This window comes from Thermobia domestica, chromosome 4 (genome assembly GCF_964235325.1).
Source record: "Thermobia domestica chromosome 4, izTheDome1.hap1.1, whole genome shotgun sequence".
In the NCBI taxonomy this organism is placed as follows: domain Eukaryota; kingdom Metazoa; phylum Arthropoda; class Insecta; order Zygentoma; family Lepismatidae; genus Thermobia; species Thermobia domestica.
Window position 1 is genome coordinate 290,495,748 of NC_137457.1, and position 288,358 is coordinate 290,784,105.

Genomic DNA, 288,358 nt, shown 5'->3' on the forward strand with positions numbered 1-288,358 from the left:
ATGTTGCTTATTCCGTACTTGTCATCGCAAATTTCTGCACACAGGAGCACAACGCACGGGATGCGAAACACTGGTATGACTGCAATATCAAAGTGTTGAAAATTTTGCATTTATTTTAACCACACTCTTAAGCAATTTGCACGTTAGTGATATTAGAACTTAAAAAAAAAAATGAAAATGAATGCATCGTACCTTTCAATATGCCGTTGATTGTAGATTGAACCAAGGGATTAAATAAGTAAACAGCTGATATTAAGAAGCGAATGATTTTCACCGTTCTTGGCTGTGGCGCACTAATCATGGCTCTGCATTTTGTATAGCAATATTTAAAATTATTGATTTTAATCATTATTTTTATATTATTATGTAATGGTATGCTCAATTTTCTTTTTTGCACATATATTTCCCATCCCAACAGTCTGTATCCCCCTCTCTCTGTCTCTCTAAATTCAACTAGCCTTTAAGACACGAACGAAAAATCCAGGCAAAATTCAAGGAACGTAAAATGTAAGAATCTAATAAAATTGTTCGTACAAATCTAGAATCAGTGTGGCATTATTTAGAAAATAATAATTATTAACAAGGACGAAACAAAATACGATTCTTTTTAAAAACAAAAAAAAGCATATTCTCATCACGGCCTTACTCGATTAGACGGTTCTACTAAATTTTGACATATTTCTTAAATTTTCAGGTTAGGTCAGAGCTTCCTATTTCATTTAGCACAGTATACAAAAAATGAAAAGCTCCATTAGTACTTGCAAATTAATTTCAGGACACAGTAAATACTGTGTTTACATATAAAGTAAAAACTACAAAGCATGAAATACGTACCAATTTGTGCTAGGTGGCCACTAAAAAGCACGAATACTATCTGGGTCAGTGCAGCAGGGGAGCCCAAATGTAAGCGAGGGGGTGCATTCGCAGGGAGCAGGTGTGTCAGCGACGGGAGATATTCGCATAAACGAGTTAGTGGAAGAACACACTTACACATACAATACTTTTACAATTACTCAGAATTCATTTCAATATGCTGTGCACTGACAGTAATCACTTTTATTTACGCTCTCATTCCTTCACGAAAAATGTTTCACAACATATTTTACCTATAAATTTTCTATTTGATAGAACTGTCTGCTTGAGTGAACCCATCGTCATTTTCGTATTCTGAAAGTTTGTCAATCTGTACGAAGTGATATATCGAAGTCTGTTGCATACCTTTAATGAAAAGGAAGGATAGAAGTGTTTCCTTTAAACTGTTTATATTAAGATGCTCTTGCACCTTGCATTCAACTCTCAATTTATTTTTTTAGTCGTGCTGAGCATCAAATTCACTCACCATGTATGTTAAATATCTAACTTTCTGTTTTACTACTCTGCCATACCTCGTTATGCACATCCTAAAGTAAATTTGGATGTCATTTAGTATCTCTCACAAATCCATCGACGCATCTGGAGCTGTTACTGTGACTTATAGTGAACCTTTGTAATCGACCACGTTCATGCGTATGTTTAGCATCGCTGACACTCGTTACCTTCGTTACGTATGCTCCCCCTCGCTAACGGTGAGTCCCAGTGCAGCAGTTCTGCGTTTACTCAATCAAATAACAGTCGCGTTTATTAGTGGCCACTTAGCAGACGTTGGTTCGTGTTTTATGCACTGTAAATTTGTGCTATATATCCACACTGTATTTATACTAATCACAATTACAAATAACGAACCGTAATCACTACCAAGTGATTTGGGGAAGAAAGAAAATAATACTCTTAAATTTAGTTTATATTCATCATCTTCGTATATAATGGTTACTCAAGTCCAATTTCTCAGAAAATGACCGAAACATTAGTAGATCTAATTATGCACCTTAGAGAACAAAAAAATTGGAGTAAAAAACCGAAATTACGAACTACACACAATGCAAAAATAGTACATAGGAAAAAACACACTCAAAAATTGTAAATTATACTGTAGGACTTCCATGACTTTCAGGACAATATAATATGTTTTATATACAAAAATCTTGGTTTTGAATATTATTATTATTATTTGTACGTCTCTGTGTCCTCGATATTTTTAAATATGGTAACTCTTCTCCATCTGTTTCAGTTGTTGTGCGTACTTACACAATCCTGTACGCATATGTAGATTGCACACATTTTTTTTTCTTTTTTTTCAGATACTGGTTTGTTATCTTGCATACACGTTCGCAACTTGCCTCGAGATATCTTAATGTATATAATGAAGAAATGGATTTGTACATATTGATACATGTAAAACCTTGTATCTAATGAAATCTAATATCTGCCTCCAAACTGATCTCGGATTGAGCTTGAAAAGAATTCCTATGGATCATTTTAATTCTAAAGATAAATATTTCTTGCCATAGTATAATAAGAACAAAGTTTCTCTCGAGATGATGCCTTTTTACATACATAAGGTGTAATATAAACTACATACTTTTACAGTATACAGATTTAGAACATATCCTTATACAACTTTGTGTTTAATCTCAGGAATTTAGCTGAATACAACTAGTTAATAAATAAATAATTGTTATGTATGGATGGTGTTTTAAACAGTCTGTGAGAGAGATAAAATTGTAACACTTAAATTTATGTACATTTGTTTTCAACAACTTATTCAGTACCCTAATTGTGAGTCCTCCAATTTAGTTTAACTTTATTTTCTAATTGCGTTTTTTCTTTGTTTTTTAACTGAAATATTGTTGTCTCTTTGTACAGAACTATCACTGGCATTTATCGTTGATGGAAGTCTTTTATATAAATTAAAAGAACGTAACCTAAAATGGATAATAATGGAAATCCTTATTAATAATACCAGGAAATTATTAATATCTTGCTGATCGACTGGCCTAAGACCTTGAAATTAGTTTTAGTTTTTCCCTTTCCATCAGTAACGAAAACTGCCTTAGTTCATAGTCTGAAACTTTCTTCGTGAGAACAACGTAATACACATTGTTATTTTTTTTTTTTTTAAATCAAAGAATAAGCCTAAGGTGAATACAATACTTAGTTAATCATGTTATGTAAAACAGTGGATCGCTAATTCGTAATCATCTTTAGAAGAATAGTATTTCTTCAAATTTAACTTTTGTAGAAAACCTACTACGATAGTTTTGGCACAGTTTTTAAGAGCTTACTGTTTACGTAGAAAAAGGAGGCGTTCTGAACAAGTCAAGTTGGAAGGAACTTGAAGAAAACAATCAAAATCTCCTGATATTTGTTTCGGCTCCCTTTTTATATTACCAACACGGAATGTTAGTGTTATTTTAATAATTCCTTTCTGTTTTCTACTCATGAAGGTTTCTTACTAAGTACCTTTCATTGTGTTTCTCTATCCTAATTTTACGCGTATTATCAAACTGAAGTTCCTTTCCTGTTATTATGACCTGTTTGTGTCTTTCCTTATAACTGTCAATGTAAGATACATTTCTCATTCTTATAAGTCTATTACAATAAACTATCTTCTTTTTAGACAGTTTTTTTTTCTATTATTATCTCTTTGTTATTACGTAAAAATATTTTACAAATGTTTGTCGCGTAAACGCTATGTGAAACTAGCGTTGAAATGTATTAGTTTTTTCTTCTACATTTTAGGAAAACACTTAGAATTCTAAAGAAATTTCCTGTTTTCAAATTAACGTAACTAAGTAAAATTATGTAACTAAGGAAAATATTATAAAGAACGACCTAGCAGTCACAAGCGCGTAAGCAGCGTTTTATGTACATTTTTGTCAAGTGTTGAAGAGAAAAATTTTGTCATGATCAGAACAAGTATCCTGCACATTTGAAGTGTACTGATTTTCACATGTACTGAGTTGCAGTGATATTGCTTCTTATAAAAATATTTCGGAATCTTCATTTCATTTATTTACTCCATCTAACCGGTACATGGTATTTAAAGGGTTCAGTTCACATGTATTTGTTTAACATTATAAAAGAAACATAATATGATTTACAGAAGTGATTAAACATATAGATAAAATATTTTACATTGTTATACGTATATTTCTAGATATTCTTTAACACTATAAAATTCTTTCTCTGTTAGATACGTTTTTAAGCTTTGTTTAAATTTATTTAGGTTTTTCTGTTTTTATTTGATTGAGCAAAGCATTGAATATTGTATTTGCCATGTGTCTGGGGCCCTGTTGCACAAGTTATAATCTAGTAAAGTAAGACTTTGTTTTGATCTCTAGTATTATGATGATGATCTCTCACTTCATTATCATTTTGCGTTAGACTGAAAACGGATGCTTCATATATATTAATAGATGAAACTGGTAATATCCTTAATTTTTCAAAGCATGATTTGCAGCTTGTAGTGTAAAGTAAATTTGCAATAGTACGGATGGTCTGTTTTTGTTTAACAAATATAGATTTGCTTTCAGTTGCGTTACTCCAAAATAGGATGCCATACTTTATTATAGGGTATATTGACCCATAGTAGATTTGTATAAAGTCTTTTAGAGTTAAAGTGTCTTTTAACACTCTTAGTTCATATAGCCTCGAATTTCGTGTATGTATACTTGCTTCAATATGACTACTCCATCTAAATTGCTCATCTATAATAATGCCTAAAAATTTTGTTTCGTTGACCCGTTGTATGGATGGGTCGTTTGGATTAATTGTGGATTTATTGATATTTTTAGCGCGTGCAAAGTGGAAAAGTATATATTGTGTTTTCGTATTGTTTAAAACCAACTGATTACTATCAAACCAAAAGCGAAGTTTTTTTTTAATGTCATGTACATTGTTAAGAAGATATTTTTTATCTTTTCCTTTGATAATAACATAAGTATCGTCAGCATAGAGTATAATTTTGGTATCTATATTGCTAGGTAGATCATTTAAATATAGTGGAAACCGGAATGGACCTAGAATCGAGCCTTGTGGCACTCCATATTTTATTTCTCGATAAGTCGATTTGTATTTTGTTTGAGTATTATTAGTATTTCTTATAATTTCGACTGATTGCTTCCTATTTTCTAAATAAAATTTAAAAAATTTGAGCCAATTTCCACATAACCCGTAATGTACTAGGTTTTTTTTTCTTAGAAGAATGTCAAGATTTATTACATCAAATGCTTTACTCAGATTGTAAAAATTACCGAGTACTAAACATTTCTTATTTATTTTTTTCAGTGGTTTGGTTGCTTTTGTTGGGCACAAAGTCGTGTTGCTCATTCGTTATAATATTCTGGCGTATGAGAATATGCAATAGTCTGCTCTTTATTAGATGTTCAAATATTTTACTTAAAGCAGGTAGCAGCCAGATTGATTTGTAATTTTTGACGGATGTGGAGTCTCCCCTCTTGTATATTGGTCTTGAGCTATTTTACGAGCATCAGAAAATACACCATTTATTAAGCATTGATTAAATAAATACGTTACATGCGGTGTCAATGAATCTTTACATAGTTTTATTATTTTTGTCGGTATTTCGTCGTTTGTTGACTTTTTTTCCTGAAATTTACTAATTTCATGCAAGACCTCGTTTTCTAATATCTGTGTTAGAACTATCATGTAAACAGAACGGGCTATCATGTTTGCTAACAGTTTAATGGCTGTATCGAATTCCCTTCTTTTCACTAGCTTGTTCGTTGTTTCTGTAAAGTGTCTATTAAATTAATCACATATTCAAACAGGTTTACTTATATTTGTATCGTCAATGATTACTTTTTAATATTACTTACTTTTCTATCTTTTATGTTTATGTAATCTCTGACAGATTGCCAGAGAGACTTGGTTTTATTCCTAGAATTAGTAATAATATTGGTGTAGCGCGCCTGTTTAGTGTTTCTAATTAAGGTTTTACAGAGTTTAATTAAATTGTTTCTTTCGGTTTTTCTATAAAGTGAAACGTTTTTTTTTCTTTTAGTAATTTTCGCTTCAGTTTACTATATTCTTTTATTTCTTGCGTTATCCAACTTTTAGGGTTTTTTTTCTTTATCGTACGTTTTTTGTTTTGGAAATGATTTGTAAAAACTATTGTTGAGCATAGTAAGAAAATTGCAAAATTTGTCTTCTATCCCATGTTTCCCATAAATGGCGTTCCAATTTACGTTTCTTAGAAAATCAAGCAGTGTATTTATATTTTTCTGGTTTAGTATTCCAGTTTCTATTTTTACGTTATTTTAACTTTAATTTAAAACTGCTAAATACGGATTAGAGCTTCAACTTTTTTTTTATTATTATTATTATTATTATTATTATTTTTTTTTTTTTTTGGTCTAAGGTGCTAACCAATCTACATTAATATCGAAGTTAATAATAATAATGCTGAATTCTTTCGCAAAATGATTGAAAAGTGACTCGAGCTTATTTGTAAAAACAACGTGGTCCAAAATTAGGTATACAGTTCTGTACTGATCAGCTCATTGCATTTTATATCACTTCTCATTGTTATCAATCAGATAGACTTAATCTATTATTTGTTGTTAATGCCTTTTTATTTACATCTTAAGCTTGGAAAAGCCAAAGCAAATAAACCCATAAACTAGAATGTTATACTTAATCAACACAGGGGTGTATTTCTACTTTTGAGCCACCCTGTATACAGGATGATTCTTTATAGGGTTTACAACTTCAATCAGTTGTAATTCTTTATCAACAAATTTGGTTTGCAGGTCATTATACTGCAAACCACTTCAAGTTTGACTCACGTAGTGAGTAGCTGTGGAGTTGACCTCACACAGCGCCACGTGTCAGTCGTTAAAAATAGAAACTTTCACTGATTGAGGAAAGAACTAAGTACGTGTTTCAGTTTGAAGAAACGATGTCAGCAACGAGTGTACATCCTAAGTTTCGCAAACAATAGGGCAAGGAACCACCCAGCAGACCAACAGTGTACATTTATTGAAATAGGTTGCTCTGTGCAACACAAGAAGGCTTCAGGGCGCTCACCCGTGACTGACAATGTGGTGGAAGTTGTCAGGGATATTTTTTTCTTTCCTCGAAGATATAGACGACGTGCATGACAAGAAGCTGGTACCCTCAACCACTATTTGCCGTAGGTGTTTGTCCGTGAAACCATACAGACTATTCTTGGTTCAGTCACTGAGTGAAACAGATAACCATACGCGACCTGAGTTTTATGTTATTATGTTGGATGGCATTAGTGATGATTAATCATTCTTGAACAATGTGGTATACATGACGAATCAACTTTCCACCTTTCCGGCCGAGTCAACTCAGACAATTGTCGTATTTTGGGCACGAGAAATCTACATGCGCACATGGAGCTGGTTCCTTACTGCCCCACAGTGAAAGTGTTTTTCGCTGTTCTCGGAACAAAAGTGTATGGACCTTTTTTCCTTGCTAAGAGCACCATCGCGGCATCACTTACTTTAATATGTTCCAGAACTTCCTTGTTTCACAGTTAGATGAATATCACCACGATGGTCGCTTACGCTGGCAACAAGATGGCGCTCCGCTGCACTACCTAATAAACGTAAGGGAATTCTTGATCAGCGTTTCCCAGTTAAGTGAATAGGTCGTTGTGAACCAATTGCCTGGCCGTCACGGTCTCCAGATTACACGCCACTTCTTTCTGTGGGGGTTCGTGAAAGATGAAGTGTAGACCTTCCCCTACCTGAGAATGTGAATGCACAAAAACATCGCATCACAACAGCCATCGCATACGTTATCTCCAAAATGCTGGCTGCTGTTTGGCAGGAAATCGACTTTCGTTAGTTTGTGTTCAAGATGATCACAGGTGCACACATTGAGCCATAATGGATTTGTCACAAAAAAGACGAAGTATTTTACAGTATGTCATAAACCAAGTCTGCATATCGTTTCAATAAAGAATTATAACTGAATGAAGTTGTAAACCCTATAAAAGAATCATCCTGTATAAATATCACCTCAGAAACTTTGGTAAATGCAAACAACATACATGTTAGAGGTAATCTTATACTCGAAACTTTGGTTTGCTTTTCTGCTTAGAAATCCTTTCCACTTCTTTCAGTAACTTTAAGATCATCGTGTTTTAACCAGTATAAATGACAGTTGAAAGTATATCATTTTGATCCATTTACCTTTGTTTCTAACTGATTACATTAATAAAAGAGCATTCCACTATGTCTGATATACCAAATACTGGAATATGGTTTAAGTTATTGAACTATGTCATTTAATTTTAGGTGTATTTAGTAAATGTTCAGACATACACAATAAATATATAACTTTGGGTTTATTTTCAAAATGATCATCAAGATCGCCATCTCATTTCTTTGTCGTTGTACGTTCTGCGAAAATATGCTAAGGATATCAGATTTTCTATCACAAATTTGAAGTTCTTAAACTTACTTGTGCGGAGTAAAATGGTTGTTTAGATAGGAATTGTTTCCGGTTACACAATATGATATAGCTACGTATTTGAATTTTCCTGAATAAATGTCGGGTGACGAAGATTAAAGTTTCGGACTGGATCAATGGAAATGATACGTGTTTCGATATAAATTCAATCAAATTGTGCAAGCGTTGATGTATGCGTTTGCTTCGATATAATTTAGATGTTCGCCCTATTTCTTTTCAGTTTCCTAGGTAGTGCTTAAAGTGACATCAAATGAGGTGACGGTATGGAACAAATATGATCACTTAGAACAGTAATTTTTACAGAACCTAAAGAGCATCTCTACTCCTGACATTTTTGCATGATTTTTGAAGTGAAAAATCTATAGAAACACACACACACACAGAGAGAGAGAGGACAAATATGTAAATATTTTACTCCCCATTATCATCAGCCTAACAGAAATAAATATTTTTAAAAAAGTATTCAGTGAATATTGTTTTCCGTTGTGCTTGTATTTTCTTTCCGTCTCGTTTTGAAGGTTTTATAGGCACTCTCGTATCGTCTCTAGTATGAAGTATTTAATGCGTCTTTCTAATCTGATTTTAATCTCATTTCCATAAGCTTCTGGTCTCGGCTTGTCTCATGGTCAACATTAGTTTTCTTATAATTGAAAACAAAGATGTCCAGACAATGTGAAAAGAGTAATTTTGAATTTAGAAAAGAGTTTTGTCAATGACAGGGGAAGATCCAAGTTAAACATTTTAGGTGGGCGGTACGGCAAAATTTTTTGAGGAGGGAGTGGGGGGAAATGCTCACAAAATGTTTAAAAATATCAAAAACAAATTCTGCCATTGAATAGGGTGATAAGGAACTTGTTATTTACTTTCGAAACATTAGCAACGAAATCTTTGATAGTACAAACATATTTGATGACTCAATGCTACGTCGTACTTATTTCTATGTGTAAAATCCGTTTTTTTTTTCTACACGGAAATTCACTATAAATCAGTTATTTTTAACGGTATGCCATACCCGCCGATTTTCTAACTTTAGGATGCATAACCGGCTCATTTTAAGCACTGTTCCTAGGTGCAATGATTCCTCATTATTTTCTGTGAAATTTAGGTACCGTTTTACATACTACCTCAGTTCCTTGATTTTCTTCTATTTTTACTTGCTTTACTTCCTAAATCATATTAAAATTACATTGACATTAATAACTATTTAACGCTTTAATGCTGTTTTATTTGCGTGCCTCCGTTGGGTTCCCTATGCTCAGCAGACCTCACACTTACCTCTGGTTTACGAAATGCATTTTTTGTTACATACGTACCTAGCAAAATAGTGAAGTGCTAACAGAATAAGAGTTCTAAATCGTCAGGAGTCAATTTTATAGATGTGGCCATTATCTATTGTTTGTAACACTGCTCTTAATCTTGACATGGGAGACACTTGCTAATAGAACTCTTATTGTTGAATGTGTAACACTTTCAAAAAATGGTTGAAGTCATACTCTAGTTCTTGGAAGTCTAGCGGTTAAACTTATCGGGAGCAACAGAAAATATGCGCCATATTGGACCACAATTTACAATTAAAAATCATTGCATTAAATGTTTGCTATATATTAACATTTTATATATAATTGAAATTAAATATATAATTTCCGTTTTAGCAACTACCCATATCGAGTTTCGAACTCTATTCCTTTATTTATATAATTCATTACATACGAATAGGGATGTTATACAGTTTTCTGAGCAATGACAATTCTTAGATTTCAGCAAGGATATTAATTAACTTTACTAATTCTTAGCTATTGAAATCGTAAATAATCCTTGTACCCGCCTCTCTTTTTACTGCCCTGCTACACTTCATTTGCATGACGACAGTTTACTATAAACATATCTTGGTAAATAACTTGTTTCTTCTATATCTTGTGCAGCTCTGGAAATCCGGTCAGAACACGTTGACCAGTCAGTGCGGACTCCCATATTTGCAAAGGTGAAGCGATCAAACTTCTCGTAATATTCGGAGTGTGATGTTCTATTAATTTATAAGATGTAACGAAAAGAATCAAGCTAAAAAAAAATAAAATAAAATGATAGAAGCTAATAAAGGATAAAGGGCTTCTCTACCAGATAAAAGAATAGTTTCTTCTTTCTCATCGGAAAATAATAAAAGACAAGTTTATGATATTCCATACTCACATACCCTCGCCAACGGAGATATGGATACTCGTATTCTGCTTACAGCCTTCTCTCTCTGTATGCTGGCTTGTTTAAACAGAACATGATTCGAACCCAACATTTAGGTTCCATAGTTTCTAAATCTCTGCTTATATATTTTAAAAAATCCAACTACCTTGCTTCTAGTGTAAATATCAGACGAATTGCATATAGCAATTTATAGGTAAAGAAAGTCCACTGTGTCTCTCTTTGTAACTACGAAAAGTTCGGATTATATAATAAACAACGGTTCTTAAGAAATCATAGACAAATGACCAATCTTGCAATTCTACCTCATATTAAATTTCAGTTCGCTCCAATTGCTTAACTAAAAAACAAAATGAATCCCAACCCTATTGGTTTTGCCGTGACTCTAATCAGCTTACGTGTCTTCAAATAAATATTTCTCACATTGGTTCTCTTTGAGTGTCCTCACTTTAAGAAGCATACTACCAGATGAGGTATTCTCTGATTCATCATAAACAATTTTACGAGCAAGAATGTAGACTGACCTCCATCTGATAGAGAGAACAGTCGAGATAGGTATTTTGTTGCCAGGCGTTCAGTTTAAAGTAGAATAAGAAAATCCTGAATATGGAAAAGTATTGTCTTCAATATCCGCTTGCTTGAACTTTAGCGAAAGACGCATCTTATTTTGCAGCAGATTTAAATTTTTCCTCTTTTTTTTGAAAAAAAAAATAATATAACAAAAGAAATCAATTAAATAAATACATGTAATTTTTACTTCAAGAGCGCAATTAATTATATAAACATTTCAATATACTGAAATTCGATTTTATTTCGGGGCCGCGGTGGCTCAGTGGTAGAGCGTTCATCTCTGGTGCTTGGGGTACCGGGTTCGATCCCAGCCCCCGCCAAGTGAACTTTGTGGTGGACAAACACCGTGTGCGTGGGTTTTCTCGGGGTTCTCCCGTTTCCTCCCACTTTCTTCATTCCACCATTTCATTCATTACTCATCATCACCGTCTCCTTTAGCCTAACCGGCATAACCGTGGGACGTAAAACTCAAAGATTTCATTTTTTTCGATTTTATTTATGTTCTGACTCAGTTTCTTTTATGGATACCTCTTTATTCAAGTGTTTGTGGACATAAAATTGAACTCTTTTTGAAAAGTTAGTGTTCTCTATAATACGAAGATATATTTTATTTCTTTCGTTGTGAAGTAAATAAAATTAATTATAATAATAATTATTTTTCAAACGTTCGTTTGAAATTGGAGACATATACCTTGAACTTTCTATATTAACATAGATATTTATCATTCTCCAGTGGGAAAATCGTTAAGAGTATATTTTTCCCAAAATGAAATGTGGTTTCGCAAAGCTTTATCCAAGCTAGATTTCATTTTTCGAAATTTTGGGCAGTGAGTTTTTGTTCCGTTAAGTTCTTGCTGTAATCACCAGTCACGCAACTTTTTCCCAAACTGTGTAAATTCTGCAAGAACATTAAGAAAATTGACATGTGTTATGCGAAGGTACAACTCAATGCGAAGTCGTTGATAAGTTGTAGCATGAATTGTTATAATGGCGTTGTCTCACTGCAGCTTGGAATCAGTACAGAAATATTGTTCTAACAGGTCATAAAAAATTACATTTTTAAGATAACAAAAAAACGCCATAAATTTTGGAAAGAATAGAAACTTACGTTGTAGGCGGTAGTCTGTAAGAATGCAATATAGTAGAACTCAGTTTTTCAAGATGCAGAGACTAAGTTAGAGTTGTTCAATTGGACAATTGGAAATATTTCAGTCGGACGGTGTTACGTAAGTCAGCAAGAAGAGTATCTCACATTTTGGCAGCCTACATAATATTGTATACTTACCTTGGAAAAATAGACGGAAGGAGTCTCAGTGTCAGGCTTCGCGATTAATTGTAGTTGATTACCACGTGATCTTGCAAAGTCAGTGAAGCAAAATAACGTCATTTAATTTGCAAGTGGAACAGCGTATTACGACAGTCACAATCCTAGTCTTATACCCTGAAAAACGTGTGCAGCGAGTTTCAGTTTAGAAACCCGTGTTCACTGCCAACAGTGATTTATCGATAAAAACAATATGTCGTATACATCAAAAATTTACTGTCATTCATAGGAAACATGCAGTGGTCCTACGAGTACTCTTTCATCTTATTCCCAGCAGTTGGAGTTCATACATAGAGAGCGCCCATATAAGATTATGCTCTCCATATCGTGAAACGTTCCGCTGGTTCTACTGTAAAATGGGTAACAAGTTCCTGGTATTGCACGAGTCTTCTGATAACGCTCACACGACGTATTAAAGCCAGTAATTATGTATGTTTATCGTAACGACGTGGGTCCAATGATACATATGTTGAAGAGAATAATGCGCCAATATGCACTGCTGCAGCTATTGATGTGTAGTTTTTTGAACGTTGGAATGCATTACAACACTTTTCCTTGATAACATTATACCTTAACGTTATTGATTATCCATAGCTAATTTTCAGACAGTAGATATCCTCCTCCAGTTTTACCGAGGGAATTGAGTGCACTGCTGTACCTAGAAACATCTTTGACTTTTGCAGACCGAATCAGAGCTGATCTGATGGCTGCCTCATACCACATTGCTCAGGTAAACATCATTGTCTTAATTTGCTTTAATTATGTTAATGCTCATCTATATGCAACCAATATAATTATTTTTCTATGTTGAATAGTGAACTGTTTATTGATCAGCTATGTGCAATATGTTATTGAATGTTTGAAAACTAAGTTGAAGTAAGTATTCGTCTTGTAATTGTCCTTTATGTAGCCAAGTTCTTTGTTATACAATGTTGCACCAATATAAAATTTTTGATTTCCTTATAGATTTTGGGTGATATAAAGTACAAGAATTATCTTCCCACACATACCCACATCGTACCTAATTTCTTTTGACAATAATTCTTCATATTTTCCCATGTAATCTCAACTAGCTCAAGTGCCTATAATCTTAAAACTGCCGTTCCACTCAGTGGTCAAAATATTCGGTGTTTCTCTGCATTTGTAATGATCATTATAAGTGGAGACTAGATGTTTAGGTATTAAAACATGGAAAAGTTAATCCGTAAATATTTACTTAAAGAAATAGGAAGTATACAACAATTAAAACCTATATTATCTCTATCTATACTGCAAAGCATGGATACTTTAAATATTTTAATTGATTTCATTTGAGTTTAGCTTCCCTTTCAGCACTGTGGCTATATAAGACCTAGAGCTACAGCTTAACGTAATATCTGAATCATGAACTCCCACTCGGAATCGAATTCGGGACTCTCATGCCAAAGGCACGTACGACTTTAAAATAGCAAGTAATACTTTCACAAAATCGGCATTCATCAATAATTATGATTAACGTTAACAAACTGAAATTATTTTAACGAAGAAACTATATGCCAGCTGGAAGTAGGGAATTAGCCTTATTATTCAGTCCTTCCACCTCTTTTGTTTTCGCAAATTTTGTCAAAGAATTTGAAGCTTAAGTGATATGAAGCAACAATTATACCTTTGATTCTGTATGCTTGCGAAACATCATCGCTAGCTTTGAAGATAAAACTCAGACTGAAAATTTTGAAAAAAGAAAACCTTGAGAGCGAATATTCTAACCCAAGAACAACAAGCATGGGGAATGGGGAAAATTTCATCTCGAGTAATTTCGTAATTTATGCCATTGGCACATATTGTTAGGATTGTTAGAGCTAGAATGCTCACATTGTCAGGTCGTGTAGTCAGATTTTAACTGAAAATCTAATTTAATAAATGAATAACTACATTGCAAAGAGGTAAACGCAGATAAGAGGAAAATATTCAAATGTATTTTATAGAAATATAGAAATTCAATCTATTCGCGTTTATGAAGAATTTTCATGAATGCGGCATTGAACCTCTTAGTGAAATATTTAAAATAGTTAGCTTTTAGATTAAAATAGACAAAATTAACAAAGATTTGTTTACGTTGAAGCAGGTATCTTACCTGTGGCGAAATGAACTTTTAAGATGTAAGATGTCTAACATAGGGGTCTCAAGTTATTACGCTATTTCTCTCAATATATTCTGAAGTTCTGATGAAGATATTCAAAAGATAATGCGAATTTTAGGGTTAGAATATAATATAACATAAAAGAGACCATATTAATTTCAATGTTAAGGATTTTATGAAAGGTCGTATTATTTAAGTAGTTCGGTCCACCTTTTTGGTTTTAGTATCGACGCGCTATCCCCGTGACATTTTAGATACATACCTGGAAACCTGACTGTGTTAGTAAACTTATGCACTTTATATTTCGTAGATACGTGCAACAGTTCGAGTGATGTTCTGTATGAGTGGTAATAATTTCTGTATTTAGCTGACGATGCTACGGCATAAGTTTAGATATCTTGTTATTAACCACCATATTTTTGATCAGTTTCAATTAATGTTATACTATCATAAATACTATATTATCGTTCTCTATACTCATAAAGATTAATGAAGAAAGAGTACTTCTAGTACTTACTCTGTTAAAAGATTTTTTAAATTTCTCTTTGGGGCTTTGTTTGCTTGATGTTTTCGCTGTTCTATTCATATAAAGATGTATGTGTTTTTACGATTGTAATGTGATTGAAACAACTACAAAGCAATTCCGCTAATACCATTTACATAATTTGCCAACGAGTTATATATCATATTCTACACGATTAGATTAGAAGTTCTTGAGACATGAAATCTGTCTATAAGGCTTTATCTTTAGAGGAATATCTGCTGTCATGATCTTTGTCGTTTATGAAGCTGTATTGTGATTTCGAGATATCTTTATTTATTGTCGAACCTAAGTAATCGTTTACGTGTTTCTTTTCTAAATAACTTATGAAAGCCATGCGCCTTCGGCTTCTTGCTCACATAATTTCTTGATCATTGTCGTTCAACCTCACACGCACATAAGCGGTCAAAAATTATACTCACATCATCTGTGTGACATCACTTTCATACAATTTGGAAGTCACGTTTAATCGGCCTAACCCTCACGAACGTGAGGTTCAAGAAACATGCAATTCTGAGATGTGAGTTCGACCCCTTTTATTCTGAGCTTCTCGTTACACATTTTAAAATGTAGCAACAGTTTAGACATTTAGTAGTACAGAAATAAAGTTTCGCACGATATTTATATGTTATTTTCGTCTTTTAATCATGAATCAATATATAAACATATTTGTTTCTTTTAGCTATAAATTTAATTTAATTAATTGAAACTAAAATGTATTTCTTAAAGCGTATTATTTGAGTCAGAGCACAAATGGGTGCAGAAATGTATTATTCAGTCGTACTGTCTGTAATTGTCATTCTCATTGATATATTGAATTTTATATAAGAATTCATGATCACAAGAAGTATTGCGTAGTTATGTTTTACCTATTTTGTCGTAGATAAGCAGAATGATTATTCAGTTTTACTAAAGATAAATATATTATTTCTCTATGTCTTTTGCAGATGCCGTTTTGAGGAATCGTGTGAGCTAAATAGCAAAGATGGCCTTTAAGATAACTAGATGTTTAGTTTCAACATTTTATTAGATATTGGCTACAGTTGTATTTAAAACGAGATACACAATAATGGAAGATGAGTGTAAATCAGGTTACGAAGTATGTTCAGTTTTTCTCAAAATCGAAAATGAAGATTCTTACATTGGGGAAGAGTCATTGAAATTGAAAGACGTGATATCGACTGAAGCAGAAAGTAAAGTGCAACTAAATGAATTAATAGACAAGGATATAGAAAAGTATGAAAACATAAATTGCTCCTCGAATTCCATTGAACCAGGGACGCATTTTTGCAACCAGTTCGTGTCTACTGAAATAAAAGATGAAGTGTTGCAAGAATTCACAGATGAGATTATAACAAAGCATGGAATTGGCACTTATACGTCGATTACCAATGAACCAGTGCAAGTTTTGTGTAACCAGCCGAATTCAGAGGCTGTGGATGCATCTGATAAAGTTTTGAAAGTTGAAGTATCTGACATACTAGCAGTATCGAGTGAAACGTTTTCAAGTTGTATAACAGAAGAGGAAGCAGAATATTCAACAAGTGATTGTGAACTTCCAAGGTATTAATTTATTATGTTTCAAAGTACGGTACTTTTTCTTGTTATTACTAGTATATAAAAAGAAAGAAGTAGCAGCTATTTTCCCCTAAAAATAGATTTTGCTACCATGTAAATTTGCACGAAAGAAAAATACACACAACAAAAAGAGAATAGATAATCTTGCGTTATAAATGTCCATTTGATTATATACGTATAGAGTTCTTTTTGCTTCTTTTCTTTTAAGAAAATAGAGTCGTCATGGTCTTCAACATACCTTTAAAATAATTTCCAAATTCCATTTCTATGATTCTTGTACCGTATGTGTTTGAACATTTCTCCATTTATTTTCCATTTTCTATACGTATTATTTCATACTTTATTAACTGTTATATAAGTAGAAGTTAAATATAATTTATAATTATATCATTCGTTATGCTCCAAGTTCCTGACTGCTGAAATCAATGAATTTGATTTAAACTCAATTCTTTTTTCATCAGTTGCCCCGATGTTTATGATAATTTCCAAGATTCCACAATGCTGAAACAGAACACTTCTTTGCTCAAGGTGGGATATGCCTAATGAATTCCACAGTAATATAAACTTTCAAAAGATACATGTCCACTTCTCGAAAATATAATTACACGCTCTAATGTCAATTAAAAATGTCTTACAACAACTATCTCGAAGGGGGTAGACTCGGAGCTTGGAGTAGTGAAGCATTCCCAACATATCTTAATGTTGCTGTTGGAAATACTCAGCAACTATTTTATTACTTAATGCAATGTTAATATCAAAAGGAAATACCACCTTCGCAAATGCAGAAATATTTCTTGTAGTTTAATATAACGCATACGCTTTTCGAAAAAATAATGAAGAAACAAGGACACTCTTTAAGAGTTCCTTAACTATCAATACAAATGAAACGTAATTATGCAGTTGTTTCGATATCCTGCGTGTTAAGTTTTAATTTGTTTCGTATTAAATATTTTTGATTTTGGTTCGAATCTCAGAGGTTGCTTTTATTTTTTTCTTTAATATTTCGGTTTTTCTTTCTTTATGGTGTACGATTTATTAGCTTCTCTCTTTTTTCAGAATAAATCACGGTTCAGCTATCAATTATGAAATGGTGATCATTAACTGATCATTATGTGTTGATGATTTTCCAAACACCAGGGAAACGAATAATCTGACCATTTTTGTTTTCATCTTCTTTAATCTCTTAGGTACAATGGAATGGCTCTCAAACCGCTTTTTATATTCTCTTAAGATACCTTCTTCTGCCTTCAAGCTAGCAATTAACGCTGTCATTACCTTTCAGTTTGAGTACTGACTATATGCGGTGACGGTTACCCAGTGACACTGTTATTTTTTCCTAGCTGTATTTGCTTTGGTTGTTTCGCTTAGTCCCGTACGCATACAATAGTAGTTGTGTGAGGTTTAGTTCGCATATTCAACTTCAGTATAGAGACAGCTATGTGGCGTAACGTTTTATTTACATTAAAATGATGTCGAAACTGGCAGGGTTTTTACCGTTAATTACACAGCCACACACACACACACAAAATAAAGTTCTGTGCACTGGACTCTAGATTATGAATTCGTTGTACTTTCTTTCGCAGAATCCAAATTTTGAATCCCGAAGACAATCCAGCGTGTTATTTTTTTTATGGGCGAAAATTTTAGCGATTTTGCATAGCGAGAATACACGTAAAACAGCCATACATAAAAGAAAGTTCTGTGCAGTGAACTCCAGGATATGGATTCGATGAATTTTGGTTAGTGATGGGCAGTGAGAATATTCCCAGTGGGAAGGAAAATAAAAAATCGGAATATTCCAGGTTTTTCCCCTGGCACATACGTTCCCGGGAAGGAATTTATTTCCATTTCTTTATTATAAGAACCATATGACTATTTTCGTTTATTAGCATTCACTTTTAAGTTTAATAATTTAGGTTAAAAAATTGAAATTCTTTGACTGTATTTTATATAGCTAATTAATAATATAATTTTTTTATTCCCATTTTCATTTGCACTGGAAACTAGAAAAGTACTCAGTACATCCCAAACCACAGTTAATAACAGATGTCGGTCTATCTGCTGACTCGAATTTCGCTCTCTAAAGAAGACTCATTTATTGAATAATAAATATCTATAGTTGTAAATACATATACTTTTAAAATGTAATGTACACATATCAAAAAAAATAGAGTTGCTTCTCAGAATGTTTCTTTAGTACTGATGTTTCCGGATTTGTTTGCTTCTTTTTACGTGTGTATTCATGTACCGAGCTTTGTTGGCGAATTTTTGTAACACCGTGTAAATTGTTCGAAATAGCCTATCTTCTTAACGTTGTACCTCAAATCATCATTCTGTATATATATAGACCACCCCATACACTGGCAACCATACGAAATTTTCAACAGACTACGTATGTTTTCTTGCAGTTTCCAACCTAATTTGTTTATAACATTTAAAAATTGAATATTTTTATAATGTGAGTAGTAGGGTGAAGTTTAGGAAATTTACTTACATATAAATGTGCAAATATGTTTAGCTATGCAAAAGTAAATGGACTTTCTATACCAAATATTTTACCAACATATTTGCTTGCATAACACACATTTAGGTAATCATACATGTATGCGTACTCTCTAAATATAAGAAAATAACATGATACCGTTCATAAAATAAATTTTAAAAAAGCCCTGCAGATAACATTAATAAATATACTGTGATAAAAACAACGAATTTTATTTTGAAATCATAATCGAAACCCCAAGATGATCGAAGGTGCCAATTATCTTTTATGGACTAAAACCAGCAAATTTTGGTACGTAAGACAGCGCACAGGTTTTTCACCCATAAAACAAAATTGAAACGGTTAGTCGTCCTGGAGTTTCGAAATTTGGATTCTTGGTACGAAAGTACATCGAACTCGTACCTTGGAGAACGCTGCACACAACATTTTCTTATGACTGCGTTACGTGTATCATCCCTATCTAAAATCGCTAAAGTTTTTCACCCATAAAAAACTAAGACGATCGATCATCCTGGGGTTTCTAAATTTGAATTCTGTATAACCTCCATAACATAATCTTGGGCCCGGTTCACAGAACATATGTTTTTATTTGTGTGTGTGTGTGGCTAAGGCTGTGTTATTGTATTAAAATAATACATATTAAGTTATGGTAAAAAATGGGTAACTGTTACATAAAGTTAGTAATAGAAGCCGGGATTATGAAATTATGAATGACGATAACACAGAATAACGAGAAAAATTAATATAAAATGAGATCAAACAAATTATAGAAATTTCGTAAAATAAAAATTACCAGTTTATAGTAATAGAGAATGATATTAGGCGAACAATAGAATTTAGTAAAATTAAAAGACCAGGTGGATGCTTATAGAGAATGAGATTAGGAGAACAATAGAATTTAGTAAAATAAAAATGACCAGGTGGATGCTAATAGAGAATGAGATCAGGCGAATAATAGAATGTAGTAAAATAAAGATGACCAGGTGGATGCTAGTAGTGAATGAGAACAGGTGAAAATTAAATTTAGTAAAATAAAAATGACCAGGTCGATGCTAATCGAGAATGAGATCAGGCGACTAATAGAATTTAGTAAAATAAAAAAAAGACCACGTGGATGCTAATAGGGAACGAGATTAGGAGAATAATAAAAATTTAGTAACATACCAATATACCAGATGGATGGTAATAGGAAATGAGATCATGCGAATAATAGAATTTAGGAAAAAAAAATGACCAGATGGATGCTAATAGAGAATGAGATTAGGAGAATAATAGAATTTAGTAAAATTAAAATAACCAGAGATGCTAATAGAGAACGATATCAGGCGAATAATAGAAATAAGTAAAATAAAAGTGACCAGGTGGATCCTAATAAAGAATGAGATTAGGAGAATAATAGAATTTAGTAAAATTAAAATAACCAGGGATGCTAATAGAAAACGATATCAGGCGAATAATAGAAATTAGTAAAATAAAAATAACCAGTCGGATGTTAATAGTGAATGAAATCAGATGAATAATAGAATTTAGTAAAATAAAAATGACCAGGTGGATGCTAATAGAGAATGAGATTAGGAGAATAATAGAATTTAGTAAAATAAAAATGACGTGGAGGATGCTAATAGAGAATAAGATCATGAGAATAATAAAATTTTGAAAATTAAAAATGAACAGGAGGATGCTAATAAAGAATGAGATCAAGTGAGTAATAGAATTTAGTAAAATTAAATGACGTGGAGGATGCTAATAGAGAATGTGATCAGGCGAACAATAGAATTAGTAAAATAAAAATGACCAGGTTGATGCTAATCGAGAATAAAATCAGGCGAATAATAGAGTTTAGAAAATAAAATGACGTTTAGAATGCTAAGAGAGATTGATATTAGGAGCATAATATAATTTAGTAAACTAAAAATGACCAGGTGGATGTAAATAAAGGATGAGATCAGACGAAAAATAGAATTTCATAAAATAAAAATAACCAGGGATACTAATCGAGAATAATATCAGGCGAATAATAGAAATTAATTAAATAAAAATAACCAGGCGGATGCTAATAGAGAATGAGATCAGGTGAATAATGTAATTTTCTAAAATAAAAAAGACCATGTGGATGCTAATAGAGAACGAGATTAGGAGGATAATAGAATTTAGAAAAAAATGACCACGGGGATGGTAACAGAGAACGAGATCAGCCGAATAATAAAATGTAGTAAAATAAATATGACCAGATGGATGCTAATAGGGAATGAGAACAGGTGAAAATTAAATTTAGTAAAATAAAAATGTCCAGGTTGATGCTAATAGATAATGAGATCAGGCGAATAATAGAATTGAGTAAAATAAAAATGACGAAGAGGATGCTAATAGAGAATGAGATCATGGGAATAATAAAATTTAGAAAAATAAAAATGACGTAGAGGATCCAAATAAAGATCGTGATCAAACGAGAAATAGAATTTAGTAAATACAAGTGACGTGGAGGATGCTAATAGAGAATGAGATCAGGCGAACAGTAGAATTTTGTAAAATAAAGATCACCAGGTTGATGCTAATAGAGAATCAAATTAGGAAAATAATAGAATTTAGTAAAATGGTCAGGCGGATACTAATAGAGAATAAGATTAGGAGAATAATAGAATTTAGTAAAATAAAAATGACCAAGTGAATACTAATAGAGAACGAGATCACGCGAATAATAGAATGTAGTAAAATAAAGATGACACGGTGGATGGTAATAGAGAATGAGATCAGGCGAATATTAGAATTAAGTTAAATAAAAATAACCAGGGATGGTAATGGAGAACGATATCAGGCGAAAAATAGAAATTAGCAAAATAAAAATAACCAGGTGGATGCTAATAGAAAATGAGATCAAATGAATAATAGAATTTAGTAAAATAAAAATGACCAAGTGAATGCTAATAGAGAACGAGATCAGGCGAATAATAGAATGTAAAATAAAGATGACATGGTGGATGCTAATAGGGAATGAGAACAGGTGAAAATTAAATTTAGTAAAATAAAAATGACCAGGTGGATGCTAATCGAGAATATGATCAAGCGAATAATAGAATTTAGGAAAATAAAATGACGTGGAGGATGCTAATAGAGATTGAGATTAGGAGAATAATAGAATTTGGTAAAATAAAAATGACCAGGTGGATGTTAATAGAAGATGAGATCAGGCGAATAAGAGAATTTAGTAAAATAAAGATGACCAGGTAGATGCTAGTAGGGAATGAGAACAGGTGAAAATTAAATTTAGTAAAATAAAAATGACCAGGTCGATGCTAATCGAGAATGAGATCAGGCGACTAATAGAATTTAGTAAAATAAAAAAAGACCACGTGGATGCTAATAGGGAACGAGATTAAGAAAATAATAAAATTTAGTAACATACCAATATACCAGATGAATGGTAATAGGGAATGAGATCATGCGAATAATAGAATTTAGTAAAAAAAATGACCAGATGGATGCTAATAGAGAATGAGATTAGGAGAATAATAGAATTCAGTAAAATTAAAATAACCACGGATGCTAATAGACAACGATATCAGGCGAATAATAGAAATTAGTAAAATAAAAATAACCAGTCGGGTGTTAATAGTGAATGAGATCAGATGAATAATAGAATTTAGTAAAATAAAAATGACCAGGTGGATGCTAATAGGGAATGAGAACAGGTGAATATTAAATTTAGTAAAATAAAAATGAACAGGTGGATGCTAATAGAGAACGAGATCAGACGTATAATAGAATTTATTAAAATGAAAAAGACCATGTGGATGCTAATAGAGAATGAGATTAGGAGAAAAATAGAATTTAGTAAAATAAAAATATCCAGGCGGATGCTAATAGAGAATGAGATCAGGCGAATATTAGAATTAAGTTAAATAAAAATAACCAGGGATGCTAATGGAGAACGATATCAGGCGAAAAATAGAAATTAGCAAAATAAAAATAACCAGGCGGATGCTAATAGAAAATGAGATGAAATGAATAATAGAATTTAGTAAAATAAAAATTTCCAGGTGGATGCCAATAGAAAATGTAATCAGGCAAATAATAGAATTTAGTAAAAAAAGTGACCACGTAGATGCTAATCGAGAATGAGATCAGACGAATAATAGAATTTAGTAAAATAAAAATAACCAGGTTTTAAAAAATATTATACTTTGAGCCTTACCGGGGTTTGAGTCCGTCTGGAGTAGAACCTCGGTTTAGTTAAAAAAAAATGTTACGGAGGTGAGATTTTGTTTTTTTGGCGCGCCAAAAAAAATATATTGTTTTTTATTTTACTTTAAGATTTACCCTTTTTTAATGGATTTTTAGGGTTTTAGAGAATGGAACGTTTTGAGAGAGGAGTAAAAAAAATGTTATAAGTATAAGTGGAAGAAAACGCTTTGTTTTAAATTTTTTTTATATAATATATGCTGCATAGCTGAAATGCAATTAATAAGGCGGTGATTAGAGTGAGTTTTGGAAATGCCTTATTATGAGCGTAGAGCTAAACGCTTTTGTTTTTGATAAGAATACACATTAATAATAATAATAATAATAATAATAATAATAATAAATGTACTGAAAGAAATTTTGAATTTCCGAAGATTACTTTGATTACATACCTGTAATGCAGATATAGATAATGTTTTTTTAATTTTTAGTCATGAAATGAAATGGGTGAAATATTGACATACATAAATGAATAGACACCTTTTTTGGTTAACAGCCAAATTTAATGTTAAAATTTAATTTTAGAGAAAGGCAATTTTGAAAGTAAATTTAACAAATTTTACTTTTATATATAAATTTGAAATTTAACAAATTTTAAATTTAATAATTTAAATCGAAGTTATAATAACAAAGCACTAAAAAGGAACGAAAAGGAATATTGAACCGCTTTTAGTATTATAACAGATGTGAATTTGGTAATAATTAATTTTGGATTTAAAAAAAATATTATGACCGTGAAAGGATTTAATTTTGTTAAATATTAAAAGCTGATTTAAGCCCCCTTTCCTCCTTTTTGTGCACGAATAATAATTATTTTGAATGATTTTTTAATAAGCCACAAGTAGTTTACATAAATAATGAAAACACACAAAGTGTATAATTTTAGTGATACTTTAAAAAATATATTTTTGTTGTTTTTAAACTGAAATATCACATTTTTATGCTTTTGTTTAGAATTGTTTTTGGTTTTGATTTTTTTTGTTAAAACCAAAAATATAATTTTTTTTGCATACAAAGTGGTTAAATTTATTTAAATTATTTTAACAATGATTTGAACCAGTTGATTTATTAGAATAAGTAATAATAGTTATTTTGCCTTGGCCGTGGCTATTTATGAGAAGAGACTTTAAGGGATAGTAGGAAAAATTAGAATGGTGTTTAATTTTGTAATGACTAGTTATGTGAAAGAAGAGATTTAAAGTTTGAATTGATAGAAATTTGTTTTGTTAAGCATAAACATATATACATATAATTTAAGTAACATTACTGAATATCAAATTGCTTAAATATGTTGTTGATATGCACAGGAAATAAATATATACATATTGGACAAAAGTATACAAAATAAAAAAAATAATAAATAACAAAATACAAGAATATTTGTAACAAATTGATTGAATTAGACATTATACTTTTCAAAACTTTGATGAAAATAATAGTTTTTAATTTGATATAAAAAAATAATAATGAAACAATACAAGTACATGATTCGTGGAAATTAATGTTTATTTGTAGAATAAATTAGTTAGAAAAAAAATTACAGTTTTTGAAAATTTAAATGATATAAGCAAGTTTATAGTTTTTTGCACTTTAAAAAAAATGAATACTTAATTTATATCCTGGGAAATAATATTTATTGATTTTTAGAATAATTAACTTGGAGGTTATTTTGCCAACACATGATTTGGTGTGGAATTGCCGCAAAAAGGTGGTGGAATTAATAGTAATAACAGTGGGCAAATGACACAGTGATGTTTATTGCACGTTTAATAGTTTTTTTTTAATACAAGGAAATGGAAACGTCTTACCTCGAGTATTTTTATAAATTTTACATGCTTTTGATGTTTTATGAATATGATGAGGGCTGTTTCATTTAGTTGTTCCACTTTCATTATTACATCTTGGATTTTGAAACAGGGGTTTTATTGTCTCTGGTCTTTTACCGGTATTAATATCCTGGATGTATTTTGTTCCTCTTAAATTTTTAACCCACATCACTGAACTTCTTGTTTTGTAACGATTAAGTATACAATTGATTTTATTTACATTAAACATGTGGACACAAAATAGGAAATGAGCCACTACCTCGTTAATTTTTTTTTTATTTATAGGAATTAAAAAAATTGCTAGCAGAATAAATATATATACATATGTGTAGAGTTTGTATATGTGTGAATTCCGTCGGCACACTAAATATTTATTTTTTGCCGGATATTACTTTAGAGTTGCTTAGCAATGCATGTTGGGTGTGCACTTTACTTAATTACAATTTTAAAAAAAATAATGCGTATATATGTGTGTGTAGTTTTTTTTTATCATGCGTTTTTTAGTGCCGCGGAGTTTGAACTGATTGCCTTTTTCCGGGTGTTTTTTTTTAATTTTTTTTTATTTTAAAAGTGCAAACTTGTTGTTGTATTGGTGGCTTATGTTCCCCTTCCAAAAAGTCCGTTGGAAGGGTGGCGTTGTTTTAACTAGATGACAGTTAGTTTTGGAGACCACTGTCCACTTTTTCGCTTTTTTTTTTTTTTTTAACTGGAGTGGTGTGCTTTTTTTGTAGCCAAAGTGCGAAGGAACGTTTTTGGCCTTTTTCAGTGATGTGGGTGGTTGGTGTGACCAAGGAGGAGTAGAATACAACCAACCGTATTTTTTGGAACTTGCTGGCAAACGGTTTTTGAAGATTAAGGGAAGGGATGTTTAAAAAAATATATTTTGGCTTTTCCAAATAACATTTATTATTAAAAAAATATTTCAATGGTTTTTAAAGTATAAAGAATAATAATTGCTCCGTGGAGTGATTGTTACAATTACCCCCCTCCTAAGATGAAGCTAGAGATGCAGAATTTTTGGAGCTCTGCTTCATTCCAAGGAAGTTTTAAAAAAATTATTTTTTATGTGAAATAAAAAAAAATTGTAGCCTAATTTTGAATTGTGTTGTTAGCTCTGCTAGTGGATTTATTAGGAGAGAGTTTGTTGTTTATTTTTTTGATTTATTTTTTTTTCCTGAGAGCATTGCCATACTTGGATGTTTTTTACATGTTGTGGAACCGTTTTTTTACTACTTTTGTAATTAATTAGTATGAAAGTGTTTGTTCCTGCTTTTGCTTTAACGTAATATGGGCCAGAGTAAAGTTTAAAAAATTTTTGGATTTTTTGTTTGATTAAGGTACTGAGCTTGTAGGACTTTAGGAAAACGAGCTTTTTGGTGGTGACTGTTGGTCCTTTTTTGGCAAGCTTTTGATTGCGCTTTTTTTTAACGTTTGGTTTTTGCGCGCGGCATGAAGCAATTTGTTTTTTCAGGCCTTGCACTCTTTCCGTGGAATTTCAAAGTGTTTTAGGATTGGATTTTTTTTGACGTTTTTCAAGAACAACTCTGCAGGCGAATATGAAGAGGACTTAGCAACTGCATGATTTAACAGGATTATTAAACTAGGCAGATGATTTGCCCATGAAGTGTGGTTTTTATTGTAGAACACTTGAAACAGGCGATGAAGCTCTTCATGCATTTTCTTAACTAAGTTGCATTTGGGATGATATGGAGGTGCATACAGTATTTTGATGTTGTGTTTTTTTATTTCCTCCTTCCAGCGCTGACAAGCGAACTGAGGTCTTTGGTTTGTCAGTATGCTGTTTGGCACGCCAATAACTGACAATACATAGCGTTGGAGGTACTTTAGAACCAAGTTTGCAGAGATGTTTTTTAGTGCAAAGGCTACTAGGTATTGTGTACATTCGTTCATGACTGTGAGAATGTACTTTTTTCCTGTGGGTGCCCTGGGGAGGGGACCTACCAGGTTCACGTAATAGATGTTTTTTGGCCTTGTTGCTACATAGTTGGTTAATGTCTTTTTTGGTGGATGACGGTTTATTTTGGATTTGACACAGATTTCGCAAATTGTAATCCAACTTTTTAGATTTTTTTTTATTCCGTTCCAGTAGTATGCAGAACAGAGTGTTTTTCATGACTTGAAGAAGCTAAAATGTCTAGTGGTGTTATGAGCATTTTGCAGTGCTTTGTTGACAAGTGTTTCTAGTAGGCATATTGTTAGAACTTTTGGATTATGAAAATTTTTGAGACAGAGAATGTGATTTAATAGTTGGTATTTGCTGTTTTAGTTTTTATTGCGTTGGACAGTATGCTTTTGGCTACCATTTGTTAGGAATTTAATAATAGCCTTTTACTGGTGATTTTTTTTGCTGCAGCTTTGCCAGTTTCGGTTTACTGACTTTTAGAATTAGGGCTTTTGTTTGAAGTGTATTTACATTCAGGGTGCTTGCAGGTCCTTTTTTGTAATATCTTGATAGAGAGTTTGCTACAGTGTTTTTATTTCCTTTGCAGTACTTTACCTCAAACGAATAGTCTTGAAGTTGAATACTCCATTTAGTAAGTCTGCTATTCCAGTTCCTGCTCCGATGTAACCATTGTAGATTTTTATGGTCCGTAATGACGGTAAAATGTTTTTTTCAGCAGGTATATTTTAAATTTTTGGATGCACCATAGAATAGCTAGACATTTTAGTTTATGTATTGCGTAATTTTTTTTTTGCTCCTCGCAGACTTTGGCTGGCGTATTGAATTACGCGTTTCTCATTATCCTGCTTTTGATACAGGTAGCCTCCGATTTCAGATAGGCATGCATTACACTGAAGAAAAAATGGCTCACTGAAATTGGGATGATAAAGCATGATATTCTCTGTTACGGCGTGCTTCAAATCATCAAAACTTTTTTGATGTTCCGAAGTCCATTTCTAGCGCCTATTTTTTTTTAACAGCTCATATAATGGTTGTGCCTTATGAGCATATCCTGGGATGTACTGACGATGGTATTTTAGTATTTTTAGAAATCTTTGCACTTGTTTGACCGTGCGTGGCGGTTGCAAACTTAGAATTGCTTTGACTTTACTACGATCCTTGATGATTCCTGTTGAGGATATTACGTGTTCAAGAAACTGAATTTGGGGTAAAGCGAATTCAGACTTCTTTAGTTTTACAGTTATTTCTGCTTGTTTTATCAAGTTCAACACGGTGTTGATGTGCATTAGGTGCTCTTCTATTGTTTTTGAAAATATTAATAAATCGTCCACATAACAGATTGTAAAGTTTTGAACAGCATCTCCAAGTACCAAATTTATTGCGTTGGTAAAAGACTGTGTTTCATTGCATAAGCCAAAAGGCATTACCTGGAATTTGTACAATTGGTTTTTAAATGGAAAGGATGTGTAGGGTTTTGAGCTTTTGGTTAATTTGAGCTGCCAGAACGATGAGTTTATATTGATTTGTGTAAAGTATTGTACACCATGAAACCTTTGTAATATTTCCTGGATTTTTAACGGTTGTGTCTGCAAGACTTTAGTGTGCTTGTTGAGGGCACGAAAATCCATACATAAACGTAGGGTTTTGTTATTTTTAATTACCACCAAGAGTGGATTTAAATGACATGACTTTGATGGTCGAATAATGTCCTATTTTAACATTTGTTGCAATTGTTTTTGTACCTCTGTTCTGTGCGCAAGTGCCACGGGATAAATTTTGGAAACAATGGTTTTGTTTGTTTTCACAGCGATTTCGTGCTTGTACACTTGGCAACGTTTTGGTTTTTTTGAAAAGAGCTCACGATGCTTTTGAAGGATTTGTTTTAATTGTTTTTGCGCTTTTTGCGAGGGTAATGCCGCTGCTAACACTTTTTTTTATAATGCTGCCATTTTTTTTAGCCATTACTGCAGCAACTTGAAAACTGCTTTCTTTGGCGCATAATTTTTCTTCCTTTACATCAATGTTTAGGAATTTGCACTGAATTTTGTTGTGTTTTTGTATCGTTCGCAGCTCAGAGCGACCAAAGTTTAGCTCGGCGCGGATTTTGTATAGGAAGTTAACTTTAAGCAGAAGGGGTGCGTTGAGCCTTTTTACGACTAATACTTTTATTGCTACCTTTACTTTTGCGAGCTCAATTGGGACTATTGTTTTTTTGAACGCCCTTGATTGATGCTTTCCAGTGAAGTCGATTAATCGAACTTCGGTGGCTTGGCGCAACGTTGGGTTGCGTACATTAGAAGCTATTGTTTTTTACGTTTCCTCTGTCATTAGGGTCGCTTCGCTGCCGGTGTTCACAATTGCATTTAGCAAATGACCATTTACATTTACTTTAATTTTAGGTGTTGGATAACGCTGTGGGTTTTTTTTTTCTTTTTTGTCCTCATCGTTGCAGGTTAGTTATGTTGCGGAGATGTGAACATTGACTTTGGGAGTATTGATTTTATGTTTTACTTGTTTTGTTGGTACGTTTTTTTTATTACTAATTTGCTCAACGCAACAATTTTTTTTGGTTTTTTGCTTTTGTAGATGGCACTGTGAGCTTGTAATGCACATGTTATTTTTTGGTTTTGTGGACTTAACATTATTATTTTGGTGCAGACCGTCAACTCGAGCCCTACGTTGGCGGTCTTCTTTTAGTTTTTTGAGATTTGTTTAGGAACTTGATTTGTGTTTGGTTTATTGTTGCCTTGGTTTTTGGGATTGGTGTTGTGTGGACGGCCATGACCGCGTCCTTCACGCTGACTGCCAGTTTTTTTTTTTTTTGAGAAACCTTTTGCGTTTGGATTTTTTGGATTTGACTAGTTTGTTTTCCTGCCGACCCACCTCGTTGAGCTCTGTTGCCTCTATGGCCTTGTGGATTTTTTCGAGATGGCTGGCCTATGTTTGTTCCCCTATGCGATTTATGTTGTGCCCTTTTATACGCCTGATCATCTTTAACAGGTAGATCGTTCTGCTGTGTTTTCGTTCCTCCTCGTCCATGGTAAGGGTGTACACGTTCTTTTTGTCTCCTGTTTCCGGGGGAATTTTGTGCTCTTGTTACAGATGCTTGCGTCTGTTGGACTTGCCTTGAACCTTGTGCTGCAGCGCCCCTTTGGTTTCGCTGCGCGTTTCTCTTCCGCTGTTGATGCTCAATGTGGTTCAGCTCCTTGCTATTTCATAATATTATTAATAGTTGTTTTGTGTCCTGAAGGTGTATCCCTATTAGCTGCCGCTGAACACGTATAGGCAACATGTTTTTTATGTTGGACAACACCTTAGTTTTGGACATTGTTGGACTGAGTTTTTTGAATGCTTTGACTTGCTTCCAGAAGAATTCTCGGGGCGTTTTTTTGGAGTTGGGGCGATATTGTGTATTTTGCAGACGAGTTAGCTTTTTTTGGATGATAGCTTTGCTTTGAAAATTTTTAAGAAAAGCAACTCGGAAGTTTTTAAATGTCCGGAACTGCTGCAAGTGATTATTGATCTACATTTTTGTAGCACCTCTAAGGATCCGTGGGAGGATCGAGAGAAGCTTCGATTGGGCAATTTTATACAGTTGACAGTTGTCCAACAGTCGATTTAAAAAGGTTGATGGTAGACTTGCATTAGCATTTGGGTCGAAAGTTGGTAATTTATCAATTTTGGGTGCCCTCAGAAAGCTTCGCCCGCTTCCATGCGTTTCAACTGACCGTTGGGACTGCGTAGTGTCCCGTTCTAAATCCTCGCCCAGAACTGAGGCATTGCATGGTGGAGGTGAAGCAGTTTGGCTTCTTGACGTCTCCCCTGTGTTTGTGGTTGGATGCCCGACTGTACCCATCTTTTGGTTTTGCCTCTGCATTCTTTGGGTAATTTTCTCACTTAATTTGTCCACTCGGTCAGCTATCTTCCTCTTTTCCTTTTCTTGCACTTGTTGCAGCCGAATTAGTTGTTTAGCGTGCACAGAAAGTTGTGTTTTGACACTATGAATGCCTCGCTGCACCTTTTTTTGGTTGGCTTCTGTGCGCTTTTGTAATTTTTTTTTGTTGGACTTTGCTTGACTCTTTTGTTCCGCATGCATTCTATTAACGTCTTCTAATATTATCTCTTGCCTTTGTTCAATCTGCTGCATGAGTTTTTTTTTTGTTATTTTTGTCTGCTGCTGCATTTGTTCTTCGAGCAGTTGCAGCTGTAATTGGTGGTCTTTGGCCTGCCTATCCAGCCTTTTTGCCATTTTGGCAGCAATACTTTCCTGCAAAATTTTTATATTTTGCAGCTGCTGTTCTTTCTGCTCGTTGAGTTTTTTTTCCAGCCCTTCTTGCAATTTTTTTTTGTTGTTTATTCAGCTTCCGGTTAAGACCTTCTCGCAATCTTTTCTGTTTTTTTTTTTTTTTTTTGTTTTTTTCGGAATTTTCTCTGTTTTTCCATAAGATTCTGTAGCATAACGACAATATCAAGATTTCTATTAGAAGCATCTGCTTGCTCTGTTCTTGGCGTTTCTTTGGTTGCTGGAGATTGCCTTTTCTTGGCCGACGCCACTGCTGTGTTGACAGCGCTACACGTGACACACTTTGCATTAGAAGAAGATGGGATTACATTTTGTTCCCATACATTTTTGCCACAATCAGGGCAAGTTCGTTCCTCTCCAGTCAGCATTTTGCTTTTTATTTCCAGTGTCTGAGTACGGAGTTTTGGCATCTGAAACTCAAAAAGGTTAGCTTCTATAATAGATTAAATCCTCCTTAATGAGAAAAGAAATGGACACAAAACATCTAGTTCTAATGACCCTACAGTTGGTTATGCTGACATGCATAAAATTAATTTCACTGTCCACAAGACGATTTCAAAAACTTACACACACACGCTTATTTATTTATTTACTATGCATATAAAAATGTGGTACCCTGCTGGAGATCACCCATTGGTGACAACACAACTCACACATCACAACTCTTTATACCTATTATTCGTTACAACGGAATTAACATATTTACTAAATTAAAAAATACAATAAATCTAAAATACTTAACTTATCCAAAATACTTAGCGCTAATAATAATAATAATAATACATTCATGAATTCTCTAAAAGAAATATATATGGTGCCTTCCATTTCAACTCAGGCAAAAAAATATAAAATTGTACCATCACCATCTCAGATATTGTTGAAACTTTTTTTATAGCAACCAGACATGTTTTTAAGAGACCCATATTTTTTTGTTTTGTCGAAAAAAATTTTCCCGCCAAGTAATGGGCCATCAAAGACGGGGAGTACAATTTATGAATTGTAGAAGACATGGAAAATGGTCAACTTTGGAGCCCCACCATTCGGCTATGGAGACAGGTAGAGTTATAATTTTTGTTGTGGTCTGTACATAGGGATATAAATAAACTATATTTTATTATAGTTTGGTTTGCGCATGCGTATCTTTTTGTACATAAATTAACAAATGAACGTCAATTTATCTGAAAAGTAGAAGTTTGCGATTTTTTTTCGAGCACTTTCGGTTCGAATTTTAAGATTCTGTTTTCGCGGTTGGTAAGACCTGGTTACCCGCTTTCCGAAAAAAATTTTGTATCGCTTGTGTGTGCAACCGTTTAGTCGCAAAAAATTCGAGAAATTGTAAAATTTTCAAAAATCGCCATTTTTGGGCGTCATTTTCTCGAAAACACCATCTTTTAAAATTCTGAAATTTTGTCAGATGGTTCAACTTTACATGAATAATAAACACACGACATACCATTCTCGACCAATGCTTCATGAATTAACTGCAGCCTTTTAAAGTTAGCGAAGTTTCGTTAACTTTGATGTCACAGTTAGCAACACTGCAAACAATAAAAGTGCAATGATTTGATGATGTTTGTGGTTCACATTCATTAAATGAAGAATAAAAGGTTTTCTTGACTGTTTTTTTCCATCATTTTGATCAAGAAGACTCTCTGAAATAGTAAAATGAGCCTCCCCCTACTCCTCCGTTTGCTTAAACCGAAATAATCTGAGGTGGAAATTACGATCACGAAACGCACAAATTTCAAGTTCACTTACTTAAAATGGTCTTCGGAAACAAAATTTCACTGATTTTATTATTATTATTATTACTATTATTATTATTATTATTATTATTATTATTATTATTATTATTATTATTATTATTATTTTACATGGACCAATCATTTGCTTGGTTGGTGTCTTCGCTAATAGCATGTAACCGTGCAGGTGCTCCAATAGGTGTTGGCTCACTCACAACTCGTCCAGGAGTGGATCAAGGGGAAGATTTTTTTTTATTATTATTTTATATATAAATAAAACCGATTTCAGAGTTTGGAGCTCTTAAAAGTACCTCTAAGTAGCAGTATTACCCCCCCCCCCCTCTTCCAAAAGTCCGTCCTGGATCCGCCCCTGCGTAGCACATTGTCGATAGTCACAAATGCTGAAGGTCCATGTAGAATCATAAACAGCACTTCAACTTCACGTAATTCATGATTTATTCATAACATTTCTGCTACGCACCACTGGTTATCATACATATATGTATGTAACAAGAGTTCCTTTTTGCAGATTTCATAAATCTACACTTTGAATTGCAGAAGTTCGATTTTGGGGGAAGCATGAAGTTAGTTCATGGTGACCCGTTACTGCCATAAAAACTTCGCCATTTTCCGAAAGTCAAAGATGACTTCGTTGAATACCAGTTACCGGTCGCATACTTTCCCCTTTTTTATTCCGAAAGTCGTCGAATTCAGTTCCAGGCAACAAAACGACAGTAATACCCGGAGTTTGTACTTGCACTATACTCACGAATTCTTCTGCGGTTTTAGTGGGGGCGCGGTGGCTCTGTGGTAGAGCGTTCACCTCCGGTGCTTGGGGTCCCTGGTTCGATCCTAGCTCGCGCCGTGTGGGCTTTGTGGTGGACAAACACTGTGCTCGTGGGTTTTCTCGGGGTTATTCCGTTTCCTCCCACTCTCTGCATTCCACTATTTCATTCATTTCTCATAATCACAATCTTCTTTAGCCTAACCGGCATAAGTGTGGGACGTAAAACTTAGATTTCATTTCATTTTCTTCTTCTGCGGTTTTAATACTGTGTATCTGTTTTTGCTTAAGGTTATGCCGCGTTGCCACATTCTTTACACCTCCCCCCTCAATACCTTCGCAGAAACCGGTTTCATGGCAGGTTTCACTGCAAAACCACTGCTTTATCGGACCTGTCTGCATATCGAACATCTGAAAGTGATTTTTAAAGTGGGATGCAACACCATCAGAAATCACTGACGGGAAATTGTAGACACTAATTTCACGTATTCAAACCTTTTTCTATAAAATATATTTTCGCTTTTCTTCGAGTATTTTTAGAATCTTGTCTATGGCTATGAGTACATGAGCCGAATCATGTGTTTTATCGTCGTTTATTACAACAAAACTGTCAGTTGTTTCATATTCCGGTGATAACTCTGAATTTCACTTTGCAGAATAACAGTCCAGTTTTCAGCGAAGTCCACATGAAGTTAAATAGAATTTGTATCTTAAAATTTTATACGGTGCTTTTCGGTAGCAATTAATTCTCTTTGGATTTTCTTCATGTAGTCATGAATTACAATTCTTACAGTTAAACCAGCAATGTACGATACGAAAACAGAAAGTGGCACAGTTTTTTTAACGAGATTATTGTTGTCCATATGGCATATGTAACACTTTCATTTTCATCAGGATCAAAAATTAAAGACTCCACACTTATTCCTTCCACTCCAGGACATTCACCACATTCTTGAAGAAGACAGTTGTCATTTTCTACGGATCATACTACTAAAGGAAATAGGTCACTCATGACAGCTTCAATACAGGCTGCACCTTTGATTTGTAGCAACGCAGTAGCAGCTAACTTAAAATTTGCACAATACACACACACACACACATACACACTTCCCTCGCAGGTTGCGAACTGACCCACTTTAGTCGAATACTGTAAAATTCCGAGTGACCCATTCTTATGTTGGGATTGTTCTGTTTAAAAAGTCAGTAAATTTCTTTGGAACGCGTAAGAAAACGTTTTTTTTTTTTTTTTTTTAACTTTTTGTCCTCTTTCGATCACTGTAGTGACATCGCACTTAATTGAGACTTTGTCTGGAGCATTCCAAATCATCACTGAGCTAATAGTTCAGGCTTTTTGTAGATCATCAGAATTTATTGGATGGCCATTTCAAGTAAACTTAAAATTTGTGCGTTTCGTGATCGTAATTTCCACCTCAGATTATTTCGGTTTAAGAAAAGGAAGGAGTAGGGGGAGGCTCATTTTACTATTTCAGAGAGTCTTCTTGATCAAAATGATGGAAAAAAACAGTCAAGAAAACCTTTTATTCTTCATTTAATGAATGTGAACCACAAACATCATCAAATCATTGCACTTTTATTGTTTGCAGTGTTGCTAACTGTGACATCAAAGTTAACGAAACTTCGCTAAATTTAAAAGGCTGCAGTTAATTTATGAAGCATTGGTCGAGAATGGTATTTCGTGTGTTTATTATTCATGTAAAGTTGAACCATCTGACAAAATTTCAGAATTTTAAAAGATGGTGTTTTCGAGAAAATGGCGCCTAAAAATGGCGATTTTTGAAAATTTTACAATTTCTCGAATTTTTTGCGACTAAACGGTTGCACACACAAGCGATACAAAATTTTTTCAGAAAGCGGGTAACCAGGTCTTACCAACCGCGAAAACAGAATTTTAAAATTCGAACCGAAAGTGCTCGAAAAAAAATCGCAAACTTCTACTTTTCAGATAAATTGACGTTCATTTGTTAATTTATGTACAAAAAGATACGCATGCGCAAACCAAACTATAATAAAATATAGTTTATTTATATCCCTATGTACATACCACAACAAAAATTATAACTCTACCTGTCTCCATAGCCGAATGGTGAGGCTCCAAAGTTGACCATTTTCCATGTCTTCTACAATTCATAAATTGTACTCCCCGTCTTTGATGGCCCATTACTTGGCGGGAAAATTTTTTTCGACAAAACAAAAAAATATGGGTCTCTTAAAAACATGTCTAGTTACTATAAAAAAAGTTTCAACAATATCTGAGATGGTGATGGTACATGCTCTGCCTGAATTGAAATGGAAGGCACCATATATGTATTTGTGAAAACGTGATATAAAATTTTACATATAGGCTATACGTACCCAACGGAAAGAAACAATCTGGATTGTTATCTCACCCTAATTTGCTTACATTTTTTCTTCTTTTTCTTCTTATTCTTTTTTGCAGGCAAAAGAAACAAAACAAACAGATAGTTGAAAATACACTATTTTTTTTTTAAGAGACGGTCGCACGCTCCACCCCCTGTTGCTTTTTGATGGGCAAGTATTATTGTTGACCCTTTTTAACGAAGTCTTCTTTTTGACCTGGTTGCTTTTGCTCCTTTTAGTGCTTTAAATACTCACAAGAAACAAATCCCACAGGCAAGAAAATGTTACTTTTTTTTAAACTACGTATGTTGTTCTGTTTTGTTTTTTTCAAAATGTATCCGTTATCAATACAAAAATGTTTAGATACTGAAAGTAAAAGGGCAATGTCAAGAGTGCTATAACACTCATCATTTACGTAGTTGAAAGAGAATAAGATCTTGCGGGTTGTGAACCAATAGTTCAAGTAATTTGGGTTAGTGTTTGGGAGGCTATTTTTTTCCTTAACATAAACTTATTCCACATGATTCGTGTAGCTGTTTGGCGAGAAAAACCTTGTAAATAACATTCGGGTCCCTGTTCGGGCGCCATTTTTAAAAAATATTACACTTTGAGCCTTACCGGGGTTTGAGTCCGTCTGGAGTCGAACCTCGGTTCAGTTAAAAAAAATGTTACGGAGGTGAGATTTTGTTTTTTTGGCGCGAAAAAAAAATATATTGTTTTTTACTTTACTTTAAGACCCACCCTTTTTTAACGGATTTTTAGGGTTTTAGAGAACGGAACGTCTTGAGAGAGGAGTAAAAAAAATGTTATAAGTACAAGTGGAAGAAAACGCTTTGTTTTAAATTTTTTTTTATACAATACATGCCGCATAGCTGAAATGCAATTAATAAGGCGGTGATCAGAGTGAGTTTCGGAAATGCCTTATCATGAGCGTAGAGCTAAACGCTCTCGTCTCTGATAAGAATACACATTAATAATAATAATAATAATAATAATAATAATAATAATAAATGTACTGAAAGAAATTTTGAATTTCCGAAGATTACTCTGATTACATACCTGTAATGCAGATATAGATAATGTTTTTTAATTTTTAGTCATGAAATGAAATGGGTGAAATATTGACATACATAAATGAATAGACACCTTTTTTGGTTAACAGCCAAATTTAATGTTAAAATTTAATTTTAGAGAAAGGCAATTTTGAAAGTAAATTTAACAAATTTTACTTTTATATATAAATTTGAAATTTAACAAATTTTAAATTTAATAATTTAAATCGAAGTTATAACAACAAAGCACTAAAAAGGAACGAAAAGGAATATTGAACCGCTTTTAGTATTACAACAGATATGAATTTGGTAATAATTAATTTTGGATTTAAAAAAAATATTATGACCGTGAAAGGATTTAATTTTGTTAAATATTAAAAGCTGATTCAAGCCCCCTTTCCTCCTTTTTGTGCACGAATAATAATTATTTTGAATGATTTTCTAATAAGCCACAAGTAGTTTACATAAATAATGAAAACACACAAAGTGTATAATTTTAGTGATACTTTAAAAAATATATTTTTGTTGTTTTTAAACTGAAATATCACATTTTTATGCTTTTGTCTAGAATTGTTTTTGGTTTTGATTTTTTTTGTTAAAACCAAAAATATAAATTTTTTTGCATACAAAGTGGTTAAATTTATCTAAATTATTTTAACAATGATTTGAACCAGTTGATTTATTAGAATAAGTAATAATAGTTATTTTGCCTTGGCCTTGGCTATTTATGAGAAGAGACTTTAAGGGATAGTAGGAAAAATTAGAATGGTGTTTAATTTTGTAATGGCTAGTTATGTGAAAGAAGAGATTTAAAGTTTGAATTGATAGAAATTTGTTTCGTTAAGCATAAACATATATACATATAATTTAAGTAACATTACTGAATAACAAATTGCTTAAATATGTTGTTGATACGCACAGGAAATAAATATATACATATTGGACAAAAGTATACAAAATAAAAAAAAATAATAAATAACAAAATACAAGAATATTTGTAACAAATTGATTGAATTAGACATTATACTCTTCAAAACTTTGATGAAAATAATAGTTTTTAATTTGATATAAAAAAATAATAATGAAACAATACAAGTACATGATTCGTGGAAATTAATGTTTATTTGTAGAATAAATTAGTTAGAAAAAAAATTACAGTTTTTGAAAATTAAAATGATATAAGCAAGTTTATAGTTTTTTGCACTTTTAAAAAAAATGAATACTTAATTTATATCCTGGGAAATAATATTTATTGATTTTTAGAATAATTAACTTGGAGGTTATTTTGCCAACACATGATTTGGTGTGGAATTGCCGCAAAAAGGTGGTGGAATCAATAGTAATAACAGTGGGCAAATGACACAGTGATGTTTATTGCACGTTTAATAGTTTTTTTTAATACAAGGAAATGGAAACGTCTTACCTCGAGTATCTTTATAAATTTTACATGCTTTTGATGTTTTATGTATATGATGAGGGCTGTTTCCTTTAGTTGTTCCACTTCTTTCATTATTACATCTCGGATTTTGAAACAGGGGTTTTATTGTCTCTGGTCTTTTACCGGTATTAATATCCTGGTTGCATTTTGTTCCTCTTAAATTTTCAACCCACATCACTGAACTCCTTGTTTCGTAACGATTAAGTATACAATTGATTTTACTTACATTAAACATGTGGACACAAAATAGGAAATGAGCCACTACCTCGTTAATTTTTTTTTTATTTATAGGAATTTAAAAAATTGCTAGCAGAATAAATATATATACATATGTGTAGAGTTTGTATATGTGTGAATTCCGTCGGCACCGGAATGAATTTTTTGCCGGATATTACTTTAGAGTTGCTTAGCAATGCATGTTGGGTGTGCACTTTACTTAACCACAATTTTTAAAAAAAATAATGCGTATATATGTGTGTGTAGTTTTTTTATCATGCGTTTTTTAGTGCCGCGGAGTTCGAACTGATTGCCTTTTTCCGGGTGTTTTTTTTTAATTTTTTTTATTTTAAAAGTGCAAACTTGTTGTTGTATTGGTGGCTTATGTTCCCCTTCCAAAAAGTCCGTTGGAAGGGTGGCGTTGTTTTAACTAGATGACAGTTAGTTTTGGAGACCACTGTCCACTTTTTTGCTTTTTTTTCTTTCTTTTTTTTAACTGGAGTGGTGTGCTTTTTTTGTAGCCAAAGTGCGAAGGAACGTTTTTGGCCTTTTTCAGTGATGTGGGTGGTTGGTGTGACCAAGGAGGAGTAGAATACAACCAACCGTATTTTTTAGGACTTGCTGGCAAACGGTTTTTGAAGATTAAGAGAAGGGATGTTTAAAAAAATATATTTTAGCTTTTCCAAATAACATTTATTATTAAAAAAATATTTCAATGGTTTTTAAAGTATAAAGAATAATAATTGCTCCGTGGAGTGATTGTTACAAGGTGGATGCTAATAGACAGTGGGATCAAGGAACTAATAGAATTTAGTGAAAATATGACCAGGAGGATGCTAATAGAGAATGAGATTATGCGTTTAATACGATTTAGTAAAATAGAAATAACCTGGGATGCTAATAGGAAATGATATCAGGCGAATAATAGAATTTAGTAAAATGAAAATAACCAGACGGATGCTAATAGAGAATGAGATCAGGCGAATAAGAATTTAGTAAAATAAAAATCACCAGGTGGATGCTAATAGAGAGTGGGATGAGGCAAATAGAATTTAGTTTAAAAAAGACAAGGTGAATGCTAATCGAGAATGAGATCAGGCAAATAATAAAATTTATTAAAATAAAAATAATCAGGGATGATAATAGAGAATGATATCAGGTGAATAATCAAATTTACTAAAAGAACACTAACTATTCGAATGCTAATAGAGAATGAGATCAGGCGTATAATAGAATTTATTAAAATGAAAAAGACCATGTGGATGCTAATAGAGAATGAGATTAGGAGAAAAATAGAATTTAGTAAAATAAAAATATCCAGGCGGATGCTAATAGAGAATGAGATCAGGCGAATATTAGAATTAAGTTAAATAAAAATAACCAGGGATGCTAATAGAGAACGATATCAGGCGAAAAATAGAAATTAGCAAAATAAAAATAACCAGGCGGATGCTAATAGAAAATTAGATGAAATGAATAATAGAATTTAGTAAAATAAAAATTTCCAGGTGGATGCCAATAGAAAATGTAATCAGGCAAATAATAGAATTTAGTAAAAAAAAGTGACCACGTAGATGCTAATCGAGAATGAGATCAGACGAATAATAGAATTTAGTAAAATAAAAATAACCAGGTGGATGCTAATAGACAGTGGGATCAAGGAACTAATAGAATTTAGTGAAAATATGACCAGGAGGATGCTAATAGAGAATGAGATTATGCGTTTAATACGCTTTAGTAAAATAACCTGGGATGCTAATAGGAAATGATATCAGGCGAATAATAGAATTTAGTAAAATGAAAATAACCAGACGGATGCTAATAGAGAATGAGATCAGGCGAATAAGAATTTAGTAAAATAAAAATCACCAGGTGGATGCTAATAGAGAGTGGGATGAGGCAAATAGAATTTAGTTTAAAAAAGACAAGGTGAATGCTAATCGAGAATGAGATCAGGCAAATAATAAAATTTATTAAAATAAAAATAATCAGGGATGATAATAGAGAATGATATCAGGTGAATAATCAAATTTAATGAAAGAACACTAACTATGCGAATGCTAATACAGAACGAGATCAGGCGTATAATAGAATTTATTAAAATAAAAAAGACCATGTGGATGTTAATAGAGAATGAGATTAGGAGAAAAATAGAATTTAGTAAAATAAAAATATCCAGGCGGATGCTAATAGAGAATGAGATCAGGCGAATAATAGAATGTAGTAAAAGAAAGATGACCAGGTGGATGCCAACAGAAAATGAGATCAGGCGAATAATGAAATTTTGTAAAATAAAAATGACGAGGTGGATGCTAATAGAGAATGAGATCAGGTGAACAATAGAATTTAGTAAAATAAAGATGAGGTGTGGATGCTAATCGAGAACGAGCTCAGGCAAATAACAGAATTTATTAAAACAAAAATAATCAGGGATGATAATAGAGAATGATATCAGGTGAATAATCAAATTTAATAAAAGAACACTAACTATGCGAATGCTAATAGAGAATGAGATCATGCGAATAATAAAATTTAGAAAAGTAGAAATGACTAGCTTGGATGCTAATGAAGAATGAGATCAGGCGAGTAATAGAATTTAGTAAAATAAAATGACCAGGTGGATGAGAAAAGAGAATGAGATCAGGCGAATAGTGGAATGTAGTAAAATAAAATGACCAGGTGGATGCTAATTGAAAATGAGATCAGGCGAATAATAGAAATTACTAAAATAAAAATGACGTGGAGGATGCTAGTAGAGAATGAAATCATGCGAATAATAAAATTTAGAAAAGTAGAAATGACTAGCTTGGATGCTAATGAAGAATGAGATCAGGCGAGTAATAGAATTTAGTAAAATATAAATGACCAGGTGGATGCTAATAGAGAATGAGGTTAGAAGATTAATAGAATTTAGTAAAATAAAAATGACCAGGTGGATGCTAATAGAGAATAAGATCAGGCGAATAATGAATTTTGTAAAATAAAAATGACCAGGTGGATGCTAATGGGGAATGAGATCAGGCGAATAATAGAATTTAGTAAAATAAAGACGACGAGGTGGATTCTAATAGAGAATGAGATCATGCGAATAATAGAATTTAGTAAAATAAAAATGACTGGCTTGGATGCTAATAAAGAATAATATTCGCGAATAATAGAATTTAGTAAAATAAAAATGACCAGGTGGATGCTAATAGAGAATGAAATCAGGCGAATAATAAAATTAAGTGAAATAATAATCATCAGTTAAATGCTAATAGGGAGTGGGATCAGGCAGATGATAGAATTTGGTGAAAAAATGACCAGGTGGATGCTAATCAACAATGTGATCAGGCGAATAGTACAATTTAGTGAAATAAAAATGAGCAGGTGGATGCTAATAGAGTAAGATCAGTCGAATAATAGAATTTAATAAGATAAAACTTACCTGGTCGATGCTAATAGAGAATAGATCAGGCTAATAATAGAATTTAGTAAAATGTAAATGACCAGGTGGATGCGAATAGAGAATGAGATTAGAGGAATAATAGAATTTAGTAGAAAATATGTCCATGTGGATACTAATAGAGAATGATATCATGCGAATAATAGAATTTAGTAAATAAAAATAACCAGGTGGATGCTACTTGTACGGGAAAGAGGAAAAAACTCAAACTTGTACAGCAAAAACAAGACAATATTTGTCGTCGTCATCTTCCTGTAATGAACGGAGAAATGTGTTGGCTGTAACCCTGATCCTTTAAAAGGTCTGAAATTTTGCGAAATTGCACTTTGGAATGTAAATGCCGAAGAAATGCTAAATGTGGATTAAGAATTCAGTATTTGATTGGCCTAGTGTCCAATTACTTGCATGATGCATACATACACCGGCAAAATCAACGATGAGCATACTTTTGTTGATCATTAAAAATCTCGAAGTATTCCATTCGAACCTGTTCTAAAATTACTAAAAGAAATAATAAATTGTATTTACTACTCTTATTATACGTATATGTAAAAGTTCCCAATTTCCAAAAAAAAAAAAAAAAAAAATAGTAGTCGTCGAATTTCTCTAAGCTAGAATTATGTGACTTATAGAGCTTTCAAGTGAAATTTTGTTTATAAATTTTGAATAGGATTAAAAGATATGCAGAAGTATAGAATTTCTGCAAGTTCGTAAGCTTGATCAGGTTCGAACGTAAAAAGTAATATCCAGAGTCCGTTCTGAAAGTGTCCAAACCTAAGTAGTTACGAAGTATATGTTGATAGTTAAAACAGCTCTCATATTCTTCAATGTAAGCACCTTCAGCCTCAATACAGCTAGTATAGCGACTTTTTTATTATTCGTAGCAGTCCTGAAAGTTCTTAATTTACCCCTTTCTTAATGCTGCGGTCGTGGTAGCTTAATCTCTTGAACTGACACAAAACGCTTCCGTTGAGTAATCTTTTTAAGTTGGGAAACAAAAAGAAATCGGCCTGTGCCAGTTCCGGACTGTAATGGTGATGTGGCAGTGTTGACTCGGGTATCTTGGCCAGAAAATTACCTTCCAGCAGCAGTGTGTGAGCCGGTGCGTTGTCGTGGAGAAACATAAATTAGATCTTTACACTCTGTTGTATGTCACTTTGTAAGTTATTAAAAACAGGAGATTCTCATACAGAAATACGAAAATCCAGTTTTTAAAATGTATTTTCGTGTTACAAATCAGCTATGATGTAAAAGTTCTGTAGTTCAAATGTGCCACATTATAATAAAGGCTGTCTTTTTCCACTTAATTTATGATGTTCTTAAAGTGCCGGTCAACTTGTAATGGAGGAGTGAATTTACGTTAACAAGCTGTATTTAGTTTCTCATTGGAGTCATTCAAGAAAATCTAGAGATCAGATGTGGCCTCCACGTTTAGTAAGGATTACGGAAATTTGACTAGTATTCCGGAGGATGCATGACTCAATGGCAGAGCGCTCAGCTATGATACGAGCAGTCCACCTATAGATTCTCAACCATGCGAGTTTCCGTTCCGTTCTACATCCGTTTCACCAGTTATTTCAAAATCATACTCTTCCGTGTTTCACCATTACATTAAAGGATATAACCATAAAACATGAAGCTGCAATTTACTAGGATTACTGCCAAAGCCATGAAATGAGAAAGCCTTTTAACATTCTAAGTCTAATAATGGATATAATAAGTTTCTAAAGACAGAACGAAAAAGCCAAACATTTCACATGCAGAATATCTCTGCTGTTTTTTTATTAACCCATTTTGACTTTTGAGTATTTCTGTAATTAGCACTATTCTGTTTCTAGAATCATAAGTGATAGTACTAAATTACTATAACTTATAAACGATTTTATGTTACACATAATGCTTCCAGTAAGAAAACTGCACACATATGGTTTCTTATGTGAAATATTGTGGCTTTTACTGGTGTTGGTAGCAGGGATAGCTAGACCGACCCGGATCTCGTACATCCGGTTCCTGGATCCGGATCCGGAATTTCGACTCTTAGGTACGGATACGGATTTTCGTATCTTGGATCTTGATCCGGATATCCTGTTCCTGGATCTAAATCTAAAATTTCGAAGTTTGGATTCAGACTCCTGTTTTGAATATTTTAGGCTTAGATTTAGACCCAGAACTAAAATATCTATATCGCCCCCAGAAACCAGAAAGGTGCTAAGCGCAATTTTTCTTGATTTCCAGTGAAGTGCATATCCTGACTACCCATCTCATGTGCAGAAAGGAGACAATATGAAAAGTCTGCAGTAAAAACTGAATTCTAGAAGAAAGAAAGAAACGGAAGCAATTTGTGTTTCATTCGTTTTTATGCTCTCTCAGATATTTGAATTTTTGCGCTTAGAACCTTTCTGCCTTCTGGGGGCGATATGTAGAAAATAAACCTTGCAGATCTATCCATTTGCTTGAAAGCAATGATTATTAGATCGCGTTGTCCTGTGTTCGTTTATCATGGTTATTATCCATTGCTTCTGTTCTATGTCTCCTCTTAACTGACAATAAACTTAATGAAATGTACACCTGTTGAGAGAAATATCTTAAAAATCTTCAAACAATAGTAAATCCTTTTTTAAAAACATTAAACCTATATAAGTAACAAACTAACGTAAATGACAATGATTAAGCGAACATCCCTCAATCCATTCAAGAAAGTACTAATTAAAAAATTCAAGAAAAAAGTGTTTTCAAACGTGGATCGGTGAGAAAATATCATGTTTTTTTCTAATACTGAGTAGGTTCTAAATAAAAATTTGAAAATTGTATTTAATTCCATCATTTCGTGGATGTCTCGTCAAGTTTGGGGTGGAGCACTATTCGTTGACAATTTCAGATATTTTTTATATGTATTAAAATACATCAGGGTTTTCGGGAAACATGAGTAATCATGACATAAGAGTTTTCCTGAATCGTGAATAAATCATTCGTAATTTGAATGTTTGTCATTATTTCATTTTTTTTATTAGTAGCAAAATAAATGAATCGTTTTTTTGTTAAAAGTGCGAATGTGCAATACAAAAAGTTGTCCAATAAGGATAAAAACTGTTATCTTACGAGACGGTGTGGTTTATTAATAAAGAAAAATGCCTTATATTTATAACACGTTTCAAGGAACACACGTTTTATTAAACACAAATTGTTACATCGATCTCAAAGTATTCGTCTCGTTAAAAAAGTTAAAATTTTGAAAAATGTTACATACTCCCTTTTAACAGAATGCGATTCAAATATTATGGGCGGTAATTTACATAATACATAGACGCAGATCAGTCAGTTGATAGTTTAAAATTTACAGCAAAGATTAAAGACACTGACGGACTTAGAACAAAATCCATGGCTTTCCCATAAAATCTTAAATATCTCTATATAAAAAATGCAAAGTCCTGAGTGAGTGACTGGTCCCCGTACAGGCGAAACCGCTTAAGCTAGAAACTTGAAATTTGAACAGTATATAGAATTTGTGAAGTAAGGTACCACTCAGGAAGGATTTGGGGAAATTCGACAGGGAAGGGGGAAACCAGATAGAAAACATTTCAATAAAGTGACCGTATCTCCGAAATCCTTGCCATTAGATATTTCAAATTTGGTATTTGGGTTTCTTATTGAAAATAGTTTGATTCTTGTTTAAGCGTTTTTTGATATTTAAATTAGAAGGGGTAGAAAATAGGTTGAAAGTAAAGGGGTGGGAATTGCAATTAGTATAATAATATGCCGATATCTCGGAAAGTTGAAGGGTTAGAAACATGGAATTTGAAATTTGTTCTCCTCACAAAAAATAATTAGATACGTATTTCAGCGGTTTCTATATATGGCTTAGAAGGGAAGAAAAAGGTCGGGAAGGTAGTTAGATGGGGATTACAATTATTGTATTAATATCTTCAATCCTTTAAGGTTAAACACTTGTATTTAGTATTTGGATTTCTCATTGAAAGTAATTTCACACGTGTTTCGGCGTTTTTTGATGTTTTAGTAAAAAGGAAAAGAAGAGAGTTGGAAAGGAAAATGAGTGGGGATTGTAATTATTATAATAACATGTCGATATCTGAGAACCTCTGAAAGTTAGAAGCATGGAATTGGTATTTGAACTTTTCATTTGAAATAATTAAATGCGTGTTTTAGCGTTTTTTGATGTATGTCCTAGAAGGGAAGAAAAGGAGCAGGAAGAAAAAATTTTCAAATCTCGGAATCATGGAATGTTTGAGAAGTGAAACTTGTTATTTGAAGAAAAATTCGTTATGTTTGCAGGCGTACGATATGCGAGGCTGTAAGCCGAGCAAATGTGTGGGCTGGGGAAGAAGCCTTGCCAGTGGGCTGGGGAAGAATCCTGGCACTGAAATTCGGTATATTATCGGGATCCGGAATGTACTACATATAATTTGATATTTGAACTGAGATTCAGTACGGTTGTAGATTAATGAGGTGCGAGGCTGTAAACAGATCAAATGGGATATCAGAGTCTGAGGGCGAAACCCCGAAACATTTATTTTTAAATTGAGTAAGATTAGTGGGTACTGTAGTGCGAGGCCGTAGGCCGAGCAGTAATGGGGGTTTTCTGGCGAAGCCACAAACTAGCCGCAGGCTAGTAAGAATATAAACGTATTTCCGTAATGACTAAAAATTGCATGTACACCTGTACGTCAGCCCTTTAAAATAAAAATTTAAAAGCCAACAATATGTACTCTCGAATGAGTTGTATATTATGTTTGCGCAGGGGTGGGTCCAGGACGGACTCCTGGTTCTGGAGTTGACGAATGGACTCCTAGGGGAACGGTTGGGGATGCTAGCAGCGAAAAATTACTTAGATGAAATTGCCACAAATTACTAGTAAAGTACACTATAATGGTGCCGCTGTGGTAGGGGCGTACGACCCTTCGCCCTCCCCTGGATCTGCCTATGTGTTTCCGTGAATGACAAAGCTCCTTATACAACCTATTCAGGCTTAATAGTGATGGATTACTAATTACAAAGATACGTGTTACTGCTCGAGGCTACATGTTATTTTGTATACATATACAGCTACATTAATACATTAATTGAAAGAACTTTATCTGGACTACAATTCCTTATATTAACTAGGGTGGTACGGTCACAGAGAAACGTATTTTTAAAGAAAGAGAAATAGCTCATCAACTGCACGGAAACGAAATTGCTCCTTAATTTGGTTTGATCTATATTGGGCTATTCTATTAGCTACAGCCTTGCCTATAACGACCAGGAAATAACGTCATTCAGTGACCACAATAACTCAGAAAGTATTAGGAAAGGTAGCAACTGAACCTGATGAAGAAGCCTGGGCTTGCGACTAAGGTTACATCAAATTTGGAGTAAATGTGATATATTAATGTACGAAAACCAAATATCGGCATAATGAACAGAACGCAAGGCCGTCACACGATCACATGTCACAAGAGTTTCAAAATATTATTTTAAGCATAGGATTGAAAAGAACATTGTCAATAATTTTGAAAACTGCTGATTCGGGACACTCGAATTTTCTGACACGGAATTTCGGATCCGGATCCAAGATTCGAAATTTCGGATTCTGATCCAGTGTCCGGATATCCGAATCCAAAAAGATCCGGATCTGGCCATCCCTAGCTGGTACTAAGATAACACCAAGAATATTACAATGTGGATGGTGGGTGTTTCCCTTTTTAAAATAAGAATTGTATTCTGCACCATGCAATAGATACTGCATGCAACAGAGATTTCAAAATAATCTTGATAAAGTTAATAGATAGTACCAGCTATGGTTAATTGATAGTTAATTGATATAAATTCATAGATTATAGTTATCTAAATCAACCTTCGTCATATATGTATTAACATTGATTTGAGGAAGCAAATAAGTGGCAGTATCTGTATACCATAATTTTTTTGTGGATTCATTAGTAACTAATACCTAAAATTGAAATACTAAATGTAAAACCAAGTATGAATAGTCGTCCTGCAAAAATAGCTTACGTAATTATGGACAGTGTTCATAGACACAACGGTTAACTTTTTATGATATTAATTCTGTGGGCCTTGGCTAAGTTATAAAACGCTTCTCCGTGGCCAGTGGAACTTTGATTCGATCTCAAATCCTGCCAGTTGGAGTTTGTAGTGGGCAAACTCCGCGTACGTTTTTCTCAAAGTCCTACAGTTTCCTCCATCATTCGTCATTTCACAATTATCGTATAAGTCTCATCATCACCGTCTCCTTTAGCCTCGGTGCATAATCATGGAACGTTAAAGTAAAAAATACTAACACTGTTATTTACTTCAACTACAATGATTTCCAAATTACCTCCAAATGCTTTTTTAAAAGAACAATTAACATTTACTCGTAATATTCTCCTACAACCCAAGAAACCACAAATGAAGTATACATCCTCGTTATGTCCGTCCACTGAATTATATAAAATTGTTCCTAATTTTTACGTTTCTGGTTCTTGCGAACCTATTCATTTCAATGATAAGTAATTTTTCGGTAAAGTTTGCTGGTGGTGCACTTTTCGAATATTTCGCTGGACTCGTATAGCTAATTTTAACTGAGCAAATGAGAATATATATATATATATATATATATATATATATATATATATATATATATATATATATATATATATATATATTGCATCAATTTATGGGATCAAGTATTATGGGCATCAGAAACCGAAACCCTACATTTACGTCGGTCTGCGAATTTTGCGTTAGCCAGGTAGTTTTCTTGGTATAAACAAGGCACATTTAAAGTGATTTTCATACAGCTTTTTAAAAAATTCTACATGAGCTTTTCAAATATGTAATATATAGGTCATGAAAGTTCCACAAAAATACATTAGATTAATTCTATGCTACTTTTATGCTGCAACTAAATCAACTTCACTGCTTCTACTTTTGCATTCTGATCAATATGTTGATCTGTGTCAATTATAGGCTCTTTCTTTCTAGATTTATATATTTATGAATATTTTAGTCGGGTATCTAAATTCATTCTAAATGCCAATGTAACTATAACTTCAAGAGATGAACTGACAACACTTTTTACCAACTCTCCTTGCGAGTAGTAGAACGTAGCACCGCCCTGCGAATAAAATATTTTTTCTCTGGTAAAAGGTTGAAGAGGTGATTTAACCTTATCGAAATATATTAATTTCAAATATCCAAACCGTTTTTGGCTATCACGCAGTTTCGTTGCTATATGAAATCGAAATTTTACATATTGTTGTAATTTCAATACAAATTACCATGGTATGCAAGGTGTGCAATATGAATGGAATATTATCAAGTTGCAATAAAAATACAAAAGCACAAGTTATATGTAACAGGTTCATTCGGTTTGATGTGAATAAGCGCCTAGTTTATTAATGTTTCTGGTTACGGTTGCCTCGCAATAAACATCAGCTGTAATCTGACATAATTGTGACGTCCCATCGTCCGTGATATCTTCATTCCATTCCTTTTATTTCTCGATGGAACTGCTCGTCTCGTTACCCGTTGAATGTCTTAAACTTTCAGGAAAATTCTCGAGATTACTGTTGAAGAAATGTAGTTTTAATATCATTTTACAACCTAGTTTCTGGAAGCTGTACAGCATTTCTTTAACAATTTGTTGACATCTTTAGTATTGTCCACAAATTTGCTGGAAACATCAAATAATTTCAAGCTGTTTCATTCATCGTTGTAGTGAACGTAGGATCTATCATACACTTCCGAATCTGGAAGCCGTCAAAATCATCTTCCTGAATATTGACATCGGTCAGTTATGAACATTTCTGACAGAGATATCGAAAGTAGGGACAACTTCTATCCAAAATGTTAACGTATAGCTTCATACTTCCCAATTAATTATATGTAATGGGTGCAAGGACACATTTTCAGGATCAATTAATGAATGATTTACAATATTTTGCCCACGCAACAACTCTTTCCTCTTGGGTTACTCAGGAATTCACTAGTGTCTAATCTTGTCCATAGAGTCCGATTCACAAAGAAAAATAGCAGCTTTGTATATCATGAATTTTTCCTGCATGTCCTGCAATGTTGTTTACATTCTGGTAGATTGTCTAGAATGCCCATACATAAGTAAACGTTTAGGACAACCTAGAGACTTCAGCCAGAGCTTTCGATATAATGGTGTCTTTAGTCATCTTTTTCGTGCTATTTGAATGACTAACATGTTGTGATGAACACCTTTTGTTTAGATCTTTCCTGATATGAGTTCCTGTATTAGCGTGATTTGTGATCTATTTTATATTTTGTTATTCATTCTTTACTCATGTAATTGAGTGCTTTGTGAGGAAATAATATGACATTTCTTCCTTTGGCAGCATAATAAAGAATACGTACTGGATATATATATATGACGTTAGCCTTCGACATTTTAAATTGAAAGTTTTCGTATTCAAAAGTCATGCAACAAAAGAGTAAAAATATTTTTCTTATTTAAAATGTTTTTTTTTTTTTGAAAATACAAATGTAAACCGTAATATTTCAAATGTTAATAGCCATTTAAAATCAAACAGAACTTCAAGATGGAAATAATCTGATTACATATCATTGTGAATCGCCTCTTATTTACCTGTTGGATGGAAACCAGTCGAAAAGAAGCGGAATTTTATTTTTATTCTAAATACTCTGACCGTAGTTTTGAGTATGTACGTAGCATCTGTAATATGGATAATACTCATTATTTGCACCATTGTATTCATTATTGCAAATAATTAGCATCCAGTTATGTTGTACTTTGTAATTATATGTTCAACAATGTGTTTTTCAAGTGACCATATCATTTATACATGAAGTATTTTGAATTGATTTACTTTAAAAGCAGATGCGATGATTTTAGAATGTGAAATGATGAATGCTTACTTACTGTTTCAGAACGGGTGACATTCATTATGAGGAATACGGTACAACTTTTAAGAATATTTTAGATGAAGAAAACCAAACTTCTATAGAAACTAGCGAAAAGGTATTTTGTTGCGATGAATGTGGAAGAATGTTTAAAGAAAAAGGTAAGTTAAAACAACACATTTCTATCCATACGGGTGAGAAGCCACACGTTTGCCAGCATTGTGGTAGAAAGTTTAGTAGAAAAGAAATCTTGTTGCGACATATTATGACACATTCAAATTACAAACCTTACTCTTGTAATGAGTGTGAAAGGGAGTTTAGTACAATGCATGCGCATAGAAGACATATGTTAAAACATGTACCTGGTGAGTCACCTGCTTGTGAGATTTGTGGAAAATATTTCTCGGGTAAATCTGAATTGAAAACCCATATGCTAATCCACACAGGTGAGAAACCTTTCTGTTGCCATAAATGTGGAAAAACGTTTACACAAAAAGGTAATTTCATGAAACACAGTGTTATCCATACTGGTGAGAAGCCCTATTCATGTGATGTGTGTGGCAAGTCGTACACTCAAAAGTATAAATTAAAGGCACATAAGTTAACACATACCAATATAAAGCCATATGTATGTGAAACTTGTGGGAAAACATTTTATGTGAAAGCCTCTTATATGAGACATATATTGACTCATTCCGACAATCCTCACTGTTGCAGTGAGTGTGGTAAAAAGTATGGAGACAAATATTCATACAGGCGGCACATGTTAAAACATACACTTGGAAAGCCACATGGTTGTGAGATTTGTGGTAAATGTTTCACAAAAGAATTTGATTTGAAGTCGCACATGCTAGTACACACTGGTGAGAAGCCTTATTGTTGCCCTGAATGTAGCAAAACATTTACTCAAAAAGGCAATTTAATGAGACACGCTCTAACACACACAGGTGTGAAACCATTTCAATGTGACGAGTGTAGTAAAACATATACTCAAAAGTATAAATTAACATTGCATAAGTTAACGCATAAAGGGGTAAAGCCATATTCGGAGAAAAATACAACAAACCGTTCGTCAATACACAAAATGTAGAGAACATTGCTTTATTTCTCATTTACACTTATATTTTATATGTCGTCTTGTTTTGTCCTTTTCATCATTTTTCTTGTTTAGTGAAACCAAACTTCTTATTTTTTTTTTAAATTTTTATTTCAATTTTTCTCACAACTTAGGTGTAGGTTTCGTGCACTTCTATGTCTGATTAATTTTCTGTTTGCTATTTACTGCCTATTTATTAGAAATTCCATACTCTACGTCATGCAGTTACATTTTCCTAGCATGTCATATAAGTGGCGATCAATTAAAACCCGTTCAGTTGTCGTAATTGATAAAAGAAATTTTATTTCAAGAGGAAGCTTGTATACTATCTAGAAGCGTCTATGGTTAGCGTGTAGTAAAAATATTGTTCAGAAGAAGTCACCATGAGCGTTGAGACACTTGTCCCACTGTCACTAACTTACAAATGCCGTCCATCAAAATTTGGACGGTTGGCTATCAAACCAATCACTCACAGCGTTCTGAACCTCAACGTTAGATTGAAATCTCTGACATTTCAATGCCTTCTTTAGAGGCCCAAAGATGTGAATGTCACAAGTTGAAAGATCAGGTCTACAGGGCGGGTGTCGCAATATTTCCGACCTGAACCTCAGCGTCAGACTCTAATTTCTGACTTTTCAGTGCCATCTTTAGAGGCCCAAAAATATGAAGGTGAAAAGGTGAAAAGACAGGGCTGTAGGGAGTATATCGCAACATTCCCCACTTGAATCGTTGAAAGAAATCTTGCGCTTGGTTTACAACGTGTGGACGCGCTGTCATGCAACACAATGATTCCAGCGGTCAATAATCCACTGCATACTGGAAGACTTTAAACTCGATTCAAAATGATGGCACTAAGTTTCATTCCCAGCAACAATGCGCAGCAAGAAGTCGTTACCTTCCAAATAGTAAGACATTGAAGTCGGTTCAAAATGATGGCACTAAGTTTCATCCTCAGCAACAATGCGCAGCAAGAAGTCGTTATCTTCCAAATGGCAACGTGACAAGTGTCCAGTGGCGCAACCCATACACTCCGAATTTGGTCTTCCGTCTACACCCTCGGAATCCACTGCACGCACACTTTATGATACCCCATATCTTTCACAATTTTATGTGCAGTACCATAACTTACGTTTAACCCGTTCGCTAAGGATTTGATACTAATGCGTCTATCCGCAGCTATAGCCGCATTCATCTTTCCACGCTTGTTTTCTGTAGCAACAACATGGGCTTGACTAGGACGCAGATAATCAGTAGTTTACTCACGCCTGTTGCGAAACATTCTGTCCAGTTCTCCACTTTTGTTTTGGAGACGCATGTATCACCATACACGTCTTTCATACGCCGGAACAATTCACCTGGTTAAACACCTTCGGCACTCAAAAACTGGATGACGGCACGCTGGTCCTGTTTGGACGGATTGGGGATCTTGAATGCCATCTTTCACTCGTTAAACCTGCAAAACGGAAACAAGTATCAACAACATTCCTACTCCCAACACACAGGGACATTAGTCATTACACACTATTAAACAAACAATATCCTCTTACACACTATACCAATAATACATGGAACGAAAGGGTTTCAGTTGATTGCCCCTTATACTTTTCCTCTTTTTTCAATCACATTTTGGTCATTTTAAATTTAAAGCCCCTGTTCGTGATTTATCAATTTAGATGCCCTAAATTTATTCTATTTGCGTCTCTTCCCCCTTCTTTTTATCTCAAATTCTTGGACCTTTTTCACCACCTGATCTATTTGATGTAATACACTTTTTTTAGCATGTAGTACGTGTCTTCATTTTTCTCTTTGGTGGAGTTTGCGGTAAAGAAGATCATGCCCGTGAAGCTTCACGGGAAATTCCGTTTTCTGCCACATTCTTATTTCACTTATTCTTCCATCGTCATTCAGCGGCTTAATCATCGATTTCTTGTAGTCTAAATGGTATGATCGTAAAATCATGAACTCATAAATTACATTTAATTTTTTTTATTTGTCGAAAAGGTAATTATCAAATTCTAACTCAGTAGACATGTACTGTATATTTTAGCAAACCATGACTGTTGTTCTGGATGTAAAAAAAAAAAAGAAAAAGAAAGAAAGAAAGAAAAGAATACACGTTGAATTATACGAGATATAAGTCAGTATTTCTTGTACAACGCAACGAAATGCCCTGAGAGAAAATAGAGATCAGTTCCTGAAAGAAAGTTCCATAATATTGCCATAACTCTGTGGATTACTTTTTCAAGAACTGTACACACTATAACTATTAAAGCAGCGTTAAAGACGCAATTGTGTTCATTATTTTAGCAGTTAACCCATCTAATCAGTTACCATTCACTAATCAAAAGTGGTCAGTTGTTATCTGTAAATCATAGTGCAGTAGTGTGTTTGAAAATGTTGAAAATGAACATCTTAATTTGGGCCGAATTATGTGTGTATATTTTTAATGTTTAAAGGAACACTATCTCTTTCTACAGAAATTGAATTTCAACAATATTAACGTCATTGTTTCGAGGAATATGCACAGCTACATGAGAACGGAAAGGTTATATGAATCTATCTAGATCTTAGTTCAAACTACTATTACGGATATCACAGGAAAACAGCATCAAAGAATAAAACCACGATGAGCCATTTGGAAACGTTTCATTGGAAAATTCTGCAATTGCAGGCAGTCTTCGCCAGTCTTTGACTCACGAATTCCTCCTTATCAAAGATAAAATACACGATAAAACCAATTGCAATCAAGAAAGCTTTTTTTTTTTTTTTTTTTTTTTTTTTTTGTGCAACGAGCAAATTCTGTCTCAGCATTAGTGGTTATCTTTATAACTCTCACCCTTCACTCTGTATACAGCAGCTGGCCAATTGATCTTCGCTATACATTATGGTATCGAGGTCCCTACCCCACTGTTTTTTATGGACAAAGAGAAGAATCACCTGCTCTCCGTACATTCGAAAATACCGTCCATTGCACTTTTGCACCTTAGAAAAATTTTCTTTCCGCCAAATAACTTCGGGGACTATCCCTCAGTGATGGAACTATCTTTTCTCGTGGAACAGATCCCTAGCTCAGTCTTAAGTTACGTGAACTTCTGGTTAACAATATCGAATCCGTAGATTTTGTCAAGTCTCTCGCCAAGATCATTCTACCAATTACTTCATTACTATTTTTCACTAACCAGTCCTCATTTTAAATTTTCATATGATTCTCAGATATACTTGTCATCACCATACGACCGAGTTTGTTTCAGTTTCCAAAATTTGATCAATTACAGCGCCTAGTGAACAAAGCGTACGATAATGTTTTTCAACGTATTTGGTGTCTGCAGCTGACTGATTTAAACTCTAGATAATCTGAGGTGTATTCGTTGGACTCACTTATCTCTCTTTTTTTCCTCAAGATGATCCCTTTCTACTACATCAATAAATGCGTTTTTGTATTCTTCAATAACGATTATTCTAATATCACGATGAATTTAAACGTTTCTTTTCAAATATTTTTGTCTTTATGCCCACAAAAACTATTGTTTTTGCCTATTTGCCATAGGTGAGTCTAACGGACTCATTTGTAATTTCTTTGTAATTTACATGTTCTTTGACAAACATTCAATCTGGTACAACTGCCAATATGTTTATATATATATATATATATATATATATATATATATATATATATACCATTGCTTATGTTCGATAAGGAAGAAAGAAAAGAAAACGTTGGTCTACTAGATCGTTGTCGCGTTTCTCAATAATTTTCTTTTGTCAGTGAACTGTGTGTGGCAATGTGTTCATAATTTTGCCTAAAAAAATGTGCTTGAGAAATCTCTGTCCAAAGTGGGTACCGTTGTTTACAGTCGACCACTAACAACAAAGCGTCACCGACTCAGAGTGCTGTTTGGAGCTGTTGCAACGTAATGAAAAGCATTTTCTCGTGCAGTATGTGATAATGGATGAAATATGAATTCATCACAACACTCCAGAGTCAAATCGGCAGTGAACTGAGTAGACAGCAACCGGCGAAAGCAGCCCAAAGCGATCTAAAACGCAAATTTCACTTGCAAGGTTTTGGCCTCTGAATTTTGATATGTTCACGGTATTTTATTCATCGATTTCTTTGAGAAAGAAAGAACCATCAATAACGAATTGGTGCGTTTGAAGGAAGAAATTGCACTAAAAACGACTTCAAGTGAAGAGAAAAGTACTCTTTCACCAAGATAATGCACTGTGTCACAAGCCGATTGCAACAGTGGTAAAATTGCATTTTGAATTGCTTCCCCATCCACCGTACTCTCCATATCAGGCTTCCAGCGGCTACTACCTGTTCGCAGATCTATAAAGAATACCGTAGGGAAAGAGATTTGGCTCCAGTAAAGAAGTGATTGCCGGAACTGAAGTCTGTTTGAAGCCAAAGATAAATCGTTCTACAAAACAGGCATGAAATGTTAAAGAATTGTTGCAAAGTATGTATCACTCCTGAAAGAAACTATGTTGATGAATAAAGTCACATTTTGCCTAAAACGTGTTGCTTTATCAGTCATCCTACGAACTTAGAGAGTGATGACAACAAAACATGATCATGTTTTTCATATATCCCACATTAAGCATTACATCCATGTCTCGCGTAGTCTTCTATGGAACGCTAAACTATAACCCAACCCACCAACAGAATGTGACATTGACAGTCAAAATTGCCCAATAATATAATGTATCAGCTAGTGTCATACATATCAAAACCAATAATTGACAATAAGGAATTTCTAAATTTTAAAAAACATATTAATTATCATGCTCGATAAAATATCCTCAACCGATATGCAATTCGTAAGTGAGGAAAAATTGTAAGTTGGCGTTTTATATGAAACAGCCTTTATCTAGTTTCTGCAATAGAAAATTATTGGATTTGTATTTGTAAAAACATTTAAAAAAAAAGTAAATGACTGCTCTAATTATTATGGTAATTGAGAAAGAAGCTATCGTATACAGCCCAGTCTTTTTTCACGAATTTAATGTTGTAAATTGTTATAATTTGTTTTTAGTTGAAAGCTATTGATTCAACTGCATTGAAAGAAACAAAATCAAAAGAAATAAATTCACAGTCACCCTAACTTAGTTAGAAAACAAATATTACCATTAAAAGCGATTACATCGATGTATTTGTAAATTTCACTACCAAGAGACAGTGTAACCATATGTGGAAAATGTAGATAAAATATCCTTTTGACACAGACATATTACCAAGAGTCTTTGACATCTGCGAAAGTTCGGCTTTGCTCTACCCTTCTAATGTTTATACAAGATCTACTATACGTACGCGAGAAAGAAAACCACTAAAATAAGTTTCCATCCATTGGAGATAAAGCATTTCATAATAGTAATTTTACTAATATTTGTTAAGGTAATGATCGTTATTTTATGTGTACAGAGCAGTCTAAAAATAGTTTAATGGACACACACTGAATGAGAATTCGTAAAATTTTCATCCCAATTCGATTAAGTAATCTTACTACTATCTATTGTATTAAATGGTGTGTGGTATTTAAAAGCACTTTCTCAACACGAAGGAAACAAACCAAAGTATTGGAGTTATTGGTTAGAGTGTATTGTCCTTTTCCAGTGACGAGGTCAGTGATTTATCCAGAATTTTGAACTCAGGGGGGTGTTCAAAAAATTTGGGGGGTGCAATCTTGCATTAAGATCGTATACTATTATCGTCTTTTATTATATTATTGTTATTATTACAAACTTTAAAATTCGTTGATGCAACGAACGATTGCGCCAGAGCCAATTAGCGTCGACTTTCTCATGTTTGGTGCGACGTTGAGATAAAATCGTTAGCAATCGATAAAACGTTGTTCTGACGATGACAGCCGTGTAAAGGTTGATTTCCATTCAATCTTTCATTGCGTGCTTTGCTTGAAAATTTATCTTGTCGAAAGTAAGTTGTTTCATTCTATTGCCACTTAAAAACAAGAATTCAAATTTAAAAAAAATCAAAATAAGATTTTTAATGGCGTGTTCCCATTCTGACAAAAGGCCCTCAAGCAGTTTGTAGAAAATATCTTTTCTTTAGGCAGATCAGGAATTCGCGTTCTGCTTAATCTTTCGAGACGATGAATTCTGTCCAAGGAGTGATTTCTTCAAGGAAATTTTCCTTTGGTAATTGTAACAGATTCTGTAGGAAGAAAAACTATATCTTTAAGTTTCATCATAAATTTTAGATGTTATTCTACTTGTTCTTCTCGCAAAAAATTACTAAGTACAGTTCTATTATTAACAGTGTTATTCACATCTACTTCAGTAAATATGAACGTAATTAAAGAAAGAAAAAAAGCTATCTACAGAGAAATGAAAAATTGATTGACAGTTGCAAGTAGGGTTGCCAACTATGGAAAATAGAAAAACCGGCGCCCCTTCAATATTCCCTAAGATATAGGTCTAAGCGTGAAGTATCTCTGTTCGGACACCTCTTCCCCATGGGAAAGAAAATACTATCGTGAACAAAAGTGCACTAGCACCTGTATTCTGCATATCCTTAGTACATTCACTAATAAGCTTAATAAATACAATGTGCTATAAATTAGGGATGGCCAAAATTTTCCGCAATCCATATTCCTGAAATTTCCCTTCCGGAATTGTCCATCCCTACTATAAATAAGAAACTGAAATCGGCGATGATCATTTTATTGTATTTATCAGCACCTCTTTAAAATTATCGAAAAAATAACAAATTAATCTTTACGTGAAAATTTTGAATTTGGAAAATGAAATTTATTCTTTAAACTTATACTTCAACTACAGGAAATTGCTTTAAGAAGTCCTTTTCAACTCTCAATACATGTGTAAAATTCCTTACAAGTAAATTTCAAATTTTCCGTGATACAGTTTCTGTCATGTCTTGAAAATTATGTAAACAGATGAACAAAATATATTAATCGTTGATACATGGTGAAATGTGACAGCTTTGGATTTACGGAATGAAAGTTACTTTTTAGAGTCTATACTTCAAACTAGATATAAGTTTGAAAAAAATACAGTCATAAATGGATTGGTAAGAAGTTTGCACCGGTCACCGTCTTTAATCAAAATAACAACAATATTTCCGACCAGGCCGGTGAAAAACCGGCCAGTTGGCAAACTTAGTTGCAAGAGAGCCGTTTGGCATTGTAGTTGAAGATAAAACAAACTTACTTCGGTTTAGTATCAAGTCATTCCACAACAAAATTTTATTCAGTCCTCCAGTAGTTCCCCTCCAACGTGCTAAGGCTCGCAGTCAGGCGCGGCTTTAGGATTTTAATTGTGGGTAGGCTCGCTCCCTCGCGTATGGATACATATGCATATTTCATTGATTAATGACAATAGCAAATTACTTTTACAGTAGTGGTTGATGTTTATTGAATAATTGTTTACCATTAACATAAAAATGGAAAATATATTTACTCTTTATTGTATCTTTTAGTGTTTATATATTTTTCAAAATTTTTGGATAGGCCCGTGGCAACCCGGCCTACCCGCTAAAACCGCCACTGCTCACAGTACGTAAACGGTGCCACACTTCACATCCTCAAGACATGTTTGGCCATATATTAAGCAAACAATGCAAAAGGACGCGTAAGATGGCCCTTATGCCGGAATATCTGACCTTTTGATTTGATTGAAATTACAGTACAAAAATCATACAAGTATTTCAATATTGATATTTTGTATTGTTGCTATTTACATTGACAATATAAATATGAAAATAGAAGTATGTATGATACTATTTCATATAGTATAGAATTATCTATATAAGACAAATCAGCTGATAAGGTGATGCCGAAAAAGGAGTTGTGATTCAGAACACCAACATTCTTTCATAAGAGTTGCCTTATGCATCCTCCTGCATTGTTTATTTAATATATGGCCAAACATATCTTGAATACGTGAACTGTGGCACCTTTTACGTATTGCGGCAGTTAGCATGTTACAGATGAACTACTGAAAAAGTGAACAAAATCTTGATGTGAAATATTTTGATATTATACCGAATTAAGCTTATTTTATGTTCGTTTCAGTTACAATGTCAAACGGCTTTCTTGCAACTGAGTCAATCAATTTTCCATTTGCCCGCAGGTATTTTTTTTTAAATCATGCTCATTGAATAACACTGCTGATAAAGAATTGTATCCCCATCATTTTCCCGATAAGAACAAAAAGAATAACGTCTCAAATGTTTAATGAAACTTGAAGAAATAGTTATTCTTCTTACAGCCTCTGTTAGAATTACCAAACAGATTATTACGAATGCAGGACAAAATTCAAGAGGACAAATCCCAAGGAAAATTCAGACAAAACGGACTAAATTCAAGAGACAGAATCATAGGTGCAGATTAATAAAAGCCTGATTACTTTTTTCTTCAACTGTTATGCATCTAAAGTGTTATCTGAAATTCTTCACTTTACAGAAATAACATTTAAAAAAATGCTGAAAACCCAATAAAAGACGTAAGACTTTTGAAGTAAGTATATATTTCACATTTTGACTTTGCTAAAAAAAAAAAAAAAATATTGATCAGTATTTCAGAATTAAAATAAATATTTATACAATACTCAAAATAAAAGACTGCTATATGCTACCACACAAGAACGACATTTTAAAAATCAACTAGCATCACTGTTACTTTTCGTAATTAAAATGAATGGTTTTACTCTAATATGCTAAATGTATTTCAAATGTATTAAAAGATTAATAAATAGGAATAACCAGAACTTCTCATATGGGTATGTGTGAAAGTAATTAAAGCTAATCTGCACTTTTATTGTAACATTTCTACGTTTTATTGAGTTTTCAGCATTTTAAAAGAAAGAAAAAATTATTTCAGCTGAAAAAATACAGATAACATTATAGAATATATGGCAATTGAAGGGAAAAAATAACCATACAGGATGTGTCCTGGTACATGCAATATATGCTCCTGTAATTTTCTCTCTTGGATTTCGTACTCGTCAGAATTTTTCTTGAATTGTGAACGCTTGGATTTAGTTGAGTTCCAATCTGCATTCAAGCATGCAAGCTTTTCAGTGCTGCATTTCCCTAAAAATTTCCTCCTTGCATAGAATTCCCTATCTCCAAAGATTAGGCGGAACGGGAATTTCCGTTCTGCCTAAAGGTAAGATCATTTAAAATATTTTTTACAAAGTCCTGGAGGGCTTTAGGCAGAACGAGAATGAATCTTTTTAATATTGCACCCCCTAGTTGGGGGAGTGTAAGGAATTCATTTTCGCGGGGTGGCCGAAAATTTTACGAGGGTGCTGGGGCTTGTTAGAAGGGTGTAGATAAATTACTGGTCAAGGTTATATAAGACAAGACCTATTGCTTAAAATGTGATCTGAATCATTATAAGTGTTTTGTTTAAAACTCGATCCACATGCTGATAATTGAATCTGAACATGGAAACATTCAAGCGTTAGCTCTTAGCTAGGTAGGGTTACGCGACTTACAATAATTCTAATTCAAAATTGATGTGAAAAAATAAGAGGAATTTACACGCTGTAATATGATACTACTGTCCCTATACATTTTGAATTTCACACAAATAATTTAGACGACAAAATTCGTGTGTTCAATTCCCGGTGAGTGTTCATGTGGTTCGGATTTCACGTTAAGCTATAAGTTCATATCTCACATTTAAAGTAGTAAATAAAATTCAATGAAATTGTGTATTGTGGAAATGACGAGTAGAGGGCATTGTTTGATAAACTCTTCAATGCCACTCGATTCATGGTGTTACCAATCCAGCATGAAGTTGTGGGGACACGGTGGCTCAGTGGTAGAGCGTTTACCTCTTGTGCATGGAGTCACTGGTTCGATCCCCGACCAAGTAAGTTTGTGGTGGACAACACCGTGTCTGTAGATTTTCTCGGGGTTTCCCTCTCCTCCCACATTCTTATTCCACCAGTTCTTCCACAATCATTCACTTGGCTACATGATAGTCTTCCTTAGCCTAAGGGGCATAATTGTCTGACCTTCAACTGAAATATTTTATTTCATTTCGTTTCCAACACAAAGTTACATTTTAACTGGCATTACAAAAGATTACTCTATATTTATAAACTACATGTTAAACGAATACGTACGTGACCACATTTATTATTAGTGTTACAAACTAAGGACGCTACAGTATCACAAACATCCAATTTGTTTCAGGCTTCTACCAGGGGTAAAAGTGAATCTGAAAATGTAGGTGGACGCGTAACATCACGCCGACCCCAGTGATTATCTTTGCCCATTGTACTTTTTGGAAGTGGAGAAACGCCCATAGATATTTTTGGAAGTGACGGGGCAACGTCTCCCTGCGTTCCACCTCCAATTTACCCCTAGCTTCTAAAACAGTAAAAACGCAAGTGATACGGACTTGTCAATGAATATCGAATCAATCTTACAAGGATAAGGCAGGCTTTGGTAAGTGAACTTCGGGGCCATTTCTTGCGAGGTGGTAGTGCACATTTAAAGAGTTAATATTACAAACTGGAAGAGCACAATGGCCAAAAATCACGGAGAAGGGCCATCTTAAAGTTATCTACTCGCTGCATATATTGTACGACACACAAATTTACGAAATATCGGCGTGGCAAAGTGAGGAAAATCTTTGACACATGAGTAAAGGTTCCCGGGTTCTATTCCTGTTCGAGTCAAACTTTTTTTTTTTTGCTTCAACCAATAAAGTAAGCATTTGTAACTATAAGTATAATATTAATTCAGCATATGTTTATAATGAAAAAACAATAGAAATTTTCAAATCACTTGTAAAATCTTTCAATGTTCATATTAACTACGGTAGGAACAAAATTTAATCTATTCCGTAAATATTATTTTCACCGCAGTCGTTGTTTAAAAAAAAGTTCTTGACGCTTCGTGTCTACATCTGTAGACAGTATGCGAATTACAGGGGAAATGAGGAAATCTCCTTTGGTTATAGCAACATCCAGTATTAGCAAAAGGCCCCCTTACCTCCTTTGTAGTTTGCAAACTGTCAACAGATGTTGACACGAAGCGTCAAGAACATTTATTACACAACGACTGTCGTAACCAGTGGCGTATTTAAGGGGGGCGCTTCCGGGCTTAAGCCCCCCGAAATGTTATTTACTATATTAAAGTAAATGAAATATCTTGCAAAATTTTCACATTTCCAGGACTAAAGTCGGCAAAGCCCCCCGAAATAAAATCGTAAATACGCCACTGGTCGTAACCATAATATAACTCGTGATATCAGTATATTTAGGGAATAGATTGAATTTTGTTTGCTAGTTAACATCGAACAGGAATCAAACCGGGGCCCCTTTACACATAAGCCACAGATTGTCCGCCACGCCGTCACTTAGTAAATTCGGGTATCGTACAATATATGCGGCGAGTAGAAAACTTGAAGACGGTTTTTCTCCGTTATTTTTGGACATTGCGCTCCCCCAGTTTGTAATATTAAATCTTTAAATGTGCACTACCACCTCGCAAAAATGGCCCCGAAGTTCACTTACCAAAGTCTGCCTTTTCCTTGTGAGTGTTTATCGTTGACCTTGATTTGACGTGTTTCTAACAAGTAAGAAGGAAGTTACAAACGGATGAAAAAATTATTTTCATTAAAAGATTTTATTTATATCTAAAAAAAAAGTGTTTAAACAAATATCACATCCAATCATGTAGATAGTTTTCAATAAACATGGAAATCGTGATACAGTTTACAGAAATTTGATACGTCAATCCTTTCAAGAGATATGAAAAACATGGCTCTAGATTGTTATACTCCTAAAATGGCTTAGGTGTAGAAAGATGTGTTCTAAAATGTTGTTTTCGTTTGCTTCTGTAACACTACAATACTAGCATTTGATACGATAGTCGTAATTAAAAGCTCTCACAATTACATAGCTTACGCAGTATTGAAACTTTATCAATGCCCATTATATATTTTGTTATATCAAATTTCCAAAAAAGCCATTATGATTTTTACGTCTATTGAAAACCAAATTTCTACATACGCTGCAAGTATACTAATAATTACTTACTATAACTTTATTTGTAAAAATGATATAATTCAAAATGTAGTTTACATTATTATTATTATTATTATTATTATTATTATTATTATTATTATTTCTTTTTTCTTTTGTGTTTATATATAAATGACGTGTCCGCTTCAAATGCATTGTAATACAGTGCTAAATGTATTAAAAGAGGACGAAAATAAACACAATACAGCTACTAATTAGGTATAGTGCATACATAAGCACTTTTTGAAAAAAAAATTCTGAAGAAAGTAAAATTTTCAACCCTATAAAACTTCGTTTCTATTTGTTAAAAAATATCTCAGAACGTGTTCATAGTATCCGACACAAAGGTATTACCGATGTATTGACATGTCCGTGTTAGTTACACTCTTATTCTTGTAGAGGCCTTCAAAATTTTGACATTTACGAGTGTATTCACATTAGTTTGTAACACTAAATAATAAATGTGGTATCGTAAGCAGTGTTGCCAATTTGGAGGAAAGTAGCTAAATCTGAAGGATTCTACCACCAGGATAGCGACAAGAAATAATTTTTCAGTTTGGTTACTTTTTTGGAGATTTTTAAATGACGATTGAGCTACTTAGTTACAACTACTGGATGAATAGGACCACTCGTTACGTCATTCACTTGTATATACTTACTTGTTTATAGAACAGAAGCAGCGAAGCGAGTGCCACGCCGTGTTTTCACTGTGAGTCTCTACAAGTTTATTGTGCAGTTAGATTGTGTGAATCCTTTACGCTGATTGTCTTACAGAACAACTTTCGTAATCAATTGGAAGTAAGTGTTAATAAAAATATCGTATTTTAATACTTCTCTCATGTATTCTTTCTTGTTACGCTATGTAGTTTTGTTGGAAGTGCAAAAGTTTCATTTTCTTATCTTTAGGAAGGTTGACTCAAGTTGTTATGACTAACATGATAATCGTGAAGTATCTTAAACAGAGTTGCCAACTCATTTTACTATATATATTACCAATTAAGATGAACAGGGCCACACTTTTTGATTAGGAAGCCGAGATGGATCAGTGGCAGAACGTTCACCTCTGGTGTGTGGGGTCCCTAGTTCGATCCCAGCTCGCGTCAAGTGGTGGTCAAACACCGTGTTCATGTTTTTTCTCGGGGTTCTCCCGTTTACTCCCTCTTTTTTCATTCCACAATTTCATTCATTCTCATCATCACCGTCTCCTTTAGCCTTCCCAGCATAACCTTGGGACGTAAAACTCAAAGATTTTTCCCACTTTAATTTTGTACGAATGAATGCATCATCCATTTATCCTATCTATCGCCTTCTATATTATGGTGATATAAGAATTCGATATTTTGTCTCTCTTTCTTATTTCAGATGGTTAAATATAAGCGTTAATCACAGATGACGTACAAGAAGCAGTACAGGTTTTTGTCCTCTTATACAATTGAAATATCTAGTAAGGAAGTAGAAATTAACGCTAACAACTTAAGGCCTGCAGAGAAAGAAACGTCAGTAACTACACCTGTGAGAAAAGAGTTGCGTGTATGCCTATGTCAAAGGAGGCTAGCGTTTCTTTCCATGATTTAGTATCAACTCCCAAATATTGTTAATAAAGTTTCCAGTAAATCTAGATCTAAGCAGCGTGCTGAGCTACTAACATCTCCAGAATCTGTCCGCAAAGCATTATTCGAAAGGGGTCGGGAACGTAGAACGTCACTAGTAAGTTCAGAAGACCTGACAGAATAAAAAGAATATGATGAAGTAACAAAAAATACAAATAAAAACGAAATGATCGTTGGTTTTGCAGCATTTCCTATTACTATCCTTTGTCTTCATTCTTTGGATATGTTGTTACAAGTGCAAAGCGTGGTATCATACGCGATGTGTCAAAGGAGAACAGAGGAAAATATTTACTTGTGGACGTTGTCTCAACAATCCAGCAACAGAATGAAATAAAAGTTCCAAACGAAAAGTTTACTGTTTTCTGTTATGCAAACTGAAGTTTTGTTTTTGTGTACTGTTTTTGCATAAGATAGGCTAGGCCTATAGACAAGGGTTAATTAACGATTTTTTCTGATTAAAAAAAGAGAGAGCGTTCGTGTTATTATTAACAGACTGTTCAAGAATTTTTAGTTGTAATGTGATTATTGTGCTAGGAAAAAAAGGTATTAGAGACTACTTATTTGTGTTGTGTTTGCTTAAAATACATTGGAGAGAAACTTGTTCCCACCCATAAATAACTATATGAATTTATGAGCATGTAAATCTACCGCTTACACCATCTATAATTCTGAAATATTACGTATACGAATCGTACGCTATGTTTTAGTACGACTTTTCAATTGTGTGGGGTTTCAATTCACTTAATACATGTGGCCGTATTCACCTTACGAATGGCCTTATTCACCTAGATATGTTAGGATGAATAGTGCCATTCGACGCGAGTATATATATATATATATATATATATATATATATATATATATATATATATATATATATATATATATATACTATTACACAATTTTTGAAGAAAATGATTTTATGTGAACTTTGTAGTAGAGATATGGTATATTATAATTCTGTAAAGCACTAATTAATATTACTAGTGTTAATAAAGCACTAATTATAACAGTACAAGGTAATTTTCTTGAAAGTGGCCCTATTCACCCCAATCTACCCTATTTGTTAGTTCAAACGAATGCCTTCCTGAAGTAACAACCAGATGGAGATTAAAGAATGCTGGCATTCAGGAAACTTTATGTGGTACACAGAATCAGAATGTGAGAATGTAGGATGTTATTTACGCAAGAATGACATGGAATCGAAATTAATCCTTGTGGGAGATTGAGTTGGCCATTTCCGCGGAATAAAGTCCTCTGGAATAAACACTGGTGCCGTGTGTATAAACATCAGTTGACAATATTTCCCCGTTCGTAGGATGCATGTTAGTTAAAATAGAGTAAGTATTTTCTTTTCGTGTAACAGTTAACTCTATAACAAAAACGTAAATGCGAAAAGCAGAAACAAGTTCTCGTTCATTTATCACTTAGTTTGGCCAGGAAAAGAAGAGATCTCAAACGATGTCAAGTTCTCCTTCATGTATAACTTCGTTTGGCCAGGAAAAGAATAGAGATCTGAAACGATGTCAAGTTCTCGAACATTAACACTTCGTTTGCTCAGAAAAAGAATAGAGATCTGGAACTCAGCCAAGTTCTACTGAAATTCGGAAATCGGAAGGAATGTGAAATTTGCAAGTTTAGAGCTGAGAAAAACTTACCAGACAGAAAACTCACGAGGCGATATTGTGTAGAACTTGCTTTTTAGCATTATGGTTTCAAATATAATTTTCTAACTTTCAGATTTCCATAGAACTTGGTATCGTTTCAGAATTTCTCTTTGATATTTGCAAATTGAATTTGAAATCCACCGTAATTCAAACCATTCTTATGTAATTTGACAATACTGTAAACTTCTGTGTAAGTATTCTGGAACGATACTGAGTTTTCTGGAAATCCTAAAGTCGAAAATTAAATTCAAGCTTAGTGCTGAAAACAAGTTCTATGCAGTATCGCCTCGATAGGTTCTTGCATGGCAAGTTCTTCTCAGCAATAAAGCTTCGAATTTTATATTCCTTCTGATTTCCGAATTTCAGTGAAACTTTGCACAGTTTCAGATCTCTATTCTGTTTCTGGTTCAACAAAGTGATAAATGTAGTTCTGTTTTTCACATTTGTTTTTTGTTGGTATACCACTTCTTTTCCTAGAGCATTTACAATTATTGTAGTAATATCTAAAGCGGCAGATAGACCATTAGTTAGTATATTAAATAGTGATCATGATAATTTTCAACCCTTATTTTTCCTTGTCAAGTTCCAGATTTTCTCGTTTATAGGAAGTACCTTACAAGTCTTAATTGATTTTCAGTTACAGGAACTCACCCAACCTATATGCAATTTTAAATGAGGTGGGTCATATATTTTGTGTTCCCAAAATGAGTCGAAAGCTGCTTTCTGAATTTTTTCGCTAAAATAATTAACATTAAATTCGGAGGAACAGGAATGTGATCTTTGCGTATCTCCTGGTGTTCGTACATCTTCCAGTGTCCGCAACTTAAGTCTAGATGCCTCAAGATCTAATAATCCGTCTACTTCTGAATAAAGTGAAACTCGTACTCACAGCAAGTTGAACATCGGACTGAATCTTGCGAATCCCCCCAGGAATGATCGCTATATTATGGTAAGGTCGATCACGGAACCTTGGACTCCAGGCAAAAGGTATGTGTTCCAGTACTGAAAGGGAAAAATTTCCAGAAAATTGGTTTCAGTACTTTAAGTGGTTGTTATAATGAATTTAGTGAAGGGGCTCTTTGTCGCACACGTGTCTTATTTTCTGGGAAAGAAAGCGGTGAGGCATTCAAAAACTCGGAAATCTGGTTTCAAACCCCTTCAGAAATTGGAACGACGATTATGAGTGTTTTCGATCTCACGAACAAACTCAACGTTGTAACGTAACAGCATAATTTTTTTATCTGTGTGTAGTCATAAGATTCCAAATATCATGAGCAGCCTCGACAGCACGTATAAAAGACAGGTGTTACAAAACCGTCAGAAACTTACGTCAATTGTAGAAACTGTGATACTTTGCGCGCGTCAAAATATCGCTCTGAGAGAACACAGGGATTCTGGAGCTCTGATTTTCGAATCGGAAAAAAAGAATGGAAAGCTTCGTGCGTTACTAAGATTTAGGGTTTTGAGTGACGATGTTTCTAAAGAACATTTACATCAGGTTCACTAAACACTCAATATATTAGCTTCCATATTCAGAATGAAATAAATGAAATTCGAGGTGATTTGATTGTTGATAAAATAGTTCATAATGTCGACAGTGCCAATGTTTCTCCCTCCTAGCCTATGAAACAGCTGATGTTGAAGGGATCAAACAGTTTTCTTTGTGTGTCCGTTATATTGCAGGGCAAGAGGGGGATTTCAGTGTTCATGAAGAATTCTTGAGATTTGTCTCAGTCATAAATACAACAGGATCAGCTTTAGCAAAGGCAATTGTCACTAATCTGTCATTTCTGGGCATTGAAGTAAATTACCTTCGTCGGCAGGGATATGATGGTGCGAGTACTATGAGTGAAGACTTGAAAGGCGCTCAGGCTGAGGTGAAGAGAATCGATCCTCAAGCTGCTTACGTTCATTGTGAAAATCACGTGCTACATTTGGCTCTTTCAAAGTTATGCATTGTCACATCGATTACAAATTGCTTTTGTACTGTTGAAGATATTATTAGCTTTTTATGTGCTTCTCCAAAAAGAACCAACTTACTGAAAGATATCATTAAGCACAGTTTACAAATTAGTTATAGAGACAATACACCCCAGATCCTACACCGACAGTGTGAAACACACTGAGTAGGGCGTCATGAATCTTTACATTTATAGATGTTTTTCCGATAGTTGTAATGAACCTTCAAGATATAAAAGAAACTATTGATAAAGAATCATCTACTAGGGCTTTTCTAATCAGTTTGTTGATGTGTGATAAACATTTTTCTTTGACATATCCTTTCTCAATGTCACTTCAATCAATAGGAAGTGATTTAATTTTGTGTTTAAGAAATGTACGTATTGTCACCAAACTCTTCAGAATTGCCCAGACAATGCAGATGAAAGTTCTAAGCGAATTTTTGAACATGCTGAAACACTTTGTAAATATTATGAAGTCGACTTACAAAAACTGCCACGCCGAGAGAGCAAACAAACTAATGGACAAAAGATTGCATAACAAAATAATAATAAATATGTTGCAAAAACTTTATTTTCAAATAAGTTAGTTTTGTGTCATCTTCCATAAACAACACCACTCAAAACAGTACACCAAGGAACTTCCCTCCACGAAAAAAAAAAATTACCTAAGTATGTAATTGGGGAAAAAATAGTCAAAAATAAAACAATAAAAATAAATCGGTCATCCGTAAATGAAACACAATAAGTTATACTTGGGCATTTAACGTAATTTGTTTTGTTGCGGCAAAATTAATTAAATTCATACATAAATTTATAAATATTTCAATTTGCGATCTGAAGTGTATAGTGTTTTGTACAGTAATTTTAAAAATTTGTGCATTTAAGTGTAAAATACCTATGATTCGTATCCTTTCTATTTTATGCAAATAAAGTAACATATTTAAATTTTAAAACAAAAATATTTTATTTTTATTTCAATATATTAAAATTTGTCTGTATTCAACAATAATATTTGCTATATATAAGTACACTAAAATAGTTATGTAATAATTTTCTATATTACACAATTTCTTTGCCTTCTTCAAAATAACAAAAATATAGAATCTTCCCGTACTCCAAAACAAATGTAATTATATAACGTTTGTAACAATTAATATAATTATACATTTTGGACATCTTCATTTTAGTTATTTCCATCACCGGCACGTGGTACAACATTAGTAATATCACATGACGGCTGCAGGCAAATAAAATCTAAAATAATTTGCAAAAATTAAGAATAATTGCTTAGCTTATACCAATATCTTTCAAAACACTTGAAAACTATTGTTATCATTCATGTAACAAGATTTATTTGTAAATCTCTTCAACCAATAAAAAGTTTTGGCAAGCTTCAGTATATAACACATAGAAAGGCACAGTTGCACGCCAAACGAATACCGTAAGAGATTCTGATTTTATATGACAACTAGTTGAATATGCTCATGCTTCGCACGGGGGCCATATTTGGAAGTCAACGCCTGTCGGAGTATCGTCATTGATCTCAGCGACCACGAAAACTATGAATTTGATACTAATATCGGTCATTTTGTCTATTTTTTACATGTCTTGGTAACCCCCCCCCCCCGCCGACTCCCGGCTCGCATACAATTGTAACTATATTTGCAAGTCATCGCTAAGGGAAGTCTTACCATTGATTTCAGCGACCGCGAAAAATATGGATTTGACACTAATATCGGTCATTTTGGATTACTTTTATATATCTCGCTATCCCATACACACCCTCCGGTTGCCCCCGGCCAGGAGCCGAATAGCGTGAATTTGGAAGTTAATGCAATCGGAGTTTCACCATTGATTTCAACGACTGTGAAAACTATACATTCGATACTAATATTGGTTATTTTCTACAACTTTTACATGTCTCATTAAACGCCCCCCTCTACCCCTGGTTCGAATTTTGACAAAAACGCATCGCCTTGGCCTGGGCCCTGAACCAAGGTATCCGTGACCAAAATTTGATAACTCTCGGTCAAATTGTATGGACCCCAGGCCAGTCTCGGTAAACGCCCCCCTGGTTGGAAATTTAAAAAAAAATGCTTCGTCTTGATCTGGGACCTGGACCAACGTACCCCTGACCAAAATTTTGTTACTCTCGGTCCACTCGTCTGCTCTCCAGGCCGCACACAGACAGATAGACAAACACAAAAACCCTATTTTATTTATTTAAATTAGATAGATTAACATAGTAGGCGAAAGTGGGGTAAATTGAGATAAGAGCTTTTTCTTGATTACTTGTCACATGAAATTGGAAACGATGGATGTACAGACATGCGGCTGTTTACCTTCCTCTGTCACCTTAGTAGGCAAATGGCTGATTCGAAGGATACAGGCTATGAGAGAGTTTATTGATTTTCAATTAAGCAAAGTAAATTTTGAGTATTTTCTTTATGTCTGAAGAAACCAAAGTCAATCAAATAATTGAAGATTATTTTCAGAGGATGAGATGTTTTATTATTTGTCGATATTTATCACAATATTTTTAATAGTTAAACATTTTTGTGGTTCCGAGAAAATACGATTGACATTGATAATATGCTATTGGGGTACAGTGAGGCGCTTCCTTCAAACACAATAGAGATGTGTCCCGAGAAGGAATTATTGGCTGAGAAAAAACATCAAGGAAGAGTACAAAATTAAAAAAGACGCCTTTATGACTATGAAGTGAATCCAGGTGTAGAGGAAGAATTTGTCGCATTGTCCTAATCAGATGAAGAAATTGAATTATTACTCAAAATTGGCCCAGATGATTTTAAAGTACCATAGAAGCATAAATGAAGATGATTATGTTCTGGTAGAATTTCACTGTAAAAAGGAAACTTATTATATTGGGAAGATCCTGAAAGTATATTAGCTTTCTGTGAAAAAGTGGAAAAATGAACGAAAAATTTATTTTTCCAGTTGTTCAGGATATTACAACTGTAAACGCAAATGACATCAAACTGAAGTTAGCATAACCGCTACCACATTGTAAAACTAAACGTCAAATGTCATAATTATCATCTTCTGTTAATTTTCATCTTTTGAATATGCGCTGAACGTCGTAATAGAGAACGAAACATTTTAGTATGTGTATGTCTCACTCTGCTCCAATAGTGGGGTACAGTGAGACAAATTTTGAAATATGAAATGAAATCTTTGAGTTTTACGTCCCACGGTTATGCCGGTTAGGCTAAAAGAGACGGTGATGATGAGAAATGAATGAAATGGTGGAATGAAGAAAGTGGCAGGAAACCGGAGAATCCAGAGAAAACCCATGAGCACGGTGTTTTTCCACCACAAAGTCCACACGGCGCAAGCGGGGATCGAACCAGGCACCCCAAGCACCGGAGGTAAACGTTGTCATATTTTATGGAGAAGTAAACCAAAATAACCAATATTGTATGATAGCCTAAACTCCAACCTTCTGTTCAGTTTCTGTTTCATTTTAATATCTGATATAATACAAGAGATTAACTACGGAAAAAAATGTCTCACTGTACCTCACTTTCCCCTATTCCTATTAAGCTGTGTAGACTAAATATTATTGAGCTGTATTTAATAAAAGTTCAAAGTAACGCTCTTCCCAAAGAGTCCCATTTTTAATTGCAAATATTTTAGTTAACGGCAGGAGTTACGTGATTATTCTTGATCGTGTATTTTGATAATGGACAATTGGGTGTGAAACATTCTAATTGTGCTCTCAGAATCTTACAAGTTATACGATTATCTATTAGCGATGCGTGTGTGAAGTTGGCCCCCCAAAAGTTTGGGCTACACGAGATCTTTATTGGGACAGAAAGTACTTCATTTGGGCTGTTTGGGCTAGCAACTTTTCGCGTTTGGGCTACTCTGGAAACAAAGCTACAGCCTCACAAAGTTTGAGGGACCAACTTCACATTAGCCCCCCAAGTGTTTGGGCCAGACGAGATTTTTATTAGGAAGGGGTTAGGGCTGTTTAGAGACTAAACAAAGTTTATAAATTTAACAGTGTGTTATGCTTCATTATTTGAGAGACTAAAAATACTAAATAATACATGTTTAATATTTTCAGAGGGGAAGTTGAGAGCCAGATGGAGAGAATTACGGGACACATTTAGGAAGTAATTAAAGAGAAAGAAGTCAGGTCGTACGGAAAACGCAGCTAGTTCACAATCGGCATCATCCTGGCCTCATTTTTAAATCTTTAATGTTTCTCTCTGAAACAATGATACCAAGAGTTTCCTCAGGGAATATTCCTTTGGAACATTAGAACCATTACCGCCTTCGGAGGTACAGCAGGCAATTGCCACCACAGATGAGACTGTTCCAGACGAATTACTGTTACCGGGACCATCCCATGAAAATACTGATGTAGCCAGTTGGACCAAGCGCTTTAAGAAGACAGTTTCTACAAAACGGTTATCCGACTTCAGTGAAAAACTATTGGCGTTGGAAGAAAAAAAGATGTATCTGGAAAATAATGCTATGCACAATGACAGTGATTACCAGTTTTTAATGAGTTTGCACCCATTTTTAAAATCAGTCCCAACACATAGGAAGCTCGCCGTACGCTCTAAACTTGAAGTTTTTATTGATGAACAACAATTGGAGGAAACCGTTTCTTCAATACCGCCATCACGTTCTACATCTGCATCGCCAAGCGAGTTATCTCATACATCAGAAGGACTGATCTATCAAAGTGATGAGACAAGTTCAACATATTATGTAACTTTGCGCTAGTGGTTTCAGAATCCAAAAATATCAAATATTATCACTCGGAATTATTCCTAATTACCATGTTTCTTTTTATTTAAATATAAATTTCAGAGAAAGTGGAAGAATTACATTGTTATTCTATTGTCTACTACTTCATCTTATGTTGCTGATAAATTTGTATGCATTTTTTAAGGTGAATTAAATTCCAGGAGGAAATGGTTTCAAAAGTACAAAACAGCCAATATAATACTTGTATAAATTGAAATAGACCCCTTGCATATACAGTTTGTAAAAAAAAAAAAAAAAAAAAAAAAAAAACTGCATCACTTAGATTTATGGCAATAAATTTTCTTATTTGGGTCATGTAAATTGTATGATACAGCATAACACATTTAAAATTTAACCAGCATGTTACTGGATGTTTATTGTAACTGCTAAATTAGTTCAAACACATTTTGTCTACAATTATTCACAAAATTAATGTAAAATGAAGTACCCCTAGAACACACACAGTATATTACAAAAATACTTTGCAAGAAACTAATTGAAAAATTACTTTATAAGGTAACATTTAGCAAGATTTTTTTTTCTTGATTTCCAAGAGACTAAATAACACCATATCATCATTTTTAATACTGTCCTTCGTTTAATATTTTGTATGGTTTCCTTTAGCGTTCCTGACAGCCTGAATTCTTCTGGGCATACTGTGAACAAGATTACGCCTTGTTAACATGTCTAAATTATGGTACCAAGTATGTACAATTGCTGCCATTAGTTGGTTCCTGTTTTCAAAACACCTTTTCCGCAGTTTCTTGTTCATAATATGCCACAGGTTTTCGATAGGATTTAAATCTGTTGAATTAGGAGGCCACCAGATTCTCTCTATATCCATCTCCTTACACCAATTATTGACTGAACGAGATCGATGGCATGAGGCATTGTCATTCTGAAAGTAGAATTTGTTCAGATTTGTCCCTGTAAAATAAGTCCTAGTTGTTGGAATTAATTTATGATCAAGAATTTGTATGTACTTTTCGCTGTTAACTGAATCATTACGAATTTCAATTTTTCCAGTTCCTCTCGATGTTAAGCAACCCCACATCATAACACTTGCCGAGAACTTCTGTGTCTCAGATATACAATTATCATATAACTCCTTCCCCCTTCGCATCTAAAGCTTCACTCCAGCATCGTTTCCAACAATATTAAACTTCTTTTCGTCCGAAAAAAAATCACACTATCCCAGTCTTCCTTTGTCCTTTCCCCGTACCTTTGTAGAAAAATGTTCCTTGCATTCTTATGTTTCTTTGTCAGTTGCGGTTTTCTTCACGGCTTTTTCTTTTCAAATCCAAAAGACTTCAGTCTAGACTTTACTGTTGAATGGCTCACTATAATACCTAACTCTATTTCCATTTATGCAACCAGATGCTACTTTTCTGCAACGCTAGTGACTTCAATTTTCGATCAACCCTCGCAGATGTTTTCTTCTTCCTTCCACAACTGTTTCTAAGCGAACAGTGTCCAAATTCTAGCTGTTTCTTAATGATTCTTGGCATTGTAGACTGATGAACGTTAACTTTTCTACCAATTTCTCTTTGACTTACTCCTTCCTTGTGTAGGACCAATATTTGTCCTGGCTTGCGAGGTGAACTGTCTTTCAAGCTCAAGATTCGGCAAATCAATAACAATCTATTCGCATTAAATACACTGCTTATATATTTATAAACTTCAGAACACTATAAAAGCAAACACAAATCAGGCAAATAATCACGCGATAAGAACAATGTGCATCACTTCAATCTGCACCCGAGCTGCATACGCAGTTTTTCAGCGACACTAGCCAACAACAGACCCACCTGGTGACAAAAAGAGGAAACAAAAAGCAACAAAACAAAAGACTGTGTAAGAGAACCACACGAGATTTGCTTTTATGAAAAATATGAATGCACATCAGCGACGACGCCAGAGGGGGGGCAAGGGGGGCGAGCGCCCCCCTAGTAGCTACTTCTGCCCCCCTGACTGCCACCTAGACTGCCCCCCCCCAGACTCCTACAATCTTTCAACATTCTACATGTAGTATTTTATATCAGTATCATAACCAATCTCATTGTCAAATTGTAGTCTACTTTCCATTCATTTACTATGTAGCAGATTACTCCTCAAGCTTTCTTCTTTGAGCGTCTGGGTATGCACGCATATTTCTGTTTTCTAATTTAGCGCCTTTTGAGGTAAATTGTAGTTATACTTCTTTCTTATGATTTTTAATTATTGTGCCTAGCGAACAATAGTAGATTTGGTAGACTTGTTTTCTTCTCATTGGATCAACTTCTATTGGGAACAAAAGAGAGGTAGAACCAGTTGCGTAACTTATTTGTATTTATCCAGGTTTGAAGTTTTCAGTTTCATATTTTGTTTTATTTAAAGGTTCTATACTTCTTTTTTCTGAAACATTATTCTCGGCTTTCAATATTCAGAGGATGTGCTTATAATAGCTTAGTTTGCAATTACCAGGGCTTAATTTTTTAAAGGGGATAAAAAGAGTTGTCTTTTCCCTTCCTGCAAATGATAATAATAAATTTATAGGATTAAACTGATTCCCAATAAAACGTATTGTCAGAGTGCTGATCTTTCGTTAGTAATTGGTATATACTAGTGCTCCCTTACTTATTTTGTTTCAAAGTACTAGCGTGACGTCTACCATATTGACTAGGAACTGCTGAAAAATTCGTAGCCCAACCCAGAAGGAGTGCATGTGGAATGGTGAAGTTTTACTTCTGCAACACTTCCCCCAAGAGTCAATATACTACCTCGTACAGTGCTCCAGTTTTTGCAGAAAAGTTTAAAAATCTGAAGATTTGCTCGCACCACTGTTCGTAGCACTATCCCTATCAGATCTAAAATGGGGTCCTTTCAAGTGTTAATTAAGTTTGGGAAATAAGTACACGTAATAGATAGACGGAGCTAAATCTGCGGAATAAGAATGATGATCTAGAGATTGAGATCCTAGATTATGCAACGTCAGTTGCGTTCGCAGGGGCTTGATGGACAGGTGTATTCTCCTGAAGGAACAGAATTCCTTTCTTTTCATTTTCCGCGGCGTTGAACTTTAAATTTTTCTTTCAGTTTTGTAAGTAATGTAGAGATTCTGGATTAATTATCTGACCGTTGCGGACTACTTCTGTGTCTTGAACTTCTTGGGTCGAGGGAGGAATGAGTGCTACTACTCCATTGACTGTTGTTTCTTTTCAGGATCATAGTGGTACAACTATATTTCATCTATGGTTACTATTCGTGAGCGAAATTGATCAGCATTACAGTCAAATTGGAAGAAGACTTCTCTTAATGCCGCCACTGTTTCATTCTCCTGACAGATTTTTTGGAAACCCGTTATGCGCATACAGAAACCATTCTGACTTATGCTACCGACGAGTTCCAAAGAAATGCTAAGAATCTCTGACACAAAGTTTGCTGAGAAGGTAAAAACTGAGAAAGCGGGGTGCAGCCAGATCTCAGACTATAACAAGTATATCGTGAGTTTACTATACACTTTAAAAACTATATAAATTATTTTTGTCACTTAGAAACTGGGGTGGCCTAGGCCCTCCGGCCCCGGGCTATATCCACCACTGGCTGAAATCCTGCAAATTTCAAGAATAATGTCACAAATTGCATCCATGATTTCGGGAAGAGTCATTGCTTTTAATCATCCTGGATGTAAAGCATAATTTGTTGAGAAATCGCCACGTTTATGCTAAATCACTTCTTCACCACTATATATAACAGAGGAGAGTCCCGTAGCGTTTCACTGATTTCCTAATTAATTTACTTCGGTGACTTTCCTTGGTGGAACAAAAATGTTATAACAGGATATGGATGTTCGTGAAATTTTGCTGTTTGGGCACACATAATCACTTCAGAGGCCTGAGAAAGAATAAGAATTTCATTATTAATATGAAAATTTGCATTTGTACATACAGAGATATTTTTTTTTCTAAATTACGGTTTCATTTTTCTACCTAGTACCTACACCTCTTCTGGATTGGACTATGACATTTTCAGCAGTTCCTCGTAAATTCCCATTCTCTCTCTCTCTCTCTCTCTCTCTATATATATATATATATATATATATATAAAGAGAGAGAGAGAGATACGTAGCATATAGTACTAGACGAATGTCTTACTTGTAGCATACGCGAAAGTAATTCAATTTATGTTTAGGCTTCAAAAATGTCATTGAAAAATATTTCATGTGCTGACGTTACTTATTTGTTAGTTACAAATTTTACTTGAAATAAGTTTAATTTATAATCATATTAGGTCTAATATAAAAACAGCAACGAAATACACAATGTAATGTAAAATAAGTCAAACGTAATAAATATGTCATTTTTGGTATGGCAAATAGCCGCCCCCCCCCCGAAAATGTATCTGCTCCTCCTTTGCCCCCCTAAGAACTTAAAGCTGGCGTCGTCACTGATGCACATCACTACTAAAAGTAACTGATGTTATTCTTTAAATATCCTGCCATATTTTTAGCAAGTGATGCAGTTATTTTTTTACAAACTGTATTACTATATTATATTATATTATATTATATTCAGAGTTAACACCTGAGGGAAGTCATATCGACAAAAATTAAAGTTTTATCGATTCAAACAAAAGGAAAGAAGATAGTTTGCCGTACTAACTGTATACGAACGACTGTATTAGGTCTAGTTCGAAACAATAAAATTATTTTTTTTACCGACGTGACTTCCCTTACGAGCCGCTCTGATTACATCATATTTTCATGTATACTTACAAATAGAGGGAATGAATAGTGTGTAGTTGGCAATTTATGAACATTTAAAAAATTGCCACAATTTGTAACATCTACATAATTTGATTTAAATTGTAGCTATGTTTCCGTATATGAATTTGAATATATATACAGAAGATCTGAATTAATTATATATTCATTTAACAAACAAAACTGATGGTATATTAATAGATACAAGAAAAATATAATCGCTTCTTACCTTATTGTCAAAACCAAACGATTCTTCGCAGAAAGGCACTATCGAAAATTGAAATGTTTTTCAAGTGCAGGTGAGACTTTGTGAAGTATGTAATAGAATGTTGCAGGCAGCGGCGTGCCGTCAAGGGGACTAGGCTAGTCCCCTGGTATTTTAATTAAAGCATTTTGTGATAAATATATACCAAAGAAAACGAAAACATCGTTTGTATTTCTCAATTTTCGTAAAAATAACACTATTTCAATTGTTCTGACAACTTTAGTCAGCGCCCGTGTGCTGGATGCGACAGCGAGGTGGAGATCGGAAACGCTCGGGTTTTAATCGGCTTTTCTCGGGAAAGGGAACAGGGTCCAGCCAGCTAGTCCTCATATTATGCTGTCTAAGCTCTAAGCACGGGCGTTCTGTCGTAAGCGAATTTAATGCTCGTTTGCTTTTTACAGTTAATAGTTTTAACGCAATTAAATTTACAGTATTAATCTTGACACTTTAAGAGATCTACAGAAGTGTGAACTTTTTAGATTATAAATATATTTTGAAAATAACTCAAAGAAGAAAGTATCGAAGGGGACTCCTTTGAGAAATCGAGTCCCTTGCAGCAAAGCGATGGCGCAAGCAGTGATATTACTTCAATTGGTAGGGGACAGTAGGGGTGGGGATTGGCCGTTTCAGTGTTATATTCTGGATCAATTATTCATGGTATCATTTGGATTCCTTAATTTTCAAGAAAAGCAACAAATAATAACCAGTGGTAGAACAACTTTAAGCATTTCCATTCAGACAAAAATGAAAGATTATATACATAATATCAAAACGGATTATTTCGCTTCTTCAAAATAGTTAACTGCATGTAAGACAAAAAAAAAAACTGCTGGCCTTGTATTCTGTTCCACATAGAAAAGGACGTGTGGAATAATGATGGCTTTTGTGACATGAACAATTTTTACAAACCCAAGTTGCGCCACGAAAAGTGTTACACACACCTGTCCACAATAACTAAATTGAAAACTTTCGGGAAACCAGAATTGATTTTCAATTGAGCGAGCAATGCAGAAGTTGATTCAAACCTTGACCTAATGAACCGATTGATTTATGCCTCTTGTTTTATGGCTAAACAAGAGCTATCATTTAGAGGTCATAACGAACAGGAAGATTCTGTCAATTAGGGAAACTATATTGATATCATTCAGTTACTTTTTAAGTAAGATACTAAATGGACTTGCAGGGGCGCCCGAAGAAAATATTCTAGGGAGGGGCCCATCTCCATGCATGCTATGTTGCGTCTGGTATTTAATATACGTGGTTTGCTATATTACGTATACATTTTCGTGAGCCAGAGGAAGGCCCATGTTGAATTGTCATCTTCACAGCACAGGAGTGATTAAAGGAATATCAAGCAGGATTCAGAATTATATTATTAAATGTGTTGGTGACGTAATTCTGGATAAAATTAAGCCAGAAATAAACAATACACTTTTTACAGCAATAATGTTGGACAAACCAACGGACATTGAAAGGATCTCTCAACATTCAATCGGTACGTGAAAGACGACAATATTCATGAAAGATTTATTTGTTTTGCAGATGTTACTAGTGATTGCACTTCGATTGCTCAAAGTGCATGGGCGAATCCACGGAAGGCGAGCAGGGCGATCGCCCTCCGCAGAAGAGGAAACTTTCTTACTTTATATATATATAAAACCCATACCAAAGTTTGGAGCTCTTAAAAGTAGCAGTATAACAACCCATCGTCCCCCTCAAAGAAGTCGGTCCTGGATCCGCCTCTGTCTAAGTGAGCATGCTTTTTAAGTCCTCTCTCACTTTAAATGTAAGCAAAAGCTTGTAGCACTAGACTATGGATGGAGCTGCCACATTTTCTGGACATTTGAACCGTTTACAATCTTTTGTGAAAAGGTGTTTGAGTGCACTCACCATAAACTGCTATGCTCACAGACTCAATGTCGTTGATCCACAGTCTGTTAATCACATCAAGGAATGTAAAATATATATATATATTTTTTTTTTTAGAATAATTGGCAGTCCAAATTTCTTTTCATATTCATCGAAACGCTGTAACGCGCTTGCTGAATCAGAAGTAGCTAAGTGATTTCCAACAGTTTCCAATATAAGATGGAATTACAATGTGAATGTAGTAAATGAAAATCAAATACAACTCTTACGGTGTTCTGAGAACATTGTAGAGAATTCAAATAATTGCGACACCGAAGCTTTCATGACTACAAAAAAATGTGTGAGTTATCATTGAAGGATTTCGATTTTGCATTTCTACTAAAAGTTTTCAGTCATTTTTTTTCGCGCACGGATATACTATCCACCATTCTTTAAAGTAAAACCCTGGATTTTGAAGAGACCTATAGAAAAGTAGAATTAGATGACAACGGGAACCTTCTAATAAAAGACGTAGACTAAAGTAGATGACTCAATAGATCCAAAAATTAAATATGTGCGTCTCTTCAATGACATTATTGATACTGTGATTGGACAAATGGAAGTGAAATTTCAAGATCACATTGAGTTACAATTTCTTGAGCTATTAGATTTAAAGAATTTTCAGTGCTTCAAATCTCGATTTCCTGATTGTTTGTTTTTGACCCTTAAATCAAGTTACAGTTTTTTTTATTTTTAATTTTAACAATTTGCGGAGTGAATTAATATAGGTTTACAGACACTTAGATTTTTCGAATAAAACTTTGACTGAAATTATCCATTTCTTGAAAGAAAGAGGCTTGGTAGAAGAAGCGTTTACAGAAACATATACATTGTGGTATCTGGCGTCAACAATACTAGTCAGGACCCCCACTGTACAGCACACATTCTCTTCGAACCTAGTTCCCTGTGAGAAAAGTCACCACACGCCACTGGTTGCAGGTGTCATTCTAAAATATTCAAAAAAAAAATTCTTTTCTTGTTGCTCTAGCTGAGGCAATAAGTTAAATTCTCCCTCCTCAATTCTTGATATATATCGCGTGTGTGTGTGTGTGTGTGTGTGTGTTTGTGTGTTTGTGTATGTGTCATTTATCCACATTCGTCTTCTTCGTGCTCACAAAACTTTAAGGTACGAATTTGCAAACAGAAATATTTCACATTGAAGCTATGAAAGACATTACAACTTGATTCACATTCGTAAAACTTCGGATCTAGTAGAGGCACATGAATTCGCATTCGCAATCGCATTGGGAAGCTATGAAGGCGCGACCTTACTGATGCGTCGGACCTGTGTATGCACCGTTCAAAATAAATTAGTAAAAGTAATGAGGAATCGTGGAATAAGCAATAAAAAGTGAAAAAAACAAAGGAAAGTGCAAGGCAATACTTTTCGTATTGAAAGATTTTACCTCTGAAACAATGGTTCTCAATTTTGTTTAAGAATATTTGATGTCATATATGTAAATTATTTCTTTTAAGTCAGAAGACTTACATATATTACAGTGATGAGTGTAATTTACCTGTTTGCACTTTTATTAGCATTATAAATATGATTCGTTTCACCTCTCTAACAGTTTATAAACTAAAATAAAAATTCATCAAGTATTTAAGGAACATTATTATGCACGAATATGATAAAATGGTAAGTGTAGAATTAGGATACCAGTGCTAAATTGGCAAAAAAACTACGTTTAAATAAGAGCACAGAGATGTGATTTACCGAAGTTGATATATCCTCATCATTTTCTTACTGCCGACATATTGTCAATTTGTACAATTTATATTGTGCCAGGAATTAAGGTAAGCATCGTTACTGTAATTAAAGTAAGAGGGTAGAAATATTCTTTTAAACTAAGACCATATATGAAATTTTATATGGTCGCCATTGCATCCTTTATGAAATTTTATTTACTAGTATTACAAATACTAATTACAGTTATTTTATAGTATTAATGTAGTTCAATATTAGTGCTTTCGGATCCCTAACCTTCCTGTTCCACACCTATATTTCTTCCCCACCAGGTACTTTCTACTTAAATGTAGTTTATCATCATCCTTTTTCTATGTAGTTGTTACACAAGGGTGTTGGTCAAGTTTAAACACACCACATTTTACATAAATTGTAGGAAAAATTCAATACTCTGCATGAAAGAGAAATTTCAACGGGCCTCACAATTAAATAGCATTACGACTGTATCTTGTGTTTATTTATATGTGTAGAGTTAGTAGTGTAAAATCATTACAAGTGCTTTATGACGGTTAAAATGAGCAAGTTCATAAGAAAGATGACTATTAGTTATTATTTTCCTTCGACGGAACATATATGTACAGTGTGCAAAAGCTATATTCTATGTTTACCAATGTAGCCTTATTGGTCTGAAACCAGTAAAAATGCTATAGGTACTCGTATCAATTCCAAAAATTCATTTGAAGTCCCAACTTCTGGGTTAAGTTTAGAGTTGCCACTCTGTTTTTTTTATAGAAAGTCGGAGAATTTAGAGGAGAAATGGGGTAAGAAATTATGCTTTAGAGTTAGTAATGTTTATGTGTTAAGTTACGTTTAATGCAAGGAAAGATATGTACAAGTGGGTACTATTTGCAAGACATGGAAGATTTCAATGATTAAGCAGCATGGTAGTCATACAGGAAAGCGCGTCTTATATAGCCTTGCTGCTGAAAGGGACGTTAATCCCAAAATTAACTCAACTCGTATAGGATGGCGAATTGGAAAGTCCAATATGATATTTCCGCAATTAGTTTTACATAATTTTATAAGAATAATGAAAAGAATCTATTAATTTTTTAAATGAAAAACACAGATTACTGAGCTTAAGTAATAATTAAAGCTTCTATGAAAACCTGTTCCAGTCAGTATTCTAATCTAAAGTCTTACTGGTCAACGTAACCTAGCCTAAACTAACTTAACACATTAAAATTTTTTTATGTTTTAACTGCTTTTCTGTAGGTTTGAAACTGGAGGAGCACATCTAAACTTAAACCGAATTTTTGCTTTCGTGCAAACTCACAATTGCTGACACACCTGCTCCGTTCGCACGCACTAGATTCGTCCTGAACTTATTCGCGTTTTCTAGTGACCACCAAGCACAGCCTGGTTTGTGTCTTTTTTCTTTGTAGTATTTTTATAGCAAATGCCAGTCGCTAATCTTGAAATTATTTAATTTTGTAAACAGTTAATTGTGGTGGTTTCCGTAAATTCCATCCATGCTAAGTGGAGTATTCTTATGTCGCCTGTCGCAAAACTTTTGAAGGACAATAAGAAGGAAGTTAGTGATGGAATAATAATATTTCAATGTTTCTTTCAAATGATGTGCATAAACTTTTTCTTTATGTACAAAAGAACAGTTATGTAGGAAATGTGAGAAGTATTAATATATAGAGTTACAGCACAACAAATTTTAGAAACGAGATATTTTTTAATTTTCGAAAACATTTATAATTCTCAAAAAATTGCTTTGTCCTCCTCTAGTCAGAAAATGTAGATTAAAATAAATTTAATTTATATGACTACATGTCCCATGTTCCATTACGGAAATATTGAGTTTCTTTTTTTGCTCTTACAGCCAGATAGAATAGAATAGAATAGAATAGAATAGAATATTTTTCTTGTCGTTAAGCCTATGATTAGGCAATGGACATCGTCAAGGGATTATACATGCGTGCTTTAACATTACATTACATTAGCAACTTTCATAACTTAATATATATATATATATATTCCCCATGCCGTAAGCGTCGGTGGACCACCGATGAACAACTAGAGATATCTCGCCGAAAATTGGCGGTCCCGTAGTGACGATCCGTGGTTGCCCCACTTCCGTTTTGAAAATTATACCTCCAGCGGCAGAGACGCGACGAAACGCCAATGATAAACAACATTACTCCCCCAAAATGTTAAATCGCCTATATGCCTAATTTGTTACATTGAGGAGTGCCTAAAACACTAAAAAAAGTAATAATAAAAAAATACGCGCCCCAGAGAGGCGTGAACCACCAACCTTTGGATTACTAGCCGCGTGCTCTTTCAACTTGGCCACGGAGGCGATGGAGGAAAGATCGCTTGTAGAGGCATAAATCGTTGACGTATTTTTAATTTAGCTAATCAGAATGCTCCTGTAAGCGTGTATATTCGACGATAACCGTTTGTAATTAGATAACAGTCCGTTCGCCATGTAATTTTATAACAATATGACGCGCTTGTATTTTCTTTATTTTATAATTCTCCCATATTTAGTTTCAAATGATCGGGTACAGTTGTCATCTAAATTCATACAATTTTACGCACTCATCTCAACATTTTTCACTTCATGATGTAGAGGCACAGGTTACTCTTGACCCCCGTGGCTCACTTTAGCATCAATTCTTCAAGAAAAGTAATATATAATAATAACTGCATGCATATGACTGGCGATAGTTCGTGTTTTTCCCTTCGCGATTAATCGAAGAAGCGCAAACCAAAATGAAATCCTCGCTGTTACGCGATGATAACTCCAATATCCCTAGTCTAGATATCTCTTTCGACTCGACGAAACCCTGCCACCAGTGGCACACTAGTGGCAATCCTTCGACGCGTCGCTATAGCGACAATCGACATTTACCGACAAGTGGGCCACTAGGTGTTGGCGACGTTTACGGCATGGGGTTTATATATATATTTCCTAACCTTTCTCTGGTTCGCATCAGTGTATGCTCTTCTAGGTCAGTCAAATTATTAGCTGTGTTCAGAAAAGTTGTCTCACCAGCGTACAGGATAGATTTTGCTTCAATACTTAATGTTAGATCATTTATCATTAAAATGAAAATTATGGTTCTAAAACAGATCCCTGAGGTGCGTATTATTCTAATTCAGCTACTTGTGAGAAGTCCTCATTCACATAGACACTCTGTGTTCGACCTTCTAAGTATGTTTTGGAGAAATTGAAACTGTTATGCTGAAATCTATAAGCTTTTAATTTTTAATTAAAACATGACGGTATACACAGTCAAACACTTTACTTAGATCACAAAAAGTAGCAAGCATCCAATCTTTATTTTCGAAAATGAAATAAAATCTTCGAGTTTTACGTCCCACCGTTATGCCGGTTAGGGTAAAGAAGAGTGTGATGATGAGTGATGAATGAAATAATGGAATGAAGAAAGTAGGCTAGGAGGAAACAGGAGAACACTGAGAAAACCCACGCACACAATGTTTGTCCACCACAAAGTTCAGTTGGTGGGGACTGAGATCGAACCCGGAACCCCAAGCACCAGCGCTCTACCACTGAGCCCCCGCGGCCCTCTCTTTATTTTTTTATATTTTCGAATGTTTTATAAATATTAATTATCAACATGTCTATTTTAGTTACAGAAATTTACCAGTCAATAACCCAAACTGATATTGACTAATTATATTGTATTTTTTAAAGCAGTTAATGACTTACTCTTTTGCTACAACCTCAATAACATTAGAGAAGATTGGTATTACAGCTATTAGACGATAATTCGAAGAACATGTGGGGCTACCATTTTTAAAGGAAGGTACAACCTTGGAGATTTTCAGTGAATTTTGGAAACTTTCATACAACTTTCATAAAACACATATTAATGCAGACTGTGATTAGACAGGCAATAATATTAATAATCTTTTTTAGTAAGGTCATTTGATAGATCATATATATCCTAGCGATATATTATATACATCCTTTATTATTCCGCAAAAGGTCTAGATATTCACTGGCGAGATTTTAAACTCAAACCGTGCAAATGCTTAACCTATGATTATTATACGTAATAGGTACATATTACGGATATTTTCCTAATTTGTAGCTTAAGTTGTTACACGATATAGTCTGGACATTACCAGAGTCAATATAAAAATGATTTTTTAACAACTCACACGATATATTTAATTTGAGAAGAAAATCATAAAAATCTAAGCACGTAAAATATATGTTAGAGAGGATAAAATAGAGATGTGTGTTTATGTTGCAGGCAATAGTGATGCAGAATAAGAGATTTGTTTGAGCTTCAAACAGACAGATAACAAATAAAGGATGAGCGGTTAGTTGTCACAAATGCTGAAGATGACTCGTGGGTTAGCTAGGTCGCCAAGAGCAGTATCAAAGGTGATGATGGGTTACTTAACTCATGGCCCTGAACATCCTCGAAAAATACTACTGGATGGAACAGAAATGTCAGCGAAATGCATTACCGAGTCTTAAAAAGAATTATCGCGAAAGAATTCGGAGCTAGTGCAGAACTGAACCAGCACTTGAAACAACCTATTGCGACAGTCATTCCCAGTAGCGACTTTCGTAACACGAATAGCTGCTGTAAGGTTACAGGATCAAACCCACTAGTAATCGGAGTTGCTCAAAAAGCTACAAAGGTCCGTTTCACTTTGAAAGAAATTGCTGTATTCATTGATGATGCAGGTCCAAAAATGTCATTCTCCGAACTGTCTCCTTCTTTGGTTGAAACATGGACCCAGCTGTTAGATTATGTTAGCAACAAACTCCTATTATTTCACAGCACCTGTGATTGCGCTCCGAGGACTCATTTCTGTTAGTGAGAGGCCGCGGTGGCTCAGTGGTGGAGCGTTCACCTCTGGTGCTTGGGGTCCCGGGTTCGATCCCAGCCCCCGCCAAGTGAAATTTGTGGTGGACACACACTGTGTGCGTTGGTTTTCTCGGGGTTCTCCCGTTTCCTCGCACTTTCTTCATTCCACCATTTCATTCATTACTTATCATCACCGTCTCCTTTAGCCCAACTGGCATAACCGTGGGACGTAAAACTCAAAAGATTTCATTTCATGTTTTTCATTTCTGTTAGTGATTACGTGAACTGTTTAGTGAACACGTTTATCCTATTGCCTAGTTGTCTCAGTCCAGTGATGCAATTTATCAAGTTAATAATGCGCCAGTTGAATCAGGTGGATCTGTTTGTGCATTGTTTTACAAACATGGAGCAGCTTACACGTTAGCTTCACCCCGTACGTCAGTATTATTGAACATTTATAGTCTATTCCCAAGCTCGAACTCCGGTTTAGGTATATTCCATTCTTGCTCACTGAAAGGAGTGCTGCGGGGCGTGAGAATTATAGACTATTCCTCTTGAAGTAAGTATTAACTTCTGTGCCTTTTTTCCATAAGGAATTAGGAGTAAAATGCAAAATAACGGTTGTCCACGTCGTAGTAAACAGATAAACTTCGTTTCCATAATTTGTTTTCTATATTTTGATAATCTGTGTAGAAGTGTTTTAATCATATTTTCGAACTTGCACAGCGAACTACTTAGTCGTCGACTACGAAACTTGCTGTTTGATGGCAGTTTGAAAACTGTTAACAAACAATTTATTCTGATTCTCCGTAGCTACGTACTTACGCAATTCTACACCTATACACATATCTCAATTTCCGCATACAGGTTTTCCGTGATACAAAGTAGATAAATTACTATCTCCACGCATATAGTGATTACATAAACGTTTAATTCAATATTACTCAAGTAATCATGTGTAAACTTAAGCAGTCAAATATCTGCATTATTGAATCTGCTACTTTATGCAGCAGTTAAAATTTTTGCGTTTCTGTGAATTGTAATGGCGGTTACAACACACTTTTAATGTTTGAGTATATTCTGAATTTGAAGTGGAAATCTCAGAAGACAATGCCATATTAAGTATGAGAATTAATATTGTATACTAAAGAATATTAATATTTTGTAGATTAAGAATTGACACCAGAGTTCGTATTATATACTTTAGGCTAATTATTTGCTTGTTGTGTGTACCTTTCTTTCCATGACAATTTATTACCTAAATATATATCTGAACTTTACTGTACAAGTATACACACAGCATTTGATTCGTATTTACCTACACTAGTTGGAATTGTGTGCGAAAATCGGTATTTGACGGACGTAGTATTATCTGTATATAGCTTAAAAATCTATTGCATAACTTTAAATAGATTCTTGCAGAATTTTATACATTCCTAAGTCACACTAAGTGTTATTTCAGCATCAAATATATATTATCCTTTTCTGTATTCATTAAGATTAAAGAAGAACGAGCGTTGGTTTTAGAGTCGACTTTCTGAAAAATTTAGTTGATTGCTTATTGGAATTCATGTATGATACTTTCCATTGTTTCATATGAAGACATTGTATGTGTGGTTTACGATTACATAAATATGATTTGAATCGTTATAAAGCAGCTTTCCTAATACCACATTAAAAGTTTGCAAACGAGTTATATATTATATTCTACACATTTAGCGTGGAAGGTTTAGAAACATAAAGTGAGTACATAGGATTTCAGATTTTGATATATATATATCTCTTGAGTTTACGTGATTCAAAAATTATCTTGTTTATTGCCAAAAGTTAGCAATCGTTTACATGTTTATTTCTTCTTTACACAGTTATTTTTTCAATATCTTTTGAAAGCCATCAACGTTTTTTATCTCACACTCTAATCATTCTGATATCATATCCATTCCAAAGTCGGACATCACGATCACACAATATTAGTCACATGATTTCGATTGATACTCGATGGAAGAGCACTTATCTCTGGTCACATACTCATTTTAACTTACTTTCACGTCAGGCATCACGCTCATATAGTTGGAACTCTCGTTGACTCAAATTCAAGCATATAAAGTAAGCGTAATGTTAAGTGAGAATGAATTCAGGTTGGTTAATCATGGATTCCTTATAAGTGCCAACGCCATATGTTCAGATCGTTTAGTTCTGAATATTGCCATGTACACGACTTGAGAAGAAAATTCTTTTACGTTAGATGTTTCTCGAACGTTATGAAAAAGTCGGATATTGTATAATGATGATTTTGCTTAAAATGTAACGATTAGCGTTAACTTGTTCGAACTGGGTTTTAAAGACACAAATCCTAGAGGCCACGAAGGAGATACCACAAAATATTGCTCACGGTAACAGGTAAAACTACAAAATATTGCCCATGGTAACTGGTAAAGACATTTGCTAGTATAAAAACAAAATATCAGACGGTATTTGTGTGTTCGTCTTAATTAAATGTATCAATGTATGCAAATTAAAATCTCCGTTTAGTTCTGAAAATTTATTTATTGTAGCTGGGAAATTAATAAACATAAATTAAATTACGCTTATGTTTCGTAGAGTGTATAAGTTAAAGATCAAATGTATCATTTCAGCTATCTCTGTAAGTCAAAATTTTTACATATAGAGATTTGTCCATGATTTCAATGATTACAGGAGAAGTTTGGTGGTTATTTTTTTGACATTTCGTCATAGAAAAGAGAAAAAAAATTAAGTTTCGGTAAAGCTAAGCATCTTTTATTTTTTTCTGATTTTCATAGGTGGCGTTGCATGGAATCTTGTAGCTAAATGACGAAGAGTAACAATGAACTGAATTTTTAACTATATTGACCATTCGTTGTACATATATTGAAACAATACTATCTACAATAATGGAAGACGAATATAAAACAGGCCGCGAAATATGTTCAGTTTTTATCAAAGTTGAAAATAACGATTCTTATATTGAGGATGAATCGCTGGAAATGAATGACGTTGTATCCACAGAAGTAGAAAATGAAGTGTTTCCAGTATTCACAGATAAGAATATAAAGCATGGAAGCTTAAATTGTGCACCGATTTCAAATGAAGCAAAATCAGGTTTATCTACCGAGCATATATCCACTGAAATAAAAACTGAGGCGTTGCCAAAATTCAGAGATGACGGTACAATAAGCCATGGAAGTGTCACGAATACTTCCCTTCCCAATGAGTCAGAGCTAGATATATGTAACCAGCGAAATCAAGAGCCTTTTACTAGACAAAATATAGCATATGTAAATGTATGTGATAAAGATTTAAAAGTCGATGAACCTGATATATGTGGTATTGCAAGTGAAATATTTTCAAGCAATATAACAGAACAGAATGCAGAACATTCAACAAGCGACTACAAACTCCAAAGGTAATAATTTTATTATACTTTATAACAATCTATAATTTGTTATGATAGAAAGAAAATTTCCATTTCTTTATAGTTTATTTTTCCTTTCTTTCTCTATTTTAAAAAATCACATCCTTGAGGTCTTAAATATAACTAAAATAAATTTCTAAGTTCAGATTTTATAAATTTTACCGCATATCTTTCAACGTTTCTAACATTATTTCCTATGATTTTTTTATATTTTAGAAGTTACGTATATAGAAGATATATATATATCAAACGGCGAATCAGTATGCTCTTCGTTTATGTAGTTGTAATTCAATCGGTTTGGAAATATTAACCCTTGAGTATAAATTCTAATAATAGTTGCGGTCTCACTTTAAGCTGTGTGTTTCGTCCAATACAGCTTTACAGCAAAAATTGGGGAATCAGTCATCAAATTATACTTCTCTGTCTCTTAAATATCATATAAGTTGAAATGTGTTTAAGTATTCATGCCAATATGCACTGTGAATCTTGTGTATTCTAACATACATCTTCGAAACTTTAATAAGTATACCAGTAAACTGTAACAGGTGATTCTTCACATCAAAAGAAGAGAAAATTTAATATGAGCTAAAAGGAAAATGCATAGTGTCAGGGCCAAGGCTGTACAAAATAGTGCAAAAGCTAAATTTCAACACCATTTCAAATTCCAGAAATCGTGGAATGGCGGTCCACATGGGCATAAGTTTACATACGCAATACAAAGAGACACATATCATCAATGTGCAATAATTGTCCAAGGAATTTCCGATAGGTATAATTCCCAGATATACTCGCAACAAAATTATGAGATATGCTCCGATTTCAATACTTTAAGTACGCAAAGTTAAACCTTGAAAACAGTGAATAGAGAAAAATTTGACGATAAGTTTGAAGTGTTAGGGAGCGTTAGCATCACTGCCCATCGTGCTCGTAATAAGTCGGCGGCAAAGTTGTATTTGATGCTTATATGTAAAGGAAACGTGAAATACACCTTAACAAAATATTCGAACCGTGGAACTGGTAGCTTACTTTAAGCTCCCTTGAAAGTAGAGTATATCTGAAAATTCTATTGAAAGCAAGCCTGAAAATTACATTTCGTAGGAATTCCCTTGCACGCCCATTACACATTGATGAAATATATATTTTTGGTTTTCATATGTATGGCATCGTTTACGTAGATACGGACTTGTCCCACGGTTTCTCAAATTCAAAATATCACGTGCTGAAATTGAGCTTCCCCACTAGCTTTGGACACCTAACTTTAAAACTGCAATTTTCCCTAAAGATACATAGGAAGAATTTTTTCTATTTTCTTGTGTGGAATCACCTATTTCAGTTTGTCAGTATAGTTCGTTAAGAGGCTTTCTTTCTCTCTCTCTCGCTATATATATATTTAAAACCCCTTCCTCATTAAGATACGTATTTCAATGAAAATGTTCTGATAAAAATACAGGAGATACTGTACATACTATATTTTTCGCATAAATTTTGAAACATCGTACCACCACAGAATACGCTCAGCACTGAAACTGAGTCCTAAAAAAAAAAAACTTGGAGTAATTTTTATGAAATCATATCGGTGAATTTAACTGTTTTCTCGACTTCAAAAGCTATGATTCTACAATAATTTGTCATTTCTGGCATTATAGTTTGACACCTTGCCCTTCTCAGAAGGTGAGGTTAAACTTGGACTTAAACGGCAGTGGAAGCGTGACTATTCACTTCATCGACACCGAAGGCTATAGATTGCACACTAATCACTAATACAAAGCGTTTTGAATTTAGTTTACGCATAACCAATTACAACTCCCACACCGTGCGGTGTCTTTCCGCACTGTATTTTATTTTTCAAATTGTAAGTCATATAGCTTCCAGTTTTGTTACAACTACTTTAAAGTTCCACTAGAATATCCATCCAAATATATAATATTTATGTGAGAAATGCTTTCGACTTTATATTTTTCCAATCGAGCTGACATTTTCTTCCCTCAACTTGGTCTTAAATGTATCAGAGATTGTCATTTAGCAGCTTAGCGACACCGAAAGCTATGTACTCGACACTAATATGGATCATTTGAGACATTTTTCACACCTCAACCTTTTTTCGATGGTGGGTGATCTTAGATTTCAACGCCATTGTGAGTGTGATTATTGATCTCACCGACACCGAAAACTATGGATTAGGGACTAATATCGGTCATTTCCGACTGCTTTTACAATTTAGCTTTTCCCACACCTAGGGGTGGTAATGGGAGCTAAACGTGGAAATAAACGGCATCCGGAGTGTCACTTCTCGTCTCAGCACCTCGAAAAATAGAATCGATTCTAATATAGGTAATTTTCTATTATTTTACACGTTGCCTGTTTTCAATTTCCCTAGAGATGCTAGGACCTTCATTCTCACTGCGGACTGATCACTTACCAAGTATCAGCACTGTCACCAATCAACTTAGCAATCCCGAAAACTACGGATTTCACACTAATATCGGTCGTTTTGTATTATATTTACATGTCACCGTTTCCTACTAGAGTTGCTGATGGTGACCGAAAGTGTCATGAGTGTCACTATTCTTCTCAGCGACCCCGATAATGTGAATTCGAGAACATATTACTTTCTAGTTTTGCGAATGCAAGGCAAAAATAAACAATTTACTTGCCTTTTAACTATAACCGCAATTTTGAGATACCTTAGAATCTTTCAAATATTTACACACCACAGTGCAGACCAAAAAAGTATTAATAAATAAATTAGAGTGCCACTCCAAGATCTGATATATCTGAAGTGTAGATTTTGCGTTTCATTGACGCAAACCGTTACTAAATGAGACTCCTGCTAGTTTTTTTCTTTCACATTCTAGAAAATGATAAAAAGCAATAACTCACAAGCATAATTGTTACCTACCTAGTTATTTCTTTTTATATTTAGAATTATCAGGAAAATATTCATAATCTTTACAGTACTCATCCTAATATTAATAATTTTATTTTTTTCCTTTTAACTCATTACTACAATTCTATGTATCGCATAATATTTATGGTGATTATTTGTTGTTGTTTTATATAATATTGGCAGAGTGTTTTCTGTAAATTCCATGAGAATAAAATATAAATTTGCTTTATTCTAACTGCATTTCCTAAAAGAATATAGCTAGATGCACTGCGCCATTTTAACTTCCACTCTTACAACTGTAATGATTTACATTTTTGAGTGTATTGGTATTTTCCTCTCCTTAGTACGTGTTTTATGCTTATTTTCATGGTTTTCACGATATTACTATCATTGTTAGTTTGTTTCACAATGAATGAATTTATATATATTCCTATAACAAACATAATATCGTGTCATTTATTTTCTAAGTGAGTTCATGGTATTGAGGTATTGTGAGCTCACAGTAAGTGCAGTAATATATCTTTGCTGTACTTGAGAGATTTGGTTTCTAATTCCCTATTTTGAAATTAAGACTATCCATTTCGTGCTCAAGATTTACATTCAAGTTTTTCTACTTCAATTTGATTATGTTCGAGATGGTCTGCTTTCTTAAAATATATCAATTAATCTCTGTTACAACATTCTCAATCGTAGCTCTATTAAATTCGTTTCTCATCTATTCTTCGTATTGACACAGTTTCTTTTGGTTGTTTCCATTCGTTTGAAACTGACGTTTGAAATGTCGAGTCGCGTCACACTTGTGCTGAATGCTTTCGATTTACTCTAGCAATACTTGCTCTTGTTTGTTAGTGCGAGTCACCTGAATTATGTTTTATCTACTTTTCTGCCTATCTCAGAAACATTCGGGTTATTCGTATTAATAGCATGCGCGTTAATCTACACCCTTGATGATACGTTATTTTAAAGTTCGAGACTTCGTGTTTAATTCTGAATGATTTCCTTTATATTTGCAACTTCGCTTTAGTATTTCCATACATTCTTTCTGGACGCTTTACATGAATCCTTCTAACTTATCTACTTTACTCTTACATTTCTGAATCCCTCTCTACTTTCGGTAATTTGAGCCTACACTAATTTTGTTTCCTGGTTCAGTTTCTCGAAAATTTGATTCCCTGTTTTCTCATTTCGGCCTGTCTCTGAATTAATACATAAATTAGTTAATTTATTAATACATACTGTGGAGACGTAGAAAAGTTACCTAGGTATAATTGTAAAAATTAAGACCTTTATAATATGCTGACTGAAAACAGACCTTTTTTAATGAAGGCCTTGATTAAAGGAAATTATCTTACAAAGTTTTTTTTTTTCGAAATCTAATTTTGTAACTAAATGTTAAAATCACAACAGAAAATAGAAATGCAGTTTCCAATGAGTCTGAAAAATCTTAGTTCTGCAGAGTAATGCTGCATTCGGCCTTGACCAAGACCTAATTCAGGCAGTTAGAAATCGTTATCCTGCAAAATTTCTGATAATATCCGATACAAAGTTATGTTTTACTCGATAGCAAATTGAAAATCTATGTTCCTGTGTAGTGGATGCTCATTAGTCTTTAGAAACAATAAAATCTCCATAACTTAAACGCTGAAACAGTCCGGATTCTGCATGTATATAGAACATTTCTTGAAAAGAATGTAGTCTATAATAACTGGGAGGAATACAATCACATCCAGGTACTTGGAAATAGGTAGGATGTTGCCTAATACTTGGCCATACATCCAGAAAGGAAAAGGTATTTCCATGATCCCCGATCAGAGCCTTAGGGACATAGTAGGTTGATACCTTATACCAGGTCCAGACCTTGGTTGCACTTTCTTCTAGATTTTGGCTGTCCTTATAGAAATTTAATCCAACTGAACCGCTACTATATCTCGTTCAAAACGACTGGGCTAGTCCGAATCAAAGGAATTGAGTTTTACTTCAATACTTAGTCAGTTACCAAATGAATAGTGTATTACAATAAGAGTTGGGCCAAAGGAACTAATTTTCTACGGTCAGATCTGGAGTGTCAAGTGTATTCTCCTATTAAACTACTAAACTACTAAAACGGAGATTGGAACCAGGGATTAGCCGTGCGGATCCAATTGTCCACTCGTAGAAGTGCAATGTATCAAGTGTGTAACCATGAGCAAAAACCCGATTAGTTGATCCAAATCAGGATTAGAAATGAATACAAAACTGTATACGACATGGAAGTTCAGAGATCTCTATGCGTTATACGTCAATCCTTTGAAGTTGACGAAGTCTACAATATTTTCTATTGAAGCACGTTAATTGGTTTGGCTCGGTACTAGAAACGAAATTACAAGAGTAAAATCTCGTTATCGTGCATCGGTCACTATGATCTTGCTAAGGTCTGTGGTTCCAAGTCGTCATGTCGTTAGTTCGATCCTAGCCCGCGCAAGTGAACTTTGTGGTGGACAAACACCGTGCGAGTGGGTTTTTTCGGCGTTCTTCCACTACCTTCAATCCAGCATTTCATTCATATCTCATCATCACTGCCTCCTTTAGCTTAGCCGGCATAACCGTGATACGTAAAAGTTAAAGATTTCATTTCGAAGTCGTCATGAAAGAAATGTACACCTTGTCTCAAAAAGGTTGAGCGCATTTTTTATTGCTGTTCCGAGACAAAAATTTTCTATCCAACTTCGGGTATCTTCGGGAAAAAGTAAACCAGGTTCCACGTTGGTACCCCACGTTGGCACGTTGGTACTCCAATCTAATCTTTACAATCGGGAAAAAGTTTGCAGATGTGTTTTTCTTCTTTTAAATATAACAAGACTTGTTACCAAGTGTAGAAAAACAGCAACGTTGATTGAAATTCTTAATAATACAATATTTCGAAACTTTGTATTAATATCAGCACATGCTTGTTTGTCATTTAGCCCTCCATACGGAATGGAACATTTAGATACGTAAACGAATCTTTCCATATGTAAAATAATGCTGAAAGTTAAGACAGAACGTATGTCTCGTCTGAGTACTAAAATTGAAGTGAAAATATTTGGTCTAGGAATTAATTCGTGCGGTTGGTACGCACACATTGAAGCTGTAGTACAAACACAAAATACATAAATACCTTAAGAAAAATATTGTCCATCGCTAGCCACCACTTTCGCCCATCTGTCAGGCAATGTACGGATTCCGTGGCGAAAGAAGTCCTCATCCTTGGAAGCGATCCAGTCAGAGACCCATGTTTCGATATCTTCTGAAGAAGTAAACCGCTGTCCAATCAAATCGTTGTTCATGCAATCGAACAAGTAGTAGTCCGAAGGAGCAACGTCTGGTGAATACGGCGGGTGGGGTAAAACTTCCCATCCGACATTTTCTAAATAGGTTTTGACCGGTTTTGCGACATGTGGGCGAGCGTTATCATGTTGAACAATATGTTTATCATGTCTGTTCTCCCATTCTGGTCGTGCTCTGGCCAGAGCTTGCTTCAAACGCATTAATTGTCGTCGATAACGTTCTCCATTCATAGTTTCACCCGGTTGCAGCAGCTCATAGTACACCACACCTTTCATATCCCACCATATGCACAGCATAACCTTTGCACAGTGAATATCTCGTTTTGGTTGTGATGGACCTGGTTCACCTGGTTTCACCCAGGCCTTTTTTCGTTTAGGGTTCTCGTAATGGATCCACTTCTCATCACCCGTAATAATTCGATGCAGAAACCCCTTTCTGCTCTGTCGTTGAAGCAGCAATTCGCAAATGGTTTTTCGTCTTTCAACGTCTCTGTCTTTCAATTCATGTGGAACCCAATGTGACATCTTTTGAATCATTCCCATGGCTTTCAAGCGTTTGGAGACTGTTGTTTGATCAACGCCTAATGCTGCTGCAAGTTGTTCCTGCGTTTGACACGAATCCTGCTCGAGCAATGCTGTCAATTCTTCGTCTTGAAATTTTTTTGGCTGTCCAGCTCGCTCTTGGTCTGCCAAGCCGAAATCACCACTTCTAAACCGTGCAAACCACTTCTGACACGTTCGCTCAGCTAGAGCATGGTCACCATACACTTCCACCAAAATACGATGACTTTCAGTCGCACTTTTCTGCATGTTAAAGTAATGCAGCAGGACACCCCGCAAAAACACTTTATCAGGCACAAATTGCGCCATGTTCACTTAACTACAAACTGGTGTTGTTGACGCTTTAATCCACTGCCCTATACTACGAACGATACGCGATGACAGGGGTTTGCAACACATGTGTGGATACACGGAACTGTGGGACGCTCCGTTCGTTGCGCCATCTCTTGTCCACCCGCACGAATTAATTCCTAGACCAAATAGAACAAAAACACCGTTTGCAGTGGATATAAATGTCATAATTATCTACAGAGCTGCTATCCATCGCTAGAAGCACCTTGCCAAGAGTGCTTGTGTTAGCTCAGCGGTAAGCCGTTGGATTTCAAAAATGGTAAGGTTGTGAGTTCGATTTCCATCTGAGTCAATGCTTTTTTATGAAATTCTATTTTCCGCAATATATGAAAAATTATATAAAATAATTGCATTAAAATACATCAGTTGCGTATATATATAACATATAATTATTGCAGAACATAGTGACTATTATGTTTAAAATATTAACATCTGATGTAGGTATTCACAGCACGTTGGTACTCTATATGTGAATGTTAAATAAGAAAAAGAAATTAAGAAAATAATATCATAGCAATAAATAGATTATATATCTTATTTATTTGCAGCTATTTGTCATATGGAGGTTACTTCTCAATTTTCTCATTACAACCTTACGGTTTGAAATCCAACAGCTTACTCCTGAGCTAACAAAAGAACTCTTTGAAAGATGCTTCTAGCGATATATAGCGGCTCTTTAGATAATTATGACATTCATATCACTGCAAACGCTGTTTTTGCTCTACCTTGACTTTTATTTTAGTACTCAGGCGAGATTTATGTTCTATATCTTAACTTTCACCATTCTTTTACATATGGAAAGATTCGTTTACGTATCTAAATGTTCCATCACGTATGGAGAGCTAAATGACAAACAAGCATTTGCTGACATTAATACAAAATTTCGAAATAGAGTATCATTAAGTATTTCAATCAATGTTGCTTTTTTTTCTACACTTGGTAACAAGTCATATTATATTTAAAAGATGAAAAACACATCTGCAAAATTTTTCCGATTACAAAGGTTGGCTTCGAGGTTCGAACTTGCTTTACTTTTTTCCGAAGATACCCGAAGTTGGACTTAGAAAATGTTTGCCTCAAAACAGCAATAAAGAATGCGCTCAACCTTTTTGAGACAAGGTGTACCAGCGGATGTATCTTATAGAAGGAACAATTACTTCATAAATATGTGTAAGTTGCTAACCCAGAGCTCGGTGCAATGAACTACATGTCTTATTACAATTGTTCTATGTTGTAATTATATAACTGTAATGGAAGGATAAAAAGTATGTAACTATAATTTTAACGAATATTAAGTTCACAACAGAGATTACGTTTCATAAATCCACCGTTTAAAAAGGATTTCTTGAACAGTAGACACAGAAATTCATTACTAAAGACAAAACCAACATACTTGTAAGGACGTCTAACACCACCACCTCTACTACTACTGCTAGTACTACTACTATTACTACTACTACTACTACTAATAATAATAATAATAATAATAATAATACAAATGGTAGCATCTATTTATGGACCTCAGTGTTGTAATACGTGAAGGCCAAAAGAAGAAAGGATTGTATATCATAATCAAGATAGTTCAGGTTGTATCATCAGTCAAAATTAAAGAATTAACGAACTCGTTGAAAGTGAGGTTTGCTGCATACACATAGAGGATTAGAAAAGAACGAAAGTTAGTAAGTACGAATAAGACTGTTAAATATTATTCGTATGCGACAGTCAAAAATAGTGTGGAAACTTGAGGGTATTGTATTAAATAATATGCTTTGTGGTGATGAAAAATCTTATATTCTTTGTTCTTTGTTTATTTCGGTTCTTAATATCCCTTTCTGTACGCAGCTGGTAAAAAATTGCACTTGCAGTTTTTGTTCAGTAACAAATTCAGCTCTCTTAGGAAATCAAACCCGTATCGCGCCGACTTTGCATACTCTAACTATATAATGAGTTTGTTCTAATAATGATATTTATAAGATTGAAACTAATACACGTGTAATAAGTAGTTACTAAATTAAAACGGATATGTTATAATCTTTAATAACTACTGCTCAAAAGTAATCAGTTCCTGTAAGTTGACCACTTTCCAGTGGAACCGATGGTGGTCAACATAAAGAGGTATCAATATCTTAACAAACGATATTTGTTTGACAGTTTTTGTCGTTTCGGCATTAAGTTTGTTACTTTTCACATGAGAAGTTTAAGTGTGATTAGGCTACCAGAAGGTGACTAAGTAAGGAATATATATATAAAACGTCCACCCTATATACGCTTTTATAACTTAAACTAATGAACAATGTATGCTGAAATTTGTGTCATGCAAATGTCAGCACGGAGAAATAGTATACTTTGCTAGATTTGTCAGGTGTTAACGCATTTCAAATCTACATATCATCGAAAGCTTACAATATTTTGTCTATTATTCAGTCACAAACTAAAGGCACTACATATCACAAACATAAAAATTTTGGTGGTCTCTACAGCAGTAATGACGCAGGTAGTGAAAAAGGATACAATACACTTTCGCATTACAATACTTTACTGAATAATGCTTTGGTCATAGTAAGACGGTTTCAATGAACACCTACTAAATTTAGAGATTGAAAATTTGACTTTTTCAAAAGCCTTCATTTTACAAACTTCTTATGTAAGTACCTCGTGGAATTACATAGTTTTCGTTAGCTGTGGAGATTCAAATGCTTTGCAAGAATTTGATATCTAATTCCATTCTAAAGACTGTTACAGACAGTTGAAATTGCAACTCTTCTTAAAATTGTGTTATGTCGAGAAAATATTGTATTTATTGCAAATCTACACAAAATTGTGTTACTTCGAGAAAATATTGTATTTACATTTACCGGAACGTATTGTAATGTCATAGGAGCGAAGTAAATAAACATTATTTCTATTAAGTTTCTTTTCTAGGCAACGTATCTTTCTGTATATTTTTCTATGTCTCTTGAATAATTTGAGATATCAAATTGCTGTAAGTGGCATGAAGATCTTCTTGATTATTGAAAAGTATCTACGTAATAGAATGTGATCTTTAAGAAAAGTCAAAATGTTTTGAATTCCTTGTAATTTCGTTTCTTTTTCTTCGAAATACATCATATGTTGACAGTAGTATTCGATTTTAAGGTACTTGACATGTGCATTACCCTGTTTGTCTCACGTAGCTGTCAGAGAACTATCCAAAGGGTGGTTGTTTTTTAAATTTTTCATACTAAAGCGTTTTTAGTTTCCAATTCTGCATGTAAGTGTGTTAAGTTTTATATATAATTATCCCTACCAATATTTGCACGGTACAGAATTTCAGATTTCTTTTTCAATTTTTAGAAAGTTACGAGAGAGTATCAATATAAATGATTAACTATAGATAGATATATTACAAGCAAGTATACTTATTGTTTGTACCGTCAAACAGTGAATAGCTTTCCCTTCTAATTTAGTGTATAGCGCTTACCTTTACTGTACATGATCCGTGGGTCAATTTGCGGTGGAATGCTATTCAAATTTGAATATATTTCGATGATTTGGAATTAAATTTAATCTATAGGTCCACCTCTCATACAGATCCATACTGACAAAATATTCTAAATTATGTCAATGGTACTATCTTCATAAAAAAAAATCAGTTACAAACAATTTCCAAAAAGAGACCGAGTTTTCTCAAAATTTGAGCATAACACGTAAAATATTATTGTGGACAAATACTAATGCTAGATTTCTCTGCTAAGAAGTAATGAACAAACGCCAAGATTAAGCAAATTCCTGAATGGCAAATTCTTCGGAATATGAATCTAAGTTTTTCCAATCTTCAACATTCTATTCTTAGTTTAGATACAAAGAAAAATACAGAGGACAGTATTTTAAAAAATAATTCTCGTCTGATCTACAAAAAGTCTTAAAATTATATAAGTAGGACGTTTTAATGTTACCACTATGTCCTTAGATTTGTGCAAAATCGAGTTAAAGAGCAAGAAGCTACTATTGCCTATAATGTTTTGCAGCAATCGACTGGCTAAAGTGAAATTCTCTTTCGTCTTCCGTTTATTGACTTTCACAATATAGCAAGATGAGCTAAGAATTGAGATATTACATATAATGTGGAATACATAAAATGTGCCATTTAATTTGTTTTAGTTGTTCAAACTATGTGGGTAGATTTAGTATTAATATCGCCGGAATCAAATAGCTAGAATAAGGCCAGTTTCTTGCATAGGTCAGCCGCGAAGCTAACGGGAAATAAGTAATTGCGTAACCTATAGGAAGACACAGGTGCCATACGGTCACATCCGAAAATCCAACTTAACAAGTTTAACTGTATTTCAGACAGAGATATTGCTTAAAATATAAGACAATGTTAGTAATATACGTAAAATTTTTAGTCATTTGAATGTACGTTTATATATATATATATATATATATATATATATATATATATTTAGGAATGATTGTTACATTCAGATAATATATTCGTGATAAGTGACTTATGCAGCATTTCATTGCTTTGAACCTACTTGCTTGTTTCTAAATAGATTATACGAGCTTTGAATTTTGGCCCATGGTTTAAATCTTTCCGAAATATATTCAGTATTTGCTGGAAGGCAAACGTCGCCAGAACATTATTTCACAGGATTTCTTCAATTCCAAAAATGTTCATATGGTCCGGAGAATTTTTCAGCATTTCATAGCATTCAAGGTTTCTTTTCGATCTACGTCTGTCTACACATGATTACTTATTTTCATGTGAAAAAGCACCAGATACATATGTGTATATCAAAATGGTAAATCACACATGATAATGATTTAGAGAGTGTTACACTTCATTTTTTCTTATAGTCTACAAAAAATATTAGCACTCTTATCGCGTTGTTTGGTTAGCAGTACATACATAAATTACTTGGATTACTGGAATCGTTACATAAAATATTAGGAGTTAATTATAAAATTATAGCGGTTAATTACTTGTAAAATCGTTATATACTTATTCGCTGAAACACTACAAAATATTTCAAAAGTACTTCGAATGTGGCAGTAAAATTGGCTTTGAGATCAAATAATATGTTTTAGTTTATTTGATTTATTATTTTACGTTTCAGGGCACTTGGCAACAACTACCACGAATATGACGCATTTTCTAACTATATTTCAGGCACAGATAACATAAAGTCAATAGACTCTAAAGACAAAACATTCTCTTGCGACGAGTGTGGAAAGAAATTCAAAGAAAAAGGTAAATTAAAGCAACATATTTTTATCCATAAAGGTAAGCAACCACATGTTTGCGACAATTGTGGTAGAAAATTTAGTAGAAAAGAAATCTTGATGAGACATGTGATGACACATTCTGATGAAAAACCGTATTCTTGTGAAGAGTGTGGAACGAAGTTCAGTACTAGTCATTCCTACAAGAGACATATGGTAAAGCACATACCTGGAGAGGCACATGCTTGTGAAATTTGTGGGAAACTATTCTCAAGCAAATCTGAACTGAAACCTCATATGCTAGTCCACACAGGAGAGAAACCATTTTCCTGTCAAGAGTGTGGTAAAACGTTTACACAAAAAAGTAACTTCATAAAACATACTGTCATACATTCTGGCCAAAAGCCCTACTCATGCGAGAAATGTGGTAAATCGTACACACAGAAGTATAAATTGAAAGAGCATAGGCTAACACACACTGATGTAAGGGCACACGTTTGCGAGATGTGTGGAAAAAGTTTCCATCTAAAAGCAAGTTTCATTAATCACATGGCAACGCATTCTGATACATATCAGTGTTGCTCCGAATGTGGCAAAAAGTTCGTTTATAAATATTCATTCAGAAGACATATGCTAAAGCATGCACTAGGAAATTCACCTACTTGCGAGATTTGTGGTATGCGTTTTACGAGTGAAAAAATTTTGAATTCACACATGAAAGAGCATACGGGTGAGAAAATTCATTGTTGCACTGTGTGCGGAAAAACGTTTGCCCGAAAAAGTAAATTAACGAGACACACTCTTACACATACAGGTGTAAAACCGTTCCGCTGTGAAGAATGTGGTAAGACTTACACCCAGAAACACAAATTAACATTGCATAAATTAACGCATAAAGGAGTTAAACCATATGCGTCCAAATGTACAAAACATATGTCCACAAATATAAGTTAAAGACATATGTTCGCTCTTTTTACCTTCTTCAACAATAAAGCTTTTTATTATACCAGATTTGGCTATTGTGTAGTCACTATAAATAAAAGACAAATCGATTTTTATTAGAAAACTAATATTGTGTAACAGTTTTGCTACCTAATCGATTTTACTTCATCTAATACTATGATAAATAAAACACTGCTGAACAAGACTTCTCACCTTTAATAAAAACAAATTTACACATAACATTTCGGTCTTCTAGCCAAGATCCTCATCAGACGTACACTGAGTAATACAAAAAATACTCTAGTATATATACACAATCAATCTCCCTATCTATTCTCACTGGCCAGTTCAAACAGCCAATTAAAAGCGTGGAAATCTATTTGAACTGGCAAATGGGAAAACATAATATTCTACCAGAAAGAAACAACAAGGAGCAAACAACCCCATCTCTCTCCTTGAATACATCCATTCACATAAATTTTTCCGTATCAATAATATTCCTCCATTGTATATTAATGCTGATACATTTCGTCCATTTCATTAAGTTTACATCCTCTTTCTTTTCTATCCACCAGGTCTTTCCACTTTCTCGGCCACAATCTTTTTTTTCCGTTCCAGCACAATAAAACCTTTCCAGTTGACATCATGGACTTTTTCTTTAATGTTTAAAGATTGCGTTAGTTTCTCTGCCATTTTTCACACCTCTTTTATGTTGTTTAATTTTTTTCTTTCAATAATTTTCCCGTTCCCCAATATATTTCATATCACAATCCTTACAATTTATACAATAAATGACACCTTTCTGATCTCTTTTTTCCTCCCTTTGCTTTTCCCCATGTCCAACAACGTTCTGCTACCTTTTCTATACTCTTTGACCCCTTGTTTTCTTAACATCCTTTTTAAAATTTCGGTATCTTCTCCTACCCCTACAATGCCTTTCCATACCCCTGATTTTCCTCCTCACTTTTACCTTTTCCAGAGACCACAGATGCTTTAACGATATCCCTTTTACTATAACCATTTTCATACAGCTGTTCTTTAAAGAGTTCCACGTTCTCTTCTACATTCTTACAAATTTTCGTGATTCTTTCTAACATATTTCTTATGAAATTAATTTTTGTGCTTCTATCTACATTACTTTTCTTATTACAATAAATACCAGCATTACATTCTTTTTGATACCATTGAGACTTAATGCTCTTCCCTTCCTTACTCATTAAAATGTAAAGATAACATAATACACCTCCCTGCTCTGCCTCCAGTTCTAAATCTGTTCCCTTTTCCTTATCTTCAATACTACCAACGAACTCTATCAACTCTTCTTTTGACCCTTCCCATATCCCAAAACAATCATCAACGTATCTACATAAAAATCGAATCTTTTCTTTCCCTTTTTCTACCACATCATCTCCCATACACTCATAATGATATAAGATAATACCGGACTTATCTTAGATCCTATATTTAAACCATCCTTAATCCTATATATGTCATTCTTAACTTTACAGAAAACAAACTCCCACATTAAGTTGAGGGCTTTTCTAACTTTCTCCCATTTCCAGCCTTTAACACATTCTCCCCATAACTCTTAATCGTATCAAGTATAGCACTTCTCTTTACACCAGGGAGTATGACTTTAACATCTAAACTAAACAAAATACAATCACTATTATTTTAGAATTTCTGGTGTAGTTTATTAGTTCTCTATAATATTTAAATGCCAAAGTCTCTTGCCTGTCTCCCACCCACTCTAACACTGGTTTCAATTCACTTTCTAGCGGCTCCAAATAATTCTTCCTACAGTCCATAACTGGCCTAAGTTTTACTTCCTTTTTGTGTATTTTTGCAAAACCCTTTAACACCGGCACTCTTCCACCTTCATTCATGGATTTCCTAAGCCCTTCCCTTTTACATTCTTCTTTTAATCCTTCCATAGTTTTTTATTTCTTCTTGTCAATTAATTCATACTCTCCATCCATTAAATCCTTCACCTTGTCCTCATACCACGCTTTATTCATTACCATTGTCGCCCTTCTTTGTCACTCTCTCTACACCCTTTCCTTCCTTTACCTAATGCTATCATATCCTCTCCTTTCTTCTTTTGTCAAATTCGAACATCTATGGATTTCCTTCTTTACCAAAACCATTTCCTTCCTTCTTTACGTTTTGGTCAAGGCTATTGTATATATATATTCTGTAGTAGTTTTCTGTATCACTCAGTGTACGTCTGATGAGGATCTTGGCTAGAAGATCGAAACGTCACGTGGAAATGAGTTTTTATTATGTAAGTGCAGTCTTTTTCAGAAGTGCTTTATTTTTCTGATTTTATTTGCAAGACATATGACTATGATTGTGTGTCAGTTTCAAATACTATGATGTATAGAGCGAATCACTAATCGATTGCGCTGTTCTTATATTTCCTCTGCCGCATGTTTTTTCAAGAAGGAATAAAAAACAAATTTCACTGAGTCTGTAAATAAAGACTCTTTAAATTTATATATTTTCTTCCATGTTGTCACTCGACACGTGCAAATTCACTTGGAACGGCGCTCAAGTAAAACTTGATATATATATATATATACAGCGCTTTTTTAAGAAAAAATAAAGGAGCCGGTACGGTGGACCTCAGGTTCATAATAGTTAAAATGTTGCATGCCTTTCAGGGTATTACTATTATTATTAATAACAATGTCCAGTAGCATATCACTGCAGTCTTGTAACTAAAAACTCATGTCCAAAATTATTGTCGTAACATTATAAATATATTGTTGTAAGAACATAATTTGATAATGAATTCGCCCGGTATTTCTTATAATATTAGCATCTGTATAATCAGCAAAGAGATGTATATGAAAAATTTCATGTCAAAAGAGCAATAAATAAGAACAATGAAACGGAAATAAAACTTTCTTGTCCATTTAGCAACATTTTGTTTCACTCATTCTAATTTTCGTGTTTATAATTCTTTTTTTTTTGTGAAATTTACCACAAATATACATTTCCCGATCATACACATATTATCAGTATTAAAAGTACCCTGCAAAATCATTATCAAATTATATTCTTACAAGAAGACAGTTATAGATATGCGACAATCATTTTGGATATGAGTGTACATATATATAAAGATGCTTTAAAAATTTCTAATGCTTACATCTTAATTTTATATTACAATAAACGCATTTATAATCAATATATTTTAGATTTTTCTTCTTTTTCTGCAAACAGGCGACAGTAAGCTGCTATTGTTTGTTTTCAAAAGGAATTAAGAGTTCCCCAAATACTGAATTTTAATAAGAACACACATACAGTACATCGTTCACATAATATTCTTCAGAGTACTAGTCTGCTACCCAAATGTTCTACAAATCTCTACTAAATTAATAGTTAAACTCTGCGAAAAAATCTAGGGGATTTTTTCACTTAATCCTCTTCCAAATAATAAATAAAAACAATTAATTCGATACATTAAAACGGGAACTGAGTAAAGGCTGCAATGCGGAGAAATTACAGAGGTGAAGTCCGAACAGAACTTTTGTATTTTCAGTTTGTCGATTAGAATCAGTGTTCGTAATTTCATGTTAATAGCAAGCTTAAATTGTCAACTAAGACAGGTGCAATCGGAAGAGCTTGATTCACAATGAAAAGAATTTTTAATTCTTATTAGAATCAGATATAATTTGATGGTGCGGATTAGCTTTCAAAATTTTAATTTCTATATTAATTCGTGCATAATTTTCAACGAATTTTTTAATCTTGTATATTGTGTACTTCACACTGAATTTGGAACCCCTCGGAAAGGTGTTTGGGGACGTGTCTATTTCCAGCTATTTAATGTATACATCATGGCTAGTAGGGAAGGTGTTCGGAGCATTAATATATACTAGGAGACAAATGAGAATAAACTATTTTCTCTTCTAAACTTTAACACTTTCCAATTCAAAGAAACTTCTATCATTCATAGTACTTCTTTTGCTAGTAATTAGATTTTGACAGGGAAAGAGAGTTGACTGGCCCGTTCACTAACCCATTCTTCTTTTGTTCTGTCGATAGCTATACTCCTAATGACCATGTTTTACAATAGGAAATTTCATTGCAAATAAGTAGTGTAATTGGCTCCCATTGTTCAGACTTGAACCCCTTCACTTTTGAGTGGAACAGACTTTTCATAAAAGATAATTGAAATATCTACATTTTATGACCTATAGAACACATTAATGTGAAATAAGAGAAGACAGCATAATATTTTAAACCATGATTCAAAGAATAAGAAATGTAACTCACATTGTTCTTGCGCAATTTCAAAAAAGTGACCAAACTTTTCCATATCTGGAGATAACTGCTCGACGTCTCTTTTCCTCTGCTTGCTCTTTGTATCCACAGCTGAATGACGTCCACGCAACAGTTGAGAGTTCACGTATTTTCAGGGAATGAACTGTGTCAGTGGAGGAGCAACAATCTTATAAATAGCAAAGAAGATGCTGTTTCCGCGAGAAGCAATGATCTGGTCGGTGTTACAATTAAATTCATTTGGGAAAAACCTCTTTCACACTCGTTCGATGAAATGGCAACCGTATCTAAAGCACACCTAAGCGGAAACAAGCCGTTTGTTAATGTCCTCTCTTCAAGGTATTCTCGGAAACGTCGAATCATTTCTCTCTCATTCAAACGAAATATGTTTGACAACTTCATGATCTCACTTTCACTGAAGGTCACCTATTTCTATACATCTTCTGGCCACTGGTTAGGATCTAAGATTTTGGGAGTTAGGCAACTCTGAATCTTAAGTGTCAAGTAGCCTATTTTGGATTGAAGTTATCAAGTGCTCATAGAAAGCAGTGACAAAAATTGGGGACTCATCTTTCCTGTCTCTTTTGTGCAATTGAATGCCTTGAAAGTTCAGGCTTTTTGAGGCTTCAAGTGACTGGAGTACAACCCAGGATGTTTAATTCTTTCCTCAAATACTTTGATAGTGGTCCCGAGCATTCTGTCAGCTTTGTATAAGTTAATACCTCCATCTTGAAGTTCCGTGCTTAGTTCAGACAGTTCTTGCAAAGCATCAGACATCAGCCCTAAATTCAGAACAAAACTTGCTGATATTATTTTCTTAAGCATCCCTTTATATGTACATCGTTCCTTCTTGTCCCTTTTTATGTCGTTCATTGTTCCTTCAAAATGAGACACAAGAGCCCTATAATCCTGCCACACTGCGGAAACAGATCTGAAACTAGAGACAACCCAACGTACACTTAAAACTCTCCCAATTTCCAACAGCAGTACATCTAATGTAGCTGTACACGCTTGTAGCTCCCTTGCGTTTTTCGTTGAGGCTTGGTATGTGACGTACAACTTATCAATAAAGCGTTTAAATCTGTTAATGCCCGATATTTTTACTAGTACGTCATGTACCGATAACTCCAGTCTATGGTTAGCAAAATGCCATAGAATAACAGAGGGGAATTTATCTTTGAATAATTTCTGAACACCTCCGCGAGCCCGTAGCATCACTGCCGCGCCGTCACTAGTAACTGACACTAAGTAGTCACGAAGGTATTCGTCCGGGAATCCAACAGAATGAAGATGTTGAAGAATTGCATTGAATATACCTATTGCAGTGACATTTCCCAGTTCAATCAGCCCGAGAAATAAATTAACTGGTGTCGCAAGATCTATATCTGGGATATATGTCTTAACATATATAATTAAAGTCCATGCCTGGCTTAAAGTGGTTGCTTCGTCTAAAATTAATGAAATCTTACTTTTTGCACTCACAATCTTATTCACCATTGTATTTCTCATTTCCGCTCCGATATGGTTTATGATATTGGCGCAAGCGTTGTTAGAATCCAGAATACGTCCCATGTCAACACCATTAAGTTCTTGTAAGTAGATTTCATCCTCGAAATTATTAAAGGATTGGTTCTTTTTCGCTACTTTGTACGCAGTACGAAATACTCTGGCGGTGATGTCTTGTTCTCGGGATAGTGATTTCGCACATGCAGTTTCAAAAGATTCTTTTTCTGCTTGCACAATTAATTTAACTGCAGCTTTATGAGACGCACTTTCTTTATGATCAAATTTTTCCCCCTCAATGACGTCAACTGCTTTTCTCGCGTTTCACCAAAGTAATTGATATTACAATTTGCCCACTCCCTAGACACTTTCATCCCCATACGCTTTTCAACACCAAGACCTCCCGCCGTTTTGCACACTTTACACCCGTTTTTTCTTTAGCACATTAAGCCAGTTATTTTTCTGACAGAATTTGTTCTTCTCTTCCATAGTCCAACAGTCAGGCCAGTCATTAGTCTCCTGATGACCGAGAGACAAAGATTGAGGACGAGAAGCACCTATTTTCTCCACGTTCTTATCATTGCTTTTCGCAATGCAACTATCTTTACTGTCATCGACCTTTTTCTTTTTAGCAACAGGGACGAAGTAATTACTTATTCATTATGGTACACTAGATGATGAAATGTGTATTCCAAAAACAGGGTAATAAAAATTGCCTTGCCTACACAAACACACCACATAATTATACGTTTAAGCTCCTGTTAAAATGTTTATAATTCGGAAATATTTACAACTTTCTTGGCTTCACACACACCACGACAAATCACACGACCAATTGAACTAAAGATTACTTAATTGTTGACGACATTCTAGTGTCCTCGAAACCGAAACCGTTTGCAAAATGTTCAGATTCACATCATCATTTAAGCCGCAGTGGTCGGAACTTCAAATTCTTCCACCTAATTCAGAACAAACTCCAGAGCGCGACGCGATAAGTTATTTCTCTGAGTGCAAAAAAATTACTAAGATTTTAGACGCAAAGCTTAGTTATAATATGTCGGCAGGTATAAGTAAAACAGGCATCGATATTTATCTTAAGAAATTTCTATCAAAGTGTAATTACTTTTATCATTAGAAAACAAAGAAACAACAGTACAATAGTTCGCTAACATCTGTGTCGTCCTTTGGTAGGGAGCACTTCCCGTGAGAAGCTCAATCATAAAATTGATAGGAGGAAATGGTAGTTTGAACTGCACTCCGCGGCCAAAACGAAAGACTTGTAGCTAGCTTGTATAGATACTTGAATGAGAATTTTCAAGTACTGCATCTTGAATGCACATTTCCATTAGTGTCTGTGTCTTTACTTCTCTTTCAGAGAAATCGGACATATTGGTAGCTTCTATGTTCCTTTGTTTTCGTGTACCCATGTCGCGTATACGTATGTGCGTCTGTGTGTGTGTGTGTGTGTCTTGCGTGAGAGAGAGAGAGAGGGACTTTCGCACACTGCCCACTTTTGCCTTATTCTTTTATTTATCTCACGAATTCCACCCTCAATGGCATAGATCTTCAGCAACAGACAAAATTTGTTGGGATTATTGTGTTGTGGGAGCTCAGTCTTTCCAGAAAAAAAAATCTGGTCGGTTCAGAGCCTTTATGGTTTATATTACTGTGCGAAAAAGAATGAAAAAAGGGAGGCGCGAGCGAGAAACAGGAATACCAGAATATTTCTAGTCCCTGAATACAATTAACTGACTTCAAGAAGAAACAAGAATTCGCAACTCTTTGTAGAAAGAAAAAAGAAAGAAGGAAAAAATTAAAAAATCTGATTTTCATTAAACTATATATTTATTTGCTGTTTTTCTCGAAGTTTCTCTTCAGCCACTCTTTAAGATAGAAGGCTAAATATTGTTCTCATTTAAAAGGTCCCGGTAGGCCTTACCGTTGCGTACCGCAAGAAAAAACTATATATATATATATATATATATATATATATATATGTATGTATGTATAAGAAGGAAAACTATCGAAGTATATGAAACTTAAGATTAAGTGAAGTGGACCGAATGTTTCTCGCAGGTGTGGTCCCGGATTCTAGTTTCCGGTCATACTTCCGTTAAGTAGTAGATTTGTGCTCGCATAGCATCAACAGTAAATAATAATCAGTACAGCACTACACCCTACATCAGTAACATTAAAAAAACAATATTATAAAGAAAATAGCATTGGCACAATTTGTCACAGCCTTTCTTATGCCTGATGCGCATGCTTTAGAAATTTCATTTTTAACACTCAAGTCATAAAATCTAAACAAAGATGATGTCGACCTGCGAATTATTCCAAAAATAACATCAATCACTTCTTAATATTTTTCTTGTTTTGCATCCCGGTCTAACCTGAAAAATAAAATTGATACTCACTAGTCATTTCTTTTATATTTTACTTTTTAAAAAAAAATTAAGAAGGCTTTTCTGAATACAAACTTTCCAAACATTAGTCCAATATAGAGTGAATAGCTGTAAAAGTTTCAACATAGTACTTCTTACAGTTTCGAACTTACGAGGTGATGTATTTAACGCGACGATAGAGTTTACTATTAACAACATTTCAGCAGTTATATTTATTCCTTAAAATCATAAGCCCTATTTTGTAACAAAATGATGAGGTGAGTCCGTTGTACTCAACTTGTTTTTCTTCACTATTTTGAATTCTAGGAATATTTTTACGTAATAAACCTTCTACAAATATGAAAGCTGCTTGTTTATTCGTCGATCATAGTAAATAAAAAGGGATCATATATTGACGGTGGTACCTACAATGCTTATAGTGAACTACTGAAATTGATTTATTTTAAGAGATGAGTCCAATGGATTCACCTTATCATTTTAAGTGTTATTTTAATAGTTGAAAATTCTTTTAGATATGAGAAGAACAGATTATTTGATAGAGAATACAATGTAAGGGATTTAGGATTAAGATTTCTGAGATTTCAGCAGGTATGATCATTTAGCCCGCCACGTATAGGGGATGACGTCCCTCAGTGAGCAGACTATCAGAGAAAAGGGAAGAAAGAAAGGGTTGGGGAAGAAAGGAAACGGCCTGAAACATATATTTAGGTACCACCCCGCATTTGCCTGGTGTGAATGAGGACCGGGAATTTACACACTTTTCGACCGAGTGCCAACACCGGGAATAGAACAGGGACCACTCACACTGAAGCCGGGAGCGTTCTGAATACAATATTCTGTTTATATCGAGCAAAAAACTGTTTCTAAATTTCAGGCTAAGTTTGACGATAATGGGCATAAAGAAAGCATTGCCTTTTACTCCTGTACTGTAAGAGTGGGACGTTCTAAAGATAATAGAAGTTCAGAATTCTCGTCCAGATCTTAGTATTTGATGAAGCGAAAATGTTTAGTTGGCGAAGATATTTATAATAAAAATTGATTTGTTTTGTTCAAAGACCAGTTTGCTTTTCCTAGAATCTCATTTAAATAGTTGCAGGTCCTATTTTACCTGTTCAATGCAAGCAGATTTTCTTTAGATACTCTGACTCTTCCTTGTGTTTCAACACTTGTTTTATTCTGATTTCCATATCATTCGTTCTGTTCATCCGGAGAAACTCGTAATACGAAACGTGTCAAAATTTCAATTTACGATACGTCTGTTATACTAGTTGTAAATAACTATTGTGTCTCGAATGTGAGAGTATCTGTACTTCGAATACACTTGCATACATCACTGGTAAGTCTCGTCTTCTTTCTTTGTTTACATAGTAACGACTTGTACATTAGCTCAGATGAACTATCATTATGCATCGCAAGGTAGCAACATCTCAGATTATGATCATGCCATATCTATCCGCAATCATTTCAGAACAGATTCTAGCTTTCAGAGATGCTGCTCGCCAACAGTCTACTTAGGGTGTCCTTCCCACAAGACAGAGAATTCACGAAAGAATCAGTTACAGGGATGAAACCCTTTTCCATTTGGTTTAGTAAAAAGAAAAACTTCTAACTGACCATTAGTTGTTATACTTTGCGGATTTGACTATGACCCGTTGAACCTCACTTTGCATTGTACATGTACATGGTCGCGATGCAGTTCATCATTACTAAACGTCAAAATGTGTAGAGGCAACATAGCTTACTCTGGTCAGAATGAGAACAATAACCAGTTCGATCCAGAAGTCCGTCCGTTACTTTGTTGCAACATTAGGAAAATTTTCTTTTGCAGCAAATAATGCTCAGACGCACGTCAGAAGTAGCTCAGTGAACGTTATGAAAGTTCAGTCACGTTTCAGACGGTACAAGCTACAGTAAACTTTGAATACACTAGTGAATTTCCGAGAAAATTGCACATGAATTTGATATATCAGTTGCACTTATATCCAATTAAACAACCGTGTAACATGTTTTCCTATGACAGGGTGTGTAACATGTGTCAGAAAAGCAGTACTAGATCCAATTTGTTATGCATATGCCCACATCCATGTGCAGTCAATTTAAAGATACTAAAAAACAATTTTGTGTGCGAACGACATAGTAATGTATGATTGAATTCAGGATATATGAAGGCCCATATATATGCAAATTGCCAGTATGGACAGCTACAATTAGTGCAATACACATTGATCCACGGGAAACTTTGCATTTAAATCAATTTTACACGAATCCCGAGGGAACACTTCGCGATTGTACCTTGTCAGTATTATTATTTTTTAATCTGTAGTTTTCGTATTTCGATTTATGACCGACTTTTGTGGGTTTATCGCGAATGGGCGATTTATTCTGATTTTGAATTGCTAACAACATCTCTCTCCTACTTCACTTACTCCAAACTCTGGTTTAGTGACTTCCAGCGCCCACAAAAGATCATCATAAACCATACAAGCAGTCCTCATCTCCACCGACCGCCGGAAAAATATCGAGGAAGAGAAGAGTGTTTGCCGTAAAGATTAATGAATAAGACAAACTAAAACAAATAATGTATGAACCATTCTAACACACTATATGTTACACTACAAGCGATTACAGATTAGAATTAAACGTGAGACTTAAATTACGAGTACTATGTATTGTGATTAAACAAACAATATACAATAAACAAACTACAAGCAAATTATGTATTTAACAACCTGAGCGTACAAAACAATTATTTTACTTTTAATTTTTATTTTCTTAAACTCATTTACTTTAATGAGATGGCCTTTTCTATCTATAACAATTATTCCTTCTTAGTTTTTCTTACGGTTTGTGGTAACGGCATGGAATGAAAATGGGGGATAATTACGTAACATATGTTTCACTATACAACACTACACTGCGCAAGGAGAGTGCGGATTAAGTTGGGCCCAGTTTCCTTTTCTGTGCTATCCTCTTCTGAAAAATCTGTTTCCAATTGCTGCACTAGTAATTGATTTGTCATACCAAAGAATGCACCTAACAGCTATGCTACTCACAACAGTTATCGTTTGGAAGTGATCATGCCAACTCATGACTGCATCAGATAATGTTTAAAACTAGCTTATTAGCATTTGTCTTTTTAGACAACAACTCGTAATATTATAAACAAATGGATTCAGATGCAAGGTTCGTTATGTAATTATACAACACCAATACTTTGTTCCTTTTACTCCAACGTCTTAGAAGGACCGCGGTGGCTCAGTGGTGGAGCGTTCACCTCTGGTGCATGGGGTTTCGGGTTCGATCCCAGCCCCCCAAGTGAAGTTTGTGGTAAACAAACACCGTTGCGTGGGTTTCCTCGGGGTTCTCCCGTTTCCTCCCACTTTCTTCATTCCACCATTTCATTCATTACTCATCACCGTCTCCTTTAGCCTAAGCGGCATATCCGTGGGACGTAAAACTCAAAGTTTTCATTTTCCAACGTCTTAGGAACAACGGGCACAAAGTTCCGGATATTAAAGTCATTTCAGCGGGCTAAGTGCTAGCCCACGTAAAATAGCTAATGCTTTTAATGTGCAACTGCACGTAGTTCGCGGAACGCACTCCTGCTTGGTCGAGTCTCTAAATTAGACTGTTTTTCTTTTTTCGCCAGTCTCTTGTAATTCTACTTGAAAGAGAAAATCCTGGTTTTAACTCGTAACGCAACTGATTGATGCAATGGCTAAAATTAAAAGAGTATATGGTTCGTGTCCTGCAGTTCCCTAGGAGTGCTTAGAAATTTACAACAGTCCGGGATTCGATCCTCTATGTTTGGACGTCTCCTTTAGACTTTAATAGCAGTTTGGACTTTCTACGAAAGCCGACCATATAACCACTGGACAACACCGTTCAGAGTTCGGGTCAGAACATTCTGGGAAATCGACATAAAAGCTAATTCTAATCGTATTCTCAATGCCGATACAATTTAATAATGTGATAATTGTTATGTTGCATAGGCATTAGTTATTTATGCTGCATAGAAATGTAAATTAGGATATCTCTTAAACTAGAAAATATAAATTTATACCATGACAATTGTTTTGGTAAAGGATATGTTAAGTTTCACTTTTCACTTTAATAAACAACACTAAAACTGCACACACATATTACATTACATTTTGGCACTTTAATTCAAATAATTAAATATGATAACAAATTTTACACTTGGCCCAATTATTCTTATTACAATCGCGGAAGGCGCGGTAGTCGCGGGTTACCGGTTGAACTTTACTACATCATTAGTTTCCTTGATTTCGCACTGTCACTTTTCACTCACTTTGATGCTGAAGAAAGGCAATCTATGGCGGTTCCAGGGGGATGTCCTTGAGGTTGCGGGGTGAATTCCCTTTCCTTCCATTTTGTCTTTCGTGTGGACTAGAAGCTTTTCACTGCGCTGCTGCTCCTTGTCGTCAAGAGGACTTAACGATCAGTGATGAGACAACGTTTGAAACTCTAATTTTTCTTGGAAACATTTTCTTTATCCTAACGTAAATTAGTTGGTTATTAGTTGGTCTATTTGTATTCACCTATATATTTTTCTACATACGTTGCACTAGTTGAAATGAAACATTATTTTTGACACTAAGTGGTCGCACGTTGATATGTTAGTTGCACCAGTCAGACTGACTTAATTTTTCTCTCCGTCTCCTCGCGTTTTTACGCAGCGGACAAGCTCACAATGCAGCCTGGTGATGTTAAAGTTAAAAAATAACTATGACAAACCATAGACAGGAATTTTTGCAGACGAAATTTGCTCCCTGTGCTGAATTTTAGTACCTTATTTGGAGAGACGAGAAGGTTTACCAAGATTTCCGTCGCAGACGCGATGCACACACACATATACATATTCGCTTGTTTGCTGAGAGAAAAATTCTCAAGAGTGCCTTTATACGAGGTATTCTTAAAAAGTTAAAATTTTCTTCATTAATATTCGATGAGCTGGACCATATGGTTACAAAATTAACAATGAGACTGCTCGTTGGAAAGTACTGTGAAGCGATTTTCATTTCTTTTCGCCAATATAAGGAGTTCTAGGCGATTTGTATCGCAACCAGGAGCACACACACATTTGCAAACATATATGTATGTCCTTGCGAAGAGAGAATTCTTGGAAATTTTCCATACGAGGTTCATTTAAGAATTTAAAGATTTGTGCTGCAGAGATGAACTTTCTCCTTGGATTTTTAAAAACTTATTAATTATTTATGGGTTCCCAGTAAAGCATGGTTATAGATTCACTGATATATTTCAACCTTTGGTGTTACCTGAATTTCAGGTAGAGCTTGACAGTTAATACTGACGTTCTTCTCTTTAATTTGAAAGTTCTGGTAATCCTTCTTAAATTAATTGTTACAATATATTTTATATTACTGCATTTCTAACAGATTCCACACGTATAAATCTAAATAGTTGTCATTCAAAGTTTCGCTGGCCCTCTAAAACCCACAAGTAATTTTTTTCCTTTTTTTCTTGTGCTTGAAACAATTTCGTAGTTTGTACTTTCTTCCTTGGATGATATACTTAAGTTCTACCTTTTGTTTTTCATATTTTGACTAGCCTACTTAAATCTACGTAACTAATTTTGCAGAGAGTAGTAGGGGGCCAAAATATAAACGTATATTGCGCCTAGTCAGCAAACATTTTAGTGACGTCATAGGTCAAAGGTTAATGACCTTGGCCCGGGGTCAATGACCTAGGGGTACATAGGACCACCCCTCCAAATTTTGCCAGTGGTACCATGGCCCACCCCCTAAAATTTGGCAGGGGTAAATAAAACCCCCTTAAATTTTGGAAATTGCCAAATCTAAAAATTTGGTATGGTAGCCTACGACCATAGTATGTACCTCTATCAGTATTGAGGGTCTATGTCGCTCCCTTTCATGGGTAAAAAATTGCCAAAAATTGAAATTTCGGTTTTTTAAACCTAATTTATCCCCTTTGATGAGGTGTTATTATCCCATATGGTTATATGGGCGTATACAGAGGGCCATTAGCTTTCATAAGGTATGGGTATATTGATTCACCCCTTGAAAAAATTTGGGAGGGGTAACTTGGCCCACCCCTCAAATTTTGGAAATTGACCAATTTAAACATTGGGTATTATGGTACAGGACCCTAATATGTATTATGATAAATTTGAGAGGTCCACCTTGTTCACCTCTAGGAGTACAAAATTGCCAAAATATAAACGTAAGAAATACGTTGTACCACGTGTTTGTTCTTTTGGCCCAATTTATCCTCTTGGATGAGGTCCTATTACCTTATACGGTTATATGGTTATGTATAGGGGTCTATTCCGTATCGTAAGACATAGGTACATTTGTGCACCCCTTTAAAAATTTGGGAGGGGTACCTTGGCCCACCCCTTAAATTTTAGAAATTGCCCATTTTACACATTTGGTATAATAGCATAAGACCCTAATATATATTACGATAAATTTGGGTGGTCCACATCGTTCTCTTTCATGGGTACGAAATTGCCAAATTTTAGTACAACCACGTGTTTCGTTTTTGACCAAATTTATTCCCTTGGATGAGGTCCTATTACCTTATATGGTTATATGGTCATGTATAGGGGTGCATTACCTATCATAAGACATACATACATTTGTGCACCCCGGGAGGGATATCTTGACCCACCCCTTTAATTTTGGAAATTACCCATTTTATATATTTGGTATTATAGTATAGGACCCTAATAGAGATTACTATAAATTTGGGTGGTTCACCTCGTTCCCTTTCATGGGTACGAGATTGCCAAATTTTAATACAATCACGTGTTTGGTTTTTGGCTCAATTTATCCCCTTGGACGAGGTCCTATTACCTTATATGGTTATATGATCATGTATATTGGTCCATTTCCTATTATAAGACATGGGTATATTGATGCACCCCTTTAAATTCCGATTTAAGCACTCGGTATATAGTACAGGACCTCAACATGTATCATGATAAATTTCGGTGGTCCACATCGTTCACTTTCATGGGTAAAAAAATTGCCAAAATATAAACATTAGCTATATGTTGTACCACGTGTTTGGTTTTGGCCCAACTTCTCCCCTTTGATGAGGTTTTATTACCTTATATGATTATATGGTCAGGTATATGAGTTCATTTCCTATCATAAGACATGGGTACATTGATGCACCCTTTAAAAATTTAGGAAGGGTATCTTGGCTCATCCACTCAGTTTTAGAAATTGTTTAATATAAGCATTTGGTATCTTCGTACAGGTCTTCAATATGTACCACTATAAATTTGGATGGTCCACCTCGTTCCCTTTCATGGGTAAAGAACTACGAAAAATCAAATTTCGGAGGTTATTATAAAGATTTAACACGTTATATGGGTATGTACAGAGGTTTATTACCTTCATATGTTTATGTGCCCTTTTAAATTTGGGAATTATCAAATAACAAAATTCGGTAAACGTTTTCTAGGACCCGTTGTAGATATTGGTGTTCCTCTTATAGCCAAATACTCAAATCCTGAAGGTTATTGACCTTTTTTGATACGGCTTTATTATTGAATAAGTACAGGATTTATTACTTTTTCGTAAGACACAGGTGTATTTGTGAACCAATCTTAAATTTTGGGAGGGGTACATTTCTTATTGTTTAATTAATAATTGTTCTTAGAATTGGGTGGTATCTCTTTCTTTGGGTAAATCATTGTCAAATATTAGTATGATCACGTGATCAGTTATTGACCTATGATGGGATTAGGAGTCCAGGACATTGGTACATTGAAACTTTGTAGGATAATTTGAGAATTGTCAAATGAAATTGCATCATTGGTTTTGATTATTCCAGCCTATTGACCAAATATAAACTTAAGCAATACGATGTACCACGTGATTGACCTTGATGAGGTAGTGTACAGGGATTCATTTACTTTGCTGTGGTACTTCTTAAGTTTGAGTACACATTTAAACAGTTGGTTCTACTCAGGTAAACAATTGACGGACATTGTTGACCTTATTGAACATATAATGCTATGATTAATTCTAAGACTTAGGTATATCGAGAGAAGTATTCTTTAAATTTGGGAAGTGTGATAAACAGAACTTTAACATAAGGCGCGAAATTTGAAACAATACTTTGAACTTTAGTCACACATCATAGTCTAAGATTATTTGTGGTGATTGATTTGACCTTGAGCTTTAGAAATCTGATAGCTAACCTTATTGAATCTTATGACTCATAGTCTTAAAGGAATACATGCTACAACACTGGCAAAGTTATTGTTGATGCAATTTGATTGGTTGATCACCATCTTTCGAGCAATCTGATTGGCTGATCACTATCTTTCGTGCAATCTGATTGGTTGATGATTTTCAAATCTTTGATGCATTCAGTTTTGTTTTAACATTTAAAAAGTTTTTGAAATTTTTTTAAATTTTTTTTGGTTTGACATTTTTTCGCTTGATATTTTTAGTTTGAAAATTTTTATTTCGAAATTTTTTTGAAATTTTTGTTTCAAAATATTTTGTTTGAAACTTTGGTTTGAAATGTTTTCGTTTGAAACTTTTAGTTTGAAAATTTGTTTCGAAAGTTTTGTTTGAAATTTTTGTTTCAAAATTTTGTTTGAAAATTTTGTTTGAAATTTTTAGTTTGAAAAATTTTGTTTCGAAATTTTTGTTTGAAAAATTTTTGTTTGAAATTTTTGTGTCAAAATTTTTGAATTTTTTTCCTTTGAAATTTTAAATTTTTTTCGTTCCAAAACAAAAATTTTTTGTTTGCAATTTTTTTTCAAAATTTTGTTTCAAAGATTTTTGTACGAAATTTTTGTTTGAAAACTTTTGTTTGAAATTTTTGTTTCAAAGTATGGTTTGACATTTTTTTAAAGATTGTGCACTCATTAGTAAAGAACCGGAACTGTTTAGAACAAAAACATCTGGCATCATTGTGGTGCAATAGTACACGTCAGAACATGATAATGCAACGTCATCAGTTTTGCATCATATATAAGTATCGTTCGCGTTAGTATTCATAATATCGTCATCATGGCTACTTGTCTACAGTTTCTAAACACACGTGATGTGGTGAAATCATTTACCAAGATTACTGATTTACAAGAGAATGTACCTTATAGAATCTTAGCTAGCCAAAAAATCTCTACAAAGTTTGGATTAAGAATCGTAGTGAAGCCTGAAAATGATAAGAATATAATTTTACCAGCAAGATATTTACCCATGGAAGCATCTAAACAAGAAGAACTGCTGCGTTTCTTAAATACTGGATCTGTATCTTTATGTTATAAAAGGCTCTTGGGATGAAGTCATCAATTTGAATTTAGTACACAGCGGGATTCGTCAGCAATTGTGATGAAATCATGAATTCAAACGTCAGCACATTTCTTTGACGTCAGACATAGTTGTATGAATTTCGTTAGTCAGCATGACGTCAGCAACTGTGATGAAATGTATTCAAACATCAGCACTTTTCTTTCCAATGACGTCAGTAATAACTATAAATCAGCAAATACATTGTCATCCCACGAAATCATTTGAGCAAGTACGTTTCAGCAGGAAAGATGTGTACTTCTAACGATAAAGAATTTCTCTTCGCAAGCTATTATCCAATAAATATATTTCAAACAAAACATGTGATGATTCGTATCAGTGCTAGAACATTTGAACCTGTAATTCGATTGGGCAAAGCAGAACAATTTGGTGTACAACTGAACTTTGAAGAATGGCAAATATTATGTTCACGAATCGACCAAATGAATGATGATTTTCAAGATGAGCTAAATGTGACCATAGTCAAATCATTAGGCTCAAATCATGAAGTGGTGCTACGTACAGTCCTCGAAGAGAAGATGGTGCTCTTACGTAAAAAGAGTACATTGCATGGTGTATCTAACGCAAACGGAATGGAACAAATTCATCAACGTATTTCAGTGTGTTAAACATGCAGTGGAAGTATGTAACAAAACAAGTATATTCCTGAAAAAGTACTATTTTGAAAAATGTGTCATCCATATTGTACATGTATCTAGATGTTGTGATGGTTGTCAACATCGTTCGTGGGTGCATACCTGTATTAATAAACAGTTTATTTGTGATCAAATGGACATTGAGTTTCCTCCAATTGATATTGCAATAGACCTTAAAAAACTTCAATTGGAATTAAAATTATATGCTAAAGACAAACTAATGCAAGAAGTTCAAAATACATTGTATCGACAATATCCAGATCCTATATCTGGTACGGATGTATGTGGAGTGTAATAAAATGATCCATTTTAATGATTTGTGTTTTTTCATTTCAAGTACAACCCCATGTTCTGACGTGTACTATTGCATCATGAAAAAAACAATGTTGTCAAAGGTTTTTGTTTTAAACAGTTCCGGTTCTTTATTAATGAGTGCACAATCTTTAAAAAAATGTCAAACCATACTTTGAAACAAAAATTTCAAACAAAAAAGCTTCCAAACAAATTTCGAACAATAATCTTTGAAACAAAATTTTGAAACGAAAAAAAATAAAAATTTCCAACGAAAAAATTTCAAAAATTTTGAAACAAAAATTTCAAACAAAAATTTTCAAACTAAAAATTTCAAACAAAATTTTCAAACAAAAAATTTTGATCAAAGATTTCAAACGAAAACATTTCAAACCAAAGTCCCAAACAAAATATTTCGAAACAAAAATTTCAAAAAATATTGAAACAAAAATTTCGAAACGAAAATTTTCAAACTAAAAATATCAAACGAAAAAATGTCAAACCAAAAAAATTAAAACAAAAATTTCAAAAACTTTTTAAATGTTAAAACAAAACTGAATGCATCAAAGATTTGAAAATCATCAACCAATCAGATTGCACGAAAGATAGTGATCAGCCAATCAGATTGCACGAAAGATGGTGATCAACCAATCAAATTGCATCAACAATAACTTTGCCAGTGTTGTAGCATGTATTCCCTTAAGACTATGAGTCATAAGATTCAATAAGGTTAGCTATCAGATTTCTAAAGCTCAAGGTCAAATCAATCACCACAAATGATCTTAGACTATGATGTGTGACTAAAGTTCAAAGTATTGTTTCAAATTTCGCGCCTTATGTTAAAGTTCTGTTTATCACACTTCCCAAATTTAAAGAATACTTCTCTCGATATACCTAAGTCTTAGAATTAATCATAGCATTATATGTTCAATAAGGTCAACAATGTCCGTCAATTGTTTACCTGAGTAGAACCAACTGTTTAAGTGTGAACTTAAACTTAAGAAGTACCACAGCAAAGTAAATGAATCCCTGTACACTACCTCATCAAGGTCAATCACATGGTACATCGTATTGCTTAAGTTTATATTTGGTCAATAGGCTGGAATAATCAAAACCAATGATGCAATTTCATTTGACAATTCTCAAATTATCCTACAAAGTTTCAATGTACCAATGTCCTGGACTCCTAATCCCATCATAGGTCAATAACTGATCACGTGATCATACTAATATTTGACAATGATTTACCCAAAGAAAGAGATACCACCCAATTCTAAGAACAATTATTAATTAAACAATAAGAAATGTACCGCTCCCAAAATTTAAGATTGGTACACAAATACACCTGTGTCTTACGAAAAAGTAATAAATCCTGTACTTATTCAATAATAAAGCCGTATCAAAAAAAGTCAATAACCTTCAAAATTTGAGTATTTGGCTATAAGAGGAACACCAATATCTACAACGGGTCCTAGAAAACGTTTACCGAATTTTGTTATTTGATAATTCCCAAATTTAAAAGGGCACATAAACATATGAAGGTAATAAACCTCTGTACATACCCATATAACGTGTTAAATCTTTATAATAACCTCCGAAATTTGATTTTTCGTAGTTCTTTACCCATGAAAGGGAACGAGGTGGACCATCCAAATTTATAGTGGTACATATTGAAGACCTGTACGAAGATACCAAATGCTTATATTAAACAATTTCTAAAACTGAGTGGATGAGCCAAGATACCCCTCCCAAATTTTTAAAGGGTGCATCAATGTACCCATGTCTTATGATAGGAAATGAACTCATATACCTGACCATGTAATCATATAAGGTAATAAAACCTCATCAAAGGGGAGAAGTTGGGCCAAAACCAAACACGTGGTAAAACATATAGCTTATGTTTATATTTTGGCAATTTTTTTACCCATGAAAGTGAACGATGTGGACCACCGAAATTTATCATGATACATTTTGAGGTCCTGTACTATAATACTGAATGCTTAAATCGGAATTTAAAGGGGTGCATCAATATACCCATGTCTTATAATAGGAAATGGACCAATATACATGACCATATAACCATATAAGGTAATAGGACCTCGTCCAAGGGGATAAATTGAGCCAAAAACCAAACACGTGATTGTATTAAAATTTGGCAATTTCGTACCCATGAAAGGGAACGAGGTAAACCACCCAAATTTATAGTAATCTCTATTAGGGTCCTATACTATAATACCAAATATATAAAATGGGTAATTTCCAAAATTAAAGGGGTGGGCCAATATACCCCTCCCGGGGTGCATCAATATACCCATGTCTTATAATAGGAAATGGACCAATATACATGACCATATAACCATATAAGGTAATAGGACCTCGTCCAAGGGGATAAATTGAGCCAAAAACCAAACACGTGATTTTATTAAAATTCGGCAATTTCGTGCCCATGAAAGGGAACGAGGTGAACCACCCAAATTTATAGTAATCTCTGTTAGGGTCCTATACTATAATACCAAATATATAAAATGGGTAATTTCCAAAATTAAAGGGGTGGGCCCATATACCCCTCCCGGGGTGCACAAATGTACCTATGTCTTATGATAGGTAATGGACCCCTATACATAACCATATAACCATAAAAGATAATAGGACCTCATCCAAGAGGATAAATTGGGCCAAAAGAACAAACACGTGGTACAACGTATTGCTTACGTTTATATTTTGGCAATTTTGTACCCCTAAAAGGGAACGAGGTGGACCACCAAAATTTATCATAATACATGTTAGGATCCAGTACTATAGTACCAAATGTTTAAATAGGGCAATTTCTAAAATTTGAGGGGTGGGACAAGGTACCCCTCCCAAATTTTTAAAGGGGTGCACAAATATACCCATATCTTATGAAAGGGAATGGACCCCTATACATGACCATATAACTACATATGATAATAACACCTCATCAAAGAGGATAAATTAGGTCAAAAACCAAACACGTGGTATAACGTATTGCTTACGTTTATATTTTGGCAATTTTCTACCCCTAGAAGTGAATGAGGTGGACCACCCAAATTTATTATAATACATATTAGGGTCCTGTACTATAATACGCAATGTTTAAATTGGTCAATTTCCAAAATTTAATGGGTGAGCCAAGGTACCACTCCCAAATTTTTCAAGGGGTGAATCAATATACCCATGTCTTTTCAGAGCTAATAGACCCCTGTATACGCCCATATAACCATATGGGATAATAACACCTCATCAAAGGGGATAAATTAGATTAAAAAACCCGAAATTTCAATTTTTGGCAATTTTTTGCCCATGAAAGGGAACCACATAGACCTGCAATACTGATAGAGGTACATACTATGATCCCGCGCTACCATAACAAATTTTTAGATTGGCAATTTCTAAAATTTAAGGGGGTGGTCCTATGTACCTTTGCCAAAATTTAGGGGGTGGGCCATGGTACCCCTGGCAAAATTTAGAGGGGTGGTCCTATGTACCCCTAGGTCATTGACCCCGGGCCAAGGTCATTGACCTTTGACCTATGACGTCACTAAAATTTTTGCTGACTCGGCGCAATATACGTCGCCCCCTACTACTCAGTGCTCGTCCTCATTATTGAATTTTATATCTAAGTAGTAGTTTTGTGCCTGATTTATACCGGTATTCTTAAATCTAAGTTATTTTGCACCATCTAAATTTTGTTTGGTCCTCTTAAGTCCTCTTAAACTAGTGCATTTTAATTTTGGAGAGATGTTTCAATCCAGGATGGAATACATCGTTTGATTCGTTACTTCGGGAGGCGAATAGTAAAAATCAAGGTTTTGGGATAGGATTACAAGATTGCTTCTCTACTTATGCGTAGCTTCACGATATTTAGAATATTTTTTTATGACTAGCATCAATTACTCGCTTCACTGGGTTACATTAAGAAAAATAATAAGTTCTGTTTGTCAGTTACTTTTTACTATTCCTAAATCACTCTCTGATAACGGCCATTTTCAACGATTTTTATATTTCTCTCCCCCCTCCTCAACCATATTCTGTAGCTGAATATACATTTAAACGGCATAGGAAGTGACATTGTTCATCACAGCCATCCTGGAAACTAAGGATTCTACACTAATATTGGTTATTTTCGATTATTTTTATATATCTCCCCTTTCTCTTCCCCATGTTGCGGGGAACGGGATCGGAAGTGTCATTGTTCATCTCAGCTACCCCTATTTTCTCGACACCGACGGTCAAAAAGTTGGGGGCATGCCCCCCTAACAATGCCTATGGTAATACCGTACATACTTTATCATTTAAATTTCATACGAATAGGGTTATTGGTGCAGCAACCCTCGATAAATAATAATAATAATAATTATTATTATTATTATTACTAAACGCTATGGGCACGTAATGCTTACCATAACTGCTGCGCAGAATTTTTTAATTAGTTTGCGGCAATTGACATTTTGATTTGTGTGTCTGTATGCAAAATATTATCGAGGACTAGTATGAAATGATTCGATATAATTGCTTAAGTACTTAGAAAATTCCCCATTAAACAGCCTAAATATGTTAAAAAAAAATCATGGGACTTCTTGTGTAACAGTTAGCGTCAACGCATCACAAAATCTGTGTTTAGTTGGCGATAAAATATTAATGTGTATGTGAGTCGCGATAATTTGCATTACGTTATGCTCTGCAATTTTTCACAGAGTATGATAACTCGGTGCGGTATTTAAAAATGGTTTAATTTGTTAATGGGCTTCTGATAGTTTTTCTTTCACATATCTGGTGCAATTCTTTGAATTTCACTGGCAACAAATGTTGATTACAATCTATGGTTTTTCTCTTCCATAGATGTCCATGGAAGTGATAATTTGAATGTTTGCAGTAGGAATTGTTACTTCACTATTGACTGCTATTTGTGGCTTACGTCTGTACATCAATAATAATGAGAAGAGCAATAGTGCAGGTTGAATTTAAGTAGATCACATTTTTGCAAATTTTACGGACGAAATTAAATGGTTTGAAGTGAAAGATACAGTAAGGAACAAATTTTTGCTTGCTTACTGATTTTAAAATTCTAAGCAATACAGTGTATTTTATGTTTACATGATTTGTGTTACTAGTGTTAAAATCATTACAAGTACTATAGATTGTTAAAAAAAAAAAAAAAAAAAAAAACTAATCCATTCGAATAATCATCCATATCTTTCGTACATAGTTGCGAATTACTAAATGTAAATCACATCATGCAAATTAAGAATATGATATCCGCTTTCAAATTAATCTTTCAGTCGCTCTTTTTAGTCAAAATAATACCTTAATGCATTCTACGCTTATTATTTCGCGGCGCATGCCCAAATAATTGCATACAAATTGATATAACCCGCACACTTACGTTAATGAAATATTAAAGATGAACTGCTAGATTTGTCAAAAAGAAAAAAAAAAAAAACTTTGCGATCTGAAAAGAGGCCCTTCTGTCCCTGAAGTTTTTGTTCCATCCAATTTCACTCTTCGCAGATTTCGCTTTGCTGTGAATTCTGTAGGTCATCATGACTGGGGTACACTGTTTCTTGTGACACATATGCAAATGTTCCTCAAGGGGGGGGGGGATGGTCAAACACTCAAGTTCATATAATATGTTTAACTATACATTATACATTATATGGCATTTCTGCCGTATCGCCGGACTACTTTGAAAACTGAAAAAAAGCACCAAAATGTATTGCATTCGGTTATATTTTGTTGGATTACATTAAGTTACGTTAGATTACGTTACATTAGGCGTGCAGTATTACTTTAATACGGATCCATAGTATAAGTATTAGTAGTAGTAGGAGCAGGAGTAAGAGTAGTGGTTAGAAGCCCGGCAGGGGTTGGTTGGATTCTGTTCTTGACATGAAATGGGCAAATTAAAAAGACTTGCCAAATTTTTTTCCGTACATTTTACAATTTATGGATCCATATAGTAAAACAAGTGTACCTCTTCGCGAGATAGTCCAGCCGCCTCCACATACAGTGCCGCTAACAACATCAAAAACAATCAACAAATATTAACACTTTCTTATCTTTTACTATTCTCCTTACCTGCCTTGTACTCATTCTTCCTCACAAACTTAAGTAAATTTTCCAATTGACCAGGTGAATTTCCTAAAATTGGTCCGGCGATACGGCACTTAACCCCAGGATATACATATATGAGCCCAATGGGATTGTTTACATCTCTTGATGTATCATTTTGCTTCAAAACGTTCCAAAACGTGGTTACCCTATTCTTAATCTGCACCATAACATACATCGTAATTATTGTTCTCGCTTCTTCCAGCACTTCCATAATCCATACCTCGTACTCTGGTAGTTCCGTCGGTAAACGTGGTGGAAAAAATGCACAATAAACTTGTCAACGGAATAAAGACAGTGATTCTTGAATATTGTAATACATTATAAAGAACATTATATTATGCACTAATATCTTATAACCTTACATCAATCACTTTTTTCTAACATTCTACATACAAATTAAATTACTACATTGTATGTTCACTTACTTATCAAATTATTTACAATGACACACATCCCAAAATAAACTAATTGAAGTTTAGTGGGAAAGAATCCACTTGTCAAATTATTTACAATTTTATATCTCAGACCATGGTATATGCCATAAGATATACCTTCTCAAATCCGTTATAATCCTACATTCTTACAATCTAATGGTGTGAGCAACAGCCTTTAAGAAGCTTGCAATATCACGTTTCCCAACTTTTAATTCATCACGCATATCAAATAACCTCTTATCCATTTTTTCGGTTTCTCATTTCCTCCCTTTTATAAGATACTATCCCCGCTCGCCTTGAAAAATCTGAATTACTGGAATACATTGATCTTTCCTTATACATAGTATGACCGATGGTTGTCCAGAAAGATGGATGATTGTGACTGATAAGTGGATTGAAAGAATGATTCTATCCTTCCGTCACATTATTAGTACCCTCCGTTCTTTCAATGGAGCCTCATGAATGTTCCACATTTGTTTTGGAAAAATCGGCGGAGCATTTCTAAATTTCCTTCGAAAACCATTGTTTGTGATAGGTTTTACGCAATGCAATTTTCCGTCTGCAAATGTCGAATCAAAATTTTAAAAAATCATTCAACAACTCCAGTACAATTTCTTTTAAATAAGAAAGACCTTCTTACATTATATTCAATAGAAGAAAAGCTAATGCATCTAGCATCTCATAAAATTGCTGTTATCATGATTTTTTTTTTCCTATACAAAGTAGATAACCCAAGATTTTGTATTTTTCTCCAGGTACATTAAGTAAGATGGAAAAAACAATCCTCTCATAAGCAAATCATCTTCCAAAATTATTTTCGGGGCTTGAAAGAATGCTGTCTCAAAATCTACAATTATTTCTGAAGGATACATTTCCTATACAATTCCCTCGACTTTCTAAGCAGGACTCCGACAAAGGAGCATATACCCATGTCATGGCACAATCACCAAGAAGTGCACGAATTACATATATTTGCTGAAATAGTTCAGGACTTCAAATATTACGATCAACATATCATATTGACGAAATATCTAGCTTATTCAACTGACAGAGCTGAATACGAAATTAATGAAATCTGAGTTTTACGCCCCACGGTTTTGGCGTGTGGGGAAAAAAGACACAATGGTTATTATAAATGAATGAAATGCTGGAGTAAAAATGTGGGAGGAAACGGGAGAACCCCTAGGAAAACTACGCACACGATTTTTTAGTCACCAAAAAGTTCGCTTGGCGCGAACTGGGGTTGAATCAGGGACCCCACGCACCAAAGGTGGACGCTCCACCACGACCCCTCAGAGTTAAATATGATGCTATTTTCAGCCACCGGTCCACTATCATAAAGCAGGAACCTATCTGGCTCAGAATGTCGCGTAGATGCTGACTTTCTCTCTGAAAGGCAATGGAAGCAAATTTATACCAACGTTAATTTCGTGAAAACAATACTAATAATAATGAAATGAGCGAGAAATATATACGATTGTAGAGTACATTTTTTTTATTATATTGGCATTAAATTATTTTTTTCATGCTTGAAACTATTTCCTATAAAACGCACAGTATAAAATACAATAAAGATATGGGTGAAGAGTGCAGCTACATAATTAGATTTCATTAAGATTTATTTCTAGAAAGTTAGCATATCATTTATATTTTATGAATGTAAACGTGCGGGTTTATATCAAACTATACTCAATTATTCCGGGATGCGCCAAAAAAATAAAAGTGTAGAATATATTAAGGTATTATTTAGAGTAAAAGTAGCGATTGAATATTAATTTGAGCTCCTCCGTGGCTAAGCGGTTAGCATACGCGCCTTTGGCGTGGGAGACCCGTGTTCGATTCCCGGCGGGAGCCCATGTGGTTCGGATTCCACGTTAATCAGTAGGTCCACGTCTCATATAGCCTCGTTGCTGAAACGGGACGTTAAACTCAAAATCAACCATATTTTTAATCTGCGTGATGTTATCTACATAGATTTAGTAATTTTAATTCCTTATTCCATCAAAAGGCATATCCTTTAATACGACCATCACCTAAATCATAAAGGAAATGCGACAGCAGTGCATAATAGATTAAAATTCCTTACACATGGAAACAATAGATATATTTCCTAAATATAATACAGGATTTGCTTGTCACGTAGATTTACATGCAGAAAAAATAACTTGAAACATCTAAAGATAAATTTGTACATGAGAAACATAAATGGCCTTCTCTACAACTTGTTTCCGAAATGTAAATATTACATGGCACACAAATCACTCTTGGAAACATGAGTGCACTTAAAGGAAGAAATAATTACCTACAAAATTCAGATGGGATCTAGGTACCATGTCCTGATACACACTGTCCATGCCACAAGCAAATTCGTCTAATTACTCGATAAATTTTGTAAGAAGGAATCATTTTTAAAAATATGCATTGATACTCTTTAATCTCTAGTGCTAGTAGGTTAATACTCGATTTTATATTATTCAAAAGCATCATCTTGTGAATGCATGTATACAAGATATATATTATTCTTTTCTCGCGTAGGATAGTTGGTTTTCCTTTTCTGTTCTCTCATTTAAGTAATCTAAATATTTCCAGTGAAGACATACCGTATCAGAGTGGATTAATGAGTAACTCACAAGAATTTATGTAGGAGGTAGTACAGTATCTTAGGAACGCATGGATATATACAAATTTAGCTCCTTTTCAATATATATGCCAAGTCTCACTACAGGATTCTAACATGGTGGCACAAGTTTCAAAATACGTTGTCGATAACAATTCGTTTTCTGAGAGAATAGTCATCTGCTCACAACAGATGTTTGTCATCGGAATTGAAACATTGAACGACAAAGAATTTCTTAATCTGTCCAAACGAATCATAACTGCCATACAATCCTCTAGGTACCCCATCAAAATTGTATGACATACTCGAGCACCGCCGATCCAAACTTTTCGAGTATTTAACGAACACAAACTGCAGCAAATGAACGCAATTGATATTCCTGACATTACTTGTACCTTTCGTAACGAACCGCACAAACTTTTCCTAATATTGTTTTATAGATGTTCCCAGTAATCTGACTTGTCAAAAAATCCAATAAATAACCCTTTGCATATGACGCAAATTTGCTCTTTGGTGAGAAATCAGTGTTTCCGTTACATAGGTGTCCAATTTATTGTACACGGGTAAATTTACGCCAAGAACTCCTTACCTGTAACGACGTCTTCCGGTAAAGCACTATTTTCATAACCGTAACGTAGCAGGAGGCCTAGTCATGCCATAATGCGCTACTATATACGCTTGTAAATTCATTAACATTATATGCGTGTTTGTTATCGCCTCTTCTAATTTTCTGCCTTTGTTGCAGAACATGATGTATAAACCGAATTACACAGAATGTATCAATTCGAGATACAAATTATAGCAAGCCTTTTTAAAAACCCAGTCTTCTGCCGGGAATAATTTTATGTATGTATATAAATATGATTATCAATGTAATAGAGACATCTAGAATAGGAAACACGTCAGATATCTGAGTAGGTCAGCGAAAAACCTCGGCGCTGAAATGTTCATGGTAGTGTGTTAGGGCAAATTATTGGCACTCGTTTATTCGGCGCGACATATAATGTTCAAAGGCACGAAGGCCTACAAAACTCACGGCAATACCACATCGGCGAAGAGGAGAAGTAGTCAGAAGTAAACAGATGCAGATCCCGCTAAGCATTAAAGGGAATTGCTACTGAGAATCATCTTGAGATTGCTGTGCAATTGACGAAGAGACTTAAGCAACTCATCTCACAGGTTGCATCAACAATAATAATCGAAGTGACATCGATACACGGAACTTCTTGCATGAGCGAAACTTGATAAAGGAGCATCATGTTTTAGGATCATGCAAGTGGTGTGCTATACATGCAACAACGGCCGCTGATTACTGAAACGTATATTATAGTTGGATGAATCAATCTTCACCATATGCCAAACCACGGGCCGTATTTAAGTGTAGCGGGCTTCCAAAAATTGTATAATCCTCACTATCTTCCCTTAACCAAAAAGCAAAATAGTGGCTTCGTGATGCTATTGTTTGCAATATCCGACCTTTCAATATGTTACATGATGAAGCTTACCGATCATGTACTGCCTATGATTATCGTTTGCAACATACCAATTTTACCTCCTACTGTTACGCCATATTGACTGATATAGTAATGTTTAGTATAAATTAAAATATGCAATGAAGAAAGCAGCAAGAAACGGAAGAACTCCGAGAAAACCCATCCAGGGTGTTTGTTCACCACAAGGCCCATTTTCCGTTAGTTGGAAAAGAACCATGCTCTACGCAGCAGACGTGAATGTTCTACCACTGATGGCCATAATGTTGCCATTTGAGGTGTGTATACGTATTCTACGATCGAGTTGTTATTTCAGGGCAATGACGCCTTATTCCCGGATAATAATGCTTCTTTTCACACAGTTGAGGCTGTTGCGCCGCAGTTTGTTGAAAAATGGAATTAAGTAAAATATTTCCTCTGACTCGGCCAATTCCCAGAAGCGACCGTAATTTTGTGGCCCCGTGTAACGTAGTCGCTAACTCTCTCGCCTTCGGTGCGAACGATCCCGGGTTGGATTCCCAGTATAAAAAGCTTTTTAAGGCAAGCCATCCTAAAAGACGTTTTCCTGGGTTTTCATTCACACCAGGCAAATGAATGAGTGGTTCCTGACATAAAGCCGCAGCCCGCATACTTCCTTCCCTAATCCTGTTTTCCTTCCCTTTTCCCGGATAGTGTGCTCGCCCAAGAAGTCATCACCAATACGTGACGGGCTAAATGGCCGTCGATGCCGAAAGCCCAGAAATCAAAATCCTAGAATAGCGAACATAATTAATTAAACGTCTGTGGTTCGTTTGAGAGACACGGATCCGGTGCAGATTTCGGAACTCGCCCCTCTCTCACTTAACTGAGTAATGTATTGCACGCGGAATTCCTAATCCTCTTGCTAACACACATCACCAGAATCATTTCATTGTGCGTCGGACCAAACTTTTGCATATGAAAAGTGTTGTATCACTAAATTAGTGTTTGAACAACTATCCCATAAGCTATCAGACTTAAATTTCAGTAGCTTTGAATAAATTGAAACTATTAGTTCCTAAATATAAAGTATTATCAAACGTCCAATATACATATACTCCAATATTATTTCGGGGAAAAGACTATCACCTTTAATACATCAATGTAATGTTTGCTTGAAACAGATTTATATTTTGAAATATTTAAATTTTCGAAAGCACATTTCTTTCAAACTAATGGTACTAGAAACAATATATAATTCAGGTAAACTAAAACCATTTAATCTACAAAAGTCGTAGTGCTCGCTAATTAACTCTTTTTTTAAAACAATTTCGTGGCTCTCACAGGTCAGACTTCGTTTGTCTTAGCAACTACTATTAAAAATTCTTAATAATTAAGACAATTACTCTTAAACTTGCCAAATTTGATTTCTCTTTTATTTTCGCACAACAGAAGTTATTTAAATTGTACTCACTTTATTCTTATATTATAAACCTTGACTGAATCCGTATTTGAGTGGCAATTCCGTCTTAATTCAAATTCGCAACCGAAGTAATGTCGTGTTAAACAATAATTTGTATATTAATTGTCTGATAAGTTCTTCGTAGTTAGCCAAACAAGATTGTTCATGTCAAAAAATTCAATCAATATACCAAGCCCAAAAGTGACCAGGGAACACGTTAGTTACTACTTTTTATTATTTAAAACGGAAACTCCCTGAGATTCCTTTTCCATCCTTATCCATTCTTCGATTTGTAGTTATATTAGGGTTCAAAAAAACTACGCTTTATAAATCTATTCAAACAGATATACTTTTGAGAAACACTTGTAACGAAATTGTACTAACCAGTAGAACATTATGACTAACCAGTAGAACATGATTATTACTGGCTCAGCTGCGCACACGGAGGACGTCTAACTTCTAGCTATCTGCAGTTCGTTGCTGATTACGTACACCCATTCATATCAACCTTTTCCGGCTGGGAATTGCATTCTCAACAAATCAAGGCTCCTTGTCTCAAGGTTAACGTTATGCTGCAGTGGTTCAAGAAGTACAGTGGAAAATTTCAGTTACTGCAATAGCACTCAAACACCCGAGATTTCAGTCCAAATGAACACCTTGGAATTTCATAGAAAGTGAGATTCGACCTCGTCGGGATCCTCTGCAAAATTTGAAGAAATGAAGTGCCTTGTCTGTGAAGGTATAGTGCGCTGCCTACAACCACCTATTATGATCGCATCAGTTTCATACCAAATTACATTGCTGATATCCGTGCCACAAGTGAACATACCAGATATTAGGCTAGAGATTATAATATTCCAGTTGGTTAACATAAATTATCTTACCATAGTTCACTAATATTAATACAATTAATAATAATAATAATGACAAATATTCTAATTGTAATAATAACAAAGCAAGAAAAGTGAACTTAGATGAGCTTACAGAAATACGAATTTTACGTAATTACAGTATTCTCTTTAATATACGAATTGATGCACTTCAAATCTATAAATAACATATTCGCTTTGTAATTTTTACGTATTAAGGTTCGTATATGAATTAAGAGATTTACACGAAGTTTACAGCTAGAATTTAAGAATTTCATTATATAGGACAAAAAAAGTTTGGAGTCTAAATATTCCTTTTTCTTTGTCTTTTGCAGATACTGTTGTAAAGAACTATCTGAGATAAGTAAGAAGAATAAAAAATACAGTCATATTTTGTAAATATTTTCTTCAAATATACCACGTCTAGACGTAGTTGTTAATATCATATTGGACATTGCGAATATATCTCTAAAGATACATTATACAATAATGGAAAATGAACATAAAACTGGTTACAAAATGTGCTCAGTTTTCCTCAAAGTTGAAAATAATGATACCTACATTAAGGAAGAAACCCTGGAAATGGATAATGTCATACCCACTGAAATAAAAAATGAAATCCCGCCATTATTCACAGATAATAACATAGCAATGTATGAGAAAGTAAATTTTTCTTCAGATTCCATTGCGACAGGACCAAGTTTATGTAACGAGCTAAAACCAGACTTAGAGATCAAACAGGACATAACATTCGTAAATGTGTATTGTGAAGATGTGAAAACTGAAATATCTGACGTACTTGAAATATCAAATGAAACATTTCCAAATAACACAACAGAAGATGAAGCAGGATATAAAAGCGATTGGGAATTTCGGAGGTAATAATTGTAGTATGTCTTTTAACAATGTAAATCGATTCATGTTAGTCATATTTTTTAGGAAAATATAATGGGCATTTTTCTTTCTATGGAAATTTCTTTTCTGCATTATATATATTAAAGATGGAAACTACAGCGAATTACCAGTTTTACAAAAGTGTTTTCCATTAAGTATGTGCCCTTAAAAAAAGTAGGTTTTCTCAATTACACACTAACTTTGAAAACAATTTAAGATTCTTTATCCATGATTTTCATACCTTACATCTCTCAATCTTTGTATATCTATTACTATAACCTACCGTATTCCAAATAACTCCTACAATACCCTGTATACATGATACAGACTGATAATGACCCAGAAAATAACGTGCTTCTCTTGCACGAATTTCAGTATTTGATCTCCTTTGGAAATAGTAAGCTTAGTATGAAAACTCACGCAGTAATTCGAATCACACAATTAGCAGAAGGTTATACCTTGAATAGCATCAATGTGGGAAACACAACCGAATCAGTTACCAATCTTATATTATTATATTTCTGTATGTATCCGGTGCATGCAATAAACAAGCATTATGCACAGTAATCTTCGCAAAGTTGTTCTACAATACTTATTTTAAAGTTGCCATTTGTAAGTATAAAATAATTAAGAAAATTTTAATAATGAACAAGGAAACTGCAGTAAATAATAAAATAATTCATAATTCCCAAATTCATAAATAATTCTATCTTATAATCTGTTGGAATTAGTCGTATAGAAACGTTCGTATATTAACATATAGTGAAACTTGTCTGCCTATCGCTGTCGCTTGAGAGAGAAGCTGCTGACTTACACCAAATACTTGTATTTTGAAGCCTGAATTATTTTATAGTGCAATGCACAAAATTCCGGTGTACAAATTGTCATTCACGTATGAGTATTTTCTAAACGATATATGCAATTATTAAAATGTTTTAGTGCAATATACAGAATGTTCTTCAGTTTATATCCAATCGACTTGACAGCGATCCTGTCTCCTGCTTTGTTTCACAAGAAACATATAACCGACGTGTAATTTGCACTAGTGAAAGGCTACCGATAGTGAAAACATTATTCGGAAGGGCACGTCATTCCATATGTTATTTGTTCAACCCAATAGAGAAACACTGTACAACAAAGGACCATAAGTAGTATTGCTGTCATGCAAAAGCAAGGGGGTCCTTGGAGAAACAATGATAACAAAATGTGCCCATTCGAGGTTGCCAGCGAAAGTGTCTCTTTAGATGCTTTGTGAAATTCGTCTTCTGACAGCACAAAAGCTTACTACCCTTACGTGACATTAGCCTTAAACTAAATTTGCGTATTTCACTGTTAGACACATCCTCTTATAATGCCACTTTGCTGAAGATAACATAAACTAAAAAAGGCACTCCATGGGCAGGGTTTCAAAAGAAAAATGTGTTGTCATATTTGATGATTTAACTTTTATCTCATGTGTAGTTATACATGTAGAACATTCAGGCAATTACGAACAGTGATAGGGATGTGCCAGATTTTGTAACCAATGCAGGTAAGTTTTTCTCACGGAAATGAGACTGTCACCGAATACGATTACGAGAAGTTGGAAGGGGCACGGTGGCACAGTGATAGAGCGCTTACATCTCTGTTGTGTAGTATCCCTGGTTTAACCGCTCAATTAGGCTTGTGATGGGAATATCGTGTCTGTAAATTTTCTCGGTATACTGCGGTTTCCTCCCACATTTTCATTCACTATTCTTAATCATCAGTTAACCAAAGTGGCATAATCGTAAAACCTTAAACTGAAAGATTTTGTTTTCATGTTTACGAGAAGTTGGAGGCACATAGGACGATAGAAATGTAAACGTCAATGCTGCGTATTTCCAGCAACAAATCATGGCAGCAATCTACAGATAAACCTCTCATTTGTATATAGTCAAAAAAAGACTCCGTGAAGAAAAGCATGGACAAAAATCAAGCCCATTTTCTCGAGCTTTAAGATGACAGGAAGCACGAAACAAATCCATGTTATTCCCTTTCATGATATTAAAAATCAAATGCTCTCTAGCCCAGTTGATTTCTGCTCATTGCGATTGTTAAAACGACTCCCACAAATCGCCTTCACTGCTTTCCGAGAAGTTGGAAGAAGAAATAGAAGCTTGGATTTTTATGAGTGTCGCCCAACGTTGTTTATTTCTATGAAAATTGCTGTATCGGGAGATAATCGACAATACTGGATCCATATAGCGCTCCATCGGTCGTGCAGGTAAGGGTTCGTAAAAGCTGAGAACCCTTTTAAATGCCAAACTATAATTCAAGTCTTTTAATTTCAACGTCGTAATTATCTGTAAAATTAAGCTATTGTTTAATTCGAAAATCTGTGGTGCACATTCACAAGAAAAGTGATTTACCGTGTGAGTGTGTATTTGTTCCTTTATTTCAATATTTCTTTTTCGTCTGGCCACGTCTTCACCACCATTTTTATGGAGGAAAATAAGTGCTCAACCACGTAAGTCCCAAATTTACAAAAAGTTACCTAGTGTTATATCTACTTGCGAAATTAGTGTTTCCGACAATAAAATCTAAATTGAAAGTCATCTACGTTAGATCAATAAATTAAAGAGCAAACGTGAAATTCCAGTAAAATCTTATGAATAATTTTACTATTTTTTTAAGAAAATACGCAGATTAATTGTAAGTACAGGGATAATGATTGGTTTTAATCTAAAACCGAAATTAAGCGTGCGGAATAATCGGTACAAATTAATTTTTAAAAGAAAAAAGAACTGCAATAGGAAATATAAAGATAGGAATCTAGACAGGAAGTAATGAAAATTGTCCTGAAGATTGAAGATTTCCCCAGAAGGAAAGTGATTCTGAATAAATGTAACAATCAAGGAGACGCAAAGTAGTTCACTTTTCTTATACAGTATGTCCTTTATTTTACTCCTTACGCTTTGAAATAAACACAAAATCATCACTTCCAGAAAACACTTAGAACATTATTATTAATCATTCACCTTTTTAAAGAGAATAAACAGTAAGGAGCTATTGTGAATTAACAAGCATGCTACATTGTGTTCGTATTGAATTAACTATGAACCAAAGGGACGAGAGGAACACTAACCTGTTAATACGTTTTATTTTATGTCTGTAGACTTTAATTATATCGTCATTTTCAATATGATAGTTCCACAGATGTTTATAGGAGAGGGAAATGCTTGAAATACGGTGAAAAAAAAGGGTCTATAACTTAAGAAGTTCAGGAGATATTAACTATGAACTCTGGTGTAATTGTAGAAGATAAATAATAAGTCTTAACTTGGCAAGTTCTATGCATGTATCTATCGATGTATACATAGAAAGCAATAAACTACTATCGCCTATTGCATTTCAACACAAGTCAGTAGCCATTTCTCGTCCTTCTCCATGTATTTAGTAATATGCCAAATGAAGAAATACAACGTGAGAAATGAAGAATCACCCATACTGTAGAATGCACACAATGTGCATTTTAACTTATTATAAATGTCAACTTAGAGAAATCAATAAGTATTAAACATACGGAAATGTACTTCACATTAGAGCACAAAAACTAAGCAACTTTAAATCTGGTTTAGTAGCATAATTGGCCAAATTTTGAGGTAGACAACCTTCTAATTCACATAAAAATATATAAACATCTTTCATGGGAAAAGGAAAAGTCGCAGAAAGACTATGCCATATTAAACAGATGGCAATATTCGCCGTATTTCCTCGCCCTGATGAAGATAAGACCTAAAATGTAGAACATGCATCAGTAATATTCATCAAATGTGTCTGTTTAGTTGAATAATATATTTACAACACCCTTTTCGTCTCACAAGTAATTGCTATGTGCAGATAGAAGATTTGCTGTAAATATAAAAAGAATAAAATATGTAATTCTTTTAAATTATTTTATTTATTAATCAGTAAAACTTAACAACGAAGAAATATCTGGCCTGAAACATAAAACTAATAATAGGTTTGCTTAAACTTCTACGTTGTATATCAGAACTGAACATTTTGGTCATTTAATTAACTTGAGACTTCTTTTAAGTTATGCCAATACACATACTCTTAGGAGAATTTTTCGATATTGCATTCTCCTGAAATCAAGCCATTTTCACCCTCGTTTTCCTACACATCATTCCTTATTTTAAACTGAATTATCAGGAAGTATAACATCCAGGATAATATAGTACTCTTATTTCGTATTCCGTGTAGTAACATTACATAAAATTCATCCTAGCTTTCGTTCTTCTAGTTGCACCATATCGAAATACTTGAGATACTTCATCCGAAAACTAACGCATTTGAATTATTTTACTAACCGGTACTGTGCTATGATAGTCACCGAAACATATAAAATATCTTGCGGAAGTTTCGATAATGTAAAAAAAACTCGTTTCGTAATTTTTCAACAATAGCTTATTCTCTAGACACACAAGATATTATTAAATCACTAACAGATCTTCGTTTGAATAAACTTAGTAATATATATGATTTTGCTCCAGTTAGTTACCAACGAAGTATTCCTAAATAAAATTTTCAGACAAAAGCATTAATAAAAGCCTGTTACCGATTTTTTAAAAGAATAAACTACGTAAGAGCTCACGCATGTCGAAATAGATAACGTTTTTACGTTCGATTACAGAAATCACAGTTACATTGTTGTTGCCTCTGCCATTTAGAAACGTCTGTTAAATGCCGTAGTCAGAATAATATTTAAATGAGACTTACATAAAATGAAAGCACCTGTTAATTAAAATGGATGTTTCTGTAATCAATACTGACATAATTATGTAAAAAGATTATTTTAAAGCGTTGTGTTAAGAAGTAAGAATGTTATATTTTTTTGGTTTAAATTAACTGTTCATCTTACATGGCTTTAGGCAGGAAAATGTTATTAAACAGCAAATAAGAAAGAATAACTACAAGAAGTATGAGAAAAGCTGTACAAAACTACAAATGTTGAAAAAAAAATAGTTGTAAATGGGTAAGAGGCCAACGTAATTTGAAATAAGATGGTAAAGATTCTGTTTTCTATGGTCAGTGTAAGGTAACTGTTTAATGTAATCTGCTATATTAACTACTGAAATTATAAATTCACGTGCATAAGAAAATAGTAACAATGAACAGTGCTTGCATTGATCAGAAGTACATTATATTTCTTAATTAATAGTACTTCGTGTGACTTTTTGCAAAAGATAATTCTTGAATATTTTAAACACAACGTGCGTTGTGTAAAATTCTCATACCTATATACAGTGATTTTCGTATAAATGTTTTTCAAACCTTTATTAAAAAACAAAGGAAACAGTAAAATCTTGGCAAAATCAATAGAACTTGTATTTTTCTATTACATTAATAGTAGTTTCTAATTTATATTAGGATCTCGTAATGTAAAAGTGTAATAGGTTCGTTATAGATTGGCAAGTGATTTACGTATCTTCTTGACCAATTACATAATCCCATATATTTTTTGGGAAAATAACAGTGTTTTTTCATTGAAATATTGGAAGGGCATAAGTACAAATCTCCATGAACCAAAACTTTAAGGTCCGAAAGACCTGTGCTTGATTCATGGCGAAAGATCAGTTTCGAATCTCACGTTAGCTGTACGTGCACACCTCGCATAGCCTGTGCTGAAAGATGCGTTAAGCTCCAATCCCGCCACTACAAACTAAAATTTTAGCTAAACTGCTGTACAAGTAATCGAAAAATAATATTAACCAATAAATAATATATTGAAGTTTATTACACATTTGTTTTCACCGAGGAAATTCGTTTGCACTGATAATTCTATATGCTCCATGTTCACATTTATTCGGCTTTTAATATTATACTTCAATCGCTTAACGCATCTTTTAACATTATACTTCAATCCTTTGAAACTAGCAGGATATTTTCTTTATCCTGAAAATAACCGCGCATTTAAATTAAAGCAACAAAGTAGCTTTGTAAAATTCTTTGAAGAAAAAATTTGTTTTCGGCTATATATTTGTTCCCGGAACTAAATTATGAAAAATATAACGTACAACCGTTTGCATTAATTTACCGTGAATTTTAGATGAGTTCATATATTTTCATTCAATTAAATTTTTTTGTAAGGAAGCCCATATTATTTAACTGAGCAAACATGTATGTCTCTTTCTGCTTACCTATGTCCCCCCTTATAACTTTCTTCAAATATAATTTCAATAAAATTTGCTGCCCATATTAGATAAGGAAAGTGAGCCTATCTTTTAGGTTTACTGTGGATTCACTACAACAGCTGTAAATACAACATTTGAACGTTTCCCTTTCATACGATTCATCCCCGTACCATAGCTTGGAAAATGTTTCCGGTCTGAAGCAATCGTGCTACAAATCTACACAAAAGTTAAAGAAAATGCTAGTCGATCTGAACAGCGTGCAGCGTACAATCGAACTCCAGCCCCATAATTTTCCACATAACTTCACGAGGTTATAATACAAGGAGAGATACACCCATTCAAAACAATTTATCCAGTGCAATAATCACTTTAGCTCTTTGCACAAGCTACTCACTCTAAAACTCTGTTTTATATCTTGGGTGCTTCATCGCTTCTGCCCTCTGTCTGACATCACAGCAATCGCAAGTTTGAAGCCACACATAATACGTATTGAGAAAGGTAATGTACATGTTTCTTACTCTATCCAGAATAGTTCCAAGACACATCCACTGGCACAGTTTAATGTGTGCTGTTAGAAATGGCAAAACGGCTCAGTGAACATGCACCTGGATTGGTGCGAAATTTCATTTTGAGTGTAGACAAGATACGTCAAGTGTCGACATTGGTCACTTTGGACTACCTTTGGATGAGGTACCGATTTTGTATGGGAAAGGCATCCGAAGGTGTTCACAAGAGCATTGTTTTCAAATGCCCTCCCGGCATTCGCCTGGTTTGACTGCGGAAAGCCCGGAACAAATATCACACTGGATAGTCTCTCGCTAAAGTCTATCCAAGTCCCGCCAGAATGGAACAAGAACTCTTGGGTTTTCAACCGTTTCCTTCCTTTGACCCAACAATTGCTGGTAGAGTGGCTGTGAAATTTAGGCCCTTGACGCCTCCATTCCGGAACCTCACCTTCGGAGTTCTTTGCATCATCTACAAACAAGCCATTATGTACATTTCCATTCCATTTCATAACATTCTGCCAACGTTCGCAGCATCCGTTGTTTCCGGATTTGTTTTTGACATGCATTTTTTCACATGCTACTTCCCATGTATCTCCACGTAACATGTTCTGTTGATTCATACAACAGTAGTTCTTTCAAAGGTCTAATACATCTCGTCATCTTTTTTCCCAACAGTATAGCTTCTGTAGCAGCTATAGGTTATCATCTATCTTAAACTATTCGTTATGAACGTGGTTCAATACCTAGCACTTCTTTCAAGTTAAACAAAGTCGGCCCTTGTGTTTATTTCACGTTTTGAAGTTGGCCAGCTCTAATAGAAGTATTGTCGAGACGCCACTGTTTCCGAAAATTACAGTTTCCGCATGTACAATTTTATATTTCGCTATACTTTCAAATAATTATTTGCTATACCTTTTGAGTTGTAGTATGCGCAAACCGTGGCATGAACCTATTAATATAGCTACCAAACTGTAAAACTAATGCCAAAGCGTTTCCCCTCAAAACTGTTCAAACTTTCGCGATTGTTTCAGTGAGAGTAAAATATGCCCATGTTTTCACTTAGAATTTCAGAAGCATCAACACATGGTTCGGCACATGCTCTTTTGTATTAACATATTTATTTTAAAAGATTTCTGTGCACTAGGAGCTGCGTTGAGCCCTTTCAAATTTAGTGACACTCCTATATATATATATATATATATATATATATATATATATATATATATATATATATATATATAGATAGATAGATAGATAGATAGATAGATATAGATAGATAGATAGATAGATAGATATTAGGCTGGACCATTTATCTTGATACACCCTTCTTACTTTTCAACTACTAGATAAAAATTATCTAAACTTTTTAATAGTGCGAAACTGTAAGACGAGAAAATGTTTGACACACTGTGCAATACTATCAAATTAATATTGAAGCTACGAACATATAAGTAATCTTTTTAAAGAGGCACTTCTTGAGGTTATTACATATTTCAAATCTACATGTTGAACGAAAATTTACAACGTATATAATATTACAAACATTCATATCTTGGAAACCTCTACAACTATTAACATAACTGAGATAGATGCAGCAAAAAACACTCAAATTATCTTAATCTTGAATACTATGATCGCATTTTAATGTATTTGAAATGAAGGATAATAAGGAACTGAAAATTTGCCATTTTTCAATGAGATTCGTCTCAGAACAGTGTTTGCATAAGATCCACTCTAATCATATAGAGAGTTTTAAAAACTATAATGTTTACAGCAATTTCGTATCAGATACCATTTCCGAGATTTAGAAAGGACTGGTCAAGTTTGGAACAGTCATGAATTTTTGTGAACTTGTAGTTACATCTACTTAAACTATATAAGCAAACGAAAGCGAGAAATGTTTTACACACTTCCAAAGGTCTCACTTATATAACATTTTAAGCTGAATAGCAATTATTATCATTTTGTTTCTATTTGTGCAATATTTCCAGGTACCTAATTCTCTATACATCATTATATCCTCTATACAGGGTGGTCATGCATCAATGACAGAAAATTGCGGCTTCGTTTGGCCGCTAGAGGCATCTGAAATGTCACATTCCGAGGCTGCCTTTTGCAATATCGCGAGAACGGAGAGAAATAGGAACGTCGGGTCAAAAGATTTCAAAGGAAACCCCATCCGAAGAATCCAATTATGCGTGAGTGATGGCGAAGCAGTGGCGGCGCCAAGGGGACCACAAAGAAAGTGGATGAAACGCGGGGAAAAGTGAACAATTTACACTGACAAACTGTAGGAGGGGATGTTACATGGAACATGCAACTACAAATGTTAGTGAACAAAGGCAACAATGGCTACGCAGTAGCCATAGTATGGGAGGCGGAATGTAGGAATATCTTTGTAGGAGCATCTTTGTAACGGAGAGAAATAGAAATGTCGGGTCAAATGATTTTAAAGAAAACTCCATCCAAAGAATCCAATTATGCACACGCACTGCGGAACAGTGGCGGCGCATGGAACACTCTTAGTGATGAAACGTGCAGATCGTACAAAACACGTATGGAAGAAGAGAGAAGATTTACTGTAAAAACAAGATGTATTGTACTTACCGTGGTGAACATAATGCCATCCTACAAAAGCTGTTCAATATGTCCTCCTTGTTCATCAAGATAGAGAGTTAGACGATGGGGTGAGGGTTCTCTGACTGATGGCAATACCGCTGGAGTTTTCCGTAGTGTGGCAAATGCAGCACATATATGCTGGCGAAGATCTTCAAAGTAATGCACGGGCCGTGTATACACGAGACTCTTCACGTAACCCCACAGTAAAAAAATCTAGGGGATTCAGGTTGGGTAAACGTGGGGGCCATGCTCTTCTGCCATACCATCTATCCACCTGCATGGAAATGTTTCGTTCAGATATGTACGAATGGTGTGATATGAATGGGGCGCAATCATACATAAACCACATATACTGTCGTTTCCACACTGGCAAGTCTTCAAGTAGAATAGGTAGACCCTGGGTCAGAAACTGGAGATACTCTATTGCTTTCAAACACTATGGTAAGAAGTGTGTCCCACAACGTTGTGGCCAATCATACCAGCCCACACATGCAATTAGAAACTCTGTTGTAGCTTCGTCTCGTCAATTCCATGCGGGTTGTTGGGTGTCCATCGATGGTCATGGTGGGCATTTGTGATGCCATCCCATGTGAATAATTCTTCATCCGAGAACAACACCTGTGCTAGAAAGGTGAGCGATGCACGGCAGCGGTGGTATAACGGACGACAAAATCGTCGTCGGGCTTTATAGTCACCATCGTATAAAGCATGCGTTCGTTGTACGTAGTATGCTCTGAGATTATTACTACGCAAGTGATGTAAACGTATTTCTGCCTTGCTATTTGTCGGGTACTAATACTGAAACTCACATGTCGCAGTACACTCTCTTCCAATGCGGGTGTTCGAACACGTCGTCGCCTCGGAATATCTGTTGGGGAGGAATAACCCAGTGTACTGCAATCGCTAATGGATGCGAATAAACATCCCCAGTCCTGCAATTTTTAGATCTGCGTAGCGTTACGCGTATAATCTGCGTGCCTCTCCCTCATTACCTTCCGCTAAACCGGTCATCAAATGCATACACGTCATTTCGGTTTTAGTGTATACTACCCTAATCATCGTGGTACATTACACACAGCACTTGTCCGTTCCGCGTTTCTCAGCATCAACACTGTTTCAGACGACAAAAAGTAAACCTCATTCTCATACACACGGGTAATTACCGTGACTGTAAAGTTCAACACTAACACGCTTGTGCTGTTACTGTGATTGCCCCATTTGCTACGAATGGACTGTGCGCTGTCCTCTGCACCTTCAATGCTAACGCTCTAGTTACCCACGCTTTTACCACTGCATATAGTTAGCTCTGCAACCCGACGCTCTGCACGCTCCCTTGTTCCACCTATGTGCCCTCTGTGTTCGCACATGTACTATACAGTACACCTAGAGTTTTATTTCTTGCTCCTGATTGCTTTCAAGTAGTTGTGTTTTCACCAACTTCAACTTTTCTCCGCATTTCATTCACTTTCTTTGTATCCCATTGTTTCGCCATCAGTTATACATAATTGGGCTCTTCGGATGGGGTCCCCTTTGGTATCTTTGGACCCGCCATTCCTATTTCTTTCCGTTACAATAATTCCTATAGTGTCCCTACAGTGTAGCAATTGTTGCCTTTGTTCATTAACGTTTGTTACTGCACATTACATTTAACATCCCCTCGTACATATTGTCAGTATAAATTTTTCACTTTTCCCCGCATTTCATTCATTTTCTGTGTGGTCCCACTGGTCCGCCACTGTTTCGCCATCACTTATGCATAATTGGATTCTTCCGATGGGGTTTCCTTTGAAATCTTTTGACCCGACATTCCTATTTCTCTCCATCCTCACGATATTGCAAAATGCCGCCTCGGAACGTGACATTTCAGATATATCTGGCGGCCAAACGAAGCCACATTCACCCAATGTTCATATGACATTTTTTGCTTCTTTTTACCTGTAGAAGCATCTCCCAAATTTTCCGTCATTCATGCATGAACTCCCTGTATATACAAAAAAAAACATCTATGTAACTGATTGTGATACTTACCAAAGAACTTTTCCAATACAAATCTTTTTGAAAAAGAGCGAACTTTCAATTCCTTGTAACTTTGTTTCTACTAGTTTGTAATGCATTATAAGCGGATTGTACTAATCGCTGCTAGGGTACTTGGGTTACACATTTTCCCGTCCATCTCTTTTGTGTTATTGTTGGGAAAGCCTCCACGATTTCAGAAGCGTCACCACGTGATTTCCCTGAGTAGATGGTTGTAATGTTACAAATATTACAACTAGAATTTTATACCTAAACTGTTATTTTTTATGCAGGTTCCTAGAAACTTAATAACAAGGGTATAGGAAAACTGTAAATTGGATTTCTCGCCAAGTACTCTTAGTGTATTTAAAAACTAAAGTTGATATGGTTTTTGACTTAAAAACTACTACACATATACCAATGTATTTTATGATTACATTGCTATTCATTTTCTGATACTAGGTTGTCTTGTTTTCTGTTTTCCTTGTACACTGTGTTCTAATGGACATATTCTTACCTCCGTATGTGAATTCTAATTATCTTAGCATGTAAGGTGTACATGTGTATGTGTAAAACATCAAAAGCCAATTTACCTCATTTTCAAACTTAAATAAACTACTCAAATTTGTAATTAACATCTATGAAAATTATTCATGGGATGTTCGGCAAAATCTAAGAAAAAAGTCCTACATTTCTGTAACTTTTGCTACTATTTTTTATATTTCAGTAGTACTTTATGACTCATACTATATGAGTTCACATTTCTTATGCTCTTACATTCGTGACAAAAATGACAATATAGTTATCTCTTCTTAATTTACTTTATATTAGAAACTATAAAATGAAACCTGATTTACTGAAAATAATCGTTATAAATCAAATGAACCATTAAAATGATGTTCTTAGATACTATCAAATTGTTACTCTTTACATTTCTCAATGGAAACGTGCCGAAATTTTAGATATATATCTCAATTTTCACATTTCTACATTTATCAGCAAGGGCGAATTATGATATTACTTCAGTCGTGATAAACTCTCTTCTCAACAAGTAGTGCCCAGCTATGTTTATAACAATCAGAGGGTTAGGTTTTGCACCTAAATTATTTTGAGAGATTTATCGTAGCTTTCAATTTCAGAATTAATTTCCATCTAACAACTTTCAAATTCTTAGTGTTCTTAATTTTCTTATGTAGAGGACAAATGCAGCCATACATATTGGCTAAAATTAATAATTTTATTTAATGTATAAATTTTCAATGTTTCAGGACTCTCGGTGCGCAACAAAATGAATGTGACGAAACCTCTAAGTACATTTTTAAATCAGAAGAACATAGTTCAGTGCAACCAAGGGAAGCAACTTTCTCTTGTCACGACTGTGGAATGAAATTTAATGAAAAAGAAAAGCAGAAAACACACGTTTCATCTCATACTAGTCATAAGCCATATGTAAATCAGTTTGGCAGAAAAGAGCTTAACAAGAGAACTACCTTGATGAAGCATGTAATATCACATGCAGTTAAAAATCCCCACGCTTGCGAGAAATGTGGCAAGAAATTCAGTTCCAAGTACGCATGCAACAGACACATGAAAAAACACACATTTGGAAATCCTTATAGTTGCGAAATTTGTGGCAAATATTTTTCTAGACATTCTGTTTTAAAGATTCATTGGCGTATTCACACTGGCGAGAAACCTTATTGCTGTCATGAATGTGGTTTAACGTTCAACCAAAGGGCTAATTTCTTAAGGCATAATCTTAAACATGGCGGTGGAAATCGCTATAGATGTGAGATGTGTGGTAGAACATATATTCAGAAGTCTAAATTAGAAGCTCACATCCTAACGCACACAGGTCAAAAACCGTATGGTTGTCAAAGTTGTGGTAAAAGGTTTTATGAGAAACAAGTTTTAATAAGGCATATATTAATTCATTCTGATGATCCACACTGTTGTCAGGAATGTGGAAAACAATATGGTGACAAACATTCATTCAAAAGACATATCTTAAAACACTCAATTGGGAACTCAAATAGGTGCGAGATCTGTGGCAAAACTTTTAGTGCAACCTTTTATATGAAAAGATATATGCTAATACACACAGGAGAAAAACCTCATTCTTGTAATGTTTGTGGTAAATGTTTTACTCAAAAGAGCAGTTTAATGAGGCATGCTCAGACACATACAGGTGGAAAACCTTATTCTTGTGATCAGTGTAGTAAGGCGTATACTCAAATGTCTAGGTTAACAGCTCACAAGTTATCCCATAAAAACGTGAATCTGTATCCGACCAAAAACTTTGCGAAATATGAGTCCATACATACAGTTGACAAATCATATTAGTCCTAAGTGTTATTAACCAGGGATCTATTCACTAGTTGTACGCACTATTCAATCATAGTTTGGATCAATATTTTTCGTTTCTCTGTATTCAACTTCTGGCGTCTGATCATATATCATGTCTATTCCCTTTTCAAATTTCGCGGCACAATTCCCTTAAGTTGTATACTATCTCCTTCGTTTCTTGTCTTCCACAATAGCATCTTCTCTTTTTCTATTTCTAACACTAATATCTTTGGTACTTTATATCAGCGTTTGCCAACCGGTATGTCGCGAGGAAATCGAAAAATTATTAATTCTATAACAACCAAATTGCAAGACATAGGAACATTTATATTTAGGCTATTAGTATTTAATATTATTATGGTCCTCTACCTCTGTCCTACAGTCAGCCAAATTAAAAGTCACGAAGAAAGTAAATTAATTGATGTGAGGAATGATCGAAATTAGAAGCTCTAGCCAGACTTAGCATCATTCTGCATTACTCTTCGAAGAAAATATCCAGCTATTTGTGCAAACACTGTGAAAGTTCTCAATCTTTTTTCTACATCCTACTTAAGTGAAGTACGAGGGCTAGTCAAGAAAGACTTGGACTGATTGTTTTTCTAGGCAATTTAATATTACTCAGCAACAGGCACATGATCCTTTTCAAAATAGACCCCGCCCATTTGAATGACTTTTTCATTCGAGTCTTCCAGTCCTCAAACACGTGTCGCAGGCCTTTCTTTGAGAGGTCCTTCAAAACCGCCTCCGATGCCTTCAAAACTTCGGAATTATCGGAGAAGCGACGTCCACGCAGTCTGGATTTTAAGGCAGGGAATAGAAAAAAGTTGCACGGTGCGAGATCTGGGCTATATGGTGGGTGTGGCACACAGTTGATATTGTGCTGATGTAGGTATTCGAGGACAGCATGTGCCACGTGTAGTCTCGCGTTGTCATGGTGGAGTCTCCAGCCGCCATTGCGAAGGTTTGGTCGTTTCTTCGCAATGTGCTGCCGTAAGGTCTGAATGACTGACACGTAATATGTTGCAGTTACAGTAGTGCCGGAGGGAACAGCATGTTAATACACCATACCAAGATGATCAAAGAACGAGATCACCATCACCTTGCCTGCCGACTTCACAATCTTTGCCTTTTTTGGTGTGGGCGAACCTGGTGTCTTCCACTGCGTACTGGCTTGCTTACCCTCAGGATCGAAATGATGAAGCCATGACTCATCGCCGGTGACAATTGACTCGATATAGGCGTGTCCACCATCCTCAAACCTTTGCAACAGCTCCCTGCAAGTCTCCACTCGAACGGCCTTCTGCTCTGGTGTCAGGAGTTGCGGAATCCATCGAGCACACACTCGGCTCATGTGGAGGTGGTCATGCAAAATTGTGAAGGCACTGCCATGAGATATGCGTAGTGCGGCTGCCAGATCGTCGATACTGATGCGGCGATCTTCTCTAACAATGACTGCTGCCGTTTTATGTTCACCTCAGTAACAGCTGACGCTGATACACCTGGGCCACCAGCTTTCGTGATTGTCATTCGGCCCTCTTTAAACTCTTTGAACCACCAGGACACGGTACTTCGTGGCAGAGCGTCATCTTTGTAGGCTGCTCTCAACATTCCTAGAGTTTCTGTCGCACTTTTTCCCAGGCGATAGCAGAACCGCAGAACCGTATAGCTGCAAATTGTTCATCTCGTAATGACTCCATTTCTTCTACAGGCGACTTCTAGAGGCGGTGCAGAACATCACCTGCAATAAAAAGTCGTGGTTACCAAACATGCAATGATTCCTTAACAACATTTTATACATATGCACAGCAAGACCCACCCTACTTGTATGCCAAACTATGAAGCTCCAGCGTTAACAGAACTCCCGGGAAAAAAATCAGTCCAAGTCTTTCTTGACTTGCCTACGTAGTATTTTCTGTAATGAACACAAACAAATTTAAGAGCAGGTTACAGCTCTTAACTGAAAAACGATACAAGGATGTGTTCGTCAACTATCCGTCGACAATTGAAGAAAATTATGAAAGAATATCAAGCTCAATTTGCAGATTAATTTCGCTTCGTGCACCAACTTGTTTTAATTATTTTTGAAAAATTGTAATTTTCATATATTATTATTAAATAATTGTAACCTTTAATAGATAATATTGAGAAAATTGTTACATTGTCAATACTATTCAGCAATTCTAACCCTCATATAATATTTAGAAATTGTAACTTATAGGTAAGTATGTTAATAAATTATAAATTTCATATTGTGTTAATTTTCTGTACTTTTTAATGTTGAAAAAAATATTTGTTATCATTGTTATGCCCATTATTGCTCTATATTGTTGCAGCCATTTTCGTAACTTGAAATTTAAAAATATCATTCCATCCTTTCGACAAAGCAAACATACCTACAAATTACCTAAACTCGTGTTTTAAAAGTACAAGAGAATTGTTTGTTCGTTCGTTATTTAATTATCTGCCTTTTTAGTCAAAGGTTGGATACAGACTTCGGTAAAAAAAAAAGTGTATTTTTAAAAATCTCTCTCTTATGTTTCATCGTAATTATTTTCTATTTTTAAATTAAAATGAAAAATAAGCATAATGATATATCACGGGGAAAACCAGTGATAGAGCTTACTTCTCTGTGAGAAGGAGGTCAGTAATCCCAGAAAAAAAGTTACCGCGGTATTTTATATTTACAAATAATTATATTTGTGAGTGTACCTCAAAAATTCAAGTTACACCCGCAGTGTATCAAAAGTTGAAAAAGTCTGGGAAACATTGCTCTATGTAATGATTTAGTTTTGAACTTGTAAGTTTTTGTTTATCTTGGTGAATGTTTCTCTCATGCATGGTCACACTCTATATGCACGGAGTAGTCAAGAGAACCTTCAATTCTACAGTAGTATTTATGGCCAAAATCTTATATTTTCTTGTTAAAATGTCCTCTTTATTTAATATAATTTTTTTTAAACGTTATTCCATCTGCTATCCTTGTTGCCTTAGAGTCGTTTAATTTTAACTACTCTTACACAAAGTATTTGGTCTAGGAATTAATTCGTGCGGGTGGACAAGAGATGGCGCAACGAACGGAGCGTCCCACAGTTCCTTGTATCCACACATGTGTTGCAAACCCCTGTCATCGCGTATCGTTCGTAGTATAGGGCAGTGGATTAAAGCGTCAACAACACCAGTTTGTAGTTAAGTGAACATGGCGCAATTTGTGCCTGATAAAGTGTTTTTGCGGGGTGTCCTGCTGCATTACTTTAACATGCAGAAAAGTGCGACTGAAAGTCATCGTATTTTGGTGGAAGTGTATGGTGACCATGCTCTAGCTGAGCGAACGTGTCAGAAGTGGTTTGCACGGTTTAGAAGTGGTGATTTCGGCTTGGTAGACCAAGAGCGAGCTGGACAGCCAAAAAAATTTCAAGACGAAGAATTGACAGCATTGCTCGAGCAGGATTCGTGTCAAACGCAGGAACAACTTGCAGCAGCATTAGGCGTTGATCAAACAACAGTCTAAAAACGCTTGAAAGCCATGGGAATGATTCAAAAGATGTCACATTGGGTTCCACATGAATTGAAAGACAGAGACGTTGAAAGACGAAAAACCATTTGCGAATTGCTGCTTCAACGACAGAGCAGAAAGGGGTTTCTGCATCGAATTATTACGGGTGATGAGAAGTGGATCCATTACGAGAACCCTAAACGAAAAGAGGCCTGGGTGAAACCAGGTGAACCAGGTCCATCACAACCAAAACGAGATATTCACTGTGCAAAGGTTATGCTGTGCATATGGTGGGATATGAAAGGTGTGGTGTACTATGAGCTGCTGCAACCGGGTGAAACTATGAATGGAGAACGTTATCGACGACAATTAATGCGTTTGAAGCAAGCTCTGGCCAGAACACGACCAGAATGGGAGAACAGACATGATAAACTTATTGTTCAACATGATAACGCTCGCCCACATGTCACAAAACCGGTCAAAACCTATTTATAAAATGTCGGATGGAAAGTTTTATCCCACCCGCCGTATTCACCAGACGTTGCTCCTTCGGACTACTACTTGCTCGATTGCATGAACAACGATTTGATTGGACAGCGGTTTACTTCTTCAGAAGATATCGAAACATGGGTCTCTGACTGGATCGCTTCCATGGATGAGGACTTCTTTCTCCACGGAATCCGTACATTGCCTGACAGATGGGCGAAAGTGGTGGCTAGCGATGGGCAATATTTTTCTTAAGGTATTTATGTATTTTGTGTTTGTACTACAGCTTCAATGTGTGCGTACCAACCGCACGAATTAATTCCTAGACCAAATAATTTTTTTAATCTCAAGTTTTTGTGAATAATTTGTTTTGTGTGTGCCAAGACGTTTGTTGAAAAATATCATCGTATTAAACATGTTAACATACGAAGCGATGCGCTTCACTGTTAACAGCAGCAATTACAAGTTCGCTTGTTGTTACACATTACTACCATACCGTGGCCCATATTATTCTGGTGTTAAATTGATACCCTAATATAGTGTTATCTTTCCGGAGTAACTGCAAAATTATTGCTAGAGGCTGGTCCATACTTATATATTGTGCTACCCTGTGCTCTAAATAATTTGCCGTCCCCGCTTCCTCAGACAAACTTTTGTCCCAAACAAGGAAACAAGCCGTAATTTTGCAAACACACCACCTCTTCTTGAGTAGTAGTTTAGGTACTACAAGTTACAAAACTTACAACGTAATTTTAACCGTAGAAAGCTAACGTGTAAATTTTACAAGCGAATTGTATAATTTTGATGTTTACTTCCCTTCGGCACCGACAATGGACCCTCTCCCTGAGGGCCGTATTTCACTATACCTGTACTGCCAATCAGCGTTTATCTTTCTCAGTTTCTGTCTGGTTGGGTTTGAAATAGCTAGTTGCTCGTAAGATTTAGGATATGTTAGGAATAACGCTTGGATTTTTGTGTACTTATTACTATTGACTTCTATCATGTTTTAATTTAGAGATTTTTTTGAAGTTACAAAATCAATCGAAAGAGTATTGATGACATCGACCTCACGTTTAAATACCTGAAAAAATGTGAGTGATACTTCGGACCAAGGTATTAGTTCTGATGATGAACAAGGTTGTGTGGAACGTGATATTATTATAAGCAGCAACCACTCTGATGCTGATCCAGGCTATAGACCTGCAGAGCAAGAACTGATGCTAGCTTAAGTTAGGATGAAGAAGCAACCTCACCGAAGAAGAAAATAACTCCTGTGCCGACTACAGATATTTCGCAAGAACCATCTAATTTCCTTGTGATTATAGCACAACCCTCCACCAGCGCCACTGATTAATCTACTCAACATAATCCATACACAACATCAAGACCTACATCAGATCCGCACTTAGGAATTGTTGATAAAGTAAGCCTTAGAGAAAAAAATGGATACCGTTGGACGAACAAGTCAACTGATGAAAATCCACAGCAGTCCTTTATGAACCGTGGCTACCTACAAAAATGGGTTCAATACTCAAATTTGCCACCAAACTACGCCAAGACATTGCTGTTACCATGAAAACGCTGGTTCCAGATAAGAATATTGTCCAGCCGCGAAACCAGCTTCGAACAATTTGTTGCACCTGCCCTTCAGCAAAGAGGATTATAACGTCACTTTTGTGCTGCCACTGAAACAAGCAGATCGGTTCAGAACATTGTTTAAATCTCTTCCGTGCAGAAGATTTAGCATTTCTTTCAATCATATTTGCTACGATAAGGTTCAAATATACAGGTTGTTTCTAAAAGAACATACGTATTTCGAATGCATATATTTCTTAAACTATCAGACATACGAATATGAAATTTTACACACATATTTACGAACCTCTCAAGTTCAAATTACAGTTTAAAGTTCAAACTACAGGTGTTCAATATGTCCTCTATCAGTGACACAAACAATATCACATCCATTCTCAAATTATTCCCATACTCGGCAAGCATGTCTTGCGTCACTGATATGGCAGTACGAATCCGGTTTTTCAACTCTTTTAGGTTCTGTGGGAGTGGTGGTACATAACCGTGTGATTGACGAAACCCCAAAGGAAGAAGTCAGAGTCTAAATCCGGTGACCGTGGAGGCCAGCTGAGACATGCTAACTCGCTAGGTCCTTGACGACCAGTCCAACGGTTCGGTAGAGTTTCATTTAATTATTCACGCACTTGGCGACTCTAGTGAGGGGTTTGCTCTGTCTTGTTGAAAAGTTAAGTTGTCTTCGTGCACCCTCAGAAACAACCAGTTTTGTAACATCGGAAGATACTCCTGACTATTATCTTTTTTGTATTAAAGAAGAATCGGCCTCAAACAGATGATCGGGATATCGCACAAAACACCTTGACTTTGGGCGAATCTCGTACATGTTCAATGACTGCATGTGGGTTCTGTAGGCCCAAAATTCCAACATTTTGTTTGTTTACCTGACCATTAACACGGAAAGTCGCTTCATCACTCAAAGATGCGTTGTGCAAAATTGTTATCGTCAATAGCATCCAGAATCTCGTTACAAAATGCCACACGTTTGCGTTTGTCATCAGGACGCAGAGCTTGTAACAGCTGTAACTTGTACGGCTTCATAACCAACCGACGTCTCAAAACACGCCAAATTGTTGTCGTCACTTGTAACTCACGACTGGCACGACGAGTGTATTTTGAAGGACTACGTTGGAAAGCAGTTTAAATCCTTGCAACATTTTCTTCAGGAACACGATGGCGGAGCACTTTCCTTTACATACACATCCTGTATCTGCGAATGTACCACCCATTCCAAGGATCAATTGAGTATCTCAACATGCAACCTCTTTGCACTGTAATCACGGAATTCCATTTCGTAAGCTCTACAACACAAAAAGATTTCTCATGCGGAGTTATGACGGTTACCAAGGAAAACAAGACAACTGACATATAGCGGCTATTAACATAAACTAGACTGTGTATTCGTTTCTCCAATAGCCGAGCCGAGGCGCACTGATCGATAGTTTCGAGAAAAAATTCTTCGTAACTGTATTCTTTCTGAAACAGAGTATATCTATTCTTACTAACTATAATCACTAAAGTTTCGTTTTGTTAGAATATGTGCCTCTAATTAGTTTTCTGTAGCCAGTCGTAAACTTTACGATATGTTAGCTTTAACGTAACCTTTCGAGCATGTTAACTTTCTCTCAATGATGATTAAGATGTGTTCTGCCTGAAAATCAGTATGCTCCATTTCCCAGATACGGAACGTGATTTTAAATGTAATCGAAAATTACATCTATTAGTGTTGAGTTCATAGTTTTTGAGGTCGCTGAGTTTAACGATATCATTTTACGTTATGTTCCAGTTAATCCTCATCTCCTAGTTTGGGGGTGGCCGACTTTTTAAAAATAATCGGATAAGCTAGCTAATTAGTAAGTACTCTAATTAGAGCGAATTGAACACATCAGCATATTTTCTCGAACTTGAACGTACTCTGTGGGTTGCTTGTTTCAAATATTACTTTATTGTGAATCTTTACAAAATTGTGAAATACAAAATTTTGCCTCCCCTATAATGTTCTGCCCTGTGCTCGAGCACAGAATATCACATACCTGAATACGGGCTTGCCTATTGTATTAAGGATGTAATATAATGTTACCACTCATTGAAATGCCATGTTCATTACTACATTTCGTAATTCCAGATAAGCATTTTAGACTTAATCCGCCTTATGCAGAGTCGTTTCGATACATGATTAGCGTCATACTAAAGGCCTGACTACTACAGGAACCTTGTTAGTCGAACTCTTTAGTATGGCACTAATCACGCGTCAAAATGACTCTGCATACGGCCCAATTTCTCTGTACTTTTAACCGAAGTAATTCTTATCATCGAAAAACATCAGACAGCAGAAGCAAGTTCGTACTTACTTTGAGAGAAAGCGTATCCTCGATCTGGAAGATATTACTTAGAGATATTAGATTACAGAATTGTGCCATTGCTTTGAGAATATTTATCACTATTAACATTATTCTTTTGACGAAGGTGCCATGGTATGTGAATCCGGTTTACCAGACAGAGCAATATCGATTTGCATGTGGAAATCCAGATAATATTATCTATTGTTGTGCTCTGAACGAGATTACATCCCGCATTAAGGCATTTATAATCATTATACCTGTGGTGTTCACTATCATACCTGTGGCGTTTGCTATAATCAACTGAAACCGTTTAATGATGACAAGGAGACTAGGATGATGACTTCTCAACAGACTTCCACTGAGGCATCACTATCCTTTATTCCATTTATTTTCATTCCAGCATATCACAGAAGAGGAAACGAATTGGCAGATGTTGCGGCATGGTGTTTAGTAGTGAGAGCAGGATACGCATCAGTTGTACTCGTGGTTGTCGGAGAGTAAGCCCACCACGAGGCGACTGTTTCCCCACATATGTATATTGAAGCAATGCAGATATCTAATATAAGGCATCATGATATGGTGAATCAGTCTACTTGATAGGGAACATTGGTAAATACTTTCAATGAAAAATACTATGTTTATCCGTATGCCATCATTAATTTTTTTCTAAAGAACTTCTCGCTTACACGTGCTTGTGTTACCAATTAAGCTTTTTAATATCGTGTTTCCTGTCTGTCTTACACGGTTAACAGTACAGTCCCTCATTTAGCATATGTATTATATATTAGATGATATTTGGAAGTCTAAAAATACTATAAAAAACCTTCATCAACTATATACAAAGTGAAAGATTACGTGGAATACCATTTCCGCGGTTATTTTGGAGCTCATCGCAAAATGAAGATAATGAAAAGCGTAAGATTTACTAATATGAATTCAAAACATTAAATTAGCCTCAAAATTTAATGAAAATGAAACACGAAATCTTTCAATTTAATATCTACAATTATGTGCTGCGAGCTAAGAGAGTCGGATGATGATGGCAAGTGAATGATGGAAGATTAGTATACCGAGAATATGGGCGGAAACAGACGTACCGTGAGAAAACTCACGGTCACAATTTTGTCACTACAAAATTACTTTACCCGGGATTGAACCAAGGGCCACACATACTAGAGTTAAGCACCTTAGCACTGAAGCATCTTCCCTCCATAGGTTCATGTCCTTATATCAATAGCATATACACCAGGATGTATATGTTTGCACTATTTTCTTCACTAGAAACTAGTTTCTGAATGTCCATTTTCTACAGTCTATAAATCAAGGAAGTTTTGTGAAAAAATATAATTATCAAAGATTTTTGTGACTTTCTTTTGCAAAGACAGATTTTGTTTTGGAAAAGAAACTTACAATACGGTGATATACAAGATGAGTATATCAAATATGTATTACATACATAGATCTAAGAGTAACTTTAAACAGTAAGATTTTTCTATTTTACTATATTTAATCTATAGAGAATCTTGACTTTGTGTTTTTATATAAAAAAAAGGTAATTAATTTAACTTATACGTAGAAGGTACACTAATACGTACTGCACATATCTTGTGGAAGTACACTTTCAGAAGACTTTATACAAACAAGTTGGTAAGCTCTGTTGGTACAGCTTACCGTCACATCAAACTTTATCAGAGAGCCTTGTAAAAGATTATGCTGATAGATTGGATCGTGGTTAGAATGTTTCACCTCTTATCAGGAATTTTAATTTTATCACATCTCATGATATGAAGACATGTAAAGAGTTTTCTTGCATATTTAGAAATTATTCAGATTGAAGTACTAGAATACGAATATAATAATAGCCCTACTCTAGAAGACGTGCTAAATATAGCTTTCGAGTAACCATAGATAATTTGTATTGTTATTAAGTTTTAATTAGATACTTTTATGCAAAAACACATAATAGGTTTTGACTTGAATTTCTAACGGTCTGAAGCAAAACTATGTTAAACTCATTTTGATAGTCATCTTCAATATTTTCGAAATTAACGTGACCAGCATAAAAACTATATAAACGCATATTTCCTTAACTTCATTCAATAGACTAATCGAATTAGGATCAAAAGTTTCCAATAGTATAGTCATATCTCAGTATTTTTCTATAATGCATTGAAGTTTAATGTTTATATTACATTCTTGAACATCTAAAAACAAGTAAAAATATATTCTATTATTCTATTAATTTACTTTTCCAGTAATAATGTATCTTCATGCATTATTCTAATATGTACTTTAGTTATTTTTCTTAGAAGTCTTCGAGGAGCGGTAGTTCAAACCACTATTTGGGGTCCCTGTTTCGATTCGTCCACAATCAAGTTTCTGTTACAAAACAACTGGTGATATCAATAAAAATAAGTAACTACTCCTGAGAAGTCCTGCTCGAGAATCGGAGTAACTACACCTGGAGTAATCTCCTCCCTCAATTTCGTATCAATAAAACAAGCCACTACTCAGGTCTAGTCTGCTCCAGATTTATGAACGTTTACTCGCGCTTCCTCTGCACGTAGCACTGAGTCGTATCAATAAAAGAAGTGATTACTCATTTCTCCCATCCGTCGCGCAGTCATTTCGTTTTTTTAGCCTATGGTGTAGTATCCTGAACACCACGGAAGGGGCAAGTAGCAACGACAGTTTCAATCAAAGTGCATTTGTGGATATTATGAAAGAGTTTCCAGTGGTACTTTCAAAGTCACAGTTACCAGAAAGTAAACGAAGGAAAGCCGAAGCTTTGAAGGCAAGTACAGTGAAATGCAACGAAATAAACGAGAACTTTAATATCCGAGCGAGCATTAAAAAAACTAATTTGAAAAAGAAAACGGGAAACAAGAAAGTAATACTGAAACCACGGGAACGAACCTCTTGGAACTGGTGGATGTTGATTGGAATCCAGCAATATCAAGATTAGCACGACAAATGCATATCACGTGTTGTTCAAGGTCTCGTCCAAGATTGTTTGGCTTTAAGAACGAAATCAGATACTTGGTCCCTTTGTTACCTTTTTTAAATAGTCCAGCCAGTCACGTCATAAAGCACGTCCATCTGATTGCGTTTTCCACACCATACGTGTCCCCTTTCACCTTGGCATAAAAAAATATACATTCTCATTTATACACCCTTCCTATCAACGTTGAGTTGAATTTTGAGTTTAATGTCCTTTTCAGTAGCGAGGCTATATGAGACGGAACCCACTGATTAACTTGGAATCCGAACCATATGAGCTCCCGCCGGGAATCGAACGCGGGTCTCTCATGCCAAAGGCATGTACGCTATCCGCTTAGCCACGAAGGAGCTCTTCCTATTAGCGTATTCGTCTCCAAAATACTAGGTTTCTTTATTGTCATGTATGTATAGTCAAGTGCTCCGATAGCATCCGGAAATGTATATTGTTCTTGCCACTCTGCCTTTGCTGTTTGAATATTACACACACCTCCGGAAACAATCAATTTTCAGGTTTCGCAATAATCACATCCATTACACTTGTAGTAGTCATAGATACAGTACTTTGAGCCACAATAGAATCCCCTGACATTCAGAACTGAAATCCCGGATCACTCACGTAAAGCAAGAAAACCCGCATCTTTTCGTCATTACGTAGTGCACCACCCCAAATTTCCGCTGATTCTCCTAAAAAATGTTGAGCTAATTACTCTACATTTTCTTTCATGAACCTACGTTTTTTGTAATCTCCATTTGCAACATTTCTATGCAATTTATAAGTTTTGCTACATAGCAAAACAATCATATACTCTGTCATATTTCGCACAGAGTCACCTATTTAGCTTGCTCCACAAATTTGGAGAAGTTACTAGCATCACAGAGAATACTTTGATTTTTATTGATATCAAACGCGGAGTAGTTACTCGGCTCGAGAATAGAGGTGTGGTTACTTCAAAAGGGCGGGGCTTCTCCGAGGTCAGCCGAGACGACCAGTGCTCAGTTCTCTTTTTATTGATACCAATGCGAGTAACTACTTCAAAATTGGGCGTAATGAGTAACTTCTCCGTTTTATTGATATCACCCAATGTGTGTGTAAGTCTTCTCGGATTACTCTTATATCGTTCCAATTTCTCATTCTATATGTTCTTCTATCATCATTCACTCTCCTTAATTATCCCTTAGCATAATGGGCATAATTATGGGACGTTAAACGAAGATGTACAAGATTCTAGAATATATTTTTGAAATCGGTTAATTTATGTATTTTTTCAGAATCTTTTGTGTGTAGATGCTAGTGTTTGAGAAATTCAATTTTAATATTTGTGATATTCTTTTAACTGATTGATATGTTCTTCATTATTAAGTCTTTAGTTTGGTTTCCAACCTTTTCCAATGTAATGTTGAGATCTTGCTTCTCGTCTGCTATTTGTTTAAAATTTTGTACGAAACAATCCTTAATCGGTAATATAAGATTTATCATAAAAAACATCAAATAAAAATAATGCTATAGCTTGAAATTTATCTATATACATATGATGCTGACATAATTATATCGATTCTCCTCCTTTTACTAAATATACAGACCTATACATGAAATCGTAGGATTGCTGTTTTTATCATATTATTTTATCAATTCTTTAGGTTACTACTTCTCTAACTATTTATAAAATTTCCTGTCACCATCCACACAATTTTGTAGCGTTGAAATAACATGTTTTTATTTACAGTCCATTTAAAATGTCCATACCATGTATCTTCGGTATGTTCGTATCATATAACGTTAAAACTATTGGAACTCTGCTATAGTTATTACAAACAGATTCTAAATTTCATCTAGTTGATCGTTTATTTTAGAGCTAATTATAAAATTTCAGTATCATTATAGTTAAAATCCATAAAGGCAATACAACTATTTATAAAGGTATATTGCTTTTCTCTATCCAACAATTTGGTGAATCATTTGTCTCTAACAGTTTAACGTTAAACTCATTACCTTTATTTTATAAAACACTTTCTATAATATACTTATCATTGTATGAAGCTTTTAATAATTCAGGATGATAAAATATTCCTTTAATTTCTTTCCCGTTTAAATTTTTTATCCTATATGTAGGTGGTTTCGAAGTTACTTCTATAATAACAAATAATTCCATTCACGTCTTAGGTGTAAATCCTATCACAAAAAACCTTGTGATTTACTTATACAAATCTAGTCACCAATCTTATACTTCGGTTTAATATATATCTATTCTCTTTTAAACTCTTTCCAATATTATTTCCTCATTTTTTCCATTGATTTCTACATGTTTGATATTAATTGTTCTATGACGTACATTAATATACCCTTTAGGCACTTCTTATAACGTTTTTATCTATTTAAATTTTCTTGAAATAGTAATTTTTTCAAATGTTTTCTTTAAGAATTTGGCTAAACCGTTCTACGCCAAAAGATTCTTATCATTAAGTAGAGTAATGACATTTTCGTTAATTCTTTAAAGCCTTTCTTATAAAATTACTTTCTTTGATCTGTGTTTATATTAGTAGGTTTTCCCACTATTATTACTCATTCAAACACTTTTGCACTATTACCACAAGTCTTGTCTTAAACGTGAAAAACAACCGTAAATTTAGATAAAAACATCAATTAATTTTAATAAGTATTAAAACATTTATTAGTTTTAAAATTCCTTTAATACGCCATTATCTATTTCCAGAAGATCGGCTTGCCACAAGGCATCATTCGTTTTGTAAGAATGTTTAATCTTTAAAAGCTTTCTCATGGTTGTTTATGCATTTCTTAAATAATTTCTTCTCTAATATTTTTACCTTCTACTCAATATTGGTTTACAAATTGTGTTTAATTAGTACCCATATATCGCACACACCTTTCTTTATATATCCATCATTACTCTGTTCTATTCCAATTGTATCTCTCTTTTCCCGTGCGGTTTTACACTAAACTTAATACGTCATCATTGCTATTTATTTCATAAAAAAATGAAAGTTCTCTTACTATACATATTATAAAAAACAACAATTGTCGTTCTTCCATAGTAGATATTTCATTTGCTTGAGGCGTAATTATATCACTAAATAAAGCCAAATTGATTATCTTTAACTAAATTATCTTTCAAAATATATACTTAGGTTTAATTCTAAATCCATTATTTTCAGATTATGGAGAAATTTGTAAACATTAAATAAACATTCCCAAGCCTGGTTCTTTATAATTTTTTCTCTATCGATACAAAAAGTTTGTCTAGTATTATCTTTCTCCATAATAAACTTAAGACTTTATTTTTCTATGACTTGAAACTCTTCTTTTGTAACAAGCATTTCAAAATAAATATCATCTCTCTTTAAAATTTTGTCTTGTACTGGTTTTAATACATCTACAAATTTGGTTATATCTCTCTATAAATGTTTGTTAACATTACTATTTATTGATTCAAAGTATTCTAATGATAAAGCTTTCTTTCGAGGATTCCATTGGCTACAGTAACAGGTCTTGTTTCTAAAATCAGCCCATGAGACGTAGTTTATTTAAGTTCTTTGTTTGGTTAAGATATAAAGGTATAACGACTCAAGAAAATGGCATCCACACAACAGTTATGATATTGGTATTAATCGAGCTAATTTTTGTTTATTACATCACTTAAATTCTTTAATAGTACTAATTCCTTCTTACTGGTGTTCATGTTTGAAACATCTTCTTCCTATATATAACATTATGAAACATATCTATATTTATTATATAGCAATTGAAAGGGAGCAAAACTATTGATCATGTTTTTTTAAACTTTTTTTTAAAAGTTCCAAGTTCCAAATTTTTTTTAAAAGTTTTTTTTTTAAAATTACCTTTTGACCAACAAATTGAACCAAATATGACATTAAATAGTGATTCATAGTGACCCTAACATTACAATTAAATAAATTATCAGAATATACATTATTATTTTTCTTCAAATTTTTTTTTCATTCCTGCTTGTGACGAGTCCATTTTCGTGGGCCTCATACCAGACGAAACATGGACCGTTACACCCTTTAGGTCATGCATTGCTAGCGATGAGAACCTTGTCTTGTAGGTGGCGTTAGATTTTTACATATTTATGTATCTTTTGTACATACCCGAAGGTGTAAATCTGTTATTTTTTTTTTACAAAACACGTAAATTGACTCATAACCAATACCTATAAATATTCAGAGATACCGTATATAACTGTCAGGTGCATCTAAGTATTAGTTTTACCATGATAATTTCAAAGTTTTACACTGTTTCCAGGAATTGCATAATGTATCCAGATCCTTAAGACACCTTTTGATGCACTGAAACAAAAGCAGTGTTGCCAATTCAGTGTTAATTTACGAAAACTACGATTTCAATAGTTACTCCTTAAAGACGCCTTATCCGATTAGTTATCGGTGGAAATGAAAACTTGTATCTTCCGCTCCTTCGTTTCCAAGCCACTACAACAAACTGAAAATTAACGACAATACATCCATACGTATGAGTGATGAGTCAACTTACAAGTTCTGTAAAAAAAATGATATACACCTTCGGTTCCATCTGGCAATACTGTGTGGTTCGTAGTGTATTCAATCGTTGCTGCCTAGGTTGAAAATATGTTCATGACCAAGGCTTCATTTTCGCATAACCATTATCCGTGTATCGCTTCCGGTTCAAAAATTTAACTAACCCAAACTCCGGATTGCATGGTATATTGGACACCCTATAGCATATTGAAACCTCTTATGTGAAAATTGCCACCCTGAAAATTTTAGACGCAAATGTGATAATATTGTTAAAGCGTTTGATAACACTGCGATTTTTTAAATAATAATCTATTATCATGCTTAGGGTTTCTTCAAAGTAACTCAATGCTATGTGAGTGCTATTACTTGTATGTTTTATGTGCTTCCATGACACCAATACATAAATCACGGTGCAAACATGATGCACACAGATCGTTTGGATATTCACTACTCGTATGTGTTCAATGTACAGGAGATTTGAAGAAAATATAAAATTAGGAATTGTTCAATGACTGCCATAATATGACACAGTTGCCTTCAACATGAGTATGTAGTAGGAAAATTGCACATTCGTGACAGTTACGTTTGGCGAGATGATTTTATCAAGGAACACCATTTAGAACCTTTCTAGATGACTAATGTGGTAGGCCTGAATGAGACTATATCGCTATCCTGGAGACGATTCCTCTAAACACCTCTTAAGCTAAATTACATACATTTGAGCAGTCAAAGTATCTTCGCAAAAAAAAAAAAAAAAAAAGAAAAGAAAAGAAAGCAAAAAGCAAAGTTGAGCGAAACATTCTTCGCACAAAGAATAAAAACATCAGTTTCAGCCGTTACACAATCTCTGCTTTGCACTTCCTTTTCCTCAGGTTGTTGACAAACATTCAAGTAGAATAAATATACGCTTCTCATTACAACCACACAGGAGGTAAAAGAACTTTTATTCGTTTTCATCTGTGTGCGCGCGTGTGTTTGTGTTGGCAAGCATTCCACAGAGATGAACACATACACGTTCAAAACCATATATTTTTAGTTTTTTTTCATTTTCATGATTCAAACAGTACACATACTAGCATTTCTTTGCTTTTGAATAAATTAATTAGCTAAGCTAATAACAAGCTGGAGTTTCCAGGTTTTTTTTTTTCGGCTCATGAGCTCAAACACTGTCTAACAGATAAACTCATATAATCCAAACCAATAATAAAATATTTTTACATATCAAACAGTCCACATACTAGCATTTCTTTGCTTTTGAATAAATTATATTCTCTAAACTAATAACAAGCTGGAGTTTCCAGGTATTTTCTTTCCGGCTCATGAGCTCAAAAAGATTTATGAGCTGTTCAACAGATAAACTTATATAATCCAAACCAATAATAAAATATTTTTACATAAAAGTATAGGATGTCCAAAATGATTGTACCTTTATTTTCTTCTAGGTGCTTAACGTGTGTAAAGTTGTCAGCGACAAGCATTGCTATTAGGTACTCCAAATTTTGATTGGAACACCTGCCGTTACCTATTTTCTTTCCTTTTTCTTTTCAGGACCCGTGCAGACAACTAAAACCACAGATCAACGCAAATTTTCGGTACAGCTTGGGGTCGGTCCACCTGACACGAACTTTTTAAACTTTGCATACACAACTCACAGACAGATGGCTTATTCAAAGGCAAAATCTCTTGCCGGTCTCCGCATTCAGAGGAGACAATGGATAGAGCTCAGCAATCACTCTAACTCAGCCCCATTAAGTATGATAACATTGCCAGGTTAACAGTTTGGGATGTTCCCCGTATGGGTATGGAATTCAAGGTCTAAAGCTGCAACTTGTATAGGTATTTTTTCAAGACAATTTCACACTGTTTTCAATATAGACATCTTGGGATTCTTGAAAAATAATGATTTTAGAGACAAGGTAATCTTCAGGCATGAAGCGACCTTTCACATCAACGGAAAATTCAACAGGTATAATATTCGAATTTAGGGTTCAGAACCTCTCGACGAATCATTGAATATATCAGATTTTCCGAAGTTGAATGTCTTTGCTGGCATGTGCAGAACAAAGCTTTTTGGATCATTCTTTTTTTGCAGAAGAACAGTTGATTACAACATTGGAGGATATGGGCTATCGACAGGATAACTGGCCTGTCGCGAAGGGCACCTATACGTATCTTTGTAAGGTAGGTATAGAAACTGACATAACTCTAAGCGTGTAGTATGTAAATTACTTTAATATCACATCCGGGGGCACGAGAATATTTTTGGAAAGGATAAGTTCTTTATCGGACACCCGTTATTTAATCAGAGGATCCATTAATCATTGATAATTTGATATAATTTAATAATACTCAATTTGACGAAATAACACCTTCTTAACATGTGTTTATTAAAGTTTTATACATAAATTCATATTAAAACAATAAGCTGTATAAAAGGTCTATTCCTAAGTAATCTGTTCAATGTGTGTTTTAAAAATAAGCTTTTTTATTTCCACTAAGTCATTGTCGAAAAACTGCGCTGAATCTGTTAACAGTATGTCTACTAATGTAGTTCAGCCATCTAGGTACAAAAGACAAAACTTTTCAATAATGACTCCGAAGACCAACTCCAAATCTGAACATTTTGTATTTGTTACTTGTTCGAAAACCCAGGTGGATAATCGACCATCATTCAAGGGAGACTTGTAAGAAAAGAATGACCGCAATACATAGTAATAAGTTTAGCAATAAATGCAGGATATACGGTTTTTTCTCATTATTGTAAGAAAGAAATCTCTTGCAATGGATATTCTTGAATCGCGTAGGACTGTTCTATTTTCGGAAGACAAGATGCAGCAAAATAAAGGAACTGAAATTAAAAGGCATAAAATACACATAATTGAACTTGTGTCTCCATGAATTATTTAAGTTAAATTAATTTGATAACTGCTTCCGTGAATATGTCATAAAATAACATATTGGAATTTAGATCTATTTACAATCGACTGGAAAGACTACTTAGATCAATGTTCGGTTAATGGCATTCTACATTTACTTGTACTGCATTACACTATTAGCATTTCATTAAATTTTTGGAAATGATACAATAAATTCTGAACAGACCTACACATATATGTCCCTTAAAAATTTTGGGAATAACCAACGCGACACCCAGGATTATTGCACAATATAAATCACAGATGTTGTAGGTGGCTTTTATGGGTTTTCTGTCGGCAGGCAATGTTTCTTAGATGTAGTTTCATAAGCACCCTTTTATCTTTAAGTACGTCAACCAATTCTTCAACACAGTAAAGGCGGGATTTTGACACTGAGTGTTGAATAAATAATATGGGTTTTCGTTCATAATTTATAAAATGTATAACAATTCTTAATCAAGATTCTCGGATCATTTTGCATCTGCTTACCGTCGTAGAAACAAAAACTAAAAACTAATTCCTGGTAGGAATATTTGCTTTTTTAAAAAATTCGACTACTATATCGCATCTTATTGTGATCGGTATGCATCGTCCAATATTATTTAGTGCTCCAGGATTGAGTTACAAAAAATATTTGAATGAGGGTATTATCTTTTGAAAAGATAAAAATAATTGAATTATTGTATTTCACGCAACAACCTTGATTGTTTCGTTATTTCAAATTTTGAAAAAAGAAGTTACAATTTGGTTCATCTTGTCCAGCCAATTAGACAATTTTCCAATTATAGAAATGATTATTAAAGTTTCTTTAACTTACCGATTGCCGCACCTAAAATATTACGAGACCTGTCCCACTATGCAGAGAGATTTCTGTTTCAAGTGTCTTATTTCTTTTAGATCCCAATTTTGTCAAATCTTACAATATACCGTCATCCATCGATGCACAATATTAATTACATTTAAATCCAAAGAACAAAAGACACCATGCTTCAACTTTTTTCAATTACAAAGGCGTGGAAAATCATTGGTGGGGAAGGTTGTACTGGCTCATATTGATGCAGTTGCTATAACTGTAAATTTCAGGGAATCGAGACTAATCTTTAGCGGATGAAATTTGTGAAAACAAAACATTTCTTGAAGATGAATTCAGGTTTTATTTTCTATGAAATACTTCGATATGCAACTTTCTATAATAAAGTCTCCGTGTACCTTCTGCAAAATGAAATGAAATCTTTCAGTTTTACGTCCCACGCCTATGCCGGCTAGAATAAAGTAGACGGTGATGATGAGAAATGAATGAAATGGTGCAGTGAAGGTGGCATGAAACGGGAGACACCCGAAGAAACCCACGCTCACGGTGGTTGTCTACCACAAAATTCACTCGGCGGGAGCAAGCTTTAAACCCGAGTCTACATGCACCAAAGGTGAAAGCTCAAACCACTGAGAACAGCGGCTCTATTGTGTGTGTTCTGGTACTACAATAATATTATAGTGGAGAAATAAAGCATAATATAAGGAAAAGAGCAAAATTTATATTATTACACTATTATAAATAACTCTGTAAATTAAGGATATTTTTGTTCTTATTATACGCTGATACTAAAGTTAGAAAATTGAACATCCTACTAAAAACAAATTATAATTATTGTTAGATCAAAATTAACAGGAATGTTTGCAACTTATTCTTATCATTGAAAAGGCTGTAAATCTTTACGTATTTTAGACCAAGAACCTTAGTATCAATCTCCTAGCTCCAAATATGGAAACTTATTTTGTGTACATTGAAATGAAATATTTCAGTTTAATTTCCAATGATTATGTCATTAATGTTAGGGAAGATAAAGATTAAAGATAATGGCTGACGATAGAATTCATGTAATGTAAAGTGGATGAAACGGGAGTACAACGAGAAAACCAACGGATTTGATGTTCTCTATCAGAAGCATATTGGCCGGGATGGAAATAGGGACACATTGCACGAGAGGTAAGCGCTCTACCAAAGCAATACTGTTCTATATTTTTAGTATATTAAATTATTACTTTGCTTGGTTTCTCCTCTTCAGCACATATTGCATGTTGCACGTTTATACATGAAAACAGATATATATATATATATATATAATTTTAAGGATTCACAAATATTAGTCGGATATTTCATGTAATCGTGTGTCCAGACTCTTAATGTTATATTTTTTGCGTTAATAATGAGCTACAAAGCTTCCAGCATAAGTGACGGAGAATTATTTGATTTTACAACATGAAAATAAATCACAATTTTACATCTATATATACATTCTTCAGAAGCAGGTAACATACAAATGTTCCTTTTAAACTAACAACACATCTATGAAATAGCACATTATCCTAACGGAAACTTCTCAGCGCAATCTTCACACAAGCATGGAATCTCGTCTTTGTTGGTTAGCAAGTGAACACCCAATATTATTTCGTACGTGAGAATTTTTCCGCAATGTTGACAAGTGCGAGTTTTTGTAGAATTATGTAACGTCACGTGTCTTTTCAAACTTGCCTTTTGGGAAAACATTTTCCCACATTCCTGGCATGAATGCGGTTTCTCATTCGTGTGAACCAACATATGTCTATTCAATGTAGATTTCTGGGTAAACATTTTTCCGCATACCTGACACACATGTGGTTTCTCTCCTTTATGCCCTAACATGTGCATGTTAAGAGTAGACCTACGAGTAAATGTAGTTCCACATATCTGACAAAAAAAGGATTTCCCTCCAAAATGTATCCCTTTATGTTTCTTCAGGTGTGCTTGCTGACTAAACATTTCACCACACTCTTCGCAACAATAAGGCTTTTCACCAGTATGAGTTTGCATATGAAGTTTCAATTTTGTCCTAGTATAAAACTTTTTGCCACACATGTCACAAGAATGTGGTTTATGATCAGTATGCGTTATCAAGTGTTTCCTCAGATTAAAAATAGTGTTAAACCATTTACCACATTCATCACAAGAGTACGTGACCTCACTGGTATGACTTAGTATATGCCTCTTCAACGTTGCTTTTTGACTAAACATACTTCCACATTCCTGGCATGAGTACGGTTTTTCACCTGTATGAGATACTTTATGTCTTTCCAAATGTGATCTCCTGCTAAAAACCTTCCCACATTCATTACAAGCATAAGGATTCTGGTCTACAGAATTTAAATAGTGAGCCTCGAAATCAAGAGAGTTCGAAGACATATTACCAGATTTTTGAAATGTAGGTGTCCTATGGGTCAACCTATGTTTTTTCATGCTACGTGGCTTACTAGGCATATTGTCCCGATCCCCACAATGTATGCTTTGATCTGAATGTGTTCGTAAATGTATTGCTAACGAAGTTTTATCACTAAATTTATTTCCACACTCGTTACAACAGTGAGATCTCTTACCTGAATGTGTTGCCATGTGTCTTTTTAAATTAAAATTTCGATTAAACATTTTACCACACACTTGACAAGAATACAAATTCTTTCCAGTATGTTTGATCGAGTGTATCTCTAACTCAATTGACTTACTAAATGATTTTCCACAAGTCCCGCAAGACAGCGTTTGAAGATCAGCATTCGCGTTACCATCGTCTGCTGAGTTTCCAGCATAACTGAAAGTATTTAATATGCATGCTAAAATATAATTATGAAAAATAACAAGACCATTTACACGTATACAGAATTAATAGTAAGGAACTAGATTTAATGTTTGATAATTGCAAAGTGAACGAGGACCTTGTACATTTTTATGTAATGAAATAATAAAATTGAAATTTAGAACTTCACGTACTTAGAAAACCTGCTAAAGTAGATACCATGCTGCACAAACGCAACACTAAGAATACTCTTCGCACCATAAACAGACATACTTCTCCAAAAAATTAAACTTGTGTATTTCGTCTACATTAACAATGTATAACACTGAGATATTTTTATTAGATTTACATTTTCTGCTCCTCAGAGAGCATGGTTTCGGATGACATAAAATTATGAAATCGTACACTTAAACATCTTAAGCCTACTCATCTTAGTCGAATCCAAAGCAGTCGATAAGACATAAATTGAAATTCAATGAATATTAAAGCAGAATGAACTGGTATCGAGATTCGTTTCGATGTGCAGTATGATATAGATATATAACTTTATCGTTTTCAATTTTTCAACTACTGATACTGTTCGGATAGAATCATAATTATTAAGTACAAAAAGCATTGAATTCTTTACGAAAGACGAAACAGTCAAATCATTCCAACACGTACATTTCTTATTAAAAGCACGATAAATATAAGTAAGGAGACAGAGCATACTGCGTATATTCAATGAACTAGCAATAATATTACATCTTTATATTACAGTATATCAATAATGTCATAGTTATTAATTTTCTATAGCTATTCTATCAGGCCTTGTTTCCATTTTGTACTAATACACAATAACACTGAGCAAGGCTATGTGATAATATGTAAAAAAAAAAACAGTATCACGTAACAGTTTCAACACAATAACTGTGTCTTCATCAGACTTCCACTCCTTCTGGCTGCCTGGGAGTTGATCATCACTTATATAGTCTCCGGAGATCAACTTTTAATTAGGCCCCGCCCCTTCATTAAAAAGTAACACTTGTGTGGCTTTCACTTTCACTTTTTAGCTGCACACGTGTCCAATTAAAAGTTTACTTTTTTCATTGGATACATTCTGTCCTCTAATTATCCTTATTTTCCTTATTATTTTTTCCTCCTTTCTTCCTTTTCATTTCTTCTTCTTTAAGCAGAATCTTTTCCATCTCTTTATTTATCGAGAATCCGGCATTCCAATTCATCACCTTGTCTCCTGCCCTCATAATCTCCCTAGCTTCCTTTTTATTTTCTCACCAAAGTTCTGTTCTCTGCTTCTATGACCTCTGCTCCCTCCCATCCTATCCTGTGTTTTGTCTCTTTGTGATGCTTGTATATCGCATTATTGTCCCTTTTCAATCTAACATCATCCTGGTGTTGTTTAATCCTTTATTGCATTTTCTTAGCAAGCCTAGGAATAGAAAGCCTAGGCAAAGAAACAGAGAAGATAAAGAGAATGCTTTGGAAAGCAGAAATTAGGACGTACAGGAAAGGAGGAAGCAGAATAATAGAATTATTAAGAACCAAGAGAAAAGCAGTAGCGGACAAAGATCGAATGGGAGTAATATATAGAGTAGGATGCATGGAGTGTAACAAAATTTACATAGGAGAAACAAAGAAAATGCAAGAAAGGATTAAACAGCACCAGGAGGATGCAAGATTGAAAAGGGACAATAATGAGATATACAAGCATCACAAACAGACAAAACACAAGATAGGATGGGAAGGAGCCGAGGTCATAGAAGTAGAGAACAGAACTTTGGTGAGAAAATGGACGGAAGCTAGGGAGATTATGAGGGCAAAAGACAAGGTGATGAATTGGAATGCAGAATTCTCGATAAATAAAGAGTGGGAGAAGATTAAGGAAGAAAGGAGGAAAGAATAATAAGGAAAATAATGATAATTAGAGGACAGAACGTATGCAACGAAGAAAGTAAACTTGTAATTGGACACGTGTGCAGCTAAAAAGTGAAAGTGAAAGCCACACAATTGTTACTTTTTAATGAAGGGGCGGGGCCTAATTAAAAGTTGATCTCCGGAGACTATATAAGTGATGACCAACTCTCAGGCAGCCAGAAAGAGTGGAAGTCTAATGAAGACAGTTATTGTGTTGAAACTGTTACGTGATACTGTTTTTTACATATTATCACATACCCTTGCTCAGTGTTATTGTGTATTAGTTATTAATTGTGTATTGATTAACAAATTATAAAAGAACGAACGAAATGATCAACAAAATCAAAAGGACATTTGTAACTATAATTATACACTTTTCTTCTGAATCACTAGATTGAACCATTAAACCTTTAAAACCTTGCAAATAGCTGTTTAATCTATACACGGCATAAAATTCTCCTACAAAATCTTAGCAATCTAATATCCAGTTCCGTAAAATATTTAATGTTGAATAAATTGTAATAACTACAGTTGTAGCAAATCATTTGTTGAAAATTATCCCGATAACAGCACTCAATTAATGTATATTTTTGTCTTACGGGTATGATTCAAGGGTTGGAGATCATACAGCAATATAAAGAGAATAACAATGGATAATAAGAGTATTAGTGTAAGAGCTTACATGTTGCTTCCGAACCTTGCCGAAAATAGGCTGTGATTTTTTCCAACGGTATGGGGGCGCAGATGATAGAATGAGATTATGTTAGTTCGCAACTGCAGCTTGTAAATAGCTGCAACATTCGAAAATGGCCATCACGCGCATGAAATGGTCAAGACTAAATATTTGTTGTGGAACCCAAGACCAAGGTATGTATCACGGAATGTTTCGGTGGTTTCCCTCTTTCGTTTCTACGGCTAGCAAACATATAAAAGAAGGAAATTTTTCACCTGATATATTCTCTTTTACCAAGGTTTATTGTATTATATGGTCATATGTAAGAGGGGTATATAACATTTCACGGGACATAAGTACCACTAAACCTTCCCTCTTAAGAGGCATATGTTGGCCGACCATTCAAATTTGAAAATAGTCTAATTGATAAATGAGCTGCAGCAGACAGGAAGTTGACATATATATATATATATCAATCCCCAAATTTTATCGAAGCTTATTATCTGCTGTTTTTTATTACGATGAGTGCAACGATGAACGAATAGTGATTTCATGTTTGCAACCAGTGCAGAACGAAGATATTGATCATATTCATAAATGGACTCACGCGAACGCCTAGCTAATGAGTTTTACTGCGTCCTATCAAGGTACCCGTAACCTATAAATTAAAATGAACCTATACACCCATTCATATGACAGTATGTTGATATAAATGAACATTCCAGAGCATAAATACGAAAAAGCATAAAACATATCATTTATGCACACACTTTTGAGTTTTTCTGTTCATGCAAAGCGAGAAGCAGGGCTATCCAAAATTATAGATGTATATACCTAAGTTGTAGTGAACATTTATCAATGTTAACTGTGAAAATATTTAAATTTAACTAAATAGAAAACATCCCTACTGACATTTAAGAGAAAAAAATATTAGTCGTGTCTATGTATTATCAAAAAGAATGGCCTCTTCAATCATCCATATAACTATTAATGCTTATAAAGCCACACAAAAAATTTTCGTTTACCTATACACACCTCTCGGCATTATAAGTACCTACGATCTTACGTCCATGAAGTACGAGGGACGATGTTCCACAGCAACAACATATCCCATGAATGGGCACCGAAAAAAAACGGAGAAAGAAGCAAGCGGCCCGGGATATGTACCTTAGGTAATACCCCGATTTTTACCCACTGTGAATGAGGCAATATGAGAAAAGCTAATTCTGCATCGCTGATCTGAAAAATTGTTACACCACTTTGAGTGAGTGTACCCACCTGAAATTCATCCTGGAACGTTGCTAGCGACTATGCTACGCACTGGCTTTATCAAAGAGAATACATCAGGTAAGAAAAAAGCTCACAGATCTGAATTTTTAGCCCTTCTTTACCTGTACAATGGAACAGGATGGACCATACAGAGATTCAGAAGTGCATAGCATGATTGCATGCTATGAAAAGAAAATTTTACTTTCGACAATTTTGCTCGTGCGGTAGTCCTCTTAGAGTACCGGCGACACTTTGATTTTGCACAAAGCATGGAACTCTCAATCTACCATCACTGCACCCAACTCATACTAATCAAAAGAGAACAGCTGGGATAAATTTTGCAACCGAAATGTGTCAGCTTTATGCTTACATACAATATTCTTCGTATTTCAAAGCGGTATTAAACTCCCGCTAGGAAGGTCTTGTTTATAGAAATAATTTGATCAGCTACTTGGATGTAACACAATTCCAGATTATTAGGTGCATTATTGAATTATCCCTCGTTCCTTTTTGAAACCTTAGAATTTAAAATATCTAATATTCCTCTTCTCTTTAAGCTCAAATCGAGTAGGAAAATGAACATTATGATGGGTATTTCTAAAAACTACGAAACAATCTGCCCCTTACTCTCATTAGCACAGTACTTTAGGCTATTACTACCTTTGAATAAAGAATTTTGAGAAGATAAGTAACGTTTACGAAGGCAAAAGTAAATCCTCAAAACATATATATTCAACAGGAAAATAAATAATTATCAAATTTTATTTAAAATATTTAATTATTTATTATTTATTTATTTAATTATTTACTTTTATTATTTCAAATATGATTATTCTACGTTCAATAATAATGAAAAGAAAATATATATGTTCACATGAAATGGTTGAAAATATAGTGACATTCTTGTAAACAAGATGTGGATTCCTCGGTTGATGACTGTATGTTGACTCCACTTCATTTGCAGATTTATATCGGCACATTAATATTATTTTGTTTCTTTTGTTTCATACGTAATAGTACACGAAAATAATGCCGTTTTACAGATTTTTCTACAGTAGACTTTTCCGCGCTCAAAAATTGACTTATAACGATACTTGCAGAAGTAACAGTCTTTCACTAAATCATCCAACTTCAACAAAATGAGATCAATAAATTCTTCATTCTTTACTTTACTTTACTTCTTTCATTATGAACATGCATACTAAAAGTGATCCTTCATTGCAGGTAAATTTTCACAACCTCGAACCGAATTTTTGAGTTGTAGTGACAGCCAAGACAACCTAATATTAAGTTCACTCGCACGTCGGATGAGACCCCAAAAGTACTTCCATTCATGTAGCTCGCGTGTCGGAGCTGCCTGTTTTCATTAACAGTGTTATCTGAGTCTTCAACAGAAACAAAAGTGGGTATCGCCCATTTTGACAGAAAATATACCAGCAGTTGGGACAGAAGGCTTAGGATAATTAAATCATAATAAAGATATGGCTTCATATATTTTTATTAAAATTTGTTCAAAGTAACATTCTAACGGAAAAAGATATCTTGTACAAAAAATTTATTACTATATATGCATCTTACGAATGCATTTTAAAACTACATACAATTCCCATTTTAAATGTAATTTTTCTATCTTCGTTAATTGTGTCCTGCGCAACATTAAATTTGTGAGAAGGTATGTGATTCGGAATATCACAATTTGGGAATATACATAAAAAACAATAACTCGAAAGAAAAGGCAAAATCTTATAAAAAATTGAAAATATGAGCACGAAAGTTACGTAGCATATCGCAGAACGAAAGTTACGAAATTTGAAACACAGAAAAAGCTAACTGTGCACAAGAATATGAAGAACAAAATACCCATACTTCACTTGGGTAATAAGAACGCAGAATAAGGTGAGGGTAAAATCACAGAAATTAACGAACATAATTAAAGCTTATGAGGAAAAAGACATGGAAATGATATTAAGTCTAACCTCCTGAGACACAAGCCAAGTCTAAAACGAATTTTTTCATCAAAAATGCATTTCTTAAATGAAAATCAGATGTAAAATAATAGGGTCTAAATTTTATACATAATTATACACTTTATAAATACATACATAATTATAGACACACTCTTAAAATACGTACAATAAACTATCTTTTTATAATATCGCTGATTTGGACCTTTCCGACTACATTTACATATATTGTGCTAAATAATTAAACTATGTTGTACTCTTTGAAGCAATTTCTATTAGCTACCAGGCACAAGTGAACATTATATGTCTTGCACAGAACTCTGGCTTTATTCCTCTTACGTACAGGAAGTTCACATCAATGTGCTTCACTGTCCATAATTTCGGGCATAGTAAGAACTTTTCTTTGTGAACTCAGCTGACGAATGGGAACTTTTTCTTGTTGTTTACGTGGATTTCATTTCGCTTTCTTCATCGGTTTCTTCTGGCTCTGGCTCTGGTTCTCCATATTTCTTCATCTTCATTGTATCGTGGAAGAGGAATTCTGCAAGAGACATTTTGGAATCAAAAACTGGAAACTGTTCTTTCTAGGGGAGTGTCTTACTGTTTCATCTCGCCTCATTTCTAACCAGCTATCTTCTATGGCAAAGTCATACAGATGCATAATAAATCTGTCTATTTACACTTTCGTGTTTGAATTCTGCAGTATGCGGTAACTCTGTCCAAAAGATCAACAGCTCTCATTTTGGAACTGTAACTATTTACAAATTTTGACCACTGGAGAGTCACATACAATTTCTCTTTCTTACACCATCTCTTACACTCATCTAAAGGTAAGCAACCATCTACGAAAGATGTCAAGAGCACAGGTTTATTATCAAACCATTTTATTATACATTTGTCCATCATTTATGACCACCTGATCAATTAATCCCTACCTAGAGACTACCTCCTTGACACATTTTAAACGTACAGCTTGAGGAATATATCCTTTCCTTATGGTACCAGTTTCCTGAATCCTGACTTCCGAATGAAGTGTATCAGGAGTGTAATGGACGTAAAAAATCGATCCATATATATTTTACAACCTTAGGGAAGAGATTAAGTTAGTTTCACAACAGCCTTTTCACCGATGGTCAGACTCTTCATCCAGGATTATCTGCTTTTAAAATTGTGTCCCATTTGTCTTCATAGAACAAAAAGCCTACGGGAGTCCATCAGGTGAACACGCAAAAAACACCTTCAAACCGTGAGGATTTGTTTTGCCTCTAATGTACGGACTCATCCAGACGTGAAAGCAGAATGGAAATATTTGCTCATCTATTGAAACTGTTTTCGTTTTAGCATTTGACATACCCCCTTTCACACAGAAATTGTCATAGGTATAACTTTCCAGTAAGTGCAATTTTCCTTTTCGATCTCCGGAATAGCTAAATCATCTACAACTTTCAAATTATTTCTCAAAAGCGTGAATCTGTTGCGTGACATGCAGTCTGCAACTGCTGAAAACATTCTATTTCTAGCCCAGTACATTCGCAGCGTAGGATACATCGATACATCGACATCATAAATATAACTCCAAATAATTATTTAATCTCGTCAGGCGTACCGTGTAAGATCTTACAAGTCTTAACATGATATAGTTTTGTTAGTTCCTTTATTTACATCTTCGTAAAAAACATCAGGAAAATACTATTCAAAATGCTGGATCGGGCGACATTTTCTTACATGGGAAACGTCTGGATGAAAATGAGTAGCACAATGCAAAGATTGGAAAACATCAGTATGTTTCCATCGCGTAGGACGTCCTAAACCTTGTAGGTGAACTGGAGAGTCTTGTTCTTTAAAATCTGATTCATCTTGATTTAAAAATTGACTGCTGATCTCTTCATAATCCCGTGGAATCAGGGCCAAGTACTCCTCTTCATCTTCATAAAAGAGATCCAAATTTGAATCATTTCCATCAAAAAATAGTTCTTGAATTTCCTTGTCTGCCACACCTACGAAATAAAAATTAATTACAATATATTAATGTAATATTAATGTATGTGTGATGTCTCTCGAAACGTGTTAATTTGCAAAATAATTTATTTAAACCCTACAAGCGCAGTTTTCATCTAGACTGGATTAAGATATCCATCTCAATAAGAACTCATTATGTATTTTCTTATCTGCGTGAAGACAAAATACTCAAAAATGAACCTTCAAGTACAATCAATGAGTAAAAAAAAGCCCCGAATTGATTGCAAATGGGATTTCCGCTTAGATATGAATTTTGGAATCAATTTTAAAAATTATCATAAAACAATAATACAAAATATCTCACAAAATATTTATTCAATGTTGGAAGAAATAAATGAAATATTGTACTTTTAAAGCAACATATGCAACAAACACTGAAAACGCACCCTCACTAATTTGGTGTGTATGGCGTCAAAATTACCATACTTAGCTTCTGCATATATGCAAGGTGTATGAGAATTGAGAGATCAATGCCCGATTTTCTAGAGTCAGACGTCAAAGTTGATAAAAGCGTTTCATTCCAATCCAACTATTCTATATATAGAGAACCTAAGTATGGCAATCTTGAAACCAACCAAGCTAAATTGGCACGGATTCGTTTCTAGTGTTTGAGTTTTACTTTTCAAATTTTTATATCTCCTTTATTTATGCGAACTTAAAAATATATAAATATTTACTTATTCCAGAGACTTTCATATTGAAATAATTCTTTAAAAATGGTGAAAATCTCCATTTTAGGTTAATTTTATGCCCGATATTCTAATATCATTTGTGTTAACTCATGCACCAAGATAGCTTATCCAAGATAGGAGAACATTTCTCCTGATTGCAATCGTCATTACTGGATACAGAATTAGACAGTGTGGAAACTGGAAATTTACCTTTTACCAAAAAGGAATTTTGGCTACAATAGTTCTAAAATTAGATAAATTTCATAAATAGTTGAAAACAGAGCATGAGTTTAGATCATTAGTTACGTAAATTAACGTATTCCGTGGCGGCAGGCTAAATATTTATCAAGGATATACACATTACTTTGAGAAAATGTACTTTGTCATCTATATGTACTTTCGTCATTTGGTAACTTAAATTTTCCTATAGGAAACGACAAAGACAAGAACCCATTTTTAAAACTTTTGTAAGTCGTAAGAAATGACTATTATGATAATTCAACAATACACTACTTATGCGTACATAAAGCTACAATACATAAAATCAAATTAAAGAATCATATTTCTAAACAAATATTTACCTTTACGAGAAGCAGACGCGAACCTTTCTGCCATCTTCGTTGATTTCCGGCTGTCTGATTTCCTAAGGAATCAAATAAATATCGATATTTGCTACGCTGTCACATAGTTGGCAGCATCAAGTACACGCACAAGAAAAATACCCGACTTCCTGTTACTGCTATAAAGAAAGAATCCAAACATAAATCTTCCCTGTATATGTAACGCTGAGTCTGAGGAGGTTCTTAGTAGTTTTGTCGTTGCTCCACTTATTTACATGGCTATTCCCAAGATATTTCCTTACCTACAGCAGGTGGATACCGAAATCATATCAATAACTGTGTGTGTGTGTGTGTAATGTTATAATTTACCATATTAATTTAAACCTTTGTGTAGAAATATATTTTACTAAATTCCGTTTGGAAGTAATAATTATGTAAAAACTAAATACAAAGACTTCTTCTGTTGATACCTAAAATCACTAGGATTGGGTCTTGTTGATATGTCAATATTTCCCTGTTACGCACAGATCAAGGCAAGTTTATATATTTTTTTAACCAACTGTACGCCTCAAAATATTTACATAATCTTTTCGTTATTTTTCTCTAGACCATTAGGATAGAAAATGATTATTCTTAAGATACTAATGAACACCAAGACAGAAGCAATTGGCCATTTGTGGTGGCTAGTGGGTGGCCAAGGTAGACGAATTTCAGTGGAGACCACAGGGAAAATCTTTACATGAGTAACTAAAAATAAGGTTAGGAGACTTACATATATTTTTAGCAGAGTTTATCTATATCTTCGTGTACATAGTTTATATGAGAGATTTACTCTTTCAATCGTACTTTCGAGTTTCCACTCGAAAATGAATTGGGGCACTGAGACATGTAATGGGCTGTCCAAAATCGCGAAAAAGCCAAATTCCAAGGAGTCCTGCTTCGAATTCCATAAACTGTAGATGATGGTACTTATCAGCGTAAAGGAAGTCACGCATACCCAATCCAAAAATACATATTTCATTAATTTTCAGTGGGTGTGCAGAGTATTCCGTAGAGGGTGAAATTCCCAGACATGCCATCAACCGAATTTTGATATGCTGATTTTACAGTTGGTACAAAGTAGGCAAACGATAAGCCTTGATAGCAGTGAACACAGAATCCATTGGAGCGATGTCGCAAGTGTTACGGATCGTCAGGAGCACGGTTTCTCATACTCGGGAAAACGCATGCTCCAATGCTTTCTGTCACGCTTACAAGTGAAGAAAACTTGAAATATGACGTGACGAAATACATCGCATCATACACTATTCCGAACAATAAAAGATATGGAGCTGGCGGTTTCTAAAACTTTAGACTTCCTTCCGAAGCACTGAGTTGAGTTGATTTTGAATTCAACGTTCCGTTCAGCAGCGAAGCTATATGAGACCTGGACCTAATGATTAACGTGGAATCCGAACTACATGAGCTCCCGCCGGGAATCGAACAGGCGTCTCCACGTCAAAGGCGCGTATGCTAACCGCTAGCCACGAAAGAGCTAATCGGAAGCATTGGATGTCCATTGTTGTCAAATTTTACCTTCTGCCTACTTTGGACCTTCCTTGAAACCAGGGTATATCTCAAAACTTTATTGAAAGCATATCTGAGAATTACACCTTGTAGTGAATACCCTGTCTCCCTATTACAAATTGACGAAATATGCACATTTGGATTGTGTATGCGTGGCTTCCTTTAAGTCTATAAGGACTACCACTTACAGTTTCTGGAATTCGAAACAGGGCCTGTTAAAATTTGGCTTATCGCGATTTGGCAAAGTAGCAATTTTAAACAGCCCTACCTCTGAAACTATGCACTTTTTGCCATAGATCCATATAAACTTTTTCTGTTCTTTTCATGTAAGGAATCACCTCTTATAGCTTGTCGGTATAGTTCATTAACCGACTATACATTGAATACTTAGCAATTCACTAAATTTATCAAAGTTTAGTTTTTAAAACGAATGTTCAAATTACGTAATTATAACATTTTTCGAAAGCTTTTATTAAGAATACAAGTCATTAGTGGGATGCGTCAAAGAGAAACAAAATTCTAGAAATATATGAAAAATCAAATTTGAAACCTACTAGTTTTGGAGGTAATAAACGTTTAAAAAACGTAAATCTTAGGGTAATATTTATGAATTTTAGGTTCAATTTAGAAGAATTTTCGGCATCAATATGTAGGTTTCCTCAGTAAATTTCAGGTTAATAAGAAACAGCCCTTAAGAATCTCTCACTTTTGATTAGAAACGTATTAAGTAATAATATATTTTAAGTAAAAAGAAATTTCTGGATATGAAAAGTTTGTAAACTTTGCAATCGTAGTCAAACAGCATATTAGATCAAGAATTATAGGTAATTATTACAGGCATGACATTTACTATTTCGAAATTTAGTAAACTTCTAACACGACATAGATGGAAAGTAATTCTTTGGATACGCTTGACATTAGAACAGACAATTTGAGATATTAAAACTATATAATATATAGAGTACCACTGTATCACTCAAGTGCACGAATGCTGCGTGGAAGACGCAGAGCTAAGAAATCATATGTGGAACACATTCTCAAGGCACTCACGATAATTGTAATTTGAACGTCCTATCACTTACGGATTTTAAAGAAATATATTTCGTTCATTTCTTTTTCGTTAACGAAATATCTTATTTATCTTAATAATTGTATGCAACATGTTAAAGAAATCCATTTTTTTTATTGAAAGCTAGTAAGATACAAAAAAACACACAAATTAACAAAAATGAAACTTCTCAACCCATAGAGTGACAATATCGATATCATTAATCGCTTCATTCATAAAACTGAAAAAACAATAGCGTCTTAAAGCAAGTTCAGCTACCATCGTTTTTCATTCTTTCTACAGAAAGACAAAAAGGTGACCTAAAGGAATACATTTTAAAACTCAGAAGTAGAAATTTTGAAGGACACAAGAACTCTTAACTTGTAAGAAAATAATTACCTAACTGCACTCCCAGATCTCCCTTATTTGACAGCTCCTTCCTAATATATTTACTACACATAAGGCACACATTGTGATATTGCACACTGTTGAACACAGCAATTCTCCCTCTTACTTATTTTAACCGAAAACTAGGACTAAGTTTCTAATCTCAGACAAAACAGACAACGTACTATGAAAACCTGAGTTTCCTTTTTTATAAAATATCTAGGCAATTCGGAGCATTTCTACTGTGAAACTGAACGATTGGGAGAATTTAGCTATTTCCCTCCCGACTGATTTTAAATTCAACTAGTAGTGATGATCGTAAAGCCTAAAAAACTATACATTCCATTCCATGAAAATGTAATACTTTTATAAAATATATCTTTGATTGTATTTTTTAACGGTGAGTGGCATTAATCCATTTACATTAGGGAACTAAATTAACCCCTTACTGTTGATTGATTTTAATCCCAACCATTGTCAATATGGAAATTCAAAGGAAACATGAATATCATTGTGCGAAAATAGATAAATTTTATATGTTACCTTGAAACTGAAAAACATCAGCCGAGGAGCTTGCCACTGCTTTAATCTTTAGCGATTTCAGCTCCATACAAGAGTTGTTCGATAGCTTTTAAGAAACTTTACCACATATTACACCCAAATCCAACAATTGTATCGAAATTATCTCAATCTTAACAGATTTTAATCATAATCATTGAGAATTCCAAAAAAGATTAAAACAGAATATGAACAGCATATTGTTTATGAACTTTCTAAAATTTATGGTAGGACTATTAAAAAGATTGAAGCATGCTAGGAAAGTAAAACCAATACTTCTTTCTTGCTGACTATAATTCAATGCAAAAGAGATCATTGGGAAACCTCAAAGAAACTGTAGAACATATTACGCAAAAATTGCACACTGTTTAATCGAGGAACATTTTTGAGATTGATCGCGGTATTAATTCATACATCCTTTGTTGATATCAACTCCAATTTGGACGATTTTCACAATACCATAACGAAAATTACATCAAGTTATGTCTTAATCTAAAAAGTTTTATGAGGTTTATATTGAAAAATTGTTTTGTATGTACATGTGCAAACTTGCCGCATGAGATTGACTTTATTCCGTTAATTAATGACTCTTAACCCAAAATTATACTTTCGTTTAGGCATGTAGAAGAGAGACAAATAGGAAGTTTTATTAAACTTGCGTAAGTTTTAGGAGAATTATCGTGGAACAAACGGACGGACGGCCACACAAATTCCAATCGAATCGAATAGTAGAATTTTCCCTAACTCTCGCTTCTACAAGAATATATCTAACATTAAAATATAATTATGAATAGAAGAAAATTAGTGGAATTTTAAGAAAATAGTAACTTCAAGGAAAAACGATTGATTAAAGTTTAACATTACTATTCATCATCGCGTATTACCATTAAAACTTACTGATTAATATGAAACCAAAATTATTGCTCGCTTTTCATATGATAGTACTCCCAAACTAACTCAACCCAGCACCTGGAGATCGATTCATTAACACACACGTAGAAAGAACATACGTTACTCACTTACCAACAAATGATCTCAAAGCAAAAATACAGAAATGGGAACAACCTAAAAAGACACGCATAATAATTATGATTTAACTTTCAAAAACGATGAAAACAAAATCTAAAACGTTATTTTAGGGGTAGTAAAAATCTTTGCATTTATTTTGCTTCAGGAATCTTCGTACTCTTAAAATCACATACAATTTTATTTAACATTCTGCTTAATAATTTTTGTGTTTGGACAAGTTTCATTTATTCTACCAAAACGGTAAATAACTAAATTATTCGTTTGCAATTTAGCGTCCCTTTCTAGCATAGAGCTTAGAGAAGGTGAGAATACATAGCCTATCTAGCCCATCTGAAAGACATGCCCACCAGAAATCGAAATAGGTCTTTCCGAATGAATGAAGTGTAACTAACAATTAGCCACGAAATAGGTTTGCAAGCTAGTAAAGAAATTTTCAGAGCAGGGTGGTTGCCGAATTTTCCTACATGATAGTTTTATAACAAAATATTCATTGTTACTATATATATACATATATATATAAATTATTACCTTTGAGGATCCAAAATTAATGAATCTTCTATATCTTCTTCTTTTATGTTATCAAGAAATGTTTCGTTATATACAGTAGGTATATCTGGTTCTTCAATCTTTAATGGTGTATAACAAACATCTACAAACGTTATTTCCTCTTTAGTTTCAGATACTGCGTCCAGGGAATAAAATTCATCAGAAGTCGAGTTAGGTGTTCCACTTTCGTATTTTATATTCTCATCTGTGACCACTGGCAATAAATCATCTTCAGATCCAGAAGACATTACATTATTTGTTTCCAGCGAATCTTCTTCAATATAACTATCAACTGTTTCAACTTTGATTAAAATGTTATTTTTCACTGAACATATTTCATCGTTTTTTCTATTCTCATATTCCATCACGAAACACTGTGTTTTTCATAGACAATGGGAAAAATCATTATAATGTACATAATTATGCCTTCCAAATAAGGATATATCTAATTTTTCCCTTATTTAGACCATCATATTGCTCCCAATAGCATCTACATAGTACAAGAAAAATATGTTATTGATAAAAACAAAATGATTAATCTACTTATCAATTAAAATTTTTGGGGCAAACACTATTAAAAACGAAACATTACATCTACTTGCCAATCAAAATACTTAGGCGCACACACTATGCTTCTCCTGCAAACTCATTTGATCTACTTTACAATGAAACACTCTATAAGAAAAAACTAGTATATTTTTTCTGTATTCATTACGATCATTTAAAAATGATATTTCAAAATTATTAGGGAGGAAACTGTATCATACATAATGTGAAATAGTAACACTTTGTTCCAAGATTGATATTGAGTTAAAAAGTTACTACTGAATGAAAAATGAAGTTCAATGAAATTATTACTTAAAATATTCAAATGACTGGTGGATTAAAAACTAAAGCAATGGAAATTTGTGTGATCCAGCAGTTTAGGTATATACAGAAAAAATAAATTCAAGGTCAAGTATCGCCTTTCTGTGTAAAACCTGTCTCTTGCAACAAGAAAATATATGCTAATTAACTGTTAATTAACTATTAATTAACTAATAAAAACTTTAAACACAGAGACATACCACTATCTACGTTCATGTTTTGTAAAAATATTTTCAAAATTTGATTATTTCACCTAACAGATGAACGTAAACTGGAAGTGAAAAGAGAAGAGTATCTTTCTGCATAAAAGAAAACTTCTTGATAAAAACAAATATTTCAATACTTAATATTAAATAAATAATGATCAATAAATTATCATTGCCAACAATACAACTAACATTCATCGTTTGATCTTAAGGACAAAGGGTTCACACGTGGAAGAGTAAGATACCTTTTGTTTAATAATTGAAACGACCCGCTATTTCATGATTTTCCAGTAGCTAACATTGGACCGTATAGAAGCGACACATCAGTCTTGTCTCTGAAATCTGGCTACCACATAATCAAAGGCCGTGTCCAAAAGTGCATAGTGCACACTTCGAGGATGCACACTCGAAGTCTACAAATGGAGTGCATTCTAAATAGTGTACACTTGGTCAAATTAGCTTTTGATCCACACTTGTTTACAGCGCCTCATCGTGGTGGTATATGGAACATCGATAACAAAAGAAGGGAGAATTTCGCATACTAGAAAAAAACAACGCTTTTTTTTAGATGAATGACTTTCCAGTTATATTAAAGATAAATATATCGTACAGATTGACAGTATGGGGTAACCATAAAATGACTATAGATTTTCTTTCATGTATGCGAACAGCTTCACCTTTGCCGTATCTGCAAATATTTATCAGCATACAAACCACTAAACTATTGGCGATGTTCTATTTTATTAGGCATGCTTGTGCGAGGGAATAGGCTATTTCTTCATCCCCCGGAAGAAAAGTAGCACTGGTGGTTAGGGCGCTTTGACACTGTTGTAAAGTAGCTTAGGAATTTTATTGCAGGTGAGAGTAGGCAATTTACAAGAGCGTTAAGACACCGAAGGTACCGAGCGGAGTGCGATTTACAATAATGTGGCTCAAAACTATTTTGGGAGAGTTCATACTGAGTATAATTCCTTTATGCACGGTAGATACACAACAAAGACACTATAATTTCGTCGTTCTACTGTATAGCTTTAGTTACAGGCATATTGATTAGACTATTTCTACCATATTGTGCTAATGTTGAAGTTCCTTATATGTTACTCTTTCTTTGTGAATCTATAGATTTTACCCGTAAATCTTCAAAATAGTGCTTCCATATTCTTAATCTACACCAAAAGGCAGGGAAAGAAGTGGTGGAGATGAACAACATGAGGATCAAAATTTACAGGAAAAAGCTATATGTCACTATGAAATAACAGTTTATAAGGATAGCGTGTACTCAAGGTGGGTAACTCTAATTAAAGTAATATGTTAAAAAATATAAGATTACTATCTTATAAGCCCGCTTAGAATGAGTTATGTACATTGTATACACTTCAACATTAGTGTGCACTTCAATATGCTTTCGGCGCTTTACATCTTTCTTGAAATATACCCGTTGTCCCTCCTACATGCTTCCCACTACGAAAATGGTTACTCAGTAACGAAACGAATCCCCTCGTCCAAATATAACCATAAAAAGCTACTATTAATCTAATAAGAATTTTATGAAATTAAGAGACGGTTTTATAAAAAAAATACAGTATGCAATGTAGTGGCTCTCATTGTTCAACTATACGGAAGGAATTATTTGTTCATAATCAACTCATAATGGGTACCGTAATGGGATTATATGAATTAAAAGGAAGACAAGTCTTTACTTTGGCCATTTCATTCAATGAACCGATTCGTAACCAAGGCTGAAAAGAACGTGCCCTGCGAGCCTCTAACCTGCCTTCACTCACCAACGCTCGCTGGGCAACATTATGTGAATTAAATATTAAACTTAGGTACAGAAAGGAACCAATCTAGTTACTAACTTTATATATGAGCTAACAGACAAGCTCTAAAAACCGGAACCGAAAGATCAAATCACTGAATCGAAAGAAAAAAAAAAGCAAATGGACAAAGTGAAAACTTACCAAGAGCAATTTGTGAAATCTTTGATGAATGTGGAGAAAGAAATTTTGGATCTGTATTTCGCTTTTGGGCAGTTGTTAAAAATGCAAAATGTATGGTAATTGGTATATTACAGTCTCTCAAGTGAAATAAAATATGGTAGCTTTGAAAGGAATTTGTTTAGAATCAAAACTAGAAAATTAGGCCTATCTACCTACGAATTAACATTTGCAGCCAGCTGTAGCTGTAGCTATAGAGAAATGAATAATCTAGATATTCATTATTCTATGCTAGAGCTTAACATTCTAATTCATACGGCATTAAAATTTGTCATTTACGTACAAATAGCTCCACTACCCATAGTGTAGTTATTTCAATTAAGCTACATAAACCATGTAATATTTAAACACAAATGCCTTTATAGCATTATTGAAGAAACTATTTGGTTGCTTTCCCTATACTATTTTAAATTCCATTGCATACTCAAAGAACACAATGTAAATACGTTTGTCACTTGCGTAACATTTTTATATTCCACTTGTAAAATCACTAATTTGTATATCTATCAAGTAAATTATTATTAGATCAGCCCACAAATATAGTCACCTCAACAAAAGTATTAAAAATATATCTTTTAAAATTTTATTAAGCCACTTTGGCATTATTGTTGTTCCTACTACGAAGAACTCCCATCTTAAGTACGCAAGTGTGCTAACGTAGTGTACATCTTCGCACACTACGTACTATGCACTCGCAGACTTGTGAACTTGGACCTTTAGACGCACACTAGGTGACGTCAGTTCCGGAAATAAGCGTACTTAGAATACACACTTGTATCTTTTGGACACGGCCAAAATTGACTGTTCTATCCTTCAGGTAAAAAGTAGCAATTGAGAAATTATTTTTTAAAAAAATATTATAAATGAGTCTATCATATAAACATATAGTTATTAAAGGATTCAGATCTTCGCTATTGTATCTTGACACGACTATCATTCATAGAAATATACGTCATAAAACACATTGGTTGTGAATATAATGAAAAGAAATTTCAAAACTCAATTTTCCCCGAGAAACAGGATTAATTATCGGTATTTTCGTCTATGTCACAACTTACGGAACTATATTTGTGATACTGCTATGTTTCTAATAGAAGATTTATTTATATTCTAGTTGTGTAATAAACACAACTTCACTTCTGCCTAATCCTTTAAACAAGGTAATTTGAAACTTGTTTTCCATGTCGCTTAAGATTATCTACAGAAGGTACTGAGGTAATGCATTCCAGTCCTCCAGCAGAACAGTTCTGAAGGCTCGAAAAACTCTGTAAGTGATAAATTGCAATCTTCATTCCCAATAAGTTTCAATCCAATACTTGATCGAAGAAGTGTAAGCCATGGAATCCGTCGAATATCCCCACTCCCCACACATGAATTCACCATCAGATCTGCAAAACGAGGACAGGTAATACCGACTACTACTAGAAAATTCTCAAAATAAGTTCAAGGACTTAGTTCCAGTCCGCTTGCGTAGTCAAGGATCCTTCTTCCAACATGTACAGTGTTTTTGCACCAACGTATTGAGAAACGATTGCCTAAAGATCCCAATAGCGGCTTACACCATTATACTTCAAACTTAATAGTGATTATCAAGTGATGAAAACGGATTTCAACTTCCATACATACAAATATGAGAAATCGCTGTGTGAACTGAATTGTGATTCATCACTGAGCAGAACCACTGCCCATTGTTGACGGAATTAACCTGCATCGTCACAGCACAGCCTGTATCGTTCCTAGCTGTGACAGGAGAACAGAGACACAGTACTGGAGTTTTAGGATAGAGAGGCCCATTGAAATGTCAGTAATCAGTTGTCCTAATATTGTAGTAAGAGATCTTGAGCTATTTTGGCTTCAATCATGACTATCGCGATGAACTCCCAAATAAGGCACGCGCGTGCGTTTTCTGTCGACACTCTTGTCCTGGTTCCTTCCTCATTGATACTGAGTTCTGGAACTGCTCCTAGATCATGCTAGAGACCACTTGTCACGAGTCACAACACATGATGCCATCATTACTATTTGGCTTCCAATTGTTCTACTTCGATTTGTCTTAACTAGTCACCGCTGCGAGTTGTCCAGATGTTGCCTTCCATACGTCATACAACTCCACAGCACATACTATTCCAAATGAAAATGTAGCCACACACTGTGCATTAGTCATCAGTGGAACTCCTACTAGTTTGTCTGATTTTCCTCATGATGTCAAACAACGTAATCACGCGAGATTTTTACATAGGCACGGTTTCTAGTACTGGTTATATTCGACCCGAAATACATTCTGATTTTCAATCAAAAATGTTTCCATTATCCCCGCAAATCCATTCCCCTTTCCACTTTAAATTTGGAATTATATATATCTTTTGAAGCTATATTTTTCTATTAAGTCCCAGTATATTGATAAATAAATCCCTTCACTTTAACTTCAAAAATTAGCATGCAAAAACGATTATTTATTTATTTATTTACAAACATTTACGGACATAACCGGACATAGGGCCATGAGCCAGTCTCGTATAAGGGATAACATCCCTCGGAGAGCATATTATTCAGCGAAAGGCGAAAAGAACAGGGAAGGAATGAAACGACATGGTTCCTATATCTCCTTGGTGGGAATTAGTGAAACCCAGGAAATACCTTATTCAGGATGGCTCACCTGAAAAAGCTACTACACCATTTCGATTCAGTGTCCTCATCGGGAATCAAAGCTGGGAACACCCGAACAGTTTACACAATGAAACAGACTACTTGGCGTATACTCATATTTTCTGTCTTTTTCATCTTCAGGTTTCAGTGAATGCTTTCCGAAGACGCATATGCATTAAACGTACTTTTCGAATACTACTCCCCTCAAACAAAAATATAACGCACACAGAGTGATATATATATATATTTTGTGTGAACAGGTAATTACCAAACTAACAAAAAAATCTAACTTACTTCACAAATGCCATATTAGATTAATACTGTCTAAGGTACAGTCTGTATTCGTTGAGGGATTTACATTACGTAACGAATGAATAGTTTATAAAATACATCTTTTTTTTTTTTTTTTTTTTTTACATATTGCAGTACTTAGTTTAGTTACGGATGACTAAGAAGGAAATCTGCTACGGATACGCTGCCCTAGCATTGACTCCTATTACTCAATTATTTCAGTAAGTAAGTTGAGCGGAGCAGCAAATCTGTTGAAGTTTCTCCTAACGTTCCTCAAACCACGCCCCAATACCGCTACGTCTACTGTCAGTGTTAAGATTCGTCCTTATAGCCCTCTTTAATGTGCTGCAGAGCTTGGTTCCCTTCCTCTAATCATATTCTCTGAGTTCCAAGTTACGTGTGCAATTACTATTTTGGATACTGTTACTCTCGTTATACCTAATATTGCCAGTCTCAGACACGCTTGCTCACATTAATAGTCATCTATAATTTCAGAGAGTTTTTCTTGCTTGTAATTTTTTTTTTCTTTTTTTGGTCCACCAAACGCATCAATCGAAGTTGCAATCAACATCATTCACGACTGAGTGCATATCAAAGACGAATATCTATAAGATATTAATTTCCACAAGAGAAGTATTCCTGCACGATGTAAAAAACCTATTTTATGTTTACATGTATGAAACCAACACCACTGCTCTAACCTATAATTGTATGAGATATCAAGTTTTTTTCTTCTCTGCAGTATCTTTTGTTTATACCCATACCCTGCATAGCCGAAACACCAGCTATATGCGAATACCACCACCTATCTCCAGATGAGCCAACCTCCTACCTAATGCCCTGACTCTGTAAGACAGCATTCTCCCTTCGGGTTAAGTTCCAAAGTTAATTGTCCCTTTCTAGCAAAATTTCGAAAATTTACTGAGAAGAAATGAATAATTTGCTCGTTTGTGTTCTTGATAATGTTTAAAGGGAGCAAAAGGTGCGTGTATTTCCTTATATAAACGGTTTTAAACATGGAATTATTTGGCAAGCGGAGAGAACTACTTGGCGGAACGTTACTTCATGGTAGGATTATGGGAATATAATAAACATTTGTTTTGTAAACATCACTGGTGATAATCAAAAAAACTTAGAAATAAATAAAAGTCAAGGCTTAATAAATCTAAAAACAAATTATAGAAAATGCAGTAAGCAAATAACTGTAAAGAAACGTGGAGAGAGTTATACTTTTCAATGTAACGATAAGTAACATAACCAACATGGCTGCAAGGTTGTAGAACACAGGCCCCCATTCCCATTTAGCTGTAATAAAGACAGAAAACAACGTGCCCTGCGGGATGAACCGACTTCACTCGTTAACGCTCGCTCGACAATACTATATGAAGTATATATTAAACTTTGCTCATAGCGCTTTGAAGAGAAAGTGAAAACACTCAGTTAGTTGAAGTGGTTCACCACAGAGAGGCGCTGTCGTAGTTTTACGATCCTACTTTAAATGACACGCTACAGAAACAAATCTAAATTTCATACCTTGTATTTAACAGTTCATAAATTCACCTGCAGAAATGTAGTGTGTACCTAATTGATTTCAGCAGTAAATAGTATACTTAATACATATGTAGCAGTAATTTATAGATAAATATAAATTTTTAAAAAATAGAAAAGAATTACTGCTTCCACAATTTTCAAGCTCTCAAAATTCGTTACAATATTTTCTTCTATTAATAAAGTCTTTGTACATGACATTCAGACAAAACCTAAGTTAAATTTTAAAATGCAATGAAACTTGTATAAACCGGAACTTCAATAAAGTGGAAATCTGTTTACTACGGAACATTTTTAAAGTCCCGGTGTGACTTTATATTGCTTTCCAAATTTATATAAAACGGAAATGGGTCCAAAACGGAAGAAAATGTCGGAACCATTGCTTTCCGGGCTTTATGCAAGTTTCATTGTAAAAATAATTTGTTAACATAAATAATAATTTATTATAAGTAGGAAATGTACAGTTATTAGACACTAGATACTTTCGAAAACTTGCGTGATGATTTTGCAATTTTGGACGACGCTAACTCTATCCGAATTTCCTTTGCGCGAAAATAGAAACGACACTTGATATAATGCAAAATCAATTTGGGAATTAGTTCCATGGAATGTTCGTTACTACATCTCAGCGCTATGGCCACAACTATGAATTCATTCAAGTTATCTAAAGTATCATAAAATATGTCACCCCACATACTTTTATTAGATTCAATGTTACCGGTCACTACTTTTTCTGCCTGTAATAACACACTAAACACTTCTTGAGTCGGATACGTTAGAAATAATTTCCAAAATCTTTTAATTTGCTGAAGACTGTAACGTTATATTCTTTTGAAAATGTTCTTCGTAGTGTGTTTATACAGCATGTACATTTAGTGAATTTTGACGACTTACTATGTAACCTGCCAAGTGATAAACGAGACCCTCTTTTGCAGTACTACATTTTGGAAGTGGTGGAGAATTTCTTTCCCAGTCACATGCGTCTGCACCCTTTTCAATCAAAATCAACTTGGAAATGATATTTCGTGGCGTCTTTTCCTTTAGTTGTTTATTTTTTTCTTCAGTGATTTTTGCTAATTTTCTCATTTGATTAACAAAAGAACTGAGAGGAATATCAATTTGAGCTTTGCAGTTTGAACTCGAAGAAAGCACGTTTTTTACAGGAACATACCCAAAAAATGAAAATGAAATCTTTGAGCTTTACGTCCCACTTTTATGCCGGTGAGGCTAAAGGAGACGGTGATGATGAGTAATGAATGAAATGGTGGAATGAAGAAAGTGGGATGAAACGGGAGAACCCCGAGAAAACCCATGCACACGGTGTTTGTCCACCACAAAGTTCACTTGGCGGGGGCTGAGATCGAACCCGGGACCCCAAGCACCAGATGTGAACGCTCTACCGCTGAGCCACCGCGGCCCTAGGAACATACCCAGATTGCAACATATGCAAATGAAGAAAATCAGGGATAGAAGGGTGATCATCAGTTGACAACGATCTTATAATTCCGAAATGTCGTTCCACTGGATCCTGATTAAATTTTGTTGTAAATATTTAGGAAAAACGATTATTCCACAAATATTCGGCTATTTCCAATGTACTTTGAATGGTGACACAGAGATATTCAAGTGTTTTTTCAGATGCGAAAGTGTTCTTTGTGTTGTTGATTAAGTGCAACATATTCTGAAGATTTTTATGGTGTGGTTAATTTTTAAAGAGTCCAGAGGAAGGGATTTTAGTATTCAAAGCATCGGCAAGGACATTCATGTTTTGAGTAAATTCTTCTGTGCTTTCCCTACCTTCGAAACCGGAGCAGTTTATGGTTCTAAGATAATTTATGGCTCTAGCCACGCTCCGACTGAACAGTTGGAAAGCCAGACGGGAATTCATCCGCTGAAAGGAGGTGAGGTCAATGTGACTGGACATAATGTTGGAACATAACATAATTCCTGCAAATTCAGGGGATGTTTCCATGTGGAAAACTTTTCTGTAAAATTCGAATTTTATTTCCTTATTTGAAAAACTGCCAATGCTTTATCATGAAAATGGTTTCTGATACATTTTATCATATGAACTGCATCAGAAAAAGCCAATATTTTCTGTTTGTCTACAGGATTAGAGATAGCGCAATTCACTTTTCCTAGTTTTCCCGATATACCTAAATGTTTCCACGCTGCATTATTTGGTTGACTTCCATCAGATGTAAAACCGGTATTATTAACACCTGCTTCTTCTAGTTCTTTTATGACTTGGATTACAATTTTCGCCAAAACTGCCCCTGATGTTGAATTTCTGATGGCATATAACGCAACACGCTGTATCCAATTATGAAGTAATGGCACAAACGTAAAAACTAATGCGTGATTTGCCAACATCCCTTTCTGATTTTCAGGTGACATATCTCCCAGATCCACGAAACCATTTACTTAAAGTGAAATACCATCAAATCTTATATTCTCCCTTAATTTTACTTCATCGTATATCAGATTTCCCATTCGCTTGTTCGCATCACTCTCTCCTGCAAAGAAATGTTGGCGAGCATTTTCTTCATTAATTCCATAGGAACATTTCATGCCTTACAGGAGGCGCCTTAAATGAGCTTCTGTGCGAAGTGGTAACAAGGTTCTTCTTGTAATAAGGTGATCCTAGCCTTAACCGCAGAAAATTTATTTTTTAATCTCATTAGAATTGTGTTGGCTTGCTTTAACTTACGAGTCAAAACAGCAAGTTCATTTGATTTAAGATCACAATTGTCACAAGCGCGTGTGTTTGAACGGTCACTATTTAAATCAGATATTGACGAACGCGTGGAAATATCATTTGTTGCAAGGGATGTCAACACTAGATGGGGTGTTGTGTGTTCTTTTTGTTGGAGATTTCCTTTCCTTCCGAGTTTTGCACAAGTACTGTGGGAGGTTGGGAAAAATGTGTGGTACTACATCAGAAGTCAATCGCCAGTTCAAACGCGGTAATTCGGTTTACTTGCCATTTATCACAAATGCATCTAATTTTACAATAAAGTTATCAGAAAAATGAGCGTCACACACATAGGAGCGAGCACTGAGTTGCCTGTCCCTTCTAGGAATAGCTCTGTGCCATTTCTGGAAAACGTCTTTGTTTTTCGGGGATAAAAGGAAACGTCTTGCCACGTTTGAAATCTTGTACCTTGATTTACACCCAGGAACAAAGCAACATGGCATCTTCCGTTTTATTCAGAATTAAACAATTCACTTCCCTTAAAAAAACATAAACACAAAACTACCACTCATTGCACACACATTGGAAACTACTCTCTGGTGAAATCTGAAACCGATCGCAGCTCCACCCTAATCTTGGGGACAACAGAGGGTAAATAATTTATACTTTATCCACACTTTCTCTTCAAAACGCTATGCTTCGGTACAGAAAGAAATCAATTATTACGCTATTAGTCAAAAACTAGGCGAACAACCAACTTCGGAACAAATGCCGAGCGAAAATCAGGTAAAATCACCATGTTTACGAGAGAAATGAGCTAATGTTACTTAAGTGTAATTACTAACATAACTTAACCTCATATAAACTAAACTAATCTCACCGGAAACCATCAAAAACACAAAAAAAATATAGGACGAAAGTACGAATTTTAAGTAAAGAATTTTGACCCCCAAATCCAAATTTCCTAACTTAACGTACATAAATCATCAAAAATACAGAAAAAATAGCAAGGAAGCACGAAATTTAAACAAAATGCGGTATTTATTCTGCCTAGTTTCCGGTAAAAAAAAAAAAAAAAAAAAGCAAAAATTGGTTCCCTTCTGTGTCAAAGTTTAATATATGATTCACATAGTATTGCCGATCGATTGTTACCGACTGAAAGCGAGTTAGATCCCCGTAAAGCATGTTGTTTTCTGTTTTTATTATAGCTAAATGGGAAGGGGTACCTGTGTTCCAGAATCTTGCCGCCATGTTGGTTATGTTACTTACCGTTACATTGAAAAGTATAACTCTCTCCACGTTTCTTTACAGTTATTTGCTTACCGCATTTTCCATAATATACTTTTAGATTTATTAAGCCATGACTTTATTTACTTTTAATATTTTTTTCTGATTATCACCAGCCATGTTTACAAAACAAATGCTCATTATATTCTCATATTCCTACCATGAAGTAACCTTGCGCCTAGTAGTTCCCTCCGCTCGCCAAGTAGTTCCATGTTTAGAAGCGTTTTATAAGAAAATAAACACAACTTTCCCTTTCCTTATATCTCATCAAGTACACAAACAAGCAAATTATTCATTTCTTACCGGTAAATTTTCAAAATTTTGCTAGAAACGGCCGACGAACTTTGGAACTAAACCAAAAATATTCTGGGCCCCCAGATCCAAAAATATGCCTAAATGCCCTCCCGTGTAGAAGCACAAGTTGGATTGTGTTTTTGCACACACTTTTTATACGTATGTCCGGACTAGTGATGGGCAAATTTCCATTTCGAGAAGATTCCCTAGGAATTTAAGTAGAATCAAAAAAAATTGCATTCTATTACTAAATTATGATTTCAAAGTTAAATTCGTTTTTTCTATCACAATATATTACTTTAGTATCCAGTGAGTTCTTTAAAATGTATATTCTGAACGGCATTATGTTATTTTATTAATATTTTATTACCGGTAAAGTTAAAGTGTGCTCATAAATATATATTTACTTACAATATGTTTTATGCAAATAAATATTTGGTAAAAATTGTATACTAAGTACACATACTTTTACAACGCTAAACAATTTAAATTTATATGTAAGTGGATTTTCTAAATTTGACTCTACTACTGATATTACAAACATACTAAATTTTTCAGGGTTATAAACACATTAGGTTGGGTAACTGCCAGAAGAAACATGTCTCACCATTTTATCAACATTTGCGCATACATATTTATGTTCACAATATCTGGAAGATACTGATTTATCTTTATAATTTAACACGTAACATTGCCAGACACGACCTTTCTTCCCACTTATTTCTCGAAATTTTATGCGTTAATTCACATGTAAGAGAAGTCCGAGTACATCTTCAGAAGTTTGAGTTAGTGACAGAAGACAGATCAACATCTGTGACTAACGGTGGTTTTGGGTGTATTAACAGTAATTCATTCCTATTTCTACATAATTTCTACATTACTTTACAGATTAATTCCTTTACATCATTTGTAAATTAGTACTTTCTACTTTTTAGTGCAAATAGAAATGGAACTTAAAAAATCACATTATTAGTTATACAAAGTACAGTCAACGAATTTTATTTATTTTTACCTCCAAAATATTTTTAAAAAATGAAACGAAATTTTAAGTTTTACGTCCCGCGGTTATGCCGGTTGGGCTAAAGGAGACGGTGATGATGAGAGATGAATGAAAAATGAAATGAAATCTTTAAGTTTTACGTCCCACGATTATGCCGGTGAGGCTAAAGGAGACGGTGATAATGAGAGATGAATGAGATGGTGGAATGAAGAAAGTGGGAGAAAACGAGAGAACCCCGAGAAAACCCACGAGCACGGTTTTTGTCCACCACAAAGTCCACACGGCGCGAGCTGGGATCAAACCAGGGACCCCAAGCACCGGAGGTGAACGCTCTACCAGTGAACCACCGCGCCTCCAAAAAAATTTAAAACTTAGGAGTAAATCATTATAAATGAAAATACAGTAATTAGACATATGTATTTTATAGTTTAGAAGGTAAAGAAATTGAAATAAATTCCTTCCCGAAAATTTATATTCCAGGGAAAAGACCGAGAATATTTCCATTTTTCATTTTCCATCCCGCCGGGAATATTCCCAGTACCCATCACTAGTCTCCGAACACACATTTGTTGCTCTAAGAGGAAGTCTTCGTATAATAAATCTGCACCGATTAATGAAACTCCTCATTAAGAAACAATTTCAAAGATACTTTGAGTAAATTTTGTGACGAAATAACTGTATATTAAGATAGCAGGTAATAGATGTGCCACATAATCATTTACACGGCTCATCACTTTGTACGCATATTATTACCGGTAATGTTTGTGCAATAATTTAGGTATACGCCAAGTATATTAATTTTACAGACTATTCTTAACCCATCACTTTCACCCATGACTTACAATATTCTTACAACAAAAGTGTGTATGACCAATGACAAAATACAATCACAGACAAAATACAATCAAAATACAATCACTGTGGAAAAATCTTGTCATTTTGCAACTTCTTCTTCTTCTAAGCACCATAAGAAGTGAAAATGTAAGTTAAGAGATTACATAGCAACAACAGAGACAGATCATACCTGGAAAAGACATAGATTTTAAAATATTCATCACCAAACAGAGTAATCCTGAGCAGCGTTTAAAGTGACATCAGATGAGGTGACGGTATGGAAAAAATATGACCACTTAGAGGAGGGGCGTCATTTCAAACTTCGCTTGGGGGGGGGGAGAAAAGCACTTCCGACATAAGATTTTCACGTTTTGTAGTAGTATATTGGTAGACAATCCATTAAAGTATATGTATACTTCATACTCTTGGGGAGGCAATTGCCCCCTCCTGCCTCCCCCCCTAAATGACGCCCCTGACTTAGAGCAGTAATTTTGACAGAATCCTAAACAGCATCTCTACTCTTGACATTTTTGCATCATTTTTGACGTGAAAAATCTATAGAAAAACATACACACACAGAGAGAGAGAGAGAGAGAGAAAGAGAGAGAGAGAGAGAGAGAATGCGGACAAATATGTAAATATTTTACTCCCCATTATCATCAGCCTAAGAGAAATAAATATTAGAAAAAAAGCATTTAGTGAATATTGTTTTCCGTTGTATTTATGTTTTCTTTTCGTCTCGTTTTCAAGGCTCTGTAGGCACTCTCGTCTCGTCTCTAGTATCTAGTATTTAATGATTCTTTCCAATCTCATTTCCATTTTCAAAAGCTTCTGGTCTCGTTTTTATTCGTGGTCAACAATAATGTTCTTATAATTGAAAACTCAGATGTCCAGACAATGTGAAAAGAATAATTTTGAATTTAGAGAAGAGTCTTGTCAATGACAGGAGAAGATCCAGGTTTAAAATTTCAGGTTGGTGGTACGGCAGAATTTTTTGAGGGAGGGAGAAATTGCTCGCACAAATGTTGAAAAAATCAAAAGCACAAATTCTGCCATTGAATAGGGTGATAAGGACCTGTTATTTACTTTCAAAACATCAGCAATGAAATCTTTGATAGTACAAACATATTTGGTGACTCAATGCTACGTCGTACTTATTACTATGTGTAAAACCCTTTTTTCCTACACCCAAATTATAATTTAAATCAGTTATTTTTACCGGTATGCTGTCACAAATATGATTTAGTGACATTTATTATTATTTGTTAAATTACTTCGTATTATTTCAGTTCATTCTCATATATTCAAGTATTCAAAGTTATTTTTGTCAGTTGGTTGAATGTGTATTTGTATGTGTGTCAATGTTCAATAGTATTGTAACGATGTAGTTACAAATAGCAGCAGGGTACAAAGCTCAACTTGTATGCAAGCGGTGCTCAAATTTCAACAATACACTCACACAGACAGGTTCATGCGCACCAAGAGACCTTCGTTGCTAGGCAACGGGAGAAAAATTCTGATTGGCTGAATCCAGTCACCTTATTCTTTTAGCAGCAAGAAAAGAAAAAGAATAAGAGCAGTGTTTGTCACTTTGTGTGTAACTTCGTGAACGTGTTCCAAAGGAAGTGGCTGTTTGTATTCGTAGCTTTTAATGAGACATTTAAAGAAAATTACAGTGTAAAGGTCCGTCTGAAATGGATGTTCCAGATGTTGAGTCAACGTAGTTTTCATCGCTGGATTGGAATGGGCAGTTTCTTGCTCTAGAAAAGGTAAAGGAATAATAGACATAAGTATTCGAGATTAGATGCGCGGCTGTTATGGAAAACAAGGACATACGATTAATATACTCAGAATCTTTAAACATTCGGAACTATGTTAAACTCAACTGTATTATCATTATTTGTTTGTAATTACTTCAATTCAACTAGTACCATTAAAGTTTGTATTATTATTGAAACTTGACAATCTTCCAAGATTTCAACAACTCTTCAAATTGTTGACGCAGCCCTTTCCGAAGTGTACGGAGACCACTCAGTACGGCGGGAAGGAGAAATTACCAAGGAAACAAATGTGTTGAGCTATTGCTCCCTAAATAATAATAATTTGTCAAATGTCTATCACACCTGAGGGAACAGTTCTCAATAGTTAAAGTGGACAAGGTGGCCCCTCAATGCCATATTCCCCTTTAGGTCGGTGACAGATAAGTGGTGCCGGGAGTTATTTTGTGTCAACAATTAACACTATTCACCAAAGGATTGTTAAAAACAAAATATATCAAAGAATTTTTGAAAAGTGTATATTAAAATAGAAATATTGTTGTTTTTATTGGTACGAAACAACATCTCAAGTTAATGCAGAGCATTGTATATTTACCGTTTGCTTAAGAGATTGCTTTTTGTGTGTGTATTTGTTTATCATATATGTATATGCATTTTGTTTGTCTCTCTAGTAAGAAATATCTTCTCTTTGACTAAGAATATTGTTTGTTCACATAATGGATAAGAATACAGGTGATTTGAAAAGCGTGTTTTCTGAAGAAAACGTAAATGTCGATAATGGCGCGTTAGACCTAGCTGAACAGAATGTAATGCCGAGTACTCCGGAAATTAACCCTAATATGACAATTGAAGACTTAGCTAAGATTATGTTAGCTAATTTGGGTGTTGTAAAGAGCGAAGTTAATTCAGAAATTAGCGCTGTCAGAAGTGAAGTTAATCGTGTTAAAACTATCATTAGTGAAGACATTAAAAGGGAACAGGTAGATTTTAATAATAAACTTACCTCTGCTGTGGAATTACTAGAAACCAATGTAACCACATTAATTCGTGATATAGGTAATTCTCATGGAGAATTCGTTAAACAGGTTAATGAAAATTTTGAAAAGGTCAGTAAGCATATATCTACCGAAATTGCTAATGTGCGTGCTGAGATTTCTGAAGTTAAGATAGTTTGCGAAAACAGTACTAGAACTCTCCAAGAGCAGTTTAATTTTCAGACTGAAATTCAAGCTAGGGTCAACGAATCATTCAAGGATAATATTCGTGGTTTGACGTTATCTGTTACTAATGTTGTTGATCGCGTTGACGAGAGTGATCTTAAGGTTGCGCATGTTGAGCAAAGCACAGAAAGTTTACAAAAACAAGTCGATAATTGCTTTTAAACACATTGAAGCTTTAAGACCTAATGTGAACTTTGCGTGTGAAAGAGTTGTCGATCTTACTGGACAAATTAGTACTTTAAAGCAGGAAGTCCAAGAAAACCGAAAGGTTACCACAGCGCTAGTGAAAACGGAAGTAGAAGAGAAAGTACGTGAACTTACGTTCCAATTTCCTACTGATGGTAATGATTTTCGTTTTTCACCTGTTGGTCATAGTACGCCTAAGCATGTAAGTTTTAGGAAATCACCGAATTTGAACATGCGTTGCGAGCAAGGTAGTCCAGACTCTCAATATAGTTCGGATGCTGATAGTTTTTCTGACCTGAGTATTAATGACGTGCGTAATAAACCTTTCGCGTCCTCACAATTTCATCGAAGGAAACCTCGTAAGATTCATCATTATCGGGATCGTCCTTTGCAGAGTAATCAACACAGTCATTCGCAATTACGCTTAAATGATTTGAAGTCTCTTACGAAATTTTCAGGAAATGTAATGGTGGAGAGTGCTTCCGAATTCTTACGTAAATTTCGTGCTGAGATGGAGTTTAGTAACATTCCCGAACACGAGTATTTAAGATACATTCCTATGGTTCTTGTTGATGGTGCTAATTCATGGTACCTAAGCAACTGGTTTAGTGGTTGGAACGATTTTGAGGCAAAATTCTTGCATACTTTGAAAATACTTGCATCGTTGCTACGCGTTTGAACAAATTGCGTAATTCTCGCTTCAATCCCAAGGAAGACAAGTGTGTCGTAGATTTTCTATTAAGCCGATACAACAAGTTGAAGATGGCTCAGCCGAACGAAGAAGAAGAAATGCTGATGTCTAATCTCGTTAATTTACTCCCTTATAAAGTGCAATCTGCTTTGTTGGGACGTCGAATATCGTGTTAGTCCGAGTTAATACAAGCTGTACAAAATGTCGAAACATTCTTTCATCAAAATCGGAAATGGGAAATGAATAAAAGGAAATCGGCTGAGAATGTGAAGCGTGTGAATAATGTTAAGGTTCAAAGCAAGAATTTTTGTGCGGAATCGAAATCTCGAGGGCGTAATAAAACACTCGTGAAGAATGAAGAAGTTTTCAGAAGAGATACCAACAATGAAGATGGTGGAAACAAAAGACAGGGTGGTGGTCGCAAGCGCAGTTATTCCCAAGAGCGAGGTAAACAAGACGGCTACAGCGGAAATTATCAGAAATCCGACCAGTGCCATCACGACTTTAATGGAAGTCACAGAGGCAGGAGATTTGGAAGAAATCGGCCAACGCGAAGCTTCAATCGGGACAACTGGAGAGATCGTCGAGAAAGGGAGCCGGACAAACAGGAAGAGGAGTCTTGTAGATGCTCGGAATCAGCTGACAATTGCAGATGTCCACATGATAATGGCGAACAAAGGGGTGATCCTTTAAACATGTAGTTCCTTGTTCAGACTGTGCCCCGTGGGCAAGGAGTGACGCTCTAAATTTCTCGGAACATTCCCAACATATTTATTTGGAACCAGGAGAAGGGGGCACCTATTCAAATGGAAGTTGTGAGAGATTACCATGGAAAGACACTCGTGGGGAGGAATTTATTTCCATACCATCAAAGATAGAGGATGAAGATCAGAAGATACAAGTTTGCAATGTCGAGTTGGATAGTAGAAGGTGATCGGGAGAGTGAAGATGCTTCAATCATAGCCATGGACGACGGTAGATCATCTATGAGGATTTTTGCGCATTTGAATGGTCGAAAATTAAGTTGCCTAGTTGATTCTGGATCTCAAACCTCGTTGCTACGCAAGGAACTGTACAAGTCGGTAACTGGCTGCATTTTCAATGCGAGTTTATCCCATAAGGAAAACTTACAATTGTGTGATTTCACTGGGAAGGTCGCAGTCAACAGAGTATTAGGAACAGTCATTTTACCCGTCCGTGTTGGAGAAATGGAAGTCTTGACTGAGTTTGTAGTTATAGAGAGGTTAAGAGAAAACGTGATCCTTGGATTAAATTTCCTGGAGCGCTTGAAAGGCATTATTGATTTGAAGGCCGGAGAAATAACGCTATGTAAGGACGATGTTTGTGTTACCACCCCCATATTGCCGCCGAAGATCGAAGAATATTCGTCTGATGTTCGTTTGGTTTGCATTGAAGAAGCTGTACCCCGCCTCCTACATTTTATCAATTCTGCGGATCTAAAGTTCGAAGTTAATGGTGTTAACCCCACTAGTGTCCATGATTGTCAATTAAAGTCAAAGATGGAATTACAAGAAGAATCAGGAGTTTTACAGTCTATTTGTATTGAAGATTCTTGTAGCGTAAATAAAATTAAGAATGAACATTTTTGTGATAAAACTTTGGTGTCTCGTTCTTATCCTTGTGAATTGAATTCATGTAATAATAATCTTTTAGATGGTAAGTGTGCTCAAGTTAATGATCAGTTACATATAGGGAAAGTGTTCAGTTTTAGTACAAACCAGGTTGATATTAATGTCGAACAGGGTTACCAACCTGTAAAACAACCCTGTAATCCTTATAAAGAAGATTTTCCGGAAGATTTATATTTTTCAATTCAAGATATACGGGAATGTGTTGGTAAAGCAGAAATGCTTAACGATGAGCAAAAACAAAGTTTATTCTCATTACTAGTGAAGTTCAGACCAGTATTTGCCAAGTTTCCTGGCAAATGTAATAAGTTTAGTTATAAGATAGAGCTTCTGGATGAGAAACCTATCGTCGGACCATTGTATGGTATTCCAGTGAAGTACCGAGAACAAGTGCGAGAACAACTTCGGGAAATGGAGAAATTTGGAGTCATCCGGCGTAGTAATAGTCCATTCTTGAACCCGTTACACGTAGTACCCAAAGCCAATGGTAAACTAAGGCTAGTTCTTGATTTACGTGCTCACAACGAGAGGGAGTTGCTTCCAAACTTGAGAGTAGAGAAAATACCCGACTTATTGCATAAATTCGCCAATAAACCTTACCTTGGGCAAATTGATCTCGTCTCATCGTATAGCCAAGTACCCTTAGCTGAGGAGTCAAAGAAGTATATGGCATTTTCGTTTGGTGGCGATTTATTTGAAAATGAACGCTGTGTATTCGAACATAAGGCTGGCGGACCTGCACTTCATCTGGCACTGAATGAAGTGTTTCCTGAACATCTAAACGATAAATTAATCCGATACGTTGACGACATAGACTTGGTAGGAAGAACGTTTTACGAATTCCTTCAGACGCTTGAACAAGTACTTACCTGTTTGCTCAATGCTAATATGACAGTTAATCTCGAAAAATCCATTTTCGGAGTAAAAGAACTAACCTTTCTGGGGAATATTGTTACACCTTATGAAATACGAAAAAATCCATCAGCTGTGGAGACTTTGATGAAGTTGCCACCACCACATAACTTGAAAACCTTGAGAAGTTTGATTGGTGCATTTCTGTGGCATTCGCGGGCGATTCCAGGTTTTGCAGTTATTGCTAATCATCTATTTTCTCTGCTCAAAAAGGGGAAGAAATGGCAATGGCTTGAAGAGCATCAGAGGTGTTTTGAGACACTGAAAGCTGCATTAGCCGAAAATGTCTCATTGTCTCACCCGGATTTCCAGTATCCATTTTTCATAGAGACGGATGCATCCACCTTCGGGTTGGCTAGCGTCGCATATCAGGTTATCGATGGATGTAAGAAGATTTTGGAATATGCGAGTAGATCTTTGTCCAAGTCTGAGAAAAATTATTCTGTCGTGGAACTAGAATGTCTTTGCTTGGTGTGGTCTACACGTAAGTGGCGATCATGGTTGGTTGGCAACAAGATCATTCTTCGTACCGACCATAAAAGCCTCATTTATTTAAACAAATTCAGGAGTTGGAATGCTAGATTACAGCGATGGGCTTTAGAAATTCAACAATTCGATTTTTCCGTTGAGTATATCAAAGGGAAGGATAATCTCAGCGACTATCTGTCACGTGCATTTAAAGAAAGGAAGAAAACCTTCCATGTGAACCCAGTTCAAGTTCTTCAAGATGATATACGGGATATCTCTTTAGACGACTTGAAAGAAGCCCAAGGGAGTCACGAACCTTACCTTGCCATCATCAAGTATTTGGAAGAGCAAAATGAGGATCAGTCAAGCATTCCTGGTAGCAGAAATTGGCATAAATGTTTCAAAGTTGAGAATGGAATACTTCTAAACCGAGATTTCCATTTTCCTGATGTTTGGAGAATTTGTGTACCTCCGAAGTTCGTACCGAAGATCTTACACGCATATCATGACAGTTATGGACATTTTGGTGTAGATAAGACTTGGACTCTTATCTCCAAATCATTTTATTGGAAGGGCATGAGGAACATCAAGAGGTACATTACGAATTGTTTGGATTGCCAGAGAACGAAAGCTGATAAACATCCTCTTCCAACTTTAATGAAGATTATTCCTATCAAGGGAATAAATTATATGATTGCGATCGATTTTATAGGGCCCCTTCCTCGATCTAAGGAAGGCTATGTCTGGATCCTGTCTGTCTGTGACACCTTTTCCAGGTATACAGTCATCTATCCGTTAAGGACGGCGACATCGAATACCATCATACGATGCTTGACCGAGAGATACTTTCTCCATTTTGGATTAGTTTCGCACATACTCTGTGACAATGGTAGCCAGTTTTCCAGCACGAAATTTCGTCAGGAGATGAAGCGTTATAACATTCAGATTCATTTCTGCACGCCATATCATCCTCGTAGCAACATTGTGGAACGCATCAATGCGGACATTGTACGAATCCTTAGACTTTTGTGTCGACAGAAGCATCAACGGTGGCTCGAACAAGCGTTACAAGTTTGTCTTTTACTGAACTACACTATTAGTAGTAGTTTAGGTGTGGCACCTTGCGAATTGCACTTAAACGTTAGGCCGAATTCCCACGTCCAGCATTTTGGTATCCTAGACATCTCAAATGATCAAGATAGGGAAATTTGGAAGAACAAATTGGTGATGGCGGACATCAAGAGAAGAAGGATCATACAGAAGAGAAATGAAAAGCTGAATCATGACGTTAAGGTAGAAAGATGCGTCCAGGAAGGAGATTGGGTGTTCGTAAAGTGTCATAACCAGAGTAATCTCCTAGAAAAGAAGATCGCCAAGTTCTGTGATGTTTATCGAGGACCCTACTGGTGCTATAACGTTATCAATAGGGAAGTTGTGGAATTAATTGATCCAGAATCCGGAAACATCATCGGAAGACAAAATCTTTCCAACATAAAGTTATGGAATCCTAGTGAAAGCACGAAGGACCATTGGATCAAGAAGTTACGAGAAAGGATCAATCCCCAGATGTTTTCTGCCATCATGAAGAAATGTCCAGAAAGAAGAGACGAAGAAGAGTTGCGGAGCTCGGTCGAAGATATAGCAGATTCTTCATCAAAGATAGTAATGGACATCTCTAAAGTTCAAGTGGTACAACCTTGGAATCTGCAATCTATTTGGAACGATCCCAATATAAGGCATTTCGTCCTAGAACGAATGGTTCAAACTAAGGAAAAGATTGATGAAGACGTCAAATCTCAATCATTGTTCATTTGGAAAGATAGAAGTAATGGCGATTGCTCTGGTGAATATATGCTTATTGCCTATATACACATATATGTATGTATGCATTTTTCTTTCATTTATTATGATGTATATCCTTTGTAAATAATAATGTTTCCAATAGGTGTTTTGTAAAGTTTTCATTTAATTTTTAAAATGGTCATGTCCTATGTATATTCTTACTTTTTCTTTGTTACTACCGAAATTTGAAAGGGAATGTATTAAAGTTTTGTTACTTGTTGATTTCTTTGCATGTATATTACCTATGGAGGAAACAACTGACCGGCAGATCACCAAGGTCAAGCACCAAGAAATCAATCCTGTCTAGGATGGAGAAATCTGCCGGTCAGTTGTTTCCTCCATAGGTAATATACATGCAAAGAAATCAACAAGTAACAAAACTTTAATACATTCCCTTTCAAATTTCGGTAGTAACAAAGAAAAAGTAAGAATATACATGGCGAGATGGAAAGTTATAAACAGTTCTTGGACAATAAAGGATAAGGAAAAGCCGGAAGTGAAAATTTTAAACAAATATAATATATTAGCTTTCTTTCATTATGTTGCATTGGACGGTATAGTAGGTGATTTTATATTTCAATAGTAGCAAAATTGCTGATCATATCTATTCGTGTTTTTTGTTATTAGGAACTTTACATAAACAATACTCAAAAAAACTACAAGGAAAGATTATCTTATATCCACAAATTTATGTATATTTTGTAATTATTTCTATTTGGATCCCGTTCATGTGAACGAGTGTAAAGTTGGGTTCATGTGAAGTGGTTCGGTCCGCTTCTCGGGCGCCACTGTCACAAATATGATTTAGTGACATTTATTATTATTTGTTAGATTACCTCGTATTACTTCAGTTCATTCTCATATATTCAAGTATTCAAAGTTATTTTTGTCAGTTGGTTGAATGTGTATTTGTATGTGTGTCAATGTTCAATAGTATTGTAACGATGTAGTTACAAATAGCAGCAGGGTACAAAGCTCAACTTGTATGCAAGCGGTGCTCAAATTTCAACAATACACTCACACAGACAGGTTCATGCGCACCAAGAGACCTTCGTTGCTAGGCAACGGGAGAAAAATTCTGATTGGCTGAATCCAGTCACCTTATTCTTTTAGCAGCAAGAAAAGAAAAAGAATAAGAGCAGTGTTTGTCACTTTGTGTGTAACTTCGTGAACGTGTTCCAAAGGAAGTGGCTGTTTGTATTCGTAGCTTTTAATGAGACATTTAAAGAAAATTACAGTGTAAAGGTCCGTCTAAAATGGATGTTCCAGATGTTGAGTCAACGTAGTTTTCATCGCTGGATTGGAATGGACAGTTTCTTGCTCTAGAAAAGGTAAAGGAATGCTAGACATAAGTATTCGAGATTAGATGCGCGGCTGTTATGGAAAACAAGGACATACGATTAATATACTCAGAATCTTTAAACATTCGGAACTATGTTAAACTCAACTGTATTATCATTATTTGTTTGTAATTACTTCAATTCAACTAGTACCATTAAAGTTTGTATTATTATTGAAACTTGACAATCTTCCAAGATTTCAACAACTCTTCAAATTGTTGACGCAGCCCTTTCCGAAGTGTACGGAGACCACTCAGTACGGCGGGAAGGAGAAATTACCAAGGAAACAAATGTGTTGAGCTATTGCTCCCTAAATAATAATAATTTGTCAAATGTCTATCACACCTGAGGGAACAGTTCTCAATAGTTAAAGTGGACAAGGTGGCCCCTCAATGCCATATTCCCCTTTAGGTCGGTGACAGATAAGTGGTGCCGGGAGTTATTTTGTGTCAACAATTAACACTATTCACCAAAGGATTGTTAAAAACAAAATATATCAAAGAATTTTTGAAAAGTGTATATTAAAATAGAAATATTGTTGTTTTTATTGGTACGAAACAACATCTCAAGTTAATGCAGAGCATTGTATATTTACCGTTTGCTTAAGAGATTGCTTTTTGTGTGTGTATTTGTTTATCATATATGTATATGCATTTTGTTTGTCTCTCTAGTAAGAAATATCTTCTCTTTGACTAAGAATATTGTTTGTTCACATAATGGATAAGAATACAGGTGATTTGAAAAGCGTGTTTTCTGAAGAAAACGTAAATGTCGATAATGGCGCGTTAGACCTAGCTGAACAGAATGTAATGCCGAGTACTCCGGAAATTAACCCTAATATGACAATTGAAGACTTAGCTAAGATTATGTTAGCTAATTTGGGTGTTGTAAAGAGCGAAGTTAATTCAGAAATTAGCGCTGTCAGAAGTGAAGTTAATCGTGTTAAAACTATCATTAGTGAAGACATTAAAAGGGAACAGGTAGATTTTAATAATAAACTTACCTCTGCTGTGGAATTACTAGAAACCAATGTAACCACATTAATTCGTGATATAGGTAATTCTCATGGAGAATTCGTTAAACAGGTTAATGAAAATTTTGAAAAGGTCAGTAAGCATATATCTACCGAAATTGCTAATGTGCGTGCTGAGATTTCTGAAGTTAAGATAGTTTGCGAAAACAGTACTAGAACTCTCCAAGAGCAGTTTAATTTTCAGACTGAAATTCAAGCTAGGGTCAACGAATCATTCAAGGATAATATTCGTGGTTTGACGTTATCTGTTACTAATGTTGTTGATCGCGTTGACGAGAGTGATCTTAAGGTTGCGCATGTTGAGCAAAGCACAGAAAGTTTACAAAAACAAGTCGATAATTGCTTTTAAACACATTGAAGCTTTAAGACCTAATGTGAACTTTGCGTGTGAAAGAGTTGTCGATCTTACTGGACAAATTAGTACTTTAAAGCAGGAAGTCCAAGAAAACCGAAAGGTTACCACAGCGCTAGTGAAAACGGAAGTAGAAGAGAAAGTACGTGAACTTACGTTCCAATTTCCTACTGATGGTAATGATTTTCGTTTTTCACCTGTTGGTCATAGTACGCCTAAGCATGTAAGTTTTAGGAAATCACCGAATTTGAACATGCGTTGCGAGCAAGGTAGTCCAGACTCTCAATATAGTTCGGATGCTGATAGTTTTTCTGACCTGAGTATTAATGACGTGCGTAATAAACCTTTCGCGTCCTCACAATTTCATCGAAGGAAACCTCGTAAGATTCATCATTATCGGGATCGTCCTTTGCAGAGTAATCAACACAGTCATTCGCAATTACGCTTAAATGATTTGAAGTCTCTTACGAAATTTTCAGGAAATGTAATGGTGGAGAGTGCTTCCGAATTCTTACGTAAATTTCGTGCTGAGATGGAGTTTAGTAACATTCCCGAACACGAGTATTTAAGATACATTCCTATGGTTCTTGTTGATGGTGCTAATTCATGGTACCTAAGCAACTGGTTTAGTGGTTGGAACGATTTTGAGGCAAAATTCTTGCATACTTTGAAAATACTTGCATCGTTGCTACGCGTTTGAACAAATTGCGTAATTCTCGCTTCAATCCCAAGGAAGACAAGTGTGTCGTAGATTTTCTATTAAGCCGATACAACAAGTTGAAGATGGCTCAGCCGAACGAAGAAGAAGAAATGCTGATGTCTAATCTCGTTAATTTACTCCCTTATAAAGTGCAATCTGCTTTGTTGGGACGTCGAATATCGTGTTAGTCCGAGTTAATACAAGCTGTACAAAATGTCGAAACATTCTTTCATCAAAATCGGAAATGGGAAATGAATAAAAGGAAATCGGCTGAGAATGTGAAGCGTGTGAATAATGTTAAGGTTCAAAGCAAGAATTTTTGTGCGGAATCGAAATCTCGAGGGCGTAATAAAACACTCGTGAAGAATGAAGAAGTTTTCAGAAGAGATACCAACAATGAAGATGGTGGAAACAAAAGACAGGGTGGTGGTCGCAAGCGCAGTTATTCCCAAGAGCGAGGTAAACAAGACGGCTACAGCGGAAATTATCAGAAATCCGACCAGTGCCATCACGACTTTAATGGAAGTCACAGAGGCAGGAGATTTGGAAGAAATCGGCCAACGCGAAGCTTCAATCGGGACAACTGGAGAGATCGTCGAGAAAGGGAGCCGGACAAACAGGAAGAGGAGTCTTGTAGATGCTCGGAATCAGCTGACAATTGCAGATGTCCACATGATAATGGCGAACAAAGGGGTGATCCTTTAAACATGTAGTTCCTTGTTCAGACTGTGCCCCGTGGGCAAGGAGTGACGCTCTAAATTTCTCGGAACATTCCCAACATATTTATTTGGAACCAGGAGAAGGGGGCACCTATTCAAATGGAAGTTGTGAGAGATTACCATGGAAAGACACTCGTGGGGAGGAATTTATTTCCATACCATCAAAGATAGAGGATGAAGATCAGAAGATACAAGTTTGCAATGTCGAGTTGGATAGTAGAAGGTGATCGGGAGAGTGAAGATGCTTCAATCATAGCCATGGACGACGGTAGATCATCTATGAGGATTTTTGCGCATTTGAATGGTCGAAAATTAAGTTGCCTAGTTGATTCTGGATCTCAAACCTCGTTGCTACGCAAGGAACTGTACAAGTCGGTAACTGGCTGCATTTTCAATGCGAGTTTATCCCATAAGGAAAACTTACAATTGTGTGATTTCACTGGGAAGGTCGCAGTCAACAGAGTATTAGGAACAGTCATTTTACCCGTCCGTGTTGGAGAAATGGAAGTCTTGACTGAGTTTGTAGTTATAGAGAGGTTAAGAGAAAACGTGATCCTTGGATTAAATTTCCTGGAGCGCTTGAAAGGCATTATTGATTTGAAGGCCGGAGAAATAACGCTATGTAAGGACGATGTTTGTGTTACCACCCCCATATTGCCGCCGAAGATCGAAGAATATTCGTCTGATGTTCGTTTGGTTTGCATTGAAGAAGCTGTACCCCGCCTCCTACATTTTATCAATTCTGCGGATCTAAAGTTCGAAGTTAATGGTGTTAACCCCACTAGTGTCCATGATTGTCAATTAAAGTCAAAGATGGAATTACAAGAAGAATCAGGAGTTTTACAGTCTATTTGTATTGAAGATTCTTGTAGCGTAAATAAAATTAAGAATGAACATTTTTGTGATAAAACTTTGGTGTCTCGTTCTTATCCTTGTGAATTGAATTCATGTAATAATAATCTTTTAGATGGTAAGTGTGCTCAAGTTAATGATCAGTTACATATAGGGAAAGTGTTCAGTTTTAGTACAAACCAGGTTGATATTAATGTCGAACAGGGTTACCAACCTGTAAAACAACCCTGTAATCCTTATAAAGAAGATTTTCCGGAAGATTTATATTTTTCAATTCAAGATATACGGGAATGTGTTGGTAAAGCAGAAATGCTTAACGATGAGCAAAAACAAAGTTTATTCTCATTACTAGTGAAGTTCAGACCAGTATTTGCCAAGTTTCCTGGCAAATGTAATAAGTTTAGTTATAAGATAGAGCTTCTGGATGAGAAACCTATCGTCGGACCATTGTATGGTATTCCAGTGAAGTACCGAGAACAAGTGCGAGAACAACTTCGGGAAATGGAGAAATTTGGAGTCATCCGGCGTAGTAATAGTCCATTCTTGAACCCGTTACACGTAGTACCCAAAGCCAATGGTAAACTAAGGCTAGTTCTTGATTTACGTGCTCACAACGAGAGGGAGTTGCTTCCAAACTTGAGAGTAGAGAAAATACCCGACTTATTGCATAAATTCGCCAATAAACCTTACCTTGGGCAAATTGATCTCGTCTCATCGTATAGCCAAGTACCCTTAGCTGAGGAGTCAAAGAAGTATATGGCATTTTCGTTTGGTGGCGATTTATTTGAAAATGAACGCTGTGTATTCGAACATAAGGCTGGCGGACCTGCACTTCATCTGGCACTGAATGAAGTGTTTCCTGAACATCTAAACGATAAATTAATCCGATACGTTGACGACATAGACTTGGTAGGAAGAACGTTTTACGAATTCCTTCAGACGCTTGAACAAGTACTTACCTGTTTGCTCAATGCTAATATGACAGTTAATCTCGAAAAATCCATTTTCGGAGTAAAAGAACTAACCTTTCTGGGGAATATTGTTACACCTTATGAAATACGAAAAAATCCATCAGCTGTGGAGACTTTGATGAAGTTGCCACCACCACATAACTTGAAAACCTTGAGAAGTTTGATTGGTGCATTTCTGTGGCATTCGCGGGCGATTCCAGGTTTTGCAGTTATTGCTAATCATCTATTTTCTCTGCTCAAAAAGGGGAAGAAATGGCAATGGCTTGAAGAGCATCAGAGGTGTTTTGAGACACTGAAAGCTGCATTAGCCGAAAATGTCTCATTGTCTCACCCGGATTTCCAGTATCCATTTTTCATAGAGACGGATGCATCCACCTTCGGGTTGGCTAGCGTCGCATATCAGGTTATCGATGGATGTAAGAAGATTTTGGAATATGCGAGTAGATCTTTGTCCAAGTCTGAGAAAAATTATTCTGTCGTGGAACTAGAATGTCTTTGCTTGGTGTGGTCTACACGTAAGTGGCGATCATGGTTGGTTGGCAACAAGATCATTCTTCGTACCGACCATAAAAGCCTCATTTATTTAAACAAATTCAGGAGTTGGAATGCTAGATTACAGCGATGGGCTTTAGAAATTCAACAATTCGATTTTTCCGTTGAGTATATCAAAGGGAAGGATAATCTCAGCGACTATCTGTCACGTGCATTTAAAGAAAGGAAGAAAACCTTCCATGTGAACCCAGTTCAAGTTCTTCAAGATGATATACGGGATATCTCTTTAGACGACTTGAAAGAAGCCCAAGGGAGTCACGAACCTTACCTTGCCATCATCAAGTATTTGGAAGAGCAAAATGAGGATCAGTCAAGCATTCCTGGTAGCAGAAATTGGCATAAATGTTTCAAAGTTGAGAATGGAATACTTCTAAACCGAGATTTCCATTTTCCTGATGTTTGGAGAATTTGTGTACCTCCGAAGTTCGTACCGAAGATCTTACACGCATATCATGACAGTTATGGACATTTTGGTGTAGATAAGACTTGGACTCTTATCTCCAAATCATTTTATTGGAAGGGCATGAGGAACATCAAGAGGTACATTACGAATTGTTTGGATTGCCAGAGAACGAAAGCTGATAAACATCCTCTTCCAACTTTAATGAAGATTATTCCTATCAAGGGAATAAATTATATGATTGCGATCGATTTTATAGGGCCCCTTCCTCGATCTAAGGAAGGCTATGTCTGGATCCTGTCTGTCTGTGACACCTTTTCCAGGTATACAGTCATCTATCCGTTAAGGACGGCGACATCGAATACCATCATACGATGCTTGACCGAGAGATACTTTCTCCATTTTGGATTAGTTTCGCACATACTCTGTGACAATGGTAGCCAGTTTTCCAGCACGAAATTTCGTCAGGAGATGAAGCGTTATAACATTCAGATTCATTTCTGCACGCCATATCATCCTCGTAGCAACATTGTGGAACGCATCAATGCGGACATTGTACGAATCCTTAGACTTTTGTGTCGACAGAAGCATCAACGGTGGCTCGAACAAGCGTTACAAGTTTGTCTTTTACTGAACTACACTATTAGTAGTAGTTTAGGTGTGGCACCTTGCGAATTGCACTTAAACGTTAGGCCGAATTCCCACGTCCAGCATTTTGGTATCCTAGACATCTCAAATGATCAAGATAGGGAAATTTGGAAGAACAAATTGGTGATGGCGGACATCAAGAGAAGAAGGATCATACAGAAGAGAAATGAAAAGCTGAATCATGACGTTAAGGTAGAAAGATGCGTCCAGGAAGGAGATTGGGTGTTCGTAAAGTGTCATAACCAGAGTAATCTCCTAGAAAAGAAGATCGCCAAGTTCTGTGATGTTTATCGAGGACCCTACTGGTGCTATAACGTTATCAATAGGGAAGTTGTGGAATTAATTGATCCAGAATCCGGAAACATCATCGGAAGACAAAATCTTTCCAACATAAAGTTATGGAATCCTAGTGAAAGCACGAAGGACCATTGGATCAAGAAGTTACGAGAAAGGATCAATCCCCAGATGTTTTCTGCCATCATGAAGAAATGTCCAGAAAGAAGAGACGAAGAAGAGTTGCGGAGCTCGGTCGAAGATATAGCAGATTCTTCATCAAAGATAGTAATGGACATCTCTAAAGTTCAAGTGGTACAACCTTGGAATCTGCAATCTATTTGGAACGATCCCAATATAAGGCATTTCGTCCTAGAACGAATGGTTCAAACTAAGGAAAAGATTGATGAAGACGTCAAATCTCAATCATTGTTCATTTGGAAAGATAGAAGTAATGGCGATTGCTCTGGTGAATATATGCTTATTGCCTATATACACATATATGTATGTATGCATTTTTCTTTCATTTATTATGATGTATATCCTTTGTAAATAATAATGTTTCCAATAGGTGTTTTGTAAAGTTTTCATTTAATTTTTAAAATGGTCATGTCCTATGTATATTCTTACTTTTTCTTTGTTACTACCGAAATTTGAAAGGGAATGTATTAAAGTTTTGTTACTTGTTGATTTCTTTGCATGTATATTACCTATGGAGGAAACAACTGACCGGCAGATCACCAAGGTCAAGCACCAAGAAATCAATCCTGTCTAGGATGGAGAAATCTGCCGGTCAGTTGTTTCCTCCATAGGTAATATACATGCAAAGAAATCAACAAGTAACAAAACTTTAATACATTCCCTTTCAAATTTCGGTAGTAACAAAGAAAAAGTAAGAATATACATGGCGAGATGGAAAGTTATAAACAGTTCTTGGACAATAAAGGATAAGGAAAAGCCGGAAGTGAAAATTTTAAACAAATATAATATATTAGCTTTCTTTCATTATGTTGCATTGGACGGTATAGTAGGTGATTTTATATTTCAATAGTAGCAAAATTGCTGATCATATCTATTCGTGTTTTTTGTTATTAGGAACTTTACATAAACAATACTCAAAAAAACTACAAGGAAAGATTATCTTATATCCACAAATTTATGTATATTTTGTAATTATTTCTATTTGGATCCCGTTCATGTGAACGAGTGTAAAGTTGGGTTCATGTGAAGTGGTTCGGTCCGCTTCTCGGGCGCCACTGTCACAAATATGATTTAGTGACATTTATTATTATTTGTTAGATTACCTCGTATTACTTCAGTTCATTCTCATATATTCAAGTATTCAAAGTTATTTTTGTCAGTTGGTTGAATGTGTATTTGTATGTGTGTCAATGTTCAATAGTATTGTAACGATGTAGTTACAAATAGCAGCAGGGTACAAAGCTCAACTTGTATGCAAGCGGTGCTCAAATTTCAACAATACACTCACACAGACAGGTTCATGCGCACCAAGAGACCTTCGTTGCTAGGCAACGGGAGAAAAATTCTGATTGGCTGAATCCAGTCACCTTATTCTTTTAGCAGCAAGAAAAGAAAAAGAATAAGAGCAGTGTTTGTCACTTTGTGTGTAACTTCGTGAACGTGTTCCAAAGGAAGTGGCTGTTTGTATTCGTAGCTTTTAATGAGACATTTAAAGAAAATTACAGTGTAAAGGTCCGTCTAAAATGGATGTTCCAGATGTTGAGTCAACGTAGTTTTCATCGCTGGATTGGAATGGACAGTTTCTTGCTCTAGAAAAGGTAAAGGAATGCTAGACATAAGTATTCGAGATTAGATGCGCGGCTGTTATGGAAAACAAGGACATACGATTAATATACTCAGAATCTTTAAACATTCGGAACTATGTTAAACTCAACTGTATTATCATTATTTGTTTGTAATTACTTCAATTCAACTAGTACCATTAAAGTTTGTATTATTATTGGAACTTGACAATCTTCCAAGATTTCAACAACTCTTCAGATTGTTGACGCAGCCCTTTCCGAAGTGTACGGAGACCACTCAGTACGGCGGGAAGGAGAAATTACCAGGGAAACAAATGTGTTGAGCTATTGCTCCCTAAATAATAATAATTTGTCAAATGTCTATCACACCTGAGGGAACAGTTCTCAATAGTTAAAGTGGACAAGGTGGCCCCTCAATGCCATATTCCCCTTTAGGTCAGTGACAATGCCATACCGGCCGATTTTCTAACTTTCGGATGCATAACCGGCTCATACCGCCTCACTTTAAGCACTGATCCTGAGGAAAGAACACACAGAGACATTGGAGATAATTAGAGTGAAAAAGGAAAATATGAAGTAAAAGAACAGGAAAGAAGAAAAACCCAGGGAAGAAAAGCCAGGGACCTCTACACAAAATAAAAAAGAACAGGCAATAAGTGAACAAGAAGAAAAATACTGGAAAATAGTAAAAAGAGGAAAAAGATCAAATACAAATATAGGAAACAAGCAACAAAATCCAACTGTTAAAAATATTTTACAGGAAGGAGATATATTAGTAATAGGAGATTCAATGGTAAAAGGTGCAGCAAAATTCTGCGAAAAATATGGAGTAAAAACCCAGGTTTTCCCAGGAATTAGAATAAAAGAATTAGGAAAAATGTTACAGAAAAATAAAGAATATAAAAATCCAAAAGTAATTGTAGTGCATGTAGGAACAAAAATATGTAGGAACAAGAAACGGAAAACACCTATTCTCAATGGCGGCGTAAGGCAAACTGGGGTCCGGGGCCAGTGAAGTAGATCGGGGCCCCTTCTCGCACAATCATGATTTATACAGAATATTTTTGACATTCATTTGCATTATCGTTCTTTCTATTTACTCCTCCTCCCCCCTTTCCTTTTGGTGTATGTGTTTAAACCATCTCAATTTGGGATATATTAAATAAATGGGGGTGACATTCAGCATCCTTGTCCATATTTTTAATGCTTACGCTGGTATCTAAAAATAAAACTGGACCAGGACTATCATTGCATATTTTTTCTTTTATTTATTTTTAAACAAAGGACACGGTAGGAAAAGGATTAATGACACAAGTGTAACGGAAATTAACACCCACGATAGAAATAACATAATCTTAAGAACAAACAAAACGTAACAACAAAGAATCCACACCTATACTATCCTAGTTTAAACGCGTACTGTAATTATTAGGTGGAATAGTGAAAGTAATGTTTCTAATAATACATTTAAAGACAAATCTACATACAAAATGTAACAATGAGCTGATACTGAAAAAAATGCAAATAATGATGTAACCGATGCGATTTCTAAAGGTAAGCTCTATGTTTTCTAGAATATTCTTGTTCGGTTCTCGTCTTTGGTGTTTCTCCTGTGCAATTTCTCATATGGTTAAGTTTATTTATGGTTTGTCACGTGTCTGAGTTTACGCTACATGGGTTCTATTTGATTAGATTTTTCTTCTACAATTAGCCCCATTCACTAACATTCAATTTCTCTCCAGTGATCATACACGATACTTAAACTTTTTTTAACCGAACTATCAATAAGTAATGGCTAGAATAGATTTCTCTCCTGCGTGTCTTCACTTGTTTTCTACTAGGTTTCTCTCCAGTGAAATATACTATCCATTTAGTCCCATTGCTTTTGCCGAAATATCAATGAGTAGTTAAGCACTAGAACGTTTCTCTCCTGCTTGTCTTTTTTACTATTGTTTCCAGATTTCAACTTGTTTTATGATTATATTATTTTGTATTTAATAATTCAATCATGTTTGTATTCTGTTACTTATGATTGTTTCCATTACCACTTACTAACACATTATTATTAGAATACATTATAACAAAAAAACCTGAATATGTTGAATAATTGGGGATGTATCATAGATTAAATATGTGAGCACATAATTCTACTACCAGTTGTACAGTCCGCAGAAAAAAACCTGCAACATGAGCATGTAAGTTTATCGTGAAACGACGAAGTCTTTTGCTTCAAAGTGTGCAGGGGAGGACACCGAGAGTTTCTCCCGGCGTGATTCATGCCGCTTAGACGTTATGTTGATTCTTTGCGCTGTTAGGCGTAGTTTCACAATAAACTTACATTCTCATGTTGCGGGGTTTTTTTGCTGCGGACTGTACCATCCTACTTTTCATTACCACCTATCACCAGTCAATTCACAGATCTTGATTGCTTTTTATTACTCTTTTGGTACTTTTGTATTTTTATTGTCTTAAATTGAAACATGAAACCACTTTCGACAATAGTTCCACTATCATATTAACCTGTGTTCCACCAATATTCAGAATGCTACCTTTCTTGCTTTAGTAGCTGCAAAAGTCTCAACTATATTACCAAAATCCAGTGTAGGTGCTATTTCATTTTCGATAGAAAGAATGGCCAGATTCGTGAGTCTTTCTTGACTCGTTGTGGAGTGCAAGTATGATTTTATCAATTTCATTTTGCTTAAAGATCTTTCACATGATGCGACAGATACAGGTAGTGTTACCAAAATCCGAAGAGCGGTTGCCAAACTTTAGTAAATAGTATGCTTTGTGTTTAAAAGTCAAGTTGTTTAGCTTTCTGAGCACACCTTAGTGAACGGATTATATCCTTACAATCCTGAAATATTCTACGCCATCCAGGTCATTCGGGTAGAACAAAGCCAAATCAGAGCAACATGCTTTTAGCCCTTCCTCGCTCTCATCATCTAGCTGCTGCACAAAGTTGGCCATAGAACACAGGAATCCAAATCTGTCGTTCAGATCATGCATCTGAATAAAATGTTATACATTTCTTGTCTCATCTCATCTAGAATTTCATTGATGGAGCGCTTCACTTTGACCTGTGCAGTCAGAGGTTCATCCTTTGCTTCTTCCCCAGGCATGCATCTCCTTCTCCTACTGTGTGTACCTCCAGTTATGCACCATGCTCTGCAACTTCCTTCAGCTGAGGATATGATTTCCTCGGCCAGGTCAAGTCTCCAGGTATCAGTGGTGTCAACCAGGCTCTGTAACTGAATAAGAGTTTGATTGAAACTCGTATCCTGAGATTGAAGGCGTTTTTGGATCCGATCAATATATGAGGGAACTCAAGACCAGAAATACAGTAAAGCGATGAAGTTAAATGACTGGATACTTGCAAGAAAAAGACCAGCATCTCCTCGAGTATCAAACGTTTCGGTCGAAGTGTTATGCAGTTCTTCCAACACATCAATTACTTTATCCAATTGACTAGAAAGTGCCTCCACAGCTTCTGGTTTTGAACTCCATCTAGTGTCACTTTCGCGTTTCAGATCAATCTTTACGTGCTTTTGCAGCACATTCCATCGGAGAGTAGATCTAGAGAATATAAACAAACGTTCCATTGCTCCAGAGAAAATGACCGCCAGAACGTTAACGTACGCATCATGTACGCCACTAGGTTCAATGAATGATTGTTACAAGGAAAAAAATGGTCAAAGGACTTACATTCCGTATTAAAGTTTGAACTCCAGAATATTGCCTGGCCACTGTAATCTGATTATCATAAGACTGGCCTCTGCAATCTTAATATAAAGACTACCATGTTGACGTTTCTTCAGTATTTCAGCAGAAATACTCTCAGCAGTCTTTCCTTCCACAGGGATGAAATCAATAAATGCTACCCGAACTTGAACAGAATCACGTTGTATGTCAACAACTGTTCCACATGAGAACAATCAGGAGTTGATCATATATAATGTTGAAGTATTTTGAATATCTGAATACTTGTTTAATTATTGGACATTTTCTTCACTCTAAATTTGTGGGCTGAAGTATCAATTTATGCGTCAAAAGGGCTTCGCTCGCTGAAAATTCGACTTGTAAAGGACAAAAGTAAAAAGAAGGAAAACAAATGAATCAGTGACTATCTGCACCAGAGAGGTTTTAGTTAGCAACAGAGTGCTTGTACCCTTAAAAAGCATTATGCACGTTGATTCCTTCTTTGTACCCTTCTCTTGAACTGATATATAAATAAATAAACAGTGATATTTTAGGAAGCATCATAAGACCGTAGAATGTAAGCAACACAATATACTTCGACTTTTCTTTTATTATATTTTAATCAACACTCAGCTTTTTTCTTTAAATTTCTCTGAGTATATTGAACAGAGTTAAATTTTTATTTTATTTATTTTAACCCACATACATTTTTCCTTTAAATTTCTTTGAGTGAAACTTTTATTTTATTTATTTTTTCACCTACATTCAGCATTTTTCTTTAATTTTTGGGGGGCTCTCCAAGATAATGAAACGTTTGTATTATTATTTTTCACCCACATTCAGCCTTTTCCATTAAATTTCTTTGGGGGGACCCAAGAGCGTGAAATGATTACTTTATCTATTTTTCACCTATACTCAGAGCTTTTTTCCTTTAAATGTATTTTATTTTATTTTACTTATTTTTAATTTACATTAAGTGTTTTCTTTAAATTTCTTTGTGATTCCCCAAAGGAGTGAGCCCTGAAGCTATAGCTTGTTTAAGTTATATTAAAATCCGGCAGTGGTTAGTTTTATTAGATAGATATTTCTGTTGTTTCATCCGTTATTTGGTGTAATATTGATAGATAATTAATTGCGTTTACTTTCAGGGAAGGTATGGATTATAAACCTTGTCGGCCCTTGTGTGACTGATGCTAACAATATTCTTTACTAATTATTATTTTTTACCTCCCGTCCGGGGGCCCCTACAAAGTGGGACCCAGGGCGGGTCACCCTCGCCCCGCCCTTATGCCGCCACTGCGCCTATTCTAAGAAATGTGGGAGTTCCTAAAAAAAGGTAAGGAACTATATCCTGAAAGTAAATGGGTCGTAAATGGATTAATATATAGAAATGATATTTATGAGGATACTATAGAAAAGCTTAATGGTGGCATAAATTGGGTCTGTAAACAGTTAGAAAACGTATCTATAGATGCAAATAGAAGACTAACCAAATATGAAGCAGCAAGTGATGAAATACGCCTTAACTGGAGAGGAAGGTGTTTCTTAGGACAACAAATCTTGGAAGAATGCGAAAAAATCCTTCAAATAAGAATTATGGATCGGAATTACTGACTGGAAGGGAAATCAAGATGGAGTAGGGTTGCCAGAAATGAAAAAGTAAATTAAAAATAATTCTGTAAATATCATAAAAATAGGTTGTTTAAATATTCAGGAAGGGGGGAAATGAAATAGAAAAAATGGAAGGAAATTATTGATAATATGAAGGAATTAAATAACATAATGCTAATAACAGCAACAAACATAAGGGATGAATTAACCCCAGCTTTGGAAGATACTAAGTACAAGTGGGACGGAAGAAATAGAAAGACTGGAGATATTAAAGGAGGAGGAGTTGGAGTTATAATAAATAAAAAAATATATAAGTATCATTGGAAACCAATTAAGATGTAAAACCAAGGCCGTAAATGATTATTTATGGATATAGGTAAAACTGAGAAATAAAAGAATTTTATGTAGGTATAATATATTGGAGACCCGGAAAAAATCTAGAGTGGAACACTGAAATATATAATTGTGTAAATGAATATTTAAATGAAATAGAAAAGGAAAATTTAATTTATATAATAGGAGGAGATTTAAATGCGCATTTGATAGAAACGGAAGAAGTAAACAAAATGGGCAGCTTTTGTACTCACTAGTAAAGGATTTTAATTTTAAAATAATGAGCATAAGGCAAACACAAGTTAAGAAGACATACTTCGAAAGAGAGAAAGCTACTACTATTGATTACTGTCTTGTTATTGAAAAAAGCTGGAAAATGGTTAAAGAATTTGATGTTTATGAAGACGGAATTTACAATGTAGGAAGTGATCATAGATTACTAAAATTGGAGCTATTTGATCACGAGGGCAAGAGAAATTACTCAAAAAATAAATAAAAGGGATCAAAACAAACCTATTAGAAGACTGGCAAAAGAAGAAGATATATATAAAGAGAAGTTAGAAAAAGAATACATAAACGAACAAAGCTATGAATCTCTAGAAACAAAAATTAAAAGTGCTGCAGCTGAAGTCACAAATGTGAAGGAAAGCAAGAAATGTTATAGAGAAAGTGTAGTAAGTTCATTTGAACCAAAGATACAGAAACAAAAATTAATATAAGAAAGGAAAAAGCCAAACCCATAGATTAATACTAACGAAATTTAGGAAAGGAGAAATTGAGAAAGAAGAAGTAATTGAAGCATGAAGTGAATACATAAATAGCAAGAAAGATGCACACATATCTAAAATGAAAGAAATATGAAATTTCAATGAAGAAATAGAAGAAGAAATTAAGTCAGAAAGGAGAGAAGCAGGGAACAGATTTTGGAGATATGTCAGATAAAAACAAAACGAAACAGAAAAAAACATTCTTAGAAATGAAAAGGGACAAATGCTGAAAGACAAGACGGAAATTGAGACCTACTTAACAAATTGGACGATGAAGCAAAATTATGAAGAACGGATAAATGAAACAAATAAATTAGCAAAAATAAATAATAAGAGTGCAGAAGAAGTCAAGAATTAACATATGATATTGAAAATATGGAAATAGAGAAGGATAGGAAACAGCTAAGAAGAGGAAAAACAACAGGAACAGATAGGGTGTCAAATGAGATGTTAATAAACCTAGATAATAAATCTTTGAAAAGTTTAAAGGATATTATGAGTAATATACTTGAATCAAGAACCATTCCTCCAAGTTGGAAGCAAACAAAGATTAAGTTAATATATAAAGAAAAAGGAAAAGATAAACTTGACATAAAAAATTATAAACCAATAGCTATTACCAGCTGCGTATATAAGTTCTTCGCAATTATTCTAAGAGACAGATTAATCAACTGGCTAGAGAAAAACAAAATATTAAGTGAGTTACAAAATGGATTCAGAACAGACAGAAGAACAACACATGACATGTACATTGTAAACAACTAATAGAAATATGCAGAGAAAGAAAATATTTCATAGTAGCATTTATTGATATTGAAAAGGCGTATGATACCGTCAAGAGAAAGATATGGGAAGTAATGGAAAACATAGGAATATCAAAGAAATTTATTATGCTCTTTAAGGAACTATATAAGGATAACAAATACATATATGAAATGAGAAACATAAAATCAAAATGGATAGACAGTAATAAAGGTTTGAAACAAGGATGTCCTCTATCACCAGTTCTATTCATGATATACATACCCAGGTGGAAGAAGCATTGATCAAAACATAGGGATAAAAATAAAATTGCAAGGAAAAGAAAAATTAAGAAAAATCCCTGGCACTATATTTGCAGACGATGTAGCATTGATTAGTTATAATATTCAAGACATTAAGAAAATGTTAGAAACTGAAGTTAGGAAAGGAGAAGAAATTGGTTTAAAAATAAATGAAGAAAAAAGCAAATTCATGGTTTTTAGTGGAGACATAGAAGATCAAAACATACAAGCAGGAAACATAGTAATAAACATTACTGAAAACATAGAATATTTAGGAATTACACTTGAAGAGGAATTACAATACTTACTCGAACACGAGAAAAAACTGAAAAATAAACTACAAAAATATACAGCAATTATAAAAAAATAAAGCAATGAGGTCATACAACAGATGTGAAGTGTCAAGAATACTATGGAAAGAAGTAGCAGTACCGGCGCTAAAATATGCAAATGAAGTAATAACTTTAACGGATAAAACCAGGAATATTTTACAACAAGCACAAAATCAAATAGCAACGTTTGCCCTAGGAGCAAAAAAAGTGCAAATGTAACAATAAAAAGAGAGATGGGATGGAGTGATTTTTAAAAAACAAAAGTTATGAGTAAAATAAAATATCTTGGAAGATTAAAATTTATGGAAAAAACAAGATCAGTAAAAGTTGTGCATGAGGCCACTAAACATATGAGAAAAAAGGAGAACACAAAATGGTTTAGGAGACTTAGGAAACTAGAAAGAAAATATGATAAAACTATCCGCTGGCACAGAGAAGAGAATTATAAAAATTCGGAAAAAATCACTGAAAAAACAATTAAAGAGAAAGCGCAGGAAAAGTGGTATGAAGAAGTAGTCAAGAAGAGTAGTTTGAAAGGAATATACACATACAAAAAGTGTTATGAGAAAATAAATTATATGGACAATGATGTAAGCAGCATTTTACTTTGTAAAGCCAGGTCAGGGAGCCTTGAAACAGGTGTAAGATTGAAAAAATTTAAAGAAGTGAACGAAAAATGTCAACTATGTTTTAGAGAAGATAAGACACTAGAACACTTATTGTTAAAATGTGAAGAAACCCAAAAAATAAGGGGAACATGTAAATGGAACGATGACGTGGAAAAGGAAGGGAATTTGGTTAAATTAGCTTGGAGGCTAGGCTTTAATGTAAATGGAAAGGAACTAAGTGAGTAAGAAAAGGAAAAAACGAAAGAACTTCTTGAATTTTGCTGGCAAAAGAAAATGAAAAATGTTAAATAAAAAAAAGCAGTACATGTTTTTTACCTCACGATTTTTTAATTTTTTTTCAGGAATCTAACTTCCGAAAAGAAGGAAGGAAAATACCTTGAACCCTTGAAACACAAACAACATAATAATCATTCCATTATCTTAAACAAGACCTATCGGTTACTTTGTACCTTCACTCTCAGAACTCCGAATTATATATACTTTATCCCAATGGTGCCAACATAATGGTACAAAATATGGGTAGCAATCGCTCAAAAATTTCAGTAGACTTTTCTTTAGACATCTTGAAAGTTAATAAAACATTAAACACACTATCTATAGGCACACTAATGTAATTTCTGCTTTATTGAATTTAAGAAAAAAATAATTGATTTTTTGAGATTTAATGGGGACGTCAGCAGCGAGGCTATTTGTCCCCGTGACGATAAACACGACTGTCGTAAATAAAATTGAAAAACAACCATATCAAAATATAACAAAAGTACTACTGAAAAAGAGAAGTCAAAATCCGAAAGAAAAGATAATATATGAGAATAACAAACATTTAACTATTAAAATGTATAACAATACTAAGAAATATTAATAATAGTAACAATAAAGAAAATAAGTAACAATGACCATACTAATGAAACAATAACCATCAAAAATCAACGTTTGAGGCTGGCTTTTCCACGTGGGCCAACTTCCGTCTACTCAGTATCCATCAAGTATCTTCCACCATACCAGAGTTCAAAGAAACTCAAGGTGCCTTACAAACAGCTAGAGATTTCGTTCTTTTCGGGGAAGGATCGTATTCCTGAGTTGGCGTATATACTGATTAGTTTTAGGTCGGCTATATAAGATGAGCAGCGAAGAGCTGGAGTTCGTCGAAGACCACAACCCACAACTAAAAGAAACGTATGGGGTTTTGGAGGGTTTGTTAGTTGATGCGACTGGAGTTTGAATTTCTGAACTTCTGTCGGCAACAAAATCATTAGAGGTCTGCGCGGATGCGGATGTCCGCGGATATCCGCATCAAAATGGATATTTGCGGATATATATGTCTTTTCTGTGCGGATAGCGGATAAAGTTGCGGATAATGTTTCCTACATTTTTTCTACCCAAAAAAAATGCTGTGAATTTTCTGATAATGGTGGAAAGAGCACTAGAAACGTTCATTTTGAATTAAAAGTTTTAAAACCAGTCGAAAAATACTAAAATCAAAATACAAGTGTGTTTGAAGCTTGTGACTCAGTGACAGCAAAAGGACAAAAAATGACACGAGAGAGTTGTCCTTTTATTGCTGTTTTCAATATTTTTAGCAGTCGTTTTGTAGGTGAATGACATCTCTCACCTAACAGGCCCCATCGCTACTCCTCAGGTACCGCTATTTGCTGTAAAAAAAAGAAAAAGAAAAATAATTGCCGTCAAAGCCCCTCAGATAAAGCTGAAAATTTTCAGACCATTCGCCTTGAACAGGAAGAAATGTTTTCAAATAAAGTTTTTCTAGCCTGAGAGGTCAGGAATCAAAACCCTAATTTAAAACACCGCATCCCCTTCCATAAACTGAAAACTAGTCAGCAAAATTATCTTTGTCTTTTGTGACAAACTGGAGAAGCGCGTAGGTCACCGAAATAGTAAACAAATCACATCATACGCTCATCTTTCTCTCTCATTCTCTCTTTAGAAAAAAGAAAAATCTTCTTCACTGTTTCCTTTGAAGTACAGATATTGAATGCACATTTGCGACCCCACAGATTTTTCTCTTCGGAGAGAAGCCACAGACCTTAATGAACATTCCGAGGGATTGGAGTTTTATAACAGCAAATGTTTCTCTCTCTCTCTTCTTGTGTGTATGTGTATATGTATGTATGTTCTGGGCTTCTGGTAAAGAAAGAAAGAACAACCAATGCGTTGTTTCCCCTACTCTAAATGTGTCCAACAATGAGTGGGGGCTACAAAGAAAAGCAGTAAATTCTAAACTTCTATTGCCTCTTCCCGAAATTAACGGTATAGACTTCCTATTTGTATTCGACGTTATTTTCATCTCTAGTTTCAGTAAAAGCGTGGTTGTGAAAGCTTGAGTTGATTTTGAGTTAACGTCCCGTTCAGCAGCGAGGCTATATGAGAAGTGAACCTACTGATTAACATGGAATCCGAACCACATGAGGTCCCGCCGGGAATTGAACCCAGGTCTCCCACGCCAAAGGAGCGTACGCTAACCGCTTAGCCACGAAGGAGCTTGCTCGTGAAAGCATGCATTGTATTGCGTTGTTAGTTACGTCACTTATTTTTTAAATTTAGTGCAATTGCTGGTGCTAGTGTCAGTTCGGGATATGTGGATGTGTTTGCGGTCCTGTGATTAATTTTTATTTCTTAATAACGATTATTTCTATTTCGCCTTTGTGTTTAGAACAAATGTCCCTTTTCTATGAGTAATGATGAAGTTTAAAAACTTAGTGACGTGCTCTAAGATTAGTCGATTGAGGGAATATTACCTACGTGGCATTATTTTGGTCAGATATCTGCATTTGAAGATCTTGGGTAAGTACATAAATTGTTCATCAATTTCTAATTTGTATCTGTACGGTTTATATTTCATTTTATTTATCGTAGTTGGTATTTGATCACGAGGAAACTGATATAATATATTGTTTCGTTTAATTCAAAAAATTATTTGTATTATAGAATATGTAAGTTGTATATATGTGCTACCTCATTATCTGCGGATGCGGGTGCGGGTGCGGATAGAAATGTTGCGGATGCGGGTGCGGATAGAGATGCTGCGGATGCAGTACGGATGCGGATGCGATAGTTTGCATCCGCGCAGACCTCTAAAAATCATCAATTTTGGCATCAGTAATAGAAAGACATGGGATTTAGAGGAATTCGCTCGTCGATCCGAATACCTTCAGAATTTCTGAACTTCCATCGGGAACAAGATCTGTTTCGGAGAAAACATCAGATGCCTGGGTTGCCACAGATAACAGTAGCAAAGGGAATAGAAAGTGAGGAAAGGGTAATTTAAGCGCTGCATAGCATCAGCAGCATAGATGTTCTCAACGATTATTAGCTTTCGGATACGTTTTTCACATTGAAAGGTTGGACAGTCCTTAGACCAAGCAGAAGTTCGTCTTTATAGTTAACACAAAAGGGTTTAGTCGCTCTACGAGGCTCCACACAATGACTACCCTGAACACAATTCGTACAAAGAGCACCACGACCAGCAAAGACCATTATACAACGTGCTGGTGTGCTCGAAGTGTTGACATTAAAACAGTACAAGGGACTATCAATATAGGGACGGACCTTAACTCCATAATAACCAGCCTTCAAATAGTCCAGAAGTGTACACAAATTGAAAGAGAATTAGTGACGGAGTAGCAATGAGTTCAGTTAATTTCTTACTTTTGATGTGAGCTACCTCTACGTATCTGTCAGCCAAATCTAATTTAATATCCTCCTCAGTGCCGTTTTGGAGGTCCCAACATATCACATCGTGAGAAATGTTCAGTATGCGATAATATTCTACCAACACGTTCCCTGGTCCAATGTTAGTCAATTTTAGTAGCTTCGCTGTTTGCTTATCGTCGACCTTTTCCATCAATAAAGTTTCCGTAATATCTTCATATATTTAACCTGTCCAGCGTTACAGGTTATAACATTATTGATGAGGAAAGGGGACAAGCCCTTAATAGCATTCGGACGATTTGCTTCAGCATTGGCACGATCACCATCATCATCTTTAATTACAAGATATAGGACTACAGGTGTCACAATACTTGTCTTTTCCATGCTATCTACAGCTTGAGACTTTTTCTCACCCTCACTTGTTCTGGCTTTTTACGACAGAGAGAGTCCGGGCCCAATCTTAAATTTTTGTTAGTGCCATAAATAATTGATATTAAATATACATTTATAAATAGAAAATTAGTGTGAAAGCCGCAACTTCACAACGGGACGCTTTCGAGAAGAACTTACGTTACCGAGATCCATGATGGCTCACTGGTAGAACGTTCACCTCTGGTACGTGACGTCCTAAGTTCGATCCCAGTTCGCGCCAAGTGAACTTTGTGGTGGACAAACACTGTGTGGGGGTTTCTAGGGGTTCTCCCGTTTCCTTCTACTTTCTTCATTCCACCATTTCCTTCATTTCTTACCATCACCGTCTCCTTTATCCCAGCCGGCATAGCATGAGACGTATATGCTATTCCCCTTGCTACCCCATAAGCAAGCCCTCATCGTAGTGTGGGGCCGACGTGGTCAAGGGGAATAGGTAAACATGAAAACAATTCCCTTCCACAAAAAGCGAATGGCCTCGGAAAAAGAATTGGAACCAAATGAACAACCTATAAACAAAAACATAGAACCCACAGCCCAAAAGAGAACAAAATGTACATTTTGCTTTTTGTGCTTTATTGTTGAGTTTTATATCTTGATATTTTTGTATTATTTTACATTTTCAAAGACGGACTTCGGATAACACAAACACGGGAACCTTACAACAGCGTGCCGGGATAGGTACATGTTCACCTCTGATGGAGAAGACATCTTCGGACTATTGACATTTAACGAGATTCGCCATCTTTTTATAAAGTGTTAACGAATAAAAATTGAGGGATAGGTTTATAGTATAGAAATATGAACCTTATAATTATAAAAATATATATATATTTATAAAAGGTGAATGCTTGTTTCCGTTTAATAATAAAATATATGTATAAAAAAGAAACTTGATCCTCATCGTATAATATTTGTTATGAAAAGTTAGGAGTAAAATGCAATATTGAAATAAATGGCAACCCTCCCAGAGTATATTCAATTAACAATTTTATTTTATTAAGTAATGTGTCACTGTACATAGTTTGATTGCGACTGTGTTGAAAAGAAATTTATTTCCATTATAATAATAAATGTTGAAACGTAATTGTAATTTAATTGTAATTTAAAATTAATTTTAGGCCCTGTGGCTGCAATATTCCTTAACAATATATATAAGGCTAATCTTTATTGATACTTAATTGCACGAGCAACAATGGAGCAGCAATTACAAAGGAGGAGGTGCCCCATTGTTGCTCAAACCTCCGCCTTTTCATTTAACCATTTTATGGGTAGATGCCTGAGCTTATCTAAAAAATGGTACCCGCAATATCCGTATCTGCACCCGCATCCGCAGATAATAAGATAACTGATAGATATATAAAACTTGATTGTTCTGTGATAATTACGATTTCAAGAGTACACCCTGCTATAATAATTACTTTATAATCTTGTGAATCTTATGGTATAATATCGATACAATTGAAACTAAATATTCAATACTATTTCATCCTATTCCAAGTCAACTACACTAAATAAAATGTTATAAAAGTCATGAAAAGAAAAGTATGAAATTAATCGAAAATATGTCTGTTGATTTAAGGTTTCCTCAAATGCAGATTTCTGACTAGAAAATTGTGAAACTGGTAATACCTTATCTGTCGTTTAATTTTAGAACAAATACTTTGTCTCTGTTCTCCCTAACTTATAAAATATGTCTTTGCTTAGAACCTAAAGTAAGATGGTTATATATATATATATATATATATATATATATATATATATATATATATATATATATATATATAAAGACCCTCCAGAAAAAGAATAATCCACTTCGCACGAACTTTCATAAAATAAAATTAGCACATCATGTTTTTATAGCGTTTTAAAGCAGAGCAAAAAGCAATTAAGTAATGTCAATTTTGTATTGGTGATTATTTATCGTAAACGATAATCCCACTTTATTACAAGACGTAAACAATGAATGGTGTTTAAAAGAATGATCACGTAAATTCTTGTCTTTTTACGAATATCTCCATTTTTATCCGTCATCTGCAAGGGAGCTAAAAATATATCCGCAGAAAGCTATAATAATGCGGATACCCGCAGATATCCACATAATCAAAGACCTCTTCTTATTTCCGATGTAGAACAAAACTTACTTGCCAAAATATCCTACAATTTTCAGTACGTAGGGTAAGTGTACGAAAAGAATCCCTACTGAAGAAAAGAAATTTGTTCTATCTCCGAAGTCAGCAATTAGCACGTACCATTGGATTTGGTAGTGCACGTGGCAGCGTAAAATTGTAGCGTAAAATCGAGGTAGATGTCTGGAATTATAATGTAACCTCTGGAAATTCTAGGGATACCAGAAGAGGATTGATCTCTGCCGGGTTGTAGGCAGCGTGAGATTCAATCCTAGAAGACTTCTGTCACGAGGATGGGATGAGCTTAGTCCTATCTTAACATTTCGGTGCTGGAACATTCTTATTGGTTGAGAAGCTTCCTTCACTCAATATGCATATGCTTGGGACTACCGCTAGATAAAGAATGATTTTCGGGGCATTACTGGCATCTATCGTATATGTAAGTCCGATAGAATAGAATAGAATATTTTCATTGTTGTTAAGCCTATGATTAAGCAATTGTAATAGGGGGCCTTATGCACAGTCGTTTGTTGTATGATTAGTGTCATACTAAAGCTTGACTACTGCAGGAAACATGTTAGTCAAACTCTTTAGTATGGCACTATCATGCGTCAGAAAGACTCTGTATAAGCCCCAGGATGTCCAATGAACATAGGATGATTATGCAATGGATTAGGATAGGCATACGTATGAGGAATGACATCTCTTGGCTATTACATCACCCGGACAATAGGACTAGTGAACCCAGGACCGCTCTTATTAAAAGCGAGAGCATTAACAACTGCGCTAGGGAGTTCCACTTGCGGCTATACAGTAATAAGCGTGTTCCATTACCTTCCCTGTAACATGGGTATTAGCAACTGTAAGATTTTTCAGTCTAACATCCCATAATTTAATATAATCATTAAATTTTGCTGTAGAATAATGATTCAATTTTATTTAGGTATAAGATTTTATAGTTTATTTTACTCATACAAAGATCGGTGCATACATGTACTTAGTATTTTTTTTTTTTTTGTAAAATATTTAAAAGGTTAGAAATTATGGATATACTGTAGTACCTTTTGGGTTTATATATGGATATAATATAATTGGGTACCTCGTGCCGTAAACGTTGCCAACACCTACTGGCTCACTTGCTGGAAAATGTCGATCGTCACTGTAGCGACGCGTCGAAGAATTGCCACTAATGTGAGACTGGCGGCAGGATTTCGTCGACTCGAAAGAGATGTCTAGAGTCGGGGTGTTGAAAAGAATGCGTAGCAGCGAGGACTTCATTTTGGTCCGCGCTCATTCAATTCGTCGCGGAGAATCGCGAAGTGGCCAACAAGAACTATCGCCAGTCATGTGCATGCGGTTATTATTATTATATCTTTTTCTGACGAATTGTTCCAAAAATGACCCCGAGGGGTCAAGAGAAACCCCTGTCTCCACATCATGAAGTGAAGAATCTTTAAATGAGTGCGTGTAATTGTGTGTATTTAGATGGCAACTGTCGCCGAGCATGTGAAAATGAATATGAGAAAACACCACCAAGATATTTTTGGGTTACAAAACACCTACCTCTGAGCCCCACAGCATAAAGGTCATTATTTCTCACAGAAAATAATTTATCTTGTCTGATATGAACTTGGGATGTCTAAGACATCATGGGTGGTATTCAGAGAGAATTCCTTAACCCCTTCAGTGTGGGTGGCGAGTTAACTCGTGTCTTCAAAACGTACCTGCTGTGCGGATGGCGTATATATACGCTTTCATTTTGCTTTGGCTATTTTGTATTGCGTATGGCATATATACTTGCCCATAGTATGAGTAATGTTATCTCGACAACATTTAGCGAGTTTGCGCTCAGCTGGTTTCAATTGTTGCTTAATTAAAAGAAGAAGAGGAAAAAGAAAGAAATTAAAATAGAGTTTGCGCTTCATCAAATAAAGTTTTCATTCTTTGTTTTGTTTGAGAGCAGACAGCACAGTAATGGCTTCAAAACGATATTTCAACGATGCTGACATCGAGGACGAGTTATTAATTAGTGATTCTGATGTAAGTGATTTTGAATCATTCATTCATTTATTTGCCTGTTTCATTAGCTTACAAAGGATGAGTAATTCTCATGTAAGCATTACAGTTGTCAGAAAGAAAGAAAAATAAAACATACAATATTGTCAAGTACCAGAGTTATACATCATGCATCTTTCTAAAATACAAAACAACATAAATAGCATATGCTAAGTATAAAAACATTACAATTTACATCTAATTAGGTAACTGTTTGTACCACACCAGGCATGTACTCACGGGTAAGTATCTGTTACCAACTCTTCAGTTAATGAGTCACTTAAATATTCTTTAATTGTATAATAGCACTTTTCAGTGAGTAGATTATATAAAGTCTTACCAAGAATGGAAATAGATTTAGAATCAACATCCAAAGTTCTCCAAAAAAAACTACAGTTTTTACAGCGGTTCGCATCTGAAAATTACGCACTAAAGGGGTTAATCGAAATTTAGTCACAGACTAGTTAGTAGCATACTAACTCTTTACTAAGGAAAGTGCACTTTTTGGTATTCAGAGGCTACTTTGAGTACAACTAAAATATTGATTTGAGTATGATTAACTTATAGAACCCCAATGCATTGGTGAGTAAAATAAATGTGGCAACTACGGAAAAGTAGATGAGCGCATGCGTAGTCTGTATTGATACTGAGTAATGATATTGAGTATATCTGCGGGTACAATGTTAACATATTATACAGTTGTGTAAATGTCATTTTGATTACTTTAATCATTTTCAAGTTCTTTCTGTGTCAGTGTATCTATTGCATTGCTATCTTCACATGATTCTAGAGGGGACGCAGACAAGGTTGGACGACGACAAGCCTGGACACTTAATTTTGGTCGCTCCCGACAAGGTTGTACGACGACAAGCTTGGACAGTTCTCAATTTATCCTCTTGCGCCAGGCTCGAACAAATTCCTGAGGTGTCCAATCATGTCGTGGTCGATCCCGACAAGCCTGGATACATCTCATTTTGGGTCGTTGACGACAAGGTTGGACGATGAGAAGCCTGGACACATTCCTGGGGTGTCCAAGCTTGTCGTGGTCGATCCCGACAAACCTGGACACATCTAATTTTGGGTCGCTCACGACAAGGTTGGCCAACTACAAGCCTGGACACATTCCAATGGGCCGATTTGGTGCATTCAAAGCACGTAGGCCTGACAAATACAACTGTTTATTCACTTGTACGGGTGTACAAGGGCAGTTAGTGTTATCAATGTACAAGGGCAACTGTTCTCTCTGATTATACTGCAGTGTTATTTTTATACCACCGTGATATTCATAAAAATCGTAAGAAGTACCACAGACATGAGGGTTCAAACCTATTCAAGCCATCACGCTTTAGGGCCGCTACGTTTCGACGACACCGTATCGGCGCCAGCTCAGTTCGGCGAAAATTTTATGTACAAGAGCACACATCGCATTTAATAATTATTTAAGTAAATTATTTAAGTAAAACGAAAATTTTGTAAATAATAATAATCTCTTTTAATAAAAGATAAATAAATTTAAAATAATTCGAAAATCCTCTAGTAGAGGGCAGTAGCTGACTGACGAAAATCAGCCAATAGCGATGAAACTCTATATTGAAGTCAATGTATGTATGAACTGGAAACGCCTTAACTGGTAGATTTTGTTGCAACAGGCATTTCAAATTGGGTCGTTGACGACAAGCCTGGACACATTCCTGGGGTGTCCAGGTTTGTCGCAGTCGATCCCGACAAGCCTGGACACATCTCATTTTGGGTCGTTGACTTCAAGGTTGGACGACGACAAGCCTGGACACATTCCTGGGGTGTCCAAGCTTGTCGTGGTCGATCCCGACAAGCCTGGACACATCTCATTTTGGGTCGCTGACGACAAGGTTGGCCAACGACAATACTGGACACAAAAACTGTCCAGGCTTGTCGTGGTCCAACTTTGGCGTGGTCCCTTCTAGAGCCTTCTTTCTCCTGTATCTCCTGTATTTCTGGGTGACGGCCCGTAAAACGTTGGATTTCTCACTTTTCTTCACTCCTCTATCGATTGCTATTGCTTGAATTGGGCAATACTACTATCAATATAAGATATTCCTTTGTAAGTAAAAATTCCTGGCGTTCTTACTTATTGCCATGTAATTCTGCCATGAATACCGAGATGGTATCAAATAAATCAGCCTCAGTGAGGGTCTTTGCATATCCTTTCTCTTATTATTAAAAATGGCATTTATCTTATATTAAAAATGCAAAACCAAAGGACAAACTTTGCTCTCCTGCAAAAAAATAGGATGGATGTATTTTAAAAAAAAAAAAAAACAAATGAAGTCAGGAAAACCGAATGCATACTGAATACGTGGTGCTTATGAAGGTTTGTATTCTAACTCAAATAATCAAATGGAAAATGTCATCCATCTTCCATCAGTTTTTTAAGGTTTGTGGCCGTCTCATTACCATTTCATTTTGTCTACAGTCGATAACGATTTCAAGCTAATTATACCTTTTATAAGTGGCTACCTACGATATTCTCAGTAGCGTACATTAGGTTTTCCTGACTTGAATTCTTTTAAAATACAGCTTGTAAGAAATCTTTGAACCAACGCATTCATATCAATGTGCATTTCATTATGTCTTACAAATATAAACTTACGGAAACATTGACTTCACCATTGTATTTGTCGTAAAATTCTAGCCTAGTTTGATGTATTACATGACTGCCTTCCTATTTAACAAAAGTCGAAAGAGATACAAGATGGCGGACTTCAAGATGGCGGCCATGATAAGCATACCTTCAAATAGATGTCTACTTCCTCCCGGTGTCGGTTAATGTGTTTGTATTTAATCCCTTTACCCATTTTATGAATAAAATGACAATTTCAAATTTGAAACATTGTTATAGTTTATGCGAAGACCAGGGGTGTAGCCAGCAGGTTTCTTTAGGAGGGACCCGTCGGTTTTGAAGGGGGGACAGCTACAATGTGCAAAACCAGAAACATGTGTTGCAGCTAGTGTTTTTGGAGCCAGAAAAACCTGGAAAAATTTGGTTTCCTTCCCGAAAATTAAAACTAGTGTTTTTAGATTATTATTATTATTATTATTATTATTATTATTATTATTATTATTATTATTATTATTAATAATAATAATAATAATAATAATAATAATAATAATAATTTATTATTTATTAATTTATTGTTTTTTTTTCATAAATTATATTCCAGGTATTTTATTATGTTTAACCAAGAACTACTGTCCCGGAACAAACATTATACCTTTTTTCATAACTATTTCAATACACAGAACCTATCTATAAAGGTAACTAAGAAAGTTCTATCGTTTTCTCACCCACCAACTCCGAACGTTCATATGTCACCCAAGACGTACCTGCAAGATCAAAAATAGTCCCCATAGGCATCGACGACCTTCTGCCAACGTTCTCGAAGGTCAAGGATTCCATCTCGTTAGAACTTGGTGGGCCGTGATACGAAGAACGTATCAAGTGCATTTTGCACCTCTACTAGGGATTTGAACTGGCGTCCTCTAAGGTGATTATCCAAGTATGGTGGATGCAATAGTGTTTCCCATCGAAGGCGTAGAATGGTGTCCCGGGTCATCCTAGCCATGTGGGGCTTACCGTTGTCCTATAACAGAAGGACCCCTTTGTGATTTCGAAATCTAGTACCAAAGTTTTAAGTTTTTTCCTGAACACGGCTCAACTGCTGACAGTACACAGTTGTATTGATGCTGTGACCAGCTGGTAGCTTTTCCGGATGCACGATGCCGCGAGCAGTTCATCAAACACACAGGAGGACCTTGTTCTGGTGCAGTGTTGGTTTCGTGTGCTTTGGAAGCGGTTCATGGGATGCTAACTAATGATGACGGCACCGTGGAACTTCGTACAGGACTCATTTCTCATCACATTTCAACATCCTGCCCAGAAATGCCTCTTTTCTCAGACGAGACAGCGAAAATCACAGGTGTCTGCTCGCGTTGCCTTCTGGCTCGGAGTCAATTCATGTGGATCCATTGACCCAACTTGTACAGTGTGGTTCGGAAGTGGGTTAGTTTCAACAGTATAGTTTAGTTATCGTAGAATGTCTGTACATAGTTACCTTGAAGTCTTAAGAGTCATAAACATTGGTATGATCACTATCCATGTTGTAACACAGCTGAATTCTACGCCAAGTTCTCGTAGATGTTTTGCGAAGATACTTGGAGTCACGAGGGGGAAGGCGTGTTCCATAGCTGCTCGTAATTCCTGCGTTGTGTGATATCTAGTGTTTCTTACTTATAGCTTTATGAAACCCCAGAGAGCATTGTCTAATGCCACGCAAATGTGGATAAAACCTAAAACCACAAGAAAACACCAATTAGGGGTACGCCTACTTCCGGACCACGCCGTAGTGTTTCCCCAGTTGATGAAGGTGCTGCCGAATGGTTTCTCTACTCACACTGAATTCTAGTCTCAGTTCCTCACATGTCTGGCCACTGTTCACCTCAATTGCTGCCTGAAGATCTTCACTTTGTACATGTGTTGGTCTTCCGGCACGTGGTGCATCTTCGAGTGTTTCGTCACCGTCCTTAAATTTGTTAAACCACCGCTGCACTGTCCGCGTAGTCACGACACCTACACCAAAGGCCACTGTAGCGGCATTTGACCTCAGTTTGATGTCGTAATGCGTACACGCCCTTATGACGCTCTGTGGTGGTTCCGTGTTTACTCTATCCTTACGCAAGTTCACGGTGTAACTGAACTGCCACAACTAGGTAGTATGTTGGATATACCAACATCAACAACTGTCCTTTGCCTTATCTCCACTTGCGTTAAAATCACGGTGTGTGGGCCAATTGAACACAGACCTCATCAGAAAGCGACAGAACTCTTTTGGTTACATAATATTGATTTCTTTGAAATTACACTTATTTTCTTTAAGATTTTTTGACAAAAATATGTGTTTATTATTCGTGACTAAAAAACATAATTATTTTATTAACAGCTATATCTCACTTCCTGTGTTACACAAGTAGCATTTTAAAAAAGCGAATGAAATCCAAAGTGAAAAACTGAATAAAAACGTTGTTTTTCACAAAATTTTCCATCTGATAAAAAAATTTTTAAACAGTAATTACAGCATATAAATAATATAATGTACTTACAATTTATTTCGTATTATTGTTTTATGATAGTATTTATAGTACCTTGTTAAAAAGTTTGTTTTCAAACTGTCAAATACAAGTCGTCGTAAATTGTGTAATCTGCTGTTATAGAAAAGTATACCATACTATTTTCCGATCGCTATAAGTAAGAGATACCATACTATTTTTCGATCGGTATGGTAAAATACTATTTTGCCGCAAATTATTAATTATATATAAACTTTGTTTTTTTTAAATGACTGAAGCGAGGTAATCTCACGATGATGTTTTAAAAGCTGGTCATCTGGGGGGGCCAGGAAAGCATTTGGGGGACCTGGCCCCGATGGGCCCCCCGTGGCTACACCCCTGGCGAAGGCCCATCCCGAGGCTGATATTTTCTCTGATCATAATCTTGTGCTGGACGAAGTAGATATTCAACTGAAAAATACTAGCTGCGGCAAGTGACCTGCCAATAAGAGCAGAGTACCTATGACGATGATGATGATGTTATGGCTTATTCTGATGATCAGGTTTGCTGTCAGAGCGCCCGTCTTTATGGCCAGAAGCACTTTAAATTTTGCTTACGCTCGTTTCTTGCTATTCACATTTCTCTGCCAATTTTGGTCAAGAAAATAGATTTCGACATCGATAGGTTTACTTGTAAGGAAAGAAAACCATGAAATAGTCGTACAGAACTCTCTTGAAATGTTGGGAAACACAAGGCTAAAATATGTATTTAAAAATTAATTCACTGTCTTTCCATTTCAGTTATTCCTCAGAAAAAATTAGCTGCTATAAGCAATGAACAGAGTGAGCGTTTTCACCAGAACAAGCAGATGAAAAACTGTTATAAAGGGAAATGGGAATGAAAACTAGACCGGCAGGGAGAGCGCAATATTATATATATGTTCTACAGACCTTGGTGCAAGTTAGTTTAAACTTGGAGCCCCACAAAATGTTACGAATCCACTGTTGCCACCGTCCTCTCTTTGGAGTGGGCTGAAAAATAGTACAAAATTGAAACAAAAAGGGCTGAATTCATTATTTTATACCAGCGTAATATATTGCTCTATAACACGAAACTAAATGAGGTAAAGTTCTAGAACACTTCTACCCCTCTCTTGCCAAGAGTGCAAACCAAGAAAGTACTCTTTTTAAAAATTACTTTTAAAAACATCCAAATAGGAGTAACTCGAACAACCGTAGAAGTAGATGAAACATTCATCGCACGTAGGAAGTTTAACAAAGGACGCAAATTAAAAGGGAAAACAGTTATCATTTTCGGTATGTATTGTAAGGAAATCAAACGCGCCTTTATTTCAAAGTGACCAATAAACCAAAAAAGTATTATGGCCATATGCACTGAAAAAAAAATCCATTCTCCGGACAGCATTATATTGTACAAATATACGAAATCCTCTTGCTTACTACATAAATCAGTATGGAGCATGCGTCATCCATATGCTAGATACGCACTGCCCTTAGGTTTTACATCATGCCGTTGCAGGATGCCTGACATCTGACAATTTTCCGTATATCACATGCATATACTTATGTTACATTCCTCAGCTATATGTTATATACGTCCACTTGTGTGTGAGATCCTGACCGCCTATATTGTTTCGTATGGAAAGTACGTATAGATGGAACACTTATGCGGAAAGTATTATAAAACATACGTTTTCAGTTACACGTCTGTTGTACATTAAGTCCAAAAACTACAGAAATTACGCATGTAACCTAGCTTTTTAAGTACGTCACCTTCATTTTTTTACTCAGTGTATGAAAAAATATAAAACTAGAAACAAAACAATCATCGAGTTTGTTTGTAAATAGTACGTTATAATAAAATATTAAAATATAAATTATTGCTCCTTATTCTTGCTCATTTCATGACCGAAGATCAATAATAGAATGTAAGAAGAATATAAGTTAAGTAATCTGTCATTTGTAAAAAAAAAAAAAAAAAAAAAAAAAAAAAAAAAAGTAAAAGTAAAACCGGTCCAGGTACGACGGATGGGAATTCCAAGCTGGTTACCCACCGTCACTAACGGGTGTCCGCGGTCCGTCGTGCACAATCCTAGAACCTTCCCTGAAAGACATCAAAAGAAAGAGATGTTGGAAAAGTCTTACTAACACTTTTGAAAATGTGACAAGTATTTGTTAAATGGTGCTGAATTAGGTAGAATAGTACCAACTTTTTCACAAAAGGGGCTGAAAATGCCAGCAAAAGGGCTGAATTTGGTACAATTGTACCAAGTGTGGCAACAGTGTTCGAATCGGACCCCGCATCACCTAAGGCCGACCCTGGTTTGACAGCAACTAACGTGAATTTTTTTTAAAAAAAGCTAGCATTGCTAGAATGATCTTAACAATAATGACATCAACGATGATCTTAACAATAATGTTTAATGCAGTGTTGTAGCGACGTTGCCAAATGTGATGTTGTCAAATAAATACATAAATCCCTTCAATACAATCTACAAATGAAAAAATATCATATTACTACTAAAAATATTTAAAAAGGAACCTAAAAGAACGGTTGGTTGTTTTAGTTCGATATAATGCATTTTGCCTTGAAAAGTAAGACAGTATAAAGATAATACTGGATACAGTACATTATGGAATGAAGAAAGGCTACAGTACGTTTTGAAACAAATAATTGCTGGATATAGTACATATTGGAACAAATGTGTTTCTTAACACGGTTTCAGAGTGTTCTGCCACAAATTATCATTATATTTATGCAGCACTACCACTGACTTTTCTGTTCCCAATTAAATTTCAAATTCGGAAAAAATTGATATAGGCCTAGTACCTTTTGGAAACAAGCTCCTCATTTCTTTTAGCATCGATGTATAATCGTGGAACGATAAAGTGAAAATGAAAATATGGTTACAATTACATGTTACGATTGTATATGGGAAAGTAATGCCACCTATTTTTGTGAAAATATTTAAAGTTGTAGATATAAAACGAACTCACATACATTATTAGAACTTTAATATTGAGAGCACAGCTATTATTTCTCTACAGATCACCCTGATGACTAATACACTTCTGTAACCTTGTGACCAGTTTCATAATCCAGCCATTGTAAAATTGATCATCTGGACAACGAAATCCAACCTAATTTCCTAATTCATTGCATTGTCAGAATCAAAATGCAGTCCTCTGAAATATTTTTTGTTTTACTGAGATGAAAATCTCATGGGGCCAGATAAGAACGAACCGTGAAGTAAGAAGTATGGTACTAAGTCTTCTTAGCCTAGTTGCATTACACAAGTGTAAAGGTGAGCATTATTGTGCTGAATGGGAGGCTGCATTCATGGATGAACATATCGAACCACTCTTAGCTGATTTGTGAGTGTTACAATACTGATTATAATTAACGGTAGTGTCTTAGGAACATAGGCGTCTCTGCCATGTTAAAATTGGGGGGACCGGGACGACTAGAATGCTAAGCAGACCCCAACTAAAATTACGTAAAAATTATGAGTAAACTGGAATCTACTTTACTAATGGCATCCGCTCTTTGTACCTTTACCAACACAATTCATAATTTTCTTCCATCACTGGTGGACTACTTGCCGAAAAGAAATTAAGTTTATATATAATATGGTTCGTAGGTAATTTCTTCACCTGACATTCCTACCGGTAAATTCCTGGTCAGTGTTCTTAAACGCATTTGCAACAGTGTACCTTTATAGTAATCATATATTTCGATTTTTGATGTAACAAAATCTTCTCTGAAAGAAGTCTTACGATGATGCTTGATTTGACGGCGAATTTCGATTATTTTTTTAAAAATTTTCATTCTTCTTCTGTATTCTTAATAAACTCAAAAGGTATATTATCTACCTTTTTGGTCTTCATTTTGCTGTATGTTTTTGAATTTGTCCAACGAACTATCCTCGTTTACTTCGTTTTCCGTTTTAATGTCTAAAATGTGCAGTTTATCCTTGCTGTCATCCGGCTCCTCAATATATTCTTTCCATCTTTCTCAAATTCAATTCGCTCATTAAACACCCATTTCTATTTTTAATTTTGTATATTTTCATAGTAGTTGTCCCTTGCTGCCCTTCTATAGGCCTAGTATTCGCATGAAATTTACTCTCATATATAATATTCAAATTTCTGTATCATTTTAAATTCTTCTTGGCTCATCTTCGCTTCTTTTGTATATTTCCCTGTCTGTAGATTTCCCTTCCTAATTCGCAGATAAACTTTCTATACATCCTTTCCTTCACTTCTCCAGTCTCCATTCGTCATGGAAACCAATTGCTGTAGGTTAAGTAATAAAAAATGTGTGCCTGCAGCCGAGACTACTTTTACTAACGAAGAAGCGTAACTTTAAAGAAACAAGTCCTTCTTTGAAAGTGACACACGTTAGTTTTACATTCTAATAACATTAACCTAATCTTTAAGAACATACATAACTTTAATTTGTTCTGCCTATGTTTTTATTTCTTACAAATAGATCTAAATGGTTTCAGCAGTGATCCATTTATCTAGTACTCAAAATATTTAGAGAGACGCGTCTCCCCTATCCCCCCGCCAGAGACGCTCGTGCTTGGGAAGAAATTACATATGCACTACAGCATGAACGTTCCAGTAAACTGTCAGCACAAGTTACCTTCCAATTCCACAGCTGTAAACATTTTTTGATGCAGATGATTCTAAGTCGTGATATTCGATGGAGGTACTTCTATTTTCGGATTGAAAATTGGTATCAACCTATCATTATATGCGACAATGTTGTTCACGAACTCATTGTTTGACTTTTATAGTGATGAACCAACTGTTCCAAATAATCATTCTGTTCTGTTCCACGTTAGGAGCAAGCTTTAGCGATACCCAGAGTGCACAAATTTAACAGTGCACAATGCTACATTTGCGATTATCGCCTGCACTCGTTTCCGTCATAAGCCAGACTTCTTACTAAATTCAACCTCTATGGTGCTATATTTTTCTCGAATCAGTTTATAAACACAATTGCGACTTGCTTCATTCATTGTAGTACGTGACCTTCTAATCTGTTGTTTTTCAACCAAAGCAAGCTTTGCTTCCTGCGGTTTAATGTACAGGCATGAACAGCCCAACATCTTAGCATGTTGACATCTACATAGTCTCATGCCAAACGGGACATACATTGTGCTCCGAATCATTCCCCCATTCCACGCTTTATCAGTTGTATGATATAGTATTATTATTTGCCATCATGTTGCATGCTGTAGTTCTTATCCCCAATGGTGACTAATTTGAACATTCCAATGCATCAAGAGATAGATGTTATTAATAAAATACAATGATACTCTGATTCAAATGTTTGTTCATGTCCTAAAAAAACAAACAATTCATTATTTTTCAAGATGTTCTTGTACTTTATTTAAAACAATGACATTTGCCAAGAAGTTGGTAGCGAGATGAACATTGTCTCAGTCAGCATATTATTATTATTATTATTATTATTATTATTATTATTATTATTATTATTATTATTATTATTATTATTTACCGCTTCACGTCCCGTTATTTCTGATTGAATGAGAATCTGTTTCTGCTGTAACTACACTTTTCTTTCAGTTAGTTGAAATAATGTTGCCGTTTAAATTTGGTGCATCTTTTTTCCTTTCTTTCTTTTCTTCTATTATTTCTTCTTTCTGTCTTTCGCAATACACTTTTTATTTATTTATTTATTTATTTATTTATTTATTTATTTTTTTGCTTTCTAGCAAAGCTTTGCTAGTAGCTGATTGACATTACAATAAAATTATTAGAATGTTTTAATCATCTAGTCTTTTTCAACTCAATTATGGTCATTATTAAGTGTTCTACCGTTATTGGCAGATCATTTGCTGCAACTGAAAAGCTTTCACGCTCCACGGTCTTTCGCTAAACTCTTCCTCCTCACGTACGACTTTTCTGCTTTAATATCGTCCATTAATTGTGGTCTTCGCCCCCTCCCAATCTTTCCTGCGACCCTACATTCTTAAACGTCGCTCATGATACAGTTTCTTTTCATTTGCTGTCCCAATCAGTTTCTCTTCCTCTTCTTAATAATCTCTAAAATTGTTATCTTCTCCCCTACCATTTCTAACACCCTCTCATTCGTTTTCCGTTCATCCCAGCTAGTTCGCCAAATTCTTCTCCACATCCACATTTCAAAAGCTTCCAGTCACTTCTCATCATTTTTGCGTAATGTCCAAGGTGCGAATTACCGGCAGATGAGAGGATTTTCCCCCCTCAATCACATTTTGTTCCCCCCCCCAAAGAAGTCAGCTGAAGTATCCCCACCGGGGATGCTCGTTCCCCCCCCCCCAAACTATGCTCAGTATAACTCCAAATTTTACTGATTTTTGTCATTTCTTGTAAGTTTAATCTTCTAGCTGTATTTCGAAATGATCGATGGAAACTATTCACTTTTGGTCATTTCTACTTACCACCTAATTACCCACTATTTTCACCATTGTTTAGTTGAACTATATTATTATGACTACGGTTGTTACTTGCAATTGTACCTTCGTGCTCTTCAGTTCGTCATCGTTCGTGAATTTGAATGTACTAATTGCGTACAACAAAGCCACATATGGTTTTATAAATGTTCTTAGCGGTTGGCCAAGAAGTAAACAAATAGCTTCTTCCACCATACTTGAGAAGTTCGGACATGTCATATTCATCCTCTACTTTTGTATCGATTATCATCTTATTTTAATTTTTGTTATAACATGTTATTTCATTTTCCAGTGTACTGTTTGTTAGCACATGGTCTTCATTCCCTAGTAGTTTGTGTGTATGCAACTCAAAAGTTGCATTTAATTTGTGATAATTAGCATAGTAATCACTGCCTTTTACAGTTTACGGAAATGAACTTTGAAACTACTCAAAATCTGAGATATAGGTATTCTCTCGTGAATATATGTTAACGTACACGGTTGGGATACGCTCCTAGTGAGCAGACATGTTAGTGAAGGTGATTTTTAGGTGAATAAGCGCATAATTGAAGATTTGTTTCAGCATTTGTTAATACGACTGGTTCTCCGTGTCTGTATAAGCATTTCAACTGGATCGGGTTTTTAAAAGTTAACCCTTCATTTTTCCATCTTTCTTTTCGCTGCATAGTTTGCTGTCCACGCTAATAATGTTGTCTGAAACACTTCAATGTAAAGTTTTACTTTATTTGAATAACGTAGCCCATAGTGAATCAACTTTTCTGCTACCTAACAGTAAAGTGATTGTAAGTGTTGACTTCCTAAGTCCTGTCACGGAATCGATATTTGGAGAAAAAATAAGGCGTGAAGAGCGTATCTTTAGCGGGGACTAGAAGCACAAGCTCGAAAATTGAATTGAAAGATTTTAAATATTTGGCCTTCGATTTGACCTTGATGTCCCGCCTTACATACATGATGGAGACACGTGAGTCATACCGTCTGAAAGGCAGTTCTATTCTGAACAGAATGATGTGCAAACCATGATCCTACGGTAATTAGGATTGTGTCAGGGAGTTTTTATCAAAGTATACTTCTGTATAGGGTAATATGGGACATTTTCTGAATTTTTTTTTGGCGGGCTTATTTTTGCACGAAGAAGATTTAAATTGTGCACAAACATTCAGTCCACTGAGTAGTATTTAACAGATTCTTTTTCAGATTTCTGCGTTAAAACAGGGGGGATCCAGAGGGGCTAAAAGTTGAAAAAGGGATATTTGTACCCAAAAAATCCCGTTTTTCGTCATTTTCCCGCCTTAGATACATGATGAAGACACGTGAGTCATACCGTCTGAAAGGCAATTCCATTCTGAAGAGAATAACGGTCAAATTATTATCCTAGAGTAATTAGGGATGTCTGAGGGAATTTTTATCAAAATATACTTCTGTATAGGGAAAAATGGGACATGGTCGGTATATGTTTTTTGCGGGCTTATTTTTTCACGTAGAAGATTGAAATTTTGCACAAACATTCAGTCCACAGAGTAGTATTTACCAGATTTTTTTTCGATTTCTGCGTTAAAACAGGGGGTCCAGAGGGGCAAAAATTGAAAAAAGGGATATTTATAGCAAACAAATCCCTTTCTTCGGGATTTTCCCGCCTTACATACATGATGGAGACACGTGGGTCATACCGTCTGAAAGGCAGTTCTATTCTGAAGAGAATGGCGGTCGAATTATTATCCTAGGGTAATTAGGGATGTCTCAGGAAATTTTTCCCTGAGATCATGGTGTTTTGCGGTAATTTGGGGCATTGTGGGAATTCTTGATAAAATTTCTCCCGCCCTTACTATTCAAGATAGAAACTTGAAATTTGGTATACACATTTAGTCTACCAAGTACTATTTATCAGATTTTTTTCAGATCTCTACGTTCAAACAGGGCCGCTCCAGAGGGGCCCAAAGTCTGAGAAAAAATCCCTCCAAAATTTTCCCTTTGACATCAATTTTCCCTCTTCTGGTATATGATATGGGCATGCAAGTGGTACCATTTGGAAGCCAGCTTCATTCTGCAGAGAATGAGGTATAAACCATGATCCTAGGATAAATAGTGACGATGCAGAAGCTGCTTGACTGAAAGTCTAAAAAATACCCCAAAAACTCAGGATCCCCAAAGGGGTATACAATAAATACATACAGTTACTGTGGGTAAAGAACCCGTGAAAGGTACAGTGCGCCCTTTACATAAGATGCCCTATGAAACATTACATTATAGATAAGTGGTTTAGTTATCCTATATACCAGCTTTGTATAATAAATTTAAATAGTGACTGTTAATAAAGAACCTGTGAAGGATACAAGACGCCTTTTACATAAGATACCCTGCGATACCATAAGATACCCCACATTACATTTTTTTTTAATTATTCTTCTGCATTTCAATTTTGTATTATAAATTCATACAGTTACTATTGGCAAAGAACAGGTAAAGAGTATAATCACTTACAAAAATGTAGGTATAAAAGTTATGTAGCTATAAAACGAAACAATGTGATACATCAAGAATAGTTCGGATTGTCAAACGTATGATGCATTCATGAAATACTTCTTTGACACTAGTTTCTAATTTACGATTTTACGGCATCGAAGCTTTCACAGTCTTAATATGCATCTATATATCCGAGCATATCGATTATTTCTGTGGCTTTTAAAGCAGTATTCGGATTATCAGTGCCTATTATATTTCTAAAATAAAGCTATATTAATTTCCGTGAAATGTGGTCTTCCTGTCACCACTTCATGGCGCGTCCTCAGATTGCGGGTCGAGGAGAAGGCTTCTAGATATAGAGGTTAGCTGTGAATATACTGAATAACCAGTCACGGACAGACAAGGGGTGATCCTCCAGCTTGGGGATTTGGTGTGGGGCTAACAATCTCATCCTTTATATATATATATATATATATATATATATATATATATATATATATATATATATATATATATATATATATATATATGTGTGTGTGTGTGTGTGTGTGTGTGTGTGTGTGTGTGTGTGTGTGTGTGTGTAAATAAAAGTATTGTTCAGATATACTCGCAGAATCATCGGATCATCAGAACTGATAACTTGGCACGAACTCAGCAAAGTAAAATCGACATGAGATTTGAAACATGGAGTATAAGAAATTTCTATAGGGCAGGCGCGTTAAAATCTGTAACGAATCTGTTTAGAAATACAGGATGGACCTAGTGGGATATCAGAAAGTTAGATGAGAAGGAAATGGAGGAGTCAAGTCGGGAAATTTTACGTTCTTTTACGGGGAACGAATTAAAAATTACCAACTAGGAACAGGGCTTGTCGTTCACAAACGAATATAAGCAATTACGTGGGTTGAATTTGTTAATGATAGATGTTCTTGTACTTCTCTTAAGGGTCGCTCGTGTAATATTATTGTTTTAATTGCACATACCCCAACAGAAAATAAGAATGACGATTAAAAAAGACAGTTTTTACGAAAGAAAAGAACGAGTGTTTGATCATCTACCGCAATACCATATGAAAATTCAGTTCGGCGGTTTCAATGCGAAGGTAGGACGAGAGAGTATTTTCAAACCGATTAGAGGGAATAAATTTCTGCATAAGGAAGGTTGTGACAACGGCGTTAGACTCGTAAACTTTGCAACATCCAGAAACCTTATCGAGAAGATTATAAAATTCCCACATCACGACATTCATAAATATACTTGGACTTCATGACATGGAAAAACACATAATCAAACTGATCACGTTTTAGTGGACAGAAGAAAACAGTCTAGCACAACTTATGCTCTGTCGTTCAGAGGAGCTGATTGTGATACTGATTACCACCTGGTAGCAACGATAATAAGAGAGAGGCTATCGTTGAATAAAGGAAATATTCAATATCTGAAAACGGAGCGGTTTAATTTAAAGAATTTAGAGGAGAGTCAAGTGAGAGGGGAGCCAGATTGAAGTGTCGAATAGGTTCTCGATTTTAGAAGGTTCGGAGTGCACTAGTGTTCAGTATACTTTGTTGAAATTAGAGATAACATCAAAATTTCAGGAAAAGAAATATTGGGGCACGCAGAAATACATAGGAACAAACCATGGTTCAATCAGGAATGCACTAAAGTAGCAGAGAGGAGAAAACAGAAGAAACAGGGTTGGCTACAAAATCCGAACGAAATAACTACATAAAATTTCATTGTCATCTGGGGGAAAGCTTCCAAAACTTTTAGAACAAAGAAATGCGAGTTTTGAAAGCTAAAATTAATTAACTTGAAGAGAATACTAAAAACAAAAACATTCGTTACATGTATAAATGCATCGACGAACTTAAGAAAGGCTATCAACCTCGTGCTAATATATTAAAAAAACCAACGGAAGAGTTCTCACTGATCAGAATAGCATCTTAAATAGATGGAAAGATTTCTTTGACAATTTGCTTAACACATAGCCAAAAACTGGTGTTCGCGGAGAAAATGAAATGCATACAGCATAACCGCATATTCCAGAACCTAACCAAACAGAAATAGAAATCGCTATTTAAAAATTAAACAAACACACATCTCCCGGTGTAGACGAAATTCTGGCAGACTTAATTTTAGCTGGAGGGGAGAAATTGTAGAGTAAGATACACAAACTCATTCTCCTTATCTGGAACAAGTAGGAATTACCACAAGAGTGAAAAGAATCAATTATTGTTCCAGTTGAGAAGAAAAGCAACAAAACTGATGTAATAATTATTGATTCATTTCTCTTCTGTCAACATCTAACAAATCATCTTAAACATTCTATTAGCAAGATTAACTCCATATGCAGATGAAATTATTGGAGATTATCAGAGCGGATTTAGGTAAAATCGATCAGCTATCGACCAGATATTTACCATTCGACTACTACTTAAAAAGAAATGGGAATACAATATCCTGGCACATCTATTATTGACTTTAGACGCAGGTAGGAGGGAAACATTGTACAACATGCTTGGAGAATTTTGAATATCGAAAAAGGTAGATTAAGTAAGTTATGTTTAAATGAATCTCAAAGTAAGGTTCTAGTACAGAAATTCTTGTTTATGAGCTTTCACGTTGGGAATGACCTGAAACAAGGAGATGCGTTGTCGCCAATATTATTTAACTTTGTTCTGAAGAACACTATGAGGAAAATCAAAGGCAGTAATCAGGTCCTAAAGCTGAATTGCTGAATGTAACTTTAATGGGGGATGATAAAAGAATGGAAAGGAATGAAGAAATTTTAATGAACGCTTGCATGGATATGGACTTAGAAATAAATGCAGAGAAAACTACATGGAAGTTTGTCGAGATCGTAATACTGCATATTATAGATGCGTTAAAATACCAAATAATATTTATTTTCGACAAAGTGGATACTACCAAATATCTAGGATCATTATTGACAGACCAAAACCATAATCACTAAGAAATTTGATATCAACTGAAAGCAGGGGTTTCGTGTTATTATTCAGTTAAAAATCTTTTGTTGTCGCGAATTCTGTTGAGGAATTTGTAGCTTAAAATATAAAAACGAGAATCATGCCTGTTGTTCTGTATGATTGCGAAACATGATCGCTGATTCTGAGGGAAAATCGCAGATGAAAGTATTTGAAAACAAGATTCTTAGATCAATATTCAGACTCCAAGAGGAACGGGAATGGGGAATGCCGGAAACTTCATAACGAGGAACTACATAATTTATACATTTACCGAACATTGTTAGGGTCATCAAGTGTAGGAGGCTCAAATGGGCAGGTCATGTAGCCAGAATGGAAGAAATTAGAAACGTGTTCAAAGTTCTAACTGAAAATTCAAATAGGAAAACGACCATTAGGAAGACCGAGACGGAGATGGGAGGACAATATTAAAATGGTTTTCGCAGAGATTGGAATATAGGAACTCTGTCCAGTTGGCTAAGGACAGAAATTAATGGAGAGCTTTTATAAACGCGGCACTGAACCTTCTGTGTCCATAGGCCATAGAACTATATTAAGTTGTTGATATATATAGCTTCTTTTTATTTGACATAAATGTTATTACAGGAACTAAAGAAGCTTTTCTCTAGCAAAGATTTCGATTCGAGGTTTCCACAAATTAGCCATTTACGTTAATACTAAAACAAATTTGATGGTGATTTTAATATAAAATGGCACCCATACTTTCTTTCAATCTCTCTCTCTCTCTCTCTCTCTCTATATATATATATATATATATATATATATATATATATATATATATATATATATATATATATATATACATCAGCTAATGCTTATGGCAACAAACACTATTCGAAGCTTTCTTGCACCCACTGGAAAACGTGAAGTATATTAATATTTATTTGCATATATTGTTATTGTAGACTGTTCCCATAATGCCCACTGACTTCGATTTTACAAAATTTGAGAAATAAATTTCACTTTTTATTTAGTGGTCAATTTGTTCATTTTGTTATACTACCATTAAGAAACCCATATACATCATATTACGAATCAATCATTATGGAACAATCTCATGTGTGACACGCGGCAGTGGTACCAATCTTTGAAAGTTTCATTTACAACTTTTTTCCTTTTTCTTTTTTAACTGATTTTGTGAGTAATGGTGCATTCAGTATAAAGGTACAACAAGATATTCTCTCTCTCTCTCTCTCTCTCTCTCTCTCTCTCTCTCTCTCTCTGTGTGTGTGTGTGTGTGTGTGTGTGTGTGTTTGTTTGTTTGTTTCTAGTTTCCGGCATAAGCGTGTGGATACTACCAGGTATACTTTCGTGTGTACATATGCTAGTGTGTGTGTGTGTGGCGCGGGTATATGAAGTGTTAATTGGGATCGCGTAGTGGAACTTATCGATATTAGTACGTACATACAAACGGCTGTTATTTCACACGATAACTTTGGACGAATGCGAATTTTTAAATTCTGCTATTTGCAATCAATAAGTAGAGTGATTCCTCTCGAGGGAGTTCCCCTAAATGGTAGCCCCTACCATGTCCAATTGAATCACAAATTGCCGCAATCGTTTGTACATTGTTTGTACAGAAATGTGCAGGCCAAATTTTCGTTTGTACACAATTACGGGCGCCGCCAGAACAGAAAAAATGGGGGCTGTCTAAGTGGTAGCCCCCCCCCCCCATGTCCTATTCAATCACAAGTTGTCGCATTCGTTTGTGCATCGTTTGTATAGAAATGTGCAGGCGAAATGATTGTTTGAACAAACTTAGGGGCGCCGTCAGAACGAAAACAAAGTGGGGGCTGTCTAAGTGGTAGCCCCCTGCCCCGATGTCCAATTAAATCACAAATTATCGCAATCGTTTGTACATTGTTTGTAAAGAAATGTGCAGCCTAATCTTCGTTTGTACACTATTAGGGGCGCCGCCAGAAGGAAAACAAATTGGGGTCTGTCTAACTGGTAGCCCCCCACCAACATGTCCTATTCAATCACAAATTATCGCAATCGTTTGTACTTCGTTTGTACAGAAATGTGCAGTCGAAATTTTCGTTTGTACACAATTAAGGGCGCCGCCAGAACAGAAATAATGGGGGCTGTCTAAGTGGTAGCCCCCCACCGTGTCCAATTGAATCACAAATTGTCGCAATTGTTTGTACTTCGTTTGTACAGAAATGTGCAGGCGAAATGTATGTTCGCACGCAATTAGGGGCGCCGCCAGAACGAAAAAAATTGGGGCTCTCTAAGTGGTAGCCCCCCACCAACATGTCCTATTCAATCAGAAATTGTGACAATCGTTTGTACTATGTTTGTACAGAAATGTGCAGGCGAAATGTTTGTTTGAACAAATTTAGGGGCGCCGCCTGAACGAAAACAAAGTGGGGGCTGTCTAAGTGGTACCACTCCATAACGTCTAATTGAATCACAAATTATCGCAATCGTTTGTACTTCGTTTGTACAGAAATGTGCAGTCGAAATTTTCGTTTGTACACAATTAAGGACGCCGCCAGAACAGAAAAATGGGGGGCTGTCTAAGTGGTAGCCCCCACCGTGTCCAATTGAATCACAAATTGTCGCAATTGTTTGTACTTCGTTTGTACAGAAATGTGCAGGCGAAATGTATGTTCGCACGCAATTAGGGGCGCCGCCAGAACGAAAAAATTTGGGGCTCTCTAAGTGGTAGCCCCACACCAACATGTCCTATTCAATCAGAAATTGTGACAATCGTTTGTACTACGTTTGTACAGAAATGTGCAGGCGAAATGTTTGTTTGAACAAACTTAGGGGCGCCGCCAGAACGAAAACAATGTGGGGGCTGTCTAAGTGGTACCACTCCATAATGTCTAATTGAATCACAAATTATCGCAATCGTTTGTACTTCGTTTGTACAAAAATGTGCAGTAGAAATTTTCGTTTGTACACAATTAAGGGCGCCGCCAGAACAGAAAAAAATGGGGGGCTGTCTAAGTGGTAGCCCCCCCGGGTCCAATTGAATCACAAATTGTCGCAATTGTTTGTACAGAAAAGTGCAGGCGAAATGTATGTTCGCACGCAATTAGGGGCGCCACCAGAACGAAAAAAATTAGGGCTGTCTAAGTGGTAGCCCCCACCAACATGTCCTAATCAATCACAAATTGTGACAATCGTTTGTACTACGTTTGTACACAAATGTGCAGGCGAAATTTTCGTTTATACACAATTAAGGGCGCCGCCAGAACAGAAAAAAATGGGGCTGTCTATGTGGTACCCCCCACCATGTCCAATTCAATCACAAGTTGTTGCATTCGTTTGTGCATCGTTTGTACAGAAATGTGCAGGCGAAATGTTTGTTTGAACAAACTTAGGGGCGCCGCCAGAACGAAAACAAAGTGGGGGCTGTCTAAGTGGTACCACCCCATAATGTCTAATTGAATCACAAATTATCGCAATCGTTTGTACTTCGTTTGTACAGAAATGTGCAGTCGAAATTTTCGTTTGTACACAATCAAGGGCGCCGCCAGAACAGAAAAAATGGGGGGCTGTCTAAGTGGTAGCCCCCCCCCACCGTGTCCAATTGAATCACAAATTGTCGCAATTGTTTGTACCTCGTTTGTACAGAAATGTGCAGGCGTAATGTATGTTCGCACGCAATTAGGGGCGCCGCCAGAACGAAAAAAAATTGGGGCTAAGTGGTAGCCCTCCACCAACATGTCCTATTCAATCACAAATTGTGACAATCGTTTGTACTACGTTTGTACAGAAATGTGCAGGCAAAATTTTCGTTTGTACACAATTAGGGGCGCCTCCAGAACAGAAAAAAATGGGGGTTGTCTATGTGGTAGCCCCACCCACCATGTCCCATTCAATCACAAGTTGTCGCATTCATTTGTGCATCGTTTGTACAGAAATGTGCAGGCGAAATATTTGTTTGAACAAACTTAGGGGCGCCGCCAGAACGAAAACAAATCGGGGGCTGTCTAAGTGGTACTCCCATAATGTCTAATTGAATCACAAATTATCGCAATCGTTTGTACTTCGTTTGTACAGAAATGTGCAGGCGAAATGTATGTTTTTTACACAATTAGAGGCGCCGCCAGAACGAAAACAATGTGGGGGACTGTCTAAGTGGTAGCCCCCCACCAACATGTCCTATTCAATCACAAATTATCGCAATCGTTTGTACTTCGTTATTACAGAAATGTGCAGGCGAAATTTTCGTTTGTACAAAATTAAGGGCGCCGCCAGAACAGAAAAAAATGGGGGCTGTCTAAGTGGTAGCCCCCCCCCCACCATGTCCAATTCAATCACAAGTTGACGCATTCGTTTGTGCTTCGTTTGTACAGAAACGTGCAGTCGAAATTTTCGTTTGTACACAATTAAGGGCGCCGCCAGAACAGAAATAATGGGGGGCTGTCTAAGTGGTAGCCCCCCACCATGTCCAATTCAATCACAAGTTGTCGCAATCGTTTGTACATTGTTTGTAAAGAAATGTGCAGTCGAAATTTTCGTTTGTACATAATTAAGGGCGCCGCCAGAACGAAAACAAAGTGGGGGACTGTCTAACTGGTAGTCCCCCACCAACATGTCCTATTCAATCACAAACTGTCGCAATCGTTTATACTTCGTTTGTACAGAAATATGCTGGCAAAAGTTTCGTTTGTACACAATTAGGGGCGCCGCCAGAACGAAAACAATGTGGTGGCTCTCTAAGTGGTAGCTCCCGACCATGTCCAATTCAATCACAAATTGTCGCATTCGTTTTACTTCGTTTGTGCAGAAGTGTGCAGGGGAAATATTTGTTTGTACACAATTAGGGACGCCGCCAGAACGAAAACAAAGTGGGGGCTGTCTAAGTGGTAGCCCCACCAACCATGTCCAATTCAATCACAAATAGGCGCATTCGTCTGTACGTCGTTTTTACAGAAATGTGTAGTCGAAATGTTTGTTTGTACACAATTAGGGACGCCGCCAGAAGGAAAACAAAGTAGGGTGCTTTCTAAGTAATACCCCCCCCCCCACCATGTCCAATTGAATCACAAATTGTCGCAATCGTTTGTACAGAAATGTGCAGGCGAAATGTTTGTTTGTACACAATTAGGTGCGCCGCCAGAACGAAAACAAACTGGGGGCTCTTTAAGTGGTAGCTTCCCACCAACATGTCCAATTTAATCACAAATTGTCGCAATCGTTTGTACGTCGTTTGTACAGAAATGTGCAGTCGAAATTTTCTTTTGTACACAATTTGAGGCGACGCCAGAAAGAAATTAATGTGGGGTCTGTCTAAATGGTACCTCGTCCATCATGTCCAATTCAATCACAAATTTTTGTAATCGTTTGTACGTCGTTTGTACAGAAATATGCAGGCGAAATTTTCGTTTGTACTCTATTAGGGGCGCCGCCAGAGAGAAAACAATGTCGGGGACTGTATAAATGGTAGAAACATTAAAAGAAATGTGTCACATTTATGGAGTATTTTTCTAACAGGACTTTGTTCACACTATTGTGTGGTTTGGTATGTTCACACTATCGTGTGATTCACTATATTGATCTTATTCTAACGATGATGGAATTAAATGTTTTTTTGTTTTTTTATATTTATATTTATACTTACAATCATTATTGCTGAGTTAGTTTATCATTCCTCGGCTCTTATTATTAAACTTATTCAGTATTTCTTACGTGAGCTGAGTCCTTTTGAGAAAAAATTATTTTTTTCTTTCTATCTTGCGCAGAAACCGTTATTCTCATCTCGTACAGGAAATTGATAAGTGGAAGATATAACAAATTCACAAAGTAGACTGTTAAAGGGAAAATTATAACACAGTATTTTGTTTTATTTGATCATCTTCATTAAACTCATTTTGCAGAAACTATAGAATTCATGTTGAAGTATTTTGGTGCATTCAGCATTCTGATTTACGAGTTGAGTTGCTAACTGGCCGGTATTTGCTGTGATTTTGATTAAGGCCGGTGACCGGTACAAACTTTTTATTAGCCCCCTTCTGACCGGTATTTTGGAATCTGCAATCCAGAATATAACATTGAACATCGAAATTTTTCAACAGTGCCTTTACAAACACAAATTTCCGTTGTATTATACATTATCGATATTTTTTTAATGTATGGCAGTTTTTTTTATTTATTTAACATAACAAATTTGATAACACTTATATTTTATTGTAAAAGAATTTTATACATTTATTGAGAGTAGAAAATGACTTTTTAAAGCAATTTCCTTTGTTTGAAGTGTAAGTTTATAGAGTAAATTTCATTTTATGAATCAACTATTGTTACATAAAGATTAATATCCAGTATTATTCATCTGTTTCGATAATTTTAAACAAGTGGCAATTGCTGGTAAATACAATAACGATCAATACAGTCTTCAGTTCCTCATTTGTACAGAGAATTTTGAGGGTGTGCCGGTAATTTTGTTTTCCTGAGTTGGCAACCTATTTACGAGGTTTTGTTTCAACTCTGCTACGTAGTGGCTCGGTACTGACACTCCGCATGCAAATAAGTATGTAAGGCTACCATACGCCCCGGTTTCTTAAAATTTGTCCCGGTGTGCAGAAATTTTCCTTCTTGTCCTGTTTTTTTCTTTATTATTATTATTAATTACATATCAAAATTTCTGAAAAGATAATAAAATCGACTTATTCTTTTTGCTTTCAATTCCGACAATACTATAGGAACAATTTCATTCTAACCTTTATTATTATTCCAATCGCTGCTTCCCCGGATATAACATGCAATGTTTAAATCCTCCTAAGTAGCACTCTTATCACTAAAAGTAAGAATGTATACCCCGAGGTGGCAACAAATCTTGTGACGTTGCAGACCAGCCCCGAAAACACATTTTTTTCTGCTTCAGAAAAAACAATTATGCAAATTGCTTTCTTTTAGTTTGCATTTTAGGTTAACAAAAATAAATCAGTCTATTGAAATTTGGAAACAACTTCATAAATCTGGATATTTTTCTTTATAGACATGTAGAGCATGTAAAGGTGGTATGTGTAATAATATTTAAAATATAATTTTTGCCTAAATATTGTATGTTCACTGATTGCGTTTATATTGTATAACAGCTTCTAGCTTCTATAATAATTTTTAGCACTGTTGATTAAGTATGGACTATATTAATACATTATTTTAAGTTGTATAACTAGTGCGATACTGTAGTAAAATTCAAAAGATAAAATTAATACAAAATGCAATATTTACTACTAATTTGTAAGATGTACCGTTTTCTGTTTTCAAAAAGTATGGTAGCCTTAAAGTATGCTAAACCATATAAAATAAATTGTACTGTAAATTGTACCCCTCTGATAGTGCTCTCAAACGGGTCGGGTCGGGTCGGGTCGGGTCAGTCGGGTTAGCTCGTGTCGGGTCACTCGAGTCGGGTCGTCACATTCTTCACTTATTTTCTATACGGAATACTATAAGGAGCTTTGTTGTAGAATTCAATTCGAAGTTGCTGAATGAATGATAATTGTGACTAATTGAAGGTGAAATAGTAATAAAATTTTAATTTAACCTTATATTAGCTAATTGGCATTGTAATTGTAATTAATATTACTACTGACTTTTTTCCTTTCTGCGTTTCTATGTCAAGTTAAATGTCACATTAAGTGAAATTGAAAGGAAATATCTAGTTAACGACCCACGTTATGCACCAACGCTATGAGAGACAGTGATGATGAAAAATAATTGAAGTGGTTGAATGAAGAAAGTGGGAGGAAATGGGAGAACACCGAGAAAACCCATGCACATGGTGTTTGTCCACCAGAAAACTTACTTGGTACGAGCTGGAATCAATACCCATGGACCTTCGGGTCAAACATCTGCCTTTGGGCAGGACACATTATTATTATTATTATTATTATTATTATTATTATTATTATTATTATTATTATTATTATTATTATTATTATTATTATTATTATTATTATTATTATAACTTTAAGAATGCCCAAGAAAGTTCCGCCGCCTTTTCACCAACAACTTCGAACATTGGTATGTAACCTAAGACGTACCTGGAATATCAAAAATCGTCTCCATCAGCCTCGACGACCTTCTGCCGACGTTCTGGAAGGCTATGGATTCCATCGCAGTCGAACTTGGTGGGACGTGAAGTGAAGAAGGTATCAAGTGCATATTGAACCTCTACTAGCGATTTGAATTGGCGTTCTCTAAGGTGATTGTCCAAGGAATGGAGCAGGTGATAATCGGATGGTACAATGTCCGTGGATTATGGCGGATCCAATAGTGTTTTCCATGCAAAGCGTAGAATGATGTACTGGGTCATTTTAGCCACGTGGGGCTTAGCGTTGCCTTGTAACAGGAGGACCCATTTGCGATTCATAACTGCTGGATCCAGACAGTACACAGTGACAGTACACAGTTGCATTGATGATCTGACCAGCTGGTAGCAGTTCCCGATGGACGATGCCTCGAGCAGTCCACAAAATGCACAGGAGAACCTTATTCCGGTGTAGTGCTGGCTTGGGCTGTTTTTGAACCGGTTCATGGGATGCTAACCAACAATGACGGCGCCGTGGAGCTTCGTACAGGATCCACTTCCCATCACATGTCAACACCCTGTCCAGAAATTGCTCCTTCCTCAGACGAGACACCCAAGAAACACAGGTGTCTGCTCGCGTTGCTTTCTGGCTCCAAGTCAAATCATGTAGGACCCACCAACCCAACTTGCAGTGCTTCCCAAGTTGATGGTGGTGGTGCCGAATGGTTTCTCCACTCACACTGAAATGTAGTACCAGTTCCTCACATGTCTGTCTTCGCCTCAATTGCTGCCTGAAGATCTTTATTTTGAACATCTGTTTGTCTTCCGGCACGTGGTGCTTCTTCGAGTGTTTCGTCACCGTCCTTAAACCGTCATACCACTGCACTCTCGGCGTACTCACGACACCCTCACCAAAGGCCTGTCATATCTTCCGCCCCGCGGAGCAGCACTTTGAACTAGTACAGCAAACAAGCCCTTATAACGCTCTGTGAAGGCCCCATGTTCACTCAGTCCTTACGCACGTTCACGGTGTATCTGAACAGCCACAACCAAGTAGTATGTTGGATATACTTACTAGTGTTGCTCACGAGACCAGGTTTGGGGCATTCTCGTCTCGAAAATGTGTCGTGAAGGTAGTCTCGTCTCGAAAAGTGCATATGTTTCTATTGAAAGAGCTCTGTCTCATCTCGTACCCCTTCATGAAAATTCTGTCTCGTCTCGTCTCGTCTCGTCCAACAACTGACCTTCACCTTATATCCATTCGCATTCAACTCACGGTGTGAGGGCCAATTGAACACAGACCTCCACAAAGAGACATAACTTTCTTGGTCACCTTCAGATTATTATTATTATTATTATTATTATTATTATTATTATTATTATTATTATTATTATTATTATTATTATTATTGCTGCGGTAGTGATTTGACTTTCTCCGCAATAAAATACTTGCTAATTTTATATAACGTTGCAAATATCTTCTAGATAAATTAATCAAGAAAAAATAAAAGGTAATTCCCTACAGAATGATATTTCAGTGCAATTAGTTCCTTATGATTCCATCAGACAGCAACGCTGTTTTTAAATAGAAAAATCGGAATGTTAACGTGATGAAATTTTTGTTTGTTACACAACAAAAAATATTAAAAGAAGTTCTATATACATTCCTTACTAGAAAATAATGTTGTCTTCAGAACTTTTATTCTTTTAGTCTTCAGAACTTGTCTTCAGAACTCAGTCAAATTTTATTTTGACTTTCGAAGTTGATTGCCTAAATTTTAACCTTGGAAATTTGGATGTGGAGTAAAATAAAGAAGGTTAGCAGGGTAGATAGGAAAACGAATTAGGAAATGCTGAAAAACTGCAAGGGACGAGAGCAATATTAGACGATATAAGGAAGCGGAAAAATGGACGGATCACAAGTTTCGATCTTGCTAAGGGATTGCATTCTGAGAGATGTAGTAAAGGGGGTGATATCAGGAGAGCGAGAGTGTGTAAGAAGGTTGCAATTGATAGATTGTAATAAGGAGGGTGGTACTTTATGTTGGGTTGCGAGGCAGATGTTAGCGGGAAATCGCAAAAATGGAAGCTTCTTACCAAGTTCACGGAAACTGGCCTGTCATTAATGGCAGAACACTGAGGAGGAGGAGGAGGATAATTATACTTCAAATAAAAAAGCCGAAACAATGGTTTATGCATAAGAATTGGTCAGCATTTTTTTTCTGGTGGCAGTTTTGTAAGGTTCTAGCTCTCTCAAACTGGTTAGATTGTAAGGTCAGGTCACTCGGGTCGGTTGTCGGGTTAGATCACCTCGGGTTGGTTCACTCGGGTCACTTTTGGTCGGGCCAATCGGGTCAGCTCGGGTCGGGTTGTCGGGTCGGGTCAGTCAATTCGGGTCACGAGTGGGGTCGGGTCGGTCTTCAACACATATAATTTCCACGAAAATTACAATATACCACGGTTTATACCTCATTGGACTTCCAATAAAACATTTTCAATGATGTATACACCATGTCACCATTTTTGTATGAGGGAATTTCTAGAGGGATTTTGTGGGAATTTGATGGAGTGTAGATTCCTGTGCGTGTGTGTGTGTGTGTGTGTGTGTGTGTGTGTGTGTGTGTGTGTGTGTGTGTGTGTGTGTGTGTGTGTGTGTGTGTGTAATACCTTATAGGATACAAGATGTCGAGGAAGTGTGTAAATAAACCGGACAATTTCTGTTATGTATGTGGGGAGCTGATATTTAAATCACAACGTCGATGTTTTACTCCACTTGTGAGAAAGTGTTATCAGTTATATTTTGGTTGCTGTGTAGGAGACCAGGATAAGAACTGGGTTCCTCGCTACATTTGTTGTACTTGCGTGAAACGTCTGACTGGGTGGGCAAATGGTGGACGAAACATGAACTTCGCAGTACCGATGATCTGGAGGGAACCAAAAGATCATTCTTCAGACTGCTACTTTTGTATGACACAGATAAAAGAAATAAGCAGTAAATCTAACCACACAGTACAGTACCCTAATTTGCCATCAGCAATTAGGCCAGTTCCACACAGTGCAGAATTACCTGTACCAGTACCTCCTCCTCATCTTACGGTAAATGAGGATTACGTACTTGAGGCAACTATTGAAGTTCCAAATGAAGATGATGATCCTACTTATGTAAGAAGCACATCTACATTGGATCCCCATCTGATAACTCTGGGTGAACTAAATGACCTCGTACGGGATTTAAAACTGTCCAAGACACAGACAGAACTTCTTGATTCTAAACTTAAGGCTGGAATCTGCTCCATCGTGACACTAAAGTGTGTATTTTTTGAAACCTTCATACAGAGTTTAAAAACTATTATTCTCAAGAAAATTATTTAGTGTATTGTAATAATGTCTGTGCTGTGATGGATACACTTGGACATGCACATATAAGTACAGAGTGGAGATTGCTTACTCACTCTTCGAAAACTAGTTTTAAGGCTGTCCTTTTGCACAATGGCAACAAATTTCCTTCAGTGCCTTTGGCTTATGCAACTAATATGAAGGAAACCTATGAAAACATCGAAATAGTATTAGAAAAAATTCAGTATGAGAAATACAAGTGGACCGTTTGCTGTGATTTAAAAGTCATTTCTTTGTTAATGGGTTTGCAGCCCGGTTATACGAAATATTGTTGTTTCCTCTGCGAATGGGACAGCAGGAACAAAGCGGAACATTACATCAAGAAGGAATGGCCAACGCATGTATTAACTACTGGACAGAAGAATGCTGTTTATTCATCACTGGTGAGCCCTGATTAGATAATTCTACCTCCTCTTCACATAAAGTTGGGGCTCTTCAAAAACTTTGTTAGGGCAATGGACAAAAGTAATGCAAGGTTTTGTTACCTCAAGGAAAAAATTCCTCGGGTTAGTGACGCTAGGGATTTCTGTAGATCCCCAAATAAGATGTTTGATTCGTGACCAAAAATTTGAGGATCTCTTAACTCTGGTTGAGAAAGCAGCTTGGTGTCCATTTAAATGTTTAACAGAGATTTTTTTAGGAAACAAGAAAGCCCCAAATTACCGTGAAATTGTGAGTGATTTCCGGCAATCATTCAATGAAATGGGTTGCAACATGTCCCTTAAAGTTCACTTTCTAGACTCCCACCTGCATTTCTTTCCTGAAAACCTTGGTGCTGTTAGTGATGAGTATGAGGAACATTTTCATCAGGACATTTCCTCCATGGAGAAGAGATACCAGTGACAGTGAAGTTCAAAAATGCTTGCTGATTACTCTTGGACACTTAAAAGAGATATTCCAGAAACCAAACACAGAAGAAAGTCGACAACTAAAACATATTAGTTGAGGTAAGTAAGTGTCCATTTATTAAGAAGATACAACTCACATCTTTTGTATTATTTATTAAGTAGATATAAAATGGTGACACGGTGTATACATCATTGAAAATATGTTTTATTTCAAATCCAATAAGATATAAACCGTGCTTATATTGTAATTTTCGTGGAAGTTATATGTGATTTTATCTGCACTAATGAATATTGTAAAATGAACAGTACACATAGCATATTTTTTATATAAATATGTTTATTTCTCTAGATAGAATAATGCTATTCTTATGAAACTTAGAGGGCTTACTATGTATAAATCAAGCTAACATACAATATAATTTGTGCGTTTATATACCTAAGGTACCCAAGCTACAAGTATGAAAATGGTTTTAAAAAAAAGAAAAAGAAAAGAAATTTGAGGGGAAATTTTCCGAAAACACCTCTGTCACGGGAAAACTGAGAGTGATGGAGAAAAACTGATTGCAGATTCGAATTCTACGTGAAAAGTTCTTTTAGAATCAGGTATTTTCTTCCGTGTGCCAGTGAAAAAGAATTTTTTTTGACTAGTGTAATAGGTACCATTTTCAAACTCAGCAACCGTTATTCAAACGTTGATCGCAGATATTAAAAATACTCACATCCTATATTATTTAATACAAACAAAAATTTTACCTGCACATTTCTGCACAAACGATGTATAAACGATCGCGACAATTCAATCGAACATGGTGGATCTAGCACATAGACAACTCCCCGTATTTTCGTTCTGTCCACGCACCTGATAGCTTAGAAAAAAAACTTTCGCCTGCACATTACTGTTCAAACGATGTACAAACAATTGAGATAATTTTCTTTTGAATCGGACGTAGGGATGTGCTACCAATTAGGCAGCCTATACTTTGTTATCGTTTTGGCGCGCCCGCAATTGTGTACAAAGGAAAATTTCGCTTGCAAATTTCTGTACAAAACCGTAACAAACAAGTGCGACAGTTTGTGGTTGAATTCGACATGGTGGGAGGGCTATCAATTAGAGAGCCCATAGTTTGTTATCGTTTTGGCGGGGCCACATTTATGTGCAAACGAAAATTTCAGCTGCACATTTATGTACAAAGGCGTACAAACCAGTGCGACAGTTTGTAGTTGAATTGAACATGGTGGGAGGGCTATCATTTAGACAGCACCCCACTTTGTTTTCGTTCTGGCGGCGCCCCTAATTGTGTACAAACGAAAATCTCGCCTGCACATTTCTGTATAACTATATTCAAACGACTGCGACAATTTGTGATTCAATTGCACATGGTGGGGGGACTACCATTTAGACAGCCCCCCACTTTGTTTTCGTTCTGGCGTCGCTCCTAATTGTGTACAAACGAAAACTTCGCCTGCATATTTCTGTACAAACGATGTACAAACGATTGCGACAATTTGTGATTGAATTGAACATGGTGATTGGGCTATCACTTAGAAAGCCCCCCACTTTATTTTCGCCCTGGCGGCGCCCCTAATTGTGTACAAACGAAAATTTCGCATGCACATTTCTGTACAAACGATGTAGAGACAATTGCGACAATTTGTGATTGAATTAGACATGGTGGGGGGCTATCACTTAAACAGCCCCCACTTTGTTTTCGTTCTGCTGGCACCCTTAATTATGTACAAACAAAAATTTAGACTGCACATTTCTGTACAAACGATATAGAAACAATTGTGACAATTTGTGATTGAATTGGAAATGGGGGGGCTACCATTTAGACAGCCCTCACATTGTTTTCGTTCTGGCGGCGCCCCTAAATGTGTACAAAGGAAAATTTCGCGTGCACATTTCTGTACAAATGATGTACAAACGATTGCGACGATTTGTGCTTGAATTGGACATGGTGGGGGGCTATCTCTTAGACAGCCCCCACTTTGTTTTCGTTCTGGCGGCGCCCTTAATTATGTACAAACGAAAATTTAGCCTTCACATTTCTGTAGAAACGATGTGGAAACGATTGCGACAATTTGTGATTGAATTTGACATTTGGGGGGGACTATCACTTTGACAGCCCCTAATTTGTATCAGTTTTGACGGCGCTCCTAATTATGCACAAACGAAAGTCTCGCCTGCACAGTTATGTACAAACGATGTAGGAACGATTGCGACAATCTGTGATTGAATTGGACATGGTGGAGGGGCTACCATTGAGAGAGCTCCCCAATTTGTTTTCGTTCTGGCGGCGCCATTAATTGTGTACAAACGAAAATCTCGCCTGCACATTTCTCTACAAACAATGTAGAAACGATTGCGATAATTTGTGATTAAATTGGACATGGTGGAGGGGATACCATTTAGACAGACCCCACTTTGATTTCGTTCTGGCTTCGCCCCTAATTGTGTACAAACGAAAATTTCGCCTGCACATTTCTGTACAAACGAAGTACAAACGATTGCGACAATTTCTGATTGAATTGGACATGGTGGGGGGCTACCATTTTGACAGCCCCCCCACGTTGTTTTCGTTCTGGCGGCGCCCCTAATTGTGTACAAACGATAATTTCGCCTTCACATTTCTGTACAAACCATGTACAAACGATTGCGACAATTTGTGATTGAATTGGACATTGTGGGGGGCTACCACGTAGACAGCCCCCACTTTGTTTTCGTTCTGGCGACGCCCCTACCTGTGTAAAACAAAAATTTCGCCTGCACATTTCTGTACAAACGATGTACAAAACGATTGCGACAATTTGTGATTGGAGGCCCGGGTTCGATTCCCGGCGGGAGCTCATGTGGTTCGGATTCCACGTTAATCAGTAGGTCCACGTCTCATATAGCCTCGCTGCTGAACGGGAAGTAAAACTCAAAATCAACTCAACTCAATTTGTGATTGAATTGGACATGGTGGGGTGGGCTACCATTTGGACAGCCCCCAATTTGTTTTCGTTCTGGCGGCGCCCCTAATTGTGTACAAACGAAAATTTCTCCTTCACATTTCTGTACAAACGATGTAGAAACGATTGGGACAATTTGTGATTGAATTGGACATGGTGGGGGCTACCATTTAGTCATCCCCCCTTTATTTTCGTCCTGGTCGCGCCCCTAATTGTGTACAACCGAAAATTTCGCCTGCACATTTCTGTATAAACGATGTACAAATGATTGCGACAATTTGTGCTTGAATAGGAAATGTTGGTGGGGGGCTACAATTTAGACAGCCCCCACTTTGTTTTCGTTCTTCGGCGCCCCTAATTGTGTACAAACGAAAATTTAGCCTGCACATTTGTGTACAAACGATTGAGACCATTTCCGATTGAGTCTGATAAGTGGGGGGGCTGTCTAAATGGACGTCTCCTTTTCACCTCTGCTGTAATTAAATTCTTCCTCGAGAAAATCTGTAATCAACACTGTCAGTAGCTACGTCCTCGACTAATATACCTGAACAAGTACAGCTTTATTTTCGTATATTTTTCAACAGTTAACCAATTTAAAACTATCGCAAACAAGAATATGTAGTCAACTTCTTAAATACTTCTCTCGCAGGAACCCATTCAGCGCGTGCAACAAGCAAAAACAACATGTTTGGCGTCTCACAAATGAAAAAGGGGAAAAAAGAAAAGCAAAAGCAGCACGGCAGTGCCTTAGTCAGAGCTGACAACATAGTTTTGGTCGTCACATACGCCAATAGTCTTACTAGCGGTGTACAAGAGTTATACAGTTACAATATACGTTGTGCCACAGTAGCGCTACAGGCGGAATGTGCACGAACTACAAATGAATATGCTCCCTCACAAACATCAGTCACTGTTGCACCCTCTTTACATTCTACACATCCTTTTTTCTCCCACTTTTTGACCTTGACAAGCAGAAGTACCAGGCTTTCCGAGTTCACAACCATAAACTGTTTGTGTACAGAGTACGTTTCCAGTTCTTCGAATGACTGTGGGCGCGAAGAACAAGGGTGATGATCGGGCTACCGTATACGGAAGTCAGAAACACCCGGTTGCAATAATAAATGTAAAATACAAATATAGAGCCTTGACAATGCCGTGAGGATGAATATATATATATATATATATATATATATATATATATATATATATATATATATATATATATATATATATATATATATATATATATATAGGCCTATATAGGGGTAAGGCATTATTTATTGTCTCATTTTGAAATTTGCACCTTCAGACTTTGTCCTGTTGACCTAATTTTATCCCCCCAATATATATTATCTAATTCGCACACTGGTAATGTCCACATTTCTAACTCATACAGTACAATACTCCACTCAAAGCATTGTATGAGTCTTTTTGTCAACTCTTTTTTTTCAAGGCCCCCCAAAATAGTATTTTCTTCGTCCTAAAGACTTCTTTTGCCATTCCTATCGTTGTTTTCATTTCACATTAATATTTCGTATCATAATACAACTCAGGTATCTAAATTTAGTCACGTGTTCTATTTTCTCCCGTCCTACTTCTATATTTGACACCGATCGCTTCGTTCCAATCACCATGGCTTTTGTCTTTCTAACATTTATTTTCATCCTATATTCTTCACATCCCTTCCTCAAGTTTTCTAACATCTTATTGATTTTCTTTTCAGATTCTGCAACAAGCGCCATATCATCTGCAAACACTATACACCTTATCTTTCTACCTCCTATTGAAATGCCGTCTTCATTCTGTAGGCACTTTTTCACTATCTCTTCTAAATACACATTAAATAATGTAGGAGAGAGACAGTATCTCTGTCGAACTCTCCTTCCAATTGCACTCTTTCCTGTTACTTTCTCCCCTATTCTAACACTTACTTATTGGTTAAGAAATTATGGTTTTTAAGAAATTATTAATATACAATCTGCTGTGGCAATAATATACGAGATTATTTGCGGTTCTCTACAGGAAGTTTTGTGTATTTTCCTATTCTCTCTCTCTCTCTCTCTCTCTCTCTCTCTCTCTCTCTCTCTCTCTGTGCGTGTGTGTGTGATTCAGCTAAGGGCTTACAAGATTAGAATCCGATAATAAACAGTGCACTACTGTGGACCTGATATAACTATTATGCTGATAATGAACGTTAATCCATAAGGTAACAAAAACATGAAGTTATAGGAATGAAATAGTAGGGAATATTTTATTCTTGCTGGAGTGCATTTCTAATACCTATACTCCTATTTCTTTCGACAATCTTGACCTTTAACTATTACTGAAAAGAAACATTAAATTTCGCAAATAATATAAGCAATATTTTACGTATTTTGTGGGCTAATTTTGAATAATTACATGATATCCCACACACCATTAATTTTAAGATATTAAAGGAAAATTGCTCAGCTAATTTCTCTTAGGCTAGTTTTAGACGAAAGCATTTATCGTAGCATTTCTCGTAGCACATGTGCTGCCAAAAATGTCGTATAATATTCTATAGCATCAAAAGTATATTGTGTTTTTACACGATAGCATTTTGTCGTGACGTAGCAAACAAATCATTGGAGAAGAGCGCAATTATGGCTCCAAAACTAAAAATATATTTCAGTCACTATTTCTTCTAAAGCCCTTTGTCGCATATGCTTATTATGAAACAAAGTACTTTTAACGATGCGGTTATACTATACAGATCCATAGATTTTAAAATTTACAGAAGAAATTTCTAATATTTTAATAGAGTAGTGTATAAGTAATGAAAATATGGTGTGCACTTACATCTGAGATGCGTATTTACGTGGAAATATAGAGATTAAAGTCGAACCTGAAATGCACGTAATTTTCAATAAGCTGCCATAAAATTTTGGCAAGTCTGTAATTTTCCCATTTTGTATCGAGAACAGAACCTGTAATGCACTAACTCTCATTAATGCCCTCCATGCCTAGGCGTCATTAACTATTCCAGTGTTATCTTGCCGTGGTTGATTTTACAGATGTCGTTTCAGTATCCTTTACTAGTTCAACAAGACAACACAAAACAATATCTGACTTCCAATGAGTTAGGCGTTACCATAAGATAATAAACGCGCAGAACCTTCTACGAGAAGACCCGAGCCTGTGGCCCAGTAACGGAGTCGCCGATGTTCCCCTTCTTTATCCGAGGAAAATTATAGATTCCTGGTAGAGATGGATGTTACGTAGTGGGAATCAAAAATTCACAACGTCTGGCAAATGTATTTAAATATTCCAGAAAGTAATCAAATTGAACTGGTTTGTACCAAAATCCTACTTTAACTAAATTTAGTTTCTAGCAGCTTTACAATGATTCTGTACACATTATATCGTGTTGAAATTTATATTGTGAAAACGAAGAGCAAATTCAGTAATAATCACATTATGAATAATAAATTTACACCATTGAAATTCGTCAAGTGATTTTGTGATTGTGCGTGTGCTTACATGTACTAGGATTATTACTTAGGTTAAGTTTGCTTTCTTTCGATTACATCTAGTTACATTTGTAGCTCGTTTTATCTTTATTTACTAAGTAAATGAAGCTCACTCTGGTTTCTTGCTTCGGTATATCTTGCAATAATTCATTGAATTTTTATTTCTATTTCAAATATTGATTGGTATAACCCGACGTTCTTACGCTCAAGTACATCAAATATTTGAAGTTTAACTTTATCATCTTCTATAAATATATATGTGTGAATTTATAAGCAACTTTCATAATAATTACCTCTTTTAATACTTTCATTTATACATATCTATTTATACCACAGTATCTCCATTTCTAACTTTAATTCTTTTTCTTATTCTTAATACAATTGATGTATTTACTGAGCTTTCCAAGAATCGTCATGATACCATCCATATTTATAACTTATAAAACATATGCAAATTAAGCAGCAAGAAAATTTAATACCGCTAATAGCAGCTACAAACACATGTTATCAAGTCTACTTATTATATTCATGCAGCATGCACCACAGAAAATTTTGATGAGACATTTTGTTTCACAAATATTTATATTTCATATTGGAAGTTTAGGCTTGATGGTGTTTAGAAATTACGAGAGGGGATGACATAATAAAATATCCAATTCTTATTAAATCTTAAAAATATTTATGCACAAATTAGCATTTTACGGCAGCTGAGACCTCTGAATAAACGTTCTATCACAGTCGAGGCACAAGCATGGCATCCCATCTGTATTCGTAAGCAAGTGCACTCCCAATACAGATTCATCCTTGAATACTTTTCCACATTCTTGGCAAGTACTTGTGTTTTCGCAGTTACGTTTTATCATGTGTCTCTGCAGTGTTACTTTTTGAGAAAACATCTTACCACACATATTGCACTTATGGGGTTTACAATTTGTATGTATTATCATGTGTCTGTTTAAAGTAGATTTTTGGGTAAACAATTTCCCACACACCTGACAAGCGTGAGGTTTCTCGCCTCTATGTGTTAACATGTGTATGTTCAGTGTCGAACTTCGAATATAAGTTTTTCCACACAACTGGCAGCAGAATGGCTTGTCACCGGAATGTAACATTCTATGTCTATTGAGATGAACTTGTTGACTAAACAATTTCCCACATTCTTCACAGCAGTACGTTTTTTCCCCAGTATGAGTTTGAATGTGAATTTTTAATTTTCTTTTCGTATAAAACTTTTTACCACAGACTTCACATGTGTGTCGCTTTTGGCCAGTATGAATAATTAAATGTTTCCTTAAATTAAAAATATTATTAAACATCTTCCCACATTTATCACAAAAGCATGACTCCTCATCTGTGTGACTCAATAAATGCCTTTTCAATGTACACTTTTGAGTGAACACACTTCCACATTCCTGGCATGAATAAGGCTTCTCACCTGTGTGAGTTACTTCATGTCTCTCCAGGTGAGATCTCCTACTAAATACCTTTCCACATTCCCTGCAACCATATGGACTGCCACCAATAGAACACAACCGGTTTATTCCTAACTCTGAATTACTGAAAATTAATTTCTCCGGTTCTTGAGATATCTGTTTTGCATGTGTCAGCTTGTGTTTCTTCAATCTGTAGGGTCTACTAAACATTTTACCACATTCATCACAAGAGTGCGACTTATGACCTGAATGTGTTTCTAAATGTATTATTAAAGTACTTTTGTGACTAAACGTTTTTTTACACATATCACAAGAGTGTGCCTTCTCACCAGTATGTATTAAAATATGTCTTTTTAAATTAGAAATTTGATTGAATTCTTTTCCACACTCTGGACAAGAATACGGTTTCTCTCCTGTATGTATAATAAAATGTCTCTTCAAATCAAATGACTGACTAAATAATTTTCCACACACCTCACAAGAATGAATTTTCGATTTAACATCCATGGAAGTCCGATCTTGTAACATGGTACTAAAATTAAAAATTGACCCATATTAAATTATTTGATATGTGTGCTAAAGTACTGTTAGTTCAAAAGATCATTCTGCAGAAAGCATAGAATAGCAACTGCCTATAATGCATATGCACTACATTTATTTTGCAATATATGTCTGTTTTGAGTTAAGGTTAAAGTTTATGCATATGTGCATGAATAAAAGTTATTATTTTAATACTGCACTGACAATAAGGAGACCGACATCCAATGCGGAGAGACCTTACTACACAAGCTACTAAAAACGAGAAATAATAAAGTTAAGATAAAATCTTATATAAATAAAATTAACACCACGAGGGAGAAAAAATTTTTCGCATTCCCAATATTATTTGCTCCACTAAATCTTTTCAGGACCAACGTTCAAGGGCTTAGCCAGCAGTTTAAACCTCTGTAGCTCGGTTCTTAATTAATGGAGAGAGCTGACTTAGGCGTCTATATCTTCAAGGATAAAATATTTAAATGGTGTGCATTTCATCCACATCGGGTCTCACAGCGGAATGGTAGGGGGAAAATTGGATGTTTTTAGTTCCCTCCCCCTCTGCATTTGGAGTAGACCTCTCTCCCTAAAGGAGCTACAAGAACAAAAAGTGGTATCAATAAAGATATATGAACATATTAACTAGTGATATCCTGTATATGGCCATTCGGCTTGCGAGGGGTTGGTGGTAGTGGTATTGAATTTACCTTTTCTCAATGTATATTTATTATAAAACAAAAACATATTACTTGAAAGTTGTGAGACGCTTGCAACACTTATTTGCCGTACGTCGAAAAAATAATGTCACATCTCCGCCAGGCATTCGGAACAATCATTAAAATAAAGAAAAGGCAAAGATCATACAATACCAAGAGAGAAAAGAATTCGGAATATTGAACCTACGAGAATTGTCCTGTATATATATCTGACGTCGCGTACTCTCACATTGGCAGCCCTAGCGATGTTCCTAATTGTCACAGAGACATGAACTATACCTTGCTGAAAAGCTTACGGGACAAGATTCCAACAAGGTAATTTTGTGCCTCCCATGTCCAACCCGTGAAAGAAAATCAAAATTAAGCGGAAAATACACATTTTGGAAGTTTGTAGGACTCCTGTGTTTCGAAGTGTGTGGCAACCTATTGTTTCTTGTATGGGGCACAAAAGTTACCTCGTTGGAATCTGTGTGCTATAAGCCTTCCAACGAAGTATGAAATATTTCGTGACCATTAGGGGCGACGCTACAGATGCCAACGTCACGGTAGAGTAAAATATTTCGAAAAATATGTACACAGTGTTTCTCTTAGAAAACACGTTCGGAATTATTTTCATTTGGTATAGAACTTTTGCCTTTGATTTGTTTACATGATTGTACCCTTGTGTGGTGTACACGTGACTATTTGTTCTCGTACAACTGATAGTTTTGCAGCCTCTCACGAAATGCCAAAAAATATTCATTTTTAAAAATCTTATTCAACTTTTTCTACGCGTTTAGCACGAGGGGGCACAAAAGTCAGCTCCTTGGAATCTGTTTTTTTTATGCTTTACAACGAGGTATAGTTCATGTCCCTGTGACAATTAGAAAGGGTACTAGGGAAGCCAACATAAAAGTTACGATTTCCTTGAAATCCCTGCTGGTTCTGAAAAGATTTAACCTGAGTCTGAATAGAGTTGTGCATCTGATTGAAAGTTTCCAAATTCCCCTACAACAACGAATATATTTGAAAAGAAACTTGGTATTTGTAAAATATAACTCCCATCTGTTACAGACTGCCTAAATGATCGATAAGCGTAATCACCTATTACTATCACAATGCAAAAAAAAAAAATAGTAATTCGCTTTTCTGTCATTAAACAATATAGAAAATTAATTCTTACTTATAAGCAATAACGTCATTAACCAAACTTTTATATTCCCAACTGGAGGTCAATATGTAAGAATATAGGGACATTTACTACTTGTCATTATGTCGTAACATTCAAATCAACAACGTAATTATTGCATGCAATTGTGAAATACTAAGACACTAAATTCGACATCCATCGAAAATAACTAAACCTCAATCTGTTTGAATGATCCATCATTCACTCCCAATGGAGATGTTTGTTCAAGAGAAATCTGATTAGTTGTCTTGTTTCCAATAATAAGCCTCTCGTAAGTTACGGCTGCTGTAGCACAGCTGAGAAAGAGATGTTAAAAATCCATAAACAAAACTCCTTTCCCTTCCTGTGCCATCCGTGTCAAATTCGCGCATATCAATGACATACTCAAACCTTCCTACTAAATAGCTCCATATTCACGCACGTGAATGACACAGCATTATCTGTGTATCAAATACCTCTCGTACGTAAATCTCAACTTTGACGTCAAGCCCTTAGAAACAAAATAGTCATAACCTTCCCCTAGCTTCGCGCTACAACCTACTAAATTAAATATTATAAAACTCATGCATCCAGTAATTACCTCTCATTTTTAAATTTTATCTACAAGTTAACAAAATTTTGTTATTTAAAAGTTTATCTTACTTAATAAACTGTACTTAAACCCATAGTTGAATTAACAGTAACAAATATGTCACCCTGCTTGTAGTGTTAACCTTGATTCCCATTATTATGCACGGAGGTGGCATCCAAGTCATCTCCTGACACAAGGCCTCGATTAAAAATAAATACATAATGAATTTAAAAATAAACTGTCTGTTAACCCTGAAATTGGACACGAAATATATTTCTTATATATTCCCAACATTTCGATAACTCCATTAAAATTTGGTTTCAAAAACGACTGTCAGTTGTACATCAAATCTCATTTTGAATCAGAGGCTGAAACATAACACACTGAAGTAAGAAACTCAAGTAGGCAGAACATGAGTAAGACTTCAGAAAAATAAAATATATTGCCTTAAAATAAGAACTGACAACCATGTACGCGACAAAGTTGTAACATTAAAAAAAAGGGGGGGAAAACATTGAGAATGTACTTGAGGAACATCAAGAAAACAATGAGATAAGCAAGACAAGCAACGAAAACGTATCTAAAAGTTCACAATAAATAAGCAGATATAGTAAACATACTATGACAAAAAAAAAGTTTTTAAACATTCATTTCAAGATAATGGAACAGAAACTACGAGAAAATAATGCAAAACCACTCGAAGTGATTCCCTGTGTGAATGATAGAAAAATGTTCAAATAAAAACGTGCAGCAACACGTACCTTTAACATTTAAAAAACCGCAAAAATCAAAGAATTAATTGGAAAATAGTATATGCTCTGTCTAAATATACATATTTTATAACTCTGATACTGACGCAACGAACTATATAAAGAAAATTTGTAAAAGGAGGCATTTCCAAGCACTAATTAATGACAACTGACAACATTCAACAAGATATCACATAAAAATATATCCACTATGTCCTACTATTCGAAAATAACCAGTATCGCTTTCTCTCTCATGTAATATCCAACTGATGACGATCTCCTGATATGTTCTTTGTTTATTTTACCTCTATTGCTTTCTAGCACAACTTAAGAGAAATTATTTCCCAATTCCCGCTAGTATAAGTTCGTATTTTTCAATAAGATACAAGTTGCGTTTCCAGTAGTAAGTTTATTCTTTACCCATGGGAAATCGGTCTTCCACACCCCATGAAGATTAACTTTTGACACTTCTGAAAATCGTGACCTGAAATAGATTTTTTACTTTTCCAAGCGATTTTAAAGAACACATGCTTCTAAATATTTTTATTTCAAATTTTATATGAAAAAAAAATTTAACGATAAACTTTATTTTCTTTTATCTAATAGTTCATCAAAAAGGATGTCCAAAAACAAAGTATATTAGATGGAGAATTGTTTCGTTCACACTGTGGTTGGGAATAAACAACATGCGGTAAAAGTGACCAAAGTATTAAGATTATATCTCAGTTCACATACCGTTCCTAACATAAAAATGGTAACCATTACAAAAGCAGAAACTTGTTACGTAGCGCCTCAGTAAACGAATATGGTATGCTGCAAAGGTCATTTAATCGTAAAATCTATTGTAAGAAAGGAAATTAACAATTTTTGTTTAAATTATACTCAATGAAATACTTCTTGCCGACGATGTAAAATTTCCGGCTCATTCCTGCATTTGCAAATTTTCCCGGATATACTCTGTAAAGATAAAATGTACCAAAAAAAGGCTTAGAGTTAACCAATAAATATCCCGAGTTACTTACGATCGTTGTTGGTTATTAAGGTTGAACGAACGAAAACTAATTAGTCGTTAAAAGATGTAAATTTATGATACGAAAATGTATTGTCCTGTAACTAATAAAAAATTCAAGCTCGATCTTATTTGATGAAGGTTGTTCTACCACTTAGATAATCATTACAGCAATGTTTTCCAAGTATATTCCATTCGTGTTCACCAGGAAACGGAAAGAAAAAAAAGTTTTAAAAATTGCATTTGACTGCCTTTAAATTCAAAACAATCACTAGATAAAATTTTCTACTTTTTTTTGTATCTTTCAACCAAAGATACTAACATTAAGAGGAAACAAAGTATTCGAATGACATAGTAAAATAATTTTTACAATCCCTCTGATTATTCGAGAATTCATTCAGAAATCCATAGTTCAGTAATAAAAAATATCTAGTATTCAGATAACAGCCACAAGGTTTGTAAGCACTTTCGCCATCAGGTGGTTTATTCTTTCAAAACATTCTTATATGAAAAAAGGTAATTTAATGTAAAGAAAATAAAATTTTACTCAAAATACGTAGTCTATAATGTGCGACGAGGTTCGTGAAAGCTCAAAGAAACTGAGTTCGGAAAACAGACATACTTGACGTATAACTTCAGCTTGATGATAAATAAGTTCAACACTCAAAAGAAAAAGTTAAGAAAATTAATCAAGAACATAAGAAACACAAGATTATCCAAAACTGAGAATCTTAATATTGTTACACAGAATTGTTGGTAGCACCTATTTTAAGGATTGAAAACATGACTATTAATCTTATATGTTGCGATGCATAGTTGCACAACATATCATTATTATTTTTAAACATGTTGTCATATATCGTTTATCAGTATAAGGTGTTTCAAAATGAAATTGCGGATTGAAGGCTTTGTCTTTTATTACATTTATCGTACAATTATAAATAACACATCAAATGAAAAAGCAACTCAAACAGTTTTTGCTACAAGTGTTCAATGTACCATTCGTCACGGCACACATCGAATCGATAGACGAGAAAGGCCCATAAACTTTCCACCGGTATATGCCACAAAACACATTCAATGTAGGTCTCGTTGCAATTGCACCATATCGTGAGGATCTGCTGACACACAAATGTGAACATTGAGTGTTCACATTGTCATTTAGATAAAATGTCAATTCATTACTGAACATGACACGATCCAGAAACTCTTCATCGTGATGCAGGAACATTTCATTTGCACGTAAACCGTAGCCTTAAGGCTTTAGACCTTCCAGCAATGGCAAACAATAGGATGTAGTTTTAAGCGTCTCCTTAAAATTCTCCACAGACGGTTACATTGTAACTACAGATTCAGTCTTTGCAAAATGTAAATCAGGAAAAGCTTTCTGTTATCTAGTCGCCATCTTTGCTACTAGTGCTTTCTAACGGCAGACAGAGGAAACAGTTACAAAATTGTGTGAGTTGCTCTTTCATTTGATAAATTATATATAATTGTAAGTTAATGGTAATAAATACTACAAAGCCTTAAATCTCCAATATGCATTTTCAAACACCTTCTATTTACTAGTGAGAAAGCAGAAAATTTTCCCTGTCCAGTCATGTTATGCAAGAACAATGCGAAGTGAATAACTAGGAATTCTCAAGAATCCTGATCATAAATACACTCTTGTAACTACACTCTTCCATGTTTCCTAGTATGTGTTTCAAGTAAAATAAGTATCCGGTCTTAAAAAGAATATTATACTTAAAACCTTTGGTCCAATGATAGCTAATCCAATCGCTGGAATTTGTACCCTTTGCAAAGCCAAGCTTGACATTTTTGTCTCTGAAGTAATCCACATCCACATGGTGATACTTTCACTTAACGCATGTAAAATACTAAAACTGAAACATGACAAGTTCTTATATTTAACGTGGTTCTTATTGTTGAGCTTCCGTTCAAATGGCCACTTTCTTGTGTTTGCTACTCCAAAAGCATAACAATCCAAAACATCTAGGAACTATTTTCTAGAAAAAGGGATGTATTTAGGGGGAATTTGAAAGTAGGTATTTTATGTCCTAAAAGTATAAAAACATTTAGAGGTTACACAGTAGCATGAAACTCTGTCGGAAGGATTTGTTTGAACATAATTTAAGTGGTATTGCAAAAATTGCCCAATGGAAGATCTGGATACAATTCTTTATAAGTGTTATCAAAAAAATAAAACTGAGATGTTTCTCGCACAGCGAGAATAGGTTTATGGAAATTATTGGGAATTTTTTCCATCTCCCATAGAATACGCATTTCAATGAAAGTGCAATGACATAAAATATTTTTTTTTGCATGAAAATTTTAATCCTTCCTATTCGCTTAAAATATCCCCTACCTTATACTCTCCTTAATAAAATTGACGCCATAAGAATCCAGCTTGTGGAAGGTGCTACACTCCGAATTTCATTTCAGAAGGGCAGCTATTTTTCGATGATACAAACAGATGACGTCGATTATTGACATTTGTTATTCACCCTTATACATTTCCATGCCCACAGAGGTTGAACTCCAACTTACGTACCATCGAACGTATCAGCATTTGCCTCAGCAATTCCGAAAATTAACAACTAGCCACTAATATCCGTCGAATTCGGTTATTTTACACCAACATTCGACAGTGAGATGCAAACATGAATCACCTGAAACAGAAGACTGAAGTCGGCCTCATTTATTATTATAGCGGGAGGGACAACAACGGAGATGGGCTAGCAAGTTCCGAACAGGACACAAACGAAATGCTTCACTCAACTGGTGAATTCATTCCGAATTTCTATTTTCAACCCAACTTTCGTTCTGAAACTAACCATTGACAGGATAGATACTTCGAATGGACATGTCAGTAGCTCTAAGCAATTACTATCCATAATTCTGGCCAATCCTCTGGAGGTATGGGTCGAAGAATCGCTCCGTTTGTCTCCGAGAGAATAGACTCATGTTCGTAATTCTATAACTTCTCACACTATTAATAGATAAAACTAGAGATTCAAACTATTTGCCCACCCTTTTATTTGCAATGAATTTACTTATGTGTTTACTTCGAGTTCCTTTAAATTAGATTTTATTGTTTATTAATTGTATCCTTCTTCAGAAACTCTCACCTTTCACACAGAATAAATACAACAATGGGTTTCCAGAACCTGACACACCACCCGCTAACCTTAAATATACGAAGATATTTAATTAGTTTCAGTTTACCATTCCTTTCTAGTACCAAGCAATACCACTGCGAAGGCACGAATTTTTTTTCCCGAAGGCAGCAATACCCAATACCCTCCCGAATGATCGCATAATAAATACATAAAAGGTATATACCTTACTCACTTAATAACTCGTCATTTCACACAAAAAAAAGCGAGAAAATAGAGATACATAAAGAAAGTAGCTACGATCACGGAACAACTCACGAACAAAAAAAAACGAAATGTTATTTTAGTATATCCAATGAAGTAAATTTAAAATTATAGAATTTTGGTAACTTAAGTTTTTATTCCCTCTCTATTGGTACCAGATCCAATAAATCTACATGGCTCGCAAACGATTGGTTGGTTTGCATGGAGTTTAACATTCCCCTTAATCAATACAAAGATGCTTAACGTACAAGCCTAAAACTTACGCTCCCAGCCACAATCCAACACGAGACACTAAACCGAAAGCTTACAGTAACCATCCAGGAGCTTGGGTGAAGAAGTTATTTTTCCTACACAATAGTACTATCACTAAGTATCCATTGTTACAATATGCACATATATAAATGATTACCTTTCAGCTTCAAAATTATTCCCATCATCAATATGCTCTTTTATTTCAAGAGCAAATACTTCGCTGGATACTGTAGCTATGTCAGATTCTTCAGCTTTCAATGGTGTTTTGCAAACATTTACGAACGTTATACTTTCCGTGGTTTCAGGATCTGCTTTCAACGAATAAAATTCATCGGAAGTAGACGTAGACGTTATGCTTTCATATTTCTTTGTATTTGCATCTGTCAGAACTGGCAACAAATCGCCCGTAATGCCAGAGGACGTTTCATTTACTTCTAATGAATCTTCCTCAATATAACTATCACATTTTTCAACTTTGATAAAAATATAGGATTCCACTGAAGATATTTCATGATCTCTCCCTTCCTCATTTTCCATGTTCACATCCTGCACTTTTAGTACGGATCAGAAAAACTCACTATAAAGTTAATAAATATATGTTCATTATAACAATTACATAATTCACGGATTAATCACAGCATCTGGAAGAGATAGAAAATATATAATTAACCAAAACGAAATATTTAATGTACTTATAGATCAAAAATTGTTACGAAGTAACTACTACGTTTCTCCTGCAATCACTATAATCGTTTACACACTGGTATATAAAGTTCATCACAGAAGAAATTATATTGTACAGTATACGAAATGAAGTTCTCTCTTCCATGTTTCTTTTTAGTAATGACTTACTACTGAAACAATGCCAACAACTTCATGATTTCAGATAAAGCAAAAACTAGGTTCAATAGTTGAAAACTATGTTAAATTTGTTGATAAAACTAGAATAAACTTCATTACTTCTAGTGTAGCAACTTACGACACAAAAATCAACTGCTAAATGTACTAAAAGAATAAAGTTCAAAAGTTTCGTTTTTTAATGTTATAATTATTTTTGGATTGTGAGCAAGGGCGCCGATCCTGGGAGGTCGTCCCCCCAAAGCTCATGTGGGCCCCTTATTGTATTTATGAATATACAATATTTGGCATAATTTGAATGCAATTTGTCTTAAAATCCTCATATATATTCCTTCTGCATCTGAATGCCCCCCCCCCCAAATTTACAGACAAATCGGAGCCCTTGAATGTGAGGTCAAGAAAGTTATATTGCCATATTATAGGGCCAGTAGAAACAGTATGAAGAAGATGCCAGAAAGTGAAAATGCACTTAGTCACTAACATAATGCACGTAGTCACAGACGAAAGTTTCGTTTTACTGTAGAGAATTGTCATCTACTGAATGGAGTTAATATAACGAAAATTACAATTATCTCAAAGGGGCAGTCACTAGCAAACAATATAAAGGATGATATGAGGCTTTTCGGTATTTGCCAAGCCACTCAGCTAACTAGCGAAATTTGTTACATGTATTTGCCTAATTTTATTTACTATTCCTGTAGAAAACATAAAATATATAAAATTATGAAAGCAGGTTATTTCCTTGCTATTACAAACACCTAGGCGCAGATGGGAGGACAATATTAAGGTGCATCCCACAGAAATAAGAATAAAACATAGAAAGTGGATCCAGTTGGCTAAGGATAGAAATCAACGGACAGCCTTTTGGAACGCGATATTAAACCTCCATTGAGTTAGTTAGTAAATTAGGTTATCCTCTAGACGCTGTGGCGTTAAAGCAATTTGATCTACTTTATTCATTTTCTCAGCTAGTTTCAGTTACAACGCTGGCAGTGAGTTTTATGTTGTTGACTTTAATAACTACAAAAAAAAAAAAAGAATTATCGGTACTTTATAACTAGAGTGCGATGTCCGCTAAATTCCAATTAAAAGAAACTTTAATAAATAAAATAGAACCAAAGAACAAATACTGATAACCCAAAACTTTACTACATTGCTTACTTTCTCTCTCAACCAACTTGTTTTCCATTTTCTTTTTAAAAAATAAGAGATACTGAAACTTGATTTTTGTTGAAGATCTTAGTTTGCAGTAGTAGCAAGGAAGAAATAAAGAACATTACATATCACTGGTCAATTCGATTTCTTAAACAGTACAGTGTTTACCTTATTTTTTAAATGTAAGTGTCTTGTATATAATTTTTATAGTTTATTTTCTTCATTTCTAGTGAAAATTTTTATACATCGTACTAACTGACATTTGTACAAATTTAAAGGTCCGATTACAACTGTATATTTTCCATATATTGACCACAATTTGAAAAGGAAATGAAATCTTCGAGTATTAAGTCCCACAGTTATGCCGGCTAGGCTAAAAAGACGATGATGACGAGATATGAATAAAATGGTGGAATGAAGAAAGTGGAAGGAAAAGAACGCGAGAAAGCCCATACACAAGGTATATGTCCACCACAAAAATCACTTGGCCCGAGCTGAACATCACAAGTTGAATTTCTTAAATAATAATTAAGGAAAAATATCTAGAGCATTCCGAATCATAAGACTGTCTTTCTCAGGAAACTCCATAGTATCATTGGGACGTAAAAATCAAAAATTTCATTTTTCGATAGTATTATTAATTATTGGTAGCGTATGCTGCGGCATTATCACTTAATTCCTGTACTATTATTAATAATATCCTGTAGCATTGTAACGCTTTTCGGATCTGCCCCCTGCTGTCCCAAAAATGAGTACTTTCAGGAGATCTGAACTGTCCTGGTTAAGACATCAAAGAACATTTCCAAAAAGGGATTACAGAACGTATCCCGGATCGCCCTCCAGTCTTAATAATAAGATGAACATTAACCATCTAGAGGTTCGGATGTCACGTCTCGAAACCTCACCGACGTTCAGATGGTCGCTCAGACCACAACACACACAAAAATCATTCATACATGCAACAAAAACACATTAAATAAAATGATACTATACTTATTTATTAAAACACTATTAAAAAATGTAAGAGAAGAAACATCACAATACTTAAATAGTTTCACTAACATAAAACTGCACTTTATATTATAGCCCTTTTATCAGACACACACACACACACACATATTATATATATATATATATATATATATATATATATATATATATATATATATATATATATATGTGTGTGTGTGTGTGTGTGTGTATGTGTGTGTGTGTGTGTGTGTGTGTGTGTGTGTGTGTGTGTGTGTGTGAAAGATTATCATTGGGGTTTCACTGTAGACACTTTTCTCACATCATTAGTAAAAACGGGGGACTAGCACTGTGGAGATAACACTGGGGCAATCCCACGAAATAGTTTTGTAACTGCTGCACAAATCCGCAGAAGTTGACTACGGTTGCCAGTAAATGAATGCAGACAGGCACTAAATAAAATTCGAGTATTGGAGGACCTGTTTACAACTAATACGCACTGGGTTTGCGAACCCGGGACCTCACTGAATGGGGCTAGCCGTAGTGTAAGTCATTCAACGGCTAATTAACGTATGCCTAGTGAGGGCAGTAGAATATTCCCGGTGGGAAGTAAAAAAAATTAGAAAATTCCCGGTTTTTTCTTGGCATATAAATTTCCGGAAAGGAATTTATTTCTATTTCTTTATTTTTCCAAAAACTACATGACTAATTGGTTACTTTTAATTTATCATCATTTACTTCTATTTTTATATGGTTTGGAGATAAAAAATAAAATTCGTTGACTACTTTATATAACTAATCAATAGTATGATTTTGAAGTTCCATTTCCATTTGCACTTGAAAATAGCAAGTACTAATTTAGAAACCATGAAAAGAAAGCAGCTTGTAAAGTAATGTAGAAATTATGTAGAAAATGTGGTGAACAGTGTTGCCACACTTGGTACAATTGGTCATTGTTGGTACAACTCTAGCATTTTCAGTCCCTTCTGTGAAAAGTTGGTATAATTCTATCCAATTCAGCACCATTGACACCATTCAACCAATACTTGACACATGTTCAAAAGTGTCAATAAGATTTTTCCTACATCTCACGTTACTCATACTATGTGTTGGACACTTAAAAAATGTTGTTGAACATTCATTCTGTGATATACCGCATAATGCTACAACTTTGTGTGTAAAATTCGTAATTCCAACTATACCGGGAAATAAGCGAGAACAACGTGCAATAATTTATATTTTATTATAACGTATTGGTTACACACGAGCTCGATGTTATGTTCCTCGTTCTATATATGGCCATAATACTGTTTTGGTTTATTGGTCTCTTTGAAATAGAGGTGTGTTTGGTTTCCTTACAATACATACCGAAGATAATAACTGTCTTCCCTTTTAATTTGCGGCCTCTGTTTTACTTCCTACGTGCCAGAAAAGATTCATGTACTTCCACGGTTTTTCGGGGTCCTCCTATTTCGATGTTTTTAAAAAGCAGTTTTTAAAAAGAACACTTTCTTTATCTGGACTCTTGGAACAGGGGGAGAGAAGTGTTCCATAACTCTACCTCTTTTAGATTTGTGTTATAGAGCTATGTATTACATTGGTATAAAATCATGAATTCAGCCCTTTCTGTTTTAATTTGGTACTAACCTTCAGCCCACTCAAAAGCTAGGACTGTGGCAACACTGCAGATGAAGTACTATTAATATACCTCGAACCACCGTTAGTAAAACACGTCTGTCTGACTGCTCTCTCTGACTCGAATCCTGAATATGTACTCGGACTTCTCTTACGTGTGAATTAACCCAAGAAATTTCGAGAAATCGGCAGGAACAAAGGTCGTGTGTGGCAAGTGCAAAATTCTAAGGATAAGTAAGTGTGTTGCAAATATTGTGGGCATAAATATGTATGTCCAAATATTGATAAAATGGTGAGACATGTGTTTTCTGGCAGGTATCCAACCTAACTTGTTTATAACATGTAAAAGTTTAATATGTTTATAATATCAATAATAGGAACAAGTTTAGAAAACTCACTTACATATAAATTTCAACTGTTCGGTGGTGTATAAGTACTAACTACATCAAATATTTTTCCTACATATTTACTGGCATAAGACATCTTATTAGTAACTATTCATTTATGCATACTCCCTAAATATAATAGAATATTAATAAAATAAAATAATAACGTTCAGGATACACACTTTAAAGAATTCTCTGGAGACAACAGTAATAAATATACTCTGATTAAAAAACAATTTATTTCCAAATTATAATATAGTAATAGAATCCAATTTTCTTTATGTTTGCACATAAATTCCCGAAATATTTCCATTTTTGGGAATCTTCCCGGGATTATGCCCGAAAGATATCTTCCCGGGAATTTGCCGATCACTATGTATGACCCTTACATAATTTTTGCCAAATTTAACCAACGTGGTGGTTGTCTGAAGACGTGGAGTAAACTCCTCGAGTTAAGACGTTCGAGGTCCAAGCAGGATTGACCGACTGGTCAATGTTGGCAGTTTATTTTACAATGCAATCAGGTTGAATCACTTGTACGTACATCCAAATTAAATGTTAAAAGAATTGGCGTTAATTCTCAGTTCACTGGCCATGATGCACAAAATATTGCGATAACCTGGTTCTGGGAACCTTTAGATTAAAAAAAAAAACTGGCTGAGCGAAATGGTTGGCGACGGTCTGTCGTTCAAACATCTGTTCTGCTCTGGCCTGCTCTGATCTGCTCCAATATTTCCATAAATTATTGAAAAAAAACACTTAATTCAGTTCCAAATAACTATATAATGTAGTCTTTACATATTAATAGGTAAGGAAAAAAACTGAGGTTCCAAGTAAGAAAGAAACATCGATTATATATATAGTTCAGAAAATGAAGGTGTTCTTTGTTACGCACTAAAATATTCTTACAACAAAACAACTTTTCAGATATATATGTATGTATGAGTGAACGATGCAAGACTCCTTTGTTCTATTGCGTGGGAGAGAAATTGAATTGTACGTAGTTCTCACCGAAGAAAGAAATTATTTGCGTCGCAGAAATAAAGTATAAATCGAAGAATAATTACTGTCTTTACGAAATATCCAGAGCGTCCACAAAAATTATTTCTATAACCTGGTGACGGTTATAGCCTAAGTCTTATCAACAGGAGGCGCTTACTTCACCACTCACTGTACTTTCCCTCTCGGCGTTTCCTGTAAATTTATCAAACAAATTGAAACGGAATGCTTAGTCTTTGCATTCACGATCAACATATCTCCCATGCACACCACAATTACAGTTTAGGTGTTTAATGCGAAGTCATAAATTTTCTTAATATCTCTTGAATTTCTAATAATTTTCATTCTATAGATAAATATTGTACGTATATTCTTTTAACATTTATTCGATCAATAACCAACGGTATTTTATTTAGGTGCAATTGTGCAGTAAACTGCTCCGGAAGACAGAAGAACGCGCAATCACAGCGGTGCCTAATGCATAAAGAATATTTAAACGACAAACGACGAACAAATGTGCGTGTAAGGAAAATTATCTCTCATCGTAAATACCGTTTCCGAATTTACTATTTCCTGTGTTGAGAAACTTTGTACTGCATTAAAAATCAACATTTCCTCCTTTTGACTCTTTCATCACCATTGTTATTATCCTCTTTCATGTGCAGCGTTCAGTTAACACGACCTCTTTAATCATTGTAACTGGTTTAAGTTACTTATTTGGTATTTTTCTTTAGTTGCTTGATTATATTACAATTATTAGTGATGATTAAAGTAAATGCGTAATCTTGAATTTTCAAAATCTATATTTAAAATCGTAAACTTTCAGTTAACACAGAAAAATATAATTTATTACTACGGACGATTACTCATTCTATTATTTTGAATTCTACTAACAACAGATATAGAAATAAAAGCTAATTTGTTTTATTCATGACTCTCCTTCATAATCAGTAATTTTCCAAAATGATGTTTTACGGTATTTCACGAAAATAAAAAAGCTATTCAGAGAATATCATTTACAGTACGTATCTGTATTTCCATTCTTTATATGGCTGCTGTTTACAACTAATTTATTTATTTACAATGTCTCTTATTCAGCTAAAAGTGAAATGGAGTTTCTTGCATTCAACATGTTATATGGCTTTCCGTCACAATGGCATGGAGCGTCTTCAGGTCATAGATCGAGAAGGCCTCTAGGTTTAGAGGTTAGATACAAATATATTGAATAAAGTGTAGCGGAGAGACAACAAGGGGTGATCCTCCAAATGGGGGTTTAACGTGAGG

At 35.1% G+C, this 288,358-nt stretch overlaps 5 protein-coding genes across 18 annotated transcripts in view; 2 read left to right on the plus strand and 3 right to left on the minus strand.

The window, feature by feature from the left end:
- The first annotated feature begins 238 nt into the window (after positions 1–238).
- Positions 239–104,761, plus strand: LOC145683163 (uncharacterized). The gene is made up of 6 exons (XM_081754528.1): positions 239–372; positions 13,036–13,160; positions 16,038–16,653; positions 51,433–52,491; positions 90,866–91,432; positions 103,645–104,761. The coding sequence occupies exons 3-6, from the start codon at positions 16,160–16,162 to the stop codon at positions 104,702–104,704; spliced, it is 3,180 nt and encodes a 1,059-aa protein (XP_081610654.1). The 5' UTR covers positions 239–372; positions 13,036–13,160; positions 16,038–16,159; the 3' UTR covers positions 104,705–104,761.
- LOC145684158 (uncharacterized) lies at positions 82,560–153,615 on the plus strand. 2 transcript variants are annotated; one of them, XM_081756128.1, is made up of 3 exons: positions 82,560–83,095; positions 136,455–136,997; positions 149,578–153,615. In XM_081756128.1, the coding sequence occupies exons 2-3, from the start codon at positions 136,609–136,611 to the stop codon at positions 150,650–150,652; spliced, it is 1,464 nt and encodes a 487-aa protein (XP_081612254.1). In that variant the 5' UTR covers positions 82,560–83,095; positions 136,455–136,608; the 3' UTR covers positions 150,653–153,615. The 2 variants fall into 2 exon arrangements, with proteins under 2 accessions (XP_081612254.1, XP_081612253.1); XM_081756127.1 differs by lacking the exon at positions 82,560–83,095 and adding an exon at positions 127,812–128,203.
- LOC145683164 (E3 SUMO-protein ligase KIAA1586-like) lies at positions 109,592–110,554 on the minus strand. Its single transcript, XM_081754529.1, has one exon. The coding sequence runs from the start codon at positions 110,552–110,554 to the stop codon at positions 109,592–109,594; it is 963 nt and encodes a 320-aa protein (XP_081610655.1).
- A 17,545-nt stretch (positions 153,616–171,160) lies between the features above and the next one.
- On the minus strand, positions 171,161–200,597 carry LOC145684160 (uncharacterized). 7 transcript variants are annotated; one of them, XM_081756144.1, is made up of 4 exons: positions 200,488–200,597; positions 186,797–187,304; positions 181,702–181,763; positions 173,984–180,427 (listed from the first exon to the last, which is right to left on the minus strand). In XM_081756144.1, the coding sequence occupies exons 2-4, from the start codon at positions 187,177–187,179 to the stop codon at positions 180,120–180,122; spliced, it is 753 nt and encodes a 250-aa protein (XP_081612270.1). In that variant the 5' UTR covers positions 187,180–187,304; positions 200,488–200,597; the 3' UTR covers positions 173,984–180,119. The 7 variants fall into 7 exon arrangements, with proteins under 7 accessions (XP_081612263.1, XP_081612265.1, XP_081612268.1 ...); XM_081756137.1 differs by lacking the exons at positions 173,984–180,427; positions 181,702–181,763 and adding an exon at positions 171,161–172,625; XM_081756139.1 differs by lacking the exons at positions 173,984–180,427; positions 181,702–181,763 and adding an exon at positions 171,161–172,625 and having other exon boundaries at positions 200,399–200,505.
- Positions 200,598–270,639: 70,042 nt separating this feature from the next.
- Positions 270,640–288,358, minus strand: part of LOC145684159 (uncharacterized) — a 21,938-nt gene continuing 4,219 nt past the window's right edge. For 4 of the 7 annotated variants that reach the window (XM_081756132.1, XM_081756131.1, XM_081756129.1 and 1 more), the window contains exons 2-3: positions 281,230–281,713; positions 270,640–273,222 (exon numbers count right to left, since the gene is read on the minus strand). In XM_081756132.1, coding sequence (XP_081612258.1) covers positions 271,956–273,222; positions 281,230–281,609 — 1,647 coding nt within the window. In that variant the 5' untranslated portion in view covers positions 281,610–281,713 and the 3' untranslated portion in view covers positions 270,640–271,955. The other 3 variants (XM_081756135.1, XM_081756134.1, XM_081756136.1) reach the window with 3 other exon arrangements.

Coding starts and splice junctions, on each gene's coding strand:
- LOC145684158 (XM_081756128.1), top strand. CDS start 136,609: ATGGAAAATGAACATAAAACTGGTTACAAAATGTGCTCAGTTTTCCTC. Junction 136,998..149,577: donor AGCGATTGGGAATTTCGGAG/GTAATAATTGTA, acceptor TCAATGTTTCAG/GACTCTCGGTGCGCAACAAA.
- LOC145684160 (XM_081756137.1), bottom strand. CDS start 187,179: ATGGAATATGAGAATAGAAAAAACGATGAAATATGTTCAGTGAAAAAT. Junction 172,626..186,796: donor TTAATTTTGGATCCTCAAAG/GTAATAATTTAT, acceptor AAATACTTTCAG/TTATGCTGGAAACTCAGCAG.
- LOC145683163 (XM_081754528.1), top strand. CDS start 16,160: ATGGAAGATGAGTGTAAATCAGGTTACGAAGTATGTTCAGTTTTTCTC. Junction 16,654..51,432: donor AGTGATTGTGAACTTCCAAG/GTATTAATTTAT, acceptor TTACTGTTTCAG/AACGGGTGACATTCATTATG. Junction 91,433..103,644: donor AGCGACTACAAACTCCAAAG/GTAATAATTTTA, acceptor TTTACGTTTCAG/GGCACTTGGCAACAACTACC.
- LOC145683164 (XM_081754529.1), bottom strand. CDS start 110,554: ATGGGACGTATTCTGGATTCTAACAACGCTTGCGCCAATATCATAAAC.